General features: G+C 38.2%; 1 protein-coding gene, 1 non-coding gene and 3 pseudogenes across 9 annotated transcripts; 1 reads left to right on the top strand and 4 right to left on the bottom strand.

Annotated features, from left to right (window-relative positions):
- Positions 1 to 18,670: 18,670 nt before the first annotated feature.
- On the bottom strand, positions 18,671 to 248,196 carry Bicd1 (BICD cargo adaptor 1). 8 transcript variants are annotated; one of them, XM_076852756.1, is made up of 11 exons: positions 247,821 to 248,196; positions 145,747 to 145,959; positions 79,637 to 79,789; positions 72,745 to 73,170; positions 57,808 to 58,902; positions 53,642 to 53,793; positions 48,646 to 48,963; positions 47,475 to 47,668; positions 35,784 to 35,792; positions 24,158 to 24,233; positions 18,671 to 18,758 (listed from the first exon to the last, which is right to left on the bottom strand). In XM_076852756.1, the coding sequence occupies exons 1-11, from the start codon at positions 248,031 to 248,033 to the stop codon at positions 18,671 to 18,673; spliced, it is 2,937 nt and encodes a 978-aa protein (XP_076708871.1). In that variant the 5' UTR covers positions 248,034 to 248,196. The 8 variants fall into 8 exon arrangements, with proteins under 8 accessions (XP_076708871.1, XP_076708869.1, XP_076708872.1 ...); XM_076852754.1 differs by lacking the exon at positions 35,784 to 35,792; XM_076852757.1 differs by lacking the exon at positions 35,784 to 35,792 and having other exon boundaries at positions 47,475 to 47,640; positions 48,756 to 48,963.
- On the bottom strand, positions 115,301 to 116,345 carry LOC143396792 (glycoprotein integral membrane protein 1 pseudogene; annotated as a pseudogene).
- LOC143397353 (ribosomal protein uL24-like pseudogene) lies at positions 173,730 to 174,991 on the top strand (annotated as a pseudogene).
- On the bottom strand, positions 197,366 to 197,568 carry LOC143398698 (small nucleolar RNA SNORA73 family). The gene has a single exon (XR_013091302.1). It is a non-coding gene; the product is annotated as a small nucleolar RNA SNORA73 family (small nucleolar RNA).
- Positions 222,559 to 222,658, bottom strand: LOC143398801 (U6 spliceosomal RNA; annotated as a pseudogene).
- Positions 248,197 to 255,099: the final 6,903 nt, after the last annotated feature.

Genomic DNA, 255,099 nt, shown 5'->3' with positions numbered 1-255,099 from the left:
AATGTAGCTCATATCCCAACACTCCTCAAGAAACCTTTGTGGAATTCAATTGAACTCTCTCAGTCTCCTGGGCTGCTACTCAGAAAACATACAAACTAACCCTTAAAAGAAGGAACTACTCCTCTCTTGTTTTGTGTGGTACCAGAGATTGAACCCAGGGACTCTGCATGCAGAGCAAGCACTCTACCACAGAGCTATGTCCCCAGCCCCTAGTCCCCTAATTCTTTAATGTATCTATTTTAGATCTTGTTAAAGGAACTTTTTGCTCCTTTAGGAGTTATTGTCCCTTTATCACTGTGTTACACCTAGTCATTATTTCTCTTTCTATTTAAATGCAGAGTTGCCTACTGTGCCAAAATATTGAATATCAGCTTGAATATATAGTATTAATATTTTATTTGTTAATACAGCTAATAAGAAGTTTGCTGTTTATTCATCAACACATATTGAACAAGAAATGTATTGGGCCCCAGAATACAGTGCTGAATACCATAGAAGAGTACTTAAACTCCATGTTTCTGTGGCTGGAACAATGCTGAATGCTGACCAAACTGTCTATCTTGGGCAAACAAGGAGAGTGCACTTAAACTTTTCAAGAAAAAAATTATGAATGATTTAATTAAGAAAAATCTAACTTTTGCAGCAGATTTGCTCTTATTTTAATCTTACTCCAGAGTTGGGGGTGTACCTCAGTAGTAGATCACTTGCTTAATACACAAAATGCACTAGTTCTATCCCCTACACCACAAAAAGAATGATAAAACTTCTCTCACTTGGATAATAAATTGTGTTATTTCCTCAGTAAAATGAGTTGTAAACTTATTAGTTATTAACTTTGATGCTGTCACTAGGTAGGAGTTTATATAAATGTCATTAAAGTAATAAAGGTCACTAAAGGGTATGAGTCATGCTGACTTTGTGTAGTAGCATTAGGAGGTTGACATAAGATAATTTCATAAGGACCTAATTGAAGATGATACAAATATATAACAGAATAATGTAATAATTAGTAAACAGTATAATTTGTATATGTGTGTGTGGTACTGGGGATTGAACCCCACGGTCTTCTACCATTGAGCTATAACCCCAGCCCTTTTTATTTTGAGACAGGTTCTTACTAAATTGTCCATGTTGGCCTTGAACTTGGGATCCTCCTTCCTCAGTCTGTTGAATAGCTGAGATTACAGGTATTTGCTTCCATGGAGCCTGGCTAACAGTAATGATACTTTGAGGTGGTACAAATTAAGATTTCAATAAAACTTTATGTGTGTGTATAGTATATACTTTATACATGATTAAGTAATTTCTAACATGTTAATTTTATTTCTGTCTATATTTGAACACACACACACACACACACACACACACACACACACATACCTCTTAGAAGTTTTACACAAATTTGATGTGCTACTGAAACTGCCCTAGTACAAGTTTGGCCTTGTACCTCCTAAAAAGGAAATAATCAGACAATATCTTTTATTCATTTGGAAACTGGAATGGAAGCACTTGCTTTGTAAAATGTGTAGTCCCTGGCATCATGGTGCTTATTGCTCATGAGATTAGGAGAGAGGCACCCAACCTGAACTTGGTCTATCAATAGACCATTCCTAAAGGAAGTCAACATTAAAGAGAGACCCAAAGGATAAGGAATCAGCCTGGTCTAGAGGGGAAGGGGGTATAGAGTCACCTTAGTGGAAGGAAGACAGGATAGGCAAGCAGATAGAAAAAGAGAAGTGAAGCTGGAGAGAAACTAGGGTTAGATCATTAAGGACTGTGGAAGTCATAGTAACAAGGGAATAATTTTTAAGAGTTTTAAGCAAGAAGAGATGACAGGTTTGCATATTAACAATCATGTTAGAATGTCCATATCCCTTATTTTTAAGGGAATTACACCAAAAATAGTGCTTACTCCTGGATTTTTTTTTGGGGGGGGGTACTAGGGATTGAACTCAGTGGCATTCTACCACTGAGCCACACACCCAGCCCTATTTTGTATTTTATTTAGAGACAGGGTTTCACTGAATTACTTAGCGCCTTGCTTTTTGCTGAGGCTGGCTTTGAACTCGCCATCCTCCTGTCTCAGCCTCCTGAGTTGTTGGGATTACAGGTGAGCACCACCGTGCCCGGCAATCCTGGATTTTTTTTTCTTTTTTCTTTTTTGCACAAGGCCTTGTGCATGCTAGGCAAGCACTTTACCACGGAGCTACATCCAAGTCCCAATCTTGGATAGTTTCATCTCAGAGGATTTATACCTCCATGAATAAGTGAATAAATGAAACGCTGGAGAAATTTATTTAGATTATACATGAATAGAGAATTTTAGGAAACTTTCTTTACCTTTGTAGACTATATCTTACACCTTGCTGTTACCTACATCATATTTTTTGGTTTAGTTTTTATTGTGGTAATGTTATGATAGTCTGTTTTGTTAAGTATCTCCTGTATAAACACTGCTGAACTACCACACCAATGCCACGTAGTCAGGATAATTAGGGCACAGAGTGAAGGGATGCAATCCTGTGTTCCCACTCCTCTCTTTCTTGACCAGGAAACACAAAGCTAAGTCACTGAACATTTAAGCTTTCCGCATGTTATTGAGTATTCTGGTTATTTAATTAGCAGAACATATTGATTTACTAAGACCTCCACCAGCACATGCTTTCTTTCAGTGGGCTATTTCTGTGCTAAAAAACTAACCTGTGAATGAACAGGTCCAGAACATAAATGTAAGTTTGTTCATTCCAGGGACTGCACTTTTTGATTCTCTGAATTCTCAAGCCACACTGTATTCCATTAGCTCTAAGATGCCATAATTGGGAGAGGCACTAAGGAGGAACAGGACTGGAAACCATGATGAAATGTTTTCATGGTTCGTCAGTGACTCTTGGTACTAGAAAATATCTTTAATGTGTTTGTTTTGTTTTGTGTGGGGGTTTTGGTTGGGAGGGATATGGATGTAGGTCCTGAGCTACATCCAACTTGTGACCAGGGGGAGACTCTGAAGATGGCGGAGTAGGACAATGACCATACTGTTAAAAATTAGTTCATTCAAATTTTAAGAAAAGGACCTAAAATCTTGAAATTACAAAGTCTTGTACTTAACATTTTATTGCTGCTTAGTAAGGTTTCTTTTATCATGTATACATGTAACTTCTTGCTTTTTAATGAGATGATTTAGATAGCTGGTCAAGTTATGATCTGTGGGCCAACTCAAGCCCACCATTTTTTTTATTTTTGTAGAGATTATAAACTAAGCATGACTTTTAATTTTCTAAATAATAAATTTTTAAAATATACATTTTTTTTTCTCTTTTGATGTTGGGTATTGAAACCAGAGCCTCATTTTTTGCTAGCTAAGCCTATTCTCCATCACTGAGCTATACCCCCGTCCTGAAAGAAAGTCAGAAGTATATTTTATAACATATGAAATTATGTAAAATACAAACTTGTGTCTGTAAACAAAACTTTTATTGAACTCAGCCAGTTTATGGCTGCTACAGCAACAGTGTTGAGTAACTGTGACAAAGACCAGAAGGCAATCAAATCTGAAAATATTTACTATCTGGTCCTTTACCTCGATCTTGATACACAACAGAAATTTTAAAGGCTCATTTGAATTTGAAAATGAATTAAGGCATTTTCAAAAAATATAATTCAAGTTCTGCTATGTTATACCTTTGTACATGCCATAATAATGTCAACAGGAGGTGACAAGCTGAGGCGATCAGACTATAGTGTCTATCTCTACTTGTAAATTTACATCCTTCTTCAATGACACCATGGCTTCATGACAAGGTTTATGCATCTATAGGCACCTGTAGTAGCCCACATAGCTCTGCATAATTAGAATTTAAAAGAACTATATTCATCATACCATGAAATCTTCTGTGAAAGAGGCAATATAAATCTGAAATCAGTGATGTATATGCAGTACCTCCAATAGAATTGTTTTTTTCAAAGACATAAATAGACATCTGATATACATTTTAATGAGAATAATGGCAATTAAAAATATTTTAGAGTAGGGTATAAACATTTTCATGCTAATAATACTCAATGTTTCATGAGAAAACAGTTTCCTGGGCTGTGGTTGTGGCTTAGTAGCAGAGTTTTTGGCTTGCATATGTGTGGCATTGGGTTCGATTTTCAGCACTACATATAGATAAATGAAATAAGGATCCATCAACAACTAAAAATTAAAGAAAGGAAGAAAACAGTTTCCTAATTTTTGGATCTTCAAAGTCCTAATCAAAAACTGCATTCATCAGCCAGAGGCTTGAGAAGCTGAGGCAGGAGGATCATGAGTTCAAAGCCAGCCTCAGCAACTTAGCAAGGCACTTAGCAACTCAGCAAGACCCTGTCTGTAAATAGAATTTTTTTTTAAGAGAGAAAGAGAATTTTTAATATTTATTTTTTAGTTTTCGGCGGACACAACATCTTTGTATGTGGTGCTGGGGATCGAACCTGGGCCTCACGCATGCCAGGGGAGCGCGCTACCACTTGAGCCACATCCCCAGCCCTAGAATATTTTAAAAAGGCTAGGGATGTGGATCAGTGGTTAAGCCACCTGGGTTCAATTCCCAGTAAAAACAAAACAAAACAAAAAAACTGTGTTCATGAAATGTATCATCTTTTACTGTGCATTATAGCATAGATACCTTTGTCTGATTTTCCTTTCTAGATTTTAAGCTCCTTGGTGGCCCAATCTGTTCAATTCATATTTATATTCTCTGTTGCATCATGTACAGTAGCTTCTTTATAGTTAAATTCCTCAATGAAATTTACTGAACAAAAGAGACCAAAAGGAAGAATATTCATGAACATTAACAGCAATTCTTCTTTCTTCTTTGAGTAATAATTCACTAACAGAATTTTTTTTTTTTTTTTTTTTTTTTTGTACTGGGGATAGGACCCAGGGACTAAGCATTCAGGTGAAAATTTTTGCCTAAAAATCTTATTTTTATTTTTTGCAGTCCTAGGGATTGAACCCAGGGTCTTGTCCATATTAGGCAAGGATTCTACTACTGAGCTATATATCCAAGCCCTATATAAAGATTAAGTTATTTCCTTTTTCTTTCTTTCTTTTCTTTTATTTTTTATTCTGAGACAAGTTCTTGCTAAGTTTCCCAGACTGACCTTGAACTTGCGATCTTCCTGCCTTTACTTCTCTTGTAGCTGGGATTACAGGTGTGCATCACTGTGCTGGGAGGATTCATTTTTTATAATAGTAACCCTGTCTGCGGTCAATTTGTCGGAAAATAGCCTGATTTATTCCAGGTGAAATTAACGTTTTTGTCCTCAACTGAGCGGGTCTCAACACTGTCCAAGGGAGAAGTTCTGCCAGGGACAAGTGTACTGAGCAGGGCTCAGCTGTTTATAGGCTTCTCAACTTAATAGAGCTGACACTGCCTCTGCAGCCTTGCTGGTGTGATTGTCACTTAGCCAGCCAATTAGCACCCCATGTCTTTGCTGATTTAGAGGATATTTAGGAACACAATCAGTTCTTGAATAATTTGTTCAATACCTTAAGCACAGTTTTTCCATCTGAAAATAGGCACAGCCATAGGCTATCTGTGTCTCTTTTTAAACTTTATCAATGTCGCCAGGAACATATTTTAACTATGTTACCCTTAATTTGCATTTCCTAAATGATGCAACTGTTTAGAAGCATCATTTTAAATTTTTTTTTTTTTTTTTTTTTTAGATTTTGATGGATCTTTATTCATTTATTTATATGTGGTGCTGAGAATCAAACCCAGTGCCTTGCACATGCTCGGCAAGCACTCTACCACTAAGCCTCAACCCCAGCCCCTGAAAACATCAGTTTTGTTCAGGATAATGCTGCAAATGCTAAGAGAATGCAGTTAATTCCATATATATTTTGGTTTTCTGTGTTTGGTAGTTGGTGCAAGTGTGCTCAACTGGTTGATCATAAAGGAAGCTCTAAGATTCTATTGATGCATATAGCCTATGGTTAATAAATATTCATCTGGGGCTGGGATTGTGGCTCAACAGTAGAGCGCTCACCTAGCATGTGTGGGACATGGGTTCGATCCTCAGCACCACATAAAAATAAAGGCATTGTGTTGTGTCCATCTACACCTAAAAAAATTTTTTTAAAAATATTCATCTACTGACCTTCATAAGAAGTAGTAGTAGTAATGAGACGGTTTGTAATAGAAAACTCCAGTTCCATCATGTGCAACAATATGGAGAGAATGCAAGAGAACTGATGCCTACATTTTGAACTCATCATAACTCATTTAGTTTTCAACAATACAAGAATTATAAAGTTATTCCATTGCCCTAATCTGGCCTCACTTCATAGCAGTAATGAAGTTCACAGAATAAGAAAACATGCTTTAAATGTAAGGTAAATATCTTTTTAGAAATATAGAAACCAGCTGCTGGGTGCTGTTTCATGCCTGTAATCCCAGTGGCTCAGGAGGCTGAGGCAGGAGGATTGCAAGTTCAAAGTTAGCCTCAGCAACTTAGCGAGGCCCTAAGCAATTCAGTGAGACCCTGGCTCTAAATTAAATATAAAAAAGGACTGGGAATGTGGCTCAATTATTTAGCATCCCTAGATTCAATCCCTGGTACCAAAAAAAGAAAGAAAGAAAAAAAAAAATATATAGAAACCTGGGGGTGTAGTTCAGTGGCAGAAGTCTTCCCTAGTGTGACACCCTGGGTTTGATTCCCCAGCACTACATAAGCAAACAAACTATCTAACTACATCAGAATGTGTACAATATGGGCAAATATGGACTTCAGAATATTCAACATCCAATAAAAATGTTTCTGAGGAGCATCTCAGAAAATTTTTTCTGCCAGTCAATATCAATTGATATTACAGACAATGGTAGGCCACCACTGTCAAAGGTAAACAATAGTCATTTCCCAGATAAAGCACATTTTCAAAGGGCAGCCTTTTATTGGTCTGTTATACATAATTAAAAGCACATTATCATAATTATATCTTCATTCAACACAGCTTTATTTATTTACTTACTTACTATTTGTACTGGGGATTGAACTCAGGGGCACTGGGCCACTGAGCCACATCCCCAACCCTATTTTGCATTTCATTTAGAGACAGGACCTCCCTGAGTTACTTAAGCACTCCGCTTTTGCTGAGGCTGGCTTTGAACTCCCAATCCTCATGCCTCAGCCTCCCCAGCTGCTGGAATAACAGGCATGTGCCGCTACACCCAGTTGAGCCTTATTTTTGTACTTGCTGAACATTAAAAAAAAAAAAAAAAAAAAAATCTCTTCACAGAAAATAAGTAGACTTCATCATTTGGATTTTATTTTCATCTTGATACTTATTGAGTACATATAGTACTTACCTAGAAATGTGATGTGATGAGACCTTTTCTGCATTATTTAAGTATATTTAGTAGCGTGGTCTTTATTTTCTAATAAAATAAATAACCCAGAATTAGAACAAAAATTGATGTGAATGAAGCAAAGGTTGACTTTTAAATGTATTCTAATTGCTGTTAATTATCCTGAAATAGCCAAACTTGGAGTATGAATCCATACAAATCTAAGAAAAAAGGTTAACACTTGATAGGAAGCAAATGCAAAGTCTAACAATGTGATGATAGCTTTCTTACAAGAATATTTGAAAAGATACCTTTAATTTCATAGAAAATCTAGATGAAAGGGTCATTCAAGGAGAGAGAATTAAGGACTAGAAGAAAGAAAAGTTTAGTCTTTGTCTACATATTGAAAAACAATATTATGGGCTGGATGTGGTGGTACACGCCTATAATTCCAGCAACTAGGGAGGCTGAGGCAGGAGGATCATGAGTTCAGAGCCAGTCTCACCAACTTAGTGGGGCCCTAAGCAATTCAGCCAGATCCTGTCTCTAAATAAAATACAAAAAAAAAGGGGTGAGGATGTGGCTTAGTGGTTGAGTGCCCCTGGATTCAATCCCAGTACCGGAAAACAAAAACACTAAAGAGTATTAATAGGGTTAATTACAAAGACATTAGAATTAATAGTTATCAATAAGCCTGTTGAATAAAACCATTTGACACAAATATTTATAGAGAAAGCCTAAATGTAAAAGTCCTAAAGCTCCAAGGGGCACATTATCTCTTTATAAGATAACAACTGGAATTTCAAAGCAAGATTTTCATGAAATAAAATATATGCATATTTTATTATGATTATTCCTAATTATTAGTCTATTTTAAAAGACTAAGTTGAAAATGTTCTGTCGGGTGCAGTGGTACACACCTGTAATTCCAGGAGCTCCAGAGGCTGAGGCAGGACGAAGGAGAGTTCAAAGCCAGCCTCAGCAACTGAATGAGGCCCTAAGTAACTCAATGAGGAGCTAACTCTAAGTAAAATATAAAAAAGGTGACTGGGGATGTGGCTAGGTAGTTAAGTGCCCCTGGGTTCAATTCCCTGTGCCACAAAAAAAAAAAAGGAAAGAAAAAAATGTTCTTGCTTAATATTAAGAATTGATTATATTTTTAGACAGACAATAGCTTCTAAAATTTTTTGAAAAAAAAATGTATAATTTAATATTTTAAAAAACTGATAACATGATGTAAAAAGAATTTTTCTTATTTCATCTGTTTAATGAGGCCCAACCTGATCACCCCACTTAAAATTGTCATGTTTTACTTTCTCCCCACTCTAATCTGACATGTTTTCCCCTTATTTCTACGTTTTTCTTTTTCCATACAATTTCATTCTCTTAACATACTTTGATATTTACATACTTATAATTATATCTACAGTTTTTTTTTTTTAATGTCTCCCCATCTATACTAGAGATATGATACAAACTTCAAAAAGCTCTGATTGATATATCTGAATCTTAGAACACTATCTGGCTCAAAAAAAAAAAAAAAATAGGTTCTCAAAAAAATATTTGCTGAATTAATCCAGGTCAGTGTGGAGGACTCCAGAATCCAGGCGGTGTGTTATTAAAAACAATATTAGCTACCAAGCATGAAACCCTGTAAGAGAGTATGTGTGTGTTATTTCATTTAATCTTTAAAATAACCTTGCAAGATAGGGGATTTCTATCCTCATTTCAAAACTGAGACAGTTGAGGCTTGTGTTTCAGGACCTTTTTCAAAGTCACAGAGCTATTAAGTGCAATGCCAGGGCTAGAATTTGAAAAAAAAAAAAAAATTCATGTTTTTAAAAGTACTTCTGCCAACATAGCTTGCTTTGAGACAAATATTTCTCTAGAATCGTGCTTTTTTAAAATATTTTTTTTTAGTTGTAGTTGGACACAGTACCTTTATTTTATTTATTTATTTTTATGTGGTGCTGGGGATTGAACCCAGTGCCTCGCACGTGGTGGACGAGCACTCTACTGCTGAGCCACAACCCCAGCCCCTGGTGCTTTTTTTTCCCCCTAGTTCCATTGTGAAATTTTTGAGAGCCCATATTTTCTTTATTTTTTTCCCCATTTTTTGAATAGATAGAATATTTGCATGGTTGAAAAATAGCAAAACAACATGAAAAGGTCACCTACTGCAGAGTCTGACTCCCCTCTGGTCCCCTTCATCCTATCTTTCACTCTTTCATAGGTAAACATTTCTATATCCACTGTTACTTTATAAAAACAAGAGAAGACTAACATATTTTTATTTTCTTCCTTTTATACATATCGAGTAGCTTACTATATGTGAGAGCTCATACTTTTAAAGTCAGTGGATTTCAGTGAAGTAAATAATTATTTACTTCCTTTGAAAACTTGTGTTCCTTTAAATGAGATAAAATCTTCCTGTGACATTTGACTGACATTATTAATAATTTACAACTTCAAAGGAAGTCAAATTATGAAGAGATCAGTAGGTTTTCCTAAATTGGTTTTATATTAATCTACACTAATTAAAATGTCTACTGCTGCTATTTTGAAGATTTCTTTTAAAGAGTTTTATAATCTTAGTACAAGGTGGTACATGAGTCAGAGTTAGAAATTTTGATTTGACATATTATGGCTACATGGAGGATAGGAGTACTGAAAGTTTCAACTTTAAAATCCTTTCGTAAGGCAGGGTGGTACACACTGGTAATCTCAGTGACTCAGGAGGCTGGCTGAATTGCCAGCCTGGTCAATTTAGCAAGATCTTGTCTCAAAATAAAAAATCAAAAGGGCAGGGGATGTAGCTCAGTAGTAGAGCACCCCTGGGTTCAAACTCCAATACTGGGGAAGATTAAAAAGAAAGGAGTGACCTTATGTTTGGTTTAATGCTCTATTGTCACTATCTTGAAATTCTTAAACATTTTGAACAAAGAGTCTTACATATTCATTTTGAACAGGATCTCATAAATTATGTTCACAGTCCTATTGTGGGATGTGAAAACATACATCTGACTGAATATTTATAGTTTTTCTCACCTGATTTTAGTAGTAACAGAAGTTAACTTACTGAATTATCCTTCTCTTATCCCCTGACATAGATAATAAAGAAAACTAGGTATTCCTACTATCACATTTCTTTACTACAACAATGTGTCATTATAGTTATCATTATATTTATGTTGCTTTCCACATTTGAATTATATTATCCATTATGTTTATTTAATATTACTGCTAATATTTTTCCTGGCAAGATTTATCTTCTTTGACAATTATGTTGTGAGTTTAGCATACTGAAGTTCTGATAACCACTCACCATTTCCTCCAATCAGTTGGTGGTGAGAGCCTGCTGAAATTATAGTAGGAGACATTAGGTTCTATAAACTCAGTTCCAGATGTCTTATGAACAAAGTTAGATGTTAAGGAGCCAAGAAATCCATTTTTCAGGTACTTGCTACTCTTATTCAAATATCAATTCCTACCAATAAATATGTGTCCATCCAAAAATTCCCACCAATTTTGGCCATTTTCTTAAATATAGTGGAGATGTGGGAACCCTCCAAGTTGCCTTCATAATGTAGTACCATCTAAGTTGTCTGAAAAATGAAAGAGATGAGAAGACTTGTTCCTTTCTTCTTCTTCTTCTTCTTCTTCTTCTTTTTTTTTTTTTTTTTTTTCTTTTTTTGAGATATGTTAGAAACTCCTGGGCTCAAGCCTCCTGCCTCAACCTCTCTCCCTGTAGCTGGGGGCTATAGGTATGTACTACCTCTTCTATCTTGAGAAGAAACTTCCTTGGTGCTTCTCAGGTTGATGTAGTTGTATTTTTGTTTTGTGTGTGTGTGTGTGTGTGTGTGTGTGTGTGTGTGTGTGTAGACAGGGTCTTGCTAAGTTGCTTAGGGCCTGGCTAAGTTGCTGAGGCTGGCTTTGAACTTGCAATTCTCCTGCCTCAGTCTCAAGTGTTGCTGGGACTATAGATGTGCCCTACCATGCCCAGCTGTTTTAGCTTTTTGAAGGTGACAAAAGTGGTATTATCAAATAAACCTTAAGAAAAGAAAATCAAAACAAACAACAACAAACCCAGGGGGATGTGGAAGAAATAATAAAAAGATTTTTAGGAAAGTTTATTGCTAGTATTTTCCTTGTGAAACAGGTGAGCAGGCAACTTTAGCTGGATTGTTGTGGCCCACGGTGGATGAGTTTGATGAATTATGGGAGTTGTATTAGAGGTTTAGAACCTCACATATATCCACATTCTGTCTGGTTCTCCCTCTAAATCCAATCCAATCAAAGCAACTAATTTACTACCAGACATATTTGCAGGAGGAGCCAGTAAATTAACCCCCCTGAACAATTTGGGTCTCTGCTTTTCTTTCATGTAGGAGAACAAATAATTATCTCTAAAAAGAAAGAATGTAAGTTTCGTTTTTGCTGGTTGCAGTGGTACATGCCTGTAATCCCAGCAACTTGGGAGGCTGAGGCAGTCTGGGCAACTTAGCAACACCTGGTCTCAAAATAACATAAAATGAAAAGTTCTGGGGATGTAGTTCAGTGGTAGAGTATACTGGGGATTGAACCCAGGATATATATATATATATATTTATTTATTTATTTATATTTTATATATATATATATATATTTAAAAAATATATATATATATAAACAAGCAACTCCTTTCCCCCAAAAAACCCAAGCCTTCATTCTTCTGTCATTAAAATAATGTTTCTTTTTTCTTTTCTTTTTTTTTAAGAACAGGCATCCTCTTAGTGTTGGTACATTTCTAGCTGAATTTAGCTAAGTGTATTTTCCTGCCAAAATACCCTTTTAGGAACAATTACAAGTCGGAGAGATGGTAAATACAGAGGATGGGCAAAGTTATACACGTTATTTAACAGGAATGTGCAGAAATGTTAAAGCAAGCCATTCAGTTTTTAGTTTAAATAAGTTCTTTGAATAAATATATAGATCAAATTCCTATATTTTTTGTAATTATAAATCAAAATGATATACAGAAAAAATGCTAGACTGATTAAAAAGAGAGTACTGATGAAATGAACAAAAGGTAACCAGTTTATTTACTGGAAAAAGTTATGCATTACACAATATTCAGTCGTTAACATAAACCAAGGTATAAGAATCGATATATCGGCTTCTGGTTATTTTCTTAGCATCGGAGTGCCTTTCCCAACCATTGAGTGTGTGATCAATTACACGAAAACAAGCACAGGGTGTAGGAATTCTCCCATGAGACATTCGCTTAAGATTGTCTACAATAAAAAAATAAAAAGGACAAGCAATAATAAATACATAAGGATCTTTTGTTTCGAATTAAGAACAAATGCATGTGTCTGAGAATGTTTCCTTTGAAATTTGAATTTTTAAAAATAATTAGCAAACAGAAGTTCCTTAGATCAGTCATTTAGTCATGTTTCCATATGGTGTTATTAGGTGGAACACTTCACATCATTTAACCCCAAAAGGCATAATAAGAAACTGTAATTAAATGTAGGAGAAAGCTAAATCGCTACAACAATAATCAGACAGTGTACAAATCAGGGTTGGCCACGCATGACACAAATGTAAATACTGGAAAGAAATACAATGTAGGAATCATGTTTGGTTCACTGTATATACGTAATCATGCAAATAAAAACACTGAATAGATTACAAAAATGTCATAAAATATTTCCAAAGAATTGTTGACTCTAACAGTCAAACCATTGAGCTTAAAAATTCTGTGATGACAATGTTAAAACGATGCATTTCCTCTATGACTTGCTATGCAACCATATCTGTGAATCCAACATTCACTCTGTCTTCATTGTCACCAAATAATGATTTTTCAACATAGTGATGATATATCCTTTTACTTTATAGGTCTCTTATCTTCGTTTTAAAGTGATTTTTTTTAAATACCAATGGCATTCTTTTTTTAATATTTATTTTTTAATGGTAGTCGGACACAATATCTTTATTTATTTATTTTTATGTGGTGTTGGGGATTGAACCCAGGGCCTCGCCCATGCTAGGCGAGCGCTCTACTGCTGAGCCACAACCCCAGTCAACCAAAGTGATTTTTTTTAAAAAAAAAAAAGAAAGGCATACACTCACACTAAAAAAAAAAATGTCAACACACAAGTTTACTTCTCAGTGTTTTGTTTAGAGTCATGATTACCAGAGAATAATTCTGAAAGGAAGAAAAGTTAAAATAAAAATAAATTCTCAACACATGTTGTACAGCAATTAAAAGTCAATCTCAGAATTAATCTGGATCCGCAGTTTATCCAGGCTTCAGATTAAATAGGGCAAAATTTAAATAACTCCAGAAGAAAGGGATAAAACTACATTAAAGAGTAGAGCCATGCATTTCAATATGGAAAGGAGACCAGGTACAGGTGGCAATCTCTTTACATTCCTAATGGGGAAATCGCAGGAGAAATAAGACTTCTAGAGTGTTCATATCATGGATATGGGAAGGCTTACATGGTGTGAACTATCTCATGCAAACATCTTACACTGTGTACCTCTATGCACCCTTGCCTTACACTAACAGCAGTTTATTTCTTCTCCTCTTTTTTTTTAAACAGAACACCATTTGTAGAAAATTTTCAGCTGGGGAATGTACCTTAGCACTAAATATCTCTTTCAAGTACACTTTGAGTAATAGGATGAAAGAGATGTCTAGATGAAGTCTTTCAGGTGTTAACAGAGCTAGGCTACAAATGCAATACATCAGGGACTATGGTAGTAATGTTGGCATCAAAATAAAGATGAAATTGGGCTGGGGATATAGCTTAGTTGGTAGAGTGTTTGCCTTGCATGCACGAGGCCCTGGGTTCAATCTCCAGCACCACACACAATAATAATAATAATAATAATAATAATAATAATAATAATAATAATAATTTCAGATACAATCATCTGGGAGCATTATTACAGAGGATGGAAGAAGTCACTTGGGAGTAAGCTTGTTCTCATATGTCAACACAAATTGATTTTAAGGTAAAAAATGATTTTTCAGTAGCAGCACTGATCATGCTATCTATCATGACTCCAGTTTGATGGCTTTCTGGAAATTATGTTCCCTTTATTTGAAAACATATTACTGTAAAGTTTTTGTGATCTTAAATATATAATTATTTTAAATCACTCTGATTTATAAACAACAACAACAACAAACAACCAGATAGTGAACTTTTAAAAATGGAAACTTCACCCCAAGAGTTTCTTTCAAATCTAGGTCTAGCTACAATATCAATGTATTTGTGGCATCCCTGGGTTGAACCAGTACTGTTCCTTCCTGAAAACCTATTAGCGTCTTCTGATTTCTTTCTCAGAGATGCAATTATATCTTTTGTCTGGCTGGAGCATGACAATGAAATGTGACATTCTTATTTCAGTAGAAAATATATTTTATTCCTTCATATTCTTGTTTTGTGATCTCCACTTAAGAACTGGAGAGGATTTTATTTAATTTATTTTTTTTAATCAGAAAATTCCCACATCTTGGCTATTTGTTGGACCACTGTTTCAGGTTTTTTAAAATAGCAAGATTTATCTGTTGTATTTCCATAGGATAAGAAAAGCTTGAAGATCCTTTTAAGTAAAGATAAAATTCAAGAGGTATTTGTTTCCCCTGAGGGATCACATACCTTTTCTTTCTGAAGTATTCCTGAGGACATTTGTTTTTTAGGTTCCAAAAATTGAGGCTTTTTGTAGCAAAACGCCTACATTCTAGATAACTTTAAAGATATTATGAAATATAGCTGGGAGGAAAATTAATACCAACAAAAATTTTTTAAGCCAAATATCTTGGAGAAAGTAAGATTACTATCTTATTTCAAGGGATTAAATACTTTATCAGTAAAGCTTTAATGTATTTAAAAAAAATAAAAGAATCATGGGATTATAGCCTCCTACAATGATAACACATTATTTTAAGATATTTTAAGATATTTTGCCACTTAATGCTCTCTAGATCTCCAACAATATTAACTTTAAAAAACATATCTTTTTTATGATTATCAATTCCAGTGATGAATTTTCCATTGTAAAATCCTTCTTCCTAGAATTAGTATAAATCTTTCACACTGAAGAATTTCTTATTCTAGCCTTAGTGATAGCTATCACTTGCTAAAATTTCTCTTTTCTTGAAGATCACTGTTGTACATGCTGTCCTTCAGCTACATAAAGTATATCCAAGCCTTTTCTTAACTGTTTAAAAATTTTCTGTTTTTGCAAAGTTCCCAAAACTCCCTTTTTTGGAATCCAGAACTGTATACATGAAAGGAATCTGATAAAATGTGAGTTGATGGGAAAGTATCCAAGGTTTTTTATGCCTGAGCACTTAGGCCAAAGGCAATTTATTGCTCCTTTTAATTTTACTGATATTTTTTAATTAAGAAAAAATCTCTAGTAAGAAAGCATTTCTGCATAATAACACTATTCTTTTCAGCATAGTAATTGTGCTTCCTTTTTGAAAAAATTACTTGGGCCAGGAGTTCAAGACCAGCTGAAGAGCAGAGACCCCATCTCATCAAAGCCAAAAACCAAATCGAAATAAAACTTCTACTTGGTTATTCTACTAAACACTCCTGCTAGATTTCTTTCATCTTTGCTCATCGTGTTTACAACACTTAGCCAGTATCTTTAGTGTGTTTTTTCAATTTAGTTTTGCTCCCCAAACATGTCTTCAATTAGTAAGGTTCATCCTTTTGGGTTTTCACTAGTTCTTCACTTTTTCGGTTTCCTTTTGGATCCTGGTATTATCTTTACAAGTATTGATTCTTACCAACACTACACATATTTATTCATTTAAAATGCCTATAAATAAATATAAATATGGCTCAATTTAAACTATACCAAATAATGCCACGTTGTAAATACATGGTATTCTCTCTTACTGCTTAGGAACTACCACTTAATTTTGTGCTGAAAGTGAGAAATTTATTTCCAAGTTTCTAAATCTTCTTGACAAAAGTTCCACTAAAATTAGTATTTTGTAGTTAAGACTTCAAAACAAGCATTTTCCACTCTATTTGGATAAAGAACTGAAATAAAACTAGTTTATGATAGGTTTCATATTTGAAGAAATAAATGTTCTGTATATGACTCACTTTTCCCTGGGACCTAAATCTAGAATAAGGGAATAAAAATGAATGCAGCCCTGGTAACAGGACAGTTGTGTGGTTACACAGAACCAAGATCGACTGCTGAGTTCCCATCTCACCAGACAAAATCCATGAGACAAACAAAAAGACGTTCTGAGGTACTCGTTAAAAAAGGCATGTTTTCTCTCGCACAAAGTCAACTTAGCAGCTATGCCACTTTTCAGGTCCAAACACATGATGCTTGAAAAAGGAAAAGTGTGTGTGGAGGTGGGCAAGCATTCTTGAATCACTCTAATAAAATCCACACTGTCTCACTAATCCTGGTAGCAGGCAGATGAAACAGCAAGGGAACACAGGTAGGATGGAGCATGTTAGGTTACTGTGACTAGGGCTTTCATGAAGATCTGTTTTGTTTGTTTCTGTACTTGAACCTGAATCTCTCTTTTGGTGAAGATTTCGACTATTTACCCCAAGTTGCATAAGAAATGACTGTTGAAAATAGCACTTAGAGAAGGAACACAAAACCTCCTGGTTGCTTTGGTAATAATGACCACTACTTATCAGGCAAATGACTGACAGAGGCTCCTGCAATGTGCTTAATGACTGACAGGTGGGCCTTGGATGGACCCCTCTATGAATGTACCACCCACTTCCACTCGATAAGCTCCTAAACCTCCACTGCTAGTGTCCTGCACCGTTATCTGTCCTTCACGTTAACAGCCGGACTGTGTCCGTTCTGAAGAGAAATTACATGAAAAGGTGAAACCCTTATGGTTGTAAATTAGTTAAGGCTACCTGACAAAGACAAGGAATCAGGGCTAGGAGCAGTTGTGTGGGCAGCACTTGAGAGTTAAGGAGCCCTAGTGTTAGACCTTTCAGCTCAATTAGCTGTTTCCTTGTTTGTCAGATTATGTGCAAAATAAATTTTGCTATGAAAATCCACTGCCTTAAATCAAGTCATAGAAGTTACCTAGCAGAATCTGTAAATGAACTAGGAACATGTCTTATCTCAATATAATATAATGATTGTAGGCACCTGAGTGTTTGTCAAAAGTAGACAATGAGCTAAGGTTTATTATCTATTTGTTTTTTGGCAAGGAAGATTCATTATGAAAAAACCTAACAACAACAAAACATACAATTGTAATCAAAATCTGAACACTTTCTGGTAAATTAACTAGCCAAAGCTACCTTACATCTATGTATGTATATATTTTCTCCTTTGTTCATGATACCTTTTAGCAGGAAAGACCCATAGTAGGACCCTGAATTTAGAAGAAGTTTAAAAAAAAAAAAAGTTCTGGTCATTAAATAAACACATCATTTTTTTTTCCTTTCAGGTTGTTTAAGCCTTCTATAACGTCATCACACACGTACACACGTACAAAGAAGCAGCACCAATACATCTACTCAACTGCAATTTTAAAAAATTGAAGATGCCATCAAAACTTGAATAAGTCAATGAAACAAAATTTAGTCTCTTTCTTAGATTTACTTAATAATGTCCAGTGAAGAAATCTAGTTAAAAAAAAAGCAACCAGCAGTTAATGAGCTACAGATTAGAAAATAAGTGCATAAATAATCAGTGTAGCAGCAAAATACAGTTATTGTTAACATTCTGATGCACCACATTTATCATTTTGTGCAAGAAAAACGACCACAATCTGGCCAATTCCAGATTTCAAACTCAATTAAAACTCATATGTAACTGAGCAAATTATGCTTCTTTGAAAATAAATGCATTAAATTCACCTCTCACAGAAATTATTTTTACAGACATAAATCATGTAGCAAATAAAGTACAAAATAAATATCAATGACCGAAAAATATCAGAATCAACTTCTATAGCTGAATTTGGAGCATGAGGAAAGATGATTTTACAATATACGTATTTTACATCGTCTTAGGTCTCTCTTATGCTATCGAGGTAAGCCAGCCATCTGAGATGCATATTTCATGTTTCTTTTTATTTTTGAAATTTAACTGAACTGTAGCCATTGGATTGGAGAAGTTTATCAGTGACTCAGGGGAACCATAAAAGGTTTGATCACACCGGGGTCTGTGCTTTTTGTCATTCTTCTCAATTTTCTCTCTTCCAAAACGATGAACATTAATCCAATTGTACAGCGAACCACCGGGAAGAACATCCCCGCCGGGGCTTGGGCAGTATCCTGCGAGTGGCTACAGAACCTTCAGCCCAGATGTTCGTCCACAAGAGCTGGAGACTAGGGGTAAGGAGGCTTGGAGAGACAGTGGAGAGGGGCGCAGGGCGAGCTGGAATGTGGCTGCTCCTCAGGGAGAGCTACGTCAGGACTGAAAACGAGAAATAAGTTGGTCAGCAGGAAAGGCACCGAGGGGCCAGGCAGACCATGAGTGTCAGATCAATTGCTTTCACATACATTTTAAAAACATGATCAGAAATTTTGCACAGAAAATAGTTTAAATTCAAAACATGACAAGTCACCTGTGGCTTTCAAAACAAGGCAATAATAATAATAATAATAATAATAATAATAATAATAAAAGAAAGGGGGGAAAAACCATGTTAGGGAAATTGCATGTGAACTCTGGCCCCAAAGTCACTTCTTTTCAACTTCAGTATGCATACAAATTGCCTAGCAATTTTGGTAGATTCTGATTTAGTAGATCTGGGTAGGACCTGAGATTCTGCATTTCTTATAAGTGCCTGCTCCAGTAATTTGGTTGGTTTGTTTTTACAATACAGGGATTGAACCCAGGGGTGCTCTATCACAAAGCTACATTACTGGCCCTATTTATTTATTTGGGACAGGGTCTCACTAAGTTGCCCAGGCTGAACTCAGCCTTGTGATCCTTCTGCCTTAGCCCAAGTTCCTGCCCTGGCTTTATCTACTGATTTAGGTGGAGCTGGAAGTTGGACCACCCCCTTAAGAGTTGAGAGGATTCTATTGTTCTCTGGTGAAATCTGGATTCAATGGGATAATTAATTGACCCGTGGAAGGCCAGTTCACTAGGAGTTCCCCCACCTACTTTAGCCCAGTGATGCAAAAAGAGCTGAAAAGTTTTATGACATTTTCCATTTATTAAGTAAATGATGGAGATAGACCATCACCTCTGAGAGCTTCCAATTTAAACAACTCAGGCTCATCAAGGTCTTGAGTAATCTTGAAGAATGAGGAAGTAAAATAACTGAATTGCCTAGAGTAAAACCTAAAACGTATTTGGGTTCAGATCTTTTAAAATGTGACTAGCAGTGGGGAAAGGGCATTGTGGGGATTTTTCTCTTCTTTATTTTTTGTTGAGGGTTTTTGCTGTGTTGCCCAGACTGGTCTTGTACTCCTGAGCTCAAGCAGTCCTCCTGTCTCAGTATTGCAAGTAGCTGGGATTATAGGCACACACCACAAAATCCAGCTAAGATGGATATTTTTCTAAAACTACTATTTCCCCATATATTATGAAATTCAGTACCATACAATTCACTCCTATCAGAAATGTTTGAGAGAACTATTCATGGTGTGTTATTATTATTATTTATTAATTTAAATGTTTTTTTAAAAACTGGATTAATCCTTTATTTTATTGATTTATTTTTATATAGTGCTGAGGATAGAACCCAGTACCTCACACATGCTAGGCAAGCACTCAACCATTAAGCCACAACCCCAGCCCTAACTTAAATACTTTTTAAAGCTAATATCATTGAAATAATTAAAAATTAGTATTAAATAAATACATTCTAAACTTTGGTACTGAAATTATCATTCAAATATATCTTGAATTTTAATACAAAATCATAATTATACAAAATTTCTAGTCTGCTTGAAGTTACCTTTACTTCCTAAGCTCTTTGCACTTGTACATTTAGTTTAAAAGAAGATTCATGTTCTGGGCTGGTTAGAACCAATGGTAAAAGTTATTATCCTACATATTTTAAAAATGTGTGGTAGGTAAATATAGGAGAACTGGAACGTCACCAAAAGAACTGAGTGTATGGTATTATTTATCAATTAAAAAATATTTTAAAAGGAAGAAAATCATTCATGGCAAGATTGACATTCTCAGAGGGTCAGTCAGATGGTTGGGAAACAGCAGGTTACTGCTAAATCAGACAGATTTTCCCATAGATCTAACGGTTTCTTTTTGTAAATCTGCAAAACTGCATGAGTTAGGACTAATTCCTTTTTAGGGAATTGATATGTTATGCAATGTAAATTATAGCAAGACATGCATAGTCACATTGTGCAAGAAGGATGCATTTTTGAAGACCTGTGTAATTCAATACTCTTTTTGATAAAGGAGGGCAAGTATTTCTGCAAGGCTGGCTGTCCTGTGTGGCAATACATTGAGTGTGGGTTACAGTTCACTTAGCCCTGCACCCTGACATAATATCATTCGTGATGACTTAAGATTATTTTCATTATTTCAGAATTTACATAAAGCAAGAGTTAAAAACAACTTAATAATATTACTATTACAAATTTGCATGAAATCCACTCTTACTGCATATTATGTATAATAGCCTTTAAGGAACACACTATTGGTTTCCAGCCTAAGAAATTATTCTTTAAAAGAAATTTTTATTGGTTCTTTTTAGTTATACATGACAGTAGAATCCATTTCAACATAATTATACAAGCATGGACTATATCTTGTTCTTATTCAGACCCCAGTACCTCTCCTTCCCCTTCTCTCCCCACCTGCCGCTCCCTTCTCTCCATTGGTCTTGAAGATCATGTTGTAAACAGTAAACTTAGAAACTATTACTATGTCATAAAGGTGGGTATTATCTTCTGAAAGCTTTTTTTCTTTTTCCTTTTCCAAGAAAATAACTATTTGAAATAAGTAGAAATAGTCTGAATACCAAACACCTCTATATATTTAAACAGTAAATGTATAAAGTGATGGAAGTAAAAAAATATATAATATTGTTTTTAGTTGTAGATGGGCACAATATTTTTATCTTATTTAAGATAACTTGTGTGAGGCAAATGTTCTACCACTGAACTACAACCCCAGCCCCCCGCAATTTTTTTTCATAATGAAATACAGAGAACATCTAATCAGAAATCACTCAACATTTGTAGCAAATTTTCTCATTCTCTCATTAAACAAACGTCTCTTTTGAAAAAAGAGTCTATGTGGATAATAAAATACTCTTGCTTCTCCTACTGTAAGTAAAGTGAGGGAGGGGTCCTGTCCTCTGCAGAGCAGTGTCTACAGTCAGGGCAGTAGGATGGGCATTGGATCACTGGGCTCAGTTGTGTTCGGGATGCATGACTCTGGACAAGTCATCTGACACATTCTGACCTCAATTTCCTCATTTAAAAATGGGAATGACAGCTGTGCTTACCTTACAAGTGAGGTGTAATGATTAATACTTGTGAAGAACTTAACCCTTGTCTGGAATGCAACAGGAAATCTAATGTTGGCTGTGTGTTACCTTTTCTGTGAGGAAGGAGTGGAAGGGGAGTGAAGGCTTTAACTTCCATCCAGTTAGCAGTGGATGCGGGCAGGAAGGGAGCCAGTCACAATCTCGCAACTCTGTAAACAAGTCAGTCTTTTCCAGTCCATACATGTTTAATCATCTTTCTTTCTTTTTTGTCAGGACCAGGGATTGAACCCAAGGCTCTGCCACTAAACTATATCCCCAGCCCTTTTTATTATTTATTTTGGGGCAGTCTTGCTAAATGGCTGAGGCTGGCCTGGAACTTGTGACCCTCTTGCCTCAGCCTCCCAAGTGCCTGGGATTCCAGGAATACACCACACTTTCAATCATTTCTCTGTGTAAACCACAGTGAGGAATGGAGGAAGCCTGGTCTGGACCATGCCAGATTCATGTGGGCAGAAACTGAAACATTTGTAATTCATTAAATTTTTCCTTTTTTTTTTTTTTTTCAAGAAAACCATCCCAATGGAGGTAGCAAATACCCTACATTCAGTAATCTCAAAAGAAGTGGAACTGGGTCACAGAACCATTTATTCAAACCCATTCTCCAAAAAAAAAAAAAAAAAAAGGTAAAATAAAATTAAAGTTAAAAATATTTCCTCCCAGCCTTTCTGTTTCCTATCTCATTGAAACCCTTAAAACAATAGGCTTCCCTACTCTGTGCCCAAGTGAATTAGAGGCTATGAAAGGGACTGCAGATCTTTTTCTTGAGGGTGAGTTAGGTACAAAGTTAGTATTGATAATAAAGATTGAGTGGACACAACATGCCAAGTCTTGTTAAATTTCCCCAATATCTATTCTTCCTCACTTTATGAAGATACAGAATCTTAGTTGAAGAAGAAACTTCCAAGATTTGGTGTTAGAGATAGGATTCAAGCCCAGGCTACTTAGTCCAGAGCTCACTCATTCATATGATCAATATTTACTGAACATCTGTTGTGTCTAGCAGTGTCCAGAGTGAGAGTGGAGGCTGGACTGTAGAATCCCACTGAGATGGATTGGAACATTTGTACTTATATTCAATTACTTACATAATGCAAATTATTCTAGTGTTGACTGCTTATATTAAACAGCATTAGTATATTAGCAAAGAACCTAACAACAACAACAACAACAACAAAAAGCTCTATTGCTGGAACTTGTGGAATAGCTGAGCAGGAGATATCAATTGAAAGACCCTGGATGGTGACTCTTTAATAATACCCGGATCTCTAACTCTAGGTTCCACTTATACAGCTGGCAGTGCAACTGTCTCAGAGCCCATACCATATTTGGGCTTTGGCTGCTACTGTGTTTGTCTTTGTAGCTGCCCAGCTCCCCCAAGATGTGACCTTGCCAGTGATATCTATTCCTCAGACATGCATGGAGATGTGTTTGGGCCAGCCTCTAAATCAAAAGAAGCCTTCCCCTGGCAGAAGAGCAACAGATACATTAAAACACAACCAATCAATCAGCAGACCATAAAGACACAGCCAGACTACAAAAGCTTGGCCCAACAAGGCCAGGTAGGTAACTGGAGATGAAGTATTCCATGAAGATGAGGCGGTCCTGGCGGATACTGTGATGCTGTGTGCAAGTTCACCCTGGGGGGAGGTCAACTTGTGACTGATATGGAAAGCTTTCATCTGGAATAGGAACTGTCAGCAAACTCTCCAGTTCAGTGTCCAGGGAGTGTGCAAACTTGCCTTTAAATTTCTTCAGTTAATCTCATGTAAAGGGACTCTCACCATAGATACCCTTTTTTGAATGTCGATTATAAGGTTTTTCAACAGCTTTCAAACTCAGTTTTGATGAGAGCACTGAGCAGACAGAAAATAGAAACACTTTTTATAAAGCTGTCCTGGAATAGACATTAGACATATTTCATATCTAGTTTCTATATTCTTCCTGTTGATTTGCCTGAGAAATGCATTTGAAGGACAAAAGATAAGCAGAAGAAAAAGTAGGACAAACATCCTAACAGTTCCAGGTTTTATATTTTGAAAAGCATTGAAACTACTAATTCAAATACTTGAAATACTAATCCAAGTATTTATTTAGGGAGCTGAAGGCAGCCTTCAGTCTCTCAGCTAGTGGCTGGTGACACACATGCAAGCTCTCTTGCATTCTCGTTGGGAGCATATGGACTTCAGGTATGCAAACCGTATTCATGTAGCCCATATATGAAATAATGCATAGCAAAATATAATCATGTATAGATAGTTATGGTATTGGGAAGGGGAGTTGGGGGGACATCTAGGGATCTGACATGCAGCTGGGTGGGAAGATAAAGGATGTGTGAATTTACCTGACAGTTGGGCAGTCTTGCCTCCCGGCTAGTTGTGAGCACTGTGGCGGTACGGAGGCAGCAGGCTGCTGACAATCTACAAGAAACTGATAAATTAGACATGTATACAAAGAGATGACAGAGCAAGGTGTTAGTAACAGTAACTAAAGCAGCTGCCTGAGATTTAGTGAGGAATGTGCATTCACACAGAAACAGCTTGATTAAGCAGGTTTTTTCCTGAATGATGCCAATAGAGAAGACACACTTTTTTTTTTTAAATCAAATACAGTATTAAAAAATTAGTGACAAAATTAGTAGCAAGACTTTTCAAGTACATTAGGACACATGTAGTCATTCATATTTGGTATTTTGCTTCCTCTAAAAAGGAAGGAGCTATTAATAAAAGATCTTCAAGTTCTGAACTTGAACGTGATGGTGGTTATTTGCATAGCACACAAATCTGCTATTCTAAAATGGAATGTATTGAGATAACTGAGCATATTGTCAGGACATGTGGACATATTGTCAATCCTATAGGTACACTGAGAAAGGCATGTAATAAAATCTTTTCCATAATTAATAGAAGGATGTTGGATAAGAAAATCATCCTTAGTTTCCTGAAGATTGATTTTTATATATTGAAAATGAGAATTGTTAGCAGAAATCTTCCTGTTTATTGTATAGCAAATTGTTAGTAACTTGGGCTTATGAAGAAAGCTAAATTGAATTAAGGGGAACTCCATTCTTTGTTTTGTTTTTATCATTTTGAAGCCATATAACATAACTCAAACTAGGTTAACAAAGTGATAGCTAGTAGAGTCCATGTTACAGCCAATCCACTTCAAGGAAGACTATGTGCCTGGTGTTTAAAAAAATCAAAAATCAGTCTGTACTAGAATCACCCAAGAATCTAGTTAGAAATTCATACATTATATTTATGCAAAAATACTTTTGCACATAATTTAAAATTGGAGTTAGACTTAAAAACTGTTCTTGAAAATTTGAAGCACTTTCTCTTGGTAACTGATTCAGTTATGTATTTGTTTTGCAAATTGCTTCCTCTATATTTACATAGATAACATTTAAGCCCAATTAACACAAATTCTGGATTTACTGTCTTGAATGAATGACATGTACATTTAAAAATGTGTACCTAAGTATCACTTTTTCTAAAGCCAATATATTCTCTACATAGCTAAGGAATACCCAAAATCATGATAATTGTTGATGATTTTATGAAAGACTTTGGAAATACACTGAAGCTGTGCCACACGGAGTACAGTATAAGGTAGTCTTGACTTTAGTTCATTTAAGAGAACATTATTACTGAAGGGACCCTATTAAATGGTGGCCTGAGTTGCAGAGTGACATATTAATTATTGCTTATAAAATGATCAAGGAAACCTGATTTTGTTGAGTGGTTAGTGTTCAGATTATTATGTCAGTAAAAACCTTTCAAAAATTACAAATTTATTTTCTCATATTTGAGGAAATATTTTTCTTTCATTTTGTTTACCCATGTTTCACCTTAATTAGCTTCAATGATTCCCTTTTGTAGAAACTCAGAGTCTTAGGAATACATTCCTTTTTTTTTTTTTTTTTTTTTTAATCTTTGCTCCTTTTGTCTTTTCTAATAGCTTTTCTATCTGGCTTGCAATTTAGGCACGTCTTGGACTAATTTAGTCACTTTTTTTTTTTTTTTTTGGTTGGTTGGTTTATATTTTTGAGAGTGTCTTTCTATGTTGCCTAGGCTAGTCTCAAATTCCTGGACTCAAGCAATTATCCTGCCTCATACTCCCAAGTGCTGGGACATAGGATGCACCACCATGCCTGGCTTAGACAGCTACTATACTTGAGGACAAGATTGTGCACTTTTGAAGTTAACCAGGTGTGTGTTGCCCTCCTGTGGTGTATTTGGGTAAATGCAATGGATGTAAAGACACAAACATTTGGAAAATCACTCTGGAATCCCTGTTTAAATATTGGGGGGGAGGTATAAATGAAGTTGTTCTAAAAAAGAGTACTGTCTCTGTGGAATGACAATATTCGAATTGATTGGAGTATTAAAATGTCTAAATCTTTCATATCTTACATATATTAGAAATACTTTTTTTTTGTTGCAATAAGTCATGCATTGTTATTCATTCAAAATATACTTTGTGATAGAGTTTAGAAGGAAGGAAATCAGGACCACAATGCTCTCCTCTAGTGGACTGTTTTAATATGTGGTAGTTATTCTTTACATTTGTAGTAAACATCATTTTTCCTTCTTTAGAAGTAACACCTCTGGCTAATTATTATTTTACATTTATTATTTATGAGGACTTCGCTAAGTGCTAGCTAGCCTTAGAAAGTAAAAGTCAAATTCCACAGATAAGTTGATGACAGATGAAAAAATTTTAAAATTATCTACATTGATGTGACTCAAATAGTCTTCTAAGGACCTCCAGCTGGGCTCATATCCAGCCCAACTGAGCTCAGCTCTGTCTCAACGTGTATTGTGTAAGATGAAGAGGGCAGGCTGGAAGAGGGAGGCAGTCAGTCCCTTCTAGCTGAGATCCTGTGGGCTCCCCACGACCTTCCCTGCTCTGAGGAGGACCTCCTTGGGCAGGAACTAGGCTGAATCTCATTTCCTTTGAGGGCATAAAAGATGACAGCGATGTGGCTTGTGCAGCAGGCACTGCGGATCCCCCTGCAGCCACTGCTGTTGTTTGGCCACCAGGATTGTCTCAACTGTTCAACAGTCAAGTCACTCAGCTCCAAGTATGTGTCAGAAACTGTTAGGCAGTGGGAACAAAAGGCAAACAGAGAAGCTACAGTCGCTGCTTGATGGAGGAAGACAAACATATTCCATGAGCGATCACAGTAAGTGAAATGGTGGTGATGGTGATGGTGATGATGGTAACAGCATCCCGCACTTATTCATGGCTTTGCCATGTGTCAGGCACTGTGCAGGCACTTAATATGCACATTCTCCTTGAACCCTGTTTTATTCATTCAATTTGCAGATGAGAAAAGGGAGACTTAAGCAACTTGGCAAATCCACTAAGAGGTGGGGAAAAGGCTTTGAATGTATGATTATATGATCCAAAGGCTGAGCTGAACCTGTAGCTAGTTCCCACGATGGCAGTAGCAGGGGTATTATAGAGACTAACTTTAGCTTAATTAGATTTAATCTAACCAACTAAACGAAATCAGTTTTTGTTTGGTTTGGTACCAGGGATTGAACCCAGGGGTGCTTTATCACTGAGCCACATCCCCAGCCCCTTTTATATTTTATTTAGAGGCAGGGTCTAACTGAGTTGCTTGGGGTCTCGCTAAATTGCTGGGCCTAGATTTGAACTTACGATCCTCCTTCCTCAGCCTCCAGAGCCTCTGGGATTAGAGGCACATGCCACCATGCCTAGCATTAACTGAACTAAATCTAAGTGGTCAGGGAATGCCTCCTGCAGATGTGACATCGAACTGACACCTAACAGATACTTGACAGCAACCACAGGCTGTTTATGGTCACTTCATTATAAAATTAGTGTTTACTAGAACTGAAATGGAAAACATTGTAAGTTGTCACTCATAGACCTGAGAAAAATCACAGTAAATTTTAAAGAGATTGTGCTTCCAGGATAACTATTTTACAGAGTGAATAAGAAAAGTTAAAGGAAAAAGCATCTAGCGTCTTGATAAGCACAGGAAGAGTATTCTCATGTGACATTCCTCATAAACAAAAGACTCAAGTAGGAAGGAAGGCAGAAAAGAGATATGTCTCTCAGTGAGAGTGCACTTAGCCTGAGGGAAGCCCTGGGATCATCCCCAGGATCCGGAAAAAGGAGAGAGAGATAGAAAACAAGGGAGGGAGGAAAATATTTGCTGAGTCAACTGTTGTAATCTTTCCTACAAACTTTACATTAGTCATCTGTTTTAAGTCTTAGCAAAATCTGGAGTTTTCATTTTCACTATTCCCATAATGAGGGAAATATTTTCTACGTATGTATTTTGTGTCCGTTTTTTTCTTATTTATTTACTGATACTGGAGATTGAACACAGGGGTGCTTTATCACTGGGCTACATCCCCAGTCCTTTTTATTTTATTATGAGACTTTATTTGAGGCCTAGGCTGGCCTCAAACTTGCAATCCTTCTATCTCAACACCTCCTGAGTAGTTAGAATTATAGGCGTGTGTCACTGTGCCCAGCTATTTTCTTCTTCCTTTAACATTTTCACTTTTCTTCATCTCTTCCACCAGAAACAAGCCCAGAGCTTGGCATCACAGTAGGTGGTCTGCAAACTTCCACTGATTAAATTAATCACTAACCACTCTGTGTATCCAGGGTCACATAGCCAGGAAGTAGCATACTGAGAATTTAAATTTAGACTCTTTTTTAGTTTTTATCTTTATTTATTTATTTATTTATTTATTTATTTTTTGGTACTGGGGATTGAACCCAGAAGTGCTTTACCACTGAGTTACATCCCTATCCTTTTTTTTTTTTTTTTTTTTTTTTATGAGACAGGGTCTCACTAAATTGCTGAGGCTGGCCTCTAACTTGTGATCCTTATGCCTCAGCCTCCAGAGTAGCTGTATGCACTGCCATGCATGACAAATTTAGACTTTTTAATGCTACAGACTATTTTTCATTCACCACTCTTCTTGCTTCTCAACTCATTTCAGCTACTTCCAAAAAATATCATGTCACAGAATCAAAGAAATGTAAGAACTTCACCAGTTAAGAAACTGATTTGCAGGCAATCAAATACCTCAAAATGCAAAGCAAGATGTAGTGTACAGGAATGATACCTATTTTTTGAAAAGATGTGGGGAAAAATAACAAATTTCGCTGGCAGACAGAAAAAGTCTTGCCACGTGGCTTTCTCTTAGGCTTCTACTATTTTTAAACATTCCAGTGCAGTTTAGAAAATGACTGGCCATTTGGATGAAGGGAGAGCCTCATGTGGAAGGAGACAGAAACACTAAATTTTGATTCTGCCTTGGCCCACAGGGCAGCAGTGGGCGTTGGTGTGGATAGTATGGACCAGAGCCGTCTGTGGAGACCATTCCCCACCAAGGTGAGTAGTGGGGCCACAGGGTGGCTACCCTGGTCCCCAGATGCTCTGCAGCAGGTGGAGCAGCAGCTCTTTGCAACAAATAGTTCCCGACGGCACGGTTCACCCTGACCCCTTGTTTTCCTGACTTTGGAACTAATGCATCCCCACCTCTGAGGAGGTCTTTTCCATACCACAGCTCCTTCCCCCAGGGCCACAAACTCTGCCGGATGCTGCCCACATTCTGTGAAAACTAGTGTCCTCTGAATTTCCCTCATAGAAGTTCTTCCTCATAAGACACGGTGTCAAATCCTTCTGAAAATGAGGTGTTCAGAAAGGAATTGCGTGTGGTCAGACAGGACTAGCAGAGAGGGGGAATGGCAGTCCTGTCCCATCTGTCATCCCAATTCTATGAAAACAGCAGAACCCTTGTGGCATTTTTGGGAATTCACATCCCACTGCTGCTGCATAAGGAGGTTTCTTTGTTTATAAATGGTGCTGTCAAGTCAGGCTTCGTCCATCCTATACATAGAGTGTGTGAAATTTCAGTGTATTGATACTCTTAATTTTTTGTGTTTCCCTAATACTTTTTACCTTTTCCCCCTCAATAACTTTTGGAACCTATCCCATCTTCCAGCATATTTGCTTCTTCTCCCATTTTGTTTTTGTCTCAGATCACAAAATGTGCTGATCATAATTTTGATTTTTTTAAGCTAAATTCCCAACTGCTTTTTTTTTTTTTTAAATATTTTTTTAGTTGTAGATGGACACAATACCTTTATATGTTTATTTTTATGTGGTGCCAGGGACTGAACCCACCCAGTTCCTCATGCATGCTAGGCAAGTGTTCTACCACTGAGCCACAACGCCGGCTCTGATTTTGACATTATTATCTAAGATCAGCAACTAATAATAGGACTTGGCTAATAAAGATCATATTTTATAAACATCCATGATTTGGACCCTGTGTATCTGTCATTCAACCAGTTGTGAATCAAAAATTATCTTACCACCAAGAAATTATTTCTCTATTAGTCTCAAGAATATTTAAAAATACCTAATTGGCTATGTGCCAAGGTTCAGATATATTGTTTTACTTTCCCAGGTTTTATGAGAGAGGATGAGGGTGGTCTAGCAGAAATCATTTCCGTCCTTCCTTCCCTCTGCGCTGGGGACTGAACCCAAGGACTTGTATATGGTAGGCAAGGATTCTACCACTAGGCTGCACCCCTCATCCCCAAAAGTTATTCTTGATGGACTCTTGTTGGCGTTTAGCAATCCCCATTATAAACTGAGCATATAAAACCCATCAATTTCTAGAAACTTGTCTAGGATCAAGTTTGTTAGTATACAATTTAGAGAAACTTTTTACTTTTCTACTGTATAAAAACTCTATTTCCAGATCTTCTGTCCACTTAGGTATTGATCCTCTTACTTCCATGCTCTTGTTCTCCCTGGGCACCTCTTCCTCTCTCTTTCATATGTCCATGACTTTTTTGGGGGAGGGGGTTCCAGGATTGAACTCAGGGCACTCGACTACTGAGCCACATCCCCAGCCCTACTTTGTATTTTATTTAGAGACAGGGTCTCACTGAGTTGCTCAGAGTCTTACTGTTGCTGAGGCTGGCTCTGAACTTCAATCCTCCTGTCTCAGCCTTCTGAGCCGCTGGGATTACAGGCGTGCAACCCCCCCACCCCCTACTACCCCATCTGTAACTTTTTAATCTTTCCTTCAATAAGAAAAATGAAAAGGAAAGGGATGTGGGCCTTCCTCTTGTTTTGAAAATGACAACTCATACTTATTCTCAAAAATAGGCAGGGGAAATGCAAGTTCATGGTACAAAGTGCACACATGCCTCTTGGTGAGATGCTCAGTGGTCTTTGTTAACTTGGTGTACTGTTTCAAGACTGTTTTTAAAAGTTTACTGAATCTTGGGGGCTAGGGTTGTGGCTCAGTGGCAGAGTGCTTGCCTTGCACACGTGAGGCACTGGGTTCGATCCTCAGCACCATATAAAAAGTAAATAAGTAAAACAAAGGTATTATGTCCATGTTCAACTAAAAAAAATTTAAAAAAAGTTTACTAAATCTCCTTGAACAATTGCTGTCACAGAATATGACATCGCTGCTATTTTCAAATAGATACCACTTTGGACCAAAATTCTTACATACTTGGAGTAAACAGTCAATATTCATTAAAGACCTTCCACAGATGACTAATTAACAGTAAGCAGAAAAGCAAGATTAATTATGAAAGATACTAGATAGGAAATTGACAGAGTTGTGGACTGTCTTAAGATCAACACAGCATGGTTAATGATCAAAGCATTGGGGCATTTTCTTTCACGTCCTTATGGGAGGGAAAAGGATCTCCAACTTCTTTCTGCAAGTCTGGGCATGCAGACTTGCATAATGGCAGAAAAAGGAAGAACGGGCAGAAGGAGAGTAGAAGGAAGAAGGAAGGATGAGAAATAATGGTAACATAATATCTATAAAGTCATATATATATATATATGTGTGTATACATATGTGCACACATATGTGTATACACACCTACATATGAACATACACAAGGCCAAGTACTTTGCATGCAGATTTTTTAATCCTTACAAAAACTCAAAAAGATAGATGAGGCCACTAGTGGGGTGATTTAAGTTAAAATGACACTGGTAGAGTTGGCCCTAATTCAATCCGACTCCTGTCCTTGTGTAAAGAGGAGATTACAGAGACACAGGGGTGCACATGCACAGAGGAAGACCACGTGAGGCTTCAGCAAGGTGGCGGCCGTCTGCAAGCCAAGGAGAGAGGCCTCCAGAGAAACCAGACCTGCTGGCACCTTGAACTTGGACTTCAAACCTCCAGAATTGGGAAAAATAAACTTATTTGTTTAAGTTGCTCTATCTGTGGTATTTTGTAATGGCATCTGGAGCAAACAGAGCCTTTGGTACTTGCTCCAAAGTGGAAACAGGGATTACTTCTGCTGACTCTGCCAAGAGTGCTCTGCAGTACAAATAAACCCAAACAGCAACAGTTCTCTCAAATTCTTCTAGTCTCTAAGCTCCCCAAGGATTGAAATAAACTCAAAGCAAAATGATATATACACAAGCCCAGCAGTACAAATTATGAATGAAAATATGCACTTGAATTTCAGCAGATTTTCTTCTTAGCAAAAAGCATGCTAGAGAGAAAAAAAGAGAAAATGTCCAAATCAGTGGTATTAGGAGAACTAAACCAATGATGGAATATGAAACTTGAGCATTATGTTTGAGAATTTGTAATTACATTTGTAGAAAATATAAATTTCTATATACTATACACTGAGGTGGAGATAGAAAACCTGTGTAATTACGAACAAGTCTCCCAAACTCAGGAATTCTGAAAGTTTGTGGATTGAAGCACAGAGCACTCTCCATAATTGGTAACTGACAATCTTACAGATACACTCAGGTCTTAAGTGAGGATTTTACACAAAGATCAGTTATGGATAATAGGCTAACTACAGTCATCCCCCCTCTACTTGCCAATGATGCTTTTGCAATGACTGCTTGTGACCTTTATTGTCTATCTTTATTCTGTATTCTCAAATCTCCATTTTGGCATGGGACCTACAGTTTGTAGGTACTTTTGGACCACTGCTCTGCCAACCATAGCTGAGTGACACTAAAGAAGGGACTTAAACATGTTAAGCTTCAGTTTTTAAGCCTCACTTGTTTGATAAGTGAGAACATGAGATATCAGTCTTGCAGGGTTCTTAAGAAGACCGGGGAGAGGATGTTTGTGAAAACATGCAGTCTACTGATGAGACAAGAGACAAGGGAATGGGGGGAATCGTGACCCAGAGGTTTTCAGCTTTAAGAAACAAAGCTATTGACAGCAATCAATCAAGGCCCAAACAGGCCCTATGATGAACTAACTCATTTCCATAGCCATTTGTGCTATCATTAGATAGCCATCTGAAGTGTTCCTGGTTTCTCGGATTATTCAGAGCCAACCAGTGTCAGCCTGATCTCATCTCCTTCAGCACTTCTTGCCCAACTTTCTGACCACTGGTTTCCTGAAAAGTATGTCTGCTCCCCCAGCAGCAGGCAGGACCCTGTGTAATAATTCTTTGTTTCTCCATAGTGGTTTGTTTAGAGAATTTCCATGTGGCTCAAAATACCTGCTTATATAGATGTCACGTGTCTTAAAGGATCCTTGGATTTGTTCATTGTTAGGACGTTATCAATGTTTGAGAGATCCACTTGAAGGGAGAGTTTGCAATTCAGACATTTCTGATATCATAACATCTTTCAAACACTGTCTGATAAAGGGGTCTTTTTTTTCCCCTCCCGTGTTGGGACAGAAGTCAGGGGGGCTCTATCATCATGAAGCTATAGTCCCAGCCCTTTTTATTTTATTTTGAGAGAGGGTGTCACTAAAGTGCCCAGGCTAGCCTTGCATTTGCTATCCTCCTGCCCTAGCCTCCCGAATAGCTGGGATCAGGGGGGTATGCCACAGTGCCCGGCAAGTTTTTAAAGTTAGTGTAGTGATAATATTTTTTCTTTTCTGATAATTGGAGCCATTATAGCGTAAGACTTTGATGCATAAATATTGAAGATAATATTTAAACTCATTATTTATGAAGTGTTAAGTAACATTAATACTGAATTATTCCTCACTAAATCTACAAGATGATTAATAATGGGTTAATGAATTAACAGAAAAGTTAATGAAAAGAAGCATCAAGTAAATTCTCCCTGTGGTAACAACTTGAACATTATATAATCCTATGGACTCCTAAACACATGAATTGAAAAGACAGGTATATAAAGAATTTAGGAAAAAAATAGAACAACTTGAGATAGATATGTGATAAAGAAAAATAAGAAGAACACGAGAAACACACAAATACTAATATTTATATAGTACTTAGGAAAAGTTGAAATCTTTAAAAATATCTAATGATGAGTTTAAAGATACATTGATACTAATAAAAATGTATAGGTATGAACAACCTTTGACATTTTTTAATCAAACACATAGAGTTGGCCATCTCATCCCTTTTTGACAAACACATCACATGTTCTGTTAACACATTAGTTTCTCTGAAAGAATCCACAGGTAAGACAACAGCATCATTTCCAACTTCTCAGGGATGTAATCTGCTAATTGATAACACCACACACTTCTCTTTACATCAGTGTTTAACAGCAAATTCCATGCTACGTTTATACCCATGATAGTCAGAAACTATTGTTATTCAGTAATAACCCTCAGAGAACAAAAAGAACTGTTGAAACACATACTTTTTAAAAAAATATAGAGATCATGCAAAAAAATAAAACCTGGTAACAAATCTTAAAAAAGCATCTGGCTCTGCCTCCCGTAAGTGACAACTGCATCTAGTTTATCACACCTTGGTGACAGGCATTAAAATTGTCTTCCACGATGTAGAATCAGAACATGACTTGCTAAGAAGAGAGGGAGCGTTTTTTTTTTAGATTTTTGTAGTGATTATTGATTAGACAAAAACTTTCACCCAACTTTCCATTTCCTATATTAATGAATATCATATGGCTAGCCGATAAAGCAAATCAGGATTCATAGGAAAGTCTAATTTTATTTCAAATCTTGCAGAAGAGAAATATAAAAGTGCCCTGCAGTCTAGTCACCTTTGTGCTTCTGAACAGCTTACAATTAAACCATGAGAATGTGTGTCACCAACAGCCTACAGCAGGAGAGGCGAGGAGGAGGAAACGGCTGGGAGGGATTGAGTACAGTGGCACTAAGAGGGAAAAGTACACTCTTCTTACACCAATTAAACAGCTTTTAAAACACAGCCTTTTGTTTGGAAATAACCTTCTCAAGAGCAATGCCAGCCGGCACAGAGTTAACTCAAGGTGGTGTGGTGGTCTGTTCTTGGTAGGTCAATAATAGCATGTATCAAATGAAGACCAGCTTCTCCTCTGAAATGGCAGAATGAATTCATCATCAAAGACACGAACGAGAAGGACATTAAGCAAGCCACAACCAAGAACCCACTGAACAGATCACTTGTGAAATTAGACCCCAGACTGGAAAAATATATGAGACACCACTCAATGAAATGTGTTTGATTTTTCTGATTTAATATTTTCTTCACTTTTAAACAATCATTGCAAAAAAAATCATACTAGAATATGTTCTGAGAGGCTCAAGGTATCCTCTTCTGTAAATCCATGGATCTGAAAATTATAGACTTTCATCAATGTCAGTTGTTTCTTGGCTTTTTTCCCCCTCCCCTTTTAAGAAAAGAAATGCTTATCAATGTAATCCACATTTTGGGGGGGAAACAATTCAGAAACCCAAAATGAAACTAAGTGTTTCAGAATGCCCTATGTTCTCATAAATAAATTAAACCATAAGTACAACTTAAAGGAAGAGCAATGTGTTTAAAGAGTAGATATTTTTAAAATCCAAGTTTACAGAAGGTGCTTATACATTTTTTCAAAGAAAAAAAAATAAGTATTTACAATTACAAGCTTCCTAATGTGAAAGTATTTGATTGATAGAAATTTAATGGAACAAAAGCTTCAGGAATAAATCTATGAAGGAAAACAAGGTTCACCTACATGTTTATAGCCAACTTACCTCTTTTTGCTTTTGATGTCAAGTAGTGCATAAAAAGAGAAAAAAATTTATGTTTAACTGATTCTAATTCATTACATAATGGCTCATTCCATAAATACCTACTCAGAGTAAAATACTATTCTGGTTTTTAAAGGATCCTATGTACAGAGGTGAAGTAAAGACTGCTTAAATAGCCAGAAGCAGGGATTTCAGATGAACCCGGCAGCATCGTCACTGAGATATCTGAACCCAGGACCTGGGTACCATTTGATCATAAGCAAACAGTATATTTCTACTCTAAATTTCTGATTTTGGTTCTCATGGTCCACACAGATAAGAGAAGGATTTTCTATTTGTAGTATATTCTTCAGTGCAGTGAAAAATTGGGAGATAAGGCTTCATTTAAAGTAAAAAATGGGTAGATGATCAGCATCAGAACTGCAAAACAGTTCTCAGTATGAGAAAATGTGTCCCCTCCAAATAAAAATTTTTTAAAAATTATTTTATTTTTTGGTTTTGTTTTGTTTTTTATATCCACCAAAAATTAGTTAAAATGACAGTCCTGCTCTAGGTCATTATTGGGCAAAACAGATGTACATATCCTTATGTAAATCTTTACCTACAAATTTTTGAAATTATAGAAGTTTCTTTTAAGAGTAACCATCACATCTAGTACATCTTCTGAGACCTTTAGTTGACTAATGCAATTATATGAGAAGCCAGCTTTAGAAGCAATCCCTCACACTTGAAGTGACATAAATAATCTAAATGCTGAAAAAGAATAAGAAAATCCCTAGGGCCCAGGCATGACTAAATCCAAGGCAAACAAGGCTTTTACACGTACACTTCACAAATACTTTTAAATTTGTGATATTTAGAGTCTATTGATGATTTTATTTTTGGCTGAGAGTTGACAATTAAAGGACAACGTCCTATTTATGACTTTACACTTTTTAAAGGGTACAAAGAAATAAAGTCAACCACTTAGAGTTTGCTTTTCCTTTTCTTTCTCATTCCTTTCAGGCAGAAGATACTCTGGGGAAAGGACCAAGAAACCCACACAAGATCAAGAGATGGGTGCATGAAGAGGGATACACAGCTGTGCTGAAGGAATCCCAGAGGGTGGAAGGAATGCTTCACGTAATTTAATGAATACAGTGCCCTGTGAATCTTTTCTGATCGATTAGCTGCACAAGTCTAATTACTAGGTCACTTTGAGTAATAGTCTAGGTGTAAATGCTGTGGAACTACATTTTCTCTTCCTTCCTTCCTTTTCTTTCATACTGGGGATTAAACCAAGAGTACCACTGAGCTAAATCTCCTAGCCCTTTTTAAATTTATTTTGAGACAGTCTCACTAAGCTGAGGTTGGCCTTGAACCTGGAATCCTCTTGCCTTAGTCTCCTAAGTAACCGGGATTACAGGTATGCACTACTGTGCCCAGACGGGACCATACTTTCAGTACATCATTTAAAACCAAAATACAGAAAGTCGCAAGCCCAGGCCTTATACCTACATATCATTTGCACTATGCTCACAGGCAGAGCTCGGACTGCTCCTTCAGACCCTGCCCAGCTGGCTCAGAGTTAGGAATACCCTTGAAGCCAGGTTTAGTGTACAGAAAGGTCCATTCCCCCAAACTACTCATAATGCCTCAGAGGAGTCTGAGTGTCTGCCGTGCTGATGGGCACCAGAGAAGCATTTCTAAATTAAATTGGTGGCCCCAATAATCAGTGTAACAATACAGATATATTTTTAGATTGTGAATCCCATCTGTTTTGAGAAAGAAATCAAAGTGTTAGTACACTGCAAGAGTACAGTGGGAACTCAGGAACACTGCTCTTTTCAGTTCATTAACGCACAGATATTTTAAATTGTCAAGAGTTTGTTTTATATCTTAGATAAAAGACATTTTCCTCTTTCTTGGGAAAAAAATTCCCTTAGAAACTGTATAGTTCTGATATTTTTAATGTTTTTATATGAATATGAATTTTTATATGTCTATTTAGAAATGTGGGTTTTACATAAGGGGCTCCAGACCCCATCATGGAATTGAATTCACAGAATGAGAGAAGCTTAGGGATGGTCTGAGCTCCTTCAGGACTGCTTCACCCTCTTTTTCAGAGGGTGTAGTTTGGATAAAACCTTTCAGGTAATGCCTTATAATCAGAAGTTTTGTTATAATAAAGGGTGTCATGTACTTATAATGAGGGTGACTGGGATACAACAAACCAGGGCCAGCAGGTTGTACTAAATAGTATGGGCACAGCACAGAAGCCTGACAAAGACCTTGATGGTCTCTTTTCCATGGAGTTCAAGAGGAGAGATCCCAGCCGTCCATGAGAACTCTTTTTGCACATGGGGCTTTGGGATACAAAGGCAATAACAAATGCGAGTCACTGAAGTACCTAGCATCAAGGACACCAAAGAAGTTAAGGGTCAGGTGCTATAGGTAATTGCAGATGGTAGGATAAAGGTTGTTCTTGGACTTGGGGTGGAGACGGATAAAATGCACACTGGTTTCATTCAGTATTTGGCTTAGTTTATTATTGGTTGGAGGCTGGTCACTTAAGTGAGTCTACAGCAGGTTGTATGGTCTAGGAACCAACTCTGAGAGTGTCTCTTTGGGTTTTCTAGCGCTCCTGTTGATATGTTTTTCTATGAGCCAGAAAGCAGGGCCATTTGGGCAGGTGTCAGGAGAGGACAGTAGTTACTGCTGGGAATGTCCTGGACTTTCCGTGCATCTCAGCATACCTGTTCCTTCTCCAGAGGGGTAATGAACCCCTCTGGACACTGCTACCTCCTGGAGACCTCACAATCTTCAGCACCATGTTGGTGGACTTGGGTGGATACAAGCACAACCTAATCACTTTTGCTCTGAATATGCAGCAATTGAGAATATCAACTAAGTATATTTTCTTTCACTTAATGAATATATGAGAAAAGTTTTTTCCCCTAAGGATTTAAATTAGAAAATTTCAGTTTTCATGGATTTAATAAAATTTTAATATAACTTTAAGCTTTAAACTTTAAGTTTAAAATTATATAATAATACCAATTAGTCAACATGGATTGAAAATATGATCTAATCTATGCACATTCCTGCTGTGAAGTTGTCATATAATTCCTTCAATAATGATGGAATTCCCATCTTTTTATCATAGTTTATTTTGCTTACAATGCTCAGGTTTTGAATGTGGAATAGTTTAAGGAAATCCAAGTTCTGGACAGGAATACCTGATAGAAGAGGGAATAAAAAAACAAAAATAAAAACAAAACAAGATAGAACTGTGGTCATCAGATGTCCCATCAATCATTGCCTTATTTGTTGAGTGGCTCCAATTTGTAGCATGAAATAGCTTACTTAGTATTGTCTTCATCTTCTCTGTTATTCTGGGAAGAAGGAAAACATTTGGAACTCACCTTGAAACAGTTCGATGCATTTTCGATCTATATGTGGCACCATTAAAAGGTGCCACTTAAAACTGGCAAGATGCATTTTACACACTTACAAGGCACTCCCTGCTTAAAATAAGAAATATGGGATTTTTCACAACTAGACTGCAGCAATTTAAAAAGAAAAAAAAAAAAAAGCCTTGAGGTCATTTTATTGTTTTAAGAATATTTAAGGAACGTGTTTTATTAGCACATACCTAAACAATAGGAATTAACTTATTATCCTACCAAGGAGACCTAGAAACGAATAAAAGATACATATAAAAAAGGATATGCAAACATTTAATATTACTTAATATTTTAATATTAAATGTTAATATTAAATATTTAATATCTATTTAAAACAGAGCTATGAATCAGAGAGAACGCAGAATCAATTTGCAATAGCAAATATCAGAACCACTATTTCTGTTTAAAAGAAAAGTTATGTGCCATCTTAAATCTTATTTTAAACATCAGATGTTAGTTATTACAATTAGATTTCTGTGTAGTCGTTGTATCTGGTCAAAACAGTTGGTAAGGGAAGGTTTAGAACTGCACTGTCCAGTAAACTAGCCATTAGCCACATGGGGTGCTTTTCATGTGGCTGAAATTGAGATACACCTGTAAGTTCATAATACAGAATTTTCAAAGACTGAGGAAAAAAACGTAAAATATCTCATTAATAACTACTTCTATGATTTTCATGTTGAAATGATAATATCATGGATATATTTATAATATCTTATTAAGATTACTTGTTTCATTTACTTTTAAAAATCTGACTATTAGAGAATTGTAAATTACACATGGGGCTTATGTTATTTCTATTGGATAATTCTGACTTAGGAAGTTAAACAGTCTCATAGCTGTCATTTTGTCATTTGGAAAAAATATTCCTGTTCTACACATGGAAACATTTCAAGGTGTTTTATTTTATTATTTTGATATCACTGAGGACTGAACCCAGGGGCATTCTACAACTGAGCCATATCCCCAGTCCTTTTTAATTTTATTTTGAGACAAGACCTTGCTAAATTGCCCAGGCTATCCTTAAAACTGTGATCCTCATGTCTCAGCCTCTAGAATTTCTGGGATTATAGGAGTGCAGCACAATGCTTGGCTTATATTTTAAGTTTTCTTAAAGAATTCAAGCTTATCTTCCTTCCCCTGTGTAATTTCTTCTGATTAAAAAATAAAAAGATGGGTTGATATGAAAGAAGAGTTAAGGTACATTAGGTGAAAAAAATAGCATGCATAATGTTGGTGGATGTGCCAAAGTTGTTAGTACATATATAAAATGCATATATAAAACGTGCCAATGTTGTTAATACATATATAAAATGGGTTATATATGTATGTTCACTTACATATGTACAGAATGTATTTCTTTCAAGTATTTATTTATTTTTTTAGTTGTAGTTGGATATAGTACCTTTATTTATTTTATTTTGGTGCTGAGGATCGAACCCAGGGCCTCGCACATGCCACAACCCCAGCCCACAGAATGTATTTCTATAAGGATAGAAAAGGCTGGACAGGCACAGTTGTGGCAGAGGTCTACTTTTGTTTGTATAATATTTCGTACTTTTTGAATTTGAAACACAATTAACTATTGAAAAGTATACTTAAAAACTCTAACATAAAAAAGGAGTAAAATAAAAACAAGGGAAGCTGATATATTTACATATACCTTTCTACAGTACTTTGTACTACATGGTCACAAATGTTACCATCTAAAGTGGATATTTGCTTATCTTTGCCTTGATTTTTAGGTGTGCATATGTTAAAGCAACCAAATAAAGACAATTCAAAATGATACACGCACCGCCTGGCTTAAATAAGGAGACAAATAAATAATTCACTTGGAAATTTGCCAAATGCAATTGTTATGTAGATTTCACTGCAACAACTATAGTAAACTGTATCTCAAATATACTATCAATAAACCAATACAGTAAGAGAACCACACATGTGGAAGACACACCACAATAAAGCATTTATTTTCTGATATTGTAGGAAATTTGGACCACTGATCAATTATGGAACAAACTGAAGGCCCAGGTACTGGGCAAGATCCTCCGTTTCAAAGGCCAAGGAGGTTCCTATCCACGGGAGCTTAGGACTCATCCAGGAATCTGATGCTAACCTCTTTGCTGTCTGCATTGGCCCACAGTGAGGCAGCAGCTAGTTCTCCCTAGTGTAGACAAAGGCTTCTTTAATGTTTGCACTTATGTATACAACAGCAAAACTGCTATATATGATACATAAAGCTTATAACCTTTGCAAGAGAAAATAAAAGAGCAGAAATCTTAAAAGTCCAAAATATTTTTTATGAAACCATTTATCAAAATCAAGAACACTGGGCTAAATTTGAGGCTATGTGATATTTATCTAAACAAAGCAAAAGTAGAGCTAGTTGGGAAAAATTAGATATAAATTCCTGTATTTTTCAGTTTTCTATTAGGTGCTTGTCATGAACAGTGACAAATGAAATCTAACAATGAGACACAGCTCTCAGATAATATCCTTAACAATGCATATTCTAATTCAAGATCATTCTAAAAGATTTCCTATAAAAATAAAATTACCATTTGAATATTGAAAAAAAAATTAAGAGATTCAAGATTTTGTATATTTCGACTGTAAAAAGAATCATGGTTAAACCTCCCAAAAGGAAGGAAAAAAAAAACTCCTGTAGCATTTATGATTCCCTTAAATTTGGAAATCTGAACCAATTTCTAATTGCATACTACCTTGAGACAGGATAGAAGAAAATGTATTTTTCAACATGTGTTTGGTAATCTTCTGAATTGTTTATTTTATTTAAAAATATATATATATTTTTGTGGTGCTTGGTTCTCACGGATGCTAGGAAAGTGCTTTATCACTGGGCTACATCCCTATCCCTGAATGAATATTTTTGAATTAACTTTTGTTAATAGCAGATCCCAAAATAAAGACAACATGCTCTAGTGTCAGGTAATGCCTAAGCCTTCCTCCACAAGGAAGAATTCTGTGGAAGCTGTGTTAAAAAAAAAATCTAAGCCTCAAAGATTACAGGCTGGAAGTGTAGCTCAGTGGTAGAGCACTTGCCTAGCACACTGAAGGTCCTGGGTTCCACCCCGGTAGCCCCCATTCCCACATGATCACAGGTTTTAGCAGATCCTGCGCACTTAAACTATTTCAAGAATTAAATACTGTAGAAAAAGAAAGGATAGTGATATGAAGACCTGGAAGAGACATAAATAGGAAAGCCTCTATAGAAAAATATAACTTATTAAAAAAAAACTACTAGGGCCATTAGTTCAGGAGGTAAATTCAAATAGCATTCGCTAAGCTCTTTCCACATGGGAAGATGAAGAAGGTGTTAAAAGCAGGCTGCATGCACACAGGACATGCTGGATTTCACACACAGGCTGGACTTTTAAAACTTCACACACATACAAATGTTTCTCTCAGTTTTGATTCTGGTCAACACCCTCTTTCATTTGCACATTCTATCAGTTTCCATACCTACTTCTTTATCTGAGATGTTAACCTGTACCTAATCCATTCTTCACCTTGCTGTCAGGATGGTTTCACATAATAGACATCTGATCCTATTCGTAACTGTTAGGTGAGCTCAGTGGTGTAAAGTCCGCTTGCGCTAACCTGATTACAAGTCCCTGCCCACTTTTACAGTCTTGACTTAGGTTCCACCCCTCAAGCTGATGTCTTCTGTACAAGTTGACTTTTAGAAAGGTCTCTTCATTACCCACCCCTTGCACCTCTACCTTCTGCCTATCAACATCTAATCATCATTCACGGTCAGCATTTGCCTCACTTTTAGAAGGCTGTGCCTAACCTAACTCCTTCATTTATTCCAGGAACATCTGTTAACTCCATTACTTATTTGCATGCCTTCATCCCCTACCAGGCTGTGAGTTTCCTGAAGGACAGAATTGTGTTTCATTTGAATATCATTTTATATCAAGAGTCAAGAAAAGTGCCTGACACATAATAGGTACTCAATAAATTTTGTTATATTTGATGAATAAGTGAATGAACAAATAAGCAAATGGTTTAATGAAAAAAATGTGGTTTTGGTATAAGCTTAAGAACACAAGCTTTGCAATACAAACAGAAAATTGTTTACTTGTTTGAATGTAGTGAAATGTAAAAGCAATTTTTACTATGAACATGCTTGTTGGTATGTTGACTACGAAATTTTTTTTTAAGTACAGGGATTGAATCCAAGAATGCTTTACCACCGAACTGCATCTCCATCCCTTTTTAAAATTTTAAATTTTGAGACAGGGTGTCATTAAGTTACCAAGGCTGGCCTCAAACTTGTCATCCAGTTGTCACAGCCTCTTAAGTCACTGGGATCATAGACGTGCAGCATCATGCCCTGCTTGACTACAGATTCTAAAAGGATTGTGAATCTAAGGTCAACACATTTCTCTGAGTTGTTTTTAAAATCAGCAAAGTCTAAAATATTATAGAAAAATTTCAGATTTCAAGGCAATGCAATTCTCTTAACACCAGTTCAGTAATGATTTAAAGAGCAAATTATATAGGATAGTACTTTAAGAAAATGCCAAAGTTGCTTTTTCAGGTTTGACATTTCTTATTTATCTTGTACAAATGCTACAATCAGATCTTTTCTACAGAAAGAACATCTCTTGCCTGTGGATTCCTTTTACATATTCTGATAGAATGGATTCCTTTAACATATTCTGATAGATTTTAATTACTGATTAAATGGTAAGATGATATTGTTGTTGTTGTTATCATTATTACTATTATTATATAAGCCTAGGTAGTTATAACATCAAGATGAAATGTTGGCTACAAAACAGCAACAAGTTTATGAAGATATGCAATCTGCTGCCTGATTATAAATTCTTGATGACAACAGGGTCCCTTTTGATTCAAGTTCATCAACGCTGGAAGGCACTTCTCAGATGAGCTGGTAATTGAAACTGTAAAAATTAAGAGGAGTAGGAGGACTCGGGATTTTGTGTGGCAGGATAAGGATAATGTCAAGAATAAGTCAACAGTCATGAGCAGAAAACTCTGGAATTTCAGTGGATGACTCAGCAGAACCAAATTCAGAGGCAAGGACCAAAATTTTCCCCCCAAAAGTCATATTAAAGTAACAAATCAATTAGTACAATGTACTAATCAACTAGTGTAAAACTAATAATGTAAATCAATGTTCTACCCTAGAGTGGACTCTTAAGAATTGAGAAATTGTGTTTTAAAGAGGACTGGGTTTTTTGTTGGTCACCTCATAGAAATGAAATCTATTTAAAAATACATCTTAGAGTGAAAACATTTTATGTTCCATGTTTAAAAAAAAAACAAACTAATATAATTAACTTATTGATATAATTATTTCAGCGATCCTCAAAAGGAAAATAATGTTGATGTATCTGCTCATTTAAATAACTTAAGTTGCCTAAAAATATATATTTAATATGTATTTTAGAAAACAATGTTTAACAAAAACATTCTGATAAATGAACAGGAAATTATACATTAAAAATGGTTGATATAAGTTGTTACCAGCCAGCAAATTTTATAATAATCAACAATGTATATTAAACTCATGAATAAAAAAATCTCAAAATCTATTATTACTTATAGGTTTAAGATATTGCTTGCATAGAACATAGGATTGGTTATAAATATGACATAGTTCCCTGTTTTTGGCATAATGAAAATATTTTATATAGTAAAAGCGTTCTAAACAACATTCAATATATTTTACCCACTGTAGTTCAATAATGCAGGTATTTTTAGGAGCTAGTTTGTTTGGTGTGATCAACCAATTTCTATAGTAACTGATTTATTCAAGATCTTTTAGAAATTATTGTTGATTGATCTAATGGTAATTTGTTAAGAATTAATCTAATTGATTCCATGATATATAATTGGAAGTTCTGTGGGCTGTAAGAGCTTTACTTCTTTTCCTCTTATTTTAACTTCAAAGAAATGGTTAGAAATATAAAGTTTACTAGTAAGTTATCATTAAAGAGATTTTTTGGTCAGGTGGTGATTCTGAGTTATAATCTTAAATATAGTAACCATTTCTTAGGCCAATAACATCTCTGGTTACTCAAAACTAAAGAATTTAAGAAAAATAATGGCATTTTAATTCACATTAGCTAAGTGGTCTTAGAGCTGAAGATATTTACAGTTGTGTGTAAAGTAGGAGAAAGATTTAGCAGAAGGGGAAAATGCTTTGTGGGGCAGTCTGCACACTGATATACCCTTTTGACAACATCAAAATGTAGCAAAAGCCATAAAGATGTTCAACTTCTAACCCATGATTTCACTCTTGAGAAAAAATCGAATACATGAGTTGTTGAACGCATGAAGCTATTCCCAGCAGCATTCAATAATATACCATATAATGGAAATACCATTCCAGTGGACAACCCCAGGGGAAGGAGTGACTAATACAATAACAACATCTGAAATAAAATTTAAGATACAATAACCTTAAAAATAACAATGACCAAGTAGCAACATGGAAATGTTAATGATGTAATATTAATGACTTCCACAATGTAATGATAATGATGTAAAATATATATTCATGTACACAAGAACCAAGCAGTCATACAAAAATGAAAATAGCTACTGTTAGATTTTATTCATTTTTAATCTTATTGCTACACCACCTTTTAAAGTGAAATGCAACAGGAGTTACTTATTAATCATACCATTTATTTTCTAAATTCGAGTAGACAGTGCTACTAAATCCATTTGTAACACTAAAAAGAGACTTTTGTGGGTTTTACCCAAGTTAGGTGCCCTGGCATATCATTACCCCTTTGGTGGTTCACAGAATACTTCAAGGTACCTTCCAAAAGTGTCTAAAAAATTAGAAAATGAGTTATAAAAGTAGAAGTAACCATTGGAAGGGTTACTTTTGTGTGTGTACCTGTGCATCTGGGCTGTTACCCCATTACTGATTTCCTCAACATTCTTAGAATGTAGAACATGTGATATAAATCATTATAGCACATCTTTTAATCCCAATCAGTAGGCTGATCAAATGAATCAGAGAAGAAAAATATTAGAGATCCAAAGGTTGAGGTTTCCAAAAAGGAATTAAGGTAAAATTGAAGTAAATTGGGTAGGAAGTAAAATTGAAATAAATTTAAAAAGACAGACAGACAAACAAAACTCTCACAAAGGTGGCAAACTCAGAAGCTACAGTAGAGGCCAGAAGGTAACAGAAAAAGTAGAGCAGGCTGTGTCGGTCATAGGGAGTGATGTGACCAAGTGCCAGGTTTTCCCTATCTAACGACAGCAGCCACTACTGAGCTCCAACAGGTTGTTGACATGCATGAATGCAGACCAAGGGCTGCCAGATATCCAGAATCATTCAAAAGAGGCCAGAAATAACAGGTGTTCATATGAAATCCCTGAATTTGTAACTGCTGACAACTAACTTGAATTTGTTTTAATTTTTGGTTCCCTGTAATAGACAAATAATAGCTGCCCTTGGGCTTATTTTCTTCCATGGGCTTCCTGTTGGCCATCTCTAACTTATACTGAACATGCAGGGGTTTTGCAAAAGGATAATCTTTATTTGCCAGAAGTCACATTTTCTTTATTTGCCATAAATCATGCTTTTGATTTAAGCCTTTTCATAGGAAAGATTAAAAAAAAAAACCCAGTAATGTTAAAATAAATTGTGAGCATACTGGTAAGCATAAATTAAGGGCTTACAAATGACAAGAACCTTATACTAATACCTAAATGTTCCTGAGGAGCAAAGCCTTCATGGAGTTCACTTTAATTTTCTGTATAATGACCGAGGAGACATTCTGAGTCACTACAAAAGGAATTGGTTCAAAAGCCATAATATAAACATGGCTCTGGGGTGAAATTACATTAAACGTGATAAGAGCCAAACTCAAAATCTGACCCAGATGGAATCACCACGAACGACCAAACTGCAGAGAGGATTCAGGTGTGTGCCCTGCTGTGCACGGCTGGCTAATCTCCCTTTCCCTCTCCCATTCCTTCCAGCTCTCATGTCTATCCTTGGCTGCTGGAAGGAAGTCCCTAGAGTCCTCTCAGGAACAGTGTCTGGCTATGGTCAAGCTAAGTGCAGAGGAATCTTTACTTCAGTGCTGGGAATTCACACATCATCAAAGTCCCTCAGAGTTAGGTTCTGTGGATGGGGGAGCGTGTTGAGCGGCTGGAAGGAAGGGGAGAGTCGTCTATTCAACTAGACATTTGCATCACATGCACCCAAGGAAAAAATGTTTACCTGGTGGAGCCACGGTTAACCTTTTTTCCTTGCTGAGCCGGTGCCCTTGGATGAATTCACTCATGGAAGGGGGGCCCTTCAGAAGAAATGATTCTGTGGAGGTGGGATCAGGGGGAACTCTTAATAAATTCTGTAGGTAGGAAGCCCCTGAAGTCCTGGGACGGCTCTGATCACAAAGGGAAGGTGAAAATTGTCTTGCAGGAGATCCAAGAAAAATACATATAGGAAACAAAAAAGTTTTACTTTAATTACCTTTCAACGCCTCACCAGTGACAACATTATTTATATTGGCATTTAATTGTTTTAATATGTAAATCAAGATTTTTTTTTTTTTTTTTTTTTTGCTACTTGTTTTAGTTTCCACACCAGGATACAACCCTATTTGGAAACTGTTTTGGATACTGGAAAAGAGATTTATTACAGTTAGTCAGTTTGAACCTCAAATAGAAAATATATGTATTATTTGATTCTTAAACGAAAGCTAAAAATAGAAAGTTTTACTATATTAACAGACAAACACCAGGTATGTAACTCAATAACCAGGGCTTGGCGGAAAAATGTCATGAAATCAGGCCACCAAAAACCTTACAAATGGTTTCTCTGTGAAATATTCACATGCCAACTGAAAGAGCAAAAAAACTTGCTTTTTAAAGGAAAGGAGTTTATGTATTCCATTCCGTTTTTCCTAAATACAGGCATGCCCTTTCAGTCATCAGTTTGGGTCATATGGACAAAAGTTCCCTTAAGAGAACATATTCATATCCTTGCCCCGTTAAAGAGAAGCTGGTAAATAGCACCATTTCCAGAGGTACAATGACTTATAATCCAAGTAGAACACAGCTTCATTCTCATTATCCACCTTTACCAATTTTCCAGTTGGAGGTAAGGGAGAGGCATATATGCATACAAAGAGCAGCAAAAATATGAACAGACACTTTGAAAATTATTTTATGGTCAAAGCGGTGGGGATGGGGGCAGAAAGGAATATAGTAGCATGATTATCACAAGGTTTTGACCTGGGAAGACCAATATTTGCAAAGCCCATCTATAGCAGCTCCCATTTTTCCTTCTCCTTCCCCTCCTCCAGCCACCACAACAAGAGCACATTAATTTTTGCAGTTAACTAAAATCTGGCCACTGCACCATACTATGAAGATCGCTGCATGCATACCTTTTCCTCTGAGTGCCACTGCTGACCCGAATGGTGGGTGTCTGTGGGCCCTGACTATGCAGGAGGTAAGTGTCTATGGTGGGCACGGTGACTGATGCCTCCCCACTTACTTTAGGGCTGCCGATCTTGCTCTTTCCAAGTTTGCCTTTGCTGCGACGGGACTGCTCATGGTCAAACTCTAAGTCCTCCAGCCGCTGGGTCAGGGCGAGTTTTTGCTGGATAGCCATTCGTAACAAAGTGTTTAGAGTCTTCTTCTCATCCTCTGCGGCTGCTAACTGTCTCTGCATCTCATCCAACTGTGTGACATATTCATCACATCTGGAACCCAAACAGAAAGGTGGTGAGGGGGACATCTTGGGGAAACTGAACTGGAACTCAAGTTGGAAAGTACAATATTCCTCCCTTAATCGTAATTTCACTTCCCCACAGTTTCAGTTACCTGAGATTATCTATGGTCCCCAAATTTTATTTATCTTGATTCAAAAGAGTTTTCTTTTATCTTTTAGATTATTTTATCTAATTTTTATTTGTGGCCTGGGGATTGGACCCAGGGGTACTTTACCACCAAACTACATCCCCCTTTTTCATTTTTTATTTTGAGACAGGGTCTCACTAAATTGCTGAGGCTGACCTCAAACTTGAGATCCTCTTGCCCCAGCCTCCAGAATCATAACTAGTACATAACTAGTACAGGCAAGTACCGCACACCTGGCTCAAAATTTCATTCTCAAGATTTTATTACTCTATACTGTTATAATTGTTATATTATTTATTATTGTTAATCTTTTGCTGTGCCTATTTGATAACTTAAACTTTTTCACAGTTACATTTTTTATATATAGTGACCATTTCTAAGGCCAATAACATCTTCTGGTTACCCAGCCCTCTCTTTAGTTATGTATAGGAAAAAAACAGGGCACGTAACTTTTATTACAGCATATAATATTATAATCATTCTATTTTATTATTGTTAATTGTCATTGTGCCTAATTTATAACTTAAACCTTGTAACAGGTATAGGAAAAAACCACTATACATAGGGTTTAGTATGATCAGTGGTATGATCAGTGGTTTCTGGGGATCTTATCTCATGGATAAGGGAAAAACTACTGAAATAAATTTGACTAGAATTTAGATATACAGAATACTGGTCTTCCTACCAACAGAATGGAGATAACCTATACTAATAGGAAACAATAGAGCATGTTCACTAACCCACACAATAGGGTACATATGGGAGCACTCTGAATAGGCATTATGAACCCCAAGGACAGAATTCTTTTGGGGGCTGCTTTTTGGTAGTATTGTACAGTCTCACATGTCCAAAATACCTTAAATGTGTTACAATGGCTCTTTCTGCTGTATAACATTTCTCTTCTTTGCAGGAACATGACAAGTTTGTTATGGGTTATGTCTGTGGCATCCAAAAAAATAATAATGTTAATGAAGAAAATATTTGCTTCTTTAATCTCTATTTATAGGTTTTATTTTAATTTAGTACAGATCGAAGCTGGCACTGTTTTCAATATGGGTGATTTCTTGGAATTAGGAAATGGCATTTTCAATGATTTCTCTACCAGATGAGAGTGTAGAGAGTTGTCAAAGAAAACCTGCACAAGGTTTGATGGAGGTAGAGTCAGCTGTCAGGAGCATCTTCATTCAGCTTCATGATTGCACTAAGCATGAAAGTAAGCTCAGTGATTTATTTCCCCACCAAATGCAAAACCTGAGCCCATCCATATGCATTTGGAAGAAAGAGGCAGTGTGGGGGAAAAAAACTTATTCTGAGATTCTGCTCTTTATTTATCCATTAAGATATTAAGAACAATTACTCTGCATGCACCAGCAGATGGTTAACGACCATCTTGGAGTTATCCAAGATGCATTATACAAACTTTGAATTTAGCACAAGCCTGGGGTATTTTAAAGAAGAAAACAGGCTCTGTGATAAAAGAACTTGAAATCAAGGGGGTGCCATTGTCTTTACCATTGACTGTCAGGAATCAGCGGGGATATGTAGATCATAAGAAAAATCAGATTTTAGTAAAATACCAAGCAAATTTCAGTACCTGGATTAATCTTCACTGCTGGATAACAATATTTTAAACATATAGCGTTAGGCAATTACTGTATCTGAAAAAATAAATGACTGTGAAAATGAACTAATGGGGTATATAGGCCACTCACTCATATATGGAGACTTCAAATGATCTTTTAAAATGTTTTCAATTTCTTTCTCAAAGAACAAATTTATGTTCTCTTGATTCTAAACATAAACCTGATTTCTTGCATCGGAGAGGGGACCATTCCCATTCTCTATCCTATCCCTCATAGTGGTCAGAGGTATACATCTTCTACTTTCCAAATACCACTGTGCTCTGGGCCCCAGAAGCCAGTTCCTCTCCACCCCTGTGGTCCCTCAGGTCCCTTCTGACTGTCATTTCCAAGAGATTCAATCACATATGACCTTGAGCCTTTTCTTTCCCAAGTTACAAAGCAAGCTGCACAGATCCTGGGGATTCCTATAAGCCCAAGATATTTTTTTTAAATTAAATCAGCTACATGTAAATCATTTTCTGAGTATGCAAATAAAGTCAAAGTTATGCTTTGTGAATTTTGCACCAAATTTGTATCAAAGAGGATATATATAGTTGGTGCTTTTTGTTGGGGGGAGGAGACTGCTTTGTGACAACAAAAAAAGGTATTTCAACAGTATATTGAGGACCTCCAGATTTTGAAACCCTCAAATAATTACATGTAATAATAATCATTATTGCAGTACTGAGGATGGAAGCCAGGCCCTTGGGCATGATAGGCAAGTGCCCTACCCCAGAGCCACATACCAGCCTAGTACATTATTTTTTTTCCCCACGTTTTTAAAATAGGTACATTATAGTTGGACATAATGATGGGACTTCATGTTACAGATTGGTCTATGCATACAATATAACAATATAATTTGGACAATATCACTCCCAAGTATTTCCCTTCCCTCGTCCCTTTCCTCTATTCTACTCATCTCCCTTCAGTTTTTTTCCTAATATTTATTTTTTAGCTTTAGGTAGACACAATAACTTTATTTTTTCACAATTAAATTATTTTTTATTTATATGAAATGTCCAGAAGAAGCAGATCTATAGTGTCAGAGAAGAGATGGTGGTTACACCACTAGGAAGAATGGGGAGTGAATGCTAATAGATATGGGGTTTCTTTTGGGGGTAATAAAAATGTTTGAAAATGGTCTCTGGTGATGATTGTACATCTCTGTGTGTGGGAGGCCGCCATGCCACGTGGCCAGCATTTTCCTCTCCTGATTGGTGAGGCTCTGTTGGTCACTTCCAGTGATCTGGCCACATCAAAGTGGCTGTAGACAGTGGCCCTGATCTTGAGAGTTGTAAAAAGGTAACAAACGTGTCTTCCTGCAGCCCCATGGGTGGAGCTACACTCACCTGTTCCTTGTGATATTAGCCCTTCGCCCTGTTTGGGATAGAAAGTTCCATGGACACGCCTTTTGTGTGCCCTTCTCTTACTCTGCTCTTGGGTGTGGCCTTCCTAGATGTCAGTCAACCTGCTGACAGCAGATATGAGGAAGCTAGACTCAGGCCCTTGAAACCTGACCCCTTACCTCAATTGAATGGCTTCTCCTCAATTAAAGGGTCAGCACGCGCTCAGTCTCTTTCTATGGACCCTTAAGGTCAGAGGAGCTGTCACAGGACCCCCAAAGAAAAAGGTATCTCTGTCTCTTGTGTGGTTATTTTGTGCAGCCCAGTTCCCCTGGAGTGACCTTGAGTGTTTTTGCCACATGGAACGTGACATCTGTGATTATATTATTATATTAAAAACCATGGAATGGTATACTTTAAATGGATCAAATATATGGCATGTGAATTATATCACAGTAAAGTTGTTCTCTTTTTTAAAAGAAGATATATAAAAGGCCAATGAGAATATAAAAAGATTCTCCGCATCATTAGTCATTAGGGAAATACAGAATAAAATCACAACAGTGACTTGATTTTTATATGGTGCTGAGGATCGAACCCAGTGCCTCATGCATGCTAGGCAAGTGCTGTACCTCTGAGCCACAACCCCAGCCCCCCCTTTAGTTTTCATGAGATCCCCCACCCACCTTTCTTTCCCTTTTTCCTCTCTAGCTTCCACATATGAGAGAAAACATACAACCCTTCACTTTCTGAGTTTCCAGAATATTCTTCATTAATTATTTCATATTAAAAAAAAAGCATTTCCTCATAACAAAACTGGTGTGTGTGTGGTGGGGGAGATAGAAAGTAATACTTGTATAATTAGTTGGGCAATGTAAAAAAGTCAGTGATATACACAATTACATTTTAGAAATAATATAAATATAACTTAATTCACAGTGTATTAAAGTGTAAGTATTAGCTGATTTGATGAATATTAGTCTTCATGATGACAGTATCAGTAAGCACCTTAATGTACTTTAGTCATAGGACTATATTTCAGTGATGATAATATTTAGCTATTTTAAGAAGTATTTTTTCCCTCATGGGAAACTTTTTAAAAATCTAATATATGGGATAGGGCTATAGCTTAATGGTAGAGTCTTTGCCTAGCATGTGTGAGGCCCTGGGTTCTTTTCCCAGTATTCCCCATCTCTGCCCAATATCTAATTCTTTTGAGCATATAAGGTATAGAAAAAGATTATTAAATTAATTTTTGGTTATTTGATTTTGAGACACTGTCTGGCTGTATTGTCCAAACTGGTCTTGAGCTGTTGGGCTACAGTGATCCTCCTGCCTTGGCCTCCCAAGTGGCTGGAAAAAATATTTATGTATTAGAATTGTTTGATCCACTGTGTCCAGTAGAGAACTCTGGAAGTGAGCCTTATATTTGTCAGAGCGGAATCTCTGTCCTAGACCACAATCTAATACGCTCAAGATACACAGAGACTCACTTGTGAGTGCTCTAGTCTTTCTTGCGTGGACCACAATTTTAGGGAAAAAAACCCAGTTACCTTGTTGCAAACATTGCTCTCAGGGATGAGAAGGTGGCTGCATCTTCTTTCAAAGCCTTCAGTTCATTCCTCAGTTTTGTCATCGTTTCTGTCACCATTGCTTTTTCATTCTCATATTTGTTCTTCAGATTAGCTAGGGCCACCTCAGCTGTCTAAAGCAGAAAAATCACAATGCTCACCCTGTTCATACCAGGAACATCTGTCATACACAGTTATTCATGCTGGGTCTATTAATTCTCTCATAAATGGAAAGTGAAATTGACTTGGTTAGATTTCACATAGCATATGTACATACCTTGGACATAGGAAAGATTTTCTTTAGTGTCAAAATGAGTTGTGAGAGGGCTGGGGATGGAGCTCAGGGGTAGAGTGCTTGGGACACACACACACACACACACACACACACACACACACACACGAGGCTCTGGGTTCAGTCCCCAGTACTGCCCAAATAAATAAACAAAACCCCACATAAACCAAAACAACAACAACAAAAAAGAAAAACAAAACCAAAAACCTGGTGTGAATTGATAATGTGGTTAAATTGCCTTAGAAGCCAACCATGAGCCAGTCAGTATCAGGAGCTAAGAAATTGGCTGTAGTCCAATAAATACTTCATGTATATTGTTGAAGGTGTAGGAATTTCAGACATGAAGGGAGCCAAAATGAAACCTTACATAAGAAGGATTTTATTAAGGAGTTAGTAAAGAGCACAGTTTCCAACTGAAATACGTTAGGACTCACTTTTGTGTTCTCTGTGTTCCCTGTGGGCTTAAAACACAGAATAAAAGGCCATTGTAATTTATAACATGAGTATATGATAAGCTATAAGCCAATGTTCTTATATGTTTAAGGAAAAGAAATAATGAAGAACCAGTGGGTTATAGTTAAATTATTCATAATCTCCAAGAAAGCAGAAACTCCATAATGTAGAAGAAGTTAAAATATTTGTTTGGGTTTGGGATTATCTGAAGTTTCTAGAACTAGTAGTATTTCAAACCAAGAGCTAGCCTGGCACAGTAGAAAGTAAAAACACAATGACTGAATCCAGTGCATAAAATTGATGCAAATTTAGGGACATGCACAGCTCATGGCATTGGGAAGTCAAATGGAAGCATGGCACATGGCACATGGCACATGGCACATGGCATGCATTTTGAAGTCAAACTGGAAACACACTATTTTTACAGACTCTAAACCACAACTTTTCAGAGTGTGAAAAAATATCCAATACTACTGGAAACCCCATTACTAATGGGATTTCCCAGGGAGACTACCATTATATTCTGTGCTTGAAATGCACAGCTTCAACTTTCTTACGCAAAGTGTCAACTTTGATAGAAATGGATGAATTCATTTTTAATTAAACTAATATCAGGATGAGGTATTTCATTAGTATTTGATTCCAAATTAGTTTCTTACTGTTTTTTAACTCTGTATTTAAATTCAGATTAAAATGACAAGTTACTCATATAATAATTATGCATGTTCTGTAAAGCTAATATTCATTGGAATTTTCAGAAATATTATTAATTCAGAAAACTATCCAGAATAAATTGGCCTGCGGAAAATGTCAGGTTTTTTTTTTGTTTGTTTGTTTGTTTGTTTTCTCTTCTCTCTTTCTTTTTGAGGTACTAGGGATCAAATCCAGGACTCACATGTGCTAGGCAAGTATTCTAACACTGAGCTACATCTCTAAGCAATTGTTTGGTTTCTCAAAAAGTTTACACACATATTCATTTAAAACAGGTGATTAAATTTAAGTCATGCGAATGTAGGTGTAAGGAATTTGTAAGCACATAGAGTCACATGGTCAGTTTCTAAGGGGAGAAACAAGGGGGGGTGACGGGCGGCCGCTGGATCTGAAATAGAAGAAAGAACTCATTTATTATTTGTAAGAAATGCCCCCAAAGGCTGTTTTATTTGCAGATTTATTTCCCACAGACTATGCAAAACTTTTTCAGAATTAATTTAGACCATCAAAACCCTATTAGTAGATTTGTTGATATCTACATTCACTTTCTTCCCATACTTCAAAGTTAACTTTGTAAAAAAAAGAAATACTTATTCTCATTCACAGAGACCATCATAAACACTCCCTCAATACATTATCCTGTTTTGTCACTTGTCACACTGTACCTAATGTTCGTTTGTCTGGAATTATTTCCTCTTCCCCTGGGAAAACAATTTCTTATCCTTTAAGAACAAAAGAAAAAAAACCTCAAGAATTGTTCTGTGAAGTCCTTTCCAACTCCTCTTAAGAAACATTGTTGACTTCCTCTGCCATGTTCCCATAACTTGGATTACAGCACATATAACATCAAACTATAATTATCTGTTGTATTCTGCCATTCCCGGGGGCTGTGAGTCCTCTTCTGGCAAGCAGAGACCATATATTAGTCTTATTTGAATGTTCACATCTAACACAGTCTAGTACATAAATGATGCTTCATAACTAAATTATTCCGTCAGAAGACACCGTGCCTCTGAAAAAGAAATCTTAAAGTATAATAAAAGATTCATAGATGAGCTTGGTGGTAGGGCGCTTGCCTAGCATGTGCAAGGCCCTGGATTTGATTCCCAGCACCTCTAAAGAAAAAAAATTTTCACTGAGAATACAGAACGCCTACCTCAAAATAAGATGATTTCCATTTTCCCCTAAATCACGGAATTCTCACCTTAGTCTCAATAATTAACATTTCACAATGTCTAAATATGATGATGTTATCTGTTGATACTTGAAGCTATTTATGCGCATAAGCATCATGATAAGCCCACTATTGTTTTAATGGGCTAGAAATGTGTTTTCATTGGATTTACTGAGCCTACACAGGCTGTTACTCTGATGTAATGCAAATGGTACCACACAGCACTGTGAAAATCAAATTCAGCTAGGCATGCTTTGTTCTTCTCTAATTTCTATGGCACTGCTTATACCACTATAAAGTGTTCCACATGTTCCAGCCTGTAGTTACAAGCATGTGTTGAATTTGTAATAGATTATTAGTCATTTATTTTTGCATCCCTACTTACTATCTCCTTATCTGCAAAGTCAATGAATACTGGCTCAAAAATTAGTTCTCTCTTGGCTTATCAATCAACCTTATTGTTTCAGTCAAATCTCTTGACATTTTTATTGGTCTAGTTTTCTAGGTTGGTTAATATTCAAACTTTATGTAATAAATCAGAGAAGTTATCTGAAGGACTCAACCAAGAATTACCCCAGGATATTGTGCTCGTGGTAGATTATGTAAGTCTTGTCTAGTGTGATTTTGATCCATGAATTAATCTACCATCTAAACCTAAGTTTCATATATATGGTCACTAATGGAGCTAGAGTTCATTCTCTCTCTCTCTCTCTGTCTCTCCATAGCTTTTTTATTTTTATTTTATTTATGTTTTTGCAGTGCTGGAAATTGAACCCAGGGCCCCATGCATGGTAGGCAAGCACCCTACCACTGAGCTACATTCCCAGTTCCTCCCTCCCCTCTTTCCCATCGCTACCACCATTTCCTTCTGTATCATTTGCTTGCTAATGTGGGCTCCAAACTATTTGTTGCTAAAATCTGCCTGCTGCTGTCTTGTTCTTTATCCCTGAGTCCATGACTTGATTATTTATCTAATATTCTTGTTTCTCAAAGCCTAGGATTAAAGACAAGACACCCATTTTCCACCTTGCTACATGCCCTTGAGGAACCTATGACGTTAAGGTCAGGTTGGTGGCTCTCAGACTTCCTTTATACATGCCTGCACCCAGACACCCTTACGACCTGGCTGCCCACCAGGTGTCTGCCTCTCCTGCCGTATCTCCCTGGTTGTCGTAAATTGCCATGCCGGCCTCTTCTGCCACTATCTATGCCCTGCTTCCACACTCACAGGACTGCTGTCATGTATCTGCAGCTGGGTCTTCCCTTCTGTTGTCACTTTTACCTTCCTCATCTCTTTCTCCACTAGCTCTGCACAACTATTCTCTATTTCATCCATTCACTCACTTAAAAAATAACATCACACTCTGACCTGGCACTAGGATGCACTTTGTCTTACTGCTCCACTGACCAGTAATCGGAATCCTTGTCTTGATGGTCCTGGAAACTCAACAACATTCGGGAGGAAATTGGTTAAGAAGGTTTTCAACCAGCATGCTTTCACCAGTGGAAGGAGATTACCTGTTTGTTGGCTTTCAACACTGCCCTCAGCGTGGCGATCTGTTCCCGTTTGGTGCTCAGCAGGGACTTGAGCTTGAGGATCTCTTCCATTAAGGCTTCCTTGTCCTTATCAATCATGGGGGCCAACTCCCGAGCCGCTGCTCTCTGACGAGACAGTTGCAAGGACCGGTCCACTGCTTTCTGCAGATGCTTGATTTGGTCCCGGATTATGGCGTTAAGGTTGTAGATGTTCATTGGCTCTTTGCGGATATCACTTGTATCCAATACTGGAGATGATGGTGGGGCAGTAATAACAGGAGAGATCGTGGGGGTCTTAGTTGGACTTGGTTCTTTACTGGCCTCTGTGTTTTCTTTTGAAACGGGTTCAGATGAGGTCCTTGTTTCTACTGGGGACGACACACCCCGTCTGGCCAATCGTGGAGACAAAAGTCCCCTGGGATCATCAGGCCCTTTCAGGCTGCCACTGCGGGTAACTCTGCTTTGCCTATAGTAGTCCAGCATGACCCTGTTGGGAGTTTCATTATTACACAGACAGACATGGTGGTAAAGCTGGGCTAGCTCCTCACTAAACGTCACTAGTTCATCCTGCGCTGTATTAAGGGTATTGTGATTTTCGTTGGCTATGCTGGTCATCTTTTGCAACTCCTTCTCCATGTGGGCCATCTTCTCGCCACTCTCCTTGGTGTTCTTCTCAAGGCTTGTCACCTGCTCATCATACATCTGGATCTTACTCTCATACTTGGCCTTCTCTTCTGTATAGTTTTCTACAGATTTATTATATTTCTCCTTTAAGGCCTTAATTTCTGCTTTCAAGTCAATCACCTCGGTTACTGCCACTCTGTATTTGCATTCGAGGATCTCTAAGCCATTGATGTCCACCTCATAGTCATGGGCCTCCTCCCCTGAGTCCCGGCCCTTCTCCCCATCCAGCTCAGACTTGAGCTCCTTGCTGCTCTGCAAGCCCCTCATGGCGTTGACATGCTCTGTGAGCCGGTGCACCCGCTCATGCTGCTCCGTCAGCGCCCCCTTGGTGTGTTCCAGCTGTGTCTGTGACTCCTGGAGATTGGCCAGAAGAATGGCCTTTTCACGCTCTACCTGCAATGAAAAAGAAAGTCTCTGAGTGCCTTCAACGCAGTGCCACGGAGGAGCTTAATCCATTCACAGTGGGGCCTGTGCATATTTAAAATAACTGCAGCACAGTCAATGTTCCCGTTATTTCAAATTAACTTGGAGCATCTTTTCTTATTCAGCAGTTCTGGGAAGTCAACCCAAAAGTACATAATTCATAATATGGTATTGATAAAAGTCAAGCCATTTGAATTTTTCATAAAGGAGATAGAAAATCTTCCGAATATTCTATTATGGGCATTATGTACAATCCCAGTGAAAATGGATTTCAGGAATGTTTTGTTCTTTTTTTCCGTGAAAATCAAATAAGTTTCCTTGGAAAAGTCTAAACATTATTTGAGTAGTGTACATGATTATAGATAAAACCATTTCCCAAAATCTCTCAATAGAACAAAACCTTTTATAAAATAAAAATTTATCAAAACACAATGTACTGAATGCCAGGTGCAATGGTGCATACCCGTAATCCTAGGAGCTCAGGAGACCAAGACAGGAGGATTTTGAGTTCAAAGCCAGTCTCAACAAAAAAGCGAGGCACTAAGCAACTCAGTGAGACCCTGTCTCTAAATAAAATACAAAATAGGGCTGGGGATGTGGTTCAGTAGTTCAAGTGCCCCTGAATTCAATCCCTGGTACCCTCTACCCCCCCAAATTACTGAATGTGCCTCAAATTTATTTTGAGACAAAGTATTATGATAAATGAGGTAATGGGTTTGAAATGGTTCTCAAGCCATGCTCTGCTAGTTCATATTTAACATATATATGTTCTAAGTCTAAAAGGATAAGTCTACCATTCTCTTTATGATAGCACCTTCAGAAAACATCACATAGAACATAGTTTCATGTGGGGATGTTCCATATACAGTATCGCTTTCCACACCCAATTTATTTCTGATGAAATCAACTGGATAGAGAGCAGAAGCCTTAGCTTTTTTTTTTTTTTAGTGCTACAGGGGATTGAACCCAAGGTCTCGTATGTTAAACACACCCCAAGCGCCCCCTTTAAAAAAATTTTTTTTATAGTTGTAGATGGACAGAATGCCTTTATTTTATTTATTTTTATGTAGTGTTAAGGATTAAACCCAGTGCCTCATGCATGCTAGGCAAGCACTCTACCACTAAGCTATAGCACCAGCCTCCCAAGCCCGTTTTGTATTTTGAGACAGAATCTCACTAAATAGCTCAGGCTGGCCTCAAACTTGTGATCCTTCTGCCTCAGTCTCCTGAATAGCTGGGATTATAGGCATGCACCACCACACCTGTTGTGGTATAAATTTTATATGAATATGAATACATATGTGTATGTGTATATTGAATAGGGAGTGCTATACACATACACACAACTTCACAGGCAGTGATACTCAAAATTTATAATACATGTATATATGTACACATACATATCTGCATATATATATATATGTATATATACACACTCACACATATATACATACTACATATATATTGTATACCTATATATCTACACACACACACATACACACACACACACACACACACATTCCACTCTTTTGCTCCAGATAATTCAGGTGGGTCTGACCAAAACATGGTTACTGAATTATGACAGATCATTTTTATAGAACTCTAGCATTATATTTTCCTTCAGTTATTAAGAACTGTAGTACCTTAATGTATTTGGATTTCAAAGAGAGCAGGCACTTAAACTATTTAAGATTCACTGTGCTTAGAATTAATAAATGTAAAACACTTGAAAGCTTTAAAATGATTCTACATTTTAGGTGTCATTATTTTAATCTCCATTTGTGAAGAACTTATCCAAGAGAGATTTGCTGAGTTAATTGTAATCGTCTATCACTAAAAGAGTCACCTTATTTTTTTCCTATCATCTTCCTCTTCTATATCCCCCTGCCCCCCCCCACCCCCCTGTCCCTGCCGTACACCAGGGGAGTGCTCTATCACCGAATTACTTCCCTAGTTCTTTCTTTCTTTATTTTTAATTTTGAGACAGGGTCTTGCTATGTTGCTGAAACTGGCCTCAAACTTAGGGATCCAGTTTCAGGCTCCCAAGTTGCTGGGATTGCTCTGCTTGCCTTTTAAATAAACATATTTACATGTATTGTGGACCAATAGAGTTTTTGTGAAAGACCAAGAAAAGATAATCACAATTAACATTAGGACTTCTATAGGAAAAGAAATCAAAGCTGTTCTTAAACTATCAACTTCCATGAATTTCATTTTTTAACAATTTAAAAGGATGAGTTTTCTTATATGTGAATTTTAACTCAATACATAATTCTATTTTTTTCAATATTTATTTTTTAGTTTTCGGCGGACACAGCATCTTTGTTTGTAGTGGTGCTGAGGATCAAACCCAGGCGGCACACATGCCAGGCGAGTGCGCTACCGTTTGAGCCACATCCCCAGCCCCATAATTCTATTTTTAAAATTAAAAATAATAATTGTATATATTTTGGGGGACTTTGTGATACTATGATACATTTATGCATTGGAGGATGATTAAGTCATCCTCCAATGCATAATGTAAATGCTAAATATAAATCATCTCACGTAGTTATCCTTTCTTTGTAGTAAAATATTTAAAACCTTCTCAACTCATTCTGAGACACTAATATTACTCAGATACCCAAACCAGACAAATATATTACAGGAACTGAAAAATACATGTTGATTATCAATTAGGAATACAGAACAAAATTCTAGCAAACTGAATCCAGTAACATAAAAAGGATTAGATAGCACAACGAAGTAGGATTTTTCCTAGGGATGTAACGTTGATTTAACATCCAAGAATCAATAAGAAAAATATTGCTGTTTTGGGCTGGGGTTGTAGCTCAGTGGTTGAGTGCTCGCCTTGCATGCGTGAGGCACTGGGTTCAATCCTTAGCACCACATACAAAAATAAATAAATAAAACAAAGATATTAAAAAATACATTGTTTTAACAGAATGTAAAATGACATGATCCCTCAACACATGCAGGAAAAGCATTTGAGAAAATTCAATGTGCCTTCTAGGGGAAAAAAAAAAAAAAAAGAAAGTCAACAATGTAGGAATAAAGGAAATTTCCTTACACTGATTGAAGGCATCTATGAAACAACCATTGATAAGATCACACTTCCGTAAGTCAGCTTTCCATCGCTGTTGACAAAATATGTGAGAAAATCAACTTGGAGGAGGAAATATTTATTGTGGCTCATGATTTCTGAGGTTTCAGCCCCTAGCTGGCTGGCTCCATTGTTATGGGACCATGGTAAGGCAGAACATCATGGTAGAGAGGGCGTGGCGGACCAGAGCTGCTTACCTCATGGCAGCAAGAAAGCAAAGGCACAAGATATACCCTTCCAGGGTACACCTCCAGTGACCTACTTCCTCTAACTAGGCCCCACCCCCTACAGTTTCCATCATCTCCTAATAGTCCATTCAATTATGAACTAGTCAATAGTCTACTCTTTTTTTATTTTTTGGTACTGGGGATTGAACCAAGGGCACTTAACTACTGAGCCACATCCCCAGTCCTTTTTACATTTAGTAAAAGTTGCTAAGTTGCTTAGGGCTCCCTAAGCTGCAGTGGCTGGCTTTGAACTCACAATCCTCCTGCCTCAGCCTCCCAAGCCACTAGGATTACAGGTTTGCGCCCCCCCGTGCCTGGCTGGACTACTCTACTGATGAGATCAGGGGCTTCATGATTCCAGTCACTTCCCCAAAGCCTCATCTCTGGACATTGGTGTATTGAAGACTAGGCTGGGGGACATTCCTGATGCAACTATAATGAAACAATGGTGAAAAAGACTGAACCCTTTCCTGCTAAGATCAGAAACAAGACATGACTGATTGACTGATTTGCTACTGCGATTTTTATTCCACATAGTATGAAAGTTCTTGCCAGGGAATGTAGGCAAGAAAATGAAATAAAAAGCATTTAGGGGCCGGGGATGTGGCTCAAGCGGTAGCGCACTCGCCTGGCATGCATGCGGCCCAGGTTCGATCCTCAGCACCACATACAAACAAAGATATTGTGTCCGCCGAAAACTAAAAAATAAATATTAAAAATTCAAAAAAATAAAATAAAAATTTGTGTTGGAAAAAAAAAAGTCTTCGCCTCATCCAGGCGTTTAAAAAAAAAGCATTTAGATTGGAAAGGAAAAAGCATAATTGTCTTTATTTGCAGATGATATTTTCACAAGCCGTCCATGGCTTGTGTGTTGACTGTGTTGCATATCATAGCTTAGTGAGAGGATAAGTCTGGCATTGGGAACTTCCCGTGGCACCCCTACAGGGACCGACTGCCCGATGCAGGTGAACTCTCCTCCCACCCAAGCTCTGCCAAGATCTCACACAGCACCTGAGCTGCATGCGACCTGCCAAGATGTCAATCCACCTGACTACAAGAAATCACTAAGCAGGACTCTGCCCTTGAAACCTTATCCCTGCCTTTGATGTACCCCCTTAAATAAACCACCAGAGCCATCTTTCCTTTGTCTAATTCCAACACCTATGTGGACTAGATCTATTAGGGGCTCTGCTTTATGTAAATATATTTCTGATTATTTGTGTTTTGTTCTTCACTAATTATTTTAGATTTTAAGTTTCCAGGTGGCTTATACCCTCCTTAAAGGAAGAGGAAGCCCACAGTGAGACGCTGGCCATCGCCACTGTTATGATATTATCTTGTATATAGAAGTTCTTAAGAAATCCACTTTTTAATATTTATTTTTTAGTTATAGGTGAACACAATGCCTTTATTTTATTTTATGTGGTGCTGAGGATTGAACCCAGTGCTTCACGCATGCTAGGCGAGCACTCTACCTCTGAGCCACAACCCGAGCTTCAAGAAATCCACTTTTTAAAAAACTATTGGAACAAATAAACAAGTATAATAAGTTTGCAGAATACAAGATCAGTGTACAAACCTCTATTATATTTCTACATGCTAGCAATGAAAAAAATCAAACTTTAAATTAAAAAAATAATTGCATTCACAACACTATGAAAAAGAATAAAATATTTAGGTAAAGTTTAATAAAAGAATGCTAAATGTATACTCTGAAAACCATAAAGCATTGTTGAAGGAAAATAAAGAGGTCCTAAAGCCAGGGATGGTAATGCATGTCTGTAATTCCAGTGACAAGGGTAGGGGGGCAGACTGCAAGTTCAAAGCCAGCCTCAGCAATTTAGTGAGGCCCTAAGTAAGTTAGTCTCAAGATGAAAAATAAAAAGGGCTGTGGATTTAGCTCAGTGGTAAAGCACCCCTGGGCTCAATCTCTAAAACCAAACAAAAAAATCCAAACAAGATGATAAATAATATCCCCTACTCATGGGCCAAAAGAGGACAATATTCCCAAAATTGAACTACATATGCAATGCAAAACCTATCAAAACCTCAACTGAATTCTTCACAGAAACTGACAAGCTGATCATAAAATCCACATGGAAATGCAAAGGCCACTGAATAGGTAAAAATGATCTTGAAAATAGTTTTTAGAAAAGGACAAAGAAGGTTGGGGATGGTGGTGCACAACTGTAATTCCAGCTACTCAGGAGGCTGAGGCAGGAGGATCAAGAGTCTGAGGCCAGCCTGGGCAACTTAGCAAGACTTTGTCTCAAAATTTAAAAAGGATGGGGCATATAGCTTCAGTGGTGCAGTGTTCTTGGGTTTACTCCCTAGTACCACAAAAAGGAAAGGGAAGAAAAAGAAATTGCAAAGCTTGCTACAAAGCAATAATAAGGTAGTGTGATACTAACATAAAAGTGAATTTGTAGATCAAGGCAAGAGATCCAATCAAGAAATAGACTCATATCTGTAATAAACTGATTTATCAGTTTATTATCTGATAAACTGAGGTGTCAAGACAACTCAGTAAGGAAAGAAAAGAACAGTTTTCAATAGATGTTGCTTGGATAAATGAAGGAAACGTGTCCATCTACAACTAAAAAATTACATATATATATAAAAATATATTTTTTAATAAAATAAAAAATATATATTTATTTTTTAAAATTTTGTGCATCACAGAACACTACCAAGGTGAAAAGAAAATCCAAGTATAGGAGAAAATATTTGAAAATCCTATATCTGATAAGAAATTTGCATCCAGGATATATTAAAAAAAAAAAAGTCCTGCAACTAAATAATAAAAAGAAATCACTCAATCAAAAAATGGGCAAAGGAAGTTAATTGATAAAAAATATTTATGGGGCTGGGAATGTGGCTCAAGCGGTAGCACGCTCGCCTGGCATGCGAGCGGCCCGGGTTCAATCCTCAGCACCACATACAAACAAAGATGTTGTGTCCCGCCGATAACTAAAAAATAAATATTAAAAATTCTCTCTCTCTCTCTCTCTCAAAAAAAAAAAAAAATTTACATATGACCAAGAAACACATGAAAAAATTCACAACATCATTAGTCCTCAAAGAAATGCAAATTAAGGGGCCTGAGGTTGTAGCTCAGTGGTAGAGCATTTGCCTTGCATGTGTGAGAGGCACCCGGTTCGGTTCTCAGCACTGCATATAAATAAATAAAATAAAGGTCCATGGACAAAAAAAAAAAAAAGGAAATGCAAATTAAAACCTTGATGAAATGGCACTTCACATCTGCTAGGATGGCTACAACTAAAAGGGTGTATAACAAGTGCTGGCAAGGAGGCGGAGGAATCAAAGCCCTCACAGGGGGTTATAAAATGGGGCACCCACTAAGAAAACAGCCTGGCAGCTCCTTGGAAGTTGGAACAGAGTTACCATGTCACCCAGAAATTTCTAGAACTTGATCCAATAGAGAACATATGTGCACCTCAAAGCTTATAGGTGAATGTTCACAGCAGCATAATTTATTCATAATAACTCAAAACTGGAAACATCTCAAATGTTCATCAACTAATGACAAATGTGATATACCCACGCCATGGAATATTTTTGGCAATAAAAAAGAATAAAGTTCTGTTACAGGTTACAACATGGATGAACCTTGAAAAATGTTAATATAAGAAGGCAGTTACAAAAGACAATATATTATATGATTCGTTTATAGGAAATGTTCACAAAAGACAAATCTATAGAGATAGGAAGTTCACAGATTCACGGCTGCCTAGGGCTGGGGGTTTCTGGGAAAATGTAGAGTGACTGTTAACAAATATGTGCTTTCTTTCTTTCCTTTTTCTTTTTGGTACTATGGATTAAACCCAGGGGCACTTTACCATTGAGCTACTCCCCAGCCCTTTTAATTTTTTATCTTGAGACTAGGTCTTGCTAAATTGTTGAGGTTGGCCTTGAACTTGTGATCCTCCTGCCTCAGCCTCCTGGGTCACGGGGATTACAAGTGTGCACCACCACACTCAGCCCATGGTTTCTTTTTGGTATGATGAAAATGTTCTAGAATTGACTGTGGTTGATGGTTGCTCAACTTGGTGAATATACTAACAACCACTTTAAACAGATGGATTCTATGCTTTGTGAATGGTATCTCCATAAGCTCTGTTCTACAACAAACACAAAACCAAACAGCAACAATAAAAACTACTCAGAGGCTTTCCCTGGTTGTGATTACTAGATGCTCGTCTTATATTTACTAATATGTAATAGAAAAAGTAAGGCTTGTGGTGCGAAGTTTATACAGACTCTAGAGTAGTTTAATCACTTAAGTGCTCAACTTGTACTAGGAAAGTGTCTCTTAGGTTTTAAGAACCAGGAACTGACCAAACGTGTTCTAATTAACTTCATCCCATATATAGGGAGTAAGCAGAGATAATATTTAACTGATTGTGTGGGGCAGCTCCACTTGCTAGATTTATGACCTTGAACAAATGATGCAACCTACAGCACTCTCGTCCCATCCCTATCTGTACAACAGGGATGACATGATCTTCCCCCTATGGTGGTTATAAGCACCAGCCAATTAAGCAAATAAAAATTGAACTTTAGTGGACATATAGAAAGTTATTATTAAAACTTAAGATCATTATAGAAAATATTAAAACTGTCTTTAACAGAATAGACCCAAATACAATATGAATCTATTTCTTCTACATCTATGAGGTTCAACAAAATGTACTAACTTCAGTTTTATAGAAACATTGTTGTTTTCTCATACTACATGTAAAATTATCCAATATGATACTAAGAAATAAATCAATTTATTTAAAAAAATTGAACCTGTTTTCCTGCTCAGACTCCATGTGGATGTAAAGTTAACAGTGTGGCTTTTTTTTTTTTTTTCCCCCAATTAAAAGCATAAATTTCAGCACAAGCACAGAGGACTCCTGAAATAGATGAAGTAATTTAGTTAGTTTTTCCAGATAGGATCTACTTATTTTGTTTCTAATAAAACTAATTAAGGTCCTGGACTGTCACTGGAAAATGTCAATTATAATCTGTTTGAAAGAGCAATGTCCTTAGGGCAGCAAGAAGCCAAAATAATTTATCTAGTAATACCCTCAGATTTTCTTCTAGTGAATAAGGGAAGATGCTAATTGAGCTGTTCACTATCGAGGCCTATTGTCAAGCTTACAGGGACTCCTAGATGAACAAAATATATTTCCCTACTGTGTTATTCTTATCATTTTTTTTTTTTTTTGCAGTGGTGGGGATTGAACTTGGCCTCACACATGCTAGACAAGTAAGTGCTGTACCATCGAGTACGTGTGTGTGTGTGTGTGTGTGTGTGTGTGTGGTGCTGGGGACTGAACCCAGGGTCTTGCACATGTGAGGCAAGCACTCTATCAACTGAGCTATATCCCCAGCCCTCTCTTATATTTTTTTGTGCATATGTTTCTGTGTGAAATGAAAGTTTGATTAACTAAATTTAAATTTTTAAATATTCCTGTACTTTATTCCATAATCTTAGAAGACATAGAGCAGTAAAATATTCACACCAATTTGCTCTGGGAAGAAAAGCACTCCCTAATTTCAATCAAGGCTTACCACCATCTACCCTTTCCCATAATTTTATAGTTTCTGTATTCACTGTTTATATAAAATGGAAGTGGAGACCTTGGCACCTCAAAACTGATGGAGAGTTCCCAGGACAGTAATAATAACTTACAGTTTTATGAATGACACATAGTTTCATAGTTACCATCCCATTTGTTCTTCACAATTCTACAAAAGAGGCCTGGCATTATTACTAGGGCTTTAGAGTATAACTGTGCGGGTTGGACACAGTGCAATTCTAGAAGGAGGCAATATTTAAACTGTAGTCCTGTAGATTTTTATTACTTATTATCCTTTCCCAGCAGATGGCAGTGTAACCTCTTAAAGAAGGAGACCAGGTTTTGTGTTTTCTTTTTTCCTAATTCTATCTAAGGCAGGGTAAGGGACCAGTGCTTTGCTAATGTGCTGCCTTCCCTCTTTGTGAAGGAGCTTCAGAGAAAGCAACCACCCAGCATTCCTGACATTCCAGGCAGAAAGATGCACAGGTCCCCTCCCCCCCAACCAGGTTAAGTAAACACCTACAAATGAGATAACATAATTTATGTGTATAGATGGAGACTTGTAAGACAAGAAAAGGCCAACAGGGTATGGCCTACGTATGCTGTTTTTAAAGAGGTTCTTTTTTTTTACGAAAATTTAATTTTAATTGACAAATAAAAGATTGTACATACTTTCCATGTATAACAGAATGTTGTGAAATGTGGATACATTGTGAAATGGCTAAATTTTGAGCTAATTAACATATACGTCTATTGCATCCCGTACTTATCATTTGCAAAAAAAAAAAAAAAAAACTACTCTCTTAGTAATTTTTAAGAATAAAATGCATTGTTATCAGTTATAGCCACCACATTGTACGGCAGACCTCTTGAACTTATTCCTCCTATCCATCAAAAGAGCTCTTAATCACAAGGAAGATAGTCTGAAAAGCTGCATATCACCTCATTTAAGGTGTTATATCCCAGCCTGTGCCCCTCGACATGATCAGCAGTAACTAAGCATAGGTGTTAGATTTGACGGCACACAGACTTCACTCAGATGAAATGTTTTGTATTCTTGCCAAAAGAAATCCTAAGAGACAAAGGGACTATGAAAATACCAACTGTCCCATCCCAAGTGTACATACAAAATTGCTTAACAGTGCAGCCCCAGTTCCACCTATGTTGGCCACAATTTTAAGTCCAAAAAGCTTGAAATAGAAGTTAGATATAACTTGTTTGGTGGAAATATAATGACAGCCCTAAACTCCTGTGGAGCAGCAAAACTGCACCTGACCAATCAAAGGCCTTTTCATATAAAAAATGGTCCTGATTTTTTTCTCTTCATATGAATACTTGCATGCTTTACTACACAAATTTTAATACTGGCATTTAACATTTTACATTTAGCATTAATTTTTAACATTAGTATTAAATTTTTCCCACATTTTTATTGGTGCATTATAGATGGACATAATGGTGGGATTTGTTGTTACATATTTGTACATTAACATTAATATTTTAACGTTAATATTATGTGATTGTTGGGTACCACATGTGGCCACATTGGGGATGACACAATATACACATGACATATGCAGCATGTAACCTTTCTATAGCCTGAAAATTGAATTTCAAAACACATGTGGCCTCAAGTATTTTAGGTAGCAATACTTAAGTGAATTTATTGGAGTCCCTTCAGAACGTCTAGAACAGTACAACTCACAGTATGTTTCATGGCCCATCAGAACTGCTGTTGATCAGAACGGACATATTATTTTCAAGCTTCATATCAAATAATAATTTTATAATTTATTTATATGAATGAAACCCCAAAGAGTGCATAGCTAAGGAAAAACAATCAGATTATAAAGAAGTCATTCATGAGAAGATACACTCTGTTGCCCTTGTACCAAAAATGTTGAATGAAAAATATTCCTAAAACAGTTGATATGGTTTTGAAAAAAATGCGGGGCATGGTAGCACATGCCTGTAATCCCAGCTACCCAAGAGGCTGAGGCAGGAGGACTGCAAAGCCAACCTGGGCAATTTAGCAAAAACCTGTCTCAAAATTTAAAGGGACTGAGAATGTAACTCAGTGCTAAAGCACCCTGGTACCACCCACATATGGCATCCCTGGTCCCATATGCTTATTATGAGAAGATAAATGGTTACTTTGGGGGAAAAAAAAAATTGAGAGGTTAGTGTTGCTGGTGTGAGACCAGAAGCTGTAAAGTCCTTCCTGTGCTGAGCCTGGTTTTCATTACTCAAGTTGGAGCCAAATTTGTGATCCAAGGCCCGCCTGGGCCCCTCTACACCTTTATGAACTGTCCATGTTAACCGGGTACTGATGAAAGACTTGAAGGCACACAGCTCTCTGGGATAAGGAAGGAGGGTGTATCCTGCAGAATTTTTCTCACCCTCATGTTTTGCAACACGAACATTCCTTTTCATATCAGGAGACTTAACTCTCATTTTCCACTCAGTTGCACGTACCAGTCTTGTACCAGGTGACAATTCTTGAGCTGATAGTCCAAAAACAACAGTTAATGCTAGTAGCAAGAATAAGAATAATTAAATAAATCACGTGCTTCAAAAACTAAAGGCACTATGGAGTTGAAATAATAATAGTTCCAATAACTATTTACTGTGCACTGGCTTCTGTTCGAAGCAATCTACACATATTAACTAGCTCATACACCTTCACAACAATCGAATGAGGAAGTCTTACGACTCCCTATTTAATGGAAAAGTGAAATATTGTAGCTCCAAGAATAAATCTCATCTAGCAGCTGAGGACACTTGAAATGTGTGGGACATTTTTGGTTATCACATGACTAAAGAGATATACCTGGCACTTTAATAGGCTGGGCCAGAGAGGCTAAACCTCCTTAACTTGGGAGACAGTCTCAGTGAGGAACTGTCCCAAATGCATAGTCACTCTGCTGAGACTTACTTGTTCTCTTTCTCTATCACTCATGAGAAGATAAACTACTCATCTTTTTTGAACTTAATATTTCCCAATTCAGATTACATTTAAGGTCAAGTGTGAAAACAGCTCTGAGCTTTAACCCAATAAATGACTTGGTTAAAAACTACTGAGCTGTCCTATGCCTTGAAGCCCCACTTCCTCTTATCTTCCCCCCACCAGCAAAATAAAATGAAGAAACAAAAAACCTCCACTCACAATGGCTTTTTATTCCAAAGCCATCAACATGATACTTTCAGAAAATATACTAATCATAAGTGCTATTTAATTTAGGGCACACATTTTTATGAAAATAGGTATCGTATACAACTTTTTCAAGAAGAGGCATGTTTTCTATTTCTACCAACCTACTTGTATTAGTATAAACTGAGAAAAAGATATGGAAAAATATTACCCACAAAGAACTGGATTTTGTGGTCAGGAGAAATGCTGTATAAAACTGGTTTTCTTCCAGTGGTCATGGTCTCTTATCTTGACTCAAATTAAATATTGCAAAAACTGTCTTTTAGCAGCCACAAGCACTGGGGTGGTAAAGTGAAGGGCATGCAGTATTAAAAATAAACCTATTAACAAATTAATTTTATTGGCTCTCTCGTCTTTATTTCTGCTACTTTCATTGTTCATTTCTTTGGAAGAAGAAAATTCGAAGCTCTGTTTGCTGTAAAATAAGTGATTGCTAGAGTCTTTTCTTTTTGTAATTTTAATTAATTAATTTATTTGTTCTAATTTGTTATACATGACAGCAGAATGCATTTCAATTCAAATATACAAATGGAGATCAAGTTTTCATTTTTCTGTTTGTACGACTGCTAGAATCTTAACAGCCTCAATTTATCAGCTATACATGATGAAACTTGGAGGCATGAGACTGAAGATTAGTCCCAAATTTAACCACCTAACAAGCCAGACTCCTGGCTCAGTAGATCAATATGGGCCCAGCAATTTCAAATAAACCCCCAGGCTATGGCGATTTCTACAGACATTTCCAATGGCATTGAATTAAGATTAGGATGCAGGGCCCATCACAGTGAGATGAGATAAAGGCTCTGACTCTTCTGGATACATATAATTTGAAGATGTTAAAAAATTAAGGTTTAGCTTATATTGGAATATCTAGAATCCTTTGGTTTCAGATTTACACCTGTTCTGTGTTTTTAATCATATAGTATCCTAGCCAATTTGTATAAATAAAGTCCTTGTTGTTTTTTTATAGCTTAAAGTACTCCTGGGAAATGTAACCATTAATCTGGAAGCTAGATATACAGTTACTTGTGATAAAAAACTGCATTTTCTGCTGTTCCACTTGTGTATAAAGCTTTTAGATTCTCTGTTAGTCAGAAATGTTCGTAAGAATCTGTTTTTTTCTCAGAAAAAAACAAAGAAATTCATTTGAGTGCCACATGATGTAGAGTTACACACATGAACATAGGAAAGTTATGTCCGATTCATTCTACAGGCTTTCCTATTCCTATCTACCCGCCCTTCCCCCCACTCTCCCCTAATCCAGTGAATCTCCACTCCCCCATCTCATGGTGAGCCAGCATCCACATATCAGAGAGAACATTAGGCCTTTGGTTTTTTGGAATTGGTTTATTTCACTTAGCCTGATAGTCTCCTGTTCAAACCATTTCCTGGCAAATGCCATAATTTCATTCTTCTTTATAGCTTAGTAATATTCCATTGCGTATATGTACCACATTAAGAACTTCATTCCTTAAAGTGATACAAATAAGAGATCTCTTTTCAACATCCCTTCTGTCGTATCCTTCTAAAAGACTGTGCTTTCAATTTCTACCTGAAGAAGCAACATTTTAAAAAATCAGCCTGGAACTAAAACACCAGAATCAGAAATCCCACCACACGCCACATGCAATCTACCATAGTGCAATCGACCCTTCTCTCAGCCCTAAGCAAAGTTCTCACCTGCATCAGCTGCTGCTTCAGCTTCTGAATCTCTGAAATGTTCAGCTCACTGAATAGGTCGGAGACCGGGTGCAGGGACTCCCCCTTCCTCAGGGTGGGCGCCCGGTAGTCCCCGTTCAGTTTCGCCAGCGGCCCGTGGAGGTGCCCGTTCAGCTTGTCGTCGTTGTTGGGCTCGCCCCCGTCCTCCGCGAACTTGAGGCCGTCGACCGCGATGCTGATGTGGTTGTCGCCGAGGGTGATGTACTGCGAGAGCTCCTTGCGCAGGCTGTTCTTCTGCTCCCTCTCGTTCTTGAGCGTCTCCAGCGCCTCCTCCAGCTGGTGCTCGGCGATCTCCTTCAGCCGCAGGGCGTCCTCCAGCTGGCTGTTGAGCAGCACCGTCTCCTCCTCGAACCGCTTGATCTCATGCTTCAGGCCTTCGTACTCAACCTGAATCAGACAGGACAAGGAGGGTTCATAAAACTAAAAGCTGGGTCTTACAACACGGCCATCAAGCGCTCGAGTGGACCTGATCACTAAAAAAGACGACAGCGTTAGTCCTACAAAATGAACCATACACATTTTTTTTTTTTTTCCTGATGCTAGGGATTGAATCCAGGGCCTTATCCATATCAGGGAGGCACCCTGCCCCTCAGCTGATTTCCCAGCCTGAAATAAATCATAAAAAGCAAGAGTATATCCTTAAGATAACAGAGGATGATTTCCTTAGAAATTATGTATGTAATGAACTCACACACACACACACACACACACATATATATAATTATATATAATTAGCATCTAATAGCATGATGACCTTGTCGCTTTTTCTAATTTATTTTGGTAACAGAAATATGTATAAGTATATGATTTAATTCTTAGCAGGATGAAAAAGTTTTCTACTGTCCTAGGATTTCTTTTATAGGATCCAGTCGTCAAAAGAGGAAATTGTTTGCCTAATAAATCAGGAATTTTTTGCTAATAGTTTACCCAAATACAATCCATGGAAAGATTTTGATCATCACCGTTACTTTTAAGATTTTTTATTATTAATAAATTGGAAACTTTTATACCCAGGGATAAATTAAATTAAAAGATTACGATAAAAACCTCAATAAGATATGTTTGAGATTAAGATGAGAAAGCAAAGAAGGTTTATATATAGGCTTAAGGATCAAATCTGAAAGAGCAGTGGCGACTGCCTGTAATTCCAGCAGTTCAGGAGGCTGAGGCAGGAGGATCACAGGTTCAAAGCCAGCCTCAGCAAAATTAGTGGGGCCCTAAGCAACTGAGTGAGACCCTGTCTCTAAATAAAATATGAAAAAGGGCTGGGGATGTGGCTCAGTGGTTAAGCACCCCTGGGTTCAATCCTGGTACAAAAATAAGAAAAAAAAAATCTGAAAGAAAAGGGGCAAGTTATCCAATAACAAAGCATATCTATAGTGTTTTCAATATAATATTCTTTTGAGTTGTAATCAAGTGGGAGCCTGCTCAGACGTCTTCCTGGCCATGAAAACCCACAGGTGACAGAGGTCTCTCTCTGAGCTGCTGGGCCTTCCCTGGGACTGTTTCCATGGCACTTGTCACATGTCACCATTCCATAAACATTTTACTTCTACAACTACCTTGAAATCTGCCTGGAGAAAGGACTTTTTATTCACCAAGGTGTCCCTCATAGTGCTTCAATGTTCCCTCACAGTGTTTAAAACAAAATTCTTCCCTTCAATAAGCATTTGCTGAATAACCGTGAGTGAAAAAATAAACTAGAAAAACAAAGACATCCTGCTATTGGATGCTCACATAAACTGTTTGGCTTTATATTTAACTTTGGAATTTATTAGCTTGAACTTAAATTTTAAAAATTATTTTAAGAATTGAAAAGAGATCATAAACCACTACTTTTCATGTATTTTTATCCCCCTCACATAATCTTGGTGTGATCATTTATCTTGCAAATGTTAGAATACAGGTTTGGTGGGGATGCAGGTTTGGCTGATGTAGCAGAGACCAACAGGAGACGTCTCTGTCGAGATGAAAGTTTTCCTCTCTCATGTAACTGTATGGAGGCAGACTGTCAAGACCAGTGGGGAATCTCTGCTCCAGGAGGTTATCCAGGCACCAGGCTCCTCCTCTCTTGCTGCCCTGACTTCTACTTGGTCATGAGCCTGGCAGTGGGCTGAAGTAAGTAAGGGGCACACCCTCTGCCTTTCCAGAAACATCCCATTGTTCCCATATTGCTTTTTCTCATATTTCTATTGGCCAGTGCTGATCCTATGACACACTTGGATGCAAGGGAGCTGGAAGCATGTAGCTTTTACTCTGGACAGCCTTGGGCCCAGTTAAAACTGGGAAATACAATGGGGAGAAATGAAAACCAAAACTCGTTGTTACAAAAGGTCATTGGAGCACTGTGGGGCATGGCCTGTAAAGACACGTGTATAAAAGAAGTTTCCAGGAATACTAGATACATATGTGAATAAGCATAGTGGTATTTCATTAAAGAATGTGTTTACCACATTATACAGCATATAATAAACTCTGTAAGGCACATGAATAAAAGATGTTTTCAAGAATGCTATTTGTATATATGAATAAGGAGAGTGTTATTTCAATAAAAAGAATGTGTTTACCACAGTGTGGTGCCTGGAATACATTATGTAAAAACACCCTATAAAAGACATTTCTAAAGAAAAAAAGGTAATTAGAATTTCAACATGTCAGAGATAGAATTACTCAGAAGAGTCAATCAAGGAGATATATGTCTATTATTTATAATGATAATTATAGAATGCTAATTGTTCTACCCTAAATATATCTTTGAATAAATATAAGGAAACATAACAAATCAATCCATGGCATACTACCAATAATTGTCCTTTAAAAGAAATTTCCGTGTTTCATATTAACTATATTACTTAGGATTGTGGACACTTGATGGGAGAATAAATTGCCTGATGGGGAAAATGCAAAAATGAGCATTTAAATAGCATATAACAGCCATGATGACGTGCAAATAAAATATACTTGTGTGTGTGTGTTTGTGTGTTTCTATGTGCGTGTGTGGTGCTGGCCTGTGTGCATACAAGTTAAATGCTCTACCTCTGGGCTACACCCCTGTCACTGAAATATACTTTTCAAAATTCCAAGGAGTTGTTACCTAGCCTAAAGCATCTGATAATTTGACAGTCCCTAGAATTTGACAGTCCCTAGCCACCAGCCATACTCCCGAATTAATGTGTTCCATGGGAAGGTTAAGAAAGGAACACCTGTTTTCTCAGTCTTTCAGCAAGGATTTGTGAATAGATGCTTAAAGAGGGAGTAAGACATGCTATTTAGATATTATTTAGAAAATAATAAATAGCTAATAGAAAAACAAAACTTCAGAAGGGAAAAATCCCTGGAACCAAGCATCTTACAATGGCAGTAGCTTTGCTGCTGGAGAAACCTGCAGCCGAGTTGGGGTACACAGCGTGGGGGGAGGATCGGTACAAAGTAAGTTTCAGACTGATTTTGTGATTGAATGCCAGTTGTCTCTTCACAAAAACCTGTGGCATTTGTACACAAAATATTATGCTCAATTCATTAATTAGAGTATTTATGATGCTAATATCTTTAAATAAAAGCCAATAGCAGGGGAAAACCCACAGCATTTCCTTATCTGGGACAGACTTGGAGCTACCATGTACCCATGTGTCAGGGAATAAGCCCAAACAGCTTGTACAGAAAATGATTTTGAATTGATTCAACACTTAATTGGTGAAATTATCATCTGACATCTAGAAAGTAAAATTGAAGAGATGTATACATTTTCCTCAAAACTCCTGAGTTTCCCTGTTTCGATTCCTGGTAGAAGGGTCTGGGTAAATGGTAAACAGTGATCAACCACATTGATAAAATGAATTCCCTTAGAAACAGCTTCTAGGTTAATGAACACAGGCAGGATACCTTGGCAGTCTCCCAAGGACCCCTAATCCCGGCTCTAATTAACCCCTGAGATGAATCAGCCCACCACACAGGACCACAGGGAGGCTGTCTGCTTCTGTTCCTGTCTGAGCAGAGAAAAGGGAGGAAGGAAAGGCAATTTAAATATTTGTACTTCAAACAAAGTTCTCTTCATTCTTCATCACTGACAAAAACCAAAACTACACCAAAAACAAACAAAAGAACTCCAAAGTCCCTACCCACTCACACACACACACACACACACACACACACACACACACACACACAAAATCCTTCTCATTTTAAGAAGCATTTTTTGAGGGTTCTGGGGATTGAACCAGGACCTTGCACATGCTAGATAAGTGCTCTACCACTGGGCTGTATCCCCAGCCCTTTTTAAAAATTTTATTGTGAGACCAGGTTTCACTAAATTATTAAGGCTGGCTTTCAACTTTTAATCCTTTTGCCTCAGCCTTCCAAGTAGCTGGGATTTTAGGTATGCACCACCATACCCAGCTGAGAAGCATATTTTTAAAAATTCCTCTAAGTATTAATTTCTGCACTGCAAGCTTATTTACCCCAGCCAAAATAAGATCTGGGATGCCTGTGTTAGGCAGTAGATAGTAATGAGCAGCAGAATGCAAACCAACAGCATGGCATGATCATGAGTTTTCTTTACTTTTTTTTTTTTTTTTGTTGTTGTTGTTACCAGAGATTGAATCCACTAAGCCACATCTCCAGCCTTTTTCACTTCTTATTTTGAGACAGGGTCACAGTAAGTTGCTTAGGGCCTCACTAACTTGCTGAGGCTAGTCTCGAACTTGTGATCTTCCTGCCTCAGCTTCCCGATTTGCTGGGATTATAAGAGTGCACTCTTGTGCTCAGCTTCTTTAAATTGTTTTAAAGGCAAATGAACAACTAAGTAACTTATACAAAAATAACTGGTGCACAAACTCTGAGAATAAATAGGTAGAAACAAAGGGAGCCCATCAAACAGGTCAAGAAAGAAAGATCAATGAAGCTAACTCCTGACAGGGTCTATTTGGGTTATTGTGAAGTTAGGATTTGTGGCCATAAGTTTCTCAACATATTTCAGAAGACAAATTTCTTTAATGACACAAGTGCACTAAGGTAGTTTGGCCACCAAACCCAGTCCCTACATTAACATAGGACTGACTTGTAGATGAAGCCACTCTGAATAGGAGGCCACCATGACAGGTCTGGAGAGGACCAACTAGGGTCAAAGACTCCACTGTCCAACACAAAGGAGGAGCTCAACTCATGACTGTGGAAGAGTGCGGAAAGTGAACCCCAGTTCCCAAGGCAAATGTGTAACAGCAATGAATTTGGAAGCCACACTGTTTCCTTTGTCACTCTCTGCTCAGAAAGGACCCACCGTCTTGAGAGTGCTCTCTGCTTCAACCTACCTTTATTTTCACTAGAATAAAATTCTTTTGCATGGCTTTTCTTTAAATTCTTTAAATTTTCTTTTGCTGGGACACAAGAATGGAGGTTTAGAGCTTCAGCTCCCTACTCTCCTGTGACATGTGGGTCTGCTGGCGTCTGGTGCGTGGGGTGTTTAGTGCTCAAAGGGGAAGGAATGAGGTAAAAACACATGGGGATTTCCTGATAACCCTTTTTGATGGGCTGAATCTACCCGCTGTTCTCATCAGTAGACATCTTATTTCCCCAGCAACTCCAGAGCTAAGTGGCAATGATCAGAAACCAAATTTTAATTGTGTCAATCCATATTTTTCTTTTGTCCTCTTAACTCTTTCCCCCTAGTGCAAGGGATCAAACCCAGGGCCTCACATCAGCTAGGCAAGAGATCTACCGCTGAGCCAAATCCCCAGCTCATTAACTCTAAAAGTATATACTGGCTGTTTTCCAAGTTTACCAAGGTGAAGAATCATGTCTTATGAAGTCTTGTACCTTTCCAGCCTAGTACAGTGCTGGGCACATAGTCGGGTTACCCGAACTGAGAGGTTATGATAGCATATAGACCAAAGTAGAGATTATGGCTGAGGAAGCTCCTTAAAAAAAATTTGGATATCCAAGTTGCCTTTACTTAACTACTCGATACAGCTGTATTCATAAATGGATTCTTCTCATATTACAGATTCAAGAATTCAATTAGTAATAACTATGCAAAACCACGTTGCAAAACAATTAGAAAAAGGAAGCCATGTAACCTTACTACAGAAAAAAATTACATAATTATGTAAATGTACATCTTTAGAGTCGGGTAGAGGGTACAGCTGAAAAAGAAATCAGGCACTTGATTTCTTATGCCTTTGTTCCCGCTGGTATATACTTTATAATCCCTTTCCTTCTATGATTTAAAAGCAATTTACCAAAAAAGGGAAAGGAGAGGGCTGGTGTTGTGGCTCAGTGGTGGAGTGCTCACCTAGCACGAGTGAGGCACTGGGTTTTACCCTCAGCACCACATAAAAATAAAATAAAGATATGTGTCCGTCTAAAACTAAAAAATAAATTACAAAAAAAAAAAAAAAAAGGGAGAGAGGGAGGGAGGGAAAAAGGAAGGAGGGAGGAAGAAAGCAAAAAGAATGAGACAAGTAATTGTAGGGAGACCTTAAGCTTGTAGAATGAAATAGCCTACAGACCCAGGCTTTGAACTGGAAGTTGTCAGATTTAGTTTACTGTAATGGGCTTAACTTAACTGCTGAAATAAAATCAACAGAGTTAAAGTAGAAACCCAAATTCTCCTTTGTATCTTTATTAGTAAAGCTTTATTGTAAATTATACTCCTTATAGGTGTATTTTTTCCTTCTACATTGTAGCTGAAATAGGAAAGTTGAGAAATTTCAGTACATAAATATTACATAAAAAGATTAAGGGATTATAAAAAAAATTTGACAAGCTCCTCCTTAAGAAATAGAGGTGATGGAACTAGAGTTGTCAGAATCTGTGGATCCATCCGTGTGTATCTAAAAGAAACCTTCTTAAATCTCACCTGGTTCTGCTTTAATGTGGACACTAGTTTCTGCAAAGTGATATTCTCTTCTTCTAGTTCAGTGTAGTCCTGAAGGAGCCGGGCCTCCCGGAATTTATATTCTCGAATTTCATCCTTCATCCGTATTCTCTGCAGCTCCACCATCTCATTGTTCTGAAACAACAGAATAAACAATCAATACAAAACTTCCTAGATTTCATAAAGTGCAGAGACAGTTCTGCTGTTAATAATATAATAAAGCCTCGTGGGGCAAAATGGCCAACTGCCTTTTCTGAATGGCAATTTAGTGATATCTAATTTTTAAAAATTTATTTGTTAAATTTTAATTTGTTATATATGACAGCAGAATGCATTACACTTCATATTACACATAGAGAGCACAAAGCAGAGCCACACTATTTGTGTCTGCATACATGTTCTTAGGGTACGGATGTCCATCTCATTCCACCGTCTTTCCTACCCACCATCCCTCATTCCCCCCCTTTTTTTGAGATGGAGACCTGATGTGTTTCCCAAGCCTGTCTCAAACTCCTAGGCTCAAGCAATCTCCCACCTCAGTCTTCCATGTAGGTGGGTGGGACTATAGGCACGCATCACTATGCCCTGCCTAGTTTAAAAGCACATATATGTGACTCAGCAATTCAATGTCTAAAAATCATTCTTAAATATATTCTCATATAGGTAAACAAAAAGAAAAATTCATGTATGCTTACACAAAGAATTAGAAATAGTTTAATTTTTGCTATTTTGAGGAATGATGAAATATGTATTCATTGTACATTACAAAATTATTTTAAAATAAAAAATGAGAAAGAATGAGTAGGAATTCTATTTTGCAAAAATGGAAATATAGTTATAATATATAATTAATATGAAAACAGGTTATAGATTAGTATGCATATTAGGATCCCAGGTGTGTTAAAAAATAAAAAAGTGTACACATGCACACTCGCACCACAACACTTTCATGTCATAAATATATTTGTAAGAATACCCTGCAAAACTGTCAATAGTGATTATTTAGAAGGGATTGGATTAGACAAGACAAAGGGATGAGCAGAGGCGTCCATTACTTTGATTCATATATCCTTCTGGGTCATTTCAAAAGTTTTGACAACAAACATGTATTGCCAGGTCATATGTGTAAAGACTCAGGATATTAATAAAGCAATTAAGTGCTGGGGTTGTGGCTCAGAGGTAGAGCACTTGCCTAGCATGCATGAGGCGCTAGGTTCAATCCTCATCACTACATAAAAATAAAAAAAGATATTGTATCCATATAATGAAAAATAAATATTTTTTAAAAAATAAAACAAGTAAAATATTTAATTTTAATTTTCCCCCTAAACTTGTGTGCAAGTATAAGCTATGTTTTAGTACAAAATATATAATGGGTATCTACACTAATGGATATCTACACGTATACATGCAATATATTCATAATCATGGAAATAAGGGATATGTTTTCTTTTAATTCAGGATCCATGAGATTATTTTCCTATTTAAACAAAGAGAAATACTACATATGTTTTTAAAAGGTACTGTAGGAAGCAAAGACATTTTCTTTTATAATACTTTGATATCCATGAGGTAAAAAATGAATCATGACCACATTTGGCCTCTGGGCCACAATCTGCCAACTCTTGATATAATATTATATAGGGTTGACAATGGATAAAGTACTGTTATTTGCAACATGAGTGAATCTCATTAATATATTCTTGACTGAAACAAGCCAGGTGCAAAGACTAAACTGTATGATTACATGTACAAAAGGATTTTTTTTTTTGCACTTCATGCATCTTTTTAATAGAAATTAAATTATTCACTTAATGGATATAATGTAGTGTTGTTCTCTAATCTAGTAGCTTTTTTTTTTTTTAACACAATGCCTTTATTTTTACGTGGTGCTGAGAATGGAACCCGGGTCCCGCCCGTGCTAATCGAGCGTTCTATCGCTGAGCCACAATCCCAGACCCAACTAGCATCTTTTTAACATTCACTTCTGAGTCTCATGGGAAATGTTTTTCAGCATCAAGATGTGGTTGGATGAGGGAGCAATGTTAGCATCAACTGAAAGGGTTGAAGTTCATCTGCAGCTAATAATATGGGAGAAGAAACACAGACCCATAATAGTATTATGCTTTATTAGGCCAAAATCAGAGTTAACCCAATCCACACAGACTTCTTCTAAGCTGAGAATACACATGGAAAGAGATGACTTTACTGAGACTAACAGCCTTATTACTAAGGTTCATCAGGGGAGAATCCATAAACTACGGCAGGGTATCCAAGAATGCCCTCTGGTTGGCCAATGCTATCCATTTCAAGATTGCAAGGAAATGAATGCTGCCCAACTACATCTCCATGATAATCACTGAAGGAATCACAGCCAGGATTATCATGGAGATGTAGTTGGGCAGCATTCATTTCCTTGCAGTCATTAATCCATCTGAACTATAGAAATAGTTAGGTCTTTTAAGAATATCTCTGTTATGTGATCCTGTAATCTGTACACGTGGAAAAATAAGATTACGTACCTCATTTGAATCAAATGTATGGTATGTCAAAATCATTGTAATGTTTTGAGCAACTAATAACTGCTTACTCTTGTCCATCTGGTGGCTCTATACCATATCCAGCCACTAAGAGTTATGCCAGCAAAACTTCTCGCTCTGAAATTTCTTAGCCCATTCTTCATCATATTCCACTACAATATATAGCATATTACAGACCTCTCAGATTTCACTATTTTTTATCATGTATGATGTCTACAAGATATGCTAAAGCCTGGGTCCCCTTGATTATGACATTTCTCAGGGCTTGGTGGAAAACCAACATACAAACTCATTGTCTTAATGTCAAGCAATTAGAAATTTGATGTGTGCAGGGATTATTCTAGATTTTGCTAGCAATGTAGCATAAGAGTCATCCATAGATATAGTTGTAATCATTATAACCACTTGTAAAACAAAGTCATTTTCTGCAGCACCTGGTTTTCATTTATCCTTGAGGTATGGAACTAACTGGTACTATTTAAGAGCTGACTCCCATCTAAATGTAATGGTCAAATTTGCAAGAGTTCCCAAACATTCATCACAAACTTCCTCTTCATCATTAGAAATCTGGGCTGCAAAGTCCCCAACAAAATCAATAAAACATTTTTAGTTGGTCCATCATGCTTGGAAATGTTTCTAATCATTTTCATCAGCAATTGATCCTTAAACTTCAGAAGCCTTTTCATGATATCTTCGAAAAATTCCTTCAAAAAGATTCCCAAATAAACAACCTAATGATGCATCTCAAGGCCCTTGGAAAAGAAGAACAAAACAAGTCCAAAGGAAGGAAATAATTAAGATCAGAGCGGAAATTAATGACCTTGAGAATAAAAAATAACAACACAAAGGATCAATGAAACAAAGAGTTGGTGCTTTGAAAAGATAAATAAGATGGATAAGCCCTTAGCCAAACTAATCAAAAGGAAAAGGGAGAAAATCAAATTAATAAAATTAAGAGATGAAAAAGAAGAAATCACTACAGATATCTCAGAAATCCAGCAGATCATTAGGGACTATTTTGAACACTTATATTCCAACAAATTGTAAAACCTAGAATAAATGGGTACATTTCTAGACAAATACAATCTGCCAAAACTGAATCAAGAGAACAAAAAACAAAAACAAACAAAGAAAAAAATTAAACAGACCAATAACTTGTAATGAGATATCAGCAGTAATAAAAAGCCTTCGAGGGGCTGGGGTTGTAGCTCAGTGGTAGAGCGCTTGCCTAGCATGTGTGAGGCACTGGGTTTGATCCTCAACACCACATAAAAAAATAAAATAAAGGCATTCTGTCCATCTACAACTAAAAAAAAAAACAAACCTTTGAACAAAGAAAAGCCCAGGACCAGATGGATTCTCAGTTGAATTCTACCAAACCTGAAGAAAGACTAATGCCAATTCTTCCAAATTATTCCATGAAATAGAAAGAGATAGAACACTTCCAAATTCACTCTATGAAACTATTCTCACACACTCAAAACAGATAAAGATTCATCAAAGAAAGAAAACTACTGATAATATCACTGATAAACTTAGATACAAAAATACTTAATAAAATTTTACAAATCATGTTCAACAACATATTAATAAGATTGTATACAATGATCAAGTTGGTTTTATTCCAAGAGATGTGAGGATGGTTTAATATATGCAAATCAATAAATGTAAATCATCACATAAACAGAATTAAGGACAAAAATCACTTAGTAATCTCAATAGATGAAGAGAAGGCATGTGACAAAATTCTGTACCCATTCATGGTAAAAACACTGAAGAAACTAGGAATAGAAGAAACCTACCTCAACATCATAAAGGCCATCTATGAAAAACCCAAAGCCAACCTCACAGTAAATGGGGAAAACGGAAAGCATTTCCTTTAAAATCTGAGACAAGACAAAGGTGTCCACTCTCAACACTCCTATTTAATATAGTGCTAGAAGTTCTAACCAGAGCAATTAGGCAGGAGAAGACAATAAATGGGATAAAAATAAAAAAGGAAGATGTCAAGTTATTACTGTTTGCAATGATATGATCCTATACATAGAATATCCAAAGAATTCCACCAAAAGACTGCTAGAGCTAATAAACAAATTTGACAGAGTAACAAAGTCAACATTTTAAAAAATCAATAGCTTTCCTATATACCAACAACAAATCTGCTGAGAAAGAAATATACCAACAACAAATCTGCTGAGAAAGAAATTAGGAAGACAATTCTATCCACAATAGCCTCAATAAATAAATAAACAGAATACCTAGGAATGAATCTAACTAAGGAGGAAAAGACCTCTACAATAAAAACTATAGAAATCAAACAATCGAAATGTTTTGAAAGAATTGAATAATATCTCAGTCATGAGAGAGACCTCCATGTTAATGGATAGGCAGAGTTAATATTGTTAACATACTACCAAAAGCAATAAACAGATTCAATGAAATCCCCATCAAAAACCAGTTACATTTTTTACAGAACTAGAAAAAAACAGTTCTCAAATTCATTTTGAAGAATAAAACTGCAGAATAATTCAAAGCCAAAAAAAGCAATGCTGGAGGCATCACAATACCTGTCTTTAGGAGGCATCACAATACCTGTCTTTAGGAGGCATCACAACACCTGTCTTTAAATTATACCATAGAGCTATAATAACAAAACTGCATGGTACTGGCATAAAAACAGACACATAGACCAATGGCACAAAATAGAAGACATACAGACAAACCCACAGATCTATTGTCATCTGCTCCTTGACAAAGGTGCCAAAAACATACATTGGAGAAGACAGCCTTTAGAAAAAAAAATATTTATTTTTTAGTTGTCATTGGACACAATACCTTTATTTTACTTATTTATTTTTATGTGGTGCTGAGGATGGAAACCAGGGTCTCGCATGTGCGAGGCAAGCGCTCTACTCCTGAGCCACAACCCCAGCCCAAGACAGCCTTTTTAACAAATGGTGCTGGGAAAACTAGTTATCCATATGTAGAAGAATGAAACTAGACCCTTATCTCATACCCTGCATAAAAAGCAACTCAAAATAGACCAAACACCTAGGAATTAGACCAGAAACCATGCAACTCCTCATAGAAAATGTAGGGTCAATATTCCAACATGTTAGACATAGGCTATGACTTTCTCCAGGGGACCTCTAAAGCTCAGAAAATAATGCCAAGAGTTAATAAATGGGATAAATGGGATGGCATCAAATTAAAAAGCTTCTGCAAAACAAAGGAAACAATTAAAAATGTAAAGAGATAACCTACAAAAGGGAAGAAAATCTTTTTGACTTACTCTTCTGATAGGGGTTAAAATCTAGACTATATAAAGAGCTCAAGGAACTTTACACCAAAAAAATCAAATAACCCAACTAATAAAATGGGCAAATTAATTAAAAAGACGACTTATTTAAAAAAGGAATATAAATGGCCAACAAATACATTAAAAAATGTTCGACATCATTAGAAATTAGGGAAATGCCAAAAAAAAAAAAAACTACACTGAGATTTCATCTCATGCTAGTCAGAATGGCAGCCATCAAGAATACAAACAATAATAAATGCTGGAGAAAATGTGAAGAAAAAAATATTTTTACACTGTTGGTGGGAATGTAAATTATACAACCACTATGGAAATCAGTATGGAGGCTCCTTAAAAGACTAGGCATGGAATCACCATATGACCCAGCTATACCACTTCTCGGTATTTATCCTAAAAAGTTAAAGTCATCTTACTACAGTGATACATGCACACACATATTTGTAGCAATAGACAAACTATAGGACCAGCCTAGGTGTCCATTGATGAATAAATGGATAAAGAAAATGTGGAATTTTATTCGGTCATAAAGAAAAATGAAATTATGGCATTTGTAGGAAAATGGATGGAAAAATAAAATTTGTAGGAAAATGGATAGAACTAGAAATCATTAGGTTAAGTGAACTAAGTCAAACTCAGAAGTATCAAGGGTCATACGTTTGCTCTCATATGTGGATGCAAAAGGAAAAGAAAGTTGTGAGTAGGGGCAGGAATCTTATGAAAAAATCAAAGGGAGATCAGTAGAGGAAAGGAACCAACAGGTGGGAGGCAGGAAATGCTGGGGACTGAAACTGGCCAAATTATAAGGTTACACTGTGTGCACATATTAATACGTCACATCAAATCCCACCAGTATATACAACTATAATGCATGAATAAAAAATGTGGAAGAATATTTTTTAAAAGTTCAAGAACATGCTATGTGGGTTGGTCTTCCCAAAACAGATATGTCTTGACTCCTAGAGTCTTTACAACAGGAAAGGTTAAAATGAGGATATCAGGGTTGGCCCAATCCAATAGACTGATAGCCTTATAAAAAAAAAGGAACATGGGCCACAGAAGCCAGAGGCAGACTACATGAAGACACACAAGGAAAAAGACAGCCCATGATCACAGGTAGAGACGGGAGTCAGTCCTCTACAGCCAAGGAACCACAAGATCACCAGCACACCAGCGCTAGGAAGAGAGAAGGGAAGGTGGCCCGGGAGCCACCAGAGGGAGCTCCGCCTTGCTGATACCTTAATCTCAGACTTCCAGCTCCAGAATAAACTGTGAGACAATAAATTTCTGCTGTTTTTTTTTTTTTTTTTTTTTTTTAATCATCTATTCTCTAGTTGTAGTTGGACACAATACCTTTGTTTTATTTATTTTTATGTGGTGCTGAGGATTGAACCCAGGGCCTTGCACATGCTAGGCGAGCGCTCCACCGTTGAGCCACAATCCCAGCCCCAAATTTCTGCTGTTTGAAGCCACCAGTTTATAGAAGTTTGTTGGGGCTTCCTAAGAAGTGACCACACATACAAATTTAATTGGTGACAGAAGTTGGCATAATATTATCTTTGCAGGAAGAGGAATGACATCTGCAAGCACTACAAAGAATTAAAAGATCTTTGTTCCTAATAGAAGGTCATCCCTAAAGAAAATTGCTAATTTTCCTGTATATACTTTCAAATGCCCCTTATCTAGCTTCATTTTCTACAGATCTTGATTTTGAGTAGCTCCTTTGACTCTGGTTTTTATAAGCACCTCTCTGAACATGGTGATTATTTTCTCCTGACTCTATTCCTCAGTACAGCTCTCCCTGGTTCTGCTTATACTTATGTGAAAACAGCAAGTCATAAACTCATAATTTTTTCACATGCAAACAGAAATCTCAGCTCAAAAATCATTGATTGAGTGCTGGCTAATGAAAAGGTCATTCTAAGGCAGATACTGCATTCTCTGTACACAGGTTGTTAGCTCAGAGTCTTGGGAGGATGAAGCGTTGTAGACTCAAATGAGGAGATAGATGACAAAGGAAAAATTATTCTGATCTTTATTAAATTAGCAAGGAAGACTTTATCAGAGACCACTGCAGCTGAAAGGAGGAGAGAGTGGCTCAACTGTGAATATAGCAAGGGGAAGTGGGGACTTAGAGCTAAGGATCATGGTGAGGGGGTCAACAGATGGAAATGACTAAAAGGAGACATGGATGGTAGGAGGGCTCTTGCTAAGCTGGACCAATAGAACTCCTGCTGATGGCAGTTCAAGGACCAAGGCATCAAAAAGGTAGGGGATGAAGAACTTGGTTGGATATGAAGGGTAATCAGGTTTTCAAGGTCAGAGGCTAACTTAGCAGGATTCTTTGTGACAGCTGACTGGCAGGCCAAAGACAAGATGGGAGGGTAGGGCTGAGACCTAGGCTAAAAGAGGAGTCAGTGGAGCTTCACTAAATTTTGGTCGAGGACAGAGAGTGTGTCATGGACAGTCATGCTCTGTACTATGATAAGAGAGTTTGCAAAACGTCTGCCTTGGTGTCAAGAGAACGTAAATCCTAATTTGGGCAGGGCCAAGGCCCTTTTGGCATCAGATTTTGATCTATTCCATATCTTGTTATCATAAAAACTAGATTTTAAGGAATTTCCCGGAAGTGTACAGACCTCATCAATTCACTGTAATCGTCTGTGGAAAGTAACGATCAATCCTGAGGCTATACCAACTAATGGGTTGTCCTGGAAACCTGCATTCAGCTTACCATGTGTCATATCACGTGTGTATGAGCAATCTGAGCTCCTTGTCAGTTGGACTGCTTCAGACATCTGGGTCCTCTCTCTTTAGTTTTCATTATGATAAATTAATAATTCTCCCAGTCGCTTCTTAAACATCTTAAAAGTTTGCCTATATCTGCTCCCCTAGTTGACTTCAGCTTAATCCCTCCTTTTGAGCCTCACTCTCTGCATCAATGACCTCTGAAAGGGGTTCTGCTCAGCTGTAAGCCATGAGTTGCTGCAGCACAGAAGTGTTATGAAGATAGTTTGCCAACTTAAAAGAACCTGATGAATGGCTTCTAGAAATTTTCTAAAAAACTAAAAGACAGACTTCTGCTTCTAACCTTGCTACAGGAGATTATCTCAAGCACATTTGACCAGGTTTATGAAACAGTAAATAGTGGCATATAATCCTGTGAGAATGTGGTTTTCCCAGCTTTGGAAAGCTACTGCCTAAGCATCCAATACAAGCAAAACTCTGATATCATAATAGATGGATAGAATAGCAAAAAGAACACATTTAATTCAGCTAAGATCAAACAAAAGAGTTAGCAACAACCTCCAAAGGTCAGAAAATACAATTTACACACAAGGCCTACTTTTCCTGCTCCGGGGAGGCCCTCTGCCACAAGGCCTGGCCTGCCTCTCCCTCCACTGCTCTGCCCCTGGGCACTCAGCTCTGGCCCTAGACCTTTCCTTCTGTTCCTCCACTTGCTGGACATGCCCACTTGGCTGCTGCCTTCAGCTTTCTTCACTCTGCCTTCAGACCACCGGCTTTCAGGCTCATCTTGGCCATGTCCTCTTTGACAATGTGGTAAAGCCTCTGAACCTCTTCTTGGAACATTACTTTAAAGGTCATGAAAGTCAAGATAACAAAAGACACTGGCTTTGTTAAAATTTTTACAATAATTTAAAAAGTTATGATATGGTAGCTGGGACGATCCGTATAATAATGGCCCGATGGGTTACACTTCTCCGAAGACAACCTGTGGAGTCTCTTTTCAAAGCAAGTCTGAACAGGCTTTCTGACTGGCTTTGACCCACACAACACAGAGGAAGTCCTGTGGGACTTCTGGGTCCAGACCTCCAGGGTCTCACAGTCCATGTTCTTGTCCTAGTCGAACTTTGCTGCCAGGAGAAGAAGCCCAGGTTAGCACACAGGGCCGTGGGCCCAGCCATGGTCAGCACAGCTGCCAGGCCTTGGACTGCTTGGCCTTAGTGAGCTGCCGATGACTGCAGCCACGCTAATGAACCCAGCCAAGTCTCTAAGAACTTTCCAGCTGAGCACGGCCCAAACTGCTCACCACAGAATCATGGGTTACTGTTTCAACCCTAACCTAAATTTTGGGGTCACTTATTGTACAATAATTCATAACTGGTACAGTGATACATGAGCTTCTTTATAAACACCATGTATAATCAGATTTTGTGGCAGATCTAAGAAATACTATAAGTTTGAAGCAATGACATTGCAAGATACCAGCAAAATCTAATTACTTTCTACTGATTACAAAAGTACCAGGCGCTGCTAATACCACTGGGGTTCATTGCCTACATGCAAAAGCGAGAAAATGCCAAATTTCAGTCTGTATTTAATGAAAATAAACAATTATTTTCCCACCCATGTTTAGAGGCCTCTCAAATTCTAGCTACAAACTTCCAGAACCTCTGTTAAGACACACTTATGCTGCTTCTTGTCCATTCATGTCTCAGTTAGAATGTCCTCTCCCCACAGAGGCCTTCCCTGAACAGCTACTGTAACAGCCCCACCCCCATCACCCTACATGACTCACTCTATGGGTCAATATTTAGCACAGGGTATGCACTAAAAAAAAATAATAATTGTTGAAGGAATAACACTAATCATTATCTGAAATTAGCTATTTACTAATTTTATGCATTTTACATTAGATGATAACATTTCTTTTTGCTTCTGAATATAATGGACTGTTTCTATCTTGTTCATGGCTATGTCCCTAGTACCTGGCACATTTTAGTTCCTTATAATCATGGAATAATAACACAGGTAAAGGAAGGGTTAAACACAAATTTGAAAATATATGTGATTGCATAGATGATGGATTTTGTCTTATTTTAGAGGGAGACACAAAAGGGAGAACAATGCACTTTGAAATAAAATATACCCAAATCTGTGAAATAACAAGCAAGATTTGTTATAATTCCTCTTCAATATACTGTGGAGCTTCTTGGAGGCAGAAATATGATTTCATGCTCTTTGGACATATGCTTTTGCAACATATGTACTCAATTAAATATAGAATAAAAAAACAGTAGAGTTTCTCTAATTTAGCTATGAATTAAATTACAATATTTTATTGAATTGTTGTATTTGCAGAAACATGAAATCCTAATTGTTTTCTGCATCTTAAAAGATCTATCATTACCTGGTGAATGATAGATCTTTTAAGATCTTTTTAAATGAATGATATACATTTATTTACTTTTCCTTATTTAATATGTTTAACAATATTAAGAAGCCCAATAAATTGCATGCCGGTCACCTATATAAAACTGTAAAGAAAAATGTTAAGATATTAGAGGTTCTATAAATGAGAATACATACATTGCAAAAAAAAAAAAAAAAAAAAAAAAAGTAGTGGCCAGAAACCTGGCTTGTATATACTGGAAATTAACCATCAAATCTTTGTAAAACAGTAAATGTCAAGACAAATTTAAGACCACAGCAAAGTTAATGAGGATTACTAACAAATAACTCATAAAACAACTAATGAAAAAATAGCTAATGAAAACTTGCAGTGCTAATTAAGGAAAAGGAAGAGCTTGGGACTAGCAGACCAGTTAATGTGGAAGAATCACTAGCAATAAAACAGGCACTGGGCCCAGGGAAAGAAAATGAGTCCTATTTATGTCACTAAAAAAATCCTTGCTTTTTGAATTACCGAAGATCTGTGGGGAAGGTTTTTTAATTCCACAATAAATCAAACAACCATGACTGTTGCTTTGCACCATTCACCACACGGTTCACCATGTGCATTTTTTTTGTTTGTTTGTCTTCCTAGCATAAGATGGTGTTGAGCTCTACTAAAAACTCCCAATGAAAACAATGAGAGCAAGAATAATAAAGCAGGAGAGAAAGGGGAGACAGGAGGGGGATGCAACCCCCTTCCTTCCCGATCAGCTTCCTCAGGGAGCAGGATCAACCTAAGAGGGTAGCTGTGGAAAGAACATCCTCTTTATTTGCATTGCCCTTTGGGTGACTGCATTCTTAGAGCACTATTTTAATCAATATTAAAAAGATTTCTTCTTGCAGTAATCATAAAAATTCCTTCTATTATTGGTAAGAAGGAATATTAAACATGAATCCTGGTTATCACACAAAGAACATATGAGAAATGCACATAAAGTATGTAATAATAACAATGCCTTCCAGTTCCAATGTTCAGTGTCTTATCTATTCATTAATTTTTGCAGTGCTAAGGATTAGCACCCAGGGCTTCACACATACTAGGCAAATTTTCTACCACTGACCTATGCCCTGGCCTTTTAGTGTCTTTTATGAATCAGTTATACTCATTGCCACGCTAGATTTTTGGAGGGGTACCACGGATTGAACTCAGGAGCCTTTGACCACTGAGCCACATCTCCAGCCCGTTTTCCTGTTTTGTTTAGATACAGGGCTTTACTGAGTTGCTTAGTTCCTCGCCATTGCTGAGGCTAGCTTTGAACATGATCCTCCTGTCTCGGCCTCCCAAGCTGCTGGGATTACAGGTGTGCACCACTGTGCCTGGCCACACTATATATATATATTTTTAAAGCTTTCTTTATTTACTTTTAAGATAGGGTCTCACAATGTCACCAGGCTGGTCTAGAACTCCTGGGTTCAAGCCATCTTCCTGCCTCAGCCTCCTGCCTAGCTCTGACTTCAAGTATGCACCCCTGTGCCTGGAATCATATTAGCTCTGAATGACAGACAGCTTGTGTTGAGTTGGAGGAGAGACCTTCAATTTCCTCGGCTGCAGAATGGCAATCTAAATTCATAAGGTTATATGGTGGTTGTGAGGATTCAGTGATATAACATGGAGAAATAAGCAGGGATGCCAGATACACAGATAATTCACCATAACACAAATGGGTTCACACACAAAAGCCTGGGCAATCAATTATTCTTGTATTCGTTGGGAAAGTTTTATAAAGGAGATTACATTTGACTGGAACCATGAAGAAAAAGCACAGTTTGGAAATGAAAAAAGAGTAAATTTAAAAAAATGACAAAAAATAAATGAGGAAAAAGCAAAGTGGAACAAGGAGGATAGATATTCCAGCCAGCGATAAGTCTTTGAACAAAAGCCCAGTATTTGTGAGGAAGGCAATGCTAAAATACCCAGTTGTCAGACTGAGCTTTTCCTTAAGCAAAGTTACAGGAGTGACAGAAAGTCAAAGAAGAGAGGGAAAGTAGGAAAAATCTACGAAACTGTTATGTGTTTTCAGTACATGCTTAAGTTTGCTGCTATATCATAAAATGCAATATTAAATTACAGTCTAGTGCTGTTAACTTTTGGGAGAATGGGAAGAACCAAAAATATTTTCAGTCCTTAGAATCTTTACAGTTTTTAACTAGGCTGTGGTTTGGGTAAAAATGCAGTTTGATGTGATTGGAGCAAAGTAACTTGAGACAGATTTTGTAGGAAATTCTTTGTTAAACAAAGGAATGTGGGGAACCACTGAAGTCTTCCAGGCAAAGCAGCCGCCTGATCAGACCTGTTTTGACAAGTGACTGCTCAGTGTAGAGACTGAAAGAAAGAGTCAAAGACAACAAACAAGCAAATGCTTCAACAGCCTCAAGTGACAGGAGAGACAGAGGAATTTTGAGGAGGGGACAGATCAAGAAATGTCTTAGAATTAATGGGACTTTGTCACTGATTGATGCAATAGTGAATGGGGGGAAAAAGAGTAAAGACGAATGATCTAATAAGGATAAAAGTACCATGTTAAGTAACTTTTTGTTGCTGGGACAAAATACCTGAGAAAGACAACTTAGGAGGAAAGACTGATTTTGGCTCAGGGTTTCAAAGTTTTAGTCCCTGCTGGAAGGCAGAAGCATCAAGGCAGAAGGGTGGAGGAAAGCTGCTTCCTTCACGGCTGCCGTGAAGCAGAGACAGAGGAAGGCCTGGGGACAAGATATCCCCTTCCAGGGCACACCCCCAGTGACCTATTTCTTCCACTAGGCCTCATCTCCTGCAGTTTTCACCATCTTCCAATAATGCCATCAAATAATTAATCCATTAATGGATTAATCCACTGATGAGGTCAGAGCCTCATGACCCAAAGACTTCCCAAGAGCCCCACTGCTGCATTGGGGACCAAGCCTTCAACACCTGGGCATTTGGGGGGACATTACAGATACAAACCATAACAAGTACCTAACAGAGTTGTTAGAAAAAAAGGAAATTGTACAATAGAGTGAACGAGAGAGTGAATGATACATCCTGTAAATAATTATAAGTGGTATTTACTTGGACTGTCATACCAGAAATTCCTGGAGCCATGAGAAGAGTAAAGGAGGAGAGCTGTTTTGGCCCAAGTGGAGAAGCTGGAGAGGGGAAAAGCAGGGTTTGTGGAACAGGCTTTCTGCCAGTCCCAGACGATAACATTAATTTTCCTTCATTTGGGCAAATAATAACCTTTCTGTTATTGGAGAGAGGGGGACACTAGTTCTCTTACCCCTCAAGTATCCCACAGGAATTTTCCACCCTGGAGCCAAGAAGTCCTGAGCTTTAGGAGTTAAGGGAAGTATGAGGGGTGGAGGGTGGACAGGGAAGGTGAGGGGCTGCCCACCAACCCAAGCAAGCCCACCCACATCGTTGCCTGCACTGCTCCTGCTGCGCACCTGAGGACAAGCACACACTCTACTTGTGGCTTCCAGGAGCACAAGGCTCTGACTTTCTCTTGTGCAAGGAAAGAAGAAGGATGGGAACACTGGATGATGGATACATGAGGCAAGCCCCGGATCTCTCAGTTCCCAAACCTACTTAACTCAAGTGGTCCATTCTTCCACTCACGCTGGCCTCTCATTCCCATGCCATTTGTCCCACAGTTGCCAATAAGGGCACCTCCTGTTCTCACAAGGCATCTTCTCCAGTCCTCCCAACCCAACCACTCTTCCACCTCAAAAAGGATTCCTCATCTTTGATCTCCAACTTGCTCATTATCTACAACCTTGGTTCCTCACTCCTCTCCTCAGCCAGCTTCAACGCCACTGTCCCCACATTCTTACTCTCTTGCAAACACACTTAATTCCCTTGTGCTACCCCCACCTCCTCCCTCTGTCTCTAATGAAATCTAACTCTCTGCCTTCCCCATATATGCCCATAGCTGAATAAGAACTAAGGAAAATATAAATTGGGGCTGACTGGTTTCAGCTCCATTCATGAAAAGGCAGTGTAGAGTCATGGTTAGAAGCCCAGACTCTGAATCAAACTTCCCTGGGTTCAGATACTGACTTTAATCCTTACTAGCCTTGTCAGTTACTTACTTCTCCATGTCTGTTTCTTTTTTGCTGCAGGGAAAATTTCTTCAGTGGCTTGATATGTAGATTAGAACATTGCCTAGTGTATGAGATTGATTTAAGAAATTAAAAAAAAAAACACTCCTGAATCTCTCCCAAATGGGCCTTACGTACTGACTAATGGTCATACTGTTGGTTTAAGTATAGCAAGTTTTCTGCTTCTCTCTCTTCCTACAATTGGTCCCTTCTTCCCTCCCATGTTAAGCAAGGAAAAAAATAAAGAGATTTGTCAAGGCTGGAAAGAATAATAAAGGAGGGGAGAATGAGGACTTAAGGACAGTTGTGAATGTATGTTCTACAAGTTCTGTGCAGAGTCACTAGAAGTTACTCATAAGTTTGGGAAACATTAGGTTACATGAAGTTATACACTTTTCTTTTGGCTTCTGAACTTCTCAGAACCTTTAATATGCTAGTGTATATTGAGCATTCAGACCTTGTAAGAGAAAGATATGATATGTACTGTATTCTAAATCTATTTGACCACAAGACCTTTGCCCCTTTCATGGAACATTTTAAACAATCCATTAGATAAGATCATCAAAAAAATGTTCTGAACCTGGGGATATAGCTCAGTTTGTAGAGTATTTGCCTAGCATGCATAAGGGTGCAATTCCCTGCACCACCAAAAAAAAAAAAAAAAAAAAAAAAGTTCTCAGATGGCGGGGTAAAATATAAAGCTAACCCAACCCAGGACTCTTGCAACTGCAGATAGCTGAGTAGATCATTTGATTAAAGTAGTGGCATAAAATTGAAAGCAGAGAACTAGTCAGATGTTAAAAAGGGTGAGACAGACAGATGAGTAGGTCCTGATTTGCAATGCGTGAGTAAACAGGTGAAGGAGTTCAGGACATATCATCCTAAAATACACCACTCTGGGATACTGATTATTTTGAGCCGAAGACTTTGGAGAAATAGCAAACGCCAGAAGAGCTTTCTGTTCTCTCCTTTTCTATCTGAAAACCAGCCATAAAATTTCCCAGAGAAAGGTGCTTTCCTACAACCAGGAAGAGAAATACACCCTTGTCATTGGACTGGAATTGATGCTGAAATAGATCTGTACAAACAAATTCAACTAAAATAACCCTTATTTTCTACTAGTTTTTCCCACAATTTGGTTCTGGCCCAAATGCCATGGTCTGTCATTTCCTTACACATTCATTATTTCTTTGTCTATGTATAAGTTTTCTGTTCTGGCTACTTTTATTTATTTATTTATTTTGTCGGGGGAGGTCTTCATTTCTTGTAAGACTTCTACTGCACACATAAAATTATAATGAAATGTGTATATTTTTCCAACCATCTGTTCTATGTCAGCAGAAACTTTCCCTCCTCTACCCTGTCAAATTGCTTTATTATTCTTCATTGTCACTTCAAGGTTTGTGCAAATCTTGCTCTAAAGGTGGCACCATGAAGGGTTAACCATCTGATGTTGGATTTGAAGCAATACAGTCTTCTCCCCATGGGATCACTGCCTCCATTAAGCTAAGGACCATCTCATCTCACAAGCAGTTCACGCTTCAGGGCCTCATTTTAAATACTTATCATAGGCAAAATCTTGGCAGCAACACAACATCTGTCCTTTCAAACAACTGAAATAAATGGTGCAAAATAAATAATATAGGACAGGTCTTCATCTTATATGCTGCTTTATAGATTTTTCTTTGTGTAAAAGGACATTAAAAGAACACATGTTATTTTAAACAATAAAACAGATCAATAAACATTCAAATTGCATCTTAGTATATTACAGAAACGCTTTTTGTGTAGGATCTTTTTTTTTTTGGTATCCACTTTTTGAGATATAATTCACATCTCTACAATTCACTCATGTAAATTACACAATTAAGTAATTTTTAATATTGTTACATAGTTGTGACCATTACCACAATCAATTTTAGGGCATTTTTATCACCTCAAAAATAAACTCCATCCCTTTAGCTATCATTACTGACCCCTCCCCACAATGCATGCAATTCCTTCCAACCCTAGGCAATCACTAACTTATTTTGTGTCTCTATAAATTTGTCTATTTTAGACATTTCATATAGATGAAATCATATAATAATATGTGGTCCTTTGAGAATGCAAGTAAGATTTTTAACAATTTAGTTAATGCTGTTAAAATATTTGTCTTTCAAAGTCTACAGATATCTTTGCTGAAGTGCAAATTATATTTTAAATTATATCAGCAAATTTACTACAGGGTGTTGGCATTTGTTCAGCATAGAGTAGATCCAGTAATTGAGATACTATATTTCATAAGGTAGAAGGGTCATTTAAAGTTTACTCAATGGACTGAAAGTTATTTTTTAATTAATAAAAATGTGACTTTGTGACCTGGGTATTGTAACCTGAGTATACTTGTTTTTGTTTTGTTTTGTTTTTGAATAAACTTCTAAAGATGTAAAATACTGTAATCTTTTCTCTTTTCTATGATCTACCCTGAAGTCAGGAAACCACTGATCATGTCCCAAAGTAGAGTTGTCATTTCTTGCTTACTTGTTTGACTTAATTTTCTTTCTTTCTTTCTTTCTTTTTTTTTTTTTTTAAGATGCAACAAGCACCATCATGAACAACAGCATGACAAGCTTCCTCTCTGATAGAATCCTTTCATAACTATGGATATGCATTCTGACTTGATACCACCATTACTGCAATCAAAAATCATTAAATGGAAAAGGGAAATTTTGGTAATGCACTAAATAGATTTTAAAACTAGATTGTTCAATGAAGGTGAAGGTTGAATTCACAAACGTTGCACAAATAGTTCAGTCTCTAGCAAATATCCTTTTACCTCAGCTTCACAGACTTTGTAAAGAATGATCTAACCCAAGAGATAAATGGTATCAATAGTCTGAAAATCACTGACCATGACAAGTAAATTTAGGAAACACACTATAACAGGGAAATGAGTGAATAAAAACAGAGGTGATGGTATGCAATATAGTGAGTTAAACATTGAAATAAAGAAGGAAAGAAAAAATATAGAGGGATGAGAAGGAGAAGGAACAAACAGCAGCAAAATGTGAAAGCAAAGTTTGTATGGAAAAGGGAATATTGACATAGCCTGTAGGCTGATTTGAAAGATAAAAGCTGCTCAAGAGACTTAAAGTTATTAGTTATGCTGCTTCTTTCTTTTTTTAATAAAAAAATTAAAAATTGTGCTTACTTAGAAGTATTCAGAATATCAACAAAACTGCAACTTTTTTTGCAATTACAGAGTGTTCTTCAGTTAGCAAAACAACAATTATTTCATATAAGCTGCATCAGAGACAATGGAAACGAAAAATCTAACATCTGTATAGATGACTAATTTGTGCTGTGCACCAACAAGAACCTGCTTTAAATTTTCATGCCAATTTACAGGAAGTAAATTGAATGAAGTTAGTGGCCATGGAAAATACCACTGGGTCAGGGCTATCTAAAGACATATTTGGTAATATGTTAACTACACACAAAAAAAGATACTCTGTTGTTTAAAAATAAAACAGCCTTACATTTCAAATTTTTTCTTTAAAAGAAGTGAGTCATATACAGGGGGTTAAATGCTTTATAGACAAGAGAAAAGCTGCACTAGAGCCAACTTCTCCTCCTCCTCTTTATCTCCCCCAACTTCCTTCTTTTCCTTGCCTTTTCAGCCTTGACCACACCCCTGTTTGCTGCATCAGCCTTTCCTTTAGCTCCTAGGCAGCAACATCCTTTTTGTGTCCTTCCTTCTTCTCACAGGGCTGCTTGTCATCGGCAGCAGAGTTATTCCACATCTCTCCCAGGTGCATGGCAACATCACCAATGGGCAGGCTACACGTCCTCCTTTAATTTGGGGGTGCTATCAAAACAGAGCAAGAAGAAGGCTGACAGAGGCCTCTTGGGTGCACTGGGATCTCCGAACTTTACTTCCCATTTAGGAGGGAAATAGGGTTTCGTTTCACAATGGGCCTTTGCCCTGTCCACAGATTTTTCTCTTCTCATTTGTAGACATGGTCTTCCACCTCTCTGAACACATCTTAGAAACTCTGAGAAGCTTAATAAAAGAGGATGACATTTTGCCTCTGGGCTTCTTAGGATCTCCTTTGCCCATGTGGTTGTTTTTCCTCAGCAAAGCACAGCCGCCCAGTAGCTGTCCAGCCCCTGTCTTGTCCCAGCGCTGTCTAGGGAGCTCATACATTCCAAAACGGCTCTAGTTTTGTTTACTCTAAGCTTGTGTGTAGTGGTGACTGACTGGTCATTTTGATCCACAGAGTCTCTGACGTTTTCACAGGGTACCTGGTTGGTCTGACTCAGCTGTTTATTTTTGCTGCTATAAAACATGTTTATTATCCAGGAAATAAAATTTAGCCCAAATATTGATAATGAAGGAAAAAGCTTAAAATACTCGTGAATATAGTTACTCCAAATACAGACTTCAATCCATGCAATATTATGAAAAACAATAGCTTCAAAAAGCAGTTGTTTTATATAGAGGTGGTGGAAAACAATGCTGTAACAGGAAAACATGGTGGTGGGCTCAAATACTGGAATTCTGTCCCCTCCCCCCATGTGTTTCTGGAATATTCCCTGTGAAGGCTTTCGATGTTCTGGGAATGGGAATGCTGGACAGTGATTAATATGGAAATTCAGTTGTGATGTTCTTATTAAAAGTGACAGACTTAGAAGTATTGATCAGTCATAAATTAGCTGATATTCCAATTTTTGACAATCACATTAAATTGCGAAAAATTCAAAGATGTGTTTTTCGAGTAACTTTCCTAAAGGTAATCTATCTTCTCCTTTTAGAACCTACATTAAAGTTTCAATAAGAACTCTCTTAACCAGGGTCTTCCTGGTATCGGCTTTCCCCTTTTGCTTTGAAATAAGTAAAATAACAGAATTTTGGAATCACCAAAAGAGAAGAATTTGGGATGACAATGAGGGGTAATAGCTTGGGACAGGAGAAGAAGCCTAGATAGCAAAATTTAAAAGTTATAAGGCCTGGGTGGGAAGAACACTATATCATCAAAAAGTATGACTACTGTGTACAGATGGAGTTAATACACCATGGTGTGGCTCTAGAAGTCAGGACTGCACTTTGGTCATGATAAAGATGAAATAAACTAGCCAGTGATTTATAGGGGCTATTTAAAGTCCGCAACTCCCCTGAAGCACCGTCTCTACTAGTTTGTCTACATAGTCTGTAGAATTTACAGATTGCTTGGCGTCTGGTTTAATTGTCCTGCTTGAGCTGTGTGTACAGCAGGGCATAAAAGGCTTCTCTGTACACTTGTGCTTTGGCTTCCTTGGAAACAGGTATCACGCTTATACCTTGGTGGTTCAAAGCCTGGACACAGAGTGCATCCACTGAGACGGAGGAGGGGTCCTGGCACTGTGCCCAGACAGCCCAACCCTCTCAGTGCTTGCTGCCTGTGCTTGCTCTCTCCTGCTGAACCACATCCTTTAATTTATCAAACCCTTCCATAAGTACATCCTTTGGAATCTTTTGAGTCCTTTTAGTGATCTGACCTGTATTTATTGCAACTTCCATAAAAAGCAAACAACAGAAACTGAGGCTACAACAACAGTGTGCAATAATTATGAATTCCAGCAACCATCCAAGAAGATGCTGCACAAAAGAGAAGAAGGCAAGGCCTCCCTGGCATCTTGCACACTCAGATGAAGCTGAGCCATGAATCCCAGGAGGCAGATTAGTTACGTCAGCCCTAAAGTAAAACTGGTGTCAAAGAATATGAGCTGCTTCTCAAAAATGTTACTTTCATACTCACATTAAGAAACATTTGGAATATGAATTTTTCCATAAATCATATTTGCAGATAGACTTTTTAAACCAAATAAATTAAATGGGTAAGATGCACAGAAAAAAAAAAAACATCTGAACACCACTCTTTACAGAATTCAATTTATATTTGAAATATATATATGTATGTACATATAAATATATATTCACTACTTTTCCTTCTTGTCAGGTAAAGAGAAATAGATTCCAAGTCTTGTGGTTTTTCTCTTTTATACTAAAATAGCTGCTTTGCTGTAATTATTTACTTTATTATTACTCAAAATGCACTTTTCAGTCAATTACAGTGCCACTGAAGTGGATGACCTTAGTATTTTAATGTTTTAATAAAAGTGTTTTTACCATATACATATCATTTAGACACAGGAAAAAGTTTCTCAGCATAAAAATGTAAGAGAACATCATCATTCAAACATATACAACTAACATGAAGTATTAGTATTTGGTAATTAAATATAAGTAGTAAAAACATAACTTGCCGTATATATTTTACTGAAATGCTGAGTAAACTGAGGTCCCAGAGACATTAAGGAGATTAAAATTTCTGAATGAGTAACAGAACTAAGAAATAACAGACCTAGGTTTTGATCCAGGGACCCCAGATACCTAAGACACCTTGACTTGTCTCCTGGCTTCGGGCAGAAAGTCAAAGAAAATCAGATGGAATGGAAACAGAACAAAATATGGAAGGAGAAAATAAAGGGTTATCTGCAAATCAAAGAAGTAAATTCCTCATTTGGGGACCTCCAAATTGGAATCCCTGTGAAAACAGAAAACTAAAGATCCATGGCCACAAGCTCTCAGCAAAGTCTTATTTGACTTAAAGAAAGGACATGAATTCAGGATAAAATGCAGTGTTTGGAGGATGAGAACATGCTTTGCCTCTGTGGAACTCCGAGCTCCACACTGGGTCTCAGGGCTGGCTCCCCTCCCCCAGCCCTGGGAAAGAACTTAGGGAAGTGCAAGCCCCTTCTTGGGCTGCCTAATTGCCAGGGCTGAGACAGCCTTGGAGCCACACTGTGGAGTAGAGTGCCCAGTGGCTTCCGGCTGGTGAGCGACTGCTTTCTCTGTTGTTGCCTAAAGATCCCACAGAACACACTTCACACACAGGGTCCCTGTCAGCGTGCACAGGAGAAGAGAAGCCTTTATACTGAGCAGGCCCAATGAGAAGGCCTTTCATAAGTGCACAAAGACCAGTGATGTATTCTTCCCTGCCTAGAATTTCAATTAGCACCTCAGCCAACAGACCTGAAAATGACCAAGTGAGAAATGTCTGTATTTAATTTACTGGCCCAGACCAAGGAAATATTATAAAATATATGTTAAAAATCAGTACGAGCCAAGTGAGCATTTTGTATGTATGGGAAGATGAGGATATTTCGTGAGTATTCTGTGGGGGTTCATATTTATTTTATCTTGTCATAGTTTTACCAAAAAATTCCTAATAATTACCTTTTTGTTTTACCTATTTTATAGTTTAGTGAGTTAAATCATGAGATAAAAATGTCCCTATCTCCCATTAATTAATCAGTCTGTGTCAGATATCTTTGTTCTTTGGTGGTATCTTATTTGTTCAATGTCACTTTCATCGAACTTTCATACTTTTAGTAAACCTCACATTAAAATGATAGACACCCCCCGCAGTGCTGGGATTGAATCCAGGACCTTACACAAATATATTCAGATGTGGAGATTTATTTTATTACTATTCATATATTTAATGTTTTATTCATCATAATTTTCATTAATAAATTTAGAAGACAAAATTATATAATGATGTTTTGGATCAATCCCAATTGCAAATTAGCATTTATCTGGGCCCTGTCATAGGACAAGACTAGGACAAATCAATTTTAAGCAAACATAAAATGAAACAGCAACTCAAAAAGAATCAAAGGTAGCTGGTACAGTGGTGCATATCTGTAATCCCAGCTATTTGGGAGTTTGAGGCAGGAGGATCACGAATTTGAAGTCAGCCTGGCAACTCAATGAAACCCTGTCTAAAATTAACGGGGGGTCGGGGGAAGAGGCTGGGAGTCTACCTTTGTATGAGGAAAAAAAAAAAAAATCAAAGCCAACAATTTTGCATAATAAGCCACTGTCTCAGCCATCAGATTTATGACTTCAGAAGGCAAGTTAAAAGTGTTTAAAATTTCATCTGCTTCAAAATTTCATTTAATTACAGTAAAACTATTAGAAATACTAAAATGAGTATACATCCAAAAGACTGGGATCCTAATTAGAAAAAAAAATACTCCACAAATATGTCAAAATAGACTCTACTGTCATGTATGACCAAAAAGAACAAATATGAAAAAATTTTTAAAAAGGAACCCTAAAATGATTTCTTAAGTAGTAACCAATCTTTTTTTTTTTTAATTTATATATGACAGCAGAATGCATTACAATTGTAACCAATCTTTGAAATATTTTCCCTATAATTCTCTTTTTCTTGACAGAACAACATTTTTACTATTCTGTACTTATAGAAACCTATAAGTACAGAATAGTAAAAATGCTTTTTTGTACATGGCAAATTACTGTTAAATTACTCAGACTTAAGTACTCTATAAAAGTGTATAGTCTTCGAGCTGGGTGAAGTAGTACATGCCTGTAATCCCAATGGCTAGGAAGGCTGAGTCAGGAGGATCATGAGTTCAAAGCCAGCCTCAGCAACTCAATAAGACCCTGTCTCTAAATAAATACAAAATAGGGATGGGGTGTGGCTCAGAGCCGAGTATCTCTGAGTTCAATCCCTGGTGCCCCGCCCCATTCCAGTGGCTCAGAGGCAGGAGCATTGCAAGTTCAAAGCCAGCCTCAGCAAGTTATCGAGACCCTAAGCAAACTTAGTGAGACCCTATCTCAAAATAAAAAATAAAAAAGGCTGAGGATGTGCCTCAGTGATTAAGCAACCCTGGGTTCAATCCCTGGTACCAAAAACAAACAAATAACAACAACAACAAAATCCTACTATCTAAGTTTTGGAGGACAGCATTTATATTTATATTGTTTTAAAAAAGCCCACAGCAAAGTTCAAAATATTACGTATTCATGTGCCCATTTCTAATATTAAGCTTTAAATAAATCTGCCTTTCTAATATGATGTTTAGTATTAATATATGCTGCCATTTAAATTTATAGTAAATTAATTATGGCGGGAAAATAAGCATGTGGAGCTGTGGACATATTATTGATAACAGAGATTCTCAAAGAGTGGTCTTAGAACACATCAGCAACATATCACCTGGTAACTTGCTAAAAATACTCATCTTTAAACCCCACCCCAAATCTGAATAAGAAACTCCAGCAATCTAGTCTTCTGATGCACATTAAAATTTGATAACCTGTGGTCCACAACAGAAAAATTTACTTAGGACAGCTTAAGTTCTGCCAGACAATCGATGAAAGCAGGTTGGCTTATTTGATATTCAATGATATCAAGTATTTGTGGATAAAAACAAATAATCACCATTATTTCCATTGGGTACAACTACAATGCACCAATAAAAGTATTTTAAAAATGAAATAAAATAAAAATACCTACCCCCCCACACACAAAAAAATAAGAAATAAAAGTAAGTATGACAAAACAATCAATAATGTGAAGAGAGAGCCTTCAGAATGGGAACATCTGTACCATACCCACCTCAAATACAGCATTAATCTCCAAGATATATAAAGAACTCAAAAAAACTTAACACCAAAAAAATAAATAAATAAATAACCCCAATAAACAGGCAAAGAAACTGAACAGATACCTTAAAGAAGAAATACAATTGACCAACATATATATGAAAAAATGTTCAACATCTCTATCAATTAGAGAAATGCAAATCCATACTACACTGAGATTCCATCTCACTCCAGTTAGAATGACAATCATTAAGAATACAAGCAACAATCAATGTTGAAGAGAATGTGGGGGAAAAGGTACACACATACATTGCTGGTGGGACTGCAAATCAGTGCAACCATTATGGAAAGTAGTATGGAGATTCCTCAGAAAACTTGGAATGGAACCACCATTTGATCCAATCATCCCACTCTTGGGTTTATACCCAAAGGACTTAAAATCAGCATACTACAGTAATGAAGCCACATCAATGTTTATAGCAGCTCAATTCACAATAGCTAAATTAAGGAACCAACCTAGGTGCCCTTCAACAGATGAATAGTTAAAGAAAATGTGGTATATATACACAATGGAATATTACTCAGCCTCAAAGAAGAATGAAATTATGGCATTTGCAGGTAAATGGATGGAACTGGAGAATATTGTGTTAAATGAAATAACCCAATCCCGAAGAAACCAAAGGTGGAAACTTTTCTTTGATTGAGGATGGTAATTCACAATGGGGGTGGGAAGAATAGAGATAATTTGGACTAGGCAAAAGGAAATGAAGGGATGAGGTAGGTATAGGGATAGGAATGATAGTAGAATGAATCAGACATTATTACCCTATGTGCATATGTGATTACATGACCTGTGTAACTCTACATCATGTACAACCAGATGAATGAGAAGTTATACTCTATTTATGCATGATGTGTCAAAATGCATTCTATTGTTATGTATAAGTAATTAGAACAAATTTTAAAAATAAAATAAATTTTTTAAAAAATTAAATAGGACAGTGAAACAAAACAGAGAGCCTAGAACCAGATTCATATTTGTATGAAAACTTAATCAATGGTAAAAAGCAAAAATGGCTTATCACACAGAAAAAGATTAATAAATTAGCTATGTTAATGTTAAAATTCAATACTTCTTCATTCAACATCATTTACAATAAAGTAAATGAAAAGATCTAGAAATAGATATTTCTCCGACATACAATAAACGACAAAGATTTTTATTTACCCTGCATTCATCCTTTTTTATTATTTTTATTTTTTTGGTGCTGGGATTCAATCCAGGGCCTCATGCATGTTAGACATATCCTCTACCACTAACTACAGCCACAGCCCCTCCCTGACAACTCAACTCTTTATTGAGTGTACATTATGTACCAAACACTATTATAAGAATTAGGGATATAGTACATATCAAAACAAAACATAAAAATATGATTTCTGCTTTTTTAAACCTACATGCCTACGTTAAAATAGACATAATCAATAAGTAAATATTGTAGTTTATTCACTTAAATTATAGGTAAATTATATACACTATGCATAAATACAAAGATCCAGAAAGGAGAAAGTTCGGATGATTGAGGACAAGGAAGAGGCATATGGATAAAGCATCAAAACGTGAAGATCTTTGAATTGCATGTAAACACCCATCAAAGGCATCCACCATGAGAGACACTAAACCACAAAGCAGACTGAATGACTTAGCTGACATGCGTCAGTTTTTGTCATGGCCACCCCTGTGCTGGCACAATGAAACCGTGAATGTACCACAGGCTCTTGTCGGTATATAACAAATAGAATTCAAGTCTCAGAGCCAAAGCTCTGGGCAGGGCTCTAATCCCTACAAGGAAGAATAGTTTCTTACCAGTAACTGATTATTATTCATTGTTGTGAATAATTATTCAATAATGAATAACTGAATAATTATTAATTGCTCTCATTATAAATTCTCTCTCAGAGGCCATTAGCATGGATTTTAGACCATAGGTGTTCCCAAGGTATTTTTTTAGATGACATGGTTCAAATGTCATTCAGGAAGATACTAAGAGGTTGTAATTAACTAAGAGGTTAAATTTTTAGAATGTGGCCTATTATAGCAATTATAGCACTTTTATTGATAGTCACCATACTGGAAAAAGAAAAACCGTTACTGTAAACTTGTCGATTTGAAATTTTCAAAATATAATTTCATGTGTGTTTCTAGGGCAAGAAAATTCTCCAATAGATGTAATGTACTTTTCTGATGAAATGACCCGCACCCACCTCCTCCTACCACCACTGCAAGGCTCTTTTGCAATGGATGGTTTTATGCATGATAGAATTATAGGGCTACGACCTTGGCAGGGGAAATGACTAGCTGCACAGAAATGACCTAAACAGAAATGGTTTCCGTGCTTAGGCAAGGAAGTCTGTATACATCATCATTAGAAGTTTAAACCAATTTTTGAAAAGCGATAGAAGACCCTACAGACAGCGGCTGTAAGAATGGATGCACAAATGAACGCGAGAGATGACACACTTTCTCACCATCCTGCCTGACAAGCTAAGAGACACCTGACTGGGGCAGTGACAGTATACATCCTTCACCCTTTAGAATTCCACTCTCCTCTTTAATTCACTTAAGCTGGAAATGAAGATGGAAGAGTGTTTTTGAAGTAAACTGCTGACTGAGACCCAACATCTGCCCAGAACTACCTCTTAAGAAACTGAGAAATGACACTAATTCTCAATCAGCAAAGAGCCATCTGAATGAATTTAAATGTCTTAGTTTATAGGTGCATATACTATTTTTTTTTTAGCCAAAACACTTGCATGAGAACTTCTACAGCTAGCCATGACGAAGAAGCAAAAGATGGACTTAGCTTTTCATTGTGAACAAGACCCGAACAGGATTGACCTCTAGGACAGGACAACTTTCAGTAGAAACACCCCAAATTTCTGCTCAAAGGCCCCATAGGAGGTGCAGGGGGAGGGGTGGAACCCAGAGAAGCCAAAGGCCTAGCCAGGCAAGGAGTTCAGAACTCAGGCAGCTGGAAGTTGCAAGATAGAGTACTGGAAAGGAGATGGCTATGAGCTATGCAAAAAGAAAACTCCACAAATCTGCCTATGGGCTTCCTCAAACCCTTTCTATGTGCAAGAATCTGTGCAAAACGTTATGCAAAGGCCGGAATTACAAAGAAACAGGACCCAAAACACAGTTAAGAATTTCACATCAGCAGTCATTTCCTTTTCTTTTCCCCTCTTAATTATATTTGTAGTTCTCTGACAATTTTAAGATTGTTTAATTTCAGAAAACAATTTTTACAGAAACAAATATTTGAACTTTGTCAATGCTGCATGTATTTGATTTTTCAAGAAGGCACTTTAAACTTGCGACCAGTCATTCATTCACTCCTTTCATTAGTTCAACATATAAATGCTCACTGAGTACATAAGAAATTGTGTAGGTTCCAAGATTATAAAAAGGACAGGACACTTCCTCAAAGAGTTTTACAATTGAGTTGGGGAGGAGTGCACAGAGCTAATAACAGTATTTAACACCCATTGAATCCTTACATGCAAATTCAGTTCTAAGTACTTAGTATGTAAAGAACTCATTTACTCTTCACAGCAGCCTTATAGTGGAGGAATTAGTGTGTGTGTGTGTGTGTGTGTGTGTGTGTGTGTGTGTGTGTGTTTGTGTTTTGGTGGTACTGAGGATTGAACCCAAGGCCTCATTCATCTAGTTAGGCAAGTACTCTACCACTGAGCTACATCCCCAGCCCTTTGCAAATTTTCTTTTGAGTCAAGATCTTGCTAAGTTGCCCAGGCTGACCTTGAACTTGTGGTCTTCCTGACTTAGCTTCCCAAGGAACTGGGATTACAGGTGTGCACCACCGTGTAGAAAAATACATTGAGATGCATAGAGACATTACATAATTTGCTTATTTACATTCTGTGAGTGACAGAACCAGGATTTCAAGCCTTGCAATCCAACTTGAAAACAGCTGTTATTAAACATTAGCATATGCTTCTTAAGAAATGAACTACCCATGAAGTGTTTATTGGCAGGCTACCAAGTGCAAAACTTTATGTTAGGTAGCTAGTTTTAAACACATTAGGGCAACCCCTAGCTTAAAGAAATTTATGGTCAACCATAATTAACATTAAAATGACTACTATGGATTACTCCCTGAAAACACCCACAACACATGACTCCTGCAGGAAAAAAAAAAAAAAATGCATTAGGAGTCTTAAACAATTTGCTTATGAGTTAACTTCAGAAGCCAAGTAAGAACTGGCTCTTTAACGTGTGATAAGTTATTAATAATTCTTCTCTAGCGATGCTAGGAATTGAACCCAGGGCTACTAACATGCTAAGAAAGTGCTCTACCACTGAGCCACATCCCTGTTCTTCTTTTCTTTTTATTTGTTCTTTTTTGAGACAGGGTCTCACTAAGTTTCCCAGGCCAGCCGAAACTAATGATCCTCCTCCCTCAGCCTCTTAAGTAGCTGGGTGTTATAATTTGAATCTGAAAAATACCCCAAAAGTTGGTGTGCTGAAGGCTTAGTCCCAAGCTGGTGGCTCCATTAGGAGGGGCTGGAAACTTTGGGAGCTGGGGCCTCCTAGGAAGAAGTGGGTCAATGGAGGCATGCCTTTGAAGGGTGTAGTTTGTCCCTGGACCCGTTCTTCTCCTCTCTCTTCTTCCTGGCTCCCATAAGGTGGGCAGCTCTATTCTACCATGTATTCCTCTCCAAGATGTTCTGCCTCATCACAGGCCCAGATCAATGGAACCAAATGATCATGGACTGAAACCCCTGAAACCATAACCTAAAATAAATCTTTCCTCCTTTAAGTTGATCTTCTCAAGTATTCTGTCACAGTGACAGAAAGCTGACTAACACTGGAATTTCAGGAACACACTACCATACCTAGATTATTCAGGAAATAAGAATACTTTTGGTGTTATATGTTCTCCTGTCTGAGTTTCCTAGGGTTGCTGTCACAAATTACCACAAGTGTGGTGATTTGAACAACAGAAACTATTCTCTCATAGTTCTGGAAGCCAGAAGTCTGAAACTATAGTGCTGGAAGGGCCTTCCCTCTGAAGGTTTTAGGGATGAATTCTTCTTTCATCTTTTCCAGCTTCTGGTGGTCCCTGGCATTCACTGGCTTGTGGCTGCAAAACTCCAATCTCTGTCTTCTTTTCTGCCTCTTATAAGGATACCTGTCGTTGGATTCAGGGTTCACTCTAATTCAGGACTCTCTCACCTTTAGTTCCTTACCTTAATTATATTTGCAAAGATATCTTATTCCAACTAAGAACACATTCTGGGTACCAAGGGTTAGAATGTGTTGGGCCGTGTGACAGGTGTTTTAGGGGCCAATAAGCAATTCGATATACCCATTCTACTTTTATTTTTATTGTTTGTAAGATACCAAAAGGGGTGGATGACAAGGACATCAGGGAGAGACTTGGTAGTAACAAGAATGGAGATGGAGAAGGACATGGGAGAATGAGTGCAGACAGCAGGAAGAAATAGAAGACATCAACAACACAGTAGCCAAGGGGTTCATGATTCTCTTCTTCTTAGGCTCAGATGTAGACAAGAGAGATCAAGGGCAGAGCGGCTAGAAGAGACATTATTAAGAAAAAGATAAGACTATACCCAAAGGACTTACAAACAGCATACTACAGGGACACAGCCACATCAATGTTTATAGCAGTACAATTCACGATAGCTAAACTGTGGAATCAACCTAGATGACCTTCAGTAGATGAATAGATTTTTTAAAAAATGTGGCATATATGCACAATGGAATATGACTCAGCAATAAAATAGAATAAAATCATGGCATTTGCATGTAAATAGATGGAGGTAGAGAAGATAATGCTAAGTGAAGTTAGCCAATCCCCAAAAACCAAATGCCGAATGTTTTCTCTGATATAAGGAGGCTGATTCATAGTGGGGTTGGGAGGGAGATCATGGGAGGAATAGACAAACTCTAGAAAGGGCAGAGAGGTGGGAGGGGAAGGGACAGGGCAGGGGTTTAGAAATGATGGTGGAATGTGATGGACATCATTTATCCAAAGTACATGTATGAAGATATGAATTGTTGTGAATATAATTCATGTACAAACAGAGATATGAAAAATTATACTCTATATGTGTAATAAGAATTGTAATGCATTTTGCTGTCACATATAAATAATTAAAAATTAATTTAAAAAAAAGACAAGAAACAAATGTCAAGATAATGAGGCAGCTTTGGAGATAGTGCTCAAAACTTCTAGTAATGAGCTGCATTTACACTGTTATAAAAGCTTAAGGATATTTATAGATATAACACATTCATGGACAAGCATAAATAACCTTGTTATATAAACTAAGGATGTAAAACAGGGTCACATTTAATAGTAACAATGCACATATTACTGAATTTTGCCCTTAACTCACACCCATAATTATTTCTGAGAGTCTCCATGAGTTGTCCTCCTGGGATCACAATCATGTTCATCACGGTATTGGCCATCTGGACTTCTGCTACTTCCCCATTGGCGTGAAGGGGTCCCACCACTCTTTTTGTTACCCTCCTGGGCCCCATCCTGCCATGTTCCATGAGGACTTGCTTCCTGCATCTGCTGGGTACACCTGGTACCAATACTGTTTGAGTGGTGGACTCTCTTCCAGATGCCAATACCATGGAAGTGGTAGAATCCTCTGGTTTCAAAAAATGGCACTGGTACTCAGAGTGCAAAGCCTCATGGAATTCCAGTGTGGTAACACTGCTTTCCTTCCCTATAATATCACCCTTCCCTATAATATTGGGATTTACAGCAATGCTTCTTGTAGACTTCACATCCCCATATGCTCTCCCCATAGCACCAGGCACAATTTCATTCCACACCACTACGTACACCAGTGAGATCCACACAGCAGAAGAGCATAAGTTGGTAAAGCATCAAGCCATATGGATGGATTTCTAAGTTGAGGTAAGAAAACAAGAAATAGGAACAAATGAAACAGAAAAAAATGATTACTACCTACACACTGTGCATCTAGGAGATCTTTGCACAAGTTTTGGGTGAATTCCCTAGCCTAGCACATGGGTAATCCCTAAGTATTTGTTAAATTAATAAATGAGATGAAGGTATCGACTCTATGGAAACTATGTGTTTGGGTGTCACAAGATAACAAAGTTCACAGTCAACTTCTCTTTCCTGTACCTATAGTAGGGCTTGCTTACATCTGCCCTGGATTCCCTAGCCTCATCAGGGAATTATGATTTTTTTGAATCAGTATTATTTGCTTAAAAGTCTATTTTTATTGAATAGAAAATCCAGATGATGGAACCTGTCATGTATTCAATAAGTTTAAGTTTTAAGAACCTTGGGCAAACCCAGTAATTCTACAGGTTTGAATCTGTAGGGTCAGTGGATGCTGCTCACCCACACAGCACATGGGCCTGAGGATTCTGAAGGGCTTCAACAGAAGTTCAGTCCAGAAATCTAATCAACAGCATAGCATGTAGAAGATAGCAGACTAGCCATATGGCTGAGAGCAATGTTTTCAACTACAGGGCTGTGACTCAAAAGAAATTAATTTAGAGAGTTAATTCCAGCATTAAAAAATAATACTAAATAAAAGAATAGCATGATGCAGAAAAATAACAACACACACTGCACAGAGTAAGGGCAAACATTGTTTTAGCAAAATATTTTGCTTTGGGATGTAGACATTTATGCATATCTACACCTATATATAACTGCATGCACACTTATGCATGCATGTGAGTCCTGGGTAATAGCATAAATTACATTATTTACAGTGAGTTATGCAAAAAATGTCTGAAAGGCACCATTACAGAGAAGGCAAGCCGACAGAGTCATGAAGAACCAGAGCGTATTCCACCTAGAATACTGGCAGCTACTGCTCAGCTCCAAAGAATTCTGGCTATAGCTTACAATTTCCAAGAGAAAGCAGAAATCTGCACCTTTGTAAAATGTCATTTTTAAATATTGGCAACTAATTCAACCAAACAAAACAGAACAGATATATGTGTTGAAGACAACTCTTATACTAACAGTTTGGTTTCTCAGTTGTAGAATAATATTTTTAAATACCTACTGTGCAGAAAAAAGATGTTACTGGGCACCCTCCTATTCACAAATATTTACTGCTCTTTCTATGAGGACCCCCACTTTTGTTTGTTTTTATTTTTATATTTTGCAGTGCTGGGGAACAAACTTGGGGCCGTGAGCATGCTAGGCAGGTGCTCTCCCATTGACCTCCACCCTGCTGGTCCTCCCTTTCAAGAGACTGTACAATCCACTCACAAACATCAGTCTTCGACAAATGATTTGCACTGGTCAGTGCCAGGTGAGTGGAAGTGACACTTGTAACTTTTATAACACTTCTGAGCATAAGTGTTATAAGCTGTTGTGTGACCTATCATGTTGCTCTTTTCTCTTTGTCTGGAGGCCAGTGATGCTCCATATTGAGGGTGCCCATCCACCTAAAAGGCCAGAATGTTGGTGATGTGGAGCAGACCACTGACCACTGGAAACAAACCGGTAGCAAGAACAGGAGTTAAACCTTGTTGTTTTAATCTACTGAGATTCCCAAATCATGTCACTGTGGGATAATTTAACCTCAACTCAGGAACACACTGCTTTCCACAGATATTTCATAAACGACCTTATTAAATTCCCAATGATCCCTTCATTAATAATTATCTTGCCTTAAAATAATAGCATGTCACATGACCAACAGACATATTAAATGTCTGCAATTTCATTAAAATTTCATCTGCTTCAAAATTTCATTTAATTACAATAAAACTATTAGAAATACCAAAATGAGTATACATCCACAAGACTGGGATCCTAATTAGAAAAAAAATACTCCATAAATATGTCAAAATAGACTCTATGTCATATATGACCAAAAAGAACAAATATGAAATTTTTTTTAAAAAAGGAACACTAAAATGATTCCTTAAGTAGTAACCAATCTTTGAAACATTAGACACATTAAAACCATAATGTAACACCACTGTGCAGTCACTGGAGTGGCTTAGATGAAAAGGAGAGAAAGTACTCACATACTGGTGAAGAGGGGGAATAATCAGACGCTCACATATAGGCATGTACACTGGTATGACAACTTTGGAAAATTATTTGGAAATCTCTGCTAAAGCTGAACAGGCATATCCCACAGTGACTCTACTTCTAGGCATACAACTAACAGAAATATAACCCAGACATGCCTCAAAATACACAAACTAGGAAGTTCATAGTAGCCTACTCATAGGTGCTAAACTTCTGAAACAATTTAAATGTCAAATGGAAATGGAATGGAAAAATAAACTGATATATTCATACAATGATATATATCTATACACACATGAACATATCACTGATATGTATTACCTGTACCACGCATATTAATGAACCACAATCACATGCAACCACTTAAATAAATGCACAAACGTGAGTTTCTGTTTAATTATATTATAACATTCATTTTACGACAAATGGCTTTTCCTCTATTACAAACAGCGTTACTCTGCATTTTACTGTTTGTGTCTTCTTACTCAAAAATGCAGGGTTTTCTGGGGTACACACTTGGGATTGGAATTGCTAGAGCTTAGTACCCAAACATCTTTAGTTTTACTAGACAAGGCCAAATAGTTTTTCTAGGTGGTTTTACCAAATTACAAGCCTATTGTTAGTGTTGGAGAGTGATTTTGAACTCCATCTTCCCAACTTTTGGTATAATCCATATCTTTTAGAAATCTTTAAAGAGACATAGGGGTTTGACAAAATGTTACTCAAGTTCTTATGACCACTGGATCTACAATGAGCAGGGCAGGTAACATACTTTGTGATCCAGAACGAATATTAGATATTATATATATATATATATATATATATATATATATATATATATATATATATATATATTTTTTTTTTTTTTTTCTACTTCCCTAAGAAAAAGTCTGGTCTCTTCTCCATAATTCTGAAATTTCTGAAAAATTTAAATTTCAAATCCTAGTGTTGCTTAGAAAAGATTCACACCACTAAGAAAAAATCGTTACATGATTATTCGCATTTGATGTTGAACTGCACAAAGTAATTAGCTACTGAACTTTGTTAATATTATTCAAGAAAATCAAACTAATGTTGAATGAAAATATTTGTACCAGTGTTTCTTATCTCATATAATCCTCAAACTTCCTTTCCACAGCTAAGAAAAGAAATGTCTTTAACCTGCAGTGACAAAGCCAAGTGGTGGCTGGATCACAATTCAAACCCAGGTCTGTCTGATTACAAAATGCCTTTGTTTCTATTAATCATCTTTGTTTCTTTTTGTAATACCCCTCTGAGCTATTATTTTTTCCTTTTTTTTTTTCAAAATAAAGACACTTTGTACTGTTAATTTTTTTTTTTAATTTGGCAAAAGGGAAATGTTGCTAGCTTTATTTTTTTATTTTTATTTTTTTAAAGTTTTGAGCTAGGCAAAGTTTTAATGTAATTATAACCAAAAGAGCTACACTTTTTTTTTCTTCAAAAACAGTTTATTTTAGAGTGAGAACATATCACTACTACTTTTAAATCCTGGTGTATTCAAGGCAAGTAGTCTTGATACAGGATATAATCAAATCATGATATACTTCAGTGATTTTTATACTGAGTCACAAACAATATAAAGACACATTGTATTGAATACAAAAATAAGTGTTAAGTTCTTGAGCTTTTAAATTAGAATTTCATAAAGTGCTTTTCATAAAGTCATATATTAATTAAGTGGATATAATTTCCTTATTAAAGGCACCTTGAATTTAATTGGCACATGGCATTGATTCACCTTTTTTTTTTTTTTTTCCTTTTTGGTAATTTCAAAGTCTCTTCACATGTCTTCTCATACACTTTGCTTAAATTTTCTTTAATTCATTTGAACAGCAAGCCCTTTTATAAATAAGGTGAACTTTATAAAGGTCACTTTTAAGGCAGTCTTAGGAGTTTGGCAATTTTGCTATGCATAAACTGATTCTTAACGATTTTTAAAAACAATTACATTGAAGTGGCAAATTTGGAAACAATATACTAATTCAGAGTCCATGATTTGAGATGGTATTTTAAATACATGTTTTATCTTCAAGGTGTTCTGTTGTTTTCTCAGAGCCATCTGGGTATAAATCGATGGTTGCCACAGGTAAAACATTCACTTTATCCATCTGAAGAATCGCTTTGTATTTAGAAACTGGGAAAAGCACCTCTAAGATGGTTATGATCCCAGCTGCTCCTAGAATTCCAACCACCATGACGTTCAAAAACATAAAGAACACGGGAAAACACTGCTCCAGAACTGACACAGATCTTTTCTGAACTTTTCCATCCACTGACACATTACCTTATATGAGGATGGAGGCTCTGCTCTGAGAGGAGTTTCAGGTAGTTTTCCAGGTAATGCATCTTCATCTGTAGTGGTTTCCACATTCCTGAGAAGATACTGGCTGGTGGTCTGCAATGAACTAACACTTTCCACTTTTTCGGAGAGGTTGGGAAGAGTAAATAAATTGTCCCTATCTCGGGAAATAGAGTATAACGTGCTTTCTTCCAAAGGAAGGGTGTAGTTTGAATGTCTGAGTACTCCCTGGTTCTTGACTAAAATATCAATTTCGGTAACTTCCTTCCGTTGAGCTTGTTTTCCATCAATCTCTACTACCTCTTCTTGAATGACAATTAGTTGCAAACTGGAACTCGATGTCATAGGCCACTCATGAACTAAAATCCTTACATTGACAATTCCAAAATATTCCTTTTCCTCCAAATTTTCCAGCTTTTCATTCTTCACTATCAAAGTCTGACAGCTTATTCGGGTTACACCACTATTTACAGGTAAGTCATTTACATATACCTGTCCACTCTCATAGGTTATGTTAAGAACAACCTGTTCTTTAGCTACCTCCCCATCATCTTTCAGGGTAGTTACATTAATTTTGATGCCATCCCGTGGGGCTCTGGACAGCTCTGGTGGAGGCTCCCAGGCATTCGTCCTCAGCCACCCGAAGGCAGGCAACGCCAGGAGGAGCAGCAGCCGGAGGGCGAGCCACGCCGGGGGAGCACCATCCATCTTGCACAACCCAGGCTTCGGGCTGGGAGGGCCTGTTGCTAGCTTTAAAATCTTAAGCATTGCTGGACACAGTGGTGCACACCTGTAATCCCAACAGCTCAGCAGGCTGAGGCAGGAGGATCATGAGTTCAAAGCCAACTTCAGGAAAAGCAACACAGTGAGTCCCTGTCTCTAAATAAAATACAAAATAAGGCTGGGGATGTGGCTTAGGGGTGGAGTGCCCCTGAGTTCAATCCCCAGTACCCATCTCCCCAACACACACAAATCTGAAGCTTAATGAAAGCAGGTGACACTCCATCACCTCACTACCTCCTGAGTGGTCTTCAGCAATTGAATGGACCTCCTTAAGCTGCATCTTTATGATCTGATCCAAAGAATAGCTATGAGGATTAACAGATAAATAATGGCAAAGTCTTGGTGTTGTGCTTTGCAAATAGTAAGTGATCAATATTTGCTATATTGTTAACAACACAGACACACGCCAACATTTATTAAGGACAACACTTTAACAAGCCTGCTTTGCTACTGTTCTCTGCTGTGTTCATATCCAGCAAAGCTTCTGGCACAGACCAGCTGGCATAGGAAGTAGTTTGAGTGGGTGTCAGGGATGTCCTATGAGTGGTGACATTTAGCTGGGATCCAAATGGTGAGAATGTGCCAGTGGTCTAGGGCAAAGCATCTCAGTAACAAGTGAGAAGCAACAGCAAGTGCCCTGAGGTGACGGGAGCTGCCCTGGATACAGACCTTCAAGTCCTGATGCCCTGGGCACTGACCAATTATTGCCTTCAGTCTGCCACAATAGTGCCAGGTCTTGAAGTAGCTTGGGTGTTACCCCAGCTCCCATAGCAAGGTGTGGCTCCAGGTGTAGGCATCACTGCGGGGGTGGAGCTATACCCACCTGTTCCTTTGTAATCCTACTCCTTTGCCCTTTTGGGAATAGAATGTTCCATGGAACTTCCCCTTGTGTGTTCCCTATATATGAATAAAGAATGCGGGTGGCTCTCTCGCTTTCCAAGGACACTTAAGGTCGCAGAGCCGTCTCCGGATTACTGAAAAGGTAATTCTGTGTGGTTGCGAGCTTTCTTTGTCATTTTCTTGAGTTATTGGAATAGTCAGATTTTGTGAACCCAGCATTAGGTCTCCAGCTAGGCTTGATGGGGACACTGAGGGAGGAAGCAGCAGCCAGGAGGCCAATGCGGGTGAAGCAGAGTCATACATAGTAATATAGGCATCGCCTCTGGGAGTCAGCAGGTGCCTGACCACAGCTTTGCAGAACACAGTACGGGTGATAGTCCCAAATTAGGATGGTGTGGCATAAGGGTTTCCAACTTTACAGTGGTGCAAAAGCAACATACATTCATCAGAGACCATACTTAAAAGTCTGAATGCTGTCCCCTTGCCAGTGTATGTGGTAAGAAATTCTTTCAATGCTGGGCAGCAGCAATCAGGTGCAGTTCCCAGTAGCCCCAAGGTCATGAGGGAAATAACAGATACTTCACAGTGTCCTGCGTCAGTAAGCTATGATGGTCAGTAGGTTAGGTGGTTGAATGAATTTTCCACTTAGGATATTTTCATTTTACAGTGGGTTTATCAGGATGAGATAACATCATGAGTCGAGGAGCATCTGTTTGGATGCTTTCTCCAAATTCAGTGCCTCACCATTGGAATATTTTTAAGGTAGGAGTATGGTACAAACAAAGAATATTGGTAGAATAAATAAGAATTAAAAGGATCACCTTAGCAGTTATGCCTCTCCTGCTTTAAAAAAGAGATAAGGCTTTCACGTGAGTAGTTTTTTCAAATTCTGTCCAGATGACTGCTTGTTACGGCTGTTTATGAATGGAGAGTTTGCATCAACCCAAAGTTCCTATGGTGAAACCCTGACTGGGATTGCATTTGGACATGGGATCTTTGGTAGTTAATTAGGTTTAAAAGAGGTCATGAGGGTGAGGCTCTTATCTGATGGGATTAGTGTCCTTAGAGACATAAGAGAGTTTGCTCTTGAATGGATGCGCCTCCCTCTCTCTCTGTCTCTCTAAGCCATGTGAAGGATACAGCAAGACCGTAAGTAGGAAACAGGCCATTGCCAAGAGCAAAATCAATGGGCATCTTGATCTTAGATTGGACTTCCCAGCCTCCATAACTATGAGAAATAAATATTTGTTTTTTAAAGCCACCTGGCCTGTGGTATTTTATTATGGTAGTCCAAGTAGATTAATACAATGACCAAGATTTAGTCCAAGGAAGAATGAAAAACTCTAAATAAAAGCATTGAATGCATCTTACTTAATGCTTCTACTTTAAGAGAAAAACAAAATGCCTCTAGAGAGCTCAAAGAAAACTGACTAATTAAACAACAAGAATAGTAAAGGAAATTGCTTGTTAAGAAATGTTATCTATTGGTTCATTGCTCTTTTCTAATTGCACCCTAGGGAAACTAGACAATGGTATTCATTGAATTCCTGAGGGTAGGCCCTGATTTTGCCCCTGTGAGGTAAAGGCTCAATTCAGCAAGAGAAAGACAATCTGGCTGTCCAGATTGAATGAGACAGTGACACACACAAATGCATGGCTCTTCATAGCGGCATGCTGAACAGAGAAGGAAAGATCTTGGAGAAGGTCAGTGTTTTATTTATTTGCTTGGGCTGTTTATGGATTTTCAAATAGATGTTATAAGACAGTATGTCAAAATATGGAACCTGTTAAGAGGTTCAAATGTCTTGTTTTGCTGATGCAGCAAATATTTCCCTCAGCAAATATTCACTGAGCATCTGTGAGTGCCAGACACTCTTCTGGATGCTTGGAATACAGCAGTGAAAAAGAGAGGTGTAGTCCCTGCTTACAAGGAGCTTGTATGGCACTTGGACAGAAACAGAAAATAAGCCCTCAAAAACTCTCACGTAGTGGAAAATGCTAAGACTGAAATAAGCAGGAATATATTAGAAAGACCTTAGGGAACTCTTTCCATCATTAATCACCTACCGCTTATGATGAATAAAAATTAATTGGAAGCTTAATATTCATCTCTGCTTTCTCTTTGTTCTTGAAAGAAGAAATGTTTTCATCACTTTTAGTACTTAAAACAACAAAATAAAAATCCATCGTCTTTCTTCTGCTATTATCATTCAGTTATAAAAGATTGGGTCCTTTTGAAAGACAAAATGGAAAAGACTGCTGGATAAGTCCAATGAGGCATTCAAGTCCACAGGTCTGGGCATAAAATGTAAGCAGTGTGAGCACAGGGACCAGGTTTCCCTCATCTCTGCATCCTAATCCCTGGCATGATTAATATGCTAAATATAACGGAAAATTGGGCAAGTATATCAAAGAGTAGTTCAAAGAAAAAAGGAATCCAAATGCCTAATAAACACAGTAAGATGTTAAAACCAATTCTGTAGCATACTCCACGAGACGTACTTTGGCTATCATATCAGCCATAGCCACGAGGTCCGCTCAAGTGTCATGCAGGGCTGTCACTTGGCAATAAGATTCGACCTGACCCAGGGAGTCCCAGGAGACGAGGATGCTTCAACATCAGTGCAGCTTTCATAAACCTTAGAGCAACCCGGAAAAGCACAGCCTAACCTCCCTCTGTGAAAGAAACTGCAACCGACCATCCTAAATACAGGTATAAAGAAGGGAGAAGAATCCCCAAACTCTGAGGTAGTCCTCCAATCCCTGGCTGGTGTCTTGTCAGAGCACAGCCTGGTGAGCATCAGACCATGTCTAAGACTCATCTTTGATGGGAATGAGACGGAAGGAGAGAAGTCACCCCGGGGGAAGCTGGTTAGCTAGGACCACTCAGAACCCCAATGGTAACAACTCATAATTAAAGAAAATCAAAGTAAAAAGAGAAGGGGTTTCAAAAATTAAAACTTATCATAGTGGTAAAGCTGAGAAACTTTTGTAAAAACAAACTCCAGGGTCCTCCTAAACTGTGTGGAATCATAAACTCCTAATTATCATTGGAGGGAGATGCAGTCTTTTGAGAAGGCAATTTGGAAAGAAACATCAAAATATAAGTATACATCCTGCTTTACATGGAAACCATACCACAAACAATTTATTCCACGTAAATATTGCCAAATGCATAAATATGAAGTTATAAATATATTCCTTATGGTATATTTATAACAATAAAACCTGACAATAAACCAAGTGTCCGTCAACATGGTGGGCTGGTTTCATAATATGTGGTATAGCCATACCTTAAAATAGTATGTAGTTGTTTAGAAATAATAGAGAATTCCACAAAGTATGTAATTAGGTGGAAAAAAAAATCAAGGATCATTAAACATTTATGGAACAATTTATAAGTGTGCTCATCTACTTTTCATGACTGTGACAAAATAGCTCAAAATAATAATTTATAAGGAGAAAAGGCTTATCTTAGCTCCTAGTTTCAGAGATTTCAGTCCATGGTCAGTTGGTTCCACACACCGTGGAAGGAATGTGTGTGGGGTGAGGCCTTCACCGTACGAAAGCCAGGAAGCAAACAGCAAGGAAGGAGCCACGGTCCCAATATCCCCTTCAGTGTCATGTCCCCAATAACCTAACTTCCTTCCACTGGGCCCCATCTCCTAAGGATTCCGCTATTTCCTGATAGTGCCACAGGCTGGTGACCAAACCTTCGACACATGGGCCTTTGGGAAACATTCAAGATACAAACTATAATAAGCATGTGTGGATAGTGGGTGGTAGAAAGAATAATACTCCTCCCCAACCCAACATGTCCATATTCTAACCCCGGGAACCTGTGCATATGGTGGGCTACGGGGCATGGGGAGTTATCATTTGATCATGTGATAGGAGAATAGACTGGCTTAACTGGTGGGTACAGTGGAATCACCTGGGTCCTTAGAAGTTGAGAGAGAGGCCCCGGAGGGGACCAGGGGGATGGCAATGTGAGGATACAGCTTGACGTTGCTCACTTTGCAAATGGAAGAAGGGGGCCACCAGCCAAGGAATGTGAACAACCTCCAGATGCGGGAAGGGCAAGGAAAAGGATTCCTCCCTGGAGACTGTGAGAGGAACACAACCCTGTGACCTCCTTGATTTTAACCTGTGAGACAGCAATTCAGAGTTCTGAACTTTAAGATAGTGTCTGTTTTTTTTTTTGAAGTGGTGAGGCTTAAACCCAGGGCTTCACACATAGTAGGCAAATTCTACCACTGAGCTACAATCTAGCTGCACTTAAATATTTAACATCCATAATATTACTTTAAAAATATATAATAACAACAATATAGAATTGTTTCTAATTGGTATTTTAAAATGTATAATTCCTTTTATAATGCTGGTCATTTTAAGGATAATTTTCTATTCTAGCCAAGAAATAATGAAGTATATGTAAGAAAAATAAAATTCTAAGAGGGTGAACTTTTGTCTATATTATAGTTCACTCAAAAACACTTGGAACTACCAAATTAGAATAAATAAATTTTCTAAAAAAGTAAATAAAAAATTAATTAATTAGAAATTAATTAATTTTTAAAAAAGGACTAGGAACTTCCTAGTGCAGCAGTATAGACTTGTAATCCCAACAACTGGGGAGAAGAGATAGAAGATTACAAGTTCAAGGTCAGCCTAAGCAACTTAGGGAGACCCTGCCTCAACATAAAATAAAAAGAAATGGAGTCGAGTGGGATGGCACATGCCTGTAATCCAGTGACTTGGGAGGCTGAGGCAGAAGGATCACAAGTTCAAGACCAGCCTCAGTGACTTAGGGAGACCATCAGTAATTTAGTGAGACCTTGTCTCAAAATGAAAAATAAAAGGCCTGGGGTTATAGCTCAGTGGTAAAGAGCCCCTGGGTTTAAGCCACAGCACCAAAAAACAAAACAAAACTAAACAAAAGGAATGGGAGTGTAGCTCAGCGGTAGAGAGTCCCTACATTCCATCCCCAGTACCCCCAATAAGAAACTTAGCGAGACCCTGTCTGAAAATAAAAAAGGGCTGGAGATGTGGCTCAAAGGTTAAGGGCCCCTGCATTCAAATCCCTGCTACCAAAAAAAAAAAAAAAAAGAAGAAGAAGAAGAAGAAGAAGAGGCTGCCTTTGCCTAGGCCTGCAGATACCCCATGGATAACCAAAAGCAGGATGAAGTGTGACACTTCTGCCTTCATTTAGTATCTATCTGTCTCCTTAATTACCTGAAGCTTTGCTCAGTTGTGCACTGGGCATGTTAATCATTTAAGAAGTATCCATCTAAACATGAGTAATACAAAGTTTATTAGCCCTAAATTTATCTAACCTATCTTGTATCTCTTGTCTGAGACAAAAATCTGCAGGGACATTCAAGGGTCAACTTTTATAACATTGGACCCCCTGGAGTGGCACCTGAAAGTCTCAGTTATTGTCCTACACCTTCCAGCAACAAGTGGAAGGATGAGGCTGTCCCTGCAAAGGAGCAATCCTCTCATGAGAACTAAACTGCCTCTTCCAGATCAGGAGTTTGATAGACAAACACCCTGAGCAACAAGTGAAAATTATCCCCTCAAGTGATAAAAACTGCTCAGGAGCCAACTTGAAAAATCAGAACTGAAAAAATGACTCGCCAGACCACAGTCTGACCAGGACTGCTTACTCACACAGACCTTTTGTCCCAGTCCCAATTCTTCTTCCAGTCAAATCTTCTGTCTGGGCCTGAAGGCAGGTCTGAGATGCTGGATCTCGCTTTGTCTTCCCAAAAAGGCCATAATCATGAAAGTTTCTTTTCACAACTACCCTTCCTACTTGTTTGTTTTTTCTTTAATTTTTTTTTTGGTCGTAGTTGGACACACTACCTTTATTTTATTTATTTTTATGTGGTGCTGAGGACCGAACCCAGTGTCTCGCACGTACTAGGCGAGCGCTCTGCCACTGAGCCACAACCCCAGCACCCCTGCTTGGTTTTTGAGACAAATGTTTGGGCCTGGTTTGTGGGGCCCTCTGGAGTCAGGCCTCTGGCTTAGGATTCTAGTAACACTTCGCCTATGAAGTTCAAATCAGAAACTCTTTTCTCTCTTGCTTAAATTCTAGGTGAGAAGGGAAAAGAAAAGAGGATAGGCACTTCCCAGGCCAGCCAATCACTTTCAAGATTTATCTGTTGTTAACTAGAGTTTATAAGTATTTCAAAGAACTCGTATAAATAACATTTTCTGTTTCAGAGATCACTGTACACCTCAGCCTCTTGCCAGTGAAGCCCAGGTTCACTTTTTCAACCCAGGTCTGTTCCTCAGGGCACCAGGAAGTTTGCTTCTTCAAATTGAGATAGGATAGAAGGAATAAAAGAATAGTTGGAAAGGAGACACAAAGGAAGTTAAGGAAAAAAAGATTTTAACAGACGTCTCACATACTTTTCCAGGTCTGTGACTCTTAAATTCCTGGGAAATCTGTAAATCTTCTGGTGTGCTGCTAATTACTCCCCCAAGTAGATTAAGCAAAGAGAAGAGAGATACAATATCTTGATGACTATAATTTAGGGGACTTTTTAGCACTATATGTTGATCAGATAATGAAGATCACTTCTGCCTTAGAATCTCGAAACTGACCAGACCACCAGAACCCATCTTGAGATCACTGGACTAATATCGTTCCTACATACCTTTCCATACCCACTCCTCACCAGATTTCCTTTAAAAGAAGAGTCACAAACCCCAAAACACCTCTCTCACTCCCAAGATGACCAGTGCTCTCCCTTGAACGTGTATTCCTCGCCTCTCTTGAAACAGCCCAGGTTCACCCTTAGATGTGTAAACACTTTCCTAAATCAACCTCAGTCTATGCCTTTGACTGACACTTGGCTGAAATGCTTTTCCATCACTTATTCCAGGAACCTAACTCTTCCTGAGTTGAGTACCCAATCCACTCCCTAGATCCTTCTTCAGATATATCTCTTTTCTGGTGACAAAACCTTTTTCCCTTCCTTCCTTCTTTCCTTCCTTCCTTCTTTCCTTCCTTCCTTCCTTCCTTCCTTCCTTCCTTCCTTCCTTCCTTCCTTCCTTCCTTCCCTCCCTCCCTCCCTTCCTTCTTTCCTTCCTTCCCTCTCCTCCCTCCCTCCCTCTCTCCCTCTCTGCCTTCCTTCCTTCCTTCCTTCCTTCCTTCCTTCCTTCCTTCCTTCCCTCTCTCTCCTCCCTCCCTCCCTCCCTCTCTCCCTCTCTCCCTTCCTTCCTTCCTTTTTTCCTTCATAGCTGTTACTATAGTCAACCCTACCCACCCAGAATTCCTAAAGACTGGTGCTGAATAATATGCAAATTCACCACTTACCCAGTTTCCCTGCACCACCTTCCCCATCCTCTCCTAACTCAGAATTCTTAAAAGTGGCCCAGGAGTCTTCCTTTCATCTCAAGGTTTCCATCTATACAGAAGTCCCACATACTTTTTCTCATTATTTGTATAGATGGAAACCTTGAGATGAAAGAAAGACTACTAGAGGACATCACTCTTGTAATTACCCCTTCTACTGCTCTCCTTCACCATCAGTTTCTCTTGCTTGAAGGATCACCAGTTTTACAAACACAGACTACCACCAAGGCAGGAATTAATAATAAAACAAAATTTAAAATAATGGTGTCCCCATCCTTCTGCTACCATTCCAGCAAAAAGCTCACATGGATGCTGACACTTGCCATCTCCATTTCCTCATGTGCTCTTTGGCCTATTGTCCTCTGGCCCCAGTTCCCACCACCTGTCAAGGTCATGGGCAACTTCCACCTTGCCATATCCAATAATCAATTCCTAAGCTCATTCTACTCACATGGTTCTTCATTTCTTCTTTTTGAAAACGTAATTATCTCAGGGATTCTAGGTAGTTGCTTTTATCTTAGTCTCTTAGACTCCTCCCTGTCTTTCTGACTTCTGTATCACTAGATCCTTGGATATCTTCTCCTGTCACTCCTTCAGTGATCTCCTCTAGACTCAAGACTTTGAATGCCATCTATTCACTAAAGACTCCCCAATTTCCTTCTCTGGCCTCAGTTCCTACCCTAAGCTCAGACTCTGAAACCAGTTGTGCACTTGTCTTTTCACATGCATGTCAGACAGGCAGCCTGAACCAACCAGACATGACCAGAAGAGAAGTCTGGATGTACTGCCCACACTCCCCACAACAAGCCCAGTCCCTCCATGAGGGTCTTCCACGGAATAACATGACATTGTGTGATGATTTTGCTTCTTGCCCATCTCACATCAATGTAAGTTTCATAGGGAGAAGGGTGTTGCCTAGAGTCTTGATGAAGTTCTGTTTCCAGACCAGTATCTGGCAATCTGTGTCCAATAAATATTTAATGGATGCAAAATAGTGAGAGAAGAAAAATGAAAACAATAAACATTAGAAAATCTGCAAATATCAAACAACTATAAAGATGCTTTCTTAAAAGTTCTTTCTAATCAGTTGAAAAGTGTAAACAGACCACTTTTTTTAATGCTTTGTTGGAACTCTGCCAGGTATTAGGGTGTTAATGTCTGTAGGTGGAGATGATGACTTCTTTTCCTCTTTAATGTCTCATGCCTCTCATTATTCTCCTAGTTATCTGGCAATCCTGAGAAGGAGAAACTATAACTAGAAACAGGATACTGAAGGGATCCAAAGGTATCACTTAGATCTCTGGAGGCCAATGCACAGTTGTTTTTCTGTCTAAACACCCTTCCCCCACCACCATTTTTTTAATACTAGAAAGTCAACCTAGGCAACATTTAATAATTTTCCTTTCTTACTTAAAAATAAAATCAGCTTACTGAGAATTTTTAACATTCCTTTTCGACATTTGCCCCTCAGAGGGTGAGCCTGTACGTATCCTCTCCTCAAGAGGGAACAGAAAGCATCGATGCCTGATCCACACATGACCTTGTTTGAAGACTTTAGTCTAGTGATTCTCATGTCTGTCCCCAGAACTAGAGAATGAACTCTGGAATTAGATCTTCCCAAGAGCATTTAGCCAAATTAGGGCTTTGTGACATTCTTTAAGCAATTCTTAAACTTAACAGGAACTATAATAAAACAAGGAACAATTTATCTACTATAATTCAAGTTTCTTTTTTTATTTATTTTTTTATTATTGGTTGTTCAAAACATTACAAAGCTCTTGACATATCATATTTTATACATTTGATTCAAGTGGGTTATGAACTCCCATTTTTACCCCGTATACAGATTGCAGAATCACATCGGTTACACATCGGTTACACATTGCCATACTAGTGACTGTTGTATTCTGCTACCTTTCCTATCCTCTACTATCCCCCCTCCCCTCCCCTCCCATCTTCTCTCTCTAAAATTCAAGCTTCTTGATAAGAAAAGCTAAGGGTTGCTTTTTCTTTTCAGATGCCAACCTTGCTTCAACCCAACACTCAAGTTCTTAAAATGCAAATGGCTCCATGTTGTGATTTCATTCTCTTCTTAAATATCCGTTTATTGGGTACTTATCCTACTAACCACTGTAAGAGCCTTGCATAGAGGCAGGGAGAGGTAAGTTATTTGTTAAGGGCCAGATCCTATGCTTTGAACACTATGTATTCTTTGTTCCTGCTGATAATTTGAACTATATTAGTGTCATGGTTTGGATGTCCCCTAAAAGCTCGTGTGTGAGACAATGCAAGAAGGTTCAGAGGGGAAATGATTGTGTTTTGAGAATCTTAACCCCTATCAGTGAATTAATTCCAATAGGGATTAACTGAGTGGTAACTTGAGGCAGTCGGGTGTGGCTGGAGGAAGTAGATCATTGGGGGCATGGCTATGGGGTATATATTTTGTATCTGGAGAGTGGAGTCTCTCTCTCTCTTCTTCTTTCTGATCACGATGTGAGCTGCTTTCCTCTGCCACACTCTTCCACCATGATGTTCTGCCTCACTTCAAACCCTAAGGAATGGAACTGACTGTCTATGGATGGAGACCTCTGAAACTGTGAGCCCTGAAAGAAACTTTTTCTCCTCTACAATTGGGCTTGTTGGGTCATTTAGTCACAGTGGCAAAATAGCGGACTAAATTATGATTGATATACATTACTATTATTTATGCTGTACATGTTTAAGATATTTGAGGCCACTTATAATAAAATAGGTATACGTGATAAAGCAGTTAAGATAAAATAGTAAACTTTTAAAATAAAAGAACAAAAATTCTTGAGAACTATGATGTAGATTTGACGTCTGAAAATGGAGATTCCCCGGTATCAATATGACTTAGTTGTTTGTTCCATGGGAACTTTGCCCAGGCCAGATAAGACCATAAACCAATAATTCAATTTTGCCTTAGGAAAATCACGTCATCTTAGGTGATATATTGATTGCTCACCTGGGCAAATAGCTCACATATCAAATAACATCAAATAGCCTGACCAGGCCTCAAGTAGTTATTTGAACTGAGCTTTAAATTGAGTTCTTGGAAAATGTGGTATGTATATGTATTTTATATATATATTTTACATACACACACACACACACACACACACACACACAATGGAATTTCTTTCAACCATACAGAAAAATGAAATTATGTCATTTGCAGGAAAATGAATAGAACTAGAGACTATAATGTTAAATGAAATAAGCCAAATTCAGAAGGTCATTGTGTTTTCTCATATGTGGAGGCTAGAGAGGAAAAAGGAAAAGAAAGTAAAGCAGAGAGAATCTCATGAAAATCAAAGGGAGATTAGTAGAGGAAAGGGACCCGGTTTATGAAGAAGGGAGAGAGGAGAAAGTGCTGAGAGTGATATTTGCCAAATTATTTTGTTTTATGTGTGCCATGTATGACTTTGTGACAACAAATTCCATCATTATGTACAACTTTAATGCACCAATTTAAAATGTGGAAAGAGAAAAAACAGAGTTCTTTGATTCCTAGCAAATAAGTAAAAAAGGAAAATACAATTCTAATTATCTGATTAAAAGTGATATAAGATATTCAAGAGAAAGGCATTAGCTATTGTTTTTATCACCAAGGTACAGATGAAAAAACTAAGGCCTAGAGAGATTATAAGATTTAGACAAGATTCATTGAAAGTAAGTGGTGGGGACTGAATCTGAATTCAGGTCTTATCTGACTTTAAAGTGCAGTGGGTGTTTTGGTTTGGGGTTTTTTTTTTGGTGAAACTGGGATTGAACCCAGTGGCACCCTATCACTGAGCCATATCCCCAGCCCCTTTTATTTTTTATTTTGAGACAGATTCTGCTAAATTGCCCAGGCTGACCTCAAACTTATGATCCTCCTGCCTCAGCCCCGTGAGTAGTCAGGATTACAAGTGTGCATCACTGTGCCCTGCCAGAGTATGTATTTTAAGTCACATCATACTGTTCACAAGAGTGCACAGCTTTCTAATATCCTACATCAAGTGAAAACCAAAACTTAAGAAAAAATAGAGGAGTTGAGGCACTGCATTATACTTGATAACCTTTGGGTATCTATGTTGGACAGGGCTGAAATAACGGGGGAATTGGAGGTAATTCTCTGATGACAGCCTCAACTATCCTGTGTCTCAGACTGAAGGAGATGAAGATATTTTAGGCACCAGCAATTAGGTGGCAAGGCTGACATTCTTCATTAAAAGGATAAAAAGCCTGCTGGGAAAACTTGACTGGATGAGGGAGGTCATCTTATCTTCTGGCAAAGAGACATAAGGATCAAATGGTCCTCAAGCAGAGCTTTGTCACACTGAGAAAATATTTTGCAGAAAAAAATTATACTGAAATATTTGGGTATTATTAGCTCTCTATTTCAAATACTAAAGAAGCTTAATATTGATTTTCCATATGTGGTTGCAAAAATAATTGCTCTCTGTATTTCATTTTAAGAGAATATCTATGAAAATTCATATTATAATAGTTGATAAAGAATTATTCTTCTTGCCTAGAGTCAACTGAACTAATGATTTCATAAAGTCACTCTTAGAAGAGATACTAAAATTAGCACTTTAAAACAAAAATGAAGGCTGAATAAGTCTTCTAAACTGCTCTATTAAGAAACACATATATGCCAGGCATGGTGGTGCCCGTAATCCCAGCAGCTCAGGAGGCTGAGACAGGATTGAGAATTCAAAGCCAGCCTCAGCATCTTTAGCAAGGCTCCATGCAACTTAGTGAGACCCTTGTCTCAAAAAAAGGGGTGTAGGGCAGCTGGGGACATGGCTCAGTGGTTAAGCTCCCCTGCATTCAATTCTCAGTACAAGAAAAAAGAAAGAATACATGCATAATATTGATAATCTAAAAAGTGAACTAGACCATTCAGAGATGAATGAAGAGCCTCCAAAGTAATTGAAACATAAGGAATAAAATAAGGGAAAATAGTATTTGTAAACTTTACATATATTATTGTGTGGTAATAATTAAATAGGCATAAGAGTGGGTAGAAAGAATAACAGAACAGGACGGGAATAAGACAGAATAGAACTAAAAAAAAAGCAGACACATGGATAGAAAATCACAGTAAAGACAGAATAATGTGGATGTTCTCTTAGAAACACAAGTGTCCTTAAGGAATAAATTTAATTAAAAGGAAATTATGGAGAAAACAACTCAGACCAAAAAAAATGTTTTAATTATTCATTAACTGTGTATAGAGTTATTCTTGGATGTGAAAAGAAATAAAGTGCCAGGCGCAGTGGCGCACACCTGTAATCCCAGCAGCTCAGGGGGCTGAGGCAGGAGGATCGAGAGTTCCAGGCCAGTCTCAGCAACTTAGTTAGGCACTTAGCAACTCAGCAAGACCCTGTCTCTAATAAAAATTTTTTTTAAAAAGGGCTGGGGATGTAGCTTAGTGGTTTAACCCCAAGTACCAAAAAAAAAAAAAAAAAAAAAAAAAAGAACAGGGGTCCTCAGGCCTAAGAATTGGACAAATCAGACCATTTTTAGCTTGCAATTTGGTATATTGTGTGGGGAAGTCCATCTCCAAAAGCAGTTACAGCAAAGCACCAACAGTGTAATTACACTTCATAGGAATTCTTCATAGGAACTCAGCCTTCTTCACTATCTTAGTCTGTTTCACACTACTATAACAGAATACCAAGACAGATAATTTATAAAGAAGATAAATTGATTTCTTCTGGAAGCCAGGAAGTCCAAGAGCATGGACCAGCATCTGGGGAGGGCCTCTATGCTGCGTCACAACATAGTGGAAGGCATCACACGCCCGCTCAGATCTTTCTTCCTATTATAAAACAACTAATCTTATCATGGGGCTCCATCCTCACGGCTGCATCTAACTCTAATTTCCTCCCAGAAGCCCCACCTCCAAATACTACCAACACCTAAACTTGGAGATAAAGTTTCCAACATCTGAATTTTGGGGGAACACATTTGAACCATAGCAATAACCCTGACTTCCACTCATTTCAGATAGGAATAGGGACAGATTGCTAACAACCAATCAATTTCAAGGTCATCTAAGATATGCACAGAATAAACAAAGAACCTGGTGTGAAGTCATTAAAGAGATTTCTCTCAGACTAGAGAGCTGAGTGATGTACACCTGGATGTTTCCCATAGGACATTAATTCAGGTGTGTACTTGGAGGATACCAGCCAAGTACTTCCTGCTCTGATTTTGGCAATTGCCCCGGGGGGAGCAGCACTCTGGCAGAGAAGTGCCTTCCCATATCAGAACAAATTGTATATTCATTTTATTCCCTGAACAGTGTAATATAGGTGGACAGTGCCTTGCACATTCTGCTATTTCCAGCAATGTCTGGCACAGTATTTGCAGAGTAGGTGCTTAACCGGATGGTCATTCCTGAAGGAGATATTTTATATAAAATTAAAATATACAGAGTTTCCATCTCTCTTTGCCAGAGTCTGGAAACTTGTGGTTACATATGACTCTCTGCACGTACACATGGAAAGCATTTGCCAACTCAATAGTATTTCTCTCAATCTGAAGCTTAATGGTGGATTTGTCCATCACAATAAGAGGGTAATAACACTGTCTGACCTTGGAGTGACTCATTGCCCTTCTCTGCTGACTGGCCCCAGGCAGAAAGGGTAATACAAAATAAATGAATGGGTGAGTACACCGCAATGAGATGGGCATCGCCAATTCTACTCTTCTGAATCCAATCAACTTTTAATATATCTTCTCTCTTTGTCCCAATAACACATGCCCCATATAGATTGAGATATGATAAAGAATTGAGTAATAGACAAAGTTATATATTATTTCTTATTCCTCTTTTTTGAAACTTTTTTAAAAATTGATATAGAATATGCATGTCCAATGGGAGATGGTATAACCCCTGTGGAGGACTAAATAATGGCCCCCAAAGATATTTAGGTCTTAATCCCTGGAACCTGTGAATGTTACCTTAGGTGGTAACAGAAACTTTGTAGATGTAACTAAGGAATTTGAGATGGAGAAATTTTCCTGGATTAGCTGAGTAGGTTATAAATGTAATCACAGCGCAACTCTAAGAGGGGAGCAGAGGGATGCTTGATACAGAAGAAGGCAGTGTGATGGGGAGACAAGACACCATGCTGCTGGCTGGCTCTGGATGACAGAGAAGTGGCAATGAATACACTGAGAGCTGGAAAGGATGTGTACACTTCCCTAGCACCTCCAGAGGGCGTTTAGCCCTACCAGCACCTGGATTTTAAACCAGCAAACTGCAGACTCTGGCCTCCAGCATTTAAGAGAGAAGTTTGGGTTGTATTTAAGCCACAACATTTGTAGTCCTTTGTTACACCAGCCATGCAAAACTAATACAGTTCCAAACAGGTCAAAATGGATACTTTGAGAAGCCAGAACTTTCTTAGATATTATAATGATTTGTGGTCTTCTCAAGCTCAAACTGTATCTCAGTCTTCATTTATTTGACAGGAAAAATTAGGAGGAAAATGTCCAAAAATGCTCTTTAAAGAGATGACAATGCAGGGCTGAGGTTGCAGCTCAGTGGTAGAGCACTTGCCTGGTATGTATAGAAGCCCTGGGTTCAATCCTCAGCACTGCGTATGTATAAAAAAGTAAATAAATAAGTAAGTAAGTAAATAAAGGTCCATTGGCAAAATAAAAAATTTTTTTTAAAAAATGACAATCCAAAGAAAGGTTGTAAATTATTTATTGGCAAGCACTACTAGTGAGAGTGATTCAAATAACGATGCAACAATTTTATTACTCGTAAGACTCAAGTTTCATTATTATTAATTGTTGGGGTAAAGAAGTTAGTTAGAATTATCTTTTTTTTTTTTTTTTTGTACCGAGGATTGAAGCCAGGGGTACTTAACCACTGAACCACATCTCTAGCACTTTTTATTTTTTATTTTGAGGCAGGGTCTCACAAAGTTGCTTAGGGCCTCACTAAGTTGCTGAGGCTGGTTTCGAATTTGCAATCCTCCTACCTCAGCCTCCCTAGCTGCTGGGATTGCAGGCATGAGTCACCATGCCCAGTTCTTATAGGTGTTGTTTTTGTTTTGCAGGTATGTTTATGTGTCACATGCATGTCTGTCGGGGGATGTACTAGGAATTTAAAATAGGGGCACTCTACATTGAGCTACATCCCCAGTCTTTTTATTTTTTATTTTGAAACAGTGTCTCACTAAGTTGCTGAGTTTGGCCTTCAATTATGATCTTCATGCCTCAGCCTCCCCAATAGCCTGTTACATTCTTTTATGTCTTTCTTTTGTTGTTGTTATTATTGTTGTTTTTTAGATATATATGACAGTAGAGTGTATTTTACACTCTACTGTATATTATTATACACACATGGGGCATAACTTCCCATTCTTGCGGTGGTACATGATATGGAGTTACACTGGTCATATATGAACATAGGAAAGTTATGCCTGAATTATTCTATAGTCTTTCCTATTCCCATCCCCCCTCCTTTCTCTTCATTTCCTGTTGTCCAATCCAATGAACTTCTATTCTCCCACCCAAACCCCTTATTGTGTGTTAGCATCCACATATCAGAAAGAACATTATTAGACCTTTGGGTTGGCTTTATATCTTTTATTTTAACTTCTCAATTAGTTATTCAGAAAAAGCTTGCTGACCACCTCTTCATACCAGTAGCAAACATTTACCTAGTGTTTAAGACAGATACTCTCTTATATATTCTATATTAACACACTGTAATAATTTTGCTTAAATAGTGTCAATCTATTAATATTCATGTCTAAAAACAACTGTAGAGGTACACTGTATACCAAAATACTTAGGTACTAGGAAATTTATTTTGATATTCTAGATTCCTATAATCTGACACAGACTAGGTCTTTATAATGTGTGATAGCCTCAGAAGAGATGTATGGTTACAATTCTGCTTTTTGAAAAATTATTTTAGTAAAACTAAAACCATCTCCAGAAACTATTTCTAAATAAGCACTTTTAGGGCTGGGGTTGTGGCTCAGTGGTGGAGTGCTTATCTAGCATGTGTGAAGCACTGGGTTCAATTCTCAGCACTACATAAAAAATAAATGAAATAAAGGCATTGTGTCCATCTATAACTAATAAAAATATTTTTTAAAAATAAGCACTTTTAACATTACTGAACAAGTGATGATATATAAGCCAGCTACGTAGGTAAATCAATATGCAGACTTTCTTCTGGGATGCACAGTATTTTATTTTAATTCAAATTCAAAGTTTCTATTAATACATCTAGTATGATTCAGGCCACAGGGTTTATTTTTGAAATATCTTTGTATAGCCTGAGATGTATGTAAAAATTCATTATGATAACCCAGCTCACTCCTTAGGCTGCTCAAGTAAAAGCTTCCCATAACCTTCAAGAAATTAAGTCCTGAGTGGCTTTGGGTATCCTTGATTGTGAGATTAAGCTATAAATTCCCTTAGGAGAATTAAATGCCTGGACAGAATCTTAATCAGCCTGGACCTGCCAATTGGGATGTTCTTTGGAGATAGAGGTCAAGATGTTTTAAAAAAAAAGATTAAAATTGTCCACTAAGCGTTCCAGCTAAAATGCTGATCACATTCCTTCTCCTTCTGCTCAGGCCGTGTAGGGAACAAAATCTGAGCCTGGGGTGGGAGAAAAAGTTTGAAACAGAATCAAGCTATTTTTAGCCCAACAATCAATGTGTGCTAAATGGATTGTGCATGGATCTTTATTCTTATGTTCCAAGAGGTAGAAATGACCCTGTTCAAAAGATAAGAAAGGGAAGGGAAGGGAGAGAGGGAGGGGAGGAAATAAATGCTCATGTATATGCTGAGTATGCACTGAACCCGTTCTATAGTTTAAAGGGTGGGCAGCCTCTTACTGTTCTTTATTCGTAAATGGTGAATGATAATTAATAAAAACCTAATCGTGGGCTGGGGTTGTAGCTCAGTGGCAGAGTGCTTGCATAGCATGTGTGAGGCACTGGGTTCGATTCTCAGCACTGCATATAAATAAGTAAAATAAAAGTCCATTGACAACTAAAAAAATATTAAAAATTAAAAAAAAAAAAACTTAATGACCTTGAGTAAAGTAAAGGGGCTATGCAAGATTATTTAAAAACAGATTTTTTTTTTTAACCTATGTCAGCTCCAGGGCTTCCATTTCTTTTTTTTTTTTTTTTAATATTTTATTTTTTAGTTGTAGTTGGACATAATACCTTTATTTTATTTATTTATATGTGGTGCTGAGGATTGAACCCAGGGCCTCACACATGCTAGGCGAGTGCTCTACTGCTGAGCCCCAGCCCCAGCCCCAGGGCTTCCATTTCTACAGCATGTCCTGAGCAGCGCAGTCTCACTATTTCTAACTACAGCTTGACCCTTCCTGGCAGTTTTCCACTTAATTCTCCGTTTGGCACTGGTTTAATGACTAGCTATCACACAGCAAGTTGATCTAACTGTCATATCAGGCCAGAAGTCTATGGCTCTTCTCATTGTCTAATGTAGAGATAAAATAGTCAAAAACAATAATACTATTTTGAGTCTATGTCCAAATCATATTCAATACCTGGATGTTGAGAATTTTTAAATATGCTTAAGTTTTTAAAGTGTTCCCCCAAAATATTTGGGATCATGAAGATGCAAGTCCTTATTACTGCCCTATAGTAACCTCAAAATGCCAAAAATATGTTTGAATGAAGATCAAAAGACATCATTTTGAGAACTATTAAAAAGCTATTGTATTATGTCTCATTGACACCTATAATAAACCAACTTTCCAAATAATTGGAAAAAGCATTTCCAATCCTTATTATTAGAGAAACTGAAGGTGCATGCTCCTTATAACGACGCCTGCATTTTACGGCAGATCAATACTCACAGCTCTCTGGGTATATGGGATTACAGCAGGCAACACGATGACTTCACAGATCTGCAGGATGTGTACCTCGCCTTCCTCTAATGGAAACCTGAGTCTCCCCAGGGACGCTGTTTCCCTCACATCCCTCCCAAGTGCTGACCGTTTTATTCCTGAAGTCCCCCTACCACAGGGCCCGGAGGCGGGAGTGCTGCCCTTTTTACCCCATGTGGCTCTTCTCTGAGATTCTCCCTCACTCTCCCTGAAACACTCCTGCTTGTATCATCTGCTACCTAGCCCTGCTGCTGCACCAGGTCTTCAGTCCCACCAAACGTCCACTCGTTTCCCCGCATCATCTCCAGAACTTAATTCTGGGCAATCTCAATATGCACACTCCTGAATGGATCTGAGCTGTCCCCTGAGTTCCCAACTTGCTGCTACTGGGAGGCGGGAGGACATTTAGGAGGTGGAGGCCTGTGGGAGGTTTTGGGTCCTCGAGGGTGTGCCCCCCATGGGGCTGTGAGACACTGTTCTCTTCCTCTTTCCTTCACTTAATTTCCTGGCCATGAGGGAAGGGTTTTTGCTCCACTGTGCACTTCTGCTACGATGTGCTATGCCTCCCCGAGAGCCCTAAGAGCAATATGTCCACCTAGTCATGGACTAGAAACTTCAAACCTGTGAGCCAAAATAAACCTCCTCTCTGAAGTCAGAAGGTAATCTCTCTGATGACTTCGGGTGTCTGTAACAGTGACAGAAAACTGGCACAATGCGTACAGATGACCTCATTCCTGCAGTTCCTTTTCTTGACAGATCTTCTCTTACTGGTGTCATTCCCGTGCAGAGACCTTAGTGACCCACTCTCCAGGTCACAATAGCCCACTCCTCCTTTCAAGTCCCAACACCTCCTCAGCTTTCCTCTCCACTGCGGATCTGTCTTCCCACTTCAGTGAGGTGACTGAGGCCAGAGGAAGATGACTTGCAGACTCTCTTCCTCTACGTCTATGCGTGGGCCAGCATCTGTATCCACATATTCTGCTTTCCCAGACATTGCCATAGGTGAGATGTCCTTGCTGACCTCCAAAAGTAATATCACCACTTTTTTTTTTTTTTTTGGTGGGGGAGGGTACTGGGGATTGAACCCAGACATGCTTTACCACACTGAGCCACATCCCCAGAGACCTCCCCACCTACTTTTTTAAAATTTTGAGGCAGGGTATCACTAAGTTGCTTAGGGCCTCCATAAATCGCTGCAGCTGGCCTTAAACTGGCAATCCTCCTGCCTCATCCTGGGGACCAGATGGGATTACAGGTGCGTGCATTGTCTGGCTAATCCCTTCACTTTTGTACCAGATTCCATACCTCTCCTTTGCCTAAGGAAATCAATTCCTCCACGCATTCTTCCCTTTTCCTGGTACAGCCTTAAAGTTTCCCTCTCAGTGGGTTGCTCCTATCAGCATTCACATATGCTGCTACTACTTCCCTCTGAAAACAGACAGAACAAGAACCAACTTGCCCTTGAGCCCATTCCATCTCCTGGCACCTCCTCCTTTCTTTCATCCTCTTTACAAACACCAATGAAAACACTGGTTCTATTCTGCTTCCAGTTCCTCACCTTTTATTTCCTTGAAGTCCACTCTAATCAGGCTTTTGTTCCCACCGTCCTGGGGAAATTCTCTCACGGGTAACCAGTGACATGCTGCTAAACCAAGGTCAACTCCAGTTCCTCATCTTGTTTGCCCTGTGGGCAGCGGCTCTCTTTACTGGGCTGGCAGGAGCTATTCTCTCTCCATCACTCTCTATCTCACTTACTATTGATTTTTAGTTCCTTTTGCTGGTTTCCCTTCTGGTCCCCCACCTCTTGATGTGAGGTGGCCCAGAGCTCAGTGCTTGGGCCCTTTCTCTTTTCTATCTGCACTTCTGTCTTTAATGATCTCACCAATGCCATGACTTTAAAGAGCATCTGTCTGCCGACAACTCCAAAATTTACAACTGTACCCCTTGGCCTCTCTCTGAATTCTAGGTCCTTCTCTCCCACTACCCATCCACATCTACACCTGAAGATCCAGTAGAAATTGAAAACTTTACATGCTCAAAATTGAGCTTCTGATTTTCCTCTTAAAACTTGTTCTAGCTGAAGACTTCCCCACCTCAATTGATGAAAATTCCATTTTTTAAGTTAGCCAAACTAAAAACCTTGGACTAGAGCTATTTTTTTTTCCTCCCTACTTCTGGTTCTGTCCATCCAACCCATTAGAAAATCATGCTGACTCCATTCTCAAAGATGTTCAAAATATGACTCCTGTTCCCCACCTCCACCTGTCCCTGTGGCCCAAATCACCATCTTCTCATATCACAGATGGGTCATCTGTGATAATTCCCATCTGTATCCTTGCCCCAACAGTCTCGTCCCTCCTGTCCTCAACACCTTTCCAGTAATCGTGCAAAGTAAAAACCAAACCCCTGTCAACAGTACGTAAGGCCCTGCAGGATCTGGCTTCCTATTTCCTCTTTTAATTCATCACGCCAGTGTGGTGTTGGTGAAGGGACAGGTGCATAGAGCAATATAAAAGAACGCAAAGTCCAGAAAAATACCCCCATAGATGTGGCTAGTCCATCTTGACAAAGGTGCCAAGGCAATTCAACAGAGAAAAGGTGGTTTTTCAACCAATGGCTTCTGGAAACATTGGACATATATATGCCCCCCACAAAATGAACTTTAACGTGAACCTCATACTTTATATAAAAATTAACTCTAAGTAGATCATAGGTCTACATTTAATACTACAAGGCTTTAGATGGAAATTTAGGAGAAAATCTTCATGACTTGGAGATAGAGAAGGATTCTTAAATCTGACACCAAAAGCACAACACGCAAGAAGCTTGTTGTTTTCAGTGCTGCATATCGAACCCAGGGACTTGGACATGCTAGGCAAGTGCTCTGCCTCTGAACTATATCCTCAGCCCTCAAAATTAGTTTGTTTTGTTGTATACACTAGATTTAATCACAATGAAAAATTTTTTCTTTGTGTGCCAATATTAAGGGCCTAGTGGAAGATCCTTAGGTTAGCTGGAGGTATACCCTGAGAAGGGACTGTGGGACTCCAAGCTTTCTGGCTTCTTATTAGGTAATATAATCTCTCCCTCTCACAGGTGTTCCTGTCATCTGCCAGGAAGTCCTCATCAGAGCTGAGTGATCCCAGTACCATGCCCTTGAATCTCTAGAACTATACTTAAAAAAACTCTTTTATTTAAAAAGTAGCCTGCCTCTGGCATCTTGTTACAGTAATGAAGAACAGACTAATACACTGGCAGGAGATGCTTTTAAGAGAATGAAAAGATAAGCTTCATACTGGGAGAAAAATATTTGCAAATCACATCTGACAAAAGACTTGTATCTAGAATACATAAAGAATTCTCAACACTTCCATAGGAAAAGAAAAGACTAAATTAAAAATGGGCAAAAGCCTGAACAGACACTTACCAAAGAGAATATGTAGAAAGCAAAGAAGCCCAAGAAATATTCAATATTATTATCCATTGTGAAAATGCAAATCGAAACCACAATGAGATACCACTACATGCCTACCAGAGTAATAATAATCAGAAAATACTGACAATACTGAGTGTTGAAAAGGATGCTATCTGGGCAACAAAAACTCTCATGCAATGCTAGGGGGAGTGCGAAATGGTACAGCCATGCTGGAAAAGCTAAACACACCTTACCATTATAACCTAGTGCAACCACTCTCTAAGTAGTTACCCTGGAAAAATGAACACTTATGCTCACTCAAAAACATAAATGTACATGAACGCATACAGAAGTGCTACTTATCACCACAAAAATCTGAAAATAACCCACATGTCCCTCCATAGGTGAATCAATTAAACAAACACAGTGGAATGCTACCCGGCAGTAAAAAGGACCGGACTTAATGGAGGCAACGATTTAAATGAATCTCAAGGGCATGATGCTGACAGGAACGACCCATTTTCAAAAGATCACATACCAGAAGATGACGTTTTTATGACATTCCTGAAAAGACAAAACTAGTGGTGACAGGGAAGAGCTTGTAGGCTCTCAAAAGCACCTAAATGGCGTCTGGCTTCACCACAGGCACCGAAGATGTGGAATGAATGAATAAATGTAGGACTGCAAAGCTGAAGATCCAAAAAGATTAAAAACCCAAGATGCATGTCTAAAGAGAAGCTCAACACTTAGGTCCAAGAGCTCAGATTCTCAAGGATTTCCACCAGGTGGAAAGACAGCCCATGACGTCATGCTTTTTGTTTGTTTTGTTTTTCTTTTAAATCAGGCACATGTTTTAAAGAGACACTGCACGTCTGTCTGAAAACCAGGATGCTAAGGCATCCTGAAACCTGCCACATGGGGAAGCACTAATAATGGATCTAGATATGTTTAGTCTGAAAGAGAAATGACGAGACAGCTCTTTCCAAATATTTGAAATTGCTGAGCATGGCCTAAAATTGTCAAGTGAAATAGAAAACAACAACCACAACAAATATTCTCTGTAGTGCCAGAGGCTAGAAATATGGCCAGCTGGTGAGAAGTCCAGAGACCAATTTTCCCTGAACAAAAAAAGAAGCAGTTTAATAATTAGTGCTGCCACACAACGGGACAGGCAGCCTTGGAAAGAAGGCAGAAGACAGGGAATGAACAGTCATTTATTTTATTATTTTTTTAATTTTTATTTACTGATTGATTGTGGTGCTGGTGATGAACCCAAGGCTTTCCACGTGCCAGGCAAGCACTCTACCACTGAGCTCCAGCCCAAGTCCATGAACAGTGCATTAGCATGGTCACAGCACGGGTCTTCTCACCCGGCACTTTCAAGCTAGCATTGCCATCTACATGTTGTAAGTAAGGAAACTAAAGCTTAAAGAATACTGCAGTTTAGGTAAGTGTCCCCCAGCAACCTACATGGAAAATAAACTCTTGGTCTCCAGCTTGGTGCTCGTGGGAGGTAGTAGAGACTTTAAGGGGCCTAGGGGGACACCTTCCAGTCATTGGGGGCACGTCCTTGAAGGGGGTAGAAGAAAAGCCTAGCCCCTTAGTTTCCTACTGTTTTTGAGTCCCAGTCAAGAGGAAAGGTTCTGCTCTGCTATTCACTCACTACCATGATATGCTGCCTTACTTGAAGCAACAGAGTCACTTGATCATGGACTACAATTTCCAAAACTGTGAGCCAAAATAAACTTTTTTGTTTTACAAGTTTTTCATCTCAGGTATTTGTCACAGTAATAGAATGCTGACTAACACAGAGAACAAATGTAACTTGCCCAATATCACATACTTGGCCACTGGTACAGCTAAAATTCACACAGGGATGGCTAACTTCTAAAACATGTTCTTTCAGTTTCGTTTAATTCAATTTGACTCAATAAAAATTATTTTTAAATTTTAACTTCTAATATCTGATTTTGGTTAGCCTTGATGTTGGGGATACCAAGGTAAATGATAGACAAAATATAGTCCCTTCTTTGAAAGGGGCTCACAGTTTCTCTTTGCCATAATTATGGAAGAGTCCGAATAACAAATACATGGCCATTTAGGGATGTTAAAGAAATATTATTGTTCTGGGAGAAGTATTTACTAAATAACCATTGCAGTTCCTTCCCACCCTAGGATTTTATGAATATGAGTTCCTTGTGGTAGAAGAGATATACTTTCAAAATGTTCATATAATGAATTTCTGGAAATTGGGTCACTGGCATATTATGAAGTTTGATTTTTTTTACTCCACTGAGAGAAAAATTGGACTTTCAAATGTGGTAAAAATCATATGGACTGGGGCTGGGGTTGTGGCTCAGTGGTAGAGTGCTCACCTAACACATATGAGGCACCACATAAAAATGAATAAATAAAATAAAGGTATTGTGTCCAACTACAACTAAAAAAAATTTTTTTTTTTTAAATCATATAGAGTAAGGGGCTGGGGTTGTGGTATCATTTGCCTAGCATGTGTGAGGCACTGGGTTTGATCCTCAGCACCACATAAAAATGGGTCAATAAAATAAAGGTATAAAAAAATGTTGCATCTTTTTAAAAAAAAAACTTAAAAAAATCATATGGAGTAAGCATCTTTTAAAATATAAAAGTCATATCCCACTAAAATGGGATTACAAATTAAATTATTGTCAAGCCAGGCACGTAGTATATGCCTATAATTCTAGCTACTTGGGAGCATGAAGCAGAAGGCCAATGTGGTGACTTAGACTTTACCTCAAAAAATGAAATGAAATAAAGGGCTAAGAAATATAGCTCAGTGTAGAGCATTTGTCTAATATGCAAGAAGACCTAAGTTCTTAGCCCAGTACTACAAAAAAAAAAAAAAAAAAAAAAAAAAAGAAGAAGTTTAGCTCTTGTCTTGGTCTATTCGTGCTGCTAAAACAAAATACCTAAGGCTGGGTGATTTCTAAAGAACAGAAACTCGTTTCTCACAGTTCTGGAGGCCAGCCATCTAAGGTCAAAGCAGCAGAAGCCGTGGTGTCTCGGGAGGACCCAGTCTTGACTCCCAAGATGGTGCCTTATTGCTGCATCCTCTGGAAGGGAGGAATGCTGTGTCCTCACATGGCAGAAGGGCCAAAGAGCCTACCTAGTTCCCCACCTCTTTTATAAGTGCTAATCCCATTATGAGTGCACTGTTCTCATGATTTCATCACCTCTTAATACTACCGCATTACTGATGAAGTTTCAACACATGAATCTGAAGGAGACACAGTAAGACCACAGAAGCTATTGTGCTAATTCTCGATACACTCTTCAAGAATTTAATTAGTTTGAGCCAAGATTCAGAAGAGGCTGACGTGCTTTTGGCAGCTACCATGACAAGGCTAAGAGCGTATAGATCAGAGCCAGTTTTTTTGATTCTGGCTTGTCACTTAGTGCAAGTACATTGGACAAATATCTAAATGTCTCTTCAATTCACATGTCCCATTTCCCATTTTAGTAAAATGGGATAATATGCTCAAACATAGGTACAGAATTCAGAACAGTGTCCAGTGCTCAATAAAGTTACTTTAAAGTACCGGCTGAATCTTACTTTTGACTTAATAAGTTTTTTGTTTATTTGTTTGTTGGTTGGTTTTTGCTCTGCCAGGGCTGAACAGAGGACCTCGCACATGTTAGGCAAGCACTCCAGCCCTGAGTTATACCCCTGGACCAATTATTCATTGTTTAACTCCAATCTGCTGCATTCCACCTAAGAGATCTATCTATGTGACACACCAATTCTGTTTAGAAATACTGACCCAAATGCTTTGTGTGCTTTGTAAATATTACAGTAAATTCTAACAAACATTACTAAGCAAGCAGTAGGTAATATTAAAGGTTTAATTATCCTACTTTATGGTTTCATCAGTGTGGATTTTAGTTAAATTTAGTACAAAGAAATTGTTTAATTAACACTGTCCAAATAAACCTACTTCGGTTATCTCTCTTAGACCTAATACACTGAAAGTAGAAAAATGAAATCCAAACTTGTTTCAGTAAGCTCTGTTTAGGAACTAGAGTAATCTATCGCTTTATGTTTTCACCTAAGTGTTGCTACTGAAGAGAACACAGGGATTTTCCCCCCCACTGTCTATTACTGATTTTATAAAATTAACTTCTAACTTGTTTAAGATTAACTTCTAATTTGGCTCTTTGATTTGGATAACTTTTTATTTATACTACCTATAATTTTAAATATTATTTACCTATAATTTTAAATATTGTCTACCATTAAAGACATGCTTATAGTAAGGCTGACAAAATGTCAAATGTCTTAAAAATTGAGAGGAATTATATGAAAATCTAAGTTAGTTTTTAACAGTTAAACATAGTCCTGAGGCCAAGGCAGAAAGAAAAGCATATTGTAATCCTACTGCCCAACCTGAACCACAATAGAAAGGATTTCCATGGTGGTAAATTCAGAGTCATTTATCTAATGTTTCTTTAACCTAAGAACACAGATCTACATAATGAGTGATGTCTTCATGGACTTTCATAGGGGTGTAGAAAATTATTAATGATTATAGCATATGCTTATTATGGACTTACTCTATGCCAATATAATCTAAAACAAATTTTACCAATATCAGGAATATAAAACTTTTAGCAGAACTGAGAAAACTGATTTCCTAATACTTAATTAGGCAATTTTTCCATTTGACCTCTATACTTTCCTATAACTACTATATATGCAAGACAAAAAAAATTGACCTGGGAATTACACACACATACACACATGCATATATGTGTAATGCTAACATACTGCACACAACTTCAGAAACTCACCTTTGCCAATATCAATGATCCTACTGAAACAAAGAGATGAGCCCTTTTAGTAAATACACATGCTTTCATTAATTACTAAATTCACACAACATCTGTCAAGCTGATGATTTACTAAGCTTTGGTTATCCTTACGTATTTCTCACAGTCTATGATGCATAATTTTTCTAACTTATTGATGTCTCTTCCAATCACTATGTATCAGTGAGTACAAAAAATAAATTAAGTTGATCCTACAATAAAAACAAGTCTGAGATTTCAATTTAATATCAACCATCAAAAGTATGTTATGCACACCTATAATCTCAGCGGTGTGGGAGGCTGAGGCAGGAGAATTGCAAGTTCAAAGCCAGCCTCAGCAAAGGCGAGGTGCTAAGCAACTCAGTGAAACTCTGTCTCTAAATAAAATACAAAATAGGGCTGGAGATGGGGCTCAGTGGTTGAGAGCCCTGAGTTCAATCCCCAGTATGCCCCCAAAAGGTATGTTATGAGTTAACTAAAAATACATATAATTTATTTCTATTCTCCTTTTATAATACATGTTCTGCTCTAAATGCTAATAATAATGGTGTTAAGGGCATCAAAACAACTTGAAGCCTGATGAAAAACAGTGGGCCCTAGAGATACAGTAATGCCACTAGATTTCAGCCTGTCAGAACATCAACAAACACACTTAGGAAACCAGGAAACTAACAAGTTTTTTATTTTTCTCGTTCAATTACCTGACAAATCTGAATGAATATATTCATAGCCTAAATTGCCTTGAGCTGCTTTAGATTAAAAAAAAATGTATGTACCAAGCTATTCTCTTACTGCACACCAATTCCCCCAAATGCACAAATAAGTGTTGTCAAGGAATTCATTCAGGAGATCATGGTGCTCAGCAATTATCCAAATTGTGATCCTTTTGGTCCTCCCTTCTTCAAGTTTGAGCAGACCAAAAAGTCTGAATCAGTGGATCTTAAAATGTTTCCAGAACAACAGCCACAACATCACCTGGGAACTTGTTAGAAATGCATATTCTATTACTAAGATGTTCAATTAAGGAACCCAGTTGGTTGTGGACCTAGCAGCTGCACGTCAATAATTGCTGCATGGGTGTGGGGTGCTAAAAGACATCTGCACCTCTTCTACAGATTCCAGATGTGCACGCTGTCTGCATGTGTTAAAATATCACACTGAGCCCTATTAATATGTACAATTAATACATGTTAATAAAAAGTAACCTAAATTGCTGAAAATGGAGTGATAGAATATGAAGTTTCCAAAATTGGCCTTACGGGGTTTGATGGATAAAGCTGCATTTGGCTATTTCTGTCCCCATGCTATCCGGCACTAAAGAATGACCCTAAAAGTCTCAAAAGGATATGGTGTGTGATGTTGCCTTGCGAAGGCTGATGAGGGTAGTTTGGTGGAGGTTCAAGGTCTGATGGAGATCCCCCAATCTAATTCATACTGGCTATCATTTGCTACCTTCCTTACAACCAGTAAAATGGATTGGGGCTCTGTATTACAAGACTCCATGGCCCTCAGAATACTCCCCTGAGATTCATTCCCCAGTGAGGAGCATCTTGGGTTAACACTGCTGTCGTTTTCAGTTCACACTGCTGCAGAGGATTACAGCCCACCATTCTTCTCCACATTATATTAAAATAGGCAATGAAGGGAGGAAGTGCTAAGGTCACTATATTTTTTAAACACACCTTGGCAAAACTGTCAAGGCCATTCCTAACCCATAAAATTTTTAATTCTTAAAAAACAATAAAAGCGAGGAAATCTCATCTCAGAGCAAGCTGCCATTTTGCTAAAAAGGCAGGAAAACTGCTAGCATCAGTATTACGTGCTTCTTGCTTAACACAGCTCCTTGGATGAAAGCAAAGGTTTTATTCATCTCTCGGGCAGAGAGCATTTTGTATTGTTTCTCTCTCCCACACAAGTATTGCAGGGTTTACTTGTTTACCTCCTTCAGATCCTGCACAACGGCCGTGAGCCTCTCATTTTCTGCTTGGACATTAGTGACCACAGCCCGGCTCTGTTTCAGTTCATTCTGCATCTCCAAGATCTTGCCCAGATAGTAAGCTTCCTTTGATGCAGACTCCTGCAGAAGCGTTTCCTCCCGAGTCTCTCCATCCTCAGCGACTTTACGATGGATGGAGAAGGACTGCCCAAATGCCTGTAGAGTATTTGGAAAGAAAAAAAGTGCATAATGAAATATACCACAGGACTCTTAAGCAGTCTTGGAAAATGCTTTGTTTGGCTTTGTGTATTTAAAAAAAAAAAAAAAAAAAAGAAAGCTATGCTGAAAGACCTCCAGAAGAAAAATAATCATAACTAATAAAAAACATAGGTAACAATTTAGTAGCTCTAATTGGTGCCTGAAATCCTTTTTGAATAATTCAAATCCTTTTGAGGGAAAAGGGTGCTGGAGATAAACCTAAAGCTTCCTGCATGTTAAGCACATGCTCTACCATGGAGCTAAAGCTTCAGTCCCTTCAAAACCCAATTTTAAGGAGAAAAAAAAAATTTAAACATCTTGCAAAAGTACCTATGTGTTAAAGAAAAATTGAAAAACATTACTGGCTGTTTTATGTTATTTTTGTTCAGACAGATTCTATTGAAAAACACTTCAGTGTTAATCAGTCCATTAAAATTCGTGTTGTCACTTTTGTTCCAGAAAAATATCCCACAGCTAGGCACAGTGGTGCACACCTGTAACCCCAGCAGCTCGGGGGGCTTAGGCAAGAGGATCACAAGTCCAAAGCCAGCCTCAGTAATTTAGCAAGACCCTAAGAAATTTAGCGAGATCCTGTCTCAAAGAAGTAAAAAACAAAAAGGGGGCTGGGGTTGTGGCTCAGTGGTGGAGTGCTTTGCCTAGCACATTTGAGGCCCTGGGTTCAATCCTCAGCACCACATAAAAATAAACAAAAAATAAAACTATTGTGTCCAACTCAAAAATAAATATTATAAAAAAGGGGGGCTGGGGATGTGGCTCAGTGGTTAAGCTTCTAGATTCAGACCCCCGTAACCTCCCCCTCAAAAAAAATTTCACAAATATTTCCCAGAAAGAAAATAACAGCTTCACTAGCTTTCTAATACATTAGCCTAATGTCAGACCAATTATGAACAAGTGCCCTTCAAAGAGAAAATCATCAGACAACATTCAAATGGCCCAGTACCACAAAGACATTGAAATGTAATCTCTGTAAGAAAACATGTATCTATTTATTTGTGCAGAAAGAAATCTAGGAGAATAAACCAGAAACTAAACAAGTTGGTTGTGTCCAGGGGATGGTGGGAATGGGGTGAAAAGACTGGGGGAATGAAATGTCCTGGAGGGAAGAAGGGGCACAAGGATTCTCCGATTATGCCTTCTCAAATAGTCTGACTCCTAGAACGACAGTAATGCTTCACATGCCTCACAAATACACACTAGAAATCAACCTCTATGTGCTGTGGAAACCCAAACTAGAACACAAATAGTATAAGGACAAACCCAACTGTATTATAACTAAATAACAAAGTCACACCAGAAGGTATACGGAATAAAAATCAAAGCTTAGCATTTTAGAAAACAATATTTTTACTATATACTAAGAGGTTAAAAACAACATGGACACTGAGGGCAGTGGTGCACACCTGTAATCCCCATAGCTCAGGAGACTGAGGTAGGAGGTTTCCGAGTTCAAAGCCAACCTCAGCAATTTTGCAAGACCCTAAGCAACTCAGTGAGACCCTGTGTCTAAATAAAATATGAAAAGGGTTGGGGATGTGGCATGTGGCTCAGTGGTAAAGTACCCCTGGGTTCAATCCCTGGTACCAATAAATAAATAAATAAAAATTTTTAAAAATTAAATAATAAAAAAAAAGACAACATGGACTTCCTCAAAATATAATCTAGCTGGTGAAGTTGTTTCTCATAGAGATTATAAAAGCAATGTTTCTCATTGTTGGAGAAAGGAGCCACAAATAAGGAAGGGAGAAATTGAGAAGGAAACCAGTGGTGGAGGAAGTTATCAGGATAAACATGATTTAATAGATAAATAAATATTCATAGATGGAGAGAGAGAAAGGCTTCTCAAAGGTGTGCATATTCACACACACACACACACTTCCCAGCTCTGTCAGCTGTGGGGCCCAGAAGTAATGGCATGGCATGCCAGTAGCTATAAGCACACCCAGCACCCAGATTTTGTTCCTCAATATCAATCTCCAATAAAAAGAGCAAGGTTCTTTGGAAAAATTGGTCCTAGAATTGGAGTACAATATGCTTGGCATATCTGTGATAGTCAAGAGTAATAAAAAGCTTTTTCAAAAACAATAGGGAGGGCTGGGGTTGTGGCTTAGAAGTAGAACACTTGCCTAGCATGCATGGGGCACTGGGTTCGATCCTCAGCATCACAGAAAATAAAATAAAGATATTGTGTCTACCTATAATTTAAAAAATATATATATTTTTAAAAAACAACGGGGAGGGGCTGGGGTTGTGGCTTGCCTATCATGTGCAAGGCTCTGGGTTTGATCCTCAGCACCACATAAAAACAAATAAATAAAATAAAGGTTTTGTGTCCATCTACAATGAAAAAAATATACATTTAAAAAAACAAAAATAAAAAATAAAAACAATGGGGAGACTGGCATGGTGTCACATACCTGGAATTCCCACAACTCAGGAGGAAGGTCAGGAAGATCACAAGTTCATGGCCAGTCTGGGCAACTTAGTTAAGACCCTCTCTCAAAACTTATAAAAGAATTGGGGTATAGCTCAATGATGGAGTGCTTGCCTAGCATGTGCAAGGCCCTGAGTTCAATCCCCAGGACCACATCCTGAGTTGTAGTCTCACACTGGGATGAGAGCCTACATCTTGGGAGCAAATTTTACCACTCCCATATCAGATACAGCACTAATCTGTAGGGTATACAAAGAACTAAAAGAGCTAACCACCAAAAGGACAAATAGCCCAATCAATAAATGGGCCAAGGAACTGAACAGGCTCCTCTCAGAAGATGATATACAATCAATCAACAAATATATGAAAAAATGTTCAATATCTCTAGTAATTAGAGAAATACAAATCAAAACTATCTAAGATTTTATCTCACTTCAGTCAGAATGGCAGCCATTAAAATACAAACAATACATGTTGGCGTCGATGTGGGGGAAAAGGCACACTCATACATTGGTGGTGGGACTGCAAATTGGAAAGCAATATGGAGAATCCTTGGAAAACTAGGAATAAAACCACTATTTGACCCAGCTATGCCACTCCTTGGTCTATACCCAAAGGACTTAAAAACAGCATACTACAGGGACACAGCCATATCAATGTTTATAGCAGCACAATTCACAATAGCTAAACTGTGGAACCAAACAAGATGCCCTTTAGTAGATGAATGGATAAAAAAAATGTGGTATATATACACAGTGGACTATTTTACTCAGCAATAAAAGAGATTAAAATCATGGCATTTGCAGGTAAATGGATGGAGTTGGAGAATATAATGCTACATGAAGTTTGCCAATCCCCAAAAAACAAAGATTTTCTCTGATATAAAGAGGCTAATTCATAATGGGGTTGGGATAGGGAACATGGAAGGATTAGACGAACTCTAGATAGGGCAAAGGGGTGTGGGGGAAGGAAGGGGGCATGGGGGTAAAAAAAATATGTTGGAATGAGATGGACATCATTACCCTAAGTACATATATGAAGACATGAATGGTGTGAATATACCTTGTATATAACCAGAAATATGAAAAATTGTGTTCTATATGTATAATATGAATTGTAATGATTGTAATGCATTCTGCTGTCATATATAACAAATTAGAATAATATATATACACTGCCTCAGTAAAATCTGTTGGCTTGGGCACTCTATAGCTCTTGGTTGAAACAACTCCCAACATCTTCGTGGAAAGTAAATTTATTATTCCAACCTTAATGTAAAGTTTTCAAATATCTGTACTCTGCATCGAGCACCAAAGGAGATAAAAAAATATTTTTTTCAGATATAGACATTGAATGGGTTTTCAAAAAAGAATCAAGAATTAAAGTTTCAAGTATAAAATTTTGATGAATATTTTATTTGTTGTAGTCCAGAAACTTTAAATGAACATATGGGTTTCTGAAATTAGTCATTATTTTAATGAAGAACTTGGCCCTTCAATGGACCTGATTTGAAAAATGATCAATGTGCAGAACGTAACCTAAGGACATGACTCGTGTTTTTTACTTGAAATAGCAAAATAATACCAATTCTGCACAGGCGAGAGATGCTCCATGATCCACATTTGCCAATGAGAACTAACACTACGCAGAAACTATCTGCTTTTTTTAAGAAAGGGAGAGCGAGCCAGATGCAGTAGTGTATATCTATAATCCCAGATATTCAGGAGGCTGAGGCAGGAGGATCACAGGTTTGAGGCCAGCCTGGGCAACTTAGCAAAACCCTGCCTCAAAATAAAATAGAAAAGGAATGGAGATGTAGCTCAAAGTATAATGCTCCTGAGGTTAATCCCCAGTACTGGAAGAAAAAAAAAAAAAAAGAAAAGAAAAGAAGAAAAGAAGGGAGGGAAGAAGAAAAGAAAAAAGTAAGGGTGAAGGAGAAAATACTCTTATTTTATCTAATTCCTAATTGCCAATGTCTGGAATTGGGCATGACAGTCACTAACATCTATCGTTCAGTCACTTATTAAAGTTGATGTACCAGACCTGTCTGGCTCACCAGGCACCTCCTTCCTCTATCACCAATGGTCTCCTGACAAGAAGACATCAATCTTTTTCAAGGTTACTGAAGCTACAAAACCTGGCTTGAACCACAAAACCAACTTCAATGTCCTTTTACAGGCAAACTGAAGTAGGCATGTTTCTAATTATTTTTTATTGAGATGGCAAATTCCTTAGAGGTACTACAATAATTTTATGGGTATTTTGTTTTAAATCAATTGAGGCAAATTAATATTTCTAAACAGTTTTAGCATGTTCTATGATTTATCATAGTGTACATAGTTATAATTGCACACTTCTTTTAATATATTCCATTGCAATGGACCAAAGTTGCTTTACTTATTAGCATTAAGTCCAATTAGCTATATAATAAGCACTTTTTTCTCCTTCTACTTATATGACTTCTTAATCCAAAGAAAACTGATATTTATGTCTTCATGCTCTGGATAACATATTAATTATGAAGTATAATTTTCATAACTATTTCTCTTCATAATATGAAAGGCAAATTTTGGGTGAGAAAATTTAATAATATCACTTGAACTTCAGTAAGCATCCTTGCTTACAAAATTTTCATTCTTTCATCTTAAAAAACTGGCAGAAAGTGTACTAGTTCACTCAAGGACATGAGACAAAATATTTTTAATCTGAAACTGCAAAATAATATTGAAATTCACTCATTCATTCATTTGTTCTTCACCCCACAGAATAACAGAGCAGTATACTGTACCAGGAACTGGTGGATACCAGTGTTCTAGGCATGGATACCACAGTGTTCTAGATAATCTCTGTCATCCAGAGTATGCATTCCAGTGAAACATAAAGAAATAAATCAATAATAAGTGTGTGACATAATGAAGGAAAAGTTCTAAGGAAAAAAAAAAAAAGAAAGGCAAGTCCAATGGAGCTTCCTACAATGACCTATCTGTACTGTCCAGTGTGGTCACTGTATCTATGTGTGCTCTTCAAATGTGGCTAGTAGAACCAAAGTACTGATTTTTAAGTTTTATACAATCTTAATAATAACATGGCTAGTGGCTACTGTGTTGAAAACTGCAGGGATTGAGGGTTACACAGGAGCAGAGAGAGGGAGCCTCGTTTAGAGAGACAGTGTCAGGGAAGAGATTCGAACCAAGTGAAAGAATGACCTAGAACCGGCCTTTCCACAGAGGAGCCAGCCTACATTTTAATGTTGCTAAGCAAGAATTATAGCAGTGTCCTGTTGTCTCATGAAGACTGTCGGTGGCTAGGCATGGTGGCGTACACCTGTAATCTCAGCAACTCAGGAGGCTGAGGGCAGAAGAATCTCAAGTTCAAGGCCAGTCCCAGCAACTTAGCAAGAACTTGTCTCAAAATAAAATTTAAAAGGCTGGGGATGTAGCTCAGTGGTAGAGTGCTCTTAGTTCAATTCCCAGGATAATGCTATCAAAAAATACTATCAGTGGCAGTTCATGAAAAGCTTTCCAATAGCACTTCACGATCTGAGCGCTCCAGCAAATATTTAGAAATGATTCAACTTGTAGGATTCAACTTGCCAACACTTTCCTTCTTACAAGTTCCAATGAGCTAGATCAACTTCCCCAATGAACTGGTTTACCTTCTGTGAATACACTACAAAAATAACTTGACCAGTTATATTTCTGTGGCCTCAGCTGACAGGAAATCCAGCATTAAATAAGAGAAATACCAATCACTAAAATACCTTTATGTTTTTGGTATAACTCTCTCCTGTTTTCTCTCTAATATTTTGAGTTTCATTGCATTTATCCCATTATGTTGTTTTCTTTTATTTTAATCTACTTTGAACACTTTGGGAGTAGAAATGATGTGAGTTATAATCCTATCATGAGTTAAAATGTTTAATTACTGTCTGTTTTTAATGAAGTCTTTAAAAAAAAAAAAAAAAGGTCCATGTTAAAGAAGTCTGAAAGTTTGAGGACTGAAAGCTCTTCCAAGGATTCATTCTCATTCCATGGAAAACACTGAGTCCAAGGGATCTGATAAGGCACACCCTCCAAAATGGAAAGAATCTAGCTAAAGTATTAAAACTGACTGAGAAGTGTCTCCCAAACCACTATATTCCAGCAGCAGAGACTTAGAAGGTATGATCCAATTGGAAAAGACCACACTGCAGCTCAGGCATCCCAGAAATATCCAGTTAGCAGAAATTGGTTCCCATGCTCACAGAGTTTAAAAGTTATTAGGCAACATGAGGTTTCCCCAACAAAAACAAACCAGGTCCTTGAAAAAGGAGATGCACTCCTAAGAGGCCAAAAAAAAAGTTAAGAGGAGGAGCTTATGAACTGTAGTAACTCTGCCCAACTTAGTGGCTGTGGCATTGGGCAAGTTACTCAACATTCTGCACCTCAGGATTCTCATCTGTAAAATGGGAATAATAATAGCTTCTATGTCATAGTTTAATTGTAAGGCTTAAAAGGGAAAATCTATGTTATCATTTGGAAGAGTTTTTGAGACAAAAATAGTAAGTGCTCAATAACTGTTCATGCTTTGAAATCAAGGGCATTTGGGTTTAAATCTGCTTCCTCTGAAATCCTTTTTTTTTTTTGGTGCAGTATTCCATTTTAAACTCAGAGTGGCTTACCACTGAGCTACACCCCCAGTTCTTTTTATTTTATTTTGGGAGACAGAGTCTTGCCAAATTGTTAAGGCTGATCTGGATCTTGCAATCCTTCTGCCTAAGCCTCCACAGTTGCTGGAATCACAGACATGCGCCACCACACCTGGCCTTCTCTGGAATTTTTGGCAACATATTTATTTCTATTTCAGTCATTTTATGTATAAAATAAGAATAGTAACATTTATCTAAAAGGTAAGACTATACTAGTTTAGCTTGGTGAAATGGCATGGGCCTTGGGAGGCTGATGTAAAAGGATCACTTGAGCCTATTAAATTCAGGACAGCCTGGGCAACAGAGCAAAACCATCTCTTAAAGTTAAAAAAAAAAAAAAAAAAAAAACTAGCCCTTTTGGGTATCTGATAAGAGGTACAAAACTCATAGCAAATGCCTCTGCGCAGTAAATGCCTATTAAGTGTTAGCCCCCATCCTCTTCTTTCCTGCCCTTAGTAAGTCTCAGACCTGACCCTGGCAGGCCACTTCCTCCCCTGGTGTTAAGCTTCTGCTTGGATTTGTGCAAAACATATATGGGAAACATTGAACCTCTTACTACAAGAGGACCTCTGATCTATCCTTCTTCTCATAAAGCGACCAAATATGTAAAAAGACTAGGAGTAATTTCTTAAGGTGTAGGCTTAAAGGACTTTTGATTGCTGACTTTTGATTCCTAGTTTTGCATTCTGCAAACCATTTTTCAATTACCATAAAACTGAAATATACGCATTTAACTTGAGATTATGTTTTTTTTTGAGGTGGGGGTGCACAGAAGTATCTCTCTGTTCCCCAAGTTGGCTTTGAACTCACAACTGATCCTCCTGCCTTCACTTTCTTGAGTGGCTAGGATTATAAGGGCAGGCCACAATGCTTGGCTCAACTGGGACCTTTTTAGAAAGGAAGACAGGCCTGGGAATGCAGCTGCATCATAGAGTATGTGATTAGCATGTGCAAGGATCCACCCCCAGCACGGAGGGAGGGAGGGAAGAGGTTCCATCTCCAAATGCTCTGTGGTAACTTATTCGGGATGGAGATTCCCAGTGTTCTTGGTTCAAGGACTGGCATGTCAAGTTTTTCACAGCATCCCTGGAACAAATATGTAATAATTCTGTTGACATAGTCAGGGTCAAACAACTTCGGTCTTTATATTCTAACAACACTGTTTGAAAAAGCTGTATAAAAAATTTGAAAGAAAAGTGATATTTCTATTTCATTCTTAAATAACCACAATCACCTACTATTGTGATGTGTGCACCCACAGGGTACTCTATAGCTTCTCAAACCCTGCATCGGATTGGACTCCACCGCCCTGATTTCTGTTCCACAGTGGTTTTCTTGAGGCATATGCTTTAATGATAGCAATCACTAAAAACCTTCTATACTAGAAAAGACTGCCACATGGGCTAATTATTGAAACTGCACTGAACTGTCTTGAACTAGTAGTTCACATAGTGTCTAACAGATAGATGCCAAGTGTCACTGAGTTAGCTTGAATATAAAATATCCCACAGTCCTCTATGGTTTGCTGTGGTGCCCAGGACACTTGGAAACACAACTGGGAACCACAGGCCTGGCGTAAGTCTCAGCTATGTTTTTCCTTGAGATCTTCACGTGGCACTGAGAACCACTGCTCTAAGCTTGGACCAGATGCTAAATGGCTGCACTGTGACAATGTCAGTTCTTGACAAGGCTGCCGACTCCAATGCGGCTATACTAATACATACTGCCATGAGCAGCACCAATAAGTCCCTCTTGCTACCTATCCTTACTATTAGTGTGAAGACTAAAACTTTTGCCATCCTGAAATCTGTGAACTAGTTTCACCTGGCAGGTTTAATTTGCATTTCTCTATTAATAAAATTAAACATTTTCATACTTTTACTAACCATTCACTATTCTATTTCTGTAACTTCTATCCAAAGCTTCTGTCATTTTTTTCTCCAGAGAACCTTTTTTTCTTCTTCTTTTTTTAATTGGTTTTATTTTTTTAAACACATGACAACGAAATGCATCACAATTCTTATTACACATATAGAACAATTTTTCATACTTCTGCTTGAATATAAAGTATGTTGACACCAATTCATGTCTTCATACATGTACTTTGGATGTCTATCACATTCCACCATCCTTGCTACTCCCCTGCCCCCTCCCTTTCCCTCCCTCCCCTCTGCCCTATCTAGAATTCATCTAATCCTCCCATGCTCCCCCTCCCTACCCCACTATGAGTCAGCCTCCTTATATCAGAGAAAACATTTGGCATTTGTTTTTTTGGAATTGGTTAACTTCACTTAGCATTACTTCTCCAATGCCATCCATTTACCTGGAAATGCCATGATTTTATTCTCTTTTATTGCTGAGTAAAATTCCATTGTGTACATATGCCACATTTTTTTATCCATTCATCCACTGAAGGGCATCTAGGTTGGCTCCACAGTTTAGCTATTGTAAATTGTGCTGCTATAAACATTGATGTGGCTGTGTCCCTGTAGTATGCTGTTTTTAAGTCCTTTGGATACAGTCCGAGGAGAGGGATAGTTGGGTCAAATGGTGGTTCCATTCCCAGATTTCCAAGAAATCTCCATACTGCTTTCCATATCGGCTGTACCAATTTGCAGTCCCACCAGCAATGTATGAGTGTACTTTTTCCCCACATCCTCTCCAACACTTATTGTTGTTTGTATTCTTAACATAGCTGCCATTCTGACTGGAGTGAGATGATATCTTAGAGTAGTTTTGATTTGCATTTCTCTAATTGCTAGAGATGATGAATATTTTTTTCATATATGTGTTGATTGATTGAATATCCTTTTCTGTGAAGTGTCTGTTCATATCCTTGGCCCATTTATTGATTGGGTTATTTGTTTTTTTGGTGTTTAGCTTTTTGAGTTCTTGATATATCCTAGAGATTAGTCAGAGAGCCTTTTTCCTTTATTAATTTACCAGTTATACATATGACAAATACCTTCCCCAGTCTTATTTATTTTTTTATTTATTGGTACTGCAGGGATTGAACCCAGAGGTGCTTTACTACATCCCCAGCCCTTTTTTATACTGTATTTAGAAACACTAAGTTTCTTAGGACCTCACTTAATTGCTGAGGTTGGCATTGAACTCACAATCCTCCTATCTCAGCCTCCAGAGTTGGGGGATTACAGGCTGGTGCAACCAGGCCCAGCTCTTTCCCCAGTCTTTTTTTTTTTTTTTTTTTTAAATATTGTTTTTAGTTGTAGATGGACACAATACCTTTATTTTGTTTATTTATTCTTATGTGGTGCTGAAGATCCAACCCAGTGCTTCATACTTGTGAGGCAAGAGCTCTACCACTGAGCCACAACCCCAGCCCCCTCACTCCCCCAGTCTTTATGGCTTGTTTCTCACTTATTTGGCAATGCTTTTGATGAGATGAAGTCCTGTTTATAAAGGATGGGTTTCTGTTCCCCACGTTTTCATCAGTTATGTATATTATATATAAAACAAATATTTTCTGCCAATTTGTGACCTCCTTCTTCCATCTCCACTCCTTCTCTTTTAGTTGTGGCTTTTGATAATGTCCTTGCTTTTAAAGTAGTCTAATGGCCAACCCTATCTCCTATGGCTAGCACTATCTTTGTCTCATTTAAGAAATCCTTCCCTCCCCCAAGGTCATAAATCTATTCTCCTTTATTTCCTGCCAAAAGTTTAAAAGTTTTGCCTTTTATATTTAAGTTCCTTAATCTACCTGAAATTGATTTCTGTGGATGAGATGAAGTATCGATCTATTTTAATTATTTTCTATATGAATAATCAATTTCCCTTGCACCGTTTAATGCACTGCCCCTCCCTTCCCACTTATGTGGAACTGCCAAGTCAGCCGTAAATCTTATTGACAGAGTGTGTCTGTTTCCAGGCTAGCCTGTAACGTCCCAGGGATGTGGATAAGGTACTGAGGTGAAGGACAGTTCCTATTAGAAGGAAGGGGAACATTACTTCATCTACATCTTAGTTGTTAAGTTAGTTACACTTTGAATTTTCTGCTTCAAACTGGATGTTGTTACTAAGGTAGCCTAAAGACAATCTAATGACGAAAACAGTGGCTTTGTACAAAAGGAGAAAAGCCAGACTGATGCTGAATGTATCAAACCTTTTTTCATTATGTAAGTAATGTGTGTGTGTATATATGTGTGTGTGTGTGTATACACATATAAGATTAATGAAAATGTAATACACAAATCAGCAAAAAAAAAAAAAAAAAGAAAAGAAATTACCTCTTATAGCAATTTTTCCTGCCCCATTTCCTTACCACAAATTTGGTAAGTTCAGGTTCTCCACATCTTTGCTTACCATTGCCCACTAGGCCGTGGAGATCCTAAATATTTGTTCTTCCCCATGTTTGAGCCTCAAACTAGGATCTGGTGTTCTACCTAGTGAAGTTGTCTCAACTATAAAGGACACCATGTGCCCAAGCAGAGAGCCTTTCACGCTTTCTCTCACTAAAACCTCCCCAGGTTCCTAATATTTTGTTGCTGGCAGTGTGATACATGTCAAAAATCTTGGGATCAAAAATGTTGAACAATTACTGTCCCATAATTATTTGTATATGTTCAGTGTCATTTCTGAGGGTTCACATCAACTTCTTTTGGTTGGGTTAGAAGCTGGTCTCTTAAGACAACAGCCATGATCCACATACAGAGACTTCGAGAATCAGCACAAGGAAAAACACGTGTGCTCAGCAAGAAATTCCAAAAGAGACTGCTTGCTTTGCAGAATGTCAATCCAGAAACAAAACTGAACTGCATACATTTTCTGATTATTATAACCAGAAAGAAATTCACATGTCTAATAGATTCCATCTTTTTTCAACAAACATGTACTAAATATATAGGCAAACTTTTTTCCTAGGTCTTGTCCCATGAGTGTCTTTGTCTTTAAAATGTAGACAAGATGAAGTTATTTAAGTCATCATAAGTTATATTCCAGGTATCCATGTATAAAAGTAGTAAGTAATAAGGTTCACATTCTCTTTCCCAATTAAAAAACAAACCTCTCCTCTAGTAAAAAAATAAAGGAATCATTTTTTCCTTATTTTCCTTCTTTTCCCTTTCTTCCGTTTTACCATTACTCTTTCTTCCAATGAACACTGATTAAGTGCCCTATGTATTTAAGTGCCAAATTGCTGGCTTCATTATATTGTATGAAAAAAATCTGGAGGATTTATTTATATGCATGTTTTGTATAAAAGCAAGTCTGTCCTTTTCAAAGACAACTTGTTAAGCCATTCATTCCATTCAACTCAAGAAAACAGACTGAAATCAGCTGAGGCTGTGACCTCACTACAAGGCCCCAGATAATAGGAATATTTCAGAGGAAATTATCCTAGCTCAGGGCTCAGAAAAGGAAAGCCTTGTTTCAGAAGAAAGAACCATAGAAAGGAGGCTTTCTTTGCAGGGGGTCGGGGGCGGAGTAGGGGGGCGGGGGTGCTTGTTTCATACTAAACCAGAAAACAAAAACAACAACAACAAAAATGTGGAGTCTCTTTTGAAAGCCAAAGAAGAAAGTAATTAAGGACCATTCCAGATCTTGCAATTATTAGCAAAAAGCACTATTGACATGAAATTATCAATATGACCTAGAGTTTTCTTTGTTCCATATTTTTATGGGTGCTTTATAGTTGCACATAATGGTAGGGTTTGTTGTTACACGTTCGTACACGCACATGATATAGCTACATAATTTGGTCAATATCATTCCCCAGTATTTTCCCTTTCCCTCCCCTCCCCCCTCCCCTGGTCCCTCTCCTCTCTTCTGCTGATCACCCCTCGATTTTTCATGAGATTCCCCACCACTACCATCTTTCTTTTCCTTTTTCCTCTCTAGCTTCTATATATGAGAGAAAACTTGCACAACGATTAACCTTCTGAGTTTGGCTTATCTGCTTAACATGATGACCTCTACTTCCATCCATTTTCCTGCAAATGCCATAATTTCATTTTTCATTATGGCTGAATAAAAGCCCATTGTGCACATGTACCACATTTTATTATCCGTCACCTAAGCTGATTCCAGAGTTTGGCTACTGTAAATTGTGCTCCTAAAACATGGGTGTGCATGCATCACAATAGTAAGATGACTTTAATTCTTTAGGATAAATACCAAGGAGTGGTATAGGTAGGTCATATGGTAGTTCCATGCCTAGCCTTTTGAGGAATCTCCATACTGATTTCCATAGTACTTGTACTAATTGACAATCCCACCAACAGTGTAAAAGTGTTCCTTTTCTCTACATCCTCTCCAGCATTTATTATTATTTGTATTCTTCATGGCTGCCCTTCTAACTGGAGTGAGATGAAATCTTAGTTTTGATTTGCATTTCCCTAATTGCTAAAGATGTTTAAATTTTTTTTCATATATTTGTTGGCTGTCTGTACTTCTTCTTTTGAGAAGAGTCTGTTTAGTTCATTTGCCCATTTATTAATTGGGGTATTTGTTTTTATGGTGTTAAGTTTTTGGGTTCTTTATACATTCTGGATGTTAATTCTGTCCGAATAGTAGGTTGCAAGGATTATCTCCCATTCTGTAGCGTCTCTCATCACATTCTTGCTTGACTTTTTTTGTTGTGCAGAAGCTTTAAAATTTGATGCCATTTCATTTATTAGTTCCTAGTATTATTTCCTGATCTTTAGGGGTCCTATTGAGAAAGTCATTGCCTATGGCTATATATTGAAGTGTTGACCTTATGTTTTCTTCTAGGAGTTGCATAGTTTCTGGTCTAATTTCTAGGTCTTTGATCCACTCTTTTTTCTTTTTTTTTGGTACCGGGGATTGAACTCAGGGGCACTCAGCCACTGAGCCACTGACCCACATCCCCAGCCTGTTTTGTATTTTATTTAGAAACAAGAGTTGTTTAGCACCTTGCTTTTGTTGAGGCTGGCTTTGAATTTGCATCCTCCTGCCTCAGTCTCCCAAGCCACTGCACTTACAGGTGTGTGCCACCATGACCAGCCTTTGATCCACTTTGAGTTAAATCTTTGTGCAGGGTAAGAGGGGTCTAGTTTCATTCTTCTACTTATGCATAACAAGTTTTCCCAGCACCATTAGTTTAAAAGGCTGTCTTTTCTCCAATGTGTATTTTTGGCAACTTTGTCAAGGATCAGATGACTGTAGATGTGTGGGTTTGTCATTTTCTCTTCTGTCCCATTGGTCTATCTGTCTGTTTTCATGCTAGTATCCTGAAGCTTTTGTTACTATAACTCTGGAGTATAATTTGAAGTCAGGTATTGCTTTTTTGGCTTAGAACTGCTTTGGTTATTCTGGCTCTTTTATTCTTCCAAATGAATTTTAGGATTTTTTTTTCCTACTTCTGTGAGAATATCATTAGTATTTTGATGGGGATTGCATTCAACTTATATATTGGTAATATTCACCTAGATTTTCTTAAAATTCATTCTACTTTCTATGTAGACTAGATAAAGTACCTATTATTAAGAAAAAAAATTCTTGAACATATTTTCTCTTTTGCTCTGTATTCGGGTACTTAACATTCTTCCTGGTTAACAAAATGAATTAAATATATATTTTGAGTGCATCTTCTTGTCCTCATGTGATGTAATTTTTCCTTGATTTTTAAAAACTGCCTGAGTCTAAAATGATTTTTTTTTATTAATTTTTATTGTTGGTTGTTCAAAACATTACATAGTTCTTGAAATATCATATTTCACACTTTGATTCAAGTGGGATATGAACTCCCATTTTTACCCCATATACAGATTGCAGAATCACATCACTTACACATCCATTGATTTACATATTGCCATACTAGTGTCTGTTGTATTCTGCTGCCTTTCCTATCCTCTACTATCCCCCTCCCCCCTCCCCTCTTCTCTCTCTACCCCCTCTACTGTAATTCATTTCTCCCCCTTATTTTTTTTTCCCTTTCCCCTCACTTCCTCTTGTATGTAATTTTGTATACCCCTGAGGGTCTCCTTCCATTTACATGCAATTTCCCTTCTCTCTCCCTTTCCCTCCCACCTCTCATCCCTGTTTAATGTTAATCTTCTTCTCATGCTCTTCGTCCCTACTCTGTTCTTAGTTACTCTCCTTATATCAAAGAAGACATTTGGCATTTGTTTTTAAGGGATTGGCTAGCTTCACTTAGCATAATCTGCTCTAATGCCATCCATTTCCCTGCAAATTCTATGATTTTGTCATTTTTTTAATGCAGAGTAATACTCCATTGTGTATAAATGCCACATTTTTTTAATCCATTCATCTATTGAAGGGCATCTAGGTTGGTTCCACAGTCTTGCTATTGTGAATTGTGCTGCTATGAACATGGATGTAGCAGTGTCCCTGTAGTATGCTCTTTTTAGATCTTTAGGGAATAGACCGAGAAGGGGAATAGCTGGGTCAAATGGTGGTTTCATTCCCAGCTTTCCAAGAAATCTCCATACTGCTTTCCAAATTGGCCGCACCAATTTGCAGTCCCACCAGCAATGTACAAGTGAACCCTTTTCCCCACATCCTCACCAGCACTTGTTGTTGTTTGACTTCATAATGGCTGCCAATCTTACTGGAGTGAGATGGTATCTTAGGGTGGTTTTGATTTGCATTTCTCTGACTGCTAGAGATGGTGAGTATTTTTTCATGTACTTGTTGATTGATTGTATGTCCTCCTCTGAGAAGTGTCTGTTCAGGTCCTTGGCCCATTTGTTGATTGGGTTATTGTTATCTTATTGTCTAATTTTTTGAGTTCTTTGTATATTCTGGATATTAGGGCTCTGTCTGAAGTGTGAGGAGTAAAGATTTGTTCCCAGGATGTAGGCTCCCTATTTACCTCTCTTATTGTTTCTTTTGCTGAGAAAAAAACTTTTTAGTTTGAGTAAGTCCCATTTGTTGTTTCTAGTTATTAACTCTTGTGCTATGGGTGTCCTATTGAGGAATTTGGAGCCCGACCCCACAGTATGTAGATCGTAGCCAACTTTTTCTTCTATCAGATGCCGTGTCTCTGATTTGATATCAAGTTCCTTGATCCACTTTGAGTTAACTTTTGTGCATGGTGAGAGAAAGGGATTCAGTTTCATTTTGTTGCATATAGATTTCCAGTTTTCCCAGCACCATTTGTTGAAGATGCTATCCTTCCTCCATTGCATGCTTTTAGCCCCTTTATCAAATATAAGATAGTTGTAGTTTTGTGGATTGGTTTCTGTGTCCTCTATTCTGTACCATTGGTCCACCCGCCTGTTTTGGTACCAGTACCATGCTGTTTTTGTTACTATTGCTCTGTAGTATAGTTTGAAGTCTGGTATCACTATAAAATGATTATTTGTAATAGCAGATAGTAATGTCTAATTCCGCATACAAGGCTCTGTAACCTGTCAGTGGGTAAGTGACAGAACCTGTATTCAGAGCCAGTGGCAGAATCTGCCTTTGGCTATACTATGCTGTCCTCAGCCGAAATGCAGCAAGAAGCTAGAAATTAGGAACCTAATAGAAACATTCATGAGAGAATATGAAACTTTTGTTCTGGACTTAAGGAAAGTGAGGAAATTAAAAGTAGTAGTTTAAGCCGAGTAAGAAATGAGCTTGTCAGGTCATGCTTTCCAAAGGGATAAGCAGGACTTTGTTTGGTCTCTTCTTCCTCTCTTTTTGCTTCCCAGCCACCATAAGGGGAGCAGCTTCTGCCATCATGTACTTCCACCATGATGTTGTACCTGATCACAAGGACAAAGGCCATAGTGTCAAGTGATCACATAATGAAATCTCCAAAACTGTGAGTCAAAATAGACATTTCCTCCTTTGAAGTTGAATTATTTCAGATGTCCTGTTACAGTAACTGAAAGATAAATAACAGCCCTTATCCAGTATGACTAATGTCTTTAGAAGAAGAGATTAGGATACAGATAACCCTCAGATAGCGGGTAAGCCAGCAGAGGACATAGCAAGAAGGCAGCCATTGCAAGCCAAAGAGCGAGATCACAGGAGAAATCAGATCTTCCTGACTACTTGATCTTGAGTTTGTAATTGGAGAACTCTTAAATCTGTGTCATTTTTAATTAGCAAATTTCTCACTGCTGTTCAAAACACAAATCAGAGTCAATTTTATTAAATCAGAGTCCAATTTGAAAAAAAAGAAAAAAGAAAGAAAGAAATGAGCTTGTTCAGGCTAAACTGGAGCAAAAGTTATCCAGTTATCTCTGTCCTCATCCTCTATGGGGCAAGAAACTATGAGTTGCTGACACAAAATCCACTCTTCTCACTCCCTTACTACAGAATGCCGATTCTGTTTGGGTGACAATGTTCCCAGATAGAAGGCTACTTCACCCCAACCTCCCTAGCTGCAAGGGGTATACAAGGACATGTGAGCAGACGTTAAGGGGATGGAAGCCAGGGAACTGATTTAGTTGAGATAGAGATAGATAGATAGATAGGTAGATAGATAGATAGATAGATAGACAAATTTTTTTCTTCTTTTCCCATTCTACTTTCTTAATGGACATGACCTGATGGCCCAAAACAATTTACAGTTTCAGTACAAAATACTAATGGTATTTTCCCAGATATAGAAAAAGCAATCCTAAAATTTGTATGGAACCACAAACAAACAAACAAAACAAACAAACAAACAAACAACAACAACAAAAAACCCTGAATAGTCAAAGCACCTTGAGAAAGGACAAAGCCAAAGGCATCACACTCTCTGATTTCAAACTATATGGCAAAGGCGTAGTAAACAAAAAAGTATGGACGTGGCATAAAAGCAGATACAAAGACCAATACCAATGGAACAAAATAGAGAGCCCAGAAATAAACCCACACTGGTCAACAATCTTTGACAGGGTACCAAGAATACACAGTGGGAAGAGGTTCATCTCTTAAATAAACAGTGTTGGGAAAACTGGATATCCACATGCAGAAGAATGGGACTCTTGCCTTATAGCTACATAAAAGCTAAAATGGATCAACCATAAGAAGAAACAATAGGAGAAAAGCTCCTTCACATTGGCCTTGGCAATGAGTTTTTGAACATGACACAAAAAGCACAGGCAACCAAAGCAGAACTAAACAAGAAGGGCTATGTCAAATTTAAAATTTTTGTGTAGCAAAGGAAACAATCGACAACATGGAAAGGCATCCTATGAAATGGTTGAAAAATCTGCAAACTATTTATCTGATAAACTGTTAATAACAAAAACAGAGAGCCCTGGGTGCAGCTCCTGCTTGGCATGTATAAGGCATCATAATCAATCCCCAGCAGCACATAAGAAAAAAAATTGTTAGGATGTGGTTGTGGCCCAACATAAGATCCAGGTGGGCTTGAGGAGAACATGTGCTCTGCTCCTGTTGAATGACATGCTGGGTGTGTGTCTCTAAAGGTCCATTGGTTTACAGTGTTTCTCAAGTCTTTTTGTTTCCTTATTGATTTTATGTCTATATGATCTACCCAAAGGTGAAACTGGGGTGTTGAAGTCCCCTGCTATTATTGTATTGCTGTCTGTTGTCCCCCTCGGTTGTGTTAATATTTGCTTTATGCATTGAGGTGCTCCAGAGCTTTGTGTGTGTGTGTGTGTGTGTGTGTGTGTGTGTGTTGTATTTATAATTGTTATTTCCTCTTGATGTGACCTCATTATTACTGTACATAGTGACTTCTGTGTCTTGTGAAAGACACTGACTGAAAGTCTTTATGTTCTGATGTAACAACAGTCACCCTGCTCTCTGTTGGTTACCAGGGACATGGAATGTCTCTTTCCACCCCTTCACTTTCAGTCTATTTGTGTTCTTGAGGCTAAAGTGAGTTTTCTCTCAGCCACAAATTATTGGATCTTGTTTTTTCCTTAATTTGGCCAATTTTTGCTTTTGATTGGGGATCTAAAGTAATTATTGATAGTTAAGGACTTACTGTTTTAATTTTGTTATATCTTTTGGGTATCCGTTGGAGGTATTTTCTTTGTGGTTACCATGGGTCTTACATAAAACATTTTAGTTATAACATTCTATTTTAAGCGGATTACTTCAATCATCTACAAATACTATATATTTTACTTCAACCTCATTACACATCTGATGTCAAGCTTTATAACTTTTTATATCGTGTATCCATTAACAAATTATTGTAGCTATAATTATTTTTAAAGATTATGCCTTCTAACTTTTATGCTAGAGTTAGAGTAAACTTTTATTGTCCACTTACCCATGGCTGGTCTGCCAGATATTATTCATGGACCACACATTTCTCTTTGATTTTTCCTTAGGCCTCACCACATCTCTGATCTGCCATTATAGTGAATATTGACAAGGCTGGGGTAGGGAATAGGAGTGAAAAGGAGGGCAAGAAAAAAAAAAGAGAAAGAGAATATATAGTGGACTGGTCAATGGGAGAGTGAGGCTCAAGAGGTGGTGAGACTATCTGCTTTATACATTATTCGGTAATTTTTTTAACCAGAGAATCTAAGTATCTTTTTTAGTCCATGTCAAAATGGCTTTGTAAATCACTATACCCTAAAAGTCACTGTGCTCTTCCTCAGGGTTATTCCTCCTTAAAGGCACTTTCTAGGTTCTAACTCCCCATATCCTCAACAACTGATTTTGCATCCATGATTGAATTTCCTAAGGTAAAACTGTGAACCTAAGGATGAAGTTTTCCTATCAGGCTCCATGAGAAAATAAACACTATAAACTTGAAAATATTTTTATTTAATCTTCGTAAAATTTAAATAAAGAATCCATGGGTGATGAAAGTGCTTAGTGAGAAAGTTTGAGAAAACTTTGAAACAGATCATTTAACAACTGAGGGTGTTGGGTCCATTTTATGTCATGTCACCAAGTACTTTTTTTGTCTTCTTGGGAGCACAGTGAACAAAGAACACATAGATGACAGACACACCCATCTGCTTTAGGTGTCTATGTGTACACGCTATCTCTTGTCAGACTAATAGGCAGATTTCTTTTTTTTTTTTTTTGTAATTGGTCCTTTTTAGTTATGCATGACAGTAGAATTCATTTTGATATAATAGTTATACAAGCACTGTATATATCTTATTCTAATTAGGTCCCCATTCTTATGGATGTACATGATGGTGAGATTCACTATGGTGTGTTCATATATGTATGTAGGAAAATTATTTCAGATTCATTGTACTTTCCTTTTCCTACACCCCTCTTCCCTTCTTTCCCCTTTGTCTAAAATACTGAATATCTATTCTTCCCCTCTCCACCCTTATTGTGGGTTAGCTTCCACAAATCAGCAGAAACATTCAACCATTGTGCTTTGGGGGACTGGCTTTTTTCACTTAGCATGACAGTCTCCAGATCCATCCATTTCCTGTCATATAGTAATTTCAGACAGTCATTCTTCTTTAAGGTTGAGTAATACTCCATTGTACATTTATACCATGTTTTCTTTATCAGTTCATCTGTTGAAGGCACTTAGGTTGGTTCTATAGCTTAGCTACTGTGAATTCAGCTGCAATAAACATTAATGTGGCTGCATCACTGTAGTATGTTGATTTTAAGTTGGGTATAAGCCAAGGAGTGGGATAACTGGGTCAAATGGTGGTTCCATTCCAAGTTTTCTCAGGAATCTCCATACTGCTTTCCATAGAAGTTGCACCAATTGCAGTCCCACCAGCAATGTATGGGTAAGCCTTCCCCACATCCTCACCAATATTTATTCTTGTATTCTCGATAACTGCCATTCTGACTGAAGTGAGATGAAATTTCATTGAAGTTTTAATTTGCGTTTCTCTAATTGCTAGAGATGTTAGAGATTTGTTCATGAATTATTGACCTTTCAGAACAGGCAGCTTTTAATTGTTTTAATGTCAGGGAAGCTCTCTGGCAGGCAATTTTATACCACAGAGGACTTAACTTATAACCTTAAGATTATGTATATTTGTTATAAAAACTGAATTTCTTAGAACACAAATTATAAAAGATCTTTTTACACAAATTTTTAAACTATGTTTGACATAGAAAATTGATTTTTCTCACTCACCTTGCTATAATTAATTCAATGTCTACAATTTTGCTCATTTTATTATAATTAACCTCACCAATATGTAAACTAGAGAGTCTCATGCTTCTCAGAAAAAAAATACCCAGATTCACTTAATAAGATATTTTACTCCTGGTTTTACATAGTGAAATAAAATAACATTTACAGCAGGTTCATTTCCAACACCGCAATGCCTAATGTCATTCTCTGCATACTTGGCAAGCTGTTTGCCCAGGTGAACAATATATTGTTCTAATAAGAACTGTTTGCCAAGAAGAGCAAACTGTTTGTCCTGATAAATTGATTTGCAAGAATTTCCCAAAGCAAACACTGAAGTTATTTATTAATTTACTGTCTTATCTTCCTGGGCAAGAACTTCCTGGAACAAAAAAAGAAGTCCTGTCAATGCAAGTGGGCGGCTGAGTTCTAATATCTCCCGTTGCATGTGTTACTAACAAATGGCTAAGGAAAAAAAACCTGAATGAAATAGAGGAATTTTCAACCATAGAATTGTAGAGGTGGGTGATTAGGCTAAGCCCATAAATTCACCATAGAATTAACTGAGACCCAGATAGTCCAAATAGCCTGCCCAAATCCACACAGTAAGAGAGTAGACAATAAAACCAAGATATTTTGCCTCCTAATCCAATGTTCTACCCCTCACATCACTCAGTCCCTGCAACTAGTCCTTTAAACATGGAGAAGTAGAGGTAAATGTATTACAACACCTATAAATGGCTTCCAGGACCCAGATTTAAGCAAAGAAACAACATTTGCAAACTTGTCAACTCTTACAACTCACATACTTCACAATGAAAATCTTGAGAAATAAATGTAGTCTTATTCATTTCTATGTCTATAGAAACCACAACTATATGCTTCTGCAAAAATGTCCATTCCATCATTTGTTCATCTGCATTCTAGACTTGAACACTATTAATCTAAACCCTCATATAAACTGGTACTAGTAAAGAACTTTGGAAGCACTCCAATGTCACGACTGTCACCAGTGAAACATTACATGAAGATCTGATTGCTTTGTGTTCTTTTTATTACTCAATCATCTAGAAAAGGTAACATCTAGACAACATGTCTTATGTTTAGGTTGCTGAGACCATGGAAAGATTTACAATATATCACATAGTGAAAAGTTTCCTGCTGTCTAAGGCTCTATGATTTAACACAGTAGACACTAGCTCCATGTGACCATTTAAATGTAAATTAAGAAAACAAAATTCAAAAATCAGCTTTTTAGTCACATTTTTATATTTTTACAGCAGAAATGTATGTGAACTTTCAGCAATTTTTAGGGGTACGTTGTATTTGGCCACTTTACTGTTGAATATATATCGCTCTAGTAAATGTGCATGATTAAGTAAACAACCAAGCAAGGTTATATCAGTCAGGATAGGGTAATACATAACAAAGAACCACAAAATCTCAGTGTCTTAACACAACAAAGCTTTATTTGTTCCAATCTGTGTTCAAAGTCGATGTTTCTGGTCAGATGAGTTTCCCCTGGATACATCTCTGCTAAGCAGTGATTTGGAGAGACAGGCTCCTCTGAATTCACTCCACCAATGGAGGGAGAGAGGAGGAAGGGAGAGACAGTGTGTGCATGGGAGCATTTTGGATTTTGTCAAATATTTGGGAACTAGGTCTGGAAATGTCACACATCATTCCTCCCCATAATCTATTGACCATAAATAGTCTTCTTGTCCCACAAAGATGTAAAGGGGAAGAGAAAGCTATCTTCCCATAAGCCCAAGAAAATGAAATGGTGTGGTGAGCACAGAGTGCTCTCTCTGCCACAGAAATCAGGTAACATACAGATTTCGTCATGCAAATACCTGAGAACCTGTTTACAACAGGTCCCAAGTGGTAGACTGTATTATTGGTCAAAAATATTCAGTGTCCCTCACCTGGAAGGATTATACATCTCTATCATACCAATGCCAGGCTTGGCTGTTTGACCCCTCTCTGGCAAGGCTGCACATCCAGAGTGGCCATCTGACTCAGTTTATAAAATGTGGATGGTATGGCATGTGCCACTGTCAAGCAAGAGCCTTGAGAACCTTTGTACATTTCCATTTCTATTGCCCTCTGCTGAAAGACTAGCAAAGCTCAGAGAGGGGTTGCTCCTTTAGCATATGCCTTAGAATGACTATTACATGGGATAGTATCTTGGTTACCTATAACGATGAATGTCCAGAGATAAACTCTTATTGTAAGTCCCTGAAATTCTGACTTGTGCTTATTACTTTTCTACTCATAAAATACATTTTGTTAATTAAAGAAAATTTAGGTGTCAGAAATTTTGTACATAACAATGGAAATCAAGAAATCAAAAGCTGACAGAGAGCTGGACGTGGTGGTGCATGCCTATAATTCCAGCAGCTGGGGGAGGGGGACATGGGGGGAAGGGTCTCAAGTTCAAAGCCAGCCTCAGAAGAAGCAAGGTGCTAAGCAATCCAGTGAGATTCTGTCTTTAAATAAAATACAAAATAAGGCTGGGGATGTGTCTAAGTGGTCAAGTTCCATCCCCAGTACCCTGGCCCCCCAAAAAAGTTGACAGAAAATTTGTCCATAATTCATCTACCTATTTCCAAAATTTCAGGCAAAAAGAGACCTATCATCCTTAGTTTGCATTCAGTGTAGAAATTAGTGTAGCACTCAAATCAATAAATGTTTTCTCCTTGTAAGGCACTGCATTAGAGATCATCAAAGATGATCAAATGCTTCACAGCACCAGAAAATGCTGGCTATCTTCAGCAGTCCTGACTATGAGTATCAATATTCCTATTTAAAAACTAATAGCAAAATGACCAAAAGGCATGTAGAAACAGAGAAATAAAATAAGAAACATGAATTTTCTAAGCCACTGGACAAATAAAGCTCTGTGAATAACATTCATCAAATTTTGTGATAAATCATAGCAATGCCTTCAACTCTCCACCATTTCCAACCCTCTGATTTCCTCAAAACAATTTCTAAGACTTTAATGAATCAAAAAACTACAAATCTCTTCAGGTCAGTAAATTTTTATTGTGCACAGTACCAGACAGTAGGAACTGCAGAGTCCCATCCTTGGAAGTGAATCATCTGCTCAGGAGAGAAATTTACATATAAGAAAACACTGGAAAATTACAATCAAACCATGCATGGTGGTAGTATGCATGGTTTGATTCTAGTCCCAGCTACTCAGGGAGCTGAGGCAGGAAGACTGCTTGAGTCCAGAAGTTCAAGGCCAGCCTGGACATCATAGCTAAATCTCTGTTTCTCTCTCTCTCTCTCTCTCTCTCTCTCTCTCTCTCTCTCTCTCACACACACACACACACACACACACACACACACAGAAAGAGAAAAGAAAACTACAACAGAATATAGAATGCAATTGTGCCATCAAAAATCAAAATTTCATCCTTCCTGTAAAAGCAAAAGAACACATTAAGATATTTTTACCACCCACACTCTGAACTGGGTCTACAATGAGCAATTTCCTATTTTACACTGACATTCTTTAAATTCTCCTTTATTTGAAATGGAATAAATGTACGCACATCTAAACAAGAATACCCTGGTGGTTCTTCATTTCCAGCAGCTAATTAAAAGTAGCTGCAACAATAATCTTGGTGAACAGAATGCACCTTGGAGCAATCACCACTACGATTCCACCAAACACCACAGTCTGGTGCAGACAGACCAGCAATTTACTTCTCCCCTGCAACGGCTGCACCAGGATTTCTAGATCAAGTCGGGCTTTGGTAAATTGATAAGGTGAACATAGATACAAGGAGAAAAAATCTGATCATGCTAAAATTACATAGGTCAGTGTTTTTCTCTATTAGAGGTAGAAGTAAATTCTAATTTTAAGCAACAGTTGTTAAGAAAACTTAATTATGTTTTTAAAGCCAGTGAGGGAGAAATGATATTTTCTGATACAATCATTAACTTAGCTAAATTTGAAAATGCACTTGAAATAGAATCCTTCACATACAGCATAAGATAACCAGCTGTCTTATTGCCATTTAGATGCATAAAATAAAGGGCTCCTGATGCTAACTTTTAATGATTTTGAATGTTAATCAGGAAAAGAATTGAGATTAAAAATAAATTATTTTCATTTTGTAGCCATAACTACTGTACACCCTGGCTTTAAATATGATAAATTGGCAAAATATGGAATTCTCTATAAACACCTCTTTAATACTTTTAAGCATTGCTCCAAATGCCAAAAATATTCCTAAATTCATTTCTGGCTCCACTGTAAAAAGTAATATTCTAATTTCTGGGTAAAGATGGATTGAAAACACATTTTACTCTCTGAAACTCCTCTAAAGCTACAGTAAAAAAAATTTTATAAAAGTGTTTTTAATGCCCACAAAAGAATGTGATAGGAGACAATCTCTACAAACTGTTAAAAAAGCCAGATACAGATGGCCAAGGAGTGAATGATAATGCAGACCTGTGAAGCAAACTCTCCTTCATTAATAACATCATTGTAAAGAGATTAAATGAAATAATGTTACAAAACCAGTACAGAATAAATGCTTGCTTTTATCATTAATAAAGTATTTACAAAGGGCGATCTTTTGGAAGACAGCATAACATTTTGAATTAGGAAATAAGAACCAGGAATGAGAATATTGTGAGGAAAATCTAACCTGCTAAGGCCAGAGTGGACTAAAGGAAAATGAAAAGGCTCTCTTTTCAACTCTTCAAGGGAACCATGTAATTCCTTAGGACAAGGGTAACTTGGCCTAGGAAACCTTTGTAGAAGAGACCCAAGGAAGAGCATATTTAGAAATATGAAAAGATAAAGAAATTTTAATAATCTGACCACAGGAAACACCAAGAGAAAGGCCTAACCCCAGAATAGAATGTGTACCAGGGGCCTATTTTGGGGCCTCTGTTCCCCATTAGATGAAAGGTCAAGTGCAGCTGAGATTCTTCAGAGGATGTTAGAGAAGAAGACATCCGTTTTGAAGAAGGAGGAAGAGAAGAACCAGGAAACTTGTCCTTGGCAAGTGACTTCCAGGTCCAGGCAGGAAGTCCTCTGGATTCTTTGAGAGAAACACTGGAGCTGATGATAGGACCCTGAAATCTACATCTAGATTCAACTGGCTTTGCCACTTCAAAAGGGGAGTCTAGACTTGGGCTATGATTAAGTAGGGCTCTGCCTCTTTTCCCAGTGTAAGGGCAAATCCTCTACTTCAAGTCCTCTTCAAGACTGGGTATGTGGCTCAGTGGTAGAGGACTAGCCTAGCATGAGTAGGGCCCTGGGTCCCAAGCTCAGCACCACAAAAGATATGGATTACTTCAGCCTAATATGCAATTGTCACAGAATTTAAAAAAAAAAAAAACAGTAATATTATCACTATGAAAATTACATTGTTTATTTACATAGTTTTTAGCAAAGTTAGCACCTTGGAAATCAAGAAAGTAGAAATTTAGATTCCTTTAATATTCAACCTATCACATCATTATATTTTAAACACTGGACAGCATAAATAGGAAGAAAAACAACTTACCTCAAAATGTGTTTTATCTTATATTTTAAGAAGGGATCGATATTTTTCTGTCAGGTTCAACTTTCAACTTTAGTTAATATGGAATCATAACTGTACCAATAATACAAAGTGTCTACTTTGTAATGGTCGCCTCATCTGGAAATTGATCTGATCATTTATTTAAAATTTAAGTACATATTCTTGGAACTGCTTCAGGTAGGAATGGCATCCGGACTCTGGTGTAAACAGGCTTTTCCACAGAAGCTCTTGGTCAACTGAGGAGAGGCCTGCTATTTCTGCAGAGCCACGGGCTGGTTACTTCACACAAAAACGCGCAGCAGGGTCCCTTCACTACGAGGAACAAGTCCTTTTAATGGATATATTCTTATACATTTATTTACATTTCAGTGGCCTTTAAAAAACTATAAAATACATCATGCTTTTTTCAGATAATATTTTAGATTCCAAAATGTGTTCTACCTCATATGGAAAAAAAAAAAAAAAAAAGAGGCTGCCCTCTGTCAAAAGTTGAGAGTTTTTTTAACTAAAAAACAAACAGCTTCTTTTCCCTGAAATGAAGTGTGAATGCCCTCAATGAAAACGTAGTGCACAAGCCTCTCTCAACATAGCTGACCCCTTAGAAATGATTCCTGGCCTGTGGGGGCCAGGACAGCCTACAGCAGTAACAAAACAACTCCCTACATCAGCATGGGGGACAGCTGACATTTTTCTCTCTGTCAGCTGCCAGGTTTCTATACATACCTAGAGTCTGCTCAAAACCAACAAGTATAACCTGCCTGAGTTTTTAATATTGCTAAGTCATGAGATCCCTACTGCTGTGGTCCATCTACCAGGTAAGACATCCTGGAGTAGAGACTCCAACTGGAACGAAAGCAAAGTTAATTAAATTCTAACCCAATCAAATTCCAAATTTAGTTCTATAAATCAGGGACTAATTTGCTGACCCAACAAACAGGTCAGTCCCCATAACCCTGGTCCTGCCCTATCTTGGCTTTCTGTCCTTTCCTTGAAACTGTAGCTTATGTCCCACTAAGAACTGTGGCCTCCTGTTTCGTGTGTTTATTCATCACTGAAGTGGCAGCACCCAGAATGAACTGCAATCCCTTTGTGACTTCTGACAGAAGCAAGAACCATAAAAGACGTTTCCACACACCTTCTCACATGCCCAGGAAGATTATGTCTTCCTCTCTTTCCAAAGAGCTGAGAACAGAAGCACAATGGGCAACCGTGCCCATCTGAAAGGAGAGGGAAGTTCAGGTTGTACAAAGACACTATGAAGGTCAGCAGACTGGCAAAGTAGCTCAGGTTTACAGGAAGAGGGGTGTCTTGTGCTTTGAATGGGGTGCAGCGGGAAAAGGCTAATGAGGCTGATGGCACAACTGTCCCTGTGTGCACTCACCCCAGCAAGCAGGTTAGCACCAGACCAACACTGGACAAAGGCCTCAAGAAGATCCTGGAATGGAACGCCAAATCTAGCCAAATAGGAAAGGCAAAGGGCAGAGATAAGGAAGAAGCAACTAGAAGATGCAGTAATAAGTTAATCTCATATATAATTTTCATTTTTAAAAAAAAACTGGCAAAATGATATCTTTAGAAAGGGAAGAGGAACTGTACTCAGGCCTATTTAGTTGCAACTGGCTGGCGTCAAGCACTGAAGTCAGATGGGGAGCACTTTTGACCAGGGTGTTTTATTTTAAATGCTCAAGCCCTGATCTCTTCATCCTGTGCCCTTTCCTTGTATGGGTGAGGGTGATTTCTCGCTACTATGAACCAGAATTATTCTGGGTTCTGAGAGTTATACTGAATCTCAAGAAGGGAGTCCCATCCTCAAGCATTCTACTATCTAATTAAAGATATGACTAAATTTCATGAAATTACAGCTAGCCCAAGAAAAGTATCATTTAAGGAATGCAACTCTGTTTTGTTGATTCATACTTCCAGAAATAACTTCTGTTCTTTTCCCTCATCAGATTAAAAAAATAAAAGCAACAAAGCCCATTAACCACACAATCATACTAGCACAGGATCATAGTGTGCAACTGGAATTTTCACTTAATATGCATTCTAAACACATGTGTAGCACTATTTTTAACAGATGGAAATAATTTCATTAAGCTGATCTTTACGCTATTTCCAAGTTTTTCAACATTGTGAAGTTTTTGCAATCAATACTATTTTACATAGTAATACTGATAAAACCATTCTCTTTTCTATAATCATATATATGTTTTCTTTATCCTTGCTTCCTTTTCTTAAAAGTTAACTCCTCTCTCTCTCATCCTCACTCTTCAGAAAACCAGGGTTTAAAACAAGTATCTTTCAAATCTTTTCCTTTCCCTATAGAATGGTAAACCTATATATACATGTTATTGTTCATCTCACAAAATTTGGACTATACTATATATACCATATATGGGCAACTTATTTCACTAAAAAAGTAAATAAAAACTTAAAAATGAAAATTATATCAATGAAATCCACATCAATAGAGATCTAAACAAATATTTGTTACTTATATGAATTCTATTATGTAAGCAAATGACATGGAATTATTATTTATTTTTGAGACAGAGTTTCACTGTGTTGATGGAGATTAACTCCTGGATTCAAGTGATGCCCCCATGTCAGCCTCCCAGATAGCTGGGGCCATCAGCAATTGCACCAAGCCCAGTTTTATGGCATGGGATTTTATCCATTCATTCCTCTTCAGGTTTTTCTCATCATTACACAAAATGATCTTTGTATTCATAGACTTAAATCTTGGTAATTTTATTTCTTTAGGCTAGGTTCTAAAATTTGGGATTGATGACCTAACAATTACATGTAATTTTAGTTTTAAAATATTTGGCCAAATAGCTTTTCCAAAAGAACTCACATTCCTTCCAGTAAATGAATGTACTCTTTTCTTAAATTTTTAGTACTGGGAATAATCACTTTTTCTGCTAACCTGAACAGAAAATGGTATATTAATGTTACTTTAATATACATTTTTCTGACAAAAACTAAGGTTGTATATTTTTTCATGTTTGTTGGCCATTTAGATTTTCTCTTCTGTAAAGCCTAGTGCCATCTTTCGTCTTTTGTAAGATTTATTTCAGGAATGCTAAAAGAGTCTGTTTTCAGGAAATCTATATCTTCCTTTATATCAACAAAGGAAGAAAAGCAAATGAATTACCACAATAAAATTCAGCAGCTAGGCAAAAGAGGGAAAGCTTTACTAAAACTATTTAAATATGATAAAAACTGTTTACCGAAACCAAACATCATACTAAATGATAATGCACCAAAATAATTTCCATTAAAATCAGAAAGGGTTAGGGATATAGCTCACTTGGTAGAGTGCTTCCCCCACTCCTATGCACAAGGACATGGGTTCATACCCAGCACGACAAAAAAATAAAAAGATTTTTTAAAAAATCAGAAACAAGAGTGACAATATCTCCATCATTATTGAAAAAATATTAAATGTTTTGGAAGTTCTAAGAGTAAATAAAACAATCAGTAACAATATGATAAAAGAAATTATAAATATATCCAAATTGTACATTATTTAGAAAATCCAAAACATGATATTTTAAAAACTGTAATTCTAACAGAGTTTATAAAGTGATGTAATACCAGATAAAAGCAGATAACATACAACTGCCTTGTGACCTAGTAATGATACTCCAGTATTTATACACACGCAAAAATGAAATCATGTCTACAAAAAGACTTGTACAAGGATGTTCTGTAGCACCTTTGCTCCTAATAAACACAAACAAAAAATGACCAGAACATTCAACAGGAAAATGGATAAAGCATGATACACTGGCACAATGGAGTACTCTCAACAATAAAAAGGAACAAAGTATTGAGATGAGCATAATAACAGAATGAAACTCAGAAACCTCATGTTGCTGAAAGAAGCCAACAACAAGCACACACTGTGTGGTTTAGGTTACATGAGATTCTAGAATAAACAACATTAATCTGTGCAAACTCATATTTATGAAATGTCCAGAATAGGCAAGTTCACTGGAATAAAAAGAAAATCCATGGTTGCCTGGGGATTGGGGTGAGGATGAGAACAGGAATAAACTTTCACTGGGCATCAGAGATCTTAGGAAAATGAAATATTCTCAATCTGATATATAGATATGGTTACACCACTGAATAAAATAAATAAAAATTATTTAATTGTACACTTCTTAAGTATTAAAAGTGGGGTTTTTTAAGGATACATACAACAGACTTTAATAAAGTTTTTTTTTTTTTTTTTTTTAAGTTAAAGAAAAAACTGAAGGAACTACCCACCTTATTTGCTGCAGTAATCTAAGGATGTCAAAGCTTGGTTTGAGTTAAAAACACAGGGAAAAGGGTAGGAAAGGGAAAATGAAGAAAATTATTGAATGTCATCTCTAACTCTTTTTAAGATATCTTTTATTCAATCATTCATTCATTCACTACAACTGCTAGAATGCTGGGGATAAAACAATAAGCAAGGCAAACATGATCAACCTCTTCTTACATTCATAAGAAGAAACAAATCCCAAAAATCAACTAAAAATGCTTGCACATATTAAATGCTATAAAGGTTCAAGTAAAATAATAACTTTTCTTTATAATAATAACAACCAGGTAAAAAGGGAAATTTCCATTTTTTTCCATTACAAAAAAAAAGTCCTATAAAATATGAGGAGAGGAACACATCCTACATGAAGAACACTAGTTCTTCTCATATTTTTAAAAACCAAAGAAGAAGATTTGAATAAATGTAAATACATTCCATGATGGTGAATCAAAAGATTTCATTCCATTTATATTCCCAGTGAGGTTTTGGAGATAAATGATTTCATTTGTTAAAAAATAAAAATCTAGAAATAACCCAGAAAGCTATTTTAAAACAATAAGAAGGCTTACTATTTTAAAATTTCCATTAAAAGCCAGGCAGAGTGGTGCATTCCTGCAATCCCAGTGACTCAGGAGGCCAAGGCCAAACCACTACAGGTTCAAGGCCAGACTCAGCAACTTAATGAGATCCTATCTTAAAATTTAAAAAAAAAAAAAAAAAAAAAAAATTAAAGGTCTGGGATGTAACTTAGTGGTAAAGTACCAAAAATAAAAACATAATAATAAAATAAAATTTCTGTTAAAGACAGTGCTTTCAAACATTACAACACTGGCCTGTAAATAGATCAGTGGAGCAAAACAGAAAATCTGGGAAAAGATTGAATATAAACAGAGCTAGTGATTCATTTCACAGGGCAAGATAGTGAATAATGTTGACACAACTGGTTATCCCACTACAAGAAAATAATCATTCCACTTTAACTGGAAAAAAAAAAAAAAAAACTTTAACTAGAAAATGGAATTTAAAACTTTAGAAGAAAGTTAGGAATATATATATAATTGAGGGATTTGGTACACATTTTTTTATATAACAGGAAATGAACTTGTGTAGGCACCTTTGTGTAGGCATCTTACATTCTTATAAGAAAAAAAAAAGGTATGTAAATAGAGAAAATAAGAAAAAAATCTGTACAGAAGGAAAAACTATTTTCAAAATAGACAAAGTAAAAATATTCACAAGTAGACAAAGAACTCCTATGAATTCATGGGGAAAACAATGAACTACCCAAAAGAAAAAATGTGATGATGCATTTTTATTTCTGCCATAAACAACATTAAAATTTGTTCACGATCATTATGTGGAAGCTGTTTTAGAATTCTGTGGGAAGGGGCAGACTAGTTTTTATTTTGTTCTGTTTTTTGTTTTCATCTGAATAATAATAATATAAAATAATATATTTTCATCTATATAATATAGTCCTTGAAACACTGGCCAGAGCTATTAGACAGATGAAAGAAATTGAGGGATACACATAGGAAAAGAAGAACTCAAATTATCACTATTTGCACAAGATATTATTCTATACCTAGGAGACTCAAAACATTCCACCAGAAACCTTCTAGAACTAGTAAATGAATTCAGCAAAGTAGCAGGTTATAAAATCAACACCCATTAATCAAAGGCATTTCTGTAGATCAGTGACAAATCCTCTGAGATGGAAATGAGAAAAACTAACCCATTTACAATACACTCAAAAAAATGGGAATCAACTTATGAAAGAGGTGAAAGATCTATACAATGAAAACTACAGAACCCTAAAGAAAGAAAACAAAGAAGACCTTAGAAGATGAAAAGATCTACCTTGCTCTTGGATAGGCAGAATTAATATTATCAAAATGAGTATGCTATCAAAAGCACTATACAAATTTAATACAATTCTGATCAAAATCCCAATGGCATTCCTCATAGAAATATAAAAAGCAGTCATGAAATTCATCTGGAAAGATAACAGACCCAGAATAGATAGCTAAAGCAATCCTTAGCAGAAAGAGTGAAGCAGGTGGCATCCCTATACCAGACCTTAAACTATACTACAGAGCAATAGTAGCATGGTATTGGCACCAAAACAGACCTGTAGACCAATGGTACAGAAACTAACTCACAAAATTTCAATTACCTTATATTAGACAATGGTGCCAAAAACATGCATTGGAGAAAAAATAGCCTCTTTAACAAATGGTGCTTAGAAAACTGGAAATCCATATGCAACAAAACAAAATTAAACCCCTACCTCTCACCATACACAAAACTCAATTCAGAATGGATAAAGGACTTAGGAATACAACCAGAGACCCTGTGTCTAATAGAAGAAAAGTAGGCCCTAATCTCCACCATGTAGGATTAGGCCCCAACTTCCTTAATAAGACTTCTATAGTGCAAGAATTAAAACCAAGACTCAATAAGTGGGATGAAATCAAACTAAAAATTTTCTTCTCAGCAAAAGAAACAATGTGTGAGGTGAATAGAGAGCCTACATCTTGGGAGCAATTTTTTAGCTCCCACACATTGATAGAGCAGCAGTCTCTAGGATATATAAAGAATTCAAAAAGAACAGACACTTCTCAGAAGAGGATATTCAATAAATCAACAAATATATATAAAAATGCTCATTATCTCTAGCAATTAGAGAAATGCAAATCAAAACTACTCTAAGATGTCATCTCACTTCAGTCAGAATGGCAGCTATTATGAAGACAAACAACAATAAGTGTTGCAGAAGATGTGGGGGGAAAGGTACACTCATATATTCCTGAGACTGTAAATTGTGCAGCCAATATGGAAAGCAGTATGAAGATTCCTTGGAAATCTGGGAATGGAACAACCATTTGACCCAGCTAACCCTCTCCTCAGTCCATACCCAAAGGACTTCAAAAGAGCATACTACAGGGACACAGCCACATCAATGTATATAGCAGCACAATTCACAATAGCTAAACTGTGGAACCAACCTTGATGCCCTTCAGTGATGAATGGATAAAAAAAATATATGGCATATATACACAATGGAATTTTATTTAGCAATAAAAGAGAATAAAATCATGGCATTTGCTGGTAAATGGATGGCATTGGAGAAGATAATGCTAAGTGAAGTTAGCCAATACCAAAATACAAATGTCAAATGTTTTCTCTGATACAGGGAGGCTGACTCATAGTAGGGTAGGAAGGGAGAGCATGGGAGGAATAGATAAATTCTAGATAGGAAGGAGGGGTGAAAGGGAAAAGGAAGGAGCAGGGGATTAGCAAGGATGGAGGAATGTGATAGAAATCATTATCCAAAGTACATATATGACAACATGAAATGATGTGAACATACTTTATATACAAACAGAGGTATGAAAAATTGTTCTATTTTAATAAGAATTGTGATGCATTCTGCTGTCAAGTATTTAAAAAATAAAACCATTGAAAATATTATGAAATAAAATATGTACAAATGTACTGAAAGGACCCACTATGTGGCCCATAAATATCAATCCCTAAGTATAGGCTACTAAAATCTTTAGATCTTAAGTTGAACCAGTCTTCAAAGCCTTTTTTCATATGATCACATCAGCAAGGCAAAAGTGAATATGCCCTAAAGAAAAGATGAAAGGGGGGAAATCAACGAAATAACGTAGGAAGCAAGATTTCATCTCATTCCAGTCAGAATGGCAGCTATTAAGAACACAAACAACAATAAGTATTGGCAAGGATGTGGGGGAAAAGGCACACTCATACATTGCTGGTGGGACTACAAATTGGTGCAGCGAATATGGAAAGCACTATGAAGATTCCATGGAAAGCTGGGAATGGAACCACCTTTGACCATCTATCCCTTAAAAACAGCATACTACAGAGACACAGCCACATCAATGTTTATAGCAGCACAATTCACAATAGCTAAACTGTGGAACCAACCTAGATGCCCTTCAGTAGATGAATGGATAAAGAAAATATGGTATATATACACAATGAAATATTACTCAGCAATAAAAGAGAATAAAATCATGCCATTTGCAGGTAAATGGATGGAGTTGGAGAATAAAATGCTATGTGAAATTAGCCAATGCAAAAAAAATGCTGAATGTTCTCTCTGATATAATGAGGCTTGTTCATAGTGGAAATGGGAGGGGGAAAATGGGAGGATTAGATGAACTCCAGATAGGAAAAAGCAGTGGAAGGGGAAGGAAGGAGTATGAGGGTAAAAAAGATGGTAGAATAAGATGCATATTATTACCCTAAGTACATGTATGAAGACACAAATGGTGTGAATATATAAAACCAGAGATATGAAAAATTGTGTTCCATATGTGTAATAAGTATTATAATGCATTCAGCTCATATATAATAAATTAGAATAAAAAATAAATTTCAAAAAAAGTACAATAAAAAAGAATCTTGTATTCATTCAAGGTGTATTCTAAGTACCAAGACTAAAGACAAACAGCTTTAAATATGCAAGAAATTAGGGAATTTTATAGCAATGAACTTTCCATAAATAAACTACTAGAATGTGAGTTTTATGTAACCAAGAGATAACTGGCAATAATTTAGCAAAAAGACCAATGGTGAACATTTAATATGTTTGGTAATAAATCTAAAGTGAAAATAAAAATGGGGTTAAAAGTGAAAATATAATATTCTGTTGTATATTTTATACTATAACAATTTCATATCAACATAGGTGAATGGTTTTAACCAATTAAAATGAAAAGATTTCCAAATGGATCATAGACCATGACCCAAGTGTACAATATATGAGTGTTGTTCTTTTAAACAAAGTCTTTCAGAAAGGATGAAAATAAGGGATGAGCTACTGTCACTGTCATCTGTTAGTAAGATGGGCACAGCTAAGCACCGCACAACTGCTGCCCAAACACACATTGATGGACTTCCTCACCAATGTCTGGAGGAAGAAAGAAAGTATGATACAAAGTAATACTGACATTTCTTCATGGTAAAGTTAAGTAAGTGCACTGCATCCTGCCTCTCACCAGGAGTGCAACTATAAAACCAAAATTATCAGTGAATTTAACAGGTTTGTTTCCTCCTGTATCCCGTGACATCATCTCAGCCCAATCTAAAACCTGGAGATGGATACTAGGGCCCAGAGAAAGTCCCAACAAAAGCCTTGTAATTCTGCTTTGAAGAGTACAAAAAGAACTTCTAACACATGTACATTGTGGTGAAGGAGTCTGGTTATCTCTCATGTTTTATTTTGTGGCAATGGTGATAGAAATAGAAGTATCGTAAATTAGCATTCTACCTCACAATGAGGCATGGAATGGGTACGAAGAAGTACTTTGGATATGACAAAGGGAAATAAAGGGAAAGGAAGGGAATGTAAATAAGAAAGAGAGTAGAACTGAACATTACTGTCCTATGTACATATATGATTACATGACCAATGTAATTCCACATCATATAAAACCAGAAGAATGAGAAGTTATACTCTATATATGTAAAATATGTCAAAATGCACTCTACTATTATGTATAACTAATAAAAACAAATTTTATAAATACAGACATATATATATATATACTTATATTTATGTATATATGTGTGTGTATATATATACAAATATATATATATATAATAAAAGTATGAATGGAAGCCCATAGATCCTATATCTTTAGGAGAGAAACCTTGTTCTGCGATCAGAGAAGCTATTATTTGCATTATTCAGCTTTCCATTACTGTGATAAAATACCTGAGAAAAAATCAAAGAGGAAAGATGTATTTTGGCTCATGGTTTCAAAGATTTCAGTCCATGGTCAGATAGTTCCATTATATATGAGTCTGTGGGGAGGCAGTACATAACGACAGAAGTTGGTGTCAGATCAAAGCTGTCCAGCTAGTGGTGTCCAGGCAGAAAAAAAAAAAAGAAAAAGAAAAAGAAAGAAAGAAAAAGAAAAAGACTGGGGACAAGATAGGCCCTTCAAAGTAACACCCTCATGACTTCCTTCTTTCAGATAGCCTCTTCAGAAACTAGGCCATGCCTTCTAATTCTCTGTCCATCTATACAGCACTATAAGTTGTTGACCAACTCTTTAGCACATGGTCTTTCAGGGACATTTTAGATCCAAACCAAAACATGGTTCCAAGAAGGCCAGTTCTCATGATCAACTCTGGACATGGAAGTCATAGAACACATTCAAAATTAAAAATCACATAAGCAAGCAGAAAAATTTCACTCATGACAAAGGACAAGACTGAGCAAATGCAGATGTTGGGATTATTTGACCATGACATTGAACAATCATTTATGAATGCATAATTAATGAAATGAAAGGAAAGATTAAACATCTACATGCAGAAATATAAAATATTAAAAAAAATTTTAAAAATGGAACTGAAAAATAATCAAAATTTAAAACTCAGTGAATGAGTTCAATACCAGAATGGGCACGAAAAAAGAACAAATTGGTAAATTTGAAGATATATCAATAGAAATTATGCAATCTTAAAAAGAAAGAGAACAAAAGATTCAGAAATACTAATTAATTAACTAATAATTTAATAAACAGAGTCCCAGAAGGCTGAAATTCTAAAAGGTATACCTTTCTATCACTGACAAAAGAAAGAGTACAGTGTAGAAAAAACATTTAAAGAACAATGATTTAAAATCTTTCCAAACTTGTCAAAACACATTAATGCAAAAATGCAAGAGGCTTAATCATTTCCAAATAGAATACCCCTCATTTTAATCAAATAAATGAAAACTAGATATATTGAAAATGGCCTAACAAAAATGATGCACTGATTACAGAACAAAATTTGAAAAACTGATTTCTCATAAGAAACCACATTACAGAAGGAATTGAAACAACATTGTAAAGTATTTAAAGAAAAGACCTAATAAACAGCATGTTTTTATAATCAGCAAAAAATCTTTCAGATAGCCTATTCAGAAATGGTGCTGGGAAAAATGTAAAGCCACATATAACAAAATCAAATTAACCTTCTGAGTTTCATGCTGAACAAAACTCAACTCAAAGTGGATGAAAGACTTAGGCACTAGAAAAGAGACCATGTGCCTAAGAGAAGAAAAAGTAGGCCTAAATCTTCACCATGTGAGCCTAGGATCTGACTTCCTTAACAAGACCCCTAAAGAGCAAGAAGTAAAATCAAGAACCAATAAATGGGATAGGCTCAAACTAAAAAGTTTCTTCCCAGCAAAAGACACAATAATATGAAGAGAGAGCCTAGAGAATGGAAAAAAAAAAAAAAAAATCTTTACTACATGAACCTCAGATACAGCATTCATCTCAAGGATTAGTTCACTAACACCAAAAAAAAAAAAAAAAAAAAACTCAGTCAATAAATGGGCCAAGTAAAGGTACAGACACTTCATAGAATACCAAAAACACAAATAACCCAATTAATAAATGGGCTAAGAACCTGAAGACACTTCTCAGAAGAAGATATACAATCAATCAATATGTGAAAAAAATGTTCAACATCTTTAGCATCCAGGTAGAATTAGAGAAATGAAATCAAAACTACTCTTAAGATTTCATCTCCCTCTAGTCAGAATGGCAGCTATTAAGAATACAAACAATAAGTATTGGTGAGGACGGGGGAAAAGCACACTCATACACTGTTGGGAAACTGCAAATTGGTACAGCCAATAAGGAAAGCAGTATGGGGAATCCTTGAAAAACATGGAATGGAACCACCAATTGACCACCATTTGACCCAGCTAACTCTTTCTTCAGTCTATACCCAAAGGACTTAAAATAAGCATACTGTAGTAACACAGCCACATCAATGTGTACAGCAGTTCAATCACAATAAATAGACTGTGGAACCAAACTACATGCCTTTCACTAGATAAACAGATAAGGAAAATATGGTAAATGTACAACATGGAATATTGATAAGCATTAAAAGAGAATAAAATTATGGCCGTGACACTAAATGGATAGAGTTGGAGAATATCATGCTCAGAAAGGTAAGCCAATCTTGAAAACAAAAGGCTGAATGTTCCCGTTGATAGGTGGATGCTGATAAATAATGGGGAAGGGGGTGAAATGGAGAATCTTTCATTGGACCAAGAGAAGGGAGAGAAGAGGAGGGAAAATGGGGCTAGGAAAGATGGTGTGTACATGTGGTGTGACTGTACATCATGTACGAGAGAAACAAAAAGTTGTGATTTATTTGTGTACAATGAATCGAAAAGCTTTCTGCTGTCTTGTATAACTGATTAGAACTAACAAAAAGTAAACTAAAAAGAATACCTCTCTTCTTTATAAATTTCCCAGTCTGTGGTCTTCCATTGTAGCAATAAAAAACAGAAAGACAGGGCTCCTGAGGGAAGCAGAGATTAGGAGCTCAGGGTTGAGCCCCACAGAGAGAACAAACCAAGGCAATTCCTCCTGATGGCTGTTGGAAAGCAGGTCACTGGGAGGAACTACTGCTGGTACACTGTCCTCTGGCTAACAAGTTCTTTACCTCCCATCTTGTTCCTCTCGTTCCTTTGTTATTAATAATCAGATCTTGCTTTTCAAACCCCAAACCTAGCTCAGAATGTTATTTGAATAGAAGCTGCCATGAAGCTGCAGTATGAAGAAATGCATGACCTGACTCACTAGAGCAGTTGGGTAGAATCCAGGCTGTCCTGTCCAGGCTTCAGGTACTCCCCAGCAGGGTCCAGGAAAGGCCCTAGTCTCAGCAAGGAAGGATATGTTTGGAAAAATAAAAAATAACTTGCTGCCACTAGGTTTCATCTCTGGATGGACCAGCTCTATATGCCAGGGCAGTGCCATGCCACCTCACACCAGAGCACACACTACATGCTGCCTGTAACCTCAGGATGCACAGGACAGAGCAGAGAGCATCAGTACTCCACAGGCTTTCCCAAGTTAGCAGGTAAAGCAGACAGCCTGATATTTCAGAGAAAAGAGGAGAAAAGCAACATTTCCTGTATACATCTGCTTTAAATTATAGCTTGAAAACTATGCTTAAAGTAAATGATAAATAAATAAGATTAGGACTTATTTATATAAAAAATTAGAAGTCCCAGTCTCATAAATAAGTCGAAGTAATATGAAGCCTAGTCTTACAAATAAGTCAAGTCTAGTCTTGTAGCAAGTGCATCTCAATGAACAAATAACAAAAGCACATTAGTTTTACAAGGCATACATGTGGAAAAGGAGTCTCTGATCTTCAATATAATTCACCCCAGCCTAGTAGTAATGAGCCCTTTCCCTGTTAATTGGTGATGGTTTGATTTGGGAATCTGCATTTACATTCTTGCCTTCAGTGTGGTTAAGAAGAATAGTATCCAATACACTTCATAATTTATTTAAAAATCTATATATAATGATTGATACTATCCTTATGACATCATTCTTTCTTAAAAGTTCATCTATTCATTGGGTTATTTGTTTTTTGGGTGCTTACCCTTTGGGGTTCTTTTTATACCATTGAGATTAGTGCTCTATCTGATGAGGGGTAAAAAATTGCTCCCAAGATGTAGGCTCTCTATTCACCTCACAGATTGTTTCTTTGGCTGAGAAGAAACTTTTTAGTTTGAGTCCATCCCATTTATTGATGGACTCAATTAAATTAAAGATTTTAATTTAATTCTTGTGCTTTAGGAGTCTTATTCAGGAAGTTGGGGCCTAATCCCACATGACGAGGATTAGGGCCTCCTTTTTCTTCTATTAGATGCAGATTCTCTGGTTTAAGTCCTAGGTCCTTGATCCACTTTGAGTTGTGTTTAGTGCATGCTGAGAGATAGGGGTTTAATTTCATTTTGTTGCATATAGATTTCCAGTTTTGCCAGCACCATTTGTGGAATATTACTCAGCAATAAAAGACAATAAAATCATGGCATTTGCAGATAAATGAATGGCCTTGGAGAAAATAATGCTCAGTGAAGTTAGCCAATCCCAAAACACAAATGCTGAATGTTTTCTCTGATATAAGGTGAATGACCATAATGGGATAGAGAGGGGGTGCATGGGAGAATAGAGTAGAGTTCTACATAGGGCATAGTTGTGGGAGGGAAGGGAGGAAGCAGGGTGTTAGCAATGATGGTGAAATGTGATACACATCCTTATCCAAAGTACGTGTAAGAAGACATGAATTGGTGTGACCACACTTTATATACAAGTAGAGATATAAAAAATTGTGCTCTAAATGTGTAGTAAGAATTATAATTCCTATTACACTGATTCCTCTGTCATGTATTAAAAAATGTAAAATCAATTTATAAAATCAGCTTATTTGGTGTTGGGGGATAAACCCAGGACTGCATACCTAGTAGGCAAGGGCTCTACCACTGAGATATACTCCCAACCCATTAAAAAAAAAAACAGTTGTGGGGTTGGGGCTGGGGCTCAGTTGTAGAGTGCTCACCAGGTACACATGAGGTACTGCGTTCAATCTTCAGTAACGAATAAAAAGAAAAATGTATTGAGTCCACCTAAAATACAAATATATATCAGTTTTGACACCTTCCCTCACATAACAAGTTATGTGAACTCAGCATGTTAGGAAGGGGTCAAAACTGATTTGACACCTGAAGAAGTTGGATGTAACCTAACTTTTGCTGTAAAGATATTGATTACCAATATAGAATAAGGTAAAGATTATAAGATGTTCCCTAAGTAGAAGATGCCTTACCAAGCAAGGTTATCTTTCTTCCCACTCCTGTATGTCTTTAATTTCATTTTCTTGCCTTATGACATTAGCTAGCAACTCAGTACGATGTTAAAAAGAAGTAGTAGGAGAGGAGACCCTTGATTGTTCCTGATCTTAGTGGGAAAGTTTCAAGTTTTTTTTCATTAAGAATGTGGTAGGGGTGATATGGCAGCTAGTGCCCAGGTGTCAGGGGCAGCCTGCCAGCTGGGAAAACTTGCTAACACTGGGCTAGAAGTCACCCAAGCCCGAGGGTGGAAAGTGGAGAGAAGGAGCCCAGGCCCTGCGGGGGTGACTGGGCCACTGGTGGCTAGTCACTGGCACAAGCCCAGGCCAGGCCTCTGCATTTCCAGGCAGAAAGCAACAGTTGCTATGAGCCACACCCAGCGTGGAATTCTGAGTGTTTGGGTCATAATTGAACCCCCAGCATTCCAGGAGTTTCAGAGCAGAGGTGGATAGAGATAGAGGTGGTTTTCAGAAGTGGATAGAGACGAGGTGGTTTTCAGAGGTGGATAGAGACAGAGGTGGTTTTCAGAGGTGGATACAGACAGAGGTGGTTTTCAGAGGTGGATGCAGACAGAGGTGGTTTTCAGAGTGGGTCTGATGGCTCACTGAAATTGGGGAGATGTCATCCTGGTTTAGAGGCCTAGGCTCCAGCTTGGGCCACTCCTTGGGTCAGGTGGGGGACAGCTTGGCTTCCCTCACTGGCCACAAGTCAAACGTCACTGAGGATGAGGTTCTCGACGATTTCGAGGATGTGGAAGCAGGTTTACCTAGTTATTGGAGAAAGAACATTGAAGATACCAAATGGATGATCAGATATGACAATGAAAGACTTAAAAACTATTGTACTGAGCTGGAAGAAAGGTATGCAGCATCCGAGCTACGCATCCAACATCAGTCTGCAAATTACCGAAATGAACTGGCACAGAAAGAAGTCGAAATCAGGCAACTGAAAGCAAGACAGTTTGTACTAGAGGATGAGTTGTTGCAACTGAAGTCAGCTGCCCAACCACTGCATTCAGGAGCTGGTGGTGTACCATCAACCACTGCCCCGTCTTCATTCGGTCATGACATCAGTCATGGTTCAGCTTTTCCCGGTGATGACATGGACTTCAGTGACATCATTTCAGCACAACAAGAAATCAACAGACTGTCAATTGAAGTTTCAAGACTCGAATTTGAAGTTGGCCGTTGGAGCGCTGTTGCTCAGGCACAGGCAACACATAATTTGGATCAAAGTGAAATCTGCCAACTACAAAATACTATTAAGCTGCTTGAACAAAACCGAAATCAAGACCTTGATAATCACCAAGACGAAATTGCAGTTTTGCAGAATGTACATCAACAGAAACTGGCAGAGATGAGTCGCCGTTATCGAGAGGAACTAAATGCCTCTGAAGAAAGAATTAAAAAACTTGAAAATCAGTTACAGCAAGGTGACTTGAGAGTAACAGTAACTGATGAGTCTAAAATCTGTGACTTGCAAAACATGATTCAGGTTCTACAAACTGAAAAACTAGAGTCTGTCAGGAAGATTAAAGAACTTGAGGATCAACTAAAAGACATAAACAAACAATTATCTTTGGCACAAAATGACACAGAGGTCTTGAAGAGAGAAAAAGAGCCAAACCAGCCACCCCTTTCACAAAACACCTAGCTGCTTGTTAACTCCAGTACCACATCACTAGCACCTACTCCCTCCTCTTTAGGTAATGGATTATTCTAGACTTCCACATATAGGTAGATAAAAACCAGCTGGCCATCTGTGCGTTGGTGCCCAGTCCTGGGTAGAAGCAAATATAAAAAGAAGAGAGAAAAAAAAAAAACACAGGAGAAGGGAAGGAAAATTCTGTCTTGCTGTCTAGTGCTCAAGCTATTTCAGGACTATAATTTTAAAAATATAATAACAAATCACAAAAAGGGAAAGCACTCGTATTGCTATCTCAGTCATAGCGGGACCACAGCAGAAGCCTTACCATGCGCTCCAGATGGCGTGAACAAAAAGGGCCCCAACTGAGGAACCACAGAAGGAGCAAGAATTGAAGGCTGCACATGCAGATCTTAAGTTACAACGGAAAGGAAAGCCACAAAATCTTGCTCAGCCGCCCAGCCCTGTATGCAGTCCCTAGGGTCCTAGTTGATAACATGAATACATTTTAAAAGCAGCAGTAAAAGGCTATTTCCAGTTCTCAGCATGTCCCCAACATGGAGCAGCTGTGGCTGCCTCTCTCTGGAACTCTGCAGGCCACGCTGGCAGAGGGAGGCAGAATGACACATCAAACAGGTGCGTCTAAGGCTCCCACCTGAAAGAGACATATGTTGAGGCTGCTCACGCTCCACAGGGCCAAATAAGTTCAGCAGCCATGCCCGACTCCGACAGGGCTGCCACATACAGCTCTCCAAGGCAGAGGTCTTTGCCTTGTTGTCAATCTTAAAGGGAGATTTTTCATCATTTCATTATTTTAAGAATGAATCTGGGTAATTATATTTTTGATCTTATATTGGAAGGACAGGTCATTTAAATTCTGGATCTCAGTCTATCTGAAGTACTATGGAATTGGCTGGGTCAGGGTTTCCAACCCCAGAAGCATCACCACTTTGGTGTGGGGGCTCCCTGGGGCTCTGTAGGTTGCTTAGCAGCATCCCTGGTCTCTACCCCTAGATGCCAGCAGCAGTTGTGACAACCACATGTCTCCAGACATTAACAAACATCTCCCTGGTTGAGAATCACTGAGTCAGATGATCTCTAGTGTCACTTGAAATTCTAAAATTCAGTGATCCACTAATCTCTGTTCAAACTGATAATACCCTTTGGGAAATTTTGCTCATACAATATTATGCCAGCCCAAGTAAGCAATAACTCTAAAGTTCGTTAGGGTGACATTCTATAAATAGGACTTCACCTGCTATAAATATAGGTCCATCAGCCTCTTAAAGACTAAAGCACAATGTGAAGAAATGAGAAAACAGTACTCCTGTAGAAGGTGGGAGCCAGGTCCCTTTCTATCAGTAATGTTTCGGCTGTGTCCCAAGAGGACCTTCTCCATAAGTGGTTTAGACATCTTTTATTTATTGAACTTATATCCTGCCCTATTCCAAGAAGCACTGGAGGCAGCTCACAAAGAGGCATATAAAATAAAGTGGAGGCAAAATGGTAAAAATAGGTGGAAATAGATAAGGAAGAGAGAAAATAAACTTTCCAACCCCTGAAAGTCAATACCATTTCTGTGATGAGCAGAAAACTTAGCTCAGGATTTTTCAGGACCTCTAAGGAAAAGCTGAAAATAAAATACACTTCTCTGTATACTTCACATTGTCAGAGAAGGGAAATTATTCTCTAGTATAATAAGATTTTTCTTAGGACTGAACTCAGAAAGATGCTTGATGGGGAGACCTGTGTGTGGAACACAGATCAAAAGGACCCATATTCTATGGTTGCACAGTGGGAGGCCATTCTTGTAAGAACCTTCAATATACTATAAAGGAATAGTTCAACAAATTTGGTGAAGGTATTTCTTTAGGACAGTAAAGCAACATGAGTAGTTTTTACAGTGAAAGTTGTCCAGTGACCTTGGTGATCTCAGGATGACACGTCATTTGCAGGGACAGGGATGTAGCTCAGTGGTGAAGCATGTGCTTAGCACACACAAGGCCCTGGGTTTGGTCCCCAGTCCCCCACACATACCACATACATACCACACACACACCACACATACACACAAACATTATTTGTCAGTAGAAGTGGTTTTCTCTGTGGTTAACAAAGAAAACTTTTCTTCAGAGAGAACCTTCTAGAGAAGTCAAGTATATAAAACAGATCAAGGCAAAGTTGGACCTTTCCTTCCTTTTATTGTCTTCCCTCCCCAAAGACCTCAAAGGCTTCTGTCACAGAGTTCAGAAGCCATTAACCTAGAAAATAAACTTTGAAATACTTAGGACAGACTCAACAATACAATAAATATTCATTGTGCCAAGTATCAGAGTAAATATTATCTTGTACATTATTTTTCTTGAAAGTAATTTTTTCAGTTGAACATTTTATGAGAAAATTAACAGTTCCAGGTAAATCCCCAGGAGAGCCTGGAAGGCAGAATAAATCATTAAGCCCACATTCACTATGGAAATTAAAGTCCTGACTAGGAATCATATCCGGAGGCAAGGCTGCTCTATCTCCTCACGGCAAACGGACACAAATCAGAATTTTTCTCAGGAGTCTATTTTGGATCCACACAGGACTTGACTAACAGTTTGGTTCATGTGCATAGTTTCTACATTGTTGAACATCTCCGGCAGTTTGGGTCTGAAGATTTTTCAGCACAAATACTGCCAGAGATTGACCACTGTTATGACTAGCTGGTTCCTATCAGTAATGTCAGGTAACTGTTCTCACCTCAGTCTCAAAGACTCCTACAAACCTCCCATTCTCTTCCCTCAAAGACCAAGACAGAAGCACCCCTGAGCAGCCAGCTTCCACTCTTGCCCTGGACCCTCATGGGGCTTTGCTCCTCAGTTCTGAACTGAGACCCTTCAAGTGAAAGTTCATTTACCACATCTCACCCTGGGAGCAGACAAGGAACAGGAAATTGCACCAGAAAAACAGGGACCTCTGAACCCCTGGCTCTTCCACCACCTATTCCACAGAATTGTGCTTTTACAAAAATGGGAAGTAATATCCATATATGTATGCTATGTCAAAATACATTCTACCAGGCTAGGGATATAGCTCAGCTGGTACAGTGCTTGCCTTACATGTATAAGGTCCTGGGTTTAATTCCTAGCACCAAAAAAAAAAAAAAAAAAAAAAAAAAAATCTACTGTTAGGTATAACTAAAAAGAACATATTTTAAAAAAAGAATTGTACTTTTATAAGAGGGACTTAGAGACCTTTTTGCTAAAGTACAGACTCTGTACTTGGGCCTGCGGATGCCCAATGGGTCATTAAAAGCAGGCTCAAGCTTGGCATCTCCGTCTTCACTTTTACCTATTTCCTTTATTACTTTAAACTTTGGATCAGATTCCTGCTCAACTCTGCATGTGGGCATGTTAACCATTTAAGGAGTGTTCATCCAGAGCTGGTCATCCTCCCCCTTCAAGGCTGAAGACACCAAAAGAAGAATAGCTAAGGGAGATTTTCAGCAGACTGTCCACTGTCAGCTCTGACACCCTGTTCCAGACCCCTGGGGTGGAGCACAGAAGTCTTCAGTCATTGCCCACCTTCCAGGAATGGTGAGGCTTGCAGGCAGATCAACCCATGATGAAGCTGCCTCCCCTGGGAGTAATCATCCCCCTCCAGGATCACAGATCTGATGGGAAATTTCCTGTGAAGCAATGAGAATTACCCCCTGAGCAGTGGCTACTTCCTTGACCCCTGTAGACTGTGTGTGACCAGAACCGACATAATGATCAGCCAGACCACAGTCTGACCAAAACTGCTTAATTATGCAGACCTTTGCCCCAGCCCCAATTCTTCTTCTCTTCCAACCTAAAGCTCATGTCAGCATCCCCTCAAAAGACAGGGCTGAGACACTAGATCTCACTCATCTCTCCAGCTGGCTATGCTGATTCAAGTTCCTTTCCTGCTTTTCACCATTACACTTTTTGTTTTTTGGAGTGAGTGGCTAGACCTGATTTGTTGGGACCCTCAGAGCTGGGCCTCTGGCCTAGGACTCTGATAACACTTTCTCAGACTATTCAATGATAGAAACACATATGGGAAGCTCTCCTGAGGAACAGTAAGAAGTGAATAAAGTGTTTCATAAGGAACTACAACTTGGAAAAGCTATGGTCATGCATTAGCGGGTAGATCTAAACACCATGATCATCTTGTGTAATCAGCAGCATGAATAAACCATAGAATGCAATCTGATAAAACTGGCTTAATTAACATAGAACTAAGTAATAGAGAGCTGTCTGGTGTTTCTTACCTACATGTTGGAGAATGGCTACCAAAATTAATTTTTGTCTTATCAAAGTTAATACTGTGTCTTTCTTCTTTGTGATGTGTTAAAAAAAAAAAAAAATCAGCCTTCAAATAATAGCAACCAGCACTTACAGAGGATATGTTAGAAACCAGGCATTGTTTAAGGATGATATTCATGCTGTCTCCTTTTAACTTTTATGTTACCTTTTAAGGGTATTATTTCTCCCTTTTCAAAGAGGAGGAAACCAAATCACAAGGAAATAAAGTAACTTCCCCAGGTCGAAAAGCTTTGAGTGGTAGAGCTGGGATTTGTCACAGGGAAGCCTGGCTCCAGAGTCTGTTTTAACCAATAGGAAACAGTGCCTCTGGGTTTCCTTACTCATAGGAACTGGCAGTAGATAAATCCCTGTCAAGTAAGAATAACTTTAAGCATAAAATTGCTACATGCCCATTGAAAGAGAAATAATGTTAAAGATCAAACAAAACACAAATATATATGAATAACTACAGCAAAACCAAATCCTATAATCCATTCTCCAGTCCATCATAAATACTCCATTGCTTTTGCTATATCAGAATATTAACAACCATTTTACCTCCTTCTAGTGACAGTGAGATGCAGCTTTCCTTACATTCATGGATTAGGGCCTGGCTGAAATATCTGATTATTTTGTTACTGGGACAACCTCAACTTGACTGCGGAAAACAGAACATTTAGAATTGATGATATGCAATCCACATCTTCCTTTTGAATTGATGTAAAAAAATTATCATTTTTTTATTATAAAAGTAATACATGCTATGGTGAAAACATTTTGAATACAATCAAGGGTCTGTGATAAGCAATACAAACAGTTTGGTTTACATCTTTTCCATTTTATTTCTATGTTGAGTGTAGTTACCAATTGGTCATTTAAAGATTATCAAGGAATATGACATGAATTTATTTCTACTTCCTATTTGATATTCCCAAAAGTCTATAAGGCAGGTACTGTTGTTGTCATTATTATTCTCAGTTTTGGTAACTGAGGCTTTAGTAGGGTCTAGAACTTGCCCCCAGTCAGGATGCAAACTAGGACCCAGGATTGCTGATCCTATCATCTCAGTAAGGCAGACACCCTTTCTTCAGTCTGTCTCAGGCTCTGTGCTTGGTAGAGATAACAACTGTTGCTAGTTTTATTTTCTCCAGGTTTCTCTCTTTTCTCATTTAAATACAGCTTCCCTAGCTTATTTGACCTCAAGGTTTCTTAGCCTCAGCGCTGTAGGAGGTCAGGTAATTCTTTGTGGAGACCATCCGATGAAACCTCTGTTTAACAGCATCCCTGGCCTCCACCCACTAGAGGTCAGTAGTGCTTCCCTGTCGTGACAATCTAAAATGTCTCTACACATTGCCAAAAGTCTTGGGGGAGGAAGGGACAAAATAGCAATTTAATAAAAATCTCTTAACAGTGTTTGAAACCTCATAGTCATATTAACAGAGTCCATTCATTGAGATGGGCCTTCATAATTCACAGAAACACCTCAACTAAGATCATCTACAACTTTCCATTTATGAAGAGCCCCTTCAGGGTTTCTGACCAGGTCCACATGTATGTATTTCTCTATAGTTTTGAGGTATCTTACAATGCTTTTTATTGTGCTGTTTTTTTGAACAGACGAGTCCTCACATATCTTCCCAACCGGTCAAGTTGTAAATTAGTTTAAGGCAGGACTGAGGCGGTCTTATCATTAATCCAAATCTTTCTGACAAATTAATTTTTTAAAAAATATATTTTAGTTGTCAATGGACCTTTTTTTAATTTATTCATTTATATATGGTGCTGAGACTCGAACCCAGTGTCTCACATGTCCTAAGCAAGCTCTACCACTGAGCTATGGCCCCAGTCCCCAACAAATGAACTTTTTACAGAACATCCACTCAAATACCTTTATATAAATCCAAACTTAAGTAAATGCTAGAGTCTCATTTCAACATCTCTTCCAGTTGTTCTAGCGTTTCCTCTCATAATATTGTATTTAATCCTCACGAACCTAATTATCTTTGTTGCAATTCCTCTGAGCTCTAATATAAACTTCAGAGTCTCAAGGAATACTCTGTCCAACTTATGGTCCCTTCTAGATCTTTCCCAAGAGACTTCCCTTTACTGCAGCAAAGGCAGGACCACATCAGCTAATTTCACCCCTAGAGCCCCAGACGTGCCATTTCACCCCACTGTCAGAACGCACAGTTGTTACAGAGCTCAATTAAAACAATTTTGACGGAGAACACAAATGCTGACAATTGGCTCCTGTGACCTTCTAAAATCCATTTTAGAGGGTCTTGAATTTTCTCCCAATAGTCAGATTGTTTCCTAGAGTGTTAATGGATTCACTTTTGTCCTTTGAGATCCTTGAAGAACAATCTGTCTTTCTCTTTAACTATCAATGTGCTACTGAAAGGATTTCTGAATCCAGGCTGCAGTACTCCCCTTTGACCCTCATCACTAAGGAGAAGGAACGGAGGGACAGGTCATGTTTGGCTTTCTCTAATTATACTAATTGCCTTCGCAACAAACACAATGAAGTTCCATTTAACAGCAGAGAATTCTCCCAGTCCATTCACTTTCCTCCATTTGATGAGAATTTCTCAGTCTAAAACATTGACTAGATTAATAAAAAAGAGAAAGAGACAAAGACAGATGCCTGGTGGTAAACTTTCTTTAGTCTCACTTTTGTACTATATATTCTGATCAATACCATTGGTAAACAAGATGAATTTTGCGAGTTATCAGGCTAATTAACAGAGGCTGCTACAACAGGCAAATCTGAAACTCTCAAATGATTTAACTCAACATGTTTATTTCTCTCAGACAAACGTGAAAGTACCTCCTCCATATCATAACTGTGCCATCTTGAATATACCACCTCCAAGTTCATTTCCACGGGAAGGAAAAGGAACAAAGCAAATGCACTGTTTCCGCTGCCTGCAAACAGCACTGGTGAAACTGTTCCCGGACGTCGAGTGAATCTTAGTCTCATGACTCTAACTCAGAAGAAGGGACTAGGATTTATAAAGGGACACATGAGTATTTGATGATACGAATTTTTCAAAGTAAAAATATACAGGAAAAAAAAGAAAATTATCATTTTGTCAACAATAGCTCTCTGTATAATTCTGTGATTATAGGTGACTTGATATTATTCTCTACATTCTTTCTTATTGTTAAATTCTCTATAAGAAGTATTAATTTATAATAAAAATATTATTACATAAATAATCTATATCATTCAATTTCATACAGGATTATCTTCCCACCTCAGCTCCTGGTATATAATAAATCTTCAGTTACTGCAAGAATGAATAAAAAGAGCCAGGAAGAATTAAACAACATAATTTGTTACACTCATATTAAAATCTACTATAATGAAAATCAATCTCAATTTCTGGTTGCTTAGGTATAGTGCTAATAAAAAGCAGATAAAAATAGCGCAACAATTCTCAAGACCCAAGACCCTTGCTACATAATTCTACATTTGCAAGAAACATTCATGAAATTTCAGGCTACTCTTTCCAAATAAATACATTAAATTTAGAATTTAATAAAACTATGAAGTTTCAAAATTTTTCCTAATTTTTTGAAGATTGGATTCTTGGGCTGGGGTATAACTCAGTGGTAGAACACTTGCGTAGCATGCACAAGGTCCTAGATTCAATCTCCAGAACCACACACACAAATAAATAAATAAATAACACTGGATTCTTAAAGAGCTTAGACTAATTAAAAACCTTAATATTCTAGACGATGTTTTCTGCTTGGTTTATCTTCTCGGTCATTGTCCACAGGATTCTGAGAAGTTTTAGGAATATGCAGGTATACACACAAAGCCCAGCTTCATCTCCAATGCTGTGAAAGGGCCTGGACATCATGGAGCAGAGCCCTGTGTTCCCCTGTGCCACTTGGACAGGGGCCAGGGAGAGTGACTTCCTGGGGTATCCATGTTGAATCAGATTTTACTTTTTAATTAAAGCGTCTCCATTTCCAAACAAGAAGTCAAAAAGTGAAGAAGGGTTAGAATTACAATAGCTAACACATATTGATCCCTTACCACTTGCCAAGCACTTTGCTAAGCATATCATACTCTATCTCTCATTTATTCCTCAAAGTCAAATTCTGAAGAAAGACAATGTCCACTTTACAGATATGGAAATTAGTTCACTTAGAGGATTTGACATTAAATATCATGAGTGGATCCCATGCACATAACTACTACCCCATGTCACTTATACATGTCAAATCATTTGGAGTACTGGAAAAACAACACCCTTCCCAAGACTGCTAATGGGATGTAAACTTTTAAGGAGGCAGAATAGATACAGTAGATTGGTGCTCAACATCTATCCCAACTTCTTACTAATGATCTCCTTTTTTCTAGCATGAGCAAAATGTTTTTTAAACTTCTCTGCACCCAAACTTCTCTACACCCAGGTTTCTGAGTGTGGTTTAGAGTCCACCAAGCAGACACAAAGCAGGAGTGAGAAAAATGGCAGATTCTGCCATTGAGCATGGTCATGGAGGTACCTTCCTTCTCTAAAACAGTGCTGCCAGGGGTCATGATGTGTGTTCCCTCAGTTTATGGGTATTGATGGGTACAGTGAGCACCAAGCACTGACTGATGCACATCATAGCAGACCTGGCATGGTTCTGGAACCAGCAATAGTTTCCGCAGTGTCCTGGTTACGGACATTGTCCAGAGACCACACACGTGGCTTTTTGCTACAGTAGTGGTAGTACAGTTCTAAACCTGGTAGCTTTAGACACCTGATCAAAAATTCATGACAAGGTACAAGATCATTTTTAAAAAATACTTATCCAGAGCCTTTTACTGACCAGACACTATACAGTACAAGGTGATGGGATTACAGTGACAAAATATACTTGTTCCTGCACTTTAGGAGCTTACGACCTAGCTGAGGGAGCAGAAATTAACAAAATAATTATAGAAATCCAATCTCTGATTATCTTTACACTCTGATTACTCTTAAAGTTCCACATGCTTTCATTTCACCCTGGGCAGTAGAAACCATCAGGAATTTCTAGAATTCATAACTTATTGAACATTTAGTCCAGCTGATCAATTTTAACCTTCAAATGAAAGCAAGTTACAGTCAGGAATTCATATATCAAAGAAACCACTCATGATGACAATGCAAAACGTCCAGGAAGACTCCTCTGGCCATGGCTACCATTCAACAATTACGGTAAGCAAAACTATTCCCTCCTAAAGATGAAGGGGGGAAAGGCAATCATGACATCAGTGCTGAGGAAAATAATTAGTCATATTGACACACCGCTAATGGAGCGCGGGTCTCTGGCTGATCGTATTGATTGCACTAATGTTCTTTCTAGAGTGAGCTCCCTTCATTTGTTCTCACAGTACGCCATCTCCCAGCTTGGAGGGATTACTACTCAGCATTATGATGGGTAATGACTGGCAAAGGGTGTTTGCAGGCTCAGAGTTTTTACCCACTGGGGGGCTCAGAAGGTCATGTTAAAGACTGGATTTAGGGGAGTCTGAAGACATCATGACATCTAAATCCTTTTTTTTTATCTGATTATGGGCAGTAATAGATATTATTGTGTCATTACAGCTTCCAGACAGATGATATGGGTATTGTTCATAGAGCCAAACAGTTAACCTCGTCTGTAAAAATGCTTTAAAAAATGTTAGACAGTTATAAAATAAATAAAAGCTTAGCTGCAAATAAAAGGAAACTCAGAACCTAAGTACAACTGAAATTTTACCTACTTTCATTTGTTTTAACTTTCTTTTATTCTGTAAATATTTTTTTATTTATATATGACAGCGGAATGCATTACACTTCTCATTACACATACAGAGCACAATTTTTCATATCTCTGGTTTTATACAAAAAGGAAAACACGTAGATGAATATATGTGTGGATAAGATATCTGAAATTAAATACTACACAAATATGTTTCAACATTAACAGTACTTTATACATAATAAACCCTAAATTGTTGCATGAACAAATGACTCCAAAACACAAAAGCAATGTCAAATGGCACCACTACTTCAAGATGATTCGGATTTCCACACCAAATTACAAAAGTGAAAAGTAATTTGAGTAAGCTCATGGCACCCAAACTTCATATGGAAACATTCTCTTTCTTCTTGATTTTCCATATTTTTTTATGAGGCACTTCTATTTTCAAGATAAACACTGCCTTTCCAAGAATGATTACTTTCATTTTAACAATATATATTAAAATACTTCTAAAGTATACAACAAATTATCATAATTATCTAAGATTTTTAAAAATAAGACATTTCATAACAATACGAGGAATTACAAAATCTTGTCCAAAGGGCAGAGGAAGGCACACCAGGAGAGAGCCTCCTCACTGTGCGCTCCTCTCTGAGGGATTAGGCAAAGCTGCCTGGTAAAGGGGGGCTTGGTTCCAAAAGGGGATAATACCCAGAGTGAGCTAAGCCAGGATCTGGGACATGGCGGTGGGAGGGAGAGTTGCTACTATGTGTTGAATATGAGTATGGGCCAGACTACGGCACATGCTAAGTATGTGACAAATGCACAGGTTATCTAAACTCATAACCAATGGACATTAGTGTGGGTGAGCAATCTGAGGCCCAGGGAACAAAATACTCGCAGAGAGGGACACAACTAGGAATGGGAGAGTCTGGATTCGAACCTCTGGCTGTCAGGTCCAACCCATCCTAAACAAGGAGACTGTGTCCAAAGCAGGCGAATTTTTTTTTCTTCTGTAGGAGAAACTCAACTATGGATGGAAAATAAATGCTCTCTTTCCTCTCCGGAAAGCACCAGAGAAACAGGCAGGATTCAAGCCAGAGACCCTGTCAAGGGGTGGGTTAAGTGGAGATTTTCACTTGGAGACACAAATGCCCAGTAATGCTGGAGACACAGCAAATGCTGCAGCATGACAGCTACAGATTCCCACCTGCTGGTGAACCGATTCTCCCTGCACACTCCTCGCCATAGACAGGCTTTTATGAGTCCTGTGGTTGGTGCTGCGCTGACAGATGAGGGACAACTGACTGGAGCTACATGGGATTAGGAGGACACGGTTATTGTACTTGATGCTACACAGATACCTTTAAGGGCTACCAGGAGGTGCGGCATGTCTGTCTAACAGCTCCATACCACTACACTCTCTAGGGCTTTCCTCTTTTCCAGTCATTTTTTGGTGTCATTTTGCCTAAACAGCAAATTGTGTCCCCCCCTACGGTCCTACCAGGCTTCTCAAAAAATGCACATCATTGCCTATACATCCTAGCAGCTGGACTATAATATGCCAGGAACTGGTAAGCAAACTTGTGTGATGGAATGTGAACAACCTACAAATGGGTCCTGTCCTTCCATTCATTCACTCAACAAGCTTTTTTTTTTTTTTTGGGGGGCGGGGGTGGGTATCAGGGATTGAACTCAGGGGTACTTAACCACTGAGCCACATCCCCAACCTTTTTATTTTTGTTTTGAGACAGCAACTTACTAAGTTGCTTAGGGCCTGGCTAAGTTACTGAGGCTGACTTTGAACTTGTGATCCTCCTGCCTCAGCCTCCCGAGCTGCTGGCCAGGTGCGTGTCACTGCACTCAGCTGACACATATTTTTTTTAAGCATTCTCAAGAGTGGCAAGTGTTCTACCTTAGGAAATCAAAGATACCTCTGACTGGCTCATATGCCAGTAGGACTGAAGAGTTGGGAACAGGATGGGACACCACACGGTGTAACTGAGATTCCAACACTTTTCACAGGGTGAAAGTGCAGAAAAGGAAGCAGGATTCATGACAGTAGCAGGAGTCTGGCCCCAAATAAAGTGCATACACTACATTCAGGAGAGGGACCAACTCGGCCATCTTTAGAGTTCAGAGAAAAAGAACAGCTATTTTTTTTTTTCTCACCATATGCTAGGAGTGTCCTTTCTATGTATGAATTCTTACAAAAACCTTAGGATATTGCACAATAGTTTTTTTTTCCCCCCATTCATTTCTGGAAACTGAGTCATGGGATAAGTTAAGTAATTTGTCCAAGGTCACATTCTAGTAGGGAGTAAGGAGGCTGGGATCTAAAAGCAGGCAAACTAATTCCAAAGCCCTTTAACCACTTCAACTCTTAGCCTACAGGAAGGTGCTCAATAATTAATAGTAAAATTAAAATTAAATACACCATGTGATATCTGACCTATTGAGTTAAAGACCCCAGCCTCCTCTGAGACTCTCAGGGTCCTAGTGACCCCAGATCGTAAGATGCTGGTCCACTGTTAATATAGCTGAGCAGGTGTAGCTCCAACTTACAAACCCATTGTCTTCCAAACATTCGCTAATAGTATTGGATTCTGAAAATACTTTCCCAAGTACTAAATGGGAAAAGTACCCTATCACGAAAACATATTTTAACCTATAATGCTGGTAAATTGCTATACATTTGCAATACCTTGGAAATGAGCTGCAGTGCTAAGAGTTTTAAAGGAATGGTGGCAAGGAGATGTGGGGTCAGGTGGCCCCTGGTACCACCCCATAGGGAACTTGTTACTTCCAGAAGGAGCAGAAGCGGGAGGGGGTCCCTTGATGAAACACTTTTTTAATATTTAGACAGAGGCTGGGGCTCTTGCCCCAGGTCTCTAAAATGTGTAGGAATGGGTCTGAAAATCTGTGAATTCAAACTACCCAAAAATAATGATAACAATATACGTGTAGATGCTCCTACCACTGTTTTGTCCCTTCAAGAGAAGGTCAGGGTCCTGCATTAACACTTGCATCTTTATGTAAAGGATCCTACAAAAAGGCTATGCAAAATAATGAAACCCAAATCCATGTAGAGAGGCAAGGATCAGATACCTATCTCTGAAAATAAGACCCTGGATTCAATTATAATAGGTAAGAATGTTTCTATGAATTTCATGTACTAAATCAATTCCTAATACTTTCAAAACTTGTGCCAATTTTTGTCCACTGTGTTTTAAACCTATAAACCTATCAGACCTTTGATTTAGAAAAATAAGTAAGTGTAACTAAAATAGATTCCAATAATTATATTCTAGGCAACAGTTCAAATTGTTTTTTACTTACTAACTCAGTTAGTATATATGTCTCTCTGTGTCCCTGCAGTGTGTGTGTGACACAGAAACCTTATTCTGCATACACAGAGATATATATTCACATTGATGATAGCTGATTTATACTAATCCAGGGATAATCAATCTCAGCACTATTTACATATTAAGCCAGGTAATTCTTTGCTTTGGAGAGGACCGTCCTGTGCTTTGTAGCACATTCAGCTGCACCTCTGGCCTCTACACACGAGATGCCAATAACAGCCCTCAACGGTGACCACAAAACTGTCTCCTAACATTGCCAAATGTCTTCCCTACAGTGTGTGTGTGTGTGTGTGTGTGTGTGTGTGTGTGTGTTTATACACATTCTATTATATATTTCAAGAGAGTAGGAAGGAAAATTATGTATACATTTGTGTAGGCAGACAGATAAATAATGTAAGACTATGAATTTGGTATGTATTATTAACATACATAGTTTACAAATGGGAAAACTGAGGCACAGAGATGTTAAGTAATTTGTCCAAGTTCACACAGCTTAGCAAATAACAGATTGAGAACTTAAATTCATACATTTTTAAGAAGTCATTCTTTTAAACACTGAACCATGCTACATAATGTAAACTACTTAGAAAATAAATAATTTAAAAGTCTAAACTAGAATCTACTCATCTCTTTTTGTAATATAACACAGTATAAAAGAGAACAGTATTTGATGTCTGAGGTTCTGGGTCCTACCCCCACCTCCTTGTTGGCTGTGTTGCTTGGGCAAATTACTTACAATTATTTTCGATTTTATTAACACAAACATAGCAATTAGAGCATAAGATAATTGTAAGGATTAAATGATTCACTAATTGTGAAAAATGAGCTGCAAGTCAGAGAATTTGCGTGTCTACAAAATATTTCTTGGGTTGGGAACGTAGCTTAGTGGTAGAGTGCAGACCTCCCATACAGGAGGCCACAGGTTTGATCCTCCAAACAAAACACACACACAAAAAAACATTTCTTGGTGTGTAAGATTTAAGATTGTTGTTTCTATAATAGCCAGTAGCATATACTCAGTATGAAACAGTACCATCCTTTTTGAGAAATTGTATAAGCATTCAAATTTAAGGATTTCCTGAGTTTTTTTTTTAATATTTTTAGCAGTAGATAGACATAATAACTTTATTTATTTTTATGTGGTGCCAAGGATCGAACTCAGTGCCTCCCACAAGCTAGGCAAGCACTATACCACTGAGCTCCCCCCGAGTCCTGAGCTTTTATTTTTTATTCTCTGTTCTAATGCTCAAATACTGTTAAGTGGATACTAATCTTAAGATAAAGAGATATGACCATACACACCTAGGATACAGCACCTCATATACAACAATGTTGGTACACGCCTTTATTCCCAGGTACTCTGGAGACTGGGGCAGAAGGAGTACAAGTTTGAGGCCAACCTTGGTGACCAAGCAAGAACCTGTCTCAAAGTAAATAAAAGGGCTGAGAAAGCCAGGCAGGCGTGGTGGCACATTCCTGTAATACCAGGAGCTTGGGAGGTTGAGACAGGAGGATCAAGAGTTCAAAGCCAGCTTTGGCAACTCAGTGAGACCCTGTCTCTAAATTAAATATAAAAAAAGGTTGAAGATATGGCTTAGTGATTAAGTGTCCCTGGGTTCAATCACCAGTACCAAAAGAAAAAAGGGCTGAGAAAGTACCTCAGTAGTGGAGCACTTGCCTAGCACGCACGTGCAAGGCCCTAGGTTCAATCCCCAGGATTACAAAAAGCAAAACAAAACAAAGTACTGCATACCACAAAACACTAAAGAAAATGTATCTGTCACATACACCTATATGTGTGTGTGTGTGTGTGTATACATATTTGTGTGTATATTTCAAATATGTACATGTTTATGTGTTTGTACATACATAATATATATGTATAACATGTGTGTGTATAAAAACAACAATTTTCCATGACCAGAATTTGCTTGACCACAAGCAATTTTCAAATAATTTATGAAGAATGAGAAAAGCTGCTTCTGGGACTGTGTCACAAGCAGTTTTCCTGGTTGATCTAAGCGAGTGCTCTGCAAGCACACACCCCTGCTTGTGCTGGGTGACACCCTGTAAGTTTAGGGAGGTCATCATGATATCATTAAAAATGTAAACCTGAGAGGTGGTTAATGGCTCTCTAGAAAACAGTTTCGGAGTTCAGAACACACACACCAAAAAAACTGAAAATTTAGGGAAAATGATCTCGGGGTCCAGTCTGAATAGCTCCCAGAATGCTGTTCACAATGATCAGCAATGACCTCCCGGAGTGCCCCATCTCCAGCCAACAGGGTCTGTGGCACAGCCCTTCAATTACAGTAAGCATGTCCTTAGATCTCAGCAATGTGATAGCTGGGAACCTGAGCCCCAGCTAAGGCTGCCTTGGCTGCATCTCTTTATTAATTCATCCCAGAGGGGGCTGAGCCATGCCAGGGAGCAGAGAATATGGCATTGTGTCTTCCCTGGCAAAGGCAGGACAAGCACAGGCATTTCACACACAGACAAGCTTGTCCTGCCATTCACAGAGAGCTGTCTAGCCACTGCCAGAAATGCGGCATGCCTCAGCACTGTGCACAAAAACCCTAGAGGAGCAGTCATTTTTAAGTGCAATTTTATTGCAAAAAAAAAAAAAGACCAAGTCTGCTGTTGTCTCTTCGCAAGTGTCTGATGATCTGTTTCTGTCACAAACTTACAGGGTCTGCTTTTTGATTTCCAACCATCAGGGTAGACCTCAGAAGAAGAGTTCCCTCTCAATGGGCCACAGCAGGGCTATTTCAAGACCTCACTATATTTAAAGATGCTATTTGTCCACAGAGACTTATAAATCACTCTCCAACATCTCTCTGAAGTATGTGCTGGTCTGCAGCATGGCTAGATATTTCCAGGTGGGTGGGAATCACTGGAAAAGCTTGGGACATCTTGCCAGGCATATCATTTAAATGATTCAGGGTTACATGTCATAATAAAGGCAAAGAAATTTTTTAAAAATTTTAAGTCTCTGTTATAAAACCCACTTAATGTAAGTGAATATATCTTAATACATCAACAAATGTTATTCCCAGTATGTGTTTTAATGCAGCTGAAATATTAAACTAAGGCACTCTTTTTCCTGTATCATGGGGATTTGGGAGTTCAAGCATATGTACATACAAGAGAAGGGATCTACTTTGCTACTCTATAGCAACAATCACAATCCCCTTGCATTTAGGACTTGCTTTCTCTGTAGAGTTTAAATTTTTTACAATAACATTAAAGATGATACTGTTAGATGTTCTTATCTCAATGAAGAAGAGAGCTGTATTTCCCTCTTCTGAGAATCCTAAAGCAATGAGTTCTTGAACTAGATACGATGCTTAAAAAAAAAAAAAAAAAGAGCTAAAATCCTCAGCCTGAACTTGAATTTTAATCTCCATAGCTGGACAGCTGAAATTCTCCTTTTGCATATTAATTAGATTTAGTCTCTCTACCTTATGGTGCTACTATTCACAGATGGTTACTCCAGGGATGGATGCATCTCAGTAACAGTTGGAAATGCCCCTGGGTAATAAAGAATGTAAATGATTGCTTGTGCCTTTGAAACAATGCAATGAGGCTGTTGGTGGATGACGGGGTACAGCTGTGGACCTAGTTCACATTTGCTTTTAAGCCCTTATCTGCACTGTGGATTAAACAAATTTTAAAATATGTCGATTAACTGGGGAAAATGTCATTCAAGATACTGGATTTTAAAAAACATAGCTTAATGAAAAAGCAGCAGCCTTTGAGACTAAGACAAAAAGGTTGACTTCACAGATGCTCATTTTTCTGCCTAATTGCAGAAACAATGTGGGGTAAAATGTTGTGAATCAGAGGAAAGCCTGAAATGGGATCTATTTAACCGGATATAGGATGAAATAGAAAGCTTATCAACAATCCATTAGTAAAGACATTACTAAGTATGTGTGCCATGGTTTGAATAAGTGTTTCTCAAAGTCCATGTGTCAAAGGCTGGGTCCCCATCTCATGGCACTACTGGGAGGTGGAGCCTATTGGAAGGGAATTCAGTCAGCCGGGATGTGCCCTTGAGGGGGATATTGGAGCTCCTGGCCTCTTCCTCTACTATATGCTCCTACCACAATGTACTGGCTGGCCACGGGCCTAAAAGCAACAGGGCCAAGCAATACTGGATTGAAACCTCCAGAACCATGAGCCAAAATGAACTTTTTCCTCTTTTTAACTTGATTTATCTCAAGTACTTATTACAGTAATAGAAACTTACTAACACAATATCAGCATATGAAAGAGTACATACAGGATACCAAAGACTTTTCTGTTCTTAAGAAACTGAAAATCTACTTCAATAGAAAAAAAAAAGTTCATTCATACAAGACAGTTTATAATCAAGTAGTGGGTTATAACATAAGCAGTAGAGATGATAAAAGCAAAGAAATCGGGGGTGAGGGAGAACATTATGAGTTGTATTCATTGGCTTGGTAGAGAACCAGGCCTTGAGGGAGTTAGTTAAGGAAGAACTACTTTAATGAAACCAGCCAAGTCATAAGAATGAGCACAAATATGACAGATAAAGGAAACACTGGCTGCCAGGAGTTGAGGGCTCACATAGAGAAATGATGAACACAGCAGGTCAGACTGAGGGCCTTGACCCCCCGAGCATGAAGAGGGTACTGGCAAAAAGAAGAATTTAAGTGGTATTTAAAGAACTGGTCACTAAGCCCTGGGAAACTCAGTGAGATCCCATCTCAGTAAAAAGAAAAAAGGGAAGGAAGGCAGAAGAAGAAGAGGAGGAGGAGGAGGAGGAGGAGGAGGAGGAGGAGGAGGAGGGGGAAGAGGAGAGGGAGGAGGAGGGGGAGGAGGAGGGGGAGGAGGAGGAGAAGAAGAAAAAAACTAACAGTTGTGAGGTAAGGTGTACTAAAGGGAAGAGCATATCAGAATCACCAGGCATTGCTCTATAATAGAACTTGCTTTTATTTTTCAAGATTTTCAGGCCACTCCAGATATTCTAAGTATAATGGAGCCCAGAGCATATATATTTTGAAAATATTTTGTATGTAATTCTAGTGATTTCTGGCTGTGGTCAGTGGTTTTTTTAAAAAGCAAGCTCTCCAAAGAAATTAATGAAGGATCCACTGAGAATCTGGTCTGCTGTCATTAACAATAGGAACAAAAAACAAAGAATTACTCCTAGAGTCACCACAAAGACAAACTCACAGGACTCAATAATGGGACTCAAAGAAGGAGAAGCTGTCAAAGGTAAGTTCACTGCATCAGGCCGACATTAAGTGGAAGAATTTTGCCGACACTAAAAAAGCTTGGGCATGTTACTAATTGTAGACATAATCACCAACTCAATTACAATTCAGTCTGCAAAGAAATGGATATAGAGAGGTCAAGGCCAGATCGTGCCTCCTTAGCATCAAGACACTGGAAAAACTTATGAAAATGGGTGAAAAAGAAGAGCAGCGACTAAGGACAACCTCAGTCCCAGTTCACAGAGTGGGGAGATAAAGAACAACTGGGAAATCTTGGAGGAAGAGAGGAGAGTGTCATGGAAGCCCAGAGAAGGAGTAACAGAAAAAGCATTAGGTCCAGAACATTCAGCATTGGGAAAAATATTATTGACTAAAATAAAGTCCCCAGTGAACCTGAAAAAGGCCATCAAAAAATCTGGAGTTGAGTAAACTTTGGCTCCACTCAGATTTCCAGCACTGGGAATGTGATAAATATCTTAATTGATTGGTAGGCCTTGGTGACTCACTAAGAGCAGTTTTACTACTGACATTCCTGGAATGTAACTGAGCAATCCTGTGTCAGACCCAGGTATTGAATGACAGAGCAGATCTTGCCATTACAAGGGCTAGGGTGTAGCTCAATGGTACAGCACTTGCATGGCCTGTGCCAGGCCCTAGATTTAAGCCCCCGCACTGCAAAACAAAACTACACAAATCTAGCCCACATGGCTGTGTATTTCTCTGCCTATGTTATTACTATACTAATTAGGTTTTATTTCTTTAAAAGAAAAATAAATAAAGGTTATGAGATGCCAACTAAAATAACTCCATCAACAGGAAAACTTATTCTAACATTGCTCAAATCTTTCCCTCCCCTCCCCAGGACTGTCTGGCAACCATGTTTATACACACAAATCTTTCTCCTGGTTATAGGACTATGGGTTGCCAAACACCTAATTCAGGAAGGTTCATCAATTTTTCTCTCCCTGGCAACTGGAATTGGAATTTTAAAATGCTAGTCTCTGCTGACTATTGAAACTAAAGACATGCAGTTCACAGGACCTTGGACCATCCATCAAGGCCACTGGGAAGGAGAAAAGGGCTACATGGAGGCGGGGATGGAAGGAGATATACAGGCAGAGTAGGGATGTCAGCCAACATCAGATCTACATGGATCACCAGACAGGGTCCTATGATTCAGTTGCTCTGCTGCTCTCCATTCTGCTGTTCCTGCTGCCACCCCTGGCATTTCTAGTACTATCTCTCTGTCTCACAAACTCCCAGAGGGAGGATCTGATCAAGTTTATTTGATCATGCCCCAACATGAACTAACCATCACGTATAGTTAGAAGCCTAGAGGTACCTGGCACCATGACCTTCAATCCATCTTGCCTTGCAATAAATATTTGCTGTACTTTACTGTGCCTGGGTTAATGTGTGCATGTCTCCAAAAGAATGAACGATGTAAGTGATTTAGGCTAAGCTGTACCATAATCCAATAGTCATATTGTATACAAGTAGTTAATGAGCTGCACCTGCTGAGCAAGCAGGCAAACAGCCAGAGGCTCCAGAACAGTCAGAAGGGCTGTGAGGACACAGACAGAAAGAAGGCAAGTGACTGTCCCTGGTGGAGTTCTGTGCAGGCTCCATCACAGGCAGCTGCAGCTCTATGTGAAGGCCTCTGGGAGAACAGGGAACCTGCTGAGAACATGCCACGCTGTCTCCTGCTTCGTGCAGAAATTTCCATCACATAAATCTCAGTACTCTTTGGCATCACGGAAGTCACATCCTCAGGAAACAACGTCTGCTACCATCCTTCCAAAAACCCCACCACCATCTGTTTTGATACCTACACTCAAGATATAAGCCAGTAGATCCTATTTTTTTTTCCAAGGGCTGGCTGAAACACAAAAACTTACCAGAATTGCTGGGAAGCATGGTACAGTTCTATTAAAGTTACAAAGAAGAGCTAGAATGAAAATGTCAGGAAAATATTCAGCAGAAGGGTCAATGGATTTGCCAGGAGTCTTGTATGGCTTCTTCGCTATGGAAGGGGTTCTTCTCTTCAGACTGTCTCTGAATGACCACCTGCATATTCTCACCTGTTGTGCAAGGGACCAGAGTGAGATATCAGACCATCACACACTCAGCACTGTCACGGGCCAATCCGAGGTCCTGTGGGAGGCTGTGCAGATCTGCACTGTGTAACAACTCAGGTACCATTCCCCATCTCTACTCCCCAAAGCTGTGCAATGCAACAGCCTCAGACATGTCCTGTCCACAGCACAACAGAGCAACTGTGTGGATTCGTGGAAGTTAAAAAGGAGGGCATCTGAACAGCTAGAGACACATCCTACCTAACTGTCCTTTCAGATCATGGTTCTCTCTCTCTGTTCAGCCCCCAAGCCCATTTCTTTTAATCCATCTTCATCTATTTGACTCTAAAATTGAAGAGGCATCTCCTAGGATCTTCTGTGTGTACAAAAAAAAAAAAAAAAAAAAAAGCCCAGTTTAAATTCTCAACATCAGGGAAAAATACAAGCTTTTTGCTTTTTTCTATTCTCCCCCCCCTCCCCTACTTCTCTAGATAAAACTTTCAGACAGGCCAAAATAAGCTACTGTCTGAATGTTCATGTCCTTCCAAAAATGATAGGTTGGAACCTAATACCCAATGGGATCCAGTTAAGGGGTGTGATAGCATTAGCAGGGGACTGGGTCAACAGGGCTCTGTCTGCCCTCATGGTTGGGACTAGCACCCTTACAAAAGAGTTTTAAGGGAGGCAGTTTGCTCCATCCCACCAATTGAGCACTCAGCCTTGGAGGAAGAGAGCCTTCGTTAGACATTGATTCCGCTGATGATCTTACCTTGGACCTTTCAACCTCCAGAACTGGGAACTATACATTTCGTTGCTTATAAATTATCTGGCCTAAGGTATTTTGTTATAGCAGTTCAAATGGACAAGACATGCACCATCAGGGAATCCCAAACCAGTTATTCTCTCACAGTAGGATCACATGACCAGAATTCTCCCACATTAGCTAGGTCAATGTTTTGCCTTAATTCTTGTTCTGCCTCTCTTTAGCTCTAATCTTCTTTTTCTTGGTTCACCTAGCACATCTAAAGCCCCCTACTTTACTGTTCTACATTTCAGTCCATTTCCTGGTACCGTGTCTTTGACAAAGCATACAAATTTAGCAACATGAAATTGTATTTCTTGAATTCAGAAAAATAGTTTCTCCTACATATAGAAACATATAAAAAGAAGGCTGGATTAAGTTGTATGACCTACAGAACTGATTACAAATTTGTAAATTATGTACAAATACAAGAACATACAATTGTATTAATACCATCCTTTATAAGATAGCAGCCCATCAATCACAGAGGAAATCTTTATTAACTAACTCCAATATTACCCAAGATATACATTTAATACATATTTGAGGCATCATGATTCTTTACTCAGGGGATCAGGCTGTACATAAAGGGCTTATCCCACGAAGTTGAGACCAAGGAAACCCAGCGCAGTATGGGAACCATGTATGAAATGCTTACAAATAACCAGTGTCCGTCACTTTCTAGATAATTCCTGCTTCACCTTTTTACAATTACAAATTTTTTACCACATTAAATTTTATTATTTTTAGGAGACAAAAAAAAAAAAAACGCAACCTGTAAACATTCCTATGGGAAGGCCTCATGTTCGTATGGAATGATCAGTCAGAAAAGCTCCTTCCTGCCTGCCCGCTAGCTGACCCGAACAGGAAGCACCACACAGTAAATTTGATATGACTTGGGTCACAATCCATGGACTGGGGAGCTTTACCCACTCCGGGCCCATTGAAGCTTGAGGATACTCTTTCATGTGCATTAAACCCACAGGGATTGATGCACAAAATCTGAATAGACATATATTTTACAAAAAGAATCATATGATTACCAAGAGGTCAGTGAAGGAAACAGTGAGAAAATCACATCCTCTCCTCAAAGGCAGGCTCCCCAGCAAGCCAGCTGCCAGGCACCTGCTGGGGGACCATGGAATCTAAATTAATAGGAGCTCTGCTTGATTTGAATGTAACTGCACCAGGCTCTGAAACCCAGAGCACCTATCTCCATAACACAGGCCTGTCACAACTGGCCACTCCAGGGACCCAACATTGTACTTGGCTGGAAATGGCCAACATATGCTCTTCAGGTTCTCTTTTTTTTCTGCCTCTCTTTTTAAAGCCCCATCTCTGATTCCAGCTAGCTTGCTTGCATGCTTGCTTGAGCACAGGGGTTTGAACCCAGGGCCTCTCGCATGCTATGGACGCACTCTACCACTGGGCTACATCCCCAGTCCTTTTTGCTCTATGTTGTGATCCTCCTGTCTCGACCTCCTGTGTAGCTGGGATTACAGATGAGTGTCACCACATGAAGCTTGATTGCTACAGTCTTGACATACATACTAATATCTTTCTTAAGGTTACTGTCAAAGCTAGCTGACCTGGAGCCATTCTGTATCTTGGAAAGCTTCCTTCTCTACTCCAACCCATTAAGTGTTAATTTTATTCCTTACTTCCAAGTTCATTGAAGACACTTCACATCAGAAACTGCATTTTATGCCCACATTAACTAACTTCCTGCATACTTATTCATGCTTCTAGAAAACTTATAAAAACTTTTCAAAAGCATAAAGAAAGCAACCCTAAAGTGGCTTTGAATCCAATGTTAAAAAAAATTGGTGAATAGTGAGGTGAATAATGAACTTGAATGATTATTGGGTTTTTTTTTTATTATTGTTTTATATTTATCCTTACCTTTGGTTTTCTAACATTTCCAAGTTTCAATGAAAATTTTTCCTCCAGGCTACAGAAGGACAGATGTGTGTAACTTTAATGTGCCCATCCCAATCTCAGAAGAACCAGACTCATCCAAAGGAGACACAAAGAACTGTGGACACTCTTTGTTAGAAAGTTGAGAAGGTGGGACAGTGAGCTGCTGGGGTCACATTCAGAAGGCCATTTGGAAGCTCAGAGTTATCAGGCTTCCCATTTGGAGATGCAGCAGCAGATATGCAGAGGAGGAGTGGGGACAAGTGATTCTTCCAGAGGAGGAGGAAACTTGCATAGAATGATGTGGACTTCACCAAGAGCAATTTTACATCAGACTTTTATCAGCTTTAAAAATAAGTTTGGTCTCGGTATAGTTTTTTCATCAATACTTCAAATATTACAGGGAAAAAAGGTTCCTTCCTTTGACTTTATCAAGATGGCTGTTAATCAAAACAGAACAAAGAGCCAGGCACATGGTTCACACCTCTAATCCTGCTACTGGCGAGCTGAGGCAGGAGGATCACAAGTTTAAGACCAGCCTCAGCAAATCAGTGAGACCCTGCTCAAAATACAAAATAAGAAGTACTGGAGAGAGCACTGAGCTCAATCCCCAGCACCACCACCACCAAAAAAAAATGCTGCTGAGCTTGGCAGTTATGATAACTGCCCCTGCCACAACTGCACCACTGTGAAGGAAGGCAGTAAGGACCTCCCTAGAAACAAGCAAACCATCCTTTCTCTGTGTGGTGGTAGAACATCACATACTCAAAGCCAGGCCCTCTGTCTTGACCCAAAGCTTATAAAAGAACAAATGTCACAAGCCCAGCTCTTCACCAGAAGCTTTGAGGATGGCCTGGCCCCAAAGCCAACTTGAAAGATTTTAATCATAGATTGTGTAACCTTAAATTACAAAGAAATTCTTCTTGCTAAATCAACTATCAAGAAGGAAGAAGTTTAAACTGTCTGATAATTACTCAAATATCCAAAATGGTGGTTTAGGGGAAAACAGCACTCCACTGATCTTTTACTGAAATGAAGAGCTATGGATGTCAGGATTCAGAGTTCTCTGCTCCGAATATTAAACACACTGAATTTGCCCCACTCCCAAATTAGGAACATAACTGATGCTAGCTCCAGGAAGGACCGGCTCCTTTTGTTTTTGTTTTCTGTGTGTATGTGTATGTGTGTATATACTGGGGGGGAGGGCGGTTACTGGGGATTAAACCCAGGAGTGCTTTACCACTGAATCACATCCTTAGCCCTTTTTATTTTTTATTTGAGACAGGGTCTCACTGAGTTGCTTAAGGCAACTAAATTGCTGAGTCTGGCCTCAAACTTGTGACCCTCCTGCCTCGGCCCCCTGAGTCTCTTGAGTTTATAGGCATGCCCACTGGGCTCAATTTCCTTGGCTTCTTTGGATGTAATAAGAAAGCTCCAGGGACTCTAAAGGAAGCTAAACCTGTAAAATTTCCGTCTTTTGTCTAACGTGCCCCTTCCCCCATTTAAAAGCCTTCCTCCTCCCAGAATTCCTTGAAAACAGAAACTTTGAAACAATTAAGCTTCTTCTATCTTCCTTCAAAGCTGGTTTCTGGAGCAGGGAGCCTTGTGGTCCAGCCTCTTTCCTCCCAAATGGTATTTGAGCTGCCCAGTAAAGATTTCTGAAAATCTCCCCATCTGTCTGCTTCCCAGGCCCCTCACCATCTGGCTGCTTCCCAGGCCCCGTCTGACTAGGCCCTGGAGGGTCTCTGGTTCTTGAAAGTGTCCAGCGTTGTTTCCACACACCACTTCTCTCCTGATCCTTTTCGTGGCTCTGACCATGCTTCTCTGGCCCTTTCACTGTCTGCCCAGAAGTACCACTGCCCCCCAGGACTCCTCCACACTTCTTTTCCTTCTTCATCTGATAACTCCCGTGACTCACTCACCCCTGGGACTTCAAGAGCTGCTTACGTACAGTGCTTTGAAACCAGGAATGCACAACCACAGGGAGACACATGTCTACAGTTCCTCACTGTTACTTTTCTTGCTTTTTCATCAATCAGTCCTGAGATTCAGAAGTGTATTTGCACTTTGCCTATCGCTATCTCCACTTTGATGTTAGTTCCCTTTCATGCTATCTGTGCAAAACATTTTTTTCCACTTCATATCAAATGTGGCCTAGGGATGTAGCTGAGTGACATAGCACTTGCCTAGCATGCACTAGGCTCCAGGTTAGATCCCAGCACTGAGGCGGGGGGGCCCTGCAGGAAGGTGGGGGGAATCTCAAATCTTTTCTCCTGGGTTCTGTATGAATTTACAGCATCCACCTACTTCCCCAAGAAAAAACTTCAGAAACCATTATGGATATGAAGCATTATTGGCCAGTATATAATAGTGACTATGTCACAGTAATGATCAACAATGTGTAAGAAAAAAAATTCAAGGTTGGTAATTAAATAAGCCTGATGAATAACTGTTGACTTACATTGGTGGCATGATTAGGAAGAGTGAAAGAGAAGAATAACGTGCTATGAGACAGGCTTGATGTGTCTGTGTATGCCATCTGTAAGTATAATTAAGGAGATCTGACTAATTCTGCTTTCCCTTCTCAACTCTAAGTTGGACTAGGGCAGGACTGTTTGTATGCCTAGCACCTAGGACAGTCAACACTGGCTGGATACATAGTTGCTAACACAACTGGCTGAAAACCTAATCGATTTCTACTTTGACTTTCAGGATCAAAGCAGACTTGCAGAAAGCCAATGGACAATATCAGTCTAATAGGACCACAAACACTAAAAAATACCTAATAGAACAAATAAAACCTCCTCAGTTTATCTGTTGGGTCTTCTTCAGTTTATCATATGACCAGAAATTTCTCTATCTCACTAGACCCAAGACTCAGATTATGAAAATGAATCTCACCTTGGCAACACTATAAACTGGCCTTGAGGGTCATTTATTATTTGAAAAGCCCCTTCCAAAGATGAAACAAAGCTAAAATCTCTGATACCAATTAAGCATCGATTGATCAAAAAGGTATAAGAAAAACAGAGAGGTCTAACCAAGATCTCAACTCTGAAGGGCAGCGGGCACCGACAGGAGGACAGGAAAAGGAACATCTTTGAAAGCATTCCACTCAAACACCTGAGGAAGGAGAAACCAACTCCCAGTTCTCTGTGACCAAAACTGACAACTCAAACTGGATGAGCACTATAAGAATTATTCATATACAAAGACAAGTGTTTATATCTGCAAACGCATTGTCATGACACAAATATACAGAAAATAAAAATCTGCTTGTGAAACTTTTTCCTAAGTCTTCTCGTTAAAATTTTACATTTGTAGAAATAATATCCACTCCAGCCTTAAAACAAACAAAAATTTCTCTCTAGCCCCTCAAATCTAGCCGATCAGCAAATCCTATCAACTTGGTTATGTAAGATTCTGCTCAAAAACTGCTTTCTCTGTGTCAAGCTACTGGCTCTCTATGCTACAAAGGAAGTCTCTGTATTAACATGTATTTTAATAATATATTATAATTATTTTAGCATCTCCTTCCTCCTTCCCTCTTGGAACTACTTAAAGATTGTCAGGATTTCCTGTCTAATAACTAGGTTTAAAAAGTATTCAGTAAATCATAAGGTAAAATTAGGAAAAAAAAAAAAAAAACAGGAATTGGAAACATGAGCATAGGATTTTGATAGCAAAGCTGAAGCCCTTTGGAAGCTGGGTGTGGTGGTACACACCTGTGATCCCAGTGATTTGGGAGGCTAAGGCAGAAGGATCACAAGTTCAAGCCCAGCCTCAGCAATTGCCCTAAGCAACTTATCGAGACCCCATCTCAAAAAATAAAAATGGCTGAGGATGTGGCTCGGTAGTTAAGCACCCCTGGGATTGATTCCTGATACAAAAAAACAAAAAACCCAAAGATGAAGCCTTTCATCCCTCCGACTTTAAGCCTCTCAGTTGCCTTTTCCCCACCATGTTTTGTCAATTTCAGATCATGATCTGGTGTCACAGCACCTTCTTCATGGTTTCCATGGCTATAGCTGTGGGCACTGAATGGATATACTAACTTTACCACTTTCTTACTTCTTTGTTCTTCCCTTATTCTGTTCCTTATCAGAAGCAAAGACCACAACACAGAGAGGTCCAACACAAAGAACTGAACTATGCAGAGATAATGTATGAATAATGGTGCTGATTAAAACATTGACAAATATTAAAGAATACTGCTTTCAAGCAACTCAGGTCTCCTACGTCTAAGCATGTGACTCAACAAGCCAACTCTTTCCTAGGTGAGAGACCACAGCACTGGCCCCTCCCTACTAATGCTATTGATATCTGTCCATCAAAGTAAATGGATGACCTCATATTTGAATATAAAAGAGGAAGAGAGCTCAGAGCTCTAAAGTGACTGATAATGCCGTTCTGCTCTCTGCTGTAGAGGGAAAGTGATTTGGATTAATATTTGAAATCTTAATCTTTATGAAGGAAACAGGAGCTTAAGTTGCTACATAAAAGGTTTCAGTGGATGACAGAGATCTTGACATTGGTGTGCAAGTAGATAGTATATTAACCTACCTTGATAAATGAAAGCAATTACCAAGTGCTGTTACCATAAGTGGAATAATTCCACTAAATGTCGTCTCTGGGTAATTCTTCATTTAGCCCAGATGAAGCCAGGGGTTATTTGAAAAAATGTTTCCCATACCTAAAAATGAATGTTTTGCTAGTTTAAACATAATCTTTGGCATTTACACCCACTACAGATTTATGCCTTTTGTATATTCATTACTACGTATGCAAAACCATTTGCAAGAGTGAGAAAGAAAAATCTTATATTTCACTAGGAAAAAAAGCTACTCTCCTATTACGGCATGCTAATACTCACCTTGGGAAGAATAACTTATGAACTCAAGATTTTATATATGCAATTCAACTACTGTGAATTCAAAGACAAGCACAACAATTTATTTACATTTGAAGTTATGAAGGATTAGAGAACTAATTATAAAAGACAAAAATTATTTATAAGACCTCAGGGTAGCACTGGGGCTTTAGTTCAGTGGCAGATAGCTTGCCTGGCATGTGTGAAGCACTGGGTTCGATCCTTAGCACCTCATAAAAATAAACAAATAAAATTAAGGCATACTGTCCACCTATACCTACAAAACAAAACAAAAAGACCTCAGGGTAGGGAAGAATTTTGTAAAGACACAAAAATATCTGAACAACAAAGGTAAAATTGATAAATTCAATTACATTTATTATAAGTGGGAATTTTATCAAACGCTACCACAAAAAGAGTCAAAAGACAAACTACTGTGAATGCAAAGAAATATGCAACATACAGGGGATGAAGGGCTAGGATCCAGAATATATATAAAGAACTCCTAAACGTCATGAAAAAGTAAGATAAACCTAACACTTCAAATGGCTGAAGACTTAAATGGCCATTTTGTAGAACAGGGAATCCAATTAAGTGGATTAAGCAAACATGAAATGTTGCTTAAGCTTATCAGTAATCAGGAAAAAAAAAATTCTACTAGGATAATTATACCCCTACCAGATGAGCACACCTTAAAATCTAACCATACCCAATGAGAAAGTCTTATGCGCCACTGGCAGGTATATAAATTGGTATGATCACTGCTGTAGTTTGGATCTCACGTACTCCCTCTACCCACCCAAAGGCCTGGGTGTTAGAGGACTGGTTCCCGGCTTGGTGCTTTTGGGGAGGTGGTGGAACCTTTAACAGGTGGGCCTAGTGGGAGGTATTCAGGGCAGCAGGGGTGTGTCCCTGAAGGAGAAAGTGGGATGGGGAGGAGAGATTCCTCTTTCTCCCTTTCTGACAAGGTTAGCCCTTCTGCTCTATCTCACACCCTGCCATGATGTACCTCCATAGGCCCAAACAACAGGGCCAAACAATCACCAACTGAACCAAAAACATGAACCAAACTAAGCCTTTCCTCTTAAGCTGATTGTCTCAGTTATTTGTTATTGTGATGTATTAGCTGACTAACACAAAAACTTTGGAAAATACAACCAGGTTGAAGACAGGCATGTTCTACAACACAGTGATTCCACTCGCAGAAATTCGTGAACATGGGGTACTAGGTTATATGTATAAAATGTCCAGCGCAGCACTGTTCATAATAGCCAAACCAATGAATGCAATACAAGCCTACCAACCAAAGACAGGAAAATAAACTCTGGTGCAATGATACACTGGAATACTATACAGGAATGAAATAACTACTGCTATAGGGAATGAGCTAGAGATCCTACAAAAAGTATTATTAAATAAAAGACATTATGAAAGGATATATACAATATTATTCCATTCATGTAAAGTTAAAAAGCAGACAAAAAGTAAACTATGTGTGGTAAAACTGTAAAGAAACCAAGAAAATTATTGGGACAAAATTATGGATAAGGGTTGCCTGAGGTGAAAGGAGATTCTAGGGTGCTCATAATATTATATTTCCTTCACCAGCCTGGTGGCTACATGAAGAGTTTATATTATTTGTTCAATTGTGTGATCATGTTTGTACACTTTTTCTGTATATGCTTCATTTTTTTTTTTTGAAAAAGTGAAACATATAAGACCAAACATTCTGGGGCTGGAATGTAGCTCAGTGATAGAGCACTTGCTGCTTAAGTATATTCAAAGCTCTAGATTCAATAATAAAAATTTAAAAAGGAAAAAAAAAAAAAAGAACAGACATTCTAGAAATAACAAATAGCAAGGAGGTAGGGGCAGAAAAAGAACTAAAAATGTAATCAGGTCCGGCATAATGGTGCATGCCTATAATTCCAGTGACTCGGGAACCTGAAGCAGGAGGATCCCAAGTTCAAGCCAGGGCTCCCAACTTAGTGAGACCCTGTTTCAAAATAAAAAGGGCGGGGGATGAGGCTTGGTGGTAGAGCACTCCTGGGTTTGATCCTCAGTACATCCCTCTTCAAAAACAAAATACTGCAAGAGTCAAATATAAAGCAAAGGCTGTTATAATGTGCCTTTTGTTATAAAAAAGAAATCATGCCATAAATACCAATAAATAATCATTTTAATGTGAAGAATTAGCAGACTATTAATTTTACCAATAAAATTTTGGATGCTTATGTATTTCAATAAAAAGAGTTCTTCTAATCAACCCTTTTTCCCTTTATTGTTTACTAGAAATGTTAGTCCTCATTTTAAATGAGTTCACTTTGCTTTTTCTGTATGTCAGGTGTTCTCAGATAACAAAGGTTCTCAAAATGGACTGCAGTTGAAGCCTTCACATTACACTACCTTCCTGTCTAACAGAGCAAGTTGAGCTATGTAGGACTGCCATATTTGATTATTTTTGACCTACAAAAACAGCAATTTTATATGATTCACCCTAATAGGTGGTGTCCGCAGCCTAAGCTGCACACTCCTGCCTGCGGCATGCCCCTGCCCATGTGCTTAAAGAGCTGACAGTTGTGCAGAACAACATGAAGACGCCCCTGGCTTTCCTGATAACTTTTCCTCCATATTAAAAAGGAGTCCACTATCTGCTTTCTTTCAAAAAAAGATAAAGCAATGATGAGATGTACACAATTTATTAAAGTAGACTATGATTTAGCTCATGCATTCCACAAACATTTATTGATCACCTACCATGTGGTAGGTCCTGGGGACAGACAAAAACAAGCAAGACAAGGATCACTGATTCGTGAAGCTTACAAAGAAAGAGAAATAAAAAGGGTAAGAAAATAGGCATGTCCAGGAAAGTGCATTCCAAGAAGGAGCCTCTAACTCACATTTCTCACGGGGTGTTAGAAATACAGGATTTCACCTTTGCCATATTTTTTCACACGAGTTTAGTTTAACAACAACACATCAAATCAAAGGCAGACATCAGGACAAAGAGATCAGAAATGTCAATTCAGAGTCAGCTGAATAATAAGGTCCTGTTTAATTCCATTTTCTTGATTTTAAATTGGTAGCTTATAAAAGAGGAGTGTAAAAGAGCTAAACGTCGTCTCTTTGAATCGTACCTCCTTGTTAAAGCGGCAGATGGCATGCCTTATGTTCACAGAAGGAGAGCGGAGCGCTAGCAAAGGTAACTGCTCTGCCAGAAGGAAAGGAGCAAATCAGAAAACGGCTCTGAACTGCTGTCCCCTCCAAAGGTCAAGGATGACTGAGCTTCAGAGACACACGGAATGACAACGGTAACTGGTGTAACGTTCTCCAGGGTGTTTTCTTTTCAAAATCAAGAAAACGTATTGGTCCTGAGAAAGATCTCAACTATACTGAAAACCTATTGAGTCTCCTATCACAGAATTTAAGGTCCCATGTTTGACCCAGCAAATACCATGTTGTTAGTGCAGTTGTTGAGGTCCCTTTTTTTATTTTATTTTCCCAGGTCTGCTTCCTTAAATGCCCAAACAACACGCTTAAGTATGTAACATGAACACTGTGAGAATGAGGAAATATAAGTAAAGTGTTATTCATCCAAAGAAACTGAAGCCCAATGATAATCCATATAAGAATTGTAAATGGTTATACAAGGCCCAAAAAAAAAAAAAAAAAAAAAAAAAAGCGTCCAACCTTATTAGTAACTTGAAATTTTTAAATAGTATAGAATGCCATGTTTTACCTACACAATAGGCAAGAATATTTCTAAGAAGGTAATGAATTTCTATCTACTGTGTGTACAGGCCATTAGTGCTTAAGATTTCAAATAAACTCCAGCAGTTTTCATAATTTCCATTTCTAATTGTATATTTCTCCTACTGCATACTCAGGACGATATCAGACTTCAAAAGGTCAGGTCTGGGAAGATTTCTAATAGAAAATGAAAGCGCCATGAAATGCTTCTTGAAAACCTAGACCATTTTGACTTGATTTGTTAGCATTTCATGACGAAATTGTGCATTTTTACCAAAAAGATACTATTATTTCTACCTTCAAATTGGAATCCAGAAATCATTATTGCTGCTGCTGTTCTGTGTTCAGCCACATAGTCAAAATCAAAAGCTATGGCCAGCCATGCAGCACACACCTGTATTCCCAGGAGGCTGAAATAGGAGGATTGCAAGTTCAAGGCCAGCCTCGGCAACTTAGGGAGACCCTGTCTTAAAATAGAAAATAAAAAGGGAAGATGAGGAAGAGGATGAGCAGAAGGAGTCTTAAATGGAGGGAGGAAGAAACTTCTATGAAGGTAAGAAGAGAAAGGAATAAAGGACACTCAAATCCATTGATAATCCTCTCATCTATAGCCTTTTTTTTTTTTTTTTTTAATATTGGGAATTGAACCCAGGGGTGCTTTACCACTAAGCCACATCCCTAGTCCTTTTTTAAAATTTTGAGACAGGGTCTCACTAAGTTGTTTAGGATCTCTCTAAGTTGTTTAGGACCTCGCTAAATTGCTGAGGCTCATCTTGAATTTGCAATCCTCCTGTCCTCAGACTCTAAAGTAGCTGGGATTACAGGCTTTCGCTACAACACCCAATTTATAGCCTTTCTTTTATTAGACTATAGTGAGAGGCTTATAAAAATATTATATTCTTTTTGTTGTTGTATTTATTTTTCATTGAAAAATAATTGTATACATATTTATTGGGTATAATGTGATATTTGATATATCATCATGGAATGATTCATTCAAACTGATTATATCCATAACCTTATATACTTATTTGTGTGTGGTATCAATGTTAAAAATCTGCTCTCTAAGCAACTTTGAAACACACATTATGTTATTATTAACTATAGTCCCCAGAATGTACAAGAGATCTCAAGAGCATATTCCTTCTAGCTAACTGAAACTGCACTCTTTGACTAACATAAAAATAGAGAATATTTCTTGGATTTATGTCATCCTTGCACAGGGGCCATGCTAATCTGCTCTGTCTCATTCCAATTTTAATATGCTGCCCCAGTGAGCACAAGATGTTGCATTCTTGACTTTGGGGCATTTTCTAAAATACTACTTTTTCATGAAGTTTCTCTGCCAAGGAAACAATATCCATCTTCGTCAGAACAAAGGAAGCCAGTACACCAAGAAATTCTCCGGGAATATAATTATAAACATTTAGCATTGTTTTGAATATGAGAAAAGGAAAAGCTTTTATCTAGGAGTTTTTCATAATCTCAAGAAAGAATTCACCCATCATTTATTTTCAAGGAAATGCAGCGCTTCTTGGAAGAAACCCAGAGGATCCTGCTGTTAAATCAAGACACACGCAGGAAAAAAAATTATGCACTCCACAATAACATGGCATGGAACACAAAGGAGCGGTACTTCTCCAGCAGGGACAGGGCCCCTCAACACAGGGACTCCTGCGGGGGACTTAATTACAGCGCAGCAAGGGGATCCACCACAAAGCCAGCAGCCACCTTCCAGGGCCAGTGCAGACCTGGGTCCTCCGTGCAGGCACAGATGGCCCCACGGCTTCTCCTCTGGCAGGAGACCCTCTAGAAAACTCTGAGAATGGATATGTGCCAAAAAGTTTTTTGCTATCAGTATTTTTTAAGAGCTCTGTGCCCACCATATGCTCCTGTAAAAGTTATCCTTAATTTGAGAGTCAATCGGCAAGGATTTACTGAGCCTGAACTATGTGCCAGGGACAGGAGAAAGGACTAAAGCAGCTTATCCTCTAGTTTAGGAACATGGATTAAACTCTGATTTAATTTAAGGGCTTTTGATTTTTTTTTTTTTCCATCATGCTGCAAACACAAAAACAGTAGAGGAGACACCATAAAACCACTGCCCTAAAATTAGAGAGAAAACAAACCAAATTTACAGAAAGAGAGTTCTATCCGCATAAGAAACCCGGCCTCTGACACAAGGATGTTGCATTGAAATCTAATTCAGTAGCAACGGTCACTGGACCCTTTTAAAGCAGTCACCATAGCAACCACAAACAGGACTACAGCACAAACAGGCAATTAGCCCCCAAATTATGAAGCAGTGACACAGTTGCTAAATTATAGCACTGAGTGCATTCTACCTTGTAAGAAATTCTAAAGAAAACGAAAATTGAACCACATGCTTACTAAAGAAGAACCAGGCTATATCTTCCATATTGTTTTATGAAACTAACACACATGTAGCTTTTCTATATACGAACCCTACCTTCAAGGTCATGCTTGAATTAATAAAAATCACAAAATTCTTCATTCTTATTGGTGTATATACAATAATACCACCTATGTAATTTAGACTTCATTCACAATTTCCATAGTATGTATATATATATAGTATATAGTACGGTGTGTGTATATATATATACACACAAACTATGGAAATTGTAAATAAACCATATATATATATATATATATATATATATATATATATATATATATCTACTATGGAAATTGTAAATGAACTCTAAATTACATAGGTGTATTATTGTATATATATATTATTGTATATATATATGTATACATATATATACATGAAGACACAAACACACATATTTATAATTAATATCACTCTGAACTAAGAAAGCACTGCTTAGTGAATTGAATCAACAAAGGTACAGTTCTTGGGTAACTAATGTACTCATAACCAGCACTATTTAAGTCCACCCTATTACTTCTACCATGACAGTATTAATATTGTTATTGTTGTATTCTGTTATTACTATTAAGAAAAAAGTTTTTGTTTTGTTTTAGGGTTACCAGGGATTGAACTCAGGGGCACTAGACCACTGAGCCACATCTCGAGCCCTATTTTGTATTTTATTTAGAGACAGGGTCTCAGTGAATTGCTTAGCGCCTCAATTTTTGCAGACACTGGATTAGAACTCATGATCCTCCTGCCTTAGCCTCCCAAGCTGCTGGGATTACAGGTGACTGTTTTCTTTTTGTTTTTTTGGTTTTGGTTTGGATTTTGATTTTTGTTTTGTTTTAATTTTTTTTTTATCTTTATTTATTTGTTTTTTTAATGTGGTGCTGAGGATTGAACCCAAGGCCTCACTCGTGCTAGGCAAATGCTCTACCGCTGAGCCACAACTCAAGCCCTTGAGTGAATTTTTAAAAAAATTTTTTTTAGTTGTAGACGAACACAATACCTTCATTTTATTTGTTCATTTATATGTGGTACTAAGGATTGAACCCCGTGCCTCACACATGCTAGGCAAGTGCTCTACCACTGAGCCACAACCCCAGTCCCTCATTTTTCTGTTTTTGAGATGGGGTCTTACTGTGGTGCCCAGGCTGACCTCTAATTTTTATCTTCTACCTCCACTTCCTGAGTAGCTGGAATGACAGGTATGCATCCCCATACTCAGCAAAAATACAAGTTTGTAAGTTACATTGCCTGCCTTGAATTTTGCTTTCATCACTAACTAGACAAATCACATAATCCATCTGTGCTGCAACTTCCCCATCTAGATCATGGAGATAATAATAAAAACAAAGACATTGCGAGCACTACCACGAGCGAGGCACAGTATTTAGCACAATATCTAGTATGTGGTGAGTAGAGAACACAATTTATCTCTTTTTCCATTTAAACATTTGGCTTCCTCTCCTAACTGGTAAATAAGGAATCTGAATTAAAACCCAGGTCTCATTCTAAATTTTAGAACACTCTCTATAGCTATACTGCCAGGAAACACCCCCAAAAAGTCCATTTAATCAAAGTACACAACTGTCTCATTATTATACAGTAATAAAAAGTAACCTTGGTCGCACCTGCTGACACTATATGGCCAGGGCTTTATGTGATGTCAGATAATGAGGGCCGGTGCTTCCAGCAAAAATATTTCACCACCTAAACATTACCTTGTTCTCTTTTTTTTCGTTTTTCCTTCTTAAAAAATTATATATCTGAGTAATGAATTACTATAGGAAATATTTCAGAGTGTTACTTTTAAGTCACAAAAGCAAAATAATTTGTTAATAAAACAACTTTAAACTATGAAGGGTTCAGTGAGAAGCAGAGTCATGCTACACCAAAACAGTGTCTCAGCTCCAGGTACTAAGAGCTATTTCTGGAGCCATAAACAAAACTCATTTTTAAAAGCTTCTAAACAAAGAACCAGGATATACCTCTTCATTTCATAAGAATACTCAACCCTGGCACAAAGTGGTCCAGGTGAGTTTGGATGAATATCCTAAAGAGATTAGACTAGAAGACCAAGGTCCCACAAAAGGGGAAAGTAGGAAATGCCCAGTCACTGCCCTTTTCGATTTCCTCTCCCCCAACCCTCAGAATTCACTCATCAATTCATTTATTCACCAAGATATCATGTTAGGTATTCACGATAAAAAGCTGAATTAGACAATAAAGAATCTGGCAGAGAAAATAAAATGAAAACCCAACCATCACAAAACAGTGGAGCATTACAGTTGCCAAGGATTTCTCAGGGGTCACAGAGGGACCCCTGCTGACCAGCACTGAACATAGAACTAGGCAAGATTATATGCCAGGTGTTCCCGTGAGCATTGTGCCATTCAAAAATAAATGCCGCTGGGCACCATAGCACATGCCTATAATCCCAGCGGCTGGGGAGGCTGAGGCAGAGGATCTTGAGTTCAAGTTGACTCAGCAACTTGACAAGGTGCTAAGCAACTCAGTGAGACTCTGTCTCTAAATAAAATACACACACAAAAAAAAGGCCTGGGGATGTGGCTCAGTGGTTAAGTGCCCCTGAGTTCAATAAATAAATAAGTAAAAAATAAATACCAACAAAGGCTTATCAAGCCTCACTGTAGAGGAGTGAGTGGGGTGTTATTTCTACTAGTCACATTTTTTACTTTAATTCCAGCTTCAGGATATATTTCTGTCCCAGTTTATATGTTCCTGTTTGCTCTCTGCTCAGTAGACAAAGAAATCAAGGCTTCAAGATATAAGAGGCAGAACTGAGAGTGAAATTTGGGTCCTCTTAATGCAAGTCCAAGGGTCTTTCTTCGGCACTATGATCCTCCCTAAATACCTCCCCTTTCCCATTCTCCACTTTCCTTTCTCCTTTATTTCTCTTCCCTAGATGGGTAAGAGTGTCAGCATCTCAATCAGAAGTCAAAACTCAAATGTCAACAGGTCGGGGATAGATGATGTAAATGAGAGAGGCAGGCAGACGGGAAGATGATGTGCATGAGATGGAATGGCGGGGACCGAAGCAAGTTGGAGGTTTATGCCCTTCCTGAAGAAGGAAACTCACTCAGATCCAGCCCTCTCAGGCCAGCCAGAAAATCCTTACAATTTTGAGAGAAGCTTTAAATCCAGATTTTTATATCACTCTCCTTATTTAAAAGAAGGAGGAGGAGGAGGGAGGGGGTGGAGGAGTGAAGAGGAGGAAGAGGAGGAAGAAGCTCCTGAAATCAAATGTTCCTCAATCCCAGGGCTGCATTCTGGCCCTGGGATACCAGTTTGTGATTTCTTCTCTAGAAGAGAGGTGGCCAAGCTTGCAAGTGTGGCCCTCTGTCACTGGGGTGTTTCTCTTGTGAAGTTTAACCATCAAGCAACCATTGCGAAGCAAACCACAGGACAGATGTTGTCAACAGACTTTATTCTAATGCTGAGGTGTTATGGAGACAAGTGCTTTGAATACGGTCACAGTGCTGAAACGATTTACACATCACAGCTCCAAAACCCATGAAGTGTCTGACTCACTTCCTTGACATCCTACCACGCAGCTTTTTGGCTTCTGCTTAGATACCCCATGATCCAACTGGGAAGTCTCCCCTGGGGTACCCTGCTAACTCACTCTGCCCTTAGTCTTGACCGAAGATCCAGCTTCATATTAAGTTGAGTTCTGTATCCTTGTAACTGCAATCCATTAGTCCCTGGATCGTTACACCTAGAATACAATATTCCAGAAGTGATAAGGCAAATTTTACCATCACATTCTGGACAGTGTTTCTGCTAATGTATACAATGCTCACATCAGCTTCCCCTCACCTCCTGCCAGTACTGGGGATTGGACCCAGAGGCACTTTTCCACTGAGCTACATCCCAGCCCTTTTTTTTTTTTTTTTTTTTTTTTTATTTTTTAGTTATCGGCGGACACAACATCTTTGTTTGTATGTGGTGCTGAGGATTGAACCCGGGCTGCACGCATGCCAGGCGAGCGCGCTACCGCTTGAGCCACATCCCCAGCACCCCCCCCCCTTTTTTTTTTAATTTATTGATATCGAGACAGGTTCTCACTAAGCTGCTGAGGCTGACCTCAAACTTGTGACCCTCCTGCCTCATCCTCCCAAGTCTGGGATTACAGGTGTGCACCGTTGCACTGGGTCCCCATCAGCTTTTTACCCAGCCTGTCACACTTGCCTCCCTGCCTGTAGCAACCCCAGCAAATCAACAAAGGCTTACCAATCCCCACAACAGAGGAAAGAGTGAGCTTGTCACATTTTTTACTTTAATTCCAGCTTCAGGATATATTTATGTCCCAGTCTCCATGTTCCTGATCTAGAGTACATACTTTGTTTCCCATAAATAATGATTTTAACTCTTTGGCTTAAAAAAAATCCTGACATTTATTTTAGTAACAGAATGGAGTTGGTTTCACAGAATGTTAAGTGAATATGTCTGGCTAGTTTGTTTGACTTTATAGGAAGAAAAATGACTTAACATTTTAGCTTTATAATAGAAATTAAGAAATATTGCTACAAATTCAATGTGTATCATGAAATGTTGCCAACATCAGTCCAGTAAATTACATCATAGAGCATTACAACTATAGAATGATGCTTGTTTTTCTGTCAAAGTCATGAATCCTTTCCAAATGATCTTTGTCTTGGCAGACTCATTTTTAAAAACTTTTTAAAATATCAAAATTGGGATCATAAGAATTTTCAAATTCAAGTAAATAGCCCATGTTTCATTTCCTAAATTGATTGGTGAAGTATTATTTTATGGCTTCATGTTCTTATTTTCCTATCATCTGATTTTTTTGCATTCTTCCCAGCTCCTTATAAAGTAACTAAGAAGACATCCTGATTTTTCCCTTTCTTTTCTTTCTTTTCCACAACAAATTGATTAGCAAATTGCTTAGCAAATCTTTCAGTAAGTTAGCGAGGCTCATTTCTTATGCCCAAGGAGACCCCCGACACCACCCCTGCCCCAGTTCACATCTCTTCCTTGGGCTATTGCAATAGCCGCCTAACTTGATTCACTCTCCGTCTGCAAGGATAGCCAGAGTGATCTTTTAAAAACATTTATCAGATTACATCACTCCAGTGGCTGCCTGTTATTAAAACAAACTCCAGACTCTTTCCAGGGCTCAAGGACCTGATTGCTGTCTGCCTCTCCATGATCTTCTCTCACGTGGATTCCTCTGATCCAGCTACACCAGAGTCCTTGGGGGTTTTGGGTGGCTGTACTGACTCCCGGGGATGCAGGCAGGTGTCACTCTAGATCATACAGTCCCATAACATACAGGGATCACTGTGCCCCAGCACCAGTAACATCCGTGTTTGCTTTTTTCCAAAATAAAAACTATTTAATTTGTTCTTTTTAGATATACATAACAGAAAAGTGTATTTTGACATATTATACATACATGCAGTATAACTTATCCTAATTTCCAAGAAAAATAAAAGGAGACACAGAGACAAGATGCAGAGACAGGAAAAGAAGTGACTGTCCCTCCAAGCAGACCCATTTATTTATATCAATAGTTACATTAGGTCATTAGTACCATGATTACATTATTATTTAGTAATCTTTTAATCCCAGGTGCTGGATAATTGAGATCAAAGTCCAGGCTGATTACTGGACTGATTATCTGACACAGAGGCCTTTTCTCTAAGGACACTGGGTTGGGTCTCTGATTAACTTTGTGATTGTGGTATGCTTAGTGACTAGGAAGTTTCTACTACACCTATATAGTTATCTTACTAGCTTCCAGGAGAACTGCCGAGCATTCCAAGCATGGGAAACAGAGTGCCAGTTGCCCCCTGGAAGTTTGCTCACCAGAGGAATGCTTCCCTGTGCATTTCTCGGTCAGAATACCTACAAGTCCCTGTGTGCCTGAGATGAAGGTCAAAACTGATAAGACTCTAACACAGAGTTTCCTCATGAAGGACATTGCTACAGCAGCCAGGTATCCTGTGTCTTTACACAGAAGTTTCTCAGCAGTCAGGCAATCTGTGTCTTTGCACAGAAACTTCCTAGTCACTAAGCATCCCACAATCACAAAGTTAATCAGAGACCTCAACCCAAACACAGAACCCCTACACTAATTAGGATGTCATTCTTGTGGTTGAAGATGATGTACAGTTTCATTGGTCATGTATTCATATATGAAAATAGTTATTCATTCTACTGTCTTTCCTATTCCCATGCCCTTTCCCTTTCCTTCATTCTCCTTGGTCTACTCCAGTGAACTTTTATTCTTCCCTCCCTTCCACCCTTATTGTGTGTTCGCATCTGCATATCAGAGAGAACATTCGGCCTTTGGTTTTTTGGGATTGGCTTATTTCTCTTAGCATGATAGTCTCCACTTCCATCTGTTTATCAGCAAATGCCATGGCTGAGTAATATTCCATTGTGTGTGTGCGTGTGTGTATGTGTGTGTTTGTGTGTGTGTGTGTCTATATATATATATATAAAATCACATTATATGATAAAATATTCAACATCTGTAGTCATTAAAGAAGTGCAAATTAAAACCAAACTGAGATTCTATCTCCCTCCAGTCAGAATGGCAATTATTAAGAATACAAGTGACAATAAATGTTGGTAAGGATGTAGGGGGAAAGGTTCACTCATACATTACTAGTGGGACTGTAAATTGGTGCAACCATTATGGAAAGCAGTATGAAGATTCCTCAAAAAACTTGAACCACCATATATGAATATGTGACCACCATTTGACCCAGCTATCCCACTCCTCGGCATATACCCAAAGGACTTACTACAGTGATGCAGCCACATCAATGTCTATAGCAGCTCAATCCACAATAAATAAGCCATGGAACCAACCTAGGTGCCCTTCAACAGATGAATGGATAAAGAAAATGTGGTGTCTATACACCATGTCTGCTCTTCTCACAAACACCAAACTCATTCACACAAGATCTTTGCTTTCGCTTTCAGCCCAGGACACAATTTTCCCAGCTTGTTCCTTCTTACCCTTTGGATTCAATTCCAATGTCAACTCCTCTAGAAGGCCATGCCCAGACCTCATTTCTAAAATTGCCTCCTCTACCAATACTCCTGCCAGTCTTATTCCTTATCCTGCTTTATTTCCTTTTTAGCACATATCACTATGTAATATTATTTATTCATTTGCTTACTCTTTTTTTATTTTTCTCCTTCCCCAAAATTCCCTAAGAGCAGGAATTTTGTACCCCGACCACCTAATAATGCCTCAGATTCAATCCTCATCAACAGAAAAAAAAAAAAAAAAGAAAGAAAAGAAATCAACAAATCAGTATCTATAATAATCATCATGTGTGAAATAAATATCTAAAATATTTTTTTCTTATTTAGGGTTAGAGATTCTTTAAAAAAAAAAACTTCAATTTGGGAGGACAGTGATTATTTTTTCCTATGTCAAGTTTCCCTTTTCCGTTTGGGAGTTTTGTTTTGTCTTTTCCAGTGCTGGGGATTGAACTCAGGACCTCAACATGCTAGGCAAGTGCTCTGCCCCCGAACTACATCCACAGCCCTGGGGGTTGCTTTTACATTTCACACCTTTTACTTTTATATAGTACAGGGAGATATGGCAAGTTTAAAACTAAGCTAAAAACTAAGTCACCACCTAACTCTCTCATAAATTTTGAGAGGGTGTTTTTTTGTTTGTTTGTTTGTTTGTTTTAATGAACAGAGTATTTTAGTCAAGCTCACGGTAAAGGTGCAGTTTCTCCTAGCTCAGATAGTCATCAAAGCAAGAGAGGGCAGCCTCTGACGGCACCCAGAGAGAGAAGCCCCCCTTGACTTTGAGAGGATCAACCCCTGAATCTACTGGAATACAGAACAAGCGTCACCTTTCATCAAAAATACACACCAACATATTTTCAAGACCAAGAAGAGCTGAAACAATGGATTGTTATTTTTTTCTTTTTAAAATCACACTTTGAGAGCACTACATCAAAAGTTCAAAGTAGAACTGAGAAGTGGACTCAGAGACAAGTGACAAGTGAGTATGTTGAGGATTACACCCAGATTTTAAAACATGCTTTTATTTAAATGTCTGGAACCTATGCATACCAAGATTGAGCATCTTTACTGGTCATCTACAAACCCTCCTTTTGGTCCTGTTGCATTATTTTTTCCAGACTGTTTGGAGTCAACTTTTGTTTATAGTATCTATCACATTTATTTTATTTCCCTATGTAAATCCAATGTGTCAGTCCTGTTTTATAATAATTCTCAGTTTTATATCCTGCCTAGGAAGATGCCCTCCACACTGACATTTAATAAACGTTCTCAGGAACTTTCTCCTTATTAGAATTCACTCTTTAACGGATCCACTGAGTCCTTGTGTTCTAGGGTAAAGTTAATGAAGGGAAGAGGAAAATATAAGATGAAAGAAAATATGTAGTATTAGAATAAGACTGAAAGACTCTTTTTTTAATATATACTTTCTTAAGCTGTCTACGGATCTTTATTTATTTATATGCAGTGCTGAGAATCAAACCCAGTGCCTCATACATACTAGGCAACCACTCTACCACTGAGTTACAACCTTACAACCTCAGCCCAAGACTGAAAAACTCTTACTTTTTAATGTTAAAGAGAGGGGTTTCTTTGGTTTTTGCAGTGCTGGGCATCAGACCCAGGACCTTGTGCATGCTAGACAAGTACTGTATCACTGAACTATATCCCTGTCCCACAGAAGCAGATTTAAAAGTAACACTAAGTTACCGAACTTTTCATTACCATATTGTTAACATTAAGAAGGAAAACAAAACCACAAATATTGATTTAATTGCAATGGGATAAAAAAATTAATTTCAACTTAGGTAATTATTTCATGTGAACCTTTTCCATAAGAGCTGTAAATTTCATGGGATTCTAATATAATTTGTACCTAAATAGTTAATAGGGAATTACAGTAAACAGTTATTTTCCCTGGTGGTATAAGAATAAAAATAACCAAAGGGAGAATTTTTACAGAGCTACGTATAATAATAAATTTCAGATACTTGTCTAAGACAGAAATGTCCTTGCTCACATACCACAAAATGGATGATTGGATTAGAGCCTGTACTTCTTAATACTTTATGAAAAGCCCATAAATAATATTTTTCTCCAAAAGTGACTTAGGAATTAGATCACAGATCCTGTAAGACTTCTGGATACATTAAATTAGACAATTGAGTTCTCTTGCTGGAGCTAGCATGCTTTGCTTATAAAGACAGACACAAAGTCTAGCACAACCCTAGACACCTTCTTAGCATCTTTCTCCTTAGGCTTACTGGGGAGATAGAAGTAAACCTAGAATCTTCTCTCATTCACACTTGTCATTTCCTTGTAAATGCTGGAACTATTCCAAAGCAAAGAGCAGATGACAGCAAAGACTTCAAAAGATAATGGCTCCTAAGGAAGAGCAAAATGAGAAAAATATCCCATCAGCTATCAGAAACTTATCACACAAGTCTAATAATAATACAGTGTGGCATTTGCACAGGAATAGACCAATAAGCCATTGGAACAGAATAACCCAAACAGGGACCTGTGCCTATGTAGAAACTTGATTTATGACAAAGCAGGTATTAAAGATTAGTGGAATAAAGCAGTTATCATTCAGTAAATGTTGATGTTAAAAGAACTGGCTATACAATTTTGTGGAAGAGACATTATAGGAAAAAATTCAATTATATTTCTAACTCATACCAAATATACAAAACAATTCCAGGGAGAATTGAACATTTAAATGTAAGAGATAAGGCATAAAATATTCAGAAAACAATACAGGTGAAAGTTTTTAAAACCCCACAGTAGGAAAGGACTTCTTAAGAATCAAAACACATAATCTATAAGCACAAAAGAATAATAAATCAACCAAATTAAATTATGCACTTTTGGGCTGGGGTTGTAGTTCAGTGGTAGAGTGCTCGCCTAGCACATGTGACACACCGGGCTGGATCCTTAGCACCACGTAAAAATAAAAAATAAAGATATTGTGTTCATCTACAACTAAAAAATATTTTTTTTAAAAATTATGTACTTTTGTTCTTTGAAAGACACCACAGAAAGACTGAAAAGACAAATCAAAGACTAGAAAAGATATTTCCAACACATACACCTGAAAAAAAGCCTAGTATACTAGGCTCTTGTCTCCTTTAGAAATAGAGATAGAGAAATGTACTGTTAGAAGGCCAATAGGGTAAAGGAAGGGGATCAAGGGGGAGGGGGGAGGGAGGGGCATGGGAAAGTACTGAGGAATCAAATCTGCCAAATTGTGCTATGTCCATGTGTAAATATACCACAACAACTCCTGTATTCTTGTATATGTGTGTATGATTGTGTGCATTTATATATATGTGTACGTGTGTGTGTAGACACACACACACACACACACGCACACACACGTACACATATATATAGTTTTTTTGGTACTGGGGACTGAACTCAGGGTGCTTTACAACTGAGGTACATTCCCAACCCTTTTCATTTTTTATTTTGAGATACCATTTCACCAAGTTGCTGAGGCTGGTCTCAAACGTGCGATCCTCTGCTTCAGCATCCCCAGTTACTGGGATTACAGGCCTATGCCACCACACCCAGCTTATATATATAATTGCAATATATTAATAAAGATAATAATAATAATAATTAAAAGGAAATCAATAGAGTAGAACAAACAAACTCGGAGAGAGAGGAGGAGAGGAAAAGCGAAGGTACTAGGGAGTGAGACTGATCAAATCATGTGCACAAATGAATTTGGCATAATGATTTCCACCATTGTGTATGATTATAATGCATAAATAAAAAATAAAACGCAAATCAACAAATCATGAGGTAGAAAATAAAAAAGAAATATTCTCCTAGAAATCAATAAGAAAAATATAAACAACCCAATGGAAAAGGGGACAAAAGACATGAGAAGTATTTCGAGGAAGGAGAACCACAAATGCCCATAAACATGGAAGATGCTTAAGTTCATTAGTAATCATAAAAATCCCAACTAAAGCTACAGAGGGACTCTTTCACTTCTACCAGGTGAGGCAAAAAGTTCTGAAGTGGGACCATATAAATCACTGAAAAGGAGATGGAACCAATGGTGGCTTGTTCCTTACATATGCTACAGTGTTGTTTTACTGTAAGCTCAAATAAGTTTTTAGAATATCATTTGTGGTGTCTCTCTAGGCGGCCATGGCAGTGGGTTTCTACAAAGCAGGTCTGCACTTGCTTCTGACAGATGGCTGCAGGCATGATCAAACTGGGAGCACCCAAAAGGAAATTCTCACCCTATTTTGGATTTTATCCCCTACACACATGCACAGGCGCACACGCTCAGTGTGAACAGTCGGCAAATCTTGGTGACAGCCAACTGGAGAGCTATGAAGCCAGAAGTTTCACAGAGTCCCCTGCTGGAGGAAGACAGTGCATCTGGTCTCCATGATACTGCATGTGTAGTCCTCTGGGACCCTGTTGGTGGGGATTCTAAGCTTGGTCTTCTATTTCCTCTATCTGAAGTAGCCTATAGACAGATGCTCGATTTTACCTGATGTGGCAAATGCACTCAAGACCACAGTCAGCCTGATCCCTGCTGACTTCCAAGGGTTCCTGCTTTCACTCTCAGCTGCTGAGCACCCTTACTTCAGTCGATTTCATTCATGCATCTTAAGAGCCAGTTTTTTATATTTCAATCAGTATTTTCCACTATTGCCAGCCAGGAAAGCTAGCTGCACAACCTAAACCACTTTACTGACAGAATTAAAGCCAAAACTCACTGTTGTGAAACATAATCATATTACTTTCCTGCTCTGAAATCTTCAGTGCTTTTCCCATGGTATAGAGAAAAAAGTTCAAGCTTAGCACTTCCCCGAGAGGCCCAGCCCTTTTCAAGAGGCATGAGGGGAGCTGGCAGCGTGGCTCAGTGGTAGAGCGCTTGCCTGCAGGTGCAAGGCCCTGAGTTCATTCTCCAGGATCACAAAAAAAAAAAAAAAAGAACAAAGTCTTGAGGAAAACTTTCCCAGAGGAGAAGCAAAATGGAAATTGAACTGAATCAGCAGCAACTCAGAGGAAAAACAAGAGAGTGCAGGAAAACAGCAATGAATCCTAATTAGCAAATTCCATAGCAAAGGAATATTCAAACCTAGGAAGGCAGAGCTCAGTGTCCACGGGTCAGATCAGCAAGTGAGAAGCCAAGACTGCAGGGCGAGAAAGCTTCTCAAGGCCAAGAGAGTCAAGACTCAGAGCGCAGTGGGAGAGACCAGGCCCATCATTAGCAATATTGGCCCAACTACTCAGAAGGCCAGTGGGCACCGAGGATCCAAACTGAAGGGCCAACTGGGTAACATGGTCATAAAAGGAGTAAGATAAATCTGCCACCTTCCAATTCACAGAAGCCCCAGAGGCTCAAGCAAACCCTCAAACACACCAGAAGGCCTGAGAGCAGCGCCTACCTCCAGGTCCGTGTTAGGTGGAGGTAGTTCTCACCATGACACTGGGCTTGGCCTTCACAGGCAAAGCCTCCCAACCATGGCCAACCTCACTGCTGTCAGCCGGGCTGAGGCCTTGGCTGCAGGGACTGACAAACTTCTCAGCACCAGGCCTTCGCCATCTGGCCCCACACCACCTCTCCTGGCTCACCTCCACCTCTCCTGTTCCATCTACCACCTCCCGCCACAACACACAGGCTGACAAGCAGCAATCACTCCAGGCTTCCCTCCTGCACAGGCAGCTCCCTCTTCCAGAATGACTCGGTCCCTCTTCTCTCCCTGGAAAATCCCGACTCATCTTCAAAACTCCCTCAAATGTTGCCTTGATTCCTGTAAGTCGAGTTTGTATCACTCCGCTTTGCGGTTCTGTCAAGTACAGCCAACACATTAGTTTTAAGATATTTTTAATCATGATTTATTAGCAGTATTCATACCATCACATTGATCAATCACTGAATGCTTAGCATGCATCAGGTGCTGTATTAAATGCTTTACATGTTTTTTTTTTTTTCTCTACCACGCACTGTTAATATTGTCCCCAATTTTACAGAAGAGGAAACAGGTTCACAGAGTTTGAAGTATTCACCTAAAATTACACAGCTACTGAAGGGATTCAAGCATGGTTCGTTATGACTCAAAAGTTCGTGATATTTTCAATTAAATAACATAATCAAATTTGTTTATCTCTGCTGCCTCCAACAATAACTTAAAAGGCTATGCCTTCCTCCTTGTTATACATAGTATAATGCCTGACATAGAGCTGATGCTCTCAAAATATTTCATACATGAATGAATACATCACCAGCATTCTAGAACATGAACTGTATCTCAGAAATGATAACAGGATGTTGCAACTGTCTTTATCTCACTCTCAACTAGGGTATACTGGATGGCTCATATTGTCCAGAATGATAGGCAGAGAGAGGTCAGCTAGGTGAAGACTCGGGTACAAGGGATCAGGCAGGTCAGCACAATGTCTGTTTCGCAAATTGGTTTAATCTAGTAAAACAAGTACTTACTTTAAAAGCAAGTGGGGTATTCTAATCTCCTTTCAAAATAACTGGCTATCTCAATCACTTCATTTTTATCTTTTCCTAGCCCAATTCAATACAATGCCATAGAAGGGATGAAGAGAATTCACAAACCTTATGGACTCCTGGGTTGATTAAACTCCTTTTCTCTGAAGGAGGTTCCAGTCTTGCTCCATTCTACACAATTGGGGAAAGTAAGTAGCTGCAGAGCCCCATGACTCCTTCAATTAAATCCTCCAGAAGTTTCCCACATTCGGAGCAAAAGCCAAAGTCCTGGTAACAACCTAAACACTGCTACATAATTTGAAACTCTGTTTCCTCTGTGGTCTCATCTACATTCACCCCTTAGTTCTATCCCGGCCAGCCCCTGGTCTCCTTGCTGTTCCTTCTGAGTGAAGCCACCTCTGAACATCCTATTAAAACACTGAAGGCACAAAATACATCATTGCTATAGGGAAGACTGAATAAACCGTCTCATCTTTACATCATGACTGTTGGCTCATTGCCATTTACTCTGATGTCCATTTTCCAAATTTCTGAATCACATTCGCATCACAAATTTAAATAAATCTTTAATTTTTTTTTTCACTTGGAATTGATCAGTGATGACTGAAATGTCATGGGTTGAGTTTTTCCATTGCTTTTATGGGAAATGACTTACAGTGACCATTATCTAAAAATGTAATTTTAGTTTTGAGACCCTGTTCTAAATTTTAAGAAATAATAGCTTGTATTATACCAAGCACTTTAGTGTGATTTACCAAGATATATTATTTATTTTGCTACAACTAAAAAAAAAAAAACAATATTCAATTGTAAAACTTGATGGAAAATAACTACAGTAATTAGACACCCTGAGAATTTTCTTTGAAAGGATTCTAGTTTTAAGATATTTTAAAATGGGGCTGGGGATGTGGCTCAAGCGGTAGCACGCTCGCCTGGCATGCGTGCGGCCCGGGTTCGATCCTCAGCACCACATACAAACAAAGATGTATTGTCTGCCGAAAGCTAAAAAATAAATATTAAAAAAAATTCTCTTTAGAAAAAATAAATAAATAAATAAAATATTTTAAAATATTGATTAAAATGGACCTTCTTGTTTGTTTAGATCCCTGGAAGTAAGATCACTAAACTATAGTTCGTTACCAGCTACCAACATTAACCCGTGTCAATTTTTTTAAAAAATCCAAAGAGCCAACAGTAAAAGCTACTTTCTTACAACTAGTTTGGGAGTGCAGTGTCCTCCTCCCTCCCTCTCCACCCCACCCTCTAGTGTCCTCCCTCCCTCCCTTCCCCCTCTCCCCCCCTTCCTTCCTAATTATATTCTGATATTTTGAGCTTAAAGGCTCTGAGCACATAAGCCATAGAAAAAAACAAACCAACTTGTGATTTAAAGGGGGGAAAGTGGCCATGCATGCCAGTATCTCCACCTCAACAGAGAAGTCATGGACAAGATCAAGCTCATTCTGTCTCCATCTAGTTACCTCACCCGAGGTCAATTTGGGAAAATCACCTACAGCCATCTAGAAAATTGCAATCAGTGAGGCTTATCAACAGGCCCATCCATGTCACAATGTAAATCTTTTTCCATTTCAAAAATTGATGACTAAGGGCTCTTGAGTGGTGGCATTTGATTCCACATTACTCTGCAGCATGTAAGCAAAAACAAAGACCCATGATTCTGAACCTTCTATTACAGACCCACGCCACACTGTGAAACAAAACATTTCTCAGGAAATTGCTAGTGTTATTGCCTTCTTCCCATCAATGTAAACAGCTTTCCTATTTTCCATTCTAGATTTAAAGATAGGAGCATGGCAGTTAAACATTACATTTTAGAGTAGTGCTTTTTCTCCTTAAAATAATATTTGAAAACAGCATGCATAACCCCAAAGAACAACTGAAATAGCTCATGAGTTAAAGACCAATCCCTCAAAGAAATTCTTTAATATTCTATTTACAACCTTGTAAAGTTAGCATAAACAACTGCAAACAGAATTAAGCCAACAAAGGAGACAAAATAACTGAGTTGGGGTCTACTGGGGGTTGAACCCAGGGTCGCTTTTCCACTGAACTACATCCTTGGTCCTTTTTTATTTTAACATAGGGAGGGTCTCTCTAAGTTGCCGAGGGTCTTGATAAATTGCTGCAGCTGGCCTCGAACTTGCGCTCCTCCTGCCTCAGCCTCCTGAATCACTGGAATTACAGGCATGTGCCACTGTCCTGAGACAAATAACATTTAAAAGAAATTTTAAACAACCCTCAAGAATGGAACATGAAATGCAGTCTAATTTAACCTATCTCCCTGTCTAATGCAGCTATGTTTTTGATGGGGTTTATTGGTTTTCAAAAAGCTTTACAGTGGCTTCATTTCCACAAAGTAGAGGAGACAAGTTTTAAAAGACCATGCAATCAAGGTTTATCATTAGTTCATAACTTCCCAGCTTTTCTTACTGAACACTTCTATTCCTATGGAGTCATTTAATCCTGGAGTTGAAAATATGCAGAAGAGAGGTCCTCAGCACCAGTTAAGGACAGGGGATAAACATACTGAAGCCCGGCCGCACCTCCAGTGTCTGACTCAGCTGTGCTGGAGTGGGGTCCAGGCAGCAGTATTTTGATAAATACCACGTGGTCTTAACATTGTTCTGTATTCAAAGTCACTGGTTCCCACCAAATCTTCTAAGAAACGACCTTGGGGATATCTAGGCTCTGTTCAAAAACTTCCCATGTTGAGGCCTGATACCACATTAGAAAAATTCAGACAATGCACTACTTTAATTTTTTTTTCAGTGGGGGGCGGGGGCAGTACCGGGGATTAAACTCAGGGACACTCGACCACTGAGCCACATCCCCAGGCTTATTTTGTATTTTATTTAGAAACAGGGTCTCACTGAGTTGCCTAGCGCCTCATTTCGGTTGCCTAGCTTTTAACTCGCGATATTCCTGCCTCAGCCTCCCCAGCTGCTGAGATTACAAGCGTGCACCACCACCCCCAGCAGTGGCAATGCACTACTTTGAAGAATAATTATTTTTCAACAAGAAATGGCTATTTTTACACAGTTTAGAAAGTGATCATTGCCCCTTAACAACAGCAATAGAGTTCCAAGATCTCTGCACTAGTCCCTCTTCCTAAAAATCACTTCATCTAATCTCCACAAGCCTAGCTCCTTGTTCTCTCAGATCTGGGCTCAAATGTCACCTCCCTGGGATATTGTGCCCTATCACACTTTTCCCAATCCAGTCTCTGCTCACTAAGGGCACTTCTCTCATCTGAAGTGTGATTCTCTCCTTAGGGGCCTGATGCAACAGTGGCATACCACCCAACAAACAGCCACTCAATACAGATTTCTGAATGAATAAATGAGAGAACAAGAGATAATGAGCAGTCTAATGCAAAAAGAAAAAGTCAGATTGCCAGGCACAGTGGCACACACCTCTAGTCCCAGCCACTGGCAGGCTGAAAAAAGAGGATTGCCCAAGGCCAGCCTGGGCAACTTAGCAAGACCCTGTTTCAAAATAAAAAGCTCAGTGGTAGGGCAGTCCTGGGTTCGATCTTAATTTTGTAGATAATGTAATGAAATCCCAAAAGGAAAAGATGCCAGTCTCCAATTTTATTTTGTAATGATTATGACACTTTTGCTGACATTTTCCTATTTTCTACCCTTTTCTCCCCACCTTTGTGAGATGTTGTATTAAGATCTCAGAACCCAACTATCAGAGAGCAAAGATGGATAATGAAATAAGGTCCAATTGCCTGAATCATCCTGGCTTCTCACCAAGATCCAGAATGGACAGGATGTGATCACACTGCAGGACCAGCTTCGCTGACCGTGGAAATCCGCCAGGTATTCTGCTGATACATGTATTCCCATCACCAGCCAAGGAAGCAAAATCACTGCTAATTCACCCACAAAACCATCCACCTTTTCCCTTGGTGTTATCACACAAGCTTGCTATGGGGACGACCAAATTCCACCAGTTTCTTTGACATACACCTATGTTTCTTTCCTTCTCAGTACCCAGATAAGTAGACCCTGGGCCACTTTCCCCAGCCCCAGCTCCCAGAGTCACCTACCCTCTCTGAGTCTCTTTACTTTTCTTCCCTAATCAACCCTATTTTCTTCACACTTAAAACATCAGGATCTTGCCTGTGATACATACTTGGGAGGCTGAAGCGGGAGGATCTTAAGTTTGAGGGCAGCCTCAGGCACTCAACAAGACCCTATCTCAAAAATAAAATTTAAAGCTGGGCCCAGTGGTGCACTCCTATAACCTCAGCAGCTTGGGAAGCTGAGGCAGAAGGATGTCAAGTTCAAGGCCAGGCTCCGATATTTAGTGAGGTCCTAAGAAACTTAGGTCCTAAGCAGCTTAGATTCTAAGCAAGTTTATCAAAAAAAAAAAAAAAAAAAAAAAAAAAAACATGAATTAAAAGGACTCATAAAACCTACGCATCAATTTTGCTCTCTAAAAGTGCTCTTTCCCATAGTATCTGCCTTTGTAAATGGAACCACCTTCTGTCATCCTGAACTTCTCAACTCCACTCTCTTGCTCACTTTCCACGCCAGTCACATCCAACACTGTATTCTATCCTGACTCCTAAATAGCTCTTAGATGTGTCTCCTCTTCCCCATCCCCACTGCCACTGCCCACCCCACCACACAGAATCTACCCTCTATGACCTTCGAAGCTGCACTTGTGGCCCTGGTCAAGACATTTCACCTCTGATGTAACATGGTTCACTGAAAAGAAAGTGGGCTTCTTAAACCACTTAGTTTTGTGCCCTTGAGAAGGGCCCTTGACCTCTCCAAGACCCAGTACACACAATATCTACCTTGCACAGGGACTGCTGTTAAGAATCAGAGACAAAGCCTACAAAGCACCTAGACCTAAGGGAGCCTGTTATCTAGTTCAGTGCTTTCTTATTTGTATTATTTTCTTATCTATAAAAATGAGCAATAAGTCTCTGAATAATTTCGAAGATTCAATTAGATGAGGTATGAGGCATCAAACACAGCTACAGTGTCATTTCCTGGGGGTGGCTCCCCATTCCCAAGACAAAACAAGGCCAGCGCCCTTTCCCAACTGTATCTCTGGCACTTGACTTCATATCCCTTCTCCTTCAGCATAATGAGCTGTTTAATGGTAAGACTCTGCATCTCTTCATACCCCCCTCTCCTTCAAAGCCACAATTACAGGTAAAACTTTATGTGTGAGAAAGTCCTTTACCACATATTTCAACATGCAAGTCATTATCACATTTTCAAATCTGGAAAGCAATATCCACAAGTGCAAGTGTATTTAAGGGGATGACAGGACAGAATATTTTTAAGCCAGAAATTGTAAAAAAAAAAAAAAAAAAAAAAAAGATTTCAAACTATAGCTGTTATACATATTCACAAAAACATGGTAAAGATGATGAAAGGCTATAAAAATCTTGCTTAAGTCAGATCTGAGAAATAACTTTGTCAGAGATGACTCCTTGAGTTGAAATAAAAAGGACAGATGGAGCTGGGTGTGGCCACACATGTCTATAATCCCAGTAGTTCAGGAGGCTGAGGTAGAGGGTTGTGAATTCAAAGCCAGCCTCAGGAATTTAGGGAGGCCCTAAGCAACTCAGATAGACCCTGTCTCTAAATAAAATATATATTAAAAAAGGGCTAGACAAATGGCTCAGTGGTTAAGCACCCCTGGATTCAATTCCAGGTACCAAAAAAAGAGAGATGGTATAAATCTGAGAAAACAGGTTAAAAAAGACAGAGATGATTGAAAGTGATTGATTATTGAGGTTGTTTGTAACAGTCCCCAAAGTGTATGTCAGTAATATTTTAGATTTTTTAATTAATGTGATAATAAATGCAAATATTTCTTCTTTAAAAACAGAGAACAAGATGTGATGGTGCATTTCCATAATCCCAGCAACTTGGGAGGTTAAGATAGGAGGCTCACAAGTTCGAGGCCAGTCTCAGCAATTTAGTGAGGCCCTAAATACCTTAGAGACCCTCAAAATAAAAAAATAAAATGGGCAGAGATACGGTTCAGTGATAAAGCACCCCTGGGTTTAATCCTCAGTACCAAAAAAAAAAAAAAAAAAAACAGTAAGAGAAAAAAACCAGGTGGGTGGCACACACCTGTGATCCTAGCTACTCAGGGAGGCTAAGGCAGGAGGATCACAAGTTGGAGATCAGCCACAGCAACTTAACAAGACCAAGTCTCAAAACAGAAAATGAAAAGTGCCCCTGGATTCAATACCGAGTACTTCTAAGTAAATAAATAAAGTAAGTAAAAGAGAAATTAAAATAAAAATTTAGATATATCAATTAAGTCTTAACTTTCTCTTCACATTTATTCACATAGATTGGAAAAGAAATCAGAGAAATTTTCCCCATATGATTTTGTGATTTAGAATGTACAGATATAAAAAGAAGCTAACAATCTTTCTAAGCATGTAAAAAATAAAAATTAATTCTGTTTAAAGAGGAATACAAGCAATTTAAATGACTTTTCTCAGATCCCTAATGTAACAATCTCCAAAACTGCAGAAGTAAATGTTTATATTTGAACAATTTAACTACGGCCCTGAAAAGCTGCTGAATGCCAAGAAAGTACTTTTTCAGCAGCTGGTACCTACCCTGGTTGAGAAAACAAGGCAGAAAATGAGTTGAAGATTCCTAGAACATTGTCTAGTGTAGCCTAGCTGCAGAACGCTCCTAAGGCTGTCACACAACATGTCTTCTAAAATGCTACCAGTAGATGCTGAATCACTCTTTTCTAGGGGATCTTGCTAAATTTTTTTATTTCCAATTTTGACCATTCTTGAAGTAAAAGAAAAATTTCAAATTTAAAATTTGGAGTCTTTTATGGATATATATTTATAGTGTTACTTATTTTAGAACCATGACTCTTCTTCAAACACTATTTTGGCCTGGGAGACAGACACAGCGCTGATTTGCACATATCCCAAACATATCATCAACCAGGCCCTGAGCATAACCAGGCAGGGGTGCCCCTGGGGCCACTGAAGAACAAACACTATTTGTGAAATCATAAAACCATGGTCAAGTATTCTAGTGAACGTGATGCTGCCCCAAGTATAAAGAAATGGAGAACATTATCATGATGTCAGACATTCTCTCTCTTTTTTTTTTAGATCCTTGGTACTTTTTCTTCATTTGTGTTCCTCTGTGAACAGAACTGTAGCAGTCTTGTAATTCAGCACAAGGCAAAGTCCTAAACAATATCAGACCCGACTAAAAAGCAATTGGGCTGAGAGAGAAATAACTAGAAAAATATTAATGAATTTTTTTTCTGTTATTTCCTTCAGGCCACATTTCTCCCCTGCAATACTGTCACAGCACTGCCTAGTCTGGGAAGGAGGGTGGCAACTCTGTTGGATACTCACTGTAGAAAACAAAATGATTTTCAAAAGCTAAGTCATGATGCTAAACTGCAAGTTACTAATGTCCAAAATGAATTCAGTGCACTAGTTTCTGTTGATATTTCCCATAAACTATTCCAGTTATTTTTCAATGAATCATTTCTGCTGAAAGAACCTAGAAATAAGCTAGAGTCCTTTTATACTTGGCTTTTTAGTTTTAATGCAACAATATTGTTTTCTCTATATTCCTGAGAAATCAGAGCAGTCACAAAATGTTTTTAAAAAATGGCTTCCGTGTGACATCATCGCTGGAATATCTCAGTTTGCACAAGTATTTGGGATTGACTTTAGAAACAGAAAACATTACTTGAGACTGATTTAGCTCACTGAAGTAATGCTCCCAAATAAAGTACATAAACTTGTTTAAAGGGTAAAAATAAGTTTATGTACTTTATAACCAAATATAATGATTGCTTTATTACCCTAAGATACATTTTCAGATTACTGTGCCAATTCATTAGGAACCACAAATTGTATTTTGTTTATGCTAAAGGTAACTCAAAATACATATATGAATAAATACCATTAGGTAAAAATAATCCTGATCATTTTTTTAAACCTCCTGATATACAGAACAAAATTGCCTTAAATTTCTATAGAAAAAAATATAATTGGTGTATGTATTATTCTGCAATAAGCAGCCACTGTTATATTATTGCCACGAAATTTTTCCCATTTTCTCATTGCTGATGATGACACTGTTACAGGTAGTTACTCCCTACACTTCCTACTTTTCTTAGTCTCTCTCTGACACTAACCAATATGGACTAGTGAATACTTGAAAAAGGTATCTTCTTCCAGTATAAACTGATTCTTTTATAAGATATCTATTGTATACCTTCTATGAGTTAAGCTTTGGTTAAAGATTTTGGATGCAATGTTCATTAAGATAGATTTCTTCAGGTTCATTATATTAAATGAAATAATCCAGGCACAGAGAGATGAATATAATCTCATTCATATGTATAATAAAAAACAAAGTTAATCTCATAGAAGTAGAGAGTAGGAGGGTAGTCACCAAAGGCTAGGGGTGTTGAGGGAAAGGAAACTGGGGAGACACTGATCAAAAAAAGACATAATTACAGTTAGATAGGAGGATTAAGTTCAAAAGATCTATTATACAGCATGGTGACTATAGTTATTGATGATATATTTCTTGGAAAAAGCAGAGAATTGGTGTTCAGTGTTACCACAAAAATGATTGCTATGTGAGGTAATGCATGTGTCAATTAGCTAGATTTAACTATCTCACTGTGTATATATACTTCAAAACATCACATCATGCATGATAAGTACATATAATGTTGTCCATCAAGTTTGAATAAATAAATGGCAGGTTCCTTGACTTAAGAGCTCATGGTCTATTAAAGGCAAAAGACAACTGCGTTAAGATTTTCCACGCAGAGTAAGCGCAATGACACAGAAATATCCCTAGAAGGACTGTTTGAATCAAGCAGGATGGTCAGCTAACAATTATATTTCATGTCATGAAATAAATCCACCTCCTTTATCACAAAGGTGATGCCCTAATACTGTCTGGTTTCCACTTCTCCATCTTGGCAAAGCACTGTTCATAGGTGAAGACAACGTCAAAATCTCTCTGAGAATCACAGTCATAGTCCTGTTCCCATACTTCATAAGGTTCAGCATCACATCAGACTAACAACTAATCTAAGTTGGAAAATATAAACAAGTCCAGTGGTTGTTAAGAATAGGCATGCATATACCAAGAAAAACATAAGCCATGAATTTACAGCCTGGTACACAAATACTGTATTTCTAGTTGAGGTTTTAAACCATATTATTACATCTATTTTTTGGTTGTTTACTATCTGAATAAAAGTAAGCTATCTGAAAGTATAAATGCTTACCATATTATGTGCTAAATTAGAAGGCAGGTTGATTAGATACATCATAAATCAAGTCTTTTAGTTATAAAAACACACAAATAAGGCCTTCCCCTTCCCTACAATAAATTTACATTATAAGAAAAACATTTTTGAAGCTATGTGCATAACATTTAAAATGCTAATATGCACCCAAAAAATAAAGACTTGACATACAGAAAAGCAGTGCATATGTACACTAAAATTTATAATTGGTGACTTGCTACTCATAGTGCCTACAGAATCAGGTAAAAGAGACTGAGTGCTTTAAATAATATATATGTTCTCACAAGTGCTTGATAGAAAATCAAAGCACATTCATGATTTTCTTCCAATACATCAGTCTTTAAAAGAAGCCAAAGACCAAAGACAACAAACAATATACATGGCCCATTTGTGTATTCTGCTTTTATAAATATGGTCATTTTAACCTGAAGAGCCTCATTTGAAATGCAGGGCTGCCCACATATTTGATATATACCATTTTTTCAGACCATCTGAAGGCCATTCAATTTCCCCATGGTCAGGGTGACCTCATAAGACTTGGGCATGGCCCAGCCTGGCTCAGAGGTGAAATCAAGGCAGCAAGATCACCCAGCAAAGTTGTTTTGCTCTAACAGCCCTGTGACAAGAATGACCAAAGCCAAGGAGAATGAAGATTGCCTAGCCTTTGTCAAATGGAATTGCCAGTTCTCCTAATGACAGTTCCCTACCTCACTAAGAAGCAGTTGCATTTAGCAAAAAGCTAAGGTACTACTGATTCTACATCTTGAAACTGTGGGTCTTCAGGCACAAACATACCGGTCATCTGTGTGGATTGTGGGATTGTTTCTGAAACCTGGGTTTGAAATAACAGTTTTGAGAAGTTTGATCTATCCATTCCAACCCGGTTCTGTACGGCCTTAGAGAGCTGATACTTGAGGACTCCAGTGAATGTCCCTCCCCCACAGGCTAAACAGCCAGGGCCTCCCGAATTTCAGCTTAGACATTCATTTCTTGGGAAATTTTTCTCTTGGGGTGGAAAACAATGGACTCTTTCCATTTTTTTTTTTTTTTCTTGTCAACAAAGGACTCTAAGATGAAGTCCTTTCAATTGCATCCTTTCCGACTTCTTTAGAAATGACGAATGGGCCAGGGGAGTGTGGGGAGCGGCCGAGCAGGGAAGAGGTGACAGGCAACTCACCTCCTTCAGCTGCTCCAGCTCCTGTTTGAGGCTGTCGTACTCAGCCTCCAGCTCATCATACTGCTGTTTGAGGGTCAGCTTCTCTTCCAGTACCACCAGCCCGTACTCAGCAGCCTGGATCTTCTCGTGGGTCGTCTCTGTGAGCTCCTTGGTCAGCCTCTCTATCTCCGTCTTATAATGGTCCACCGTCTGCAACACCTCTTCTGCGGCCATAGCCCCGGTGGATGGAGGCAGGAGGGGGTGACCGGGTCGGGGAGATGGGTGCAAAGCAGGCGGGGAACGGGAGAAGCAAATGGGGAGGGGAAGCAAAAATGGAAAAGAAAAAGTGTGCCTGGATGAATGAGCAAAGCAATACCCTGACGGCTCTGCTGGCCGAGGCAGCTACACTGCCCGAGAAATTGACGCGAAATGCAACATGGAGAATGTAGGCGAGAGGCTCAGGGGCGAGGCGGCAGCTGCTGCGGCATGTGTCCTCTGGGCCGGCCCCTGCGTGCGGTCAGCAGCGGTGCGGCATGGCCTGGGCTGCGGCGGCCGGGGGCGGCGAGGGGCTCCGGATCCCGTTATTCAGAGGCGCGGGGCCGCCATGTCTCCCGGCAGCGTCACTGCAGTCTCCCCCTGGGTCTAGCGCGCTCCGGCTCCACGCTCGCTCGCTCGCTCCACCTGCTCCCTCTGGCCCTGCAGCAGCCGGTGCGGAATGATGCAGTCTCGGGCCCTTCCCGCCTGCCCTCGGCTCCAGGCAGGGGGCGGGGAGCGGATGGAGTCAGCGCGGGGGGAGGAGGGAAGGACCAGACGGAAACGTCCCGAGGCGCCTCCCGCCGGGCGCGCAGGCTGCCACCACTGGCTGCACCGCCGGGCGCGCGAGGCGGAGGCCGACCTGGCGGGGAGGCTTCGGGAAGCTAGGAAAGCCCGGCGCCTATGCCCGGCCCGGCTTTGCTAAGCAGGAGTACCTTCCAGAGCCTTGTCCCCTGAACTTCGAAGCCCCCGAGGGTGGTGTGGGCGCCCCAGCCATCTCGCTGCCATGTGGGCTAAAGCTCAGGAAACTGCCTGGAATTGGTGCCTTCAACAAGGGAACGCAAACAAAATCAACATGATCAGGGTCCCCCACGCAACCTTCTTCCCGACCCGTGGGACCTCTGGCTTACAGTAACCTTTCCTAGCTTCCTACATCCTAATAAATGCTGCTTCCAAAGCTTCCTAGCTGTGGCCTCTACGACACTTGCCCTCCCTCATCCTCTTCTCCCTGCGCCCCACCCTCCCCAGTCTTGCCCGGTCAACTCGCCACTAAAGAACCTTACTATTCCCCCTCAAGACATGCTCCCCTAAAATTATTTGTCCTTGCTGGGCGTGGTGGCACTTGCCTGTAATCCCAGTGACTGGGAAGACTGAGGCAGAAGAATCACAAGTTTGAAGGGGCCTGGAAAACTTGGGGAGATCCTGTCTCAAAATAAAAAGTAGGGCTGCGGATGGCGCTCGGTGGTTTAAAAAAAAAAAAAAAATGAGTTCAATCCTCACTACCCAAAACACACACACACACACACACACACACACACACACAATTGATTGCCTTCAACCAACCTTTTCTGGTCCAGTTTATCACAGGATCATTGTCTACTCTGGAAAATACCATTATAATGCATGTACCAAATAAGCCTGTAGGCACTATTTCCTCCCAATGGTTCTTCCATCGAGGCACCTTACTCTATTTCATTAAAGAATGAAAGAAATGTCCATGAAACTCCCTTTACAAGGTATCTATAATACCCTACAACAAACACTGTGAATATAAGGGCAAGGAGTTCTTGAGATCATGCGCCAAGCCTTCTTCTGAGTTTGTTATATTAAATTTCTTCAGTTCTTACAAGGATTCTGTGATGTAGGAGCCACTGTCTCCAATGTATAGGTGGTGAAAGAAAGTCACAGGAAGGTTGAGTGATTTGCTTCAAGTCAGGCAACTCTTTGAAGTGAAGAAGCCCTAAAATGGATTATTACGTTGGCTTCACCTTCACTCATTTCTAATACAAGCTTAGCAACAAAATAGTATGCGTTTGTAAGAAAACAACATTAATATGAAAGTGATGAAGAAGTGTCATAAAGGGACAAAAAAGCGAAGAGATGAAAAGGGTGGGAAAGAAATGAGGAGAGAGAACAATCAAGAAGGAAAGGAAGAGCAGGAGGGCAAAGAACAGTTGTATGTAAATAAGAGGCTGTGGGTTCCATAGACCAATGGGTCTCACCAGTTCCTTCCCCTCTCCTATCGAAAGGCACCTATTCCAAAGTGTTTCTCAGTGGCCACGATGTGTTCAACACGTGAATTGTCTGAGCCAGAGAGCAGAAACCAACCCTACACTGTGCATATGGTATAGGAAAGAAGACAATCGATGGTGTGGGAGGAAAAGAAAATGAAAAACTTTTAGAAAGCTTCCAGTAACAGGCTCTCTGGAGGTAATTTCCACTGCTTCGGAAACCAGACCCCCTCCCCCCCCAAAAAAAGATTCCCTCCAAATGCTTACAATCAAAATATTCTCTTGCAATTATCTGATATAAATAAAGGGGAAACTGTGCAGCCACCATGAATTCCAACATCAAAGAAGAGCTGGGATGATAATAATCCCATTATTACACCTATGCTTCCCAGGCCTCACCCTCCAAATGAAAAGCCCCTCCTGTGTGCCCCTGTTGCACCTGTCCTTTGTCATACTGATGAATGATCATGAGCTGCAAAAGAGATGAAACTCACAATTGTGGGGTTTTTTTGTGTTATGTCCCTGAATGGTCCTCACTCCACAAACTAAGCAGAGCTCTTCCAAAGGAATCATAATACACAGAGTATTATGGGATAGAACTAAATGGAGTTTGCCTCTGTGGCTTTTCTTGTTCTAAGTTTCCATTGCTGCCCACTCCCTAGGCTCTATCCTGCCCCCATTTCCCTCATTGATACACTTTTGTTAACTTTATTCAAGCCTGCATACTATTTTAACACTTCAAGATTTTGCTTAGTTCAACTTCAGTCGTTTATATGTTGATATTTAACTTGAAGAATTTCTTATACACAATTCTTCCAGTACTGCAAGTTACAATTCCCTCTTTTTTCATATATGTCTGAATACTTGTGGGTGTGTGTCAATGAGATATACATCAATGACAGGTACATGGAAAATAATTTGGGTTTTGCTTTGGGGTTTTTTTGTTTGTTGGTTGGTTTGGTTTGGTTTGGTACTGAGATTGAACACAGCATTATATACCACTGAGTTACATCCTTGAATCTTTTATTTTGATTTATTTATTTGTTTGTTTGTTTATTTTTTGAAACTAAGTTGCTCAGAGTCTTGCTAAACCACCGAGGCTGGCCTCAAACTTGCAATCCTCCTACCTCAGGTTTCCAGGTCACTTAGATTACAGTCATGCACCTCTGAGTCCAGCAGAAAATAATTTCTTAAACTATTCCTAGAAGCAGGGTTTCATATACTTTCTTATCTTAGCAGCCTCCGATTATTCTGAAACTTTCTTTTTACAAATATTTAGGGGGGAAATTATGTTTTGTACCATAGTCCTCTAACCAATCTCTCAACAACTTTGTCAGCATGGATATTGTTTTCTTTTGCTATCACTCATTCATTCACTCATTTAAAAGATGTTTATTAAACACCTACTGTGAACAACATAAAATAGTAGGCACTGTGAAATCAATGACCAATAATGGTTGTCAATAGTTCCTTATGTCGAAGTGCTTATGTTCTGAAAGGGACAAGAAAAAAAAAAAAGCAAACAACAACCACCACCAAAAACATTAATTACTGGGATAATTCTAAATTGTGACATTGGCAGGCAGGATGTAACACAGTGGTTAAGAAGACAAGCAAGTCTACTTGATTAAAATCCAACTTTGCCACTTACTTGCTATATGTTTCTCAGTTCTTTCATTCTTAAAAGGGGGATAATAATATAACCTACTATTATGAATAGAATAGTATCTGACACCTAATAAGCAGCATTTTTTTAAAGTGTTTGAAGAAAACAAAGATAAAACAGAAAGAAGAAGTAACAGGATGATCATTTGGAGATCTCTCTGAAGAAGTGATAATGTATTACCCTATTCTCTTAGGAACAAGAGTTGAACATGTAAAATGTTGCAGGGGGAAAGCTTTCCAAAAAAATAGAGTAACATGTAAAAGCCTGCGGCAGAAAAGAGCTTTGTGAATGCAGAGAATAAATATCACAAAGGCTAGAGTTTAATAAGCAAAACAGAGATGGTCCGAGACTATACAGAATAATAAGCAACACTGGAAAGACTGGGATTATGCTTGCTTTGCAGGTCAGAATGAGGAATCTGGGATTTATTCTCAGGGCAGTGAGAGGTCTTTGCTTATTCTTTAGATTGAAAATAAAATGATTTGGATTGTAAGAATATTTGTATTGTGAGATTAGAGGCATCAAAAGATAGAAGTGGGGCTGGGACTGTGGCTAAGTGGCAGAGTGTGAGGCACTGGGTTCAATCCTTAGCACCACATAAAAGTAAAATAAGCATGCTTTCCATCTACAGCTACAAAAAATACTGAAAAAAAAAAGATAGAAGTATACAAGGAACTGGGTTCAGTGACCAATATTGGGGGAAAAAAAAAACCTGAAAGATAGGAATGGGGTCACTAGTTAGGAAGCTATTGCTATTGTCCAGGAGAAAGAAGATGGTGATTTGGACTGAGAATGATGGCATGAAGGAAAATAGATGGATTCCAAATCAATTGGGGCATGGAATGGAAAAGTAGAACTATAAGGACCTGGTTTGAGATTGGATGTGGAATAAGGAGAAAATATGAATCCTGAGTCAATTCTCATTTCTTTTTTTTTTTTCCCTGGGTACCAGGGATTGAACTCAGGGGCACTCAAACACTGAGCCACATCCCCAGCATTTTGCATTTTATTTAGAGACAGGGTTTCACCAAGTTGCTTAGTGTCCCGCCATTGCTGAGGCTGGCTTTAAATGTGTGATTCTCCTGTCTCAGACTCCAGAGCTGCTTGAATTACAGGTGTGTGCCACCAGCCCGGCCTCATTTCTGACTTGGACAGTTGGGAAGATGGTTTGTCATTTAGTTAGATGGGGCAGATGCAGGAAATTCAGAGTTCTGTTTTGGACATATAAAATTTAAGACAGTTTGAAGACATTTGAGTAGAAATGTTAAATTGACCATTTAATGTAAGACCAGAATTAAGAAAAGACTTTTTAGGAGGTATAACTATTTTCTTCAGGAAACCATTGGTATTAAATGGAGAGACTGCAGGTGTGGCTCTGTGGTAGAGTGCTTGCCTAGCAGGTGTGTGGGAGGCCATGGGTTCCATCCCCAGCAACACAAAACAACAACAACATGGAAATGAATGGGATCATCTGAGGAAAGGTGTAAATAGAGAAGAGAAGGAGGTCCAGGACCTAGCTCTGAGGTCCTTCTATTGAAAGCTGAAGGTTGAGTTGAAGAGGAAAAGCCTAGGAAATTAAGAGGGACCAGTCTGTGTAAAAGGAAAGAGAGAAACATTTGAAAAAGAGCAAAAGTGAGAAGAAAAAAAAATTGAAGAGCCAATAAGCACTAGTATACCATCAAGAGGTCAAGGTCTTGTAAGATAAGGATACAAGATAACATCACTGAATATAGCAACACAAAGGTGGGTTTCTTGACAAGAGTTGTTTGTGTGGAAGAGAAAGAATGGGAACTAGATTATAATAAATTGAAGATAAGAAGACAGCCTGAGCAGACAATTCTGCCCCCTCCCCCCAGAAATGACGGAGGAAGAACCTGAGCTGAGAAGGTGAAGTCCTGATCCACTGAGGCGCTCTGCTATGTACAACTGGCAGAAGGGCACCTCTCACTGAAACCCCACGGGAGATGTTTGGTTTCCCCATCGTTGCCTTCTGGAGCCAGCACCTGACTCCAAGATGCTCAGATACCTGCTCATCGAGGGGCTACCCCTGGCCCAGACTCTGGAGCACCTCTGGGTGCAGGCCCACTCCTCTGCTCAGGTAGCTTCCTGAGCCCCACCGCCCCTGTTCCTTTGTTCGGGGAGTTCTCCCAGCTCCACCACCTCATCTATCTTTTGTCTCTTCTTAGTCATTAATTAATTATAGCAGGAGTACTTTGTTCCAGGAAAACAAAAACAGCCAAATAACCATGTTCTCTCCTCATTTTACATCTCCCAAATCAGAGGCCAACAGATTCTCTGTGGTTGCGTTTCTTAGCCACAGATGCAACCCTGTCATCCCTTTACTAGGAAACCATTGCATTCTCTGCTACTCAATTTAAGCTGGAAGTATGTTTTCTTTTTAAACTACACTTTTAAAAAAAATTATTTATGAATTTTTGTACAAGGGACTAAACCCAAGGGCCCTTAACCACTGAGTCACATCCACAGCCCTGTTTATTTATTATTTTTTAATTTTGAGACCCGGTGTCACTAGGTTGCTTACATCCTAAGTTGCTGAGGCTGGCTTTGAACCTGCCATCCTCCTGCTTTAGCCATCCTGAGCCATTGGGATTACAGGTGTGCACCATCATGCCCACTCATTTTTTTAAAATTTTTTTAACATGTAATAATTGTATTTATGGGGTACATGTAACATGTATTTATGGGGTATGGTGTCACAATTCCATACATATGGGATTGAATTTTTCCATCTTGTTTTTTATCTTGATTTCTAAATCTCTTCAAAATTCTTAATGATTCCATTTTTGTCATCAGCTTTTACTTATCCAGGGGGCAATCTCATATTTCATGTTATTAATTCTCTCTACAATATTAAATCAATTCCTCATCTGTTTTGGCTGAGAGCAATCAGAATAATTGGCAGCATATTTCAATATGCAGAGTAATATAACTTACTCTTTCTTTGAAGGAAGACTAAAAAATTCTAATTGCCATTTATTATATTTTTAGAGTTTGTCACCTGACCAGCCTGGATTTTCTTGATCTGATGCAATGTTTTGTATCACCTATGTCAGATACCAATTCCTTTTTTTTTTTTTTTTAACATCTTTATTTTTGAGGACCACTCTTGTGAAAAAAAACTACATGCTAGCAGCTAAATCAGTGCAGCCAGGGTCTTCCAAAGTGCAATGGATCAAAGAGTACACAAATTACTTGAATACATCTTTGTCACTAGCTGAATCAAAAACTCAGCTGAGCCAGGCATGGTGGCAAACACCTGTAATCCCAGCAACTTGGGAAGCTGAGGCAGGAGGATCTCGAATTCAAAGTCAGCCTCAGCAATGGCAAGGCACTAAGCAACTCAGTGAGA

Source organism: Callospermophilus lateralis, chromosome 4, assembly GCF_048772815.1.
Source record: "Callospermophilus lateralis isolate mCalLat2 chromosome 4, mCalLat2.hap1, whole genome shotgun sequence".
Classification (NCBI taxonomy): Eukaryota; Metazoa; Chordata; class Mammalia; order Rodentia; family Sciuridae; genus Callospermophilus; species Callospermophilus lateralis.
This window is presented reverse-complemented; position numbering and strand designations above follow the sequence as displayed.

What these genes read in the sequence shown, in the direction of transcription:
- Bicd1 (XM_076852756.1), bottom strand. Translation starts at nt 248,033, where the DNA reads ATGGCCGCAGAAGAGGTGTTGCAGACGGTGGACCATTATAAGACGGAG. An exon ending in AGTGGCACTCAGAGGAAAAG is followed by an intron (nt 47,669 to 48,645) that starts GTATGCATGCAG and finishes ATCTCCTGCAAG; the next exon opens with ACAATTTTCACCTTCCCTTT. An exon ending in CAAGACTGCCCAACTGTCAG is followed by an intron (nt 18,759 to 24,157) that starts GTAAATTCACAC and finishes TCTCGTTTTCAG; the next exon opens with TCCTGACGTAGCTCTCCCTG.